The sequence below is a fragment of the Lepidochelys kempii genome, chromosome 1, assembly GCF_965140285.1.
Source record: "Lepidochelys kempii isolate rLepKem1 chromosome 1, rLepKem1.hap1, whole genome shotgun sequence".
In the NCBI taxonomy this organism is placed as follows: domain Eukaryota; kingdom Metazoa; phylum Chordata; order Testudines; family Cheloniidae; genus Lepidochelys; species Lepidochelys kempii.
The window spans coordinates 145,800,991-146,089,348 of NC_136380.1; the positions used below are offsets into that span (position 1 = coordinate 145,800,991).

At 40.6% G+C, this 288,358-nt stretch overlaps 2 protein-coding genes across 4 annotated transcripts; both read left to right on the forward strand.

Moving 5' to 3' along the window:
• Nucleotides 1-31,648: 31,648 nt before the first annotated feature.
• Nucleotides 31,649-215,741, forward strand: LOC144930130 (uncharacterized). Of its 3 annotated transcripts, XM_078851201.1 has the most exons (6): nucleotides 66,339-66,469; nucleotides 80,768-80,832; nucleotides 83,694-83,773; nucleotides 197,371-197,424; nucleotides 202,969-203,000; nucleotides 215,564-215,741. In XM_078851201.1, exons 1-6 carry the CDS (start codon nucleotides 66,425-66,427, stop codon nucleotides 215,609-215,611), a joined length of 324 nt encoding a protein of 107 aa, XP_078707327.1. In that variant the 5' UTR covers nucleotides 66,339-66,424; the 3' UTR covers nucleotides 215,612-215,741. The 3 variants fall into 3 exon arrangements, with proteins under 3 accessions (XP_078707330.1, XP_078707327.1, XP_078707336.1); XM_078851204.1 differs by lacking the exons at nucleotides 66,339-66,469; nucleotides 80,768-80,832 and adding an exon at nucleotides 31,649-31,827; XM_078851210.1 differs by lacking the exon at nucleotides 202,969-203,000.
• LOC140905233 (uncharacterized) lies at nucleotides 158,496-161,153 on the forward strand. Its single transcript, XM_073328140.1, has 3 exons — nucleotides 158,496-158,540; nucleotides 159,060-159,835; nucleotides 160,527-161,153. The coding sequence occupies exons 2-3, from the start codon at nucleotides 159,448-159,450 to the stop codon at nucleotides 160,901-160,903; spliced, it is 765 nt and encodes a 254-aa protein (XP_073184241.1). The 5' UTR covers nucleotides 158,496-158,540; nucleotides 159,060-159,447; the 3' UTR covers nucleotides 160,904-161,153.
• Nucleotides 215,742-288,358: the final 72,617 nt, after the last annotated feature.

The following is a 288,358-nucleotide window of genomic DNA, read 5'->3' on the forward strand; positions in this document are numbered from 1 at the left end:
AAAAATGTCAAGTGAACTCTTCTATGAAAGCTTGTAATGTTCGGACCTGATGGTGATTAAGAGATACATATATAGATAATGGTTATGTACAAAGAATAGTATGCTAATGACCAATAGTACTACAATTTCAGATCCACCTCATACTAGGGACAGGCTCCTCGCAAGCCAGTCATTTACGCAAAACTAACAACGTAGCCATGCTTTGTCCAGTAAGAAAAAGACAGTGGTGGACTATTAGAGTTAGTGGGGAAAACACTGAGACAACTTGAAACTGAAATGAGAACCTCAATCTTGCAAAACTAAGAGGAAGGAATTTTCCCTTCCGTAATTCATCAGAGTCTGAGAAAATGTGTGTGCGGGGGGGGGGGGGAGGGGTATCCCTGCAACCAGTTAAGAGAAGGGGTTTGAAGGGAAGAACATCCAGAATCTGTGGGCCGACATCTGGGTGGGGTGCTGTCTGTGAAATGCTGGATCTTTTCTATTAGAGAGAGAAGGTGGGTGAGGTCATATCTTTTATTGGACCAACTTCTTTTGGTAAGACAGAGTAGCTTTTGAGATACACAGAACTCTTCTATGACAGAGGGAACACTATGAAACTCTTCACAGAGAAAAGGTAACATATATTAGAAAAGAGAATTTGGCTAATATAGATATGTGAAGCCTGAAGTTTCATTTTTATATTTATCTGTGTAACTTGTATTGTTTGCTTTTCTTCACTGTTTCATCTTTGAATCTATGATTTTTCTATAAAATAAACTTTTGTTTATTTTTACCCCAAACAGGTCTCTGTTGAAATTGTGTGGAGTGTGTCTCAAAGTGGACTAATAACTGGGGGCAATAACTGTCATTCTTTCAGGGATGGTGAACCAGATGGGAAAATCTGAGTGTCTGGTAGTTAAGAACTCAGAGTACACAGATGTGGTGAGACTTGGGACTGGAAGGGCTGCTGAGGTCACCCTGCAATGAATAACTAGAGTGGTGGAAGCCTGGTGAGACCTTTATGCTTGTAATGTGGCAACATGTGTCGGGGCTGTACGTCACAGCATTGTAGCATTAATGCACCAAGGTTGCAGGGCAGGCAGAGAAAGAACCCCTTACTGATCTGAGTGAACCCCAAAATGTCACATGTATTAAAAAAAACCAAACTACACTTCAACTACCTCTCACTTCAAAGAGCCCAGTTTGAATTCATGCGTTAAGCCTGGAAAAATATTCATGAATTCTTATCTTTCTTGCGCCCTACATAGTTCAGTTCTGTATGTCTTCCATGGCTTGCCCCCTATTTAGGACTGGTTTACACGAGAAAATTAGGCTTAACTACACCCCTTGGGGTGTGGATTTTTCACATACTCTGAGTGATGTAGTTATGCTGACCCGTGTAGACAGTGCTTCTTCAAAACCAAGAATTCTTCCATCAACCTAGCTGCTACCTCTTGGGGAGGTGGATTACCTACACCGAGGGGAGAACCTCTTCCCTTGGCCTAGGTACTGTCTACACTGAACTGCTACAGCAGCGCAGCAGTGCCACTGTAGTGTTTTAAGAGTAGACAAGACTTTAGTCACTTATACCTGTGCAAAGTGAGTGTAAGTTTGTTGTAAAATACAATCACCAGCATGAATGCAGAACTCTGATAGCAATTTGCACCCACTTTCCACAGGTATAATGGGAGTCATGAAGACAGGATGTTCCTCACTGATAGACAGGGAAAGCTAGATTTACAAAGGGACATAGGCCTTGCAGTGCTCAGTGTTGCAGCATCTAACTTTTAGTTGCCTCATCACCCAGTGGATTCCACAATCCTTGAGTTTTGCATCTGTGAGCATAGGGTGAGAGAAGTCCCTAAGAATAGGGTCTACAAAGCCACTATGCTGAGTGGTGGGCTGTGTAAGCCAGTAAATAGCAAATGCCCATGAAAGGGATGGGTCCACTGAGCTGTACTCTCAGGTAGCTAGGCGCCTAAATCTGGGCTGGAAGGAGGGGCCTATCTCCACTTGGGATTCACAGCCAGGTACCTTCTCCTGGAGATAGGCGCCCAAGATATTTCTTACAAAAAGGGTGGTGCAGCAAAGGAGACAGCCCCCCTTATATTCTTTAGCACAGTAGTGCGGGCACACACTGCAGTCATGAGAGACCCCAGTTCAGCTTCCCCCTCTGCATGATGTGGGGAAGGGACTTGAACATGGATCTCCCACCTCTTCAGAAAGTGCCCTAACCACTGGGGTCTGAGGTGTCCTGATGTAAGTATCATTCAATCTCTCTTGTTGAACCTGTTCTACTGTGTAAAATACTTAAAAAAATAAATATACAATTGAACTGAGAGAGAGTGACTCTACAGTCCAGGGGTGGGGGCACTCATCTGAGATGTTGTAAACCTATGTTCAAATCCCTTCTCTACCTCAGGCACGGGGGAAATGAACCAGGCTCTCTCACATCCTCACTGAATGACCTAACCACTGGGTTAAAGGTAATAAGGGAGATTGCCACTGCTACTGCCTCCTTCTTCTCAATCATTTTGTGTAGCATTAGACATATCTCTGAAAACGCCTACCAGTCTGGGCTTTACAGGCAAGATAGAGGGGGCAGTGCCTCGTTTGTGAACCCCACTGCGGCTCAGGCATGAGACAGGTGCTGAGTGAGGTCAGGCTTGAGGAATCAATCTGCATGCTCAGCTACTGAAATGTAAATAATTTGGGGATTTTAACAGTGGAAATGTAGCCATTGAGGGATGTAGACACCACCAGCATTAGTCAGCAGCTGAGTACAGATTTTGTGAATGACCCTGGCACCTACATTTTGGACTTAGGTGCCTCACTGCCAATTTAGGCATTTAACGCCCTCTCTGAATCTGGCCTTTATAGCACTGACAGCTTAATTGAAACAGCAAATTATTTCTGTTCTTCTGCTATGAACTTCAAGAAAAAATGGGGATGTCATGTTAAAGGCAGTTACCTATAGCCCATGTTGAACAGGTATATGATAGGTCCAAGATTTGAGTACTTTATATGTTGTGTGTATGTGCTATATGCTATCCGCATTTATATGAAAGACTATTCACTCATCATTATGGCACATGATTTCTATTCTTCTTAATCCTCATTATTCCTATTAATTGCTTTACTTAGATTGTACATTCTTTGGGCACGAACCAACTTTTTGTTCCATTTCTGTACAGTACTTAGCACAACAGGGTCCTGATCTATAAATGTGGTTCCAAGACCCTACCGCAGTACTAATAAGAATAATAATCCGTGAGGTATTGTTTGAGACCACATTAATGTATTGTAGTCTGAAAATCGATATGGAAAATAATATGCTAGTTCAGAAACAGAATTACCACAGTGAAGCTATGCATGGTAACCTTTTGCAATACAAAGACCTTCAGTGAAGCACAGATACATTGCTCATGTAGTATGATACTCTGCAATCAGCGACACTGATTTATGAGCTGTATGCATAGCTGGTTCTTTGCCTTCTTCATTTATATGCCATTGCTGCCAAAGACAATTCAGAAATCATTGATGGAACAGTATAAATGTATGTCTTCATTAAACAAGATTCTGATAATTAATAGTACACTATTTGTGACCTGGAGCCTTTTGCTATTACTTAGTCGTGATTTGCTTAGAAATATAAGCAAGACTTAGTTAAAGATTCTAGGCAGACAGAGATTACAAAATTAAATGCATCACTCTTCCAGTGAGTACATTAACATTGCCCACCATGAAGCCCAGAGTTATTTTTTGAAGTCTATAGCTTGCCAACTGTAATAATCTGGAAATGGGTTTTGCCTGACCCTCCAGGCAGGTGTGCATTGGAGGAGGACAGGAAGCCTTCCTTCCCATTTTTGGAGGCATTAGGTGCTGCCCCTGTGCTCAGAAGATCTCAAGTACTGCTCTGTCTGTTCTTATAGGTGCCTCAAAAGGGGCGGAGAGGGTCAGGAGGGATCATGGCCTTTCTGCACCATTCCTAGAACTTATATACAGGGAGAACTGTAGTCGTGGGCACTAGCGCTGTGAATATTTTATGATTTTTTTTTTTGGCTTGGAAGCAAACCAAAAAAATCAGGGAAAATATTCAGTTCTTAAATACTCACAATTTGTAAACAAATTAGAAAAGTCCACTTCAGGATGGAGGGCTGTTGGTGTGACCCATTAGCCCAGTGATTGGGCAACTTGGCTGCAATGTGAGAGACTGAGGTTTGAATCCCCACTCTGGAGCATGGACTTGATCTCAGGTCTCCTAAACTCCTCTGTCAGTGCCCTGACTGCGAAGCTATAAGCTATGTTGAGGTGGATTGCTCTCAATTTCTCTTGTAGAGACTTTCCCTTGTGTATAATACTTCAATATTCATTACACTAGCCCACTAGAAAATGACTCTATAGCCTGGTGATTAAGGCATTTACATGGGAAGTAGGAGATGTGGATTCATATCATCTCTCTCAATAAGGTAGAAAATTTACCTAAAAAACTTTGCCTTGCTCTAATGGGCACCTTCTCCTTGCAGAGCCTTCTTGGGGAAGTTTGTCTCTGTAGCACCCCTTGCTCTGGGTGGGTTGATCTGATCTAGCAGGCAGGATCTAATCTTGGACCATAGAGTACAAAGTTCAAACCTTTTCTGCCACCCCATTTCCATTCTGGTTTTCTTAGTAAAAGGACAGCATGTTATAAAAGCTTAGGAAGTGTCTGTCTCTGAAAGAAATACTCTACATAATGAATGAATATTAAACCCAACCAGCCCCAATGGCCAGAAAACCAAGACATTCCAACCAAGATTGGACCAAAGAAGAGAAATAGTCTAAAAAAGGAAGAGTTTGTGAAAAATGTGAGCCAAAATGGTGAAAAATATAGAGAACCAACTAGAAAAGGCCTTTCAGTCATTGACAGAGGGGCTCAGAAGAACAGCTTTGGCAGTGTGGATAAGATGCCAGCTCCCAGTTCAAGCAGTTCAATAGGCAAGGTTTTTGAACTAACAAGGCCCACCTGTGGAATACCTAAGACAGATAAAAAGGAGGAGAAGAGAATTTGGGATGACATATTCAGTGAGATCCTGCAAACCAGTGCTGCATCCGACAGTGAGCAAAGGGCCTGGAAGGTGAACCTTGCAGACGGCCTAGAGAAGGAAAGAACAAACAGGAGAAAGTCTCACCAGCCAAAGGAGATGGTGCTGCACCAGGACATAATGTGGTTTCTCTGGGGCTCTTGTTTCTATGAGCTGTGATGTAGCGAGACATGTTGCTATTTGTACATGTTCCCCAAAGTTTGTGCACAGAGCTGCCCCCTGGCCGGAAATAACAGGCCTCAATAACTAGAGAGTTCAGAGTTGGCTTCAAGGAAATAGCCCCTCCAGCAATTTTTTGCAGTGTAGATTTCTATATGAAGAGAATAATACAGACTTATCATTAAGCTCTTGGGCACCTGTTTCAGGAGAGTTTACCTGAATGGATAACTGGGTGGGGAAATAAGACACTCTCTTTAACTTACAAGCATTTTCTTAGTCTCATCTGGATTGAGGTTTAGACAACCATACTTCATCTAAAGAAAAATGTCTGCTAACCAGTCAGTCATGTAGAAAGAGTTCTGCTATGGACAGACATCAAAGATGGCACAGAGTAGAATATCTCAATTTACAAATGATAATTCAGTCTATATCCCCTTTTATTACATTTTGATGGACTCGTGCATTTTGGAACCTTGCAGTGATCCTCAGAAAAGAGACTTATGTGATGATGAGCAAGTTCCCCTCCCTTACAGGAATGAACATGTGCACAGGGAAAAAGCAGTTTGAGATGCTCGGTAATATTTGTTAAATTCAGAAGAGAACCATGTGGCATAATTTATTCACAAAGTAAATAGAACAGACAATACAATGAGCTTGTATTAATTGCTTACGTCTTAAAATTAATGCAAGGCTATTATACAAGCTTTAGTGTTGCTGATGGAAACCCTTTATGTACTAAAGCAAGTGAAACTTAAAGATAATTATCCCTATGAGAGATTTGGGCTGTGAACCTTGCTCAAGTTTTAGATCATGCTGTAAATAGCAAGCAAGTTGTTAGAGAAATGGGGGTGAGAGGAGAGGGGGAAGAAACTACGAGTTGGGGAACAAAGATAACCTTGCATTTTTAAATAGATATGCCAGCCTTTTAAACCAGTGAGGGATCTTAAAAGACCTAGTGAATAGAAGAAAAAACATAGAAAAGCCAAACATAGGATAACAATGTGAATGTAAATAAGGTAACTGGGTATTACTGTAGTCTGGGCCGCTAAAGTGAGACCTAAAATACAAGATTTTTGGTCTACAATTTTCCATGTCTTATATAGAGGCATAGACATAACAGAAGGGAAAATGATGCAGTAGTATAGGTCACTGTTAGAATAATGGAGAGTTGGAATATAATTCAGGATGTCAGCTAAAGCACACACAAGTAGAATTACCATGAAACTATGGATTGATTGTATGTTTCATATCGTAATTTAAAAGAATAACTATGTAGCTGCTGTGCTTGGACAGCTGTATCACTTTAAAAATACTTTTTTTTTCCAGTTTAAGTGACACACGGTTGTTACACTAAGGCTAAAAATGATTGACAATTTCCAAGAAAAAAAAATGGTTATAAAAATGTTAAGACTAATTTCACTCAATTTAGAAAGTATGTCAATCGAGCATGGGAGGCGGATGAATCCCCGCACCACTTTGGAGATGCTAGTCTGCCGGCCCCGCCCCTGCCACCCAAGGCCCCGCCCCCAGCATGCTGGAGCCCCAACCCCCCCAGAAGGAAAATTCCTGAGGGCCCCCCCCAAACAGAGGAGCCCTGGCCCACCCACAGCAGCCACATTGGGCCGAGCCCCCATCGCCGGCCCCCCTGACCCACTGTTCCCCCCGCCCCCCCCAACTCCAGACCGAGCTGCCCCCCTCCAAGTGCTGGCCTGGCCCCAGTTTGGGGCCTAGCTGCCAGACCCCCTGCCCCTGATGCCCTGCCTGCCAGAGTCGAGTCAGGCCAAGCCACCTGCAGCCTCCCTGGGTGCCAGCTCCTCCAGGCCTTGAAGTCCCCACTCCCCTGCCAAGCTGCTGGCCCCAGCAGAGCCTGGCCAAGCCTCCTCAGTCCGCCTGCCACTGGCTTTCCACATCACTCCTCACTCCCTTGTCCCGAGGGTGGGGATGGAGGTGGTGTTGAAGAGGTGGTGGGGGGCTCGGGGAAGGGGGGGGGCACCGTGGTCCAGTTGTCCAGCGGCAAAGCCTTCCCGGGCCTATTATACCCACCACCCATGCAATCAAGCATGCTGCAGGCATATAATAGTTATCATAAATGCAAAGTAATGCATTCATAAGAAAAAATATTAGGTCATTTGTACAGGAATATCATAATCTTTAAGAATGTAAACAGCAGAATGTGTTTCAAATAAAGGTCTCCGTAATTTGTTAAACCTTATTCTTGTTCTATCATGTGTGTGGATTCCTTTCTACTTCTCGTTTACAGATATTAAGAGTTCATAAATCTAGAACAAAGGATAGGCAACAAAAATGGATTCACATATAGAAGCATAAAAGCTAAAAGCACATAAAAGAATGTAAAATATCACCACAAAAAAGAGAAACTGAAATATAAGGATATTGTAAATGTAGGGGCTGTTGTACTTGCTATGATTATTACAAAAAGCACTAGAAAATAATGATGATGATAAAGTTTCCTTATTTTTTATTATTCTGTACAAAACATCTTGTTTTGTAAGTACTAAATCTCATGACTAAAAATGTAACAATACATATAAAACATAACATTTTAAAATATGGAGTTTTGAGCTACACAGTGCTGTGAAAGCATATGAAATTCACATCTTTTCACCAGAAAGTGAAGGGACAGGTTCTCAGCTGGTAGAAATGGATGTAGCTCCACTGAAATCAATACACTGATTTACACTAGCTGAGAACTGATCTTTTAAAGTCAGTGTTTCTTTAACTGAGTACATACTGTAGAATCACTAGATCATGTTTAGTAATTTATTTGAGTATGAGTCAAAATGGGCCCTGAAAAATGGAGTTCTTAATGAGCGAGACTAATTGACCTTTAACTATACACCAGTCAAGACCCCAGTGTCAGATTGGGGGGGAGGAGGGAAGGAAAAGAACATATTTTATTGCTTACTTGGAAATATGTGCAACAGTATACATATATATTAAAAATGCTACAACGTATCACAGTATTACAGTAGCTCTGCCTCTGAAATAGTAAATAAACTAATCCTAAAATACTGAAAATCTCCAAAACAACCCTCAATAAATTAATCTTAATTTATTTTACAAAAGGTTATTTTATGGGGCAGATTAGGGCTTTGGGAGCCAGGGACATTGACAGAAGAAAGCTAAAAGGCTATATCCAAAAAAAGATTTAGGTACCTAACTGCCGTTTTATGTGCCTAAACCCAAAATTTAGATCCTCAAAACCCCTGTTCAGCTACTGTTTAATGCTGTAAGTGCTTAAATTCCTTAGCCATCTACATTTCTTCTGATAAATCCCCCTAGGTGCCTACATTTCTGGCAGTGGGCATGTGCCTCAGTCCTGATGCCTGGCATCTAGCTCATGCCCAAGCCCTGGCAGGATACTTAAACTAGGTGTTCCCCTGCTAATCTTGGTTGCAGTGCCTGATCTGGTAGGCATTCTCAGAACATGAAGAACTAGTTAGGGCTCCAAACAAACACAGAACTGGGAGGAGGTACCAATGTATTAGGAATTCTACTTAATAACTCAGAAGGATTAGATTTTTATTGGTAAACATCAATTTCACCGTACACACAAACCAACGAAAAAATATTTCCACTCAAAATTTACAGATAGGAAAAGTAAGAAAAATGCTGCTTGAGAACTTTTGAGTTTGATTTAAGGATATTTACTTTTGAAATTTTGACATGCAATGTTGACCATTTGTGTTTTCATGGGAACAAAATGTTAACGTTTTTGATCTGAATGTCTACTGTCATTCTATAATATTGTCTGATATCCCCATTGTCTTATCCCCACCCCTGCCAATTTCCCATAAGTATGACAATTTAAATCAATAAAAATAACTAAAATTAAAAATAAACATCAACATTATCCATGAAAATTATACATAATTTTAAAAAATTCTGCAAACCTACCAACAGCCCAATGATTACAGCACTCACCCAGGATGTGGGAGACCTAGGTTCAGAGCTGCATATAACCTTATATTGAGTAGGGACTTGATCCCAGGTTTCACATCTCCTCGTTGAGTCACCTAATCACTGGAATATTGAATATTCTGGGGTGGATCAACCTCTCTTGTTTAAGCTGATTCACTTTGTATGATATAATCGTTGGAGCAGGGCCTGGAATCTAGGTGTCCAGATTGGTGCACTGGGTTACAGAGTCATTCTCACTCTCTCTGGCCCAATTGTTATTTTGTTTTGTTTTAAGAAAGGGCTCCCCTGTGTTAGGTACTGAACTCCGAGAAAGGGTTCAGGTTTGTGCATCCCAAGCAGAGAGCTGTGCCTCCTATTAGGTGCCCAACTCCCTTTGCAGGAGCAAGGTTTAGTCCACATCCCTTTTCTCGAAATTTTCTATTGGCTATCTTAGTCAGCTCCCTGCTCAGCATGCAGGTTTTTATTAATCCCATTCTTAGATACCTAACTCTCCCCGTGTACTGTACAGGGAGTCTGGGCACCGAACTTGGCTATTCCATTTGGAAGCAAGATGCCAAAAACTAGGTATTGCAACGCTAGTTTTAAGAACATGTCTACACTACAGATACTACAGAAACTGCAGTGCTGCAGCTATGCCATTGTAGCACTCTAGTGCAGACATTTCTTGTGTTGAAGAAAGGGCTTTTTCACCAGTCTAGGTAATCTTCCCCCATCCCCCAACCAATGGTAGCTATGTCAACAAAAGAATTCCTCCATTGACCTAGCCACATCTACACCTGGGGTTAGGTTGGATTAACTATGGCGCTCAGGGGGTGCAATTTTCACACCCCTGAGTGATGATGTTAGGTCAATCTAAATTTTAAGTGTACACCAAACCTAAGTTTTCTTTGTGGATCTAGTCCAAATTATTTTCAAAAGATATAGAAGCCTTTTTACAGTCTTTAAAATAAGTTTTGATTCACATAGTTATGCAATCAAACGTAGTAATTAACTGAGCATGTAACATCTGTGGATATAGAAATCTTAGTTCTGCATCCCCCTTAATATGTTTTCCAGGGTTCTTTAGGGATAATTCTCTGAGCTATACTCCAATAGTGTATTGGAGATAAATGGGAATAATGAGCCAGATCACTGTAGCATCTGAGTCATGGAGGAACGAGTGTGACTTAGACGTCTTTGCCGTTTCCAATGATCTAAGGAGCAGTCAGGGAGACAGTTTTTGCCTCCAGGTACCTTAGAGAAATCTCAGGGTTGCTCTAAACCAATGGTTCCCAAACTTGTTCAGCCACTTGTGCAGGAAAAGCCCCTGGTGGGCTGGGCCGGTTTGTTTACCTGCTACATCCGCAGGTTTGGCCGATCGCGGCTCCCAGTGGCCACGGTTCGCTGCTCCAGGCTAATGGGAGCTGCTGGAAGTGGCGGCCAGTACGTTTCTCGGCCCGTACCACTTTGTCACATTAGATAAATTGATAAAATCACACTTTCTCCTCCTATCTCTCTCTCCACACACATCTAATCCTTCTGCTTTCTCTAGATAGCCCCACTTCACTCAGATCCTAAGTCAGAAGATGAAAGATGAGAAGGGTCCCACAACCTTGTAACAAACCAATCAGCTGTCTCCTCTGTGGACTTATTCTGATCAACATATCTTTGAGATTTTGTAGTTATGTCTTACTATCTTTATTCCCAAATTGCTGCGTAATCTATAATACTGTTTTAAGGCATGGAAGACAACTATCTCCCTTCATAAGTTTCTAGCTTTATCATTTTGAATTCTTCCTTTAAGATGTTAAAAAATATATATTATTATTTAATTCTTAGTTTCTATTTTCTGCACATTCAGCTCAAAATTCATGTGGCAAGGATATAAGAAATATTTAAAACAGAAGAAGATCATGAACTTTTAGACATGAGTCTTAGTGGTCACACCTGGTATCAGTTATTAGGACAGGTAAGCATGTAATTTTGAAAAATTAATGTGTCTTTAATTTTCTCAGATAAATGGAAATACATAGTTTTAAAATAAAAGAATCTATTTGAGATCACATACACTTACAGACCAATGCAAAACAAGGGGGCATAGAAACAAACTGGAGTGAAATAGAAGTGAGTCTTCCTTAGGTCTTTTATTTTGAATCTTTCTGGGCATTTCTTTCACAGATTCTCTTCATCATATTGTATATCAAAATCAGCAACTTGTTGAATTAAAGCTTGTAATATTAATAGCTGTCTTAATGCTCAGCGCTGTTTTCAACATTGCAGGAAACTACAGGGGACTTCATGGCTCATTTGCGTTCCCTTTGATGGAAACATAATGAGAATTTTCCAATGGAAAGAATAAAGAAAAATATATAATGAAATCCAATCATTTTATCTCTCTCACTTTTATTTTAAATTAGGGAAATGCGTGTCTGAATTTGCAACAATAGTCCCCAAGATACAGTAAATTAATAATGTTAATTTTGTATTAATACTTTTTAAGGAGAAAAAATGTTTGGAACAGAGTTTAATAGCTAAATACATAAAATAGGCATGTATTCAATGGACCCAATATAATAGCATGAGCTACAATGTACAATATATAAAAGAATTTAATGGGACACTTTTCATTAACGAGTTAGGAAATTAAATTCCCCTTCTCTACAAATGTTGAAACACCTGCCCCATTTCTATTTCAGGTCACTATCATCTTCTTATAATGTAGGAACCATTACATCAGGCTTTCAGTGCATGCAGAATGTTCCCTAGCACAATGAGAAATATAACCAGCTGATCCAAACCTAGCAATCGATTTACGTATCCTGTCCCACCTTTCTCCTCAACATGTCAGAGCTTTCAGTCATGTTTTTTGGAGTCCTCATACGCTCTGCTGGACAAATAACTTTGGCCCTGATCATCTCCTCCAATGGAAGAAACAGTGCCCGGAAGGTGCATGGAAAAGAAAATACAGCCCCTTTGGATGGAGGGCAGAAGAGAGATGTGAATCTACTCCAGCTGTACTACCAACCTATTACCTCCTCTAGTCCCTTATCTAGTGTGGAACTCAGAGTGGGAAGAGAGGCCACTGCAGGATGAAGAAGGGGCTAAGTTCCCCTTTGATGCAGTGAGAAGGAGATTAATTAATGGATATAGGGGGCACAGACTGTTGCCCAAACTTTAGATTGTGTATTAATTGTATTGATTACTTAAGAATCCCCAGATATCACTTTGAGGGTTGCCAGGTTCTTGTCCCAAAATCAGGCCCAGTATTATTCAAATTATTATGTAGTTGACAATCCCAATGTGCACAGTTGCAACACTCATACTATAGGAATTCTTTTATATTTACAAATATAGTTTATTAATACTGTCACAAACACCCCAACTCAGTAAGGTAGATAGAGATACTACAGAATGTACATCTGCACATCCATAGACTCACATTATCCCTTGTAGAACAACCTGAAATGTTAGCCAGTGTCGTCGTCTTCATCATCATCACCTTCCCCATCATCACCAGTGGCCATTATTCTGGCACCTCCCAAGGACTACATATCTCTCTCTCTTAGCACCCCTAGGCTGGGATGCTGCTTTTATAATAGGTTATGCTGATGCCGCTATGTTTGATGCATATTCAGTAGGGATTTTTCCCCTTTTTCGTTTTTGTATTTCCTCACCTTACTAATATTGGAGTGTCTTTTTTCTATAGGTTAGTATATCAGTGATCTCAACTTATTATCACATACGTCCATTCATTACCATGACACTTTTGTGGTTAGGTATCACATTTGTTATTTCTGTCCTAACCGGTTCTTTCCAAGTTGTGGTGTACCCGTTAAGTTAAAAAGGGTATGAACTTAGGAAAGCCCCTATGCCAACCTGCTTTAACACATCCTCTATGTTAAAGGTCACAGCCATATATGGACCTTATGCTTTAGCTCATCACCATCCATCTAGGTGAAAGGTCCCAAATATATGTATTCTAACTTTGCTTTAGCTCAACGTACAGGAGGTGACCTGCAGGTCCCTTGCATTACAGTCAATATATACTCTAATATAACCTATAAACCAATCAAATCCATAAGAAAATGAGAAATTTATAAGAAAAGATATATAGGCAAGCAAGCAGGCTAGCCTTAGATGTATCTCATATGTATGTCAGTTCATTGCCAGAACACTTCTGTGGTTGAATTATAAACCTGTGGTCAGACCTTCTCTTTAAACTCTATTTTCAGCTCCCCAAATATTTGGGGTTATCCGTTGGGCTGTTTATCTGTGCAAAGTTCCTAGTCCTCCAGCCTTATGCTAACTTGCTGAAGCTAATGTCTTACAGGATACAGGTCTGTATGTTTCTTGCATTATTGCTGAATATAATGCAAAGCAGTAAATATAATAGAGGCAAGCTAGGCCACAGGCTACAGTAGCAGTGAATATAACAAAAGCAAACTAGCCCATCATCATTTTTACTGGCCTCCCACTTGATTTTTGTTGAGTGAGGTATAGACAGGAGATATTGGACATTCAAATCTCATAGAATTCTATACTATCTACCTTTACAGATGATCTGGTGGTAGTTGTGCTGTCATCTATTGTATTTCTGGAACTGAAAAAGAAAGTAATCATAATGTATGTTTATTGATATAGCAAGAACAAAGCATTAGAGAAAAAGAGGATTTTAAAACACCAGGCAGTCTACATACCTGTCTGTCCTGCCTAAAGCCCAACCATCCTTTGACAGCAGCCTTCAGGGGGTTATCTTCTTCAAACACTCCTGGCAGGTTTTTGTGCCTCAGTTTGGTTCCCCCTCCTCCCAAAATGACTCTCCTGAGGGAAAGTACCTCTCTATACCCTGCCACAGTTTTGTTCTTCTGTGTTTGCGGATCTGACTATTCTCATTAAACTAGTCATGTAGCCTCAGTAGGAGACTGAGCCAAAGTTCTCAGAACCAATCCTTAATTACATTGAAGTGGTTATCTGAGGCGTTTCCTCCTTTCTGCCAGTATTCTAGACCATTCCCTACTGAGAAAACCATTTAGTCATACACAAAACATCTCAATAACCAGGCCAACAAGTAGTATCAATAATTTATTATATGGTAGCTCCGAATCTGTCACAAATACATGTGTAGATTCACTCCACAATGCAGACTGAGTCAAATGCTCTCTTCTGTTGTGCAATACAGAGAAAAGGAAAGATGTGCAAAAATAAAAGGAGGAGGGGCCCAAAAACATCAGAAGGAGGGAAGAGCAGAAGTTATCTCTCGTCCCCAAACCTTGCAGAAGTCTTTGCATGTGTGCAATATGAAATTGGGGCTCCTTGGTTTTAGGAAAGTCATGTCAAGCTGGCTGAAAGGAATGACCCTTTGGAACCATTTATTTTTATATAGTATGCTCCAAAAGTAGAAATCTGAGTAGAAACATAGAAAAGTTAATGCTGCTCCTAGAAGCAACATTAGCTCCCCTGCCAATGCACATTCACAGTGAGAGCACAGATCTTGAATGAGGAAGCAGCAGTGGGCTCCTCTGCATGGCTGCATACTCTCCACCTCCCCCGGTGGGATAATCTGGCCAGTTCTTGAATGCCTTTTCCCTTCCTGTGGCTTTTCTACAGCAGGAGAGTATTTGGCCCTAAGAAGTACGACAGCCAAGTACAGCAGAGTACAGCAGCTTGAAGCAATTTCCCATGAAATCTAATGGCATTATAGTAGAAGTGCCAAGAGCTGTTATGCACAGGCTTTCTAGTCAAGGAAAGTACCCATCTGCCGAAACCATGCAACAAAGCAGAGAGAGAGAGAGAGAGGAATAGCCATGAAAGGATTCAGGGCTTCAGGACAAGAAAAACAAGTGATCAACTGTAGTGCTTAAAAATGAAACTGGAGTCATGAACTGAATTGTTTGGATTTTCATGGTTACAGTGTATGAAAGCAGTGAGCAACAGAGCCTTGGGCAGACAGATCCCTCTCTGTCTTCTTGAGGATAATGCTGGCTCCCTATGGAGAAAATCAGAGTTCCAAAGTGTGCAAGTGCAGAATCCTTATAACTTATAGGTATTTAATTGCACAGTTCTGTAGTGGATTCTCCTACAAGGTGGTAAACTGGAAAAAAGGAGTGAAAGAAAAATGTATCCAAAGACAGACGTCGTATCTCCAGAGCAGTGCTGAGTAGAAGTAGCCATTTAAAAACAAATATCTCTTAAAAAAAAATCTGTGTACGTCTGTTCTAGATGTTGTCCATGTATTGTATTTGCAGTGCTTGCATGCAATCTAGGAGTTCAGTGGGTAAACCTGAGTGTTACTAACGCATCTCAGTTGAATATCTCCTATTTCTGGCTGTGCTTTTCTTACTATATTCAAACCCAAACTATTATATGGTTGATATGTGATGTGAAAGTGTCACATAAACCCAGGTACAGGGCTGCAGAAGTTAGAGAGATGAGAATTTAGAATAAAATGAAGAAAGAAAATAAAAGAAAACAGCTTTTATTTTTTAAAGTCCTTTTATAGATGAAAATATCTAGATAATGTGTCTGAGGCCTAATGCTTAATCCCTAAAAGTGGGAGATTGAAATCCAGGGGACTGCTCATGTGCTTAAAGCACAGGCATGACTATTGGCTGCATGTGAGAATAAGGCTATGTCAACACTGCACTGCTGTTTGGACTATGGGGATGTGAATTGCAGAGTGCACCAAAATGTTATACTCTAACTGTAATGGGGGACACTGCTTGTACGAACTATAAGGTATCTGGTTCATGGTAATATAATCCTGTCTGAAGTGCACTATGTTAACACAAATGAGATAGCTTTTAGTTCAAGCCAACAATGTCTTCATAGAGCAGCTGGAGTACAACATTTTGGTGCACTTCACAATTGACACACCTGCAATGCAATGCAGTGTAGACAAACCCTAAATTCTGCTCATTGCTCAGCTGAATTTGTAGAAAAGTTTGCATAATATATTTTCTACCTGCATGATTTTCCTGACCATTTCCTTTCTTTGTTTGTTTCAGTTTTATAAAGTGCATTACCATTACTAGCAGTAAGAGCTTTTAAAGCTGATAAAGGGCTGGTCTACAGTGGGAATTTATGTCAGCATAGCTAGATCTCTGGGGTGTGTGAAAAATTCACACCCCTGAGAGACATCGTTATGCCAACCTAACCCCTAGTGTAGATAGTGCTAGGTTGATGGAAGAAGTCTTCTGTCGACCCTGCTACCGTCTCTTTGGGAGGTGGATTACCTGTGCACATGGGAGAGCAGTTCTTGTTAGCATAGGTAGTGTCTACGCTGGAGAAGAGACATAGCTGTTTAAGTGTAGACAGACCCATAGAATCACAGAAGCTTTTCAAGGTTTGCCACTCCACAATATGGTTCTTGCTAGAGTCTAGATTTAATTATTCAATCTTCCTTTTGGATTTCCAAAATCCTTGGAGAATCCATTTGATTTCTTCTTGCTGTATTGGTGGCACATGTTCTAAGGTACTAGAATCAGAAAAAAACTCCTGCCTTCGGGTAATTGAATGGTTGGGGTAATAATGAGCACAGATATAGCTATGAGCTGCTGCATTGTACTTGAGGGAGTCCTAGATTAATTATTTCATATCTTTACTTTACTTCTGAGATACACTGAATGGAAATTAGCATGCCCAATTTGTGTCCCACCCCTTCCCTGTCTATTATCGTTTAAGTCTAAACAGTCCAGTTGGCCCTTCTCCTAGGGTCTTTATAACTCTGTTGATCTCTATTTCAACGATACACACAAAATTAAATACTTTGATTCCTCCAAAACAAACCAGGATGCAAGCAGAGATTACTGGAAATCATAATAAACTCTTACCTTAGTTGGCAATTAGGGGTGGGTAGAGTTGTGGGTGTTTTTCAGATGAATTGGAGGCATTGGTTTCTGAGATACGGAGAGTTCTGATGTTGCTTTTCTGGATCCCTTGCCATTCTAGATTGCCCATAACTTCAAACTCCAACCCCCCTCCCTTTGAACCTGTGATGGTAGTTAATATTTGTGAAATAAAGCAGTCTTTTGATAGAGCAAACCGACAGGCAGTCTTTGGCTGTCAGAAGACTAGGAGAGCATTTTCACCACATTGTGTGTTTTGTAATGTCTCTTTTGGATGAAAGCATGCATAAGGATGAACGAAATTGGCTGATGCCATGTCTTCTTTTCACTGGCAGCATCTTACTGTTCATAAATCCCATAGACGTGGGCCTAAGTATATAAAGTATATGTATGTATGTCTTTCCACAATATTAGAATGCCTTTGGCATTTTAGCAGCTCTAAGTACCATTCCGTTTATAACACACTTCAGCTCTCTTGTTCTTTATTGAACTTGGATTAAGAGACTGAAATTATTTCCTCCATTTAAGAAGCCAGATGGGGTTACAAAGTTCTGGCCAATACTAATTTGCTGTATTTTCTTTCTTTACTGTTATGGATTGATGTGTATTTGCCATTCTTTCATAAGGGCTCATATGGTGGCATCAAAGGTTTCCAACAAATATTTGTTTAAAGACCTTTTAAAATCCTTTTATTGTGGAATGCTGCTACTATATATTGCTGGATGGTACAGTAGTTGACCAGCAGGGACCCATTAGTGAGATTTTTCTTGATTTTTCACTTAGAGCAAATTGATGTTGACAGTTGTTAACTTAATGACAGCTAGGTTCTTAGACTCACCGTTCTGCTTTCTTCACCTTTTGGTTTTCAATGTTTGGAGGCTTTTGAGAATTGCTGAAAGGATTAACTTCATGCTTAACAATTTCATCTCTATCATTGCAAAAAGACAGCATACATATTTGTTTTGATGTTTCGTTAGAAGCATCTGAGAGGAAATGTTTGGCGAATAGTTTTCATCTAAATGCTCCAAGTGGGTGCATTGCCTTGTCAAGTCCATTGAGAAATATATTGTGAGTCCATTTGCTCATCAAATTGAAAGCTTCCATCTGGACAGAAGGATTTCATACCATTTTTGGATGTTGCAGTTCACAGTTGTAGCCTCATGGAAGGAGGACAGAAACATTTGGTGAGATGAGTTTGGATGTATGTCCCTTGTAAGTGAACGGGAAGAAGCCATCCAACAGAGCAAGAAGCACTGACTATTTATCATATACTGCTGTGAAGAGTGAGAGAAACAGGATACTGGCAGTTGATGGGTGGCCATGGGGACTGTATTTTGCTCAGCTAATTTCCTTAGAAAAGGAAAGTTAGGCAATAATTTGTTTTGTAAGGGCAGTAGCACTGATCGAGAGTTTCTTTAGCATGGGTCAGACTATTGCATAATTTAGAATGAGTGATCCAGAGCTGGTTTAAAAAAAAGTCAATTGAATGCTTTTCTGTTGAAAACCATAGTTTCACTGAAACAAACATTTTGTGGGGATATACAGATGTCCATAAAATTTTAGGTGGAAAAAAAGTCTAAACAATTCATTTTGGCTTTCTCTTTCCAGTTTGGGAATGTAAAAATTTTAGATAAGGTGAAACTGTTTAATTTTTGACTTTTAAATTTAATTTCAAGTGCATTTTTTAATTTATATTTTAATGCTATATTTATATATTATATTAAGTGTTATGCTTAATATTTTGATAATAGCAAAACTATGATTTGATGTTCCCAAAATAAAATGTCTTGGAACTTCCATTCCACAAGAAGTTTCAACTTTTCATTGAAATTTGGAATGAAAACAAATTTCAAAATTTAAGACTTTTCTGCAGGGCAGAAATTCTGTTTTCATGCATGCCCTGCTATTCTTTTTGTAGGCAGGAAGGGTAACAAGCCACAGGTGGTAGCACTCATTTCCTTCAGTGCTTCCATTACTTCTACTAGTGTGGATGATCCAAGTTCTTGGAGGGCGGAGGGTTGTATTTCTAGTAATGTGCTTTGTTCTTGGAGTTACATGAGGCCATCCCGGTTCTGGGTGAGCTTCTGTATGAAATAAGATAATTTGTTGCACCAATGATGCTGGATTCTGTGGATGAGTGAAGGTACTCTGGGTTTATAAAACAATTTAGATTCCATAAATGTTCTGCAGGCTGTAACTTTCACTACCTCTGTTGTAGAAAAGAATAAGATTGTCACCGGAGTAACACATTTTGGTAGAAGTTTCTTGTGTCATAGTCTATCTCTTGACTTCAATTTCTCAAATAACAGTATTAATCATAATGATTTATCACATGTGGCTCTTTTCTTATGAAAAGTCATGAAATAGTTTTAAAAAACACTAAAATTCTTAATATGTTTTGGAAGGTGGAAAATCAAAGAGCAATTTGTCTACAAAACAAAAAATAAGTTAAACAGCTCTTTGAGTTGCCAGGAGGAAAATATATTTTCACATTAGAGTAGTCTTCTTCATGAAATTATATTTTGCTTTATCTGAGCCAATTAAAATAATCTAATATAACTCTGATCTAAGGCAGGCAGGGGAAAAAAGTGAAACCTGCATCTCAGCAATATCTTGTAAAGGGAGAATTTCAATTGGTTCTAATTTAATTGGATGAACCCTTGTACCAAATAACTATTTGAATAAAATGCACCATTATTAATCTATATCACGTGTCTACATTGTTCTGTATATGTTCAGTTTACAGTCCCATCCTTCAAACACTTAATGCCAAGAGTAGTGTTTATTACTCTGACTCAGTGAAAATGCTCATGGGAGGTAGTATGCATTATACTGGCCAGTCCTGGTTACACTTGGTCATAAACCAGTTGGCTAAACCAGCTCCTGCTCTCACCATATTTAGGTCAGAGTGTGAACATAGGCCTGCAGCCAAATGGCAACTTGTTCATAAAAAGTATCCACTGAACCTGCTGGTAATGTTGAGAATGCTGGTCTGTTATTCTATCCATTGGACAACGACACTAGAATACTGCTAAAATAAAAAAGCCTGCTGTAACGGCAAACAATCCTGAAAAGTGTATTTTGCCAATGCTAGAGTAAGGTTACTTTCTGCTACAGTTATATTTAGTTCTTTTATTATTCAGTGAACAGGATCATCCTTAAACTTTTTTTCTGATGCACATTAATACTATAAATTGGGAAAGAGAAATCCATCTGAATGGATTCAAATGAATGAGCAAATAAAATGCAGCCTTTGATTTCTTTGTATGGATGGAGCTCAAGCAATATTGCCATCTAGAAAACAAAATATTAAAAATAATAACTTTCATATGCCTCAATTGTAAAGGTAAAAGAAAAAGCTAACCCCTGGTGTTAGTCTGTTATATTAGAGGAGTGGTAACCATCACAACTCTGCTAATTTTTCTTTGTATTTATTAAGCAAATATGAGCATTTCTACAAATATTCATAAAATGTGCTCATACAATGCTAAGATTAATGGGGATTTAAAATAAATTTGTGTCCATATTTTATGCATTCTGATTCTTCACAGTTTTCAGAACTTTTAAATTTTATTCGTCATATTGATATTTTACCAGAATTTGATATTTTGCCAGGATTGTTTTGATTTGCTTTGAGATTGTTTTGATGGTTTGTTTGGTTAATTCTTTGATTTTTTTTAATCCCTTATGTCCCTATGTTTTCTCGAAATGTTAATAGTTTCCATTTAAAACCAGCTCTAAAAGCTTATTGATTTATTGTATTTGGTTGTGTGAGTTGTCTTGCTAGTCCTGTAGAGAATTTTGGAACAGAAGCTTCCTGATGAGCTATCATCCAGATCAATTTAGCCCGAAGCTCTTGGCATCATCTCCATTTCTTCACAGCAGCAGTACATGGTATAGGGCTAGAAACTTAACATTTCCAAAATGCAGGAGTTTGAAAGTCTTCAGACTGTAAAGAAAATTAACTAGAAGAGTGTGTATAGTGAAATCCCATCTACAAGTCATGCATTTACCTTCTCACTGACTGATTTTTCACCATTGTTCCACTGAAGACCAAATCCTGCTCATTTTATTGTTTCATATTCTCTGTGTATATATAAAGTCTGCTGCAGTTTCCACAGTATGCATCCGATGAAGTGAGCTGTAGCTCACGAAAGCTTATGCTCAAATAAATTGGTTAGTCTCTAAGGTGCCACAAGTACTCCTTTTCTTTTTACACATGTGATCACTCCCACTGGAGTCGTTAGGAATTTTCATGAGTAAGGCAAGCAGGATTTGACTCTAGAGGCTGGCATTTGCTGAATTTGATGCTTCAGTGCCTGGCATTCAACATTTTCAATTTATATTCTCATTCAAGGAACCACTGAGGTACTTCTTATCCCAGAACAGCATTTGAAAATGTGGCTTCTATCCCCAGTCATTCTAAAATAACTTGAGTTACAGGTCTGGAATTTAGAAAGTTCCTTTTACAGAAGTCACAAGTGGCCATCATAAAATGGTGGGCCTTTCTAAGCTTAAACAGTGGATATATCATTTTGACCCCAGGCTGCAATTCCCTGTGAAGGACACGCTTCTGGATCTCTTTTTCTGGCTGCCCTCTGCTCACTGTTTTTGATTTCTCTTTTGAGTGTCTGAATCTTTCTCTCTCCCATTTTTATAGGCCATTTTCTCCACGCTCCCCATTTTCTCTTTAAACATGCCTCTGTCTCTTCCTAATGATCTCTCCCCACCACCTTCACCATGATTCCGTTTTATAGTTATGCATGCATAGCAGATTAAGAAGCAACTCTGGGCTAGGGAGGCCCTGCCCTTCTGCCTGAGGTGAGCATGTTCAGGTTGGAGTTGGGGTTTAAAAAGCAGCCAAACAGTTCAGTCAGGGTCTGGTAGGCCAGGGAGAAGGATGTGCTCTGAGGGCTCCAGGCATGGATGTGAGCTGAGCCCGCACCAAGCCAAGGAACTAGGGGAGCTGCAGCCCGCAGTAATTGGGACCAGAGCTGGAAGCCTGGAAGGCAGCAGTCCCCAGAGACATACGGTGTTGGGCTGGGATGCAGATTGTGGTAGAAAGTGACTCAGGGAGGCTGACAGAAGATGCCACCAAATGAGCAGTTGAACCAGCCTACCAGGGCTCTGGGTTGGAACACGGTAGAATGTGAGGGATCAGGTTCCTCAAACCTGCCCCATAATGGAACCCATTAGGCAGAGGTGCCACCCCAAAGTGGAACCCATTGGGGGTGACTGCTGCCTTGGATGCTAACCACTAGGCAGGAGACCCTGCTTCCCGATGACAACGCAAAATATTCAAGATGCTTAAGACAAATGACCTGATATCTATTTAATTTAGGGACAATCAATAAATATAAGCTATTTTGTAGGGCAGGTGCTGAAGGTTAAGATGAAAATGTATTTTCTAAAAAACAGAAGTGGTTCCAATAATTTCTTTTAGATCTAATCAGGCAAACATGCAGCAGATCAAAAATTTACCTCTTCCAGAGATTTTGTTTTAGTCACAAAAGAATCAAAATGAAACACAATCTAGCCCACGACTGTTCCCTGGAATTGGTTGTGTCAAGGTTCCTTCCCCACTCTGAACTCTAGGGTACAGATGTGGGGACCTACATGAAAGACCCCCTAAGCTTATTCTTACCAGCTTAAGTTAAAAACTTCCTCAAGGTACAAACTTTGCCTTGTCCTTAAACTGTATGCTGTCACCACCAAGCATTTTAAACAAAGAACAGGGAAAGAGACCACTTGGAGAAGTCTTCCCCAAAATAATCCCCCAAGCCCTACACCCCCTTTCCTGGGGAAAGCTTGATAAGAATCCTCACCAATTTGTACAGGTGAACACAGACCCAAACCCTTGGATCTTAAGAACACTGAAAAATCAATCAGGTTCTTAAAAGACTAATTTTAATTAAAGAAAAGGTAAAAGAATCACCTCTGTAAAATCAGGATGGTAAATACCTTACAGGGTAATCAGATTCAAAACATAGAGAATCCCTCTAGACAAAACCTTAAGTTACAAAAAGACACAAAAACAGGAATATACATTCCATCCAGCACAGCTTATTTTACCAGCCATTAAACAAAAGGAAATCTAACGCATTTCTAGCTAGATTACTTACTAACTCAACAGGAGTTGTAAGGCTGCATTCCTGATCTGTTCCCGGCAAAAACACCACACAGACAGACAAACCCTTTGTTCCCCCTGCTCCAGATTTGAAAGTATCTTGTTCCCTCATTGGTCATTTTGGGTCAGGTGACAGCAAGGTTATCTTAGCTTCTTAACTCTTTACAGGTGAAAGGTTTTTGCCTCTGGCCAGGAGGGATTTTATAGGACTGTATACAGAAAGGTGGGTACCCTTCCGTTTAAATTTATGGCAGGTTGTTTTTAGGATTTCTCTGGGAATAGTGTTCAACCCTCTCCTAGGTCTTTTTTTCTCTTAGATATTCCACCTGCAAGTCTAGGTAAATCTAGGTAACAAGTCACTTGCAACAGCAAGTCAGCAAATCATGCTTGACATCAATTAATATTTCCCAGCAGGATCAACACCTGCTAACAGGGTGGGATTTTCTGGCAAAGATTGCTAGCTTGTTTTCACTTTTATGCAATTATTTGTGGCAGGACAGATTATTACATGGCACAAGCCATCTCTAAATTGTAGTTCCTGAAATGTTTCCTTAAGCATGTATTTGGAACACCATAATTGCAAAATAACTTATTTTGAACACAGGAGAGCAAGTTAACTATTTACCCACAAGACATGTTCTACATTGTATTCCCCAGCCTTTGCATAAACTCATGCCAGCATGTAGCAAGCAGGGACAGTTCAACTCATTAATACTGCATAGGAGAAATACTTGAACTTCAGCATTTGGGGGCAGGGCCATCTATTTTGTTCAGTGTTTATGTAGCACCTAGCACAAAAGAGTCTTGGCCAGTGACAAGGCTCCCATGTACTACTGCAATATGGATCAACGTTCACATCACATTCCCTATCAGTACCCAGGCCAGGCTGGGGAAGCTAATGGTCCAACCAGCAGACCAAATTCGGTGATGGCAAATTGCACATATGCTAAGAAGGCTGCAATACAAATAACACCCCAGAAATACTATGTACTATTTGTATTACTATGGTGCCTAGGAGCTCTAGTCACCCAACCAGTGCAACTTTTGCCTTTGCTGAATGTCCATGACTGATCCCCTGTCACTTACCATTTGCCAAGAAATAGAACACCCACAGCTGGCCTATGTCAGCTGACTCAGCTTTGTGGGGTTGAATACCTGCAGGCTAGCCTAGATGTTTGGGCTCAAACTGGAGCCTGAGCTCTGGAACTCAGCGAGGCAGAGGGTCCCACAACTCAGGCTACAGCCCGAATGTCTAGACAGCAATTTTAAAGCCCCATAGCCTGAGCCCCATGAGACACAGTCAGCTGAGATGGGTCAGCCACGGGTGTTTAATTGCCGTATAGACATACCCTAAGAAATCATAGAGGGACAGTAACGAGCAAAAGTCTGTTTCCTCTGCAAAATGGCTAAGGAAGATTGACTTGGCAGTGTGAGGAAATGTATGTTTTATAGGTAAATAGATTACTTCAGTAGCTAGGATTATCTAACTTGTATCTTCCAGGAGCACTTCCTTCACTTAATTTAAAATTAAATAAATAAATTATTCTTCGAATGCCCTGTCCCCCCACAAAACTTTAGTCTGAGGTATCCCACTGTTAGGCCTCCATTCTGTAAACATACACAATTGAAAGCAATGTGACTAGTCACAGTAGTAAGATTAAGCACATGAAGAAATGTTTGCAGGAGTAGGGCCTGAGAGAATGCATGAAAAGTCACAGCTGTTAACAGCATATAAAATCTTTGAACACAATATGACAGAGAGAAAGATCAGAGTGAAGTGAGTTTATGTACTATTGATCCATTTCAGTTTCCAGTACACAAAGAGTATCTTTGCTGCTCTCTTTCATGTTGTTACTGAAAGACCTGTAGTTATAGATGGTATCCCTTGAAACCTTTGGGAAATAGTGGCACTTGCTTCAATGCTCACATCATGCAATTTTCTCTATTACAAATTATTGCATACTTACATATCAGCCCTTCCACCTATCTTCTTGGCTATTAATGATTATTCCATGTTCTCAACGGTCATGTCCCCTTACTGACTGTAATTACTGTATTACCAATCAAACTGTACGTGTATTTCAGATTAATAGCTTAGAAAAAATGGCACATATTTATCTTCACTGTGCTCTTGAAAAAGTATTATTTCATCTCCTAAGAATGTCCTTAAGCTATTTTACCAGAATATTTATAGTCAGGTATTTGTTATTAACCAAGGCTCAGATATGCTGAGTGGCCCTTCTCTTTTATGTGGTACATTCAGTTCTGTATTTTCCTTTTTTTTCCCCCTAGGTTCCATGATTTACTAACCCCACATACTTTTGATGACTGTTTTTCTGATTAATTATTTTAATCCATAAGATACAAAAAAGGAAGAATTCATGTGTGATTGAGCAAAGTAACGTGGTTACTGGAGGACATGGAAGGTTTTTAAAATCTTGCCCTAAGGGAATTAGGAGCACAACTCCCATTGACTCTGAGTCAACCTTGTGTTCCTAAATCTCTTAGAAAAGTGAAAATCTCATCAACTCTTCTGAGAACTGCTTTAAAAAATGGCCCTGATTCTTTATACAATATATATATTTCAATATTTCTTAACAGAGAACTTCTTGAGCCATTTACTCATATTGGCAAGTGTCTATAGGTGTGTAATATAGACCTTATCTATAATGTAATTACTATCACTTAGGTAGACAGAGGTCTAAGTCCCATACTCACAAAAGGACATGGGTTCCTAACTCCCCGTTTTAGGCTCCACTGTGATCCCTAACCCACCCCTCCCCCCCACACACACACTTGGCTACTGCCTGACCCTGTAGGCACCTCAATGCACTCAGCACCTAAACTCTTAGGGTAAAACTTCGCTAGGCACCTATGTTTCTGCCTTTGAGTATGCACATTGCTGCTGCACTCTAGGCATCAGGATCTCTATCTCCTGCCTAAATCCCACTGTGATGCACAAAAGGGGTGGAGAAGTAATTGGACAAGCACCTATCTCACTTGTGGGGCCCAATCCAGTAGGCTGCCTTTCAGCATGCCTGCTGGATCAGGTCCCATTCAAAATTGAGCTGCTGGAGAAGGTGGTAGAAGTAGTGCCCACCTTATAACCTTTAGCCCAGTAGTAAGAGCATTCATCCAGGATGTGGGCAACCCAGGTTCAGTTCTCCCTTCTCTCTGAGGGAGAGAAAGATTTTGAAAGCAGTCTCCACCTTTCAGGAGTGGGCTCTAACCAGTGAGCTATGGGATACTCTGATGTGGGGTTCTCTCAATCTCCCCTGTTGAAGCAGTTCTATTGTGTATGAATAATTAAATAGTCATTGAACCAGAGAGAAAATGACTCTGCAGTCTGTTGTTTGGGACACCCAGGATGCAGTTCCCTTTTCCAATGGCTATTAATTTATCCACAGTGGATAAGTTTCCACAGAAAAGATTGAGAAATCCCTACATCATATCCCACTCTCCTGAGAAGTAGGAGACCTCACATCCTTTTTTTCTCCTTAAGGGAGAGAGGGGAACTGAACCTGGAAATTCCACATATTGAGTGTTCTAACCACTGGGCTGAAAGTTATAAGGTGGAGCACTACCACTGGCTATTTTGTTCCAAGTGAAGCAGATGCTTAAGATACTGTCACAAGAAATGACTTAGGTGCTTAAGCCTCTGGACTGCAGGAGAGGGGTTTCCAGTTGTTGATTGCAAGCAGAAATAGGTGCCTCCCTGCAGCCTTGACTTAGGTGCCTAACTCTGTGAGGGGGGAGGTGCTTAGAGTGTACCCTTCACATCAGCATCTCCCATTGCTAGATTAAGTTAGTCCCCACCTAGTGTGCTGGCTTTTATGGATCCCAATTTTAGACACCTACCACCACCCCCTATACTCATTGTATAGTGAGCCTAATCATCCAAGTCAGGCTTTGTGAATTGCATTTTTGTTCCAGTGATTTTCTAGCTTCCTGAAAGTTAGGTGTTCCAATGCTGAGTGTTGCAATGCTGAAGTCCCTTGGTGGATCTAGGCCTAAATGGTTTCATTTGCAATTGCAAAAAATTGAATATCCTTGGTTTTTAAAACAGCAAACTGAAACAAAACATAAAAACTCCATCAAGTGGAACCATTTTGACTGCCCTGGAGTACGAGGAGGGTAGGAACGTTTAGGTCTACCACACAAACCTGCATCCCCGGGGTGGAGCATGCCAAATATAAGCTTTTCAAAGGCATATGATTTGGCCAAACTTAGATATTGTTTCACAGGGAAAGGAAAAGACACATTCCTGGCACAGAGGCAACTCTTCTGTGAAACGTCAAATTCCTGTGCTAAAGAATGGAGGTGCTTGAGCTTTTTGCCTAAACATTTATAAGAATTATTTGTAATATGGACAAAACAACATATTTTCCCCTAGTTGCATACTCAGAAATGGCTGAAGCATTTTTGCTCAAACTTAAAAAAAACTAAATAAATGAAAACCAGGTTGAGGCACATACCCAGCATGGAAAATTGTCCTTAATGGTTAAAGTTTGGTAAAGTTCTCAACAACTGAAAACAGGATCTTACACTGAGAAGTGTCAGACAACCTTAAATATAGAGGGCATCATCAACTCCACCTATAAAGACCAATAGTTATCTGTGTTATTAAAGAGGAAAAAAGTAAATAGATCATAAAGAATAAAAAGAAAGAGAAGAGGAGTACAGAACTTTTTTTTACAAAAAAACCCCAAAAAAACCAACAACAACAACAACAACAAAAACTCTTCTGTGTCACAAAAAATAAAGTGTAGAAGTTTGAAAGGATTTTAAAACATCAAGTCAAATCCTGTGGGATGTTTAAGGAAATATTACACCATACCTTACATTTCATACCTTCCCTCACAATGAAGATTCCACTGACACATAACTTTTAGTAAAAAAGCCATACATTTGCTATTATAGTTTAACAAGATTAGGCACTGAGAAGTGATGTGGCTTTTTAAATGGATACTAGGAGTTATCCCTGGATTTTGCTACCCCTTTTTAGTTTAGCTTCTGATGCATGAGCACTCAAGTTAATTAAGAGGATGTGTCATTTACATCTTTAGTGTTCATCAAGATGGGGAACAACTGTATGTTCATATAATCCTATAATGGAAGTATACTATGTAAAATGGTCACTTTATTTTTGAGCAGATATTTAAAGAGATTAACTAAAAACAACTGCATACTGCATTGAATTAGCCAGTGATCATTAACCTCCAATATCAGTCCCACCGTCCAGTTTCAGACAGAATAACTCCATGGCATGCAAATCTTAGGATGTATTTAAAATGAGTCTGATTAATTAACTAAGGTTAACTGAAGTTCACAATCTAGCTACACAATCTGTTTTCATTAATGTTTAAGAAGAAACATAAAGACACCCTTTTAGCAAGAAAAGAGGTCTAAAATGTTAAAGAATGCATAAAAATATACTTCTGGGACTACATTCAGGGATCTGAAGTCTGTATCACTGCTGGTCTAATGAGGAATAAGCAATGTGGTCATAAGAAAAAGAATGTGTTCATGTGACATCAATTACTGTTTAGGTAGCCTGGTGATTTAATTTCAGTGTTCATCCATTTCTTATTGAGTGATAGATGTTGATTTTACTATCAGATTTCCATAATATTATACAACTAGGATATAACTATTATATTTTCCCTTGCAAGTAGAAGCTGATGAATTTGCTTACAATATTTATATGCTATATATTTGTTTCTCAGATGTGTTATTTGGATTCCTGGTATTTCATCAATGAAAATTCATCATTAATGTTTGGACATGGCAAGGTGCTATCAGGAAGCATTTGGCTATGAAGATATTTTATCACCACAAATAGTTCATGCTAGTAATAACTTCCATTTGTATATTACATTTTCATAAAAAAAAACTGTTTATCTAATCTTCCACAGGAATAGCTATCTAAGGGACAGAACATAGCACAAGGTTCAGGACAGAAAGCAAAGGACACCATATGCAGTTAAAACTTAGGGGCAATCTAAGTAGACGGAAAAATATTATTCAAGTTTGAATTTGGACAGAAATTCATGAGTAATACTTTTTTGCATAAACATAACAACAGCCATACCAATGGTGCATCTATCTCAGTATTCTTTCCTCCACTAGTGACCAGTACCAGATAGACTTTTTAAAAGAGGATTTGAAAAATAAGTAGTATCTCATATGTATAGTGGTTCATTAAAGAGCCGCACTGTGTAGCTTCACTCCTTCACAGGTTTTAAAATATTATTTCTATGAAAAGTAAGACTGAATTTTGTAAATTTTTAGTCAAAATTGCCATAAAATGTGCAAGAATTTATTGGAAATATGAAGCAACTATTAGCAGTACTAGTGCAAATAATAAATACTAAATGAATTTAGGCCCTGATCCAAAGCCCTCACTAGAAAGACCAATGCACTGTGGATCAGGCCTTTAATGTTTATGAAATGTGCTGGACTGACAGCCCCAGAGAATGATTCCTTCTCTACTGTATCTCCACAGAAGGGACAGTTCAAATTTCCCCACACTGTCCCACCACAAGTGCTAAACCCTGCTTACCTCAAAGGTTAACGAGGTGGTTAAACTTCTATATCCATTTCATTATTATATCTCCATTAAACTGTCAAAAAGTACCAGTTATTTCCATCCTGTTGACCTTCTTACACACAGGAATGAGACATAGGACAATGTGTGGTTAAACTAAGACCACAATTTTATTAACTCAATAAACCAAATATAATTAAAATAGCTAAATCACCCTCCCAGATACTCCTCAGAAGTAATCTAGTACTAGACCTTCATTATGTAGGAGGCCTCAATTAATCACATGCTGGTGAGTCTGTATTGTACAGACAGTGAGTAACATAACAATAAGGAAATAGCCACAGCAGACTAATTCCCCTGCCTGCCCCTTCCTCATATTAGTGTTATAGAAAAAAATGAAAGGGACCTTCCTTCAACATCTTCTACTGTAGAGTCTCAAGCCTGTGCCCTTCAACTCTCAGCAAGATATCAAAGAGTGTTCAGCGGAAGCCATGGACACTGGGGGGAGTGTGACGCTCTGGTGTTAGTGGCCGTCAAAGCAGAGGAATGAAGAAATACCTCCTAATAGGGATTCTCAACATCCCCAGTTGCCAGTCAGAGGCTTGTGGAGATGGATCCCCAAGGACAACTTGCCTATGGCCCTGCTCCGGTACAAGGACCCTGGCCTCTCTTTGCCTCCCACGCGCCTCACACACCAGAGCTGCACCCACAGAAATAAGTGGAGTGAGTGGCCAGGAGGAAAAGCAACATCTCCTCCTAGCCAACTCAACCCCCACTACCCAGGCAAGTAGAGCTGTCATTTCACATTCAGAAAGCTCCCAAACAGCCTTCAGTATTTAATATGTCTTTCTCAGTGGGGCCAGATATGAGCCAGTCACCTGGAAAAGAAAGGTTAGGCATGCAGTAACCATCTCCCTAATTAATATTTCAGTGCCATGTTATGTTCCTCTTAAGAAACTATTTATAAATAAATCCTTATCTAAAATGGAAGATAATAAACTGAAAGGTTTTCACTTGGAATTTACATGATCTGGGTATTAAAATGTTATAATAATCTTGCTCCTTTCATCTTTATGTTTGTGCTAAAAGACAAAAATACTGCTTATCAATGAAATTAGAAATAGCATTGTAACAAAAGATAGGGGAGAAGCTTGCTGTTTACTGAGTCTTACTTATGACTGTCAACAAGTCCTGATTGGGAATGTCATTTGCTTATTATTCAATCAACTATGGTGCACTATGAAAGTCTCCCAGACATGAGAAATGTCATTATAGGGGGAAAAAAGTATGTGTGTTTATCTAAAGATTCATTTTTAAAGTGTAGATTTTATGCCAGCTTTCAAAATGGAAATGAATAGTTGGATTCAGAGATTAGGACTCTCATGGCCTAGAAAAAAAAGATTTTTAATCTTCAACTGGTAGTTTTGTTTAAAGCTGTTTAAGACATGAAGGTTTTAGTTTTTCTTAACCTTTCAAAAATTGTTTTGCCTCTGCCTGTGCCAGAGTTTTTCACTTTTTTTATGCCTCATGGTACACAACAGCACTGAAATAAGTGCAACAATTGACACCACTGATTAAGTACTATTTAGCTCACTCAAGACCATGTATAAACTGTTATCTTTTATATTGAAATACTATCTTATACAATTAAATACCGTTTTAGAGCAAAGAAAGAGGCAAAATGTTTCTTGTGAGATAAGATGAACAATAATCTGGTGGCATTTGGGAAAATGCTGAGTAAGTAGAGACTAGGTAAAAATAAGAAATTCAATGCAAAAATGATTGGTATAATTACACATTTCTTTGAAAGAGTTTTCTGTTTCAATTTAGAAATGGCACAAAACATTATTACTGACAAGAATAAAGGGGCATGACTGTTCCCGGTACTGGGTACTGCCAGTCAAGCGACCAAACAATTACAGCCGCGGGTAGTTATAATAGCCCATTTATACACACAGTCAACAGGAAAGGAACACACAGGAGAAAAAAAGCCATGGGGAGATTATCCTATGAGCAAAGACAGTGAACTTTTTTTGGGGGGGGGCGGAGGGGTTATTTGTAGAAACCACCCTTTCATGCTGCACTTTGGAAATAAAAAGGTAGAGTTTTTACATTCATGAAAATGGGATCTCCACCAACCTTGATTGAAAATGCTGAGGAGGATTTTGGGTAAGATAAAACTCCCTCTCCCCTTCCCCCGTCCCCACCCCCCCCACTCCAGAAATTAACCTGTTATTTAAGTTTAATGACTTTCACCACGGTTGGAAGGGCCATCCTACACTACTAGCATTTTGTTTGGACAGAACTATCAAAAACGACTCAGAATTGGAATCCAGACTTCAATAGGTTACAGCTTTTCAGTAGGTTGACTTGTCAGGTATATTGAACCTGGGAACAATTTCTTTGAAATTTCACTCAGAATCTGTTTTGTGCTTTAAAGATTTTAAGGCCAATATGATTTAATATAGGATGTAACACTATAAAAAATCATTTACAAACTTTCTAAAACAAAATGAAGTTACAAAGGATATCTGTTAACTATTAAGTGCTGGTTGTTTTTGAAAGATTTTCGAGTATAGTTTATAACAACTCATATTTATTAAATATAATATAGACATTCAAACAAGGCCAGTTTTCCTTCTGCATCCCAATTTATCCCAATTTATCTTAGAAGATCAATTACCATTCAAGTCTATCCAAATCACAGAGGACAGTAGAACTAACTTTAGGATTAGAGCCAAAATATCATTCATTTCACCTGGACACTTTTTTACATAAGGAGAAATTCACCTAGAACATCTGTGGTGCATTAGCTTTCTGCCGGCACTCTGTGCATCAATGATTTTCACCCCTAGAGTATGTGGCAGACTGAGTAATTTATACAGAAATGTGTTTGTAACAGTGTTGCTTGTACCACTTCACAGCGAGCTGCCAGATGCATTGTTGCTGAAGAAGCCATCATGCCTTCTAGAGCTCAAAGGGAATGTAGGGGGTGGTGCCTCATGTTTCCCCTGAATGTCAGCCTCTGAGGGTGCTGAGACAACTGGTGCCTCCCCATACTGTGGAGGAGGGACACAATCTAAAGGAGAGGTCGTGTGTCTCCACCCGGCCAACCCACGCCCCACCCCGCATCCAGCCCAGGCCACTGCAGTCTCCCGCTGCATGTTACCTGCAGGGGGGGGGGAGCTCTGTCCTCCTGCTGTGCCTGCCCCCCTGCACGTTTTGCCATTCTCCCTGGTGGGAGGGAGCCCAGGCAGGGAGTGGGAGGGAGCCGCTTCTAACATCGGCCCCTCCTGGTCACTGCTCTGCAGCCCAGCAGCTGCCTGAGAAAGCCTGGCTTGTGAGGTGGCTTCTGCTTCCTGCCCGGGCTCAGCTGCTGGGGACTCCAGCTGAGCAAGCCGGAAATGTGCCGGGAGGGGCTCCAGCTTGCTCGCCCTCTAGCACCCAAGCCAGGGAAGGGAGCAGAAGCCACCTCCCTAGCCATGGTCTCTCAGGCAGCCACCAGCCTGCCATGCTGCAGAGCAGCATCCCAGTGGCTGGACGGGGCTGGTGTCACCGCTTCCACTCCATGGCATCTGGGAAAGTCCCCTCTGACACGTCGCCCTGTCCCACCCCACCTCTCCCTACTCCTGTCCCTCCCCGTCTCTTCCCACCCTGTTCCACCCCCTCCTCCCAGCACCTCCTGCATGCCACTAAACAGCTGATGGTGGCGGGCAGGAGGAGGGCCCCACTGGTGGGAGCTGTACACTCACTATTTTTTTTCTATGTGGCCTCCAGCCCTGGAGCAGCCACTGAGTCGGCGCCTATGATATTGAGTATGTGGCCCAGACAAATGCTTCTGCACAAGGTCCAGGTACTGTCTGTCCCTACACATTTATCTTTGGATTTAAAACAGAGCATTGAAACATTTGTTTCACCATTTTTGTGCTACTTTGAGTGTTAATGGCTTTGGGGCTGAATTTTTAAAACATAGAAGCTGAAGTCTACACGTGAAAGATTCATAGGCAATTACTCACTTGCTCAGTTAATCAATCTGCCTTGACAAATGTGGGCACATATCTTTAAAAAAAAATGTGGCTCCTGGTGAATAATTTTCCTTGTTTATCTCCTCGCACCAGAGAACACTGGCCCCTTCAGTAAAGAGAGAAGGAGAAACGTTTTGAGGTGGGATTTTCAAGGGTGCCTAAGTGGCATAGAAACACAAATCCCATTAACTTTTTGTGAGTCTTTGGCCTTAAATCGTTTAGGCACTTTTGAAAATCCCACTCTTAAGCTTTTACAATAGGAGGAGTAAAATGTACTATGCTTATGTGATTTGCACTGTATATCAGAGGGCAAGACTAAACTCTATAAATGCCAAAAATATATTCCTTTCACCTACAGAGAATTACATATTTATCAATAGGCAAATATTTCTGGTCCCCCCCCACCTATCCACCCTACTTTGGCGAATATCACATGAGCTGTATTGTGCATACAGTGTCTCAAACTGGGCATCTGTCCCTATTATTCTAGTATTTGAGTGCCTCACAATCTTTAATGTGATTAATTTCATAACACCCTTGTCATGTAGGGAATGCTAATGGAGAGTTGAGGCACAGAGAGCCTAAGGGCCATGTTTTCAAAGGTATTGAGGTACCTATAGATACAATTGAGTGCTTTATGAGATTTTCAAAAGCACTTTAGCTAACAAGGGGAGTTAGACACCTCACCTGAATAGGCACCCTTGAAAATGCTACTAGGCACATATGTACATCTAAATGTCTTTGGAAATCTGGTCCTGAGTGAATTCCTTAAGGTCCTACAGGGAATCTGTGGCAGAACAGTCACTTGAACCCAAGTCTCCAAGTTCTAGGATAGTGTCCTAACCACGGGACCTTCTTTTGACACTACATGTAATTATGAGAAGTGCCAGGGGCCAGAGCTACACTGTAAGAAGAGCCACAGTTAAAAAATACCAGAACACTTCCACAGGCCATCCCCATACAGAAATGTCACTCTGGGAAATGGTGCAAAAGGTTTCAGAGAGAATTCAGGGCCTAAAACAATGAAAGAAAAGAGAAAAATACATCCTAGAATAAAGAAGGAAAAAAAAGGACAAAAATCCCAAACAACCATCAACAATTTTTCTTTTGTTACAATATATGATTAAAAAAGTAAGGATGAACAAAGCATTATTTTTAGCAAGCCAGCCGGTTCCTTTTTTGGTAAATATATTTCTAAACCTACTTCCCACTGAATCTGTCTGTTTTTCTACATGTGTATAACTAAAGGATGTGGAATGTGTAGATGAAAAAAAACCCTAGGGCAACAAACATTTTCAGGAATTAGCAATTGTGAGATGCCGAGAGCCTTGTAAATGGCTTGCACAGCAGTAGACCTCAGTAGCCAGCTGGCATCACCAGCGCACCTTCAGCGCGGAATTTCATTTAACATGATCCTTTTGGCAGCTTACTCGTTACCCTTTTAAATGCACAGAATGGTTTGGAAAATAAACCATGTGACTAAGAGGAATACAAATCTCATTTAAAACCTTTCAGGCACAAAACAAAAGGCCCAGAAGGTGAAGTAGAAGGCAGCTTTCCATGCTTCACTGCCTCACACCTGGCTATAAGAGTAATCAAACAGACGAGCAGACTCCAAAAAAAAATAAAAAATGATACAACAGGGACTTCCAAATGTCTGCTAAGTCTGTAGAGATCAAGGACAAATGTCTTGTTCTGGAATGAAAGGACTGGATCCTGAAAATGTAAATGTTCAAATGCCTAATTTTCACAGGACACCGGCTGTTTCTTTCTAAGTGTTCCATTTTTTTTGCTGTATTTAATGAATGAAAATATTCAACACTTATTTCAGGCAACTATTGTGGGGTATTAGTTCTTTAAACAGAATATCTGATAAACTGTTGCTTTGCCTAGTTAGCGAACCTCATATTTCACTGATGCACAACCTTTCCAGCACAGGCATTTTGGAAACTTGCCAGAATCCTGAGCAATAGGCTCAATTGAGTTGTACAAAACTGTGTTTTTTTTCTTGCCCTCTTCTGTGCTTCTAATACATTCCTACTTTCATGACATTTTCTTTCACTCTTCCTTTATTCTCTCTTCCCCCTTTCATAAGTCTCTTTTTCCTGGTTCACTTTTCCCATCTCTGTTAACTAGATTTTTAATGATTTCATTCAAATTTAGTTAATGAGGAGTTACAAAGTGGTGGAATGATTTTAAAGGAGAAAAGAGTTGTAATGAACAAAGTTTCTTCTTCCAGGGAACATGGTTTCTACAGGAAAATATAATGTAATAATCAGAGAGCAAATATGACCCCCCCACACACACATACACACAACTTAAGGTTCACCCAAGTTCCCCAAAATGGAGTTTACCAATCCCAAAGGTAGCCAGCCACTCTCATATCCATGCCTGACTGTCTGGGCAAGGTGAGGGTGAAACTAAGGTTTAACCCCTTGATCATCAGGAACTAGGTAGTGACACACAGTTACAAGTCCTTATTGAACACCATGTTATACAATTCTAAAATCAGAATGGAAATCTAGGCACATAGTCAGAGGTAACATAAAAAAATGATGTAGTTTATTATTAATTATATTCTCTGTGGATTATTTGTGTTGCGGTAGCACCTACAAGCCCCAGTCAGGGCTCTGTCGTGCTAGGGGCTGTATACATACATAACAAAAAGGCAGTCTCTTCCCCCAAGAATGTAGGGACAGATTTTAAAATATATTTAGGTGCCTAAAGCCTAGTGGGATTTTCAGATTACCTTTGCAAATCTGACCTTTACAGTCTAAGCATAAAATTAGAGACAATAGACGGATACAATAACTAATTAAGGGAACATAAGGCAGCAGAGAGACAATTATAATTAGTGTGATAAGCAGTAACCACAGCAAGATGCACATTGGTAAATCAGTGTGAGCATATGTCAAGGTTCCTCCCCCACTCTGAACTCTAGGGTACAGATGTGGGGACCTGAATGAAAACCTCCTAAGCTTATCTTTACCAGCTTAGGTCAAAACTTCCCCAAGGTACAAAAAATTCCACCCTTTGTCCTTGGATTGGCTGCTACCACCACCAAACTAATACTGGTTACTGGGGAAGAGCTGTTTGGACGCATCTTTCCCCCCAAAATACTTCCCAAAACCTTGCACCCCACTTCCTGGACAAGGTTTGGTAAAAAGCCTCACCAATTTGCCTAGGTGACTACAGACCCAGACCCTTGGATCTTAACAATGAAAAATCCTCCCAACACTTGCACCCCCCCTTTCCTGGGAAATGTTGGATAAAAAGCCTCACCAATTTGCATAGGTGACCACGGACCCAAACCCTTGGATCTGAGAACAATGAAAAAGCATTCAGTTTTCTTACAAGAAGACGTTTAATAAAAATAGAAGTAAATAGAAATAAAGAAATCCCCCCTGTAAAATCAGGATGGTAGATACCTTACAGGGTAATTAGATTCAAAAACATAGAGAACCCCTCTAGGCAAAACCTTAAGTTACAAAAAAGATACACAGACAGAAATAGTTATTCTATTCAGCACAATTCTTTTCTCAGCCATGTAAAGAAATCATAATCTAACACATACCTAGCTAGATTACTTACTAAAAGTTCTAAGACTCCATTCCTGGTCTATCCCCGGCCAAGACAGAATATAGACCGACACACAGACCCTTTGTTTCTCTCCCTCCTCCCAGCTTTTGAAAGTATCTTGTCTCCTCATTGGTGATTTTGGTCAGGTGCCAGCAAGGTTACCCTTAGCTTCTTAACCCTTTACAGGTGAGAGGAGCTTTCCCCTGGCCAGGAGGCATTTCAAAGGGGTTTACCCTTCCCTTTATATTTATGATAGCATAAATTTGCATAATTTGCATACTGAGAGGTGGAACAAAGCACCTTTTTCCCCACACTCACACTTTGTTACACTTTCTTGCATGCCTTTGAATAATTACCAGGTTGCAGATTTGAGCGGACACAATGGGCCTGATTCTTAGGTCTGGCCAAAGTGTACTCAGTGCACGACCTGTACGTAAAAGGTAAGTAGAGAATTTTGCCATTTGAGATTTCCCCATGCCAGGAGAATCCTGAGCTTCAATAGCCCCCTAGCACCACTGGAACAGTGTAAATAGGGGCCAAGGTTCTGGTCCAATGTTGCAATTACTGTCTCAGTACATAATTCTATTCAACCCACATTTCCAAAACTGTTACTGCTCTTTACAATGGCAGCAGGTGGAAAAAACAAAGATATGGGTTTTACAAAACCACTCAATAGGCCAAATGCACCATGCAATTGCATGTTGTGGACCACAAGATTTTGTTTTGTTTTGTTTTGGTATAAAATACATGAAATGATTATAACTTGTTAAAAAAAAAACAGATTATTCAGATTTGTAGTGTCAATATTGCTAGGCAAGTTAAAGTAAGGAAGGGAGGAGGTTTCTGATTGACAATGACAGTAAAAGCTGTCAATGTCTTCCTATGCAAATGTAATGTTGTATATTTGTGAGAGGCTATTCTTCTTAACATAAGCTAGAAATAAATATAGTTTCCTGTCACTGTATTGTGAGGACAGAACAGCTTCTAGAGATCAATGGAAGGGCTGTACATATTTCTGTTATGTGCAGTTCTACTTGCACCTGATAGTTTCACATTCTAAATATCAAATAACAAGATAGGATAAAATTGTTATTTCTAAAATGTCTCCTTGCACTTATTGTTATTCTTTGCACTTTTTACATTGAAGTTCTTTCTGTATAGGGAATGCTACATGATGCTATTGTGAATAGAGTACATAGTTCTCCCCCTTCTCTCCAGGTGCTTGGCTGCTGTATATAAGCCAATCAAGTTGCGCTGTGATGGTCTGTGATTACAGCACAGACCTTAAAGTAAGTTATAGATTTGATTGCACAAAAGGGGCCATATTGCCTAACATGAAATTTGATCCTAATAATTTTGGAAACTTATCACTAGACTATTACGTAGCTAACACAGTTACCCAGCCATACACTGAATGCCAAAACCCAGCTATCCCATGAACATCCAAAGCCTTTTTATTTTCCGGTGGGGAATCCTTTCAAATTTGTCTCTGCAAAAGATCAGAAAAATGGTATTTAAGTGAGAGCAATTCCTTCATCTGATCTACAATAATGCATTCATTTTAGAAATATCTCCATTTTGTTTCTGAGTTCTCAGAAAAGCCTCTACAAGCTTTATCTTCTTTGAACTTATCCAGCTATTGAACAACTGATTAAATATGCCACTCTCTTTAAACTTTTCTCGACATGGAAGGATGGATTAAAATTTTGGATTAATAAACAGAAGACTAATTTGCTTTATGTAGTATTGCTGAATATTTAACTATTTAAACTGTTTAAACTATTGACTGCTAGGAGTGTAAGACTAGGAAAAGCCATCAAGTATTTTTCTCTATTTAATTTATTTATAATCCTTCATTGAAAACCCTTCCCTCTTCCAGAACTGGTACACTGAAGAATTGTATGGTTAAAGGATGTTTCAGACTTGAATATAATGTTAATATTGATAGATATAATTCAGATTGGTCATTGGAACTTTATGGAGTCTTATAGAAATGCCATTTTGGATGCATTCTTTATTTCTGTTTATGAGTTGCATTGGTTATTTAAAAAGAATCCTTGTAGTGATGTTATAACGCTCCTGATGGAAATTCACTGCACTTGACTATCCACTAGTATAGAATGTAATACTCATTAAAGTCAACATTTTTATATTATTTCAACTACTTCACCAGAGCCCCAGAGAAGCAGTGTTGTGATGTGGGTAATATGTAGTACAGTTTAATGCTGTATAATTTAAGTTGCCATTGGTTTAAAGATAAACTTAAAAAAAACATTGTATGATTAATAGAGTTGAAAGGAAAGTACACAGCTCAAATAACACTGGAATTAAAGATGCTGATAGTACAATATGTAAAAAGGCCTGCGTGTAGATTTGGGTGAACAATTTACAATGAATAATGTATTCAGTGCACTTAGACCTTTTGCTATTCGTGAATTATCCATGAACAGGTCATGATCTTTATGAATTTTTTTGTTATTCATCTTTGTTCATTTTTTTGTACAAATATTTTACAGCCAAGAATTGCTCACAAACTGTTTGGTGTAAGTATTGGTTATAAACTATTCATACAATGGAAAAATTCATCTCTATGCAGGGGGGACTATGCAAGGCAGTTGCATCACTTAGATCCTGCTTAACGACTATTATCAGTGCTTAAGTTGTATTAAAGTTGTGAATAGCTCTTGTGCTGGCCTTCTGCTTGGGGTCAATGTCAGACTATATGATTGGTCACCTAAAATTGCATCACATGGTTTCTGTTCACTGATTGGACAAGCTGACCTTGATTTCCTCAGGAAATCCTGGGTATAAATGGGAGAGTATAAGGGAGAGTATAAGGGAACATTTTGAGGAGATGCATAACAAAAGATAAGATTCCCCAGGCATTCCTAGGACACTTTATATCTTTTCCTGGTTGTCTTTTGCATAAGGAAAGAAAGTTTTTGTATTTATAGCTACATACAAAGGCCCAGATTTAAAAAAAAAAAAAAAAAGCTCGTCAGAAAGTTATAAGCCTAACAGATACTGCATTCTATTTTCTCTTGTCCCATTCACAGCAAGTAAGTGCATGGGTGTATATACTAATTGACCTAGTTGCAAATGTTGTGGGAAGATTACTTGACTGAATTATTTAATTGTCTCTGTGGCAGGATTTGATCAGGGGACTTCAGGAGCTACTGCTGGTCTCCCACCTTATGTATGGCAGTAGAGCAAACACCAATATATATATATCAAGCATATGGATTGAATATATTGGTTTCCATTTTATGTTTATTTATCACTAATCAATCAGCCTGCTATTAATCATGTGTAGCAGACCAGTGCTTTTTGTCTCTGTCAACTGCCTGAGTGTTAGAGCTCTGGCCAGAGTTTTGGGGGACACTTTCTATAATAACTGTCCTACCTCAAACAGTTATATTCACCCAATCTATTTTTTTAATATACAGTACTAATTTTATTTTATCCCTGAAGTAATTATATACAGCACTGATTTGTTGTCACACACACACATGCTCACTTGGCCCTACTTGTAAAAAGGTGTAGTCAGATTACTGAAACAACTTGTGTTTTAGGAGACTGTGGAATAACTCTGTGTTCCTGCTATGTCGGTAACATGAAGCGATGTCCTATTACTATATGCATATGTAATAAGGGCCGGGCCGGTTCTCATTGAAGTCAATGGCAGTCTGATCCCAGAGTGGATCAGGTTTTAAACTGGGTAATCAACAGAAAAGAAAGTAAAAAAGGGGTCTATGCCTTCCAAAAACAACCCTTTGGAAAAAGGAAGGATACAGACCCAGTATAAGCACTGCTAAACTAATTTTGTTTTCCCCATATGATATTTCTATCAGTGACAGACCACAGTGAACAATCCACAGAATTATCGGTCTAGTTTGCACAATTTGACCATGAAAAGCAGAATGTCAGGGACCAAGGAGGGCCTTTCTGGATAGGGAGGATGTGGTGAATGGCCTTGGGCAAGCATCGATGAGGATGTTAAGGGTTTGTTCCTGGAGAAGAGGATGGTTCATCTATGGATGAACCATGTCATTGTTTTTCTTCTTCTGAGAGAAGAGGAAAAAGCCATAGATGTTGCTACTAAAGTGTCAGTTATCCCTCAGGATCAGGAGGAGTACCAGGGTCATCCTATGGACTGGCATAAGGCAAGAAGTACTTTTATAGTAAAGGAGAAGGAGCTCACCGGACTATGACAACATCTTACTTCAAAGATGTTAGAAAAGGAATTACATACAATCAAGGTGACAGACGAAGAAGTTGTTACACCTAATGTTAGTGGAATAAGAAAAGCTTCAAGGATTAGTAAGGCTGCTGGGATGAATACAGTGCTCTATACTGCAGTCTCTACTGTCTTTGTGGAATAATAATCTATAGGACTTGGTAAAGAGCAGTAAGAGTGAAAATCATAGGAGTGAAATTATTTTTCCACTCTCTCCAGTTATCAAAATATGTAACTAGCTTAGCAGGTGATTCTGCATAGATTTGAACCCAACTGGGTGGGTAGAAAATATTGTTTTAATAGTTTACCTTTAGTGTAATCTTGGATTTTATGGCAATGTGTTCAAGTAGCTGTCTTTATGTAGGAAACCAGTGGATTTTGACTTTTTTAGTTTTTAGAAGTTTTCCACTGTGAGTGCTCTCCAATATCAAAAGGATAAAGCAGTACTGAAATACATTCAGTCTCAGGTTGCAACTTTCAGAAGTGCCAAAAGCTGGCCCAGCTCTGTTCCCACTGATTTTTTCTGGGAACAAAGTTAAACATGCAAACCTTGAGCCCTTTGAAAATTCCATCATAAAACTACTTTCAACTCATCTGGTTTTATTTTGCCCTCATTTATATCCCTGTAATCAAATAGATTTTCACTGGTGAAAGTGAATACAGAATTTCACTGAGCTTGAGCTGATTGAAAATGATTACTTCATTCTGCTTCTCTCCCTACACAATATCTTGTCCACCTACTCACTTGTCTATTTAAAGAGACACAGTGATCTTACAATTTGCATTTCTCTCCAAAAAAGTTTAACCTACTATTGTTATAAGTAAAACCTAAGATTACTATAACTGAAAATGAGATTAGGGTATATATACTCTTTCTCTCTCTCTCTCTCTCTCTCTCTCTCTCTCTCTCTCTCTCTCTCTCTCTCTCTATATAGAGAGAGAGAGAGAGAGAGAGTATATATACTTTTTGTTCAGGTTGTCTGCCTAGTACATTTGACAGCACTTTGTGAATAGTCAATTTCACTTTATCCTGTACAGCCTGTTTCAAACCTGTTGTTTATATGTATTTTTGCACAGCAACAGAGAAATAGAATATTTTTAAAATAAGAAAGTGATTATGGATCCACAGAAAGTGACAAGCAGACTTAGGGCAAGCATAATATCTAGAATTATTTCTAACTTATTTTGATTTAGACTAAATTTTAAGAAGTTAGTGTTTCTATACACAATGCAGGACCTCGTTTATGCTCTAAAAGCCTAATCCTGTATTTTAATGATCAGAGATGAATTCTATGGAGCTGGAACAGCCAGAAATGAGAGTGGCAGAGTTCAGGGACCAGAACAAGGCTGAAGCCAGGATCTGTGAACAGATCCAGGTCAAATACAGGAATGGGGGACAAGGCCAGAAGTCAGATGGCGAGGTATGTAACAGCAACAAGCCAAAATCCATCATATTGCACAAACATCATTGTGTCTCTTTCTGGCTTAAATAGCGTACCTAGCCCAATCAGGCACTATACAGCTCACCCATTCAGGTCCTTGTGAGCAGTACTTTGAGTGGAGTCTAAGGCCTTTGGGATCCCTATTCTCTAGTCACAAGTAGAGTTGTCAAGTGGTGTTGCAGCAGCAGCTGGTGGGCCTGGGCTCAGGAGCTGTGGATCTTCATAATACCTGAATCCCCCCCATAAATATATGCATTAATATTAGAGGAAAATACAATTTGGAATTTCCATCCTTCAGGATATTACATTCATTTTTACGCAAAATTAGATAAGTTAACATTTTTCATGCAACAAACATTCAAAAAAATATTCAATTTGGAAATGCTGAAAATTTCGTATTGACATTTTTGATCAAAATGAAACACTTGGACATTCGTGAAATTGAAATGTTTAATTTTGTTTGTTGAATTGACCTGAAAGGCTCCCTTTCAAGTAAGACCAACATTAAACTGTATTTATCTTGCCTTATGGGAGTTGTTCTTTGGGCCTCCATTGTCTCCTATGGGGCCGGCTCTCTGGAGGACAATATTTCCTACAGTGCAATCTGCTCAGCTGACTGATCATTGTAATCGATGCAGCTCAGTCAGCTGCGTCTGCTGCCCTGCATTGTGGAGATGCAGTCCTCTAGGGAATTCAGCCCACAGGAGACAATGGGGCCATAAAGCAATGTGTTCGGGAAGTATAGTTCAGGGTTGTTGTTTAATTGATTCAGAACAAAACATTTTAGGTCAATTCATTACAATGAAATGTTCTGATTTGTGTTGAACTGACCTAAAACAAAATATTTTAATTTGATTTTCCCCCAAGGTAAAATTAAAATATTTTGGCAAATTTAAATTTTTCCATAGAAAGTTTTGATTCTGTGGAAACTCCATTTTTCTGTTAGAAAAACATTCCATGGGAAATCCACAACCATTTCTAGTTAGTGTGCCGGCTTATGAAAGGGCTTTGGAAGTGGGGGTTGGGGGGAGTTCATGCAAACAATTACACCACATCAGTCAGAAAATGGAAGTGTGATGAGATGTTTCCTTCCCCCTCTTTTTTGTTGAATTTTCACTTTGATAAAAAAATTAAGCCCACTTCTTCCAGCTTCTGGGATGTAGGCCGTCTGGCCTAGTTGTCAGAGCAAAGACATCAGGTCTACTGAGCAGAGCAGGCCCCCAGGTTGGGGAAAGAAGCCAATGGTCAGGACCAGAGTCAGCTGCCAATTTCCAGAGCTAGGGGGTCAAGCCTGAGTCAGAACCAGGATTCAAAGCTGAGGTCAGATACCAAATGCCAATGTCAAGCCATAGTCAGGGTCAGACGTTCAAGGCCAGAGCCGGGACTGGTAATTGCTGATTGGAGATGATGTGTAAGCGCATGAACTGTAGGAGAAACAAGGATCAAGCACAGAGCAGGAGCACAGTGGGAACAGGAGCAAAGGCGGGGGGGGGGGGGAGAGGCAGGAATGGAACAGGAAAAGAGTTGGGTGCAAGAACAAGCAGGATCCAATGTAGCCACAACAGGAAATCACCTTGCTGCTCACACAAACTTCCTGTGCCTCCTTCTGGCTTAAATAGTGTGGTTGGACCAATCAGTGGAGCTGAGTGATCCTCCAAACAGGACTCACATGGGTGGTGCCTTGGCAGAGGCTATAGTCCTACTAGCTCCTTGGCCCAGCAGGTTTCAGTAGGTTCTGGGTACAGGATAGGATGCAGTAGCTGGCTGCAGGGAGCTGGCTGGGGACTCCTAGGCCTGCGATCAAGACCTGGGACATTACACCATTACCAGGTGTTGCTCTGAAACCACCCTTCTGGGGTGTTACCCCAAAATTCAGACCTAAGGCAACCCACAATGGCCTTCCTATCCTAACACCCCATTTATCAGTTTGGTCATTTCAGGACATAACAGGAGGTGGCCCACCCGAGAGGAATTGCCCAGGTTTTACCAGGGAGTTTGTTTCTGACCATCAGAGGACTCCCTAGAACAGACTAGTTCTGTTAACCCTTGGGAGGACACAGATACAGCCTTCCGCTCAAAGATTAACACTCAGGCAGTAATTTCTTCAAAACAAAATAAGTTTTATTTAACACAAAATATTCCTTAATACAATACCAAAAAAAACAACAACCCATAAACCTTTTAACATAACAGGGATATATTAGAATACAAACAAAATCTAGTAGTGCATATGATATTATACAATTAAACAGTTTTAAGTGGTTACATGCCACATGCAGTCACATGCAGAATGCTGACAGCAAGGCTTTTTAAAACCTTAAAACATAATTGTGATGGGATGAATTCACCCCGCACTGGATGAGGAAGGGTTAATTCTTCACTGTGGGCAGAGGAAAACATGCCCGCATGTCCCTACCAGGTATACTCCAGGTGTAGCAACAATATAAGAGGGAGCAGCCTGGCTCAGTCTGGGCTAACCACTGGAGAGGAAGAATGCTCCTTCCTGGCTCCTGCCCAGGAACCACTGGAGCCCTGGAAGCCAGAAGTGCCGAGACCCAAACAGATGCCCAGCTACCTCTGGACACCCCAGGGAGGTCATAGCTTCAGGGAGTTGCAGCAGACAAAGAACCCGGAGACCCTGAAGAGTCACAGATCACTGACTGGAGTGACAAAGTCGGAAGTAGCCCAAGGGGGACAAATCATTGTCCCACAGCTGGTCAGTGTATTGCAGATGGATCCCCGCAGAACAGGTGGTGAAAACACTTGCCACTGCAAGGGCCCTGGGCTGGGACCCAGTGGAGCAGGGAGGGCCTGGATCCCCCTATCTGGCTACTACGCTCACCAATGGGTGGCAGCCCACATCTCCCCTGCCAAGTGGCCGCTTGACCATCCAGTCCTGACTGGAGGGCAACTTTAGTGACTCTGGCCGCTATGCCATACAGCCTTGCCCAGAGGGCTACTCTATTGACTCTGGCCACCAGGCCATAGAGTCCCTCCTGGAAGGTGACGCTATTGGCTCCAGCTGCTAGGCCATACAGCCATGCCTGGAGGGGTATCTCCATTGACTCTGGCCACTAGATCTGGCTGCCAGCAAACCCAGAGTATCATTAATGACTCTGGCTACTAGACCTTAATGCCCTGTAGACCCAGGGTATCTCTATTGAGTTTGGCCATCGGGCCTTACTGCCTTGCAAACCCCAGGGTACCCCTATGGACTCTGGCTGCTAGGCCTTACTGCCCAGTAGAGAAGGGCTACCCCCCAGATGTGAGTTCCATGACCCTACTGCCCTGTGGCACAAGGCGATTCCATAGACACTGGCAATTGGGCCTTAAAACCCTGTGGATCAGGGCCTCTCTATGGACTCTTGCCCTTAGGTCTCATGGCCTGGAGACAGAGGGCATCTTGAGGATGGGGTGAACTCACCCCACACTGGATGGGGTCTCCCCACCCGGTCACAATAATAAACAATGAATGCACAATACACAGACATCCAGCTTTATTAACTTAGTCAAACACATACATGCTTCAGTTGGAAAATCATCATCCTTACTTTCTCTGATGTCTTCACTTCCTCTGTTATGGTCCTTCTGCTCTGTCCTGATGTTGCCTCTCCACCCTCACTACTCTGCCTTCTTCTGATTTTTTTGATTTTTCAGCTCTTTTAGATGATTTTCCTCAGTCTTGATTTTCTTTCTTCTGCCACTTCTTTCACACACACAGGCACCATCTACCCATGCTGATGGACGGACTAAAGCCTGTCAGCTCTCCATCTTATATGTAGATCTTGACCTATTCTGGTTGGCTGTTTCACATCATATGATTTGCATCCACCAATCAATTTCAAGTCCTCTAGAATGTGAACCTATTTGAAGACCTGTGCCTGTAGAGATGGACCTGTCTGAAGACTGGTGTTCTACCTGACTGACCGCTCCCTTCAGGTGTTGAAGTGATCTTTGTTTCATCCTAGTTTGCCTGCTTGCCATTGGCTAGATCATCCTAAAGCCACCAGTTTGGTTTTCACAACTCTGATTCCTCGCATCCGCCATTTTGTTTTCCCTCACTATGACCACTTAAAACTATCTTTAGTAACTATTTAAAGCCAAACAAATTACATATTTATATACAATTTAGCATTGTGTTTCACTGTCACCACTGCAATTTCACTAATTTACATAAACCCAAATCTTGATCTTTCCCTGCTTCAGCTAGTGGTGATAGACCAGCTCCATAGCTGATAGGTGATAGATCAGCACCGTAGATGCTGGACAGTGCCCAGTGCTGAACAGTGTTTTCAGCACACAGAGAGCAGCTGAAAAATCCTCTGTATCAGGGGTGGTGGTAAGTTTGTGACACATTCAGAGAGTTCTCTTGTATTCTATTCTATCTGGTTCCATTCCAGTAAGACTCTTATGCTACACTCACTTCAAGGGGAGGATGACCTCTTAGCACCTTCCAGAAATGCATCAAACTGTATAATTGGCATATGTCATGTGTCTTTCTCTACTTTTCCAATTCTCACAATACGAGGAAATTTGTAGCAGGCTTCTGGAACCAGGCACTCTCCATGTATCTCACTAGCACAATCCAATCTGGCAGGAAAACTCAGAGGATGCCTATACCACACAAAGGATAGCTGAGAATGAGCAGGTGAGGAATTTTGTGTGTGTGAGAGAGATTAGGGCACTCATCTAGAATGGAGGGAAACTGAGATTGAAATTCCTTCTCAGCCTAATTTTAACAGGGAATTGAACCTAGGACCCCATCTCAGTGCCATAATCATGGGATTATTGGGTATTCTGGGGTAGGGTGGCCTTAGTCTCTCCTATTGGAGCTGTTTCATTTTGTATAAATAATTAACTAATCATTAGGATAGGGACTTGAACCAGATTCAAAAGACCTTTAAGTACCTAACTCCCACTGGGAATGAGGCACCTAAATACCTTTGAGGATCTGGGCCATCATGCATCTTTGCCTCAATTCTGCATTAATAAAATGCAGATAATAGTACTACACAGGGGTGTTGTGAGCATAAATGCACTAAGGACTGGGTGGTGCTCTCATACTATAGTAATGGTAGAAATATTTCTAGAAGCCCATGCAAAGATATCACAGTGATGACTTTGGGTGGGATTTTCAATATTGTTCAGCAATGGCTTATATGTGCTCCTTCTGAAATCAATGTAAATTGATTGCAGCTGGGGCAGAGTTAGATGAGCACTGATTTTTACTTTTTTTAATCCCACCTTTGATGTAGTAAGTGAAACTTTTCCATCCACTCCTTAGAACTGACCATCTGCTACAGCGATAATCAGTTATCCCCTATGATGCATTCACATCAAATCTTTTTAGTCATTCTCCCCTTTATGCCTGATTCATTATGTTTGTGGCACCATAGTTCATCACTATGGAAATAACTGTAATACTCCAAATAGCGACGTCTGACATCACTAAATGAATCAGCCAGGAGGAATCATCGGTTTGTATATAGAAAAATATTTTTTACAAAAAATATTTTGGGATATGGTGGCAGAAAGAATGGGGGAAATATGTAGAAATATCAGTGTAGTAGAGATTATAGATTTTTTACAAAAATCTAAATTTTAAACATTTGCTGCAGTGCAGCGGTGGTTCTTTAAAATCACCAACAATGAATCTGTCAACTGACACTCAGTAGCAGCATATTTAAATAGCTTAAGAGTTACAGTACCATATGCTCCAGTGAGTACAAAGATACAAATTACTCTATAGATATAATTCTCTGTGTTCAAGTGAGCAGACACAATGACTGCACTGCTGATGTTGTTGTCTTTAATGATGTAACTTTTGGCACAATAGTATTATAGGAACATTATACATACCTTTTTGTCACAAGTTACATGGTTTCTTTGCATTACCATAAGCAATGCATGGGTCAACTCTCCTTCATTTCTACCTTTCTTACGTGACATCTCTATTTTTATTCTTTCAGCAGCTTTTCTCAAAAATCAGTGGTGTCTCTTTTCTTTCCATACTCTTTACTTTTTTTATGTCTGCATACTTTTCTACAGACATTGAGCACATATCCTTAATCTTCATCTAATTAACCTCAGTTTTCTCTCTAAATTGCCATGTTGCCTCATAGGCTTTTACCAATCAGACATGTACCAAAATACTCAGTACCTCAACTATCCTGTCCTGTATTTATTACTTTTTTTGTGCAGAATAAGCCTTTTATCTGACTGTACATGTGGGGAGAAAGGGCAATGACAAGACTGACAACCAATTCAGCTTTTGAAGAGTTGTCTAGCATTAGCACCAAGGGGTGAAATATCACTTGGTGTTTAGTAGGTTTATCCAGATTCTCAGGGAGGGGAGCACACCCTAATCAAGATGGCCAGGAGAAATGGTTATTTATTTATTTTTTAGTTCCGGAAAAAAATCGCTTTGTTTTGTGTGTTGCTGGTTTTCAATTAGTTCTAATTGCCAATTATAAACTGATACTAGAACACCTGCTCCAAAACTGCTCATTGGCTGGTCTTTCTAGTCAATGGGCTTGATTCTCCACCACACTGCAAGGAGCAGGAAGGAGATATATTAGCAAGATAACTGCTCATAGGGCCTAATTTTTTCCCTGCCGTGCCCTTTGTGTAGTCTTGGGAATTGTTGGGAAGTGGATATAAAGCAGTAGTGTAAGTAAAGCATTCTAATTTTGCATTAACTTTCCACAGATGTAAAGACCCACACAGAGCAGTAGGAATAAGACCCACTATGTCTGTATGGCACCTAAAAGTGTATATAGAGGAAAGTCTGAAGCAATGTAAAGTCCATGTTAAATAGCTTTATAGTGTCAGGGAGTAGAAACTACTGAAAAGTGACTGAAAGGAGGAAGGGGTATGTTTGCAAAAATGGATACAGTCTGAGAAATGTCTGCATATACTGAAGTCAGGAAAACTGTACAAGTGTAAGCTGTTGGTATAAATTAATGCTACCCAGAGGAAGCCATATTTGCAGCAGAAAGGTGACAATAAATATACAATAGTTCAATAGCTGTGTAGGGGTAGTCACCAAACTTAGAAAAAGGCTCAGTGCCCCCAGCTATTTTGTGACTTTGTTTGTGTGACTTGTTGTTGCCAGTAGGTTTTTGGACTTGGGAGATAATGCTTATGTAGTAATAAAGGTAACCATTGTGATAACCAGAGATTTCAGGAAGCTGGAAATCACATCAGGCAGATTAGACACATGTATGCTGATCACAAATGTTCAAGCATTTTCCATGATGTTCATTTTGGAATCTCACTGGAAACCAAAAAACAAAGAGGGGTAGAAATCATGCTCTAATTCCAGTGAGTACACAGTATTCCTAACGGGTTTAGGACTAGGACCACAATGGGCATTGGATTGGGCATTTAATTCCTTTCTGCCATTAATGCCAATATAGTTACCAACAGATGTATTGCCTTGTATTCTGTATGATAAGGATCAACCATATTTTTTTTCTGCAAGATAACACAAACTGAAATATGTATATGCATCTGGAGGAGAAACCCACTGAAAAGCATATTTCCTTCACATATTTAGATTAACCTGGGTGCTGATTTAAGTGTTCTCCATCACTTTATCATCTGTGAAAGCATGTAGAAATTAATGGACTCTGAGGTACACATCACTTTAAAAAATCAATCCTGTATCTGGTCAGAGTTTAATACATAGTAAGAACTAAATAAACAGCATCATTGGTCTAATCTATGCATTTTTCTGAGTTATACAGTTTTCTATTTCTGCACAGAAGAGGTATCACATTGCACTTTCCTAGGCCATATAACTATTTTTCTACTAATTCATGATCGCCTTCACTGATTAATGCACCTGCCTCTTTGCTTTGCAATTTAAGCTATTAGAAATCACTGCATGTAGCAACAGTGAGTGGGGAACAGTCATTTGAATCTAATGAAGTACACCTTTTCCTGGAAACAGGATTAATGATTGTTTCTAGTTAAGGTTGCAGTACAGAAAGGAAGTAAACCTCTACCGTTGGAAAGTCATGCAAGGCCTGAGGCAATGCTTCCTCAGATTTGTAAGGTTCAACAGAGCCTCAGCCAATATTATTGCAGGTGTTGCAAGGTCTGACAGGAGCCAAGGTAGAAGTCCTGCGGACCAAGAGAACTCTAGAGAGAGTTGGAGCATGGGATTTCATTATGCTGCGAGCATATATCTGAAAATAGAGCCCTTTCCTGGTTGGACCAAAATGATTAAATCTGTAGATGTCGAAAGGTGTTGACTGAGCTGCAGGAATTCAGTCTGTTTTTCATATTTACAAACAATACAGCTACAACAATGATTCCTGAAATACCATAGTGTGCAAAGTAGATTATTTCATCTTGCAGGTTTTTCTGAATTTTTAATGGTGAAAGCCTACTCTAGATCTATTCATTTCTAAATGGTTTCCCAGGGGATATAAGCGAGGCTGAAATAAAGCCCCGGGCTTGCAGATGAACTTTTTAATCATATGACTCTGAAATAAACAACAATTGAAGAATAAACACCTGTCTTAAGAAAGAATTCTTCCAGTCACCACTGAGCAGCTTAAGGCTTTTCAAATGTCAGCAGGAGAGTGGCAAAATCAGAAGTCTTAAAAAAAATCCAGGATGCCATTCATAGAATCATATAATATCAGGGTTGGAAGGGACCTCAGGAGGTCATCTAGTCCAACCCCCTGCTCAGAGCAGGACCAATTCCCAATTTTTGCCCCAGATCCCTAAATGGCCCCCTTGAGGATTGAACTAACAACCCTGGGTTTAAGCAGGCCAATGCTCAAAGCACTGAGCTATCCCTCCTCCTCAGATATCATTTGTGTTTGCCTTATAATGGCTCATTTGATGGTGAGTTATCAGACTAGTCTATTATTCCTGATGTCTTCAAAATGTCCACTTTTACTATAAATATTTGTGCTAACTGCACTGGATTTTCTGTCTGATTATCATAATTCTTGGTAGGATTTTAAAATTCTTTCATTCACTATGTATTTTGAACACTTGTTAAGCATGGTGATTTATCACAAAGGAATTTTATATTAAAGCTGTATCTAATGTAATTGCAAAAGCAATAGATTTTTCAACTGACTTTACTGTCTTTCTAGCCCTCTGACTGTCCTCTTGGTAATAGATGGTAAATGTATAGTGATAGATGCTCCCTTGCAAGAGCTGAAGCTAGTGCTCCTGCGGTGTTTGTAAGTACCACTCTATAGCTATACTTGCCATCTAGGATTGTTAGCACAAGAAATGGGAGTGAATTTCTGCAGTGTCTGAGGAATGATTGGTGGTATGCAGGGTGAGTTTATGGAGGCAAAAAGGAGAATAGATCAGTGCCTGGAATGGTAAAACAGGTGTGTGTAAGGATACATGAGGATAATGAGGGAGAATGCAGAAACTAGATCCATGAAGGGATTCATGTAGATGCCTAACTGACATTTCAGGTGCCAAAATTTAGATACTAAAGCCCCCTGTTTAGCTGCTGCCTAACCCAGAAGGTGCCTAAATTACTACTGCTGGTCATGTACAAGCTCACTTAAAACTTGATGCCTGGACCCTAGTTCACACCTGTGCTCCAGCAGGATTCACAAACCAGGTGCTCCCCTGCCTGTGTTGCCTACAGGGCTGATCTGTGCAGCTGCTTTAGAGCATGCCTACTGGAATAGTCCTCATGAAAAATGGCCAGGTGGTGTAGCCTATAGGACTAACTTGCTTACTCGCGCGCATATATATATCTATATCTATATATCTTTTCTTATAGTTTTAGTATTTGATGTATAGGTTTATAGATTTATATTAAAAATAAGTTTGGCTGTAATGCAAGAGACCTACAGGCCATATCCTGTATGTTAAGCTAAGGCAAAGTTAGCATTTCTATATTAAGACCTTTTTACCCAGAAAAGTAAAGTTGACCTATATCTTGTCACCTAAATAGATAAGTACCCACACCTATGTCTATGACCTTTTATCTAGAACAATAGACAATGGAGAATGACATAGGGTTTTGTTTTTTTCAATGTTGTACCCACAGACTTAACAAGTACACCACACAAGACTCATGTGTGTACATACCTGTCATCAATACACATACATATTAGCCTATGGGTAAGCATACCCTAACATTTTGTGGGTGAGGAATGAAATTTGGGCATAGGAGGAAGGATTTCCGTCACTTTGCCCTATAAAAGAGGTGACCTACCTCGATAGAGTACTCCAGACTCCATTTCTATTCTTATTTATTCTATTTCGACTCTATCTATTCTATCTCTCTATGATGGCTGCTACTATTAGTAGGCTATACTTGTTCGTCTTAAACTTTAAGTTTCAAGGGAACTAGGTTAAGCTTGGTTTCCCTAAGTTATATTCTTAGTATTGTTTATTAGGTTTTGATTTTAAGTTTAAGTAGCATTAGCTTTTTCTAAGCACTCCAACCCTCACTCAAGAATTGAGAAACCTGAACCACAAGGCTGGTCCTGTGTCTCTTACCACCAGGTTATCAAGGAAGGGTGTGAGTATATAACCAAAGCTTTGTTGCATATAATACTATATTATCATATGGATCTTTTGAATAGCAGTAATGCAATTGTAACTTTGTAACTCTAATTATTTTACCATTTACTTACTATTTCATTGATTTTAATAAAAAGTCTTTATGACTATATCTGTCTCAGTGTAAGCTTCCTGTCACACCCCCCCGCCCTCCGAGGGTCCTTTTTGTAAATTCTGTGGAGCCTGATTCGGGACAAGAACTTTTATCTTCTGATCAAACAGATTGGCGAGCCTAAACCCACACTAATTAATGTTAATGCTTAATTATTATTAATATAATTGATTAAAATAATTAAAATTAAATTAATAAATTAAATCAATAGTACTAACACACCCTAGATCAGGCTACAGTGGTTCCCCCACAGCCCAGTGGTTAGAGCACTCATTTAGGATATAGATACTAATTGGAGCAGGGACTTGAACCTGATAGTCTCAGGGTGTGCTAACAACCTGGCTATCACACAAATAGGGGGATGACCACCAATTTAGCCCAGGAGGGGTGGTGGAGGAAGGAAGGAAAATGCCACACAGCACTTTAACAATTTACAACTTTAAAATTTATTGAATGCCAGCCTTCTTTTTTTGGGGGGCAATCCTCTGTGGCGGAGTGGCTGGTTGGCTGGTGGCCCCCCCACCGCGTTGGGTGTGGAGTCTATGGAACTTGGGGAGGAGGGCAGTTGGTTACACAGGGGCTATAGTGGCAGTCTGTGCTCCAGCTGCCTTTGCTGCAGCTCAACCATACACTGGAGCATACTGGTTTGGTCCTCCAGCAGCCTCAGCATTGAATCCTGCCTCCTCTCATCACGCTGCTGCCACATTTGAGCTTCAGCCCTGTCTTCAGCCCGCCACTTACTCTCTTCAGTCCACCACCTCTCCTCCCGGTCATTTTGTGCTTTCCTGCACTCTGACATTATTTGCCTCCACGCATTCGTCTGTGCTCTGTCAGTGTGGGAGGACAGCATGAGCTCGGAGAACATTTCATCTCGAGTGCGTTTTTTTTTCTTTCTAAGCTTCACTAGCCTCTGGGAAGGAGAAGATCCTGTGATCATTGAAACACATGCAGCTGGTGGAGAAAAAAAAAGGGACAGCAGTATTTTAAAAGTCACATTTTATAAAACAGTGGCTACACTCTTTCAGGGTAAACCTTGCTGTTAACATACATAGCACATGTGCTTTCGTTACAAGGTGGCATTTTGCCTCCCTCCACCGCATGGCTACACCCTCAACCTTCCCCCCTCCCTGTGGCTAACAGCAGGGAACATTTCTGTTTAGCCACAGGCAAACAGCCCAGCAGGAATGGGCTCCTCTGAGTGTCCCCTGAAGAAAAGCACTCTATTTCAACCAGGTGACCATGAATTATATCTCACTCTCCTGAGGATAACACAGAGAGATAACGGATGTTGTTTGAACGCCAGCAAACATACACAGCAATGCTTTGTTGTACAATGATTCCCGAGTACGTGTTACTGGCCTGGAGTGGTAAAGTGTCCTACCATGAAGGATGCAATAAGGCTGCCCTCCCCAGAAACCTTTTGTAAAGGCTTTGGGAGTACATCCAGGAGAGCCGTGAATGCCAGGGCAAAGTAATCCTTTCACATGCTTGCTTTTAAACCATGTATAGTATTTTAAAAGGTACACTCACCGGAGGTCCCTTCTCCGCCTGCTGGGTCCAGGAGGCAGCCTTGGGTGGGTTTGGGGGGTACTGGCTCCAGGTGCAGGGTGAGAAACAGTTCCTGGCTGTCGGGAAAACCGGTTTCTCTGCTTGCTTGCTTTGAGTTATCTACAACCTCATCATCATCATCATCATCATCATCTTCTTCGTCCCCAAAACCTGCTTTCGTGTTGCCTCCATCTCCATTGAAGGAGTCAAACAACACGGCTGGGGTAGTGGTGCCTGAAGCCCCTAAAATGGCATGCAGCTCATCATAGAAGCGGCATGTTTGGGGCTCTGACCCGGAGCGGCCGTTCACCTCTCTGGTTTTCTGGTAGGCTTGCCTCAGCTCCTTCAGTTTCACGCGGCACTGTTTCAGGTCCCTGTTATGGCCTCTGTCTTTCATGCCCTGGGATATTTTGACAAAGGTTTTGGCATTTCGAAAACTGGAACGGAGTTCTGATAGCACGGATTCCTCTCCCCATACAGCCATCAGATCCCGTACCTCCCGTTCGGTCCATGCTGGAGCTCTTTTGCGATTCTGGGACTCCATCATGGTCACCTCTGCTGATGAGCTCTGCATGGTCACCTGCAGCTTGCCATGCTGGCCAAACAGGAAATGAGATTCAAAAGTTCGCGGTTCTTTTCCTGTCTACCTGGCCAGTGCATCTGAGTTGAGAGTGCTGTCCAGAGCGGTCACAATGGAGCACTCTGGGATAGCTCCCGGAGGCCAATACCGTCGAATTGTGTCTACAGTACCCCAAATTCGAGCCGGCAAGGCCAATTTAAGAGCTAATCCACTTGTCAGGGGTGGAGTAAGGAAATCGATTTTAAGAGCCCTTTAAGTCAAAATAAAGGGCTTTATCGTGTGGACGGGTGCAGGTTTACATCGATTTAATGCTGCTAAATTCGACCTAAAGTCCTAGTGTAGACCAGGGCTTATAAAGGTGTCTCCTCTCTCCTCATTTGTGCATATGGAGAAAAGGGCTGATCTGCTTAAGTACCTAGCTCCAGGAGAGGGTTCATAGCTGCAAATCTCAAGTGGAGTGAGACTTGGCCACACCCCTCTTCTCTTTGTCAGTTTAGGCAGCTCTCTATTCAGCATGCTGGCTTTTGACAATCTCATTCTTTGGCACCTAACTCTCCTCATGCACTGTACAGCGAGCCTGTGCACCTAACTTGGGGCTGTGAATTCCATTAGATGCTAAGATGCTTCAAGTTAGGCATTGCAAAACTGACTCTTAGTCCCCTTTGCAGGTCTAGTCCTGAGTATGCAGCAGAAGAAAAGCAGGCTTGGAGAACATCTTCTCAGGAACAGATATCTGTACCAAACACATAAAGTACTCTAACCAGCAGCAAATTTCATATGACTAAGAAAACAAGTTCCCCTATGCTGGATCTACATGTAGATCCCTAAATCCTGAAAGTAGAGTGAAATCAACCCCCAGGTAGGGTCTTAGCACAGTGCCTTTTTCAGCTGCTCTTTCGGCCCTGGTGTGAAGTCTCAAAAGACTAACAACAACCTTTTCCCTTTGTTCAGCATGAATTGCTTTGCTGACATTGGCCTGTAGCTTAAAAAGAGCATTAGTCACTCACAACTGCTTAGAATGTTAAGAAGGGAGAGGTCATTAATGAACAACAATTGCTGCACCAGCTGAGTAGTCACTCTTTTCCTAAGTGTGTCATCATCCCCTCCTGCTATGCTCCTTGCAATTTTAAAGTAAGGTCAGTAGTTTGGATCCTTCCTCTGGGATTAATTGGTGGCCTTTCCTGAGTAACCATTGCAGGACATTAGTACTGTGATTGTCATTGTTCTCAGAATGTTTACTTTTAGTAACTGCATACTAATAACAGGGGTTTGGAATTTCCTTTAAATTGCAGCAATCTGAACCTATCCGTGAGTCTCCATGCTTTCTTGTAGTGTTTGCAGTTACATTTCAGACTGCCATAGTTATATGGAAAAACTGTTAATATGGCAACCAGAGATTGATTGATTTCAACCAGTGGTTGTGATATTGAACACTTTTTGTTATTTAGCCAAATGTGAACTATATGTAATATTCTATGCTGCTAGGTAAATGTGTTTGTTCTGCTGCAGAATCACTGATGCGCTTCACTGTTTATGCTTCTTCTCTGTGGTATTTAACTCACCTTTCCTTTCCATTACAAGGCCCACCCACTCACTCTGCCAAAAGAGTTCAGAGAACAAATAAATTTAAACACTACCTTTGGTTTCTTGCACAGCCATTTTAATCATCATCATGTTCCCCAGCTCTTTTATTAACTGCTGGAACTGTGATTTTTAGTTACTCCTGTCCCTCATCACTTGAGAATGTTTGTTTGGTCTTTCAATGGCAAGAGCTATTGTTTAAGAGCTGTTATTGCTAGCAGCCTAAAACAATATTGGAAGTTGTAGGACACATGCAGTACATTATTTTGTAGAGTTGAACATTTTTGAGCCATCAAAATGATGCACAGTTACCCAAGAACATGAGAAAAGAATCCATATACATCCCTTAATTTTAGCACATTACCTTTTTGTTTGTGATTTATTTGTTTTTAAGTGACTGAGGTAAATATTTTGGACATTTGTCATAAATATAAAGGGAAGGGTAACCACCTTTCTGTATACAGTGCTATAAAATCCAGCCTGGCCAGAGGAAAAACCCTTTCACCTGTAAAGGGTTAAGAAGCTAAGATAACCTCGCTGGCACCTGACCCAAAAGGGCCAATGAGGGGATAAGATTCTTTCAAATTTGGAGGGGGGACAAAGGATTTTGTCTGTCTATGTGGTGCTTTTGCCGGGAACAGATCAGGAATGCAGACTTACAACTCCTGTTAAATTAGTAAATAATCTAGCTAGAAATGCATTGATTTCCTTTTGTTTAATGGCTGGTAAAATAAGCTGTGCTGGAGGAAATGTATATTCCTGTTTTTGTGTCTTTTTGTAACTTAAGGTTCTGCCTAGAGGGATTTTCTATGTTTTGAATCTGATTACCCTGTAAGGTATTTACCATCCTGATTTTACAGAGGTGATTCTTTTACTTTTTCTTTGATTAAAATTCTTCTTTGAAGAACCTGATTGATTTTTCATTGTTCTTAAGATCGAAGGGTTTGGGTCTGTGTTCACCTATGCAAATTAGTGAGGATTCTTATCAAGCCTTCCCCAGGAGACGGGGTGTAGGGCTTGGGGAGATATTTTGGGGGAAGACATCTCCAAGTGGGCTCTTTCCCTGTTCTTTGTTTAACACGCTTGGTGGTGGCAGCATAGGGTTCAAGGCCAAGGCAAACTTTGTACCTTGAGGAAGTTTTTAACCTAAGCTGGTAAGAATAAGCTTAGGGAATCTTTCATGCAGGTCTCCACATCTGTACCCTAGAGTTCAGAGTGGGGAAAGAACCTTGACAGCATCTTTATAAGCAAACCAGAATTAAGATAATCCTTCTAAGTCAAGAGTATGTTGAAATCATCACTGTAACATACTCTCCACTTAGCTTATTCAAGCAGCAGCCCACGTTCTACTCAATGAAACTGTCTTGGGAAATTTTTCACAGCGGGAGAAAGGTGAGATGAGGACTGGAATGTTTAAGGTGGTGATAATTAGCCATCAGGAGCATCTGGCAATTATTCTTAACTTTTAAGAGTTTCAAAAGTTGTGCTGCTAGGTTCTCTAAAGCTAAATGAACAAGTGAGCTCTGAAGATATGCTGAAAGTTGAAGCAAAAATGCAGATTCCCTTTTCAGTAACTCATTAAAAAGATACTGAAGTTTGTTTTAAGAATATTTCCCTAGATACATATGAGAAAAAAATAGACTTAGATGCAAATGAGATTTGCTGAAGTTATTCTCACTAACCGAGCTAGAGACAGGCCTAAGTACTGGGATATCAACATGCAGAGACAGATACTCATACATTAATGAACATTTTACTGAATACTGTCTTTATGTATATGCTTTCAACTGATTGTGCCACAATATGAAACAAATAATTAGAATCACTGTCATTATCATGATTTCTTTTGTTTGCTTTATTAATTGTTTTGTAAGAAAATGTCATAATTTAATCTTAATTAAAACAAACAATTTATCACCTTTAGTTCAAAACTTTCATTTCTATACCATGGAATGCAGACTTAAGTGGACAAATTAAACTATGAGTAAATGGGTGAAACTCCATTGACCTTGAGGGAGTTTCACCCACTTGCTACAAGCTAGTATTTAGTCCTAAGCATTAACATATTGGGGAATATGATTGTTAAAGTATTTTTGTGTTACTGAATTGATATGAGCCAGATCCTCAGCTGGTGCAAATGAGAATAGCTCCACTGAAGTTAGAGGAGATATACCAATTTACAACAGCTGAGCATGTGGCCTATTATTTTCAAAGAAAGTAATATTTTAATACTTGTCGAAGGCTTGCATCCATATGCAGGATTCTAGTAAGTGTGTGGTCCTCCTGTGACTCTCATGGCAGAACTTCAGGAAGGATGGCACTTGCCACATGCTATCATCACAAAAACCCTCACTGGACAAGCCTTGTTTCCTGAGGCACTGCTTATTACACCAAGTGTTAGAGCAATATTGAGGGAGAAGGCCACAGCTTAAGTAATGTGCTGGCCTGGAGCCCAGTATTAGAGCTGGTGGGAAACAGTTTTCCCACGTAGGAAGTATTTGAGATTTTGGGAAAAAAAATCCTTTGAGTTAAGATGAAAAATCAGTCTAGAAAATCTTCAATAGCTGACAAATCAAAAAGAATTTGGGCTTTTATCAGTCTAAACCTTTTTTTTTATTTCAACTTTTAAAACTTTTTGAAATGATAATTAATCCACATTTTTGGGGGTAAAATGTCATTTTGAACCAGGAAAGTGGAGTTTGTTTTTGTTTAAAAAGTGTCAAAATGGGACATTGACGATTTCATAACTTTTTTTTCAAGTTGAGAAATGAACTGAAACTGACCCTTTCCCATAAAATGTTTTTGTTCTGACGAATCAACATTTTTCAATGGGAAAAATTCCCAAATGGCTCTAACCAGTGTGACAAGCAGATACTCTGGGACTGAGACCACGGAACAGGTCAACCAAAGTAGCAATGGTGTGTGTGTGCGGGGGGGGAGATCACTCAGGATTTCCCTTTCACCACCGCTTCTGTTTGCGCCTGGTCCTACAGTGAAAGAAGAAAACACTGAGGTGCTTGCACTTGGTGATCAGCACCCATCAGAATTGGGGGCCTTAATAAGAGACTCTGAATTGTTGCTGTTTGTGATTTTTTTTCCCTAATATTTCTTTACTTTTATACAATTAATCATCGTGCAGCTGTTTCAATCAACTTTTACATCTTCGCTTTTACCCATATGGATGCTTTCACTTGCTGGATTGAGACAGACTTTGTTTCTTTGAACACTTTCTCTTTTCCCTGTCATTTCTCTCCATTGCTTTCATTGTTAACCTGTGTCATACATGCTGCCAGAAATTGTTTTGCTGAGATCACACAATCTAACTTACCCCTCTTTTATTCTACTTTTGTAGTCATTATTGCTCAGCTGGCCTACTGTATTTAAAATAACTATTATCAATTGTGCTACTTTACAATTAAGACAAATTACCCCTTCTACGTCACTCATATGCATAATGGAAGCATCCTTGTACCAAATCAACACATTTCTTGCTGTTTTATTGCCTTCTGTTTGTGTGCCCTCATTTCTACTGCTATAATTGAAAACTCTCATTGCTATTTCGCTCTTTGACAAATGCTTTTGGCTTCTGTTATAATCCTCCCATCCTCTTCCTCTTGACAAAACTGGTTGAAGCCAAAATTGTACTTTTCATTAGAGCTGGTTGGCAATTTTTTGACAACAATGTATTTTGTCAGAAAATGTTGATTTGGAGAAACCAAATAACTCACAGGCTTGTACCAGGGTTAACAAAACTTTCATCAGGAAAGGTTTCTCAGGTTGAGGATGGGTCTCTTTCAATTCCTATTGTTGGAGCCACTCCTCTTTGTATAAATAATTTAAATATTGGGCCAGAGAACAAGAGAGACTGACTCTATCGACCAGCGGTTAGGATACTTAGCCAGTATGTGGGAGACTCAGGATCAAGTTTCTGCTCCCATGATTAGGACTATGAATTGGGGGAAAGCCCCCCAGCATAGCCTTAGGGGGCACACCTGGGATGAGACATGCATTTCTTCTCCAGCTCTATTTATTATAGATTAATATTGAGTCTATAATCCCAAATCTAAATGTGTGACAGTAAGGGCTAATGGGTTGTCTAACAATAAATATCTTCCATTTTTAAATATTTTGTGATGTGAATTTTGCAAAAAAATCACACACACAGCTAAACAAGCACTATTTAAAGCAAATGAACAAGTGAAACGCTACAGCACCGCAGTTGCAGCAGCCCAGCTGTGCCACTGTAGTGTTTTAAGGGGAGACAAATCCCAGAGCCCTGACACCAGCAGCCAGCTTTTTGCAGCACACAGTAGCTTCACTCTGGCTTCCACGAGACTGATTACTTCTTGCAGGGTGACATCAACCGTCCTTCCAGTCCTGAGTCTCTCCAAAACTGTCTCCCTGGAGTGTCCCTCAGACCAGGCCCTCACAGAAGCTATCAAGTTCTCTGCCTCCAAACTCACAGAATACACACATCAGCCTGACATTTTGGCTGAGGATTTTACCCTTTAGCACACAGAGCTGAGATGATTTTGTAATAAAATAAGTTTATTAACACAAACAGAGACTAAAATGGTAATAAGGAAGAAGAGAAGAGGCTAGGATGACAGAAGAATTCTTCCACTGACCTAAGTTACCGCTGCTCAGAAAGGTGGATTAATTAGAGTGCTGGAAAAATCCTTTCTGCTGGTGTAGGAAGTGTCTACAGTATGGCACTACAGTGACTCAGCTTCAGTGCTGTGCTGTATTGTTGTAGCACCTAAAATGCAGACATGGCTTACGTGTGAGCTTCTGGAAGTTTTAAAGCACATTCTGGTGCTGTTGCACATCCTGTTTGGTGCAGTGATTAGTTCTACAAACCTGCCATAAAGCACGTATCTATTTTGGAAACGTGTGCCACCTTTCTCACAGAACAGTAAAACTGTCTCTGAGAAGACACTTGCTGTAAAGGCTTCAAGAGAGAGAAAGATTTAAAAGCAGCATTTTCAACACATTTGAAAGCAAGGAACAGTCTGTCTCTTTTTCCACAAAAAAGCAAAGCAATATTCTAGTAATTAAATTTCCTTATTAAATATTGTTTCTGTACTACTAATAAATAAATTCTGCAACACAAACCTTTACAGAAAGAAGCTCATGAAACCCAGTTATTGTGCTTAGAATGTGGCAAGGGAGTCCCCACTGGAACCTGCCAAATGCCCTTTACCTTTCATGTGGTTGAACTGTCCCACTCAGGGACAGGACCCTCCAAAGCACAGCTCATGAAAGCTTATGCTCAAATTTCCTTCACAGCATCAGTCCTCCCTGATGGACCCTGGAAGGAGGCTGTGCTGTGGGGAGAAGAGGTGAAGAATGGAAAGCTAGGGGCAAGAGTGAATAGAGCATATCACAGCATATCACCCTCCCTTCTGGTCCCACAGATTTCCAGATTAAAAACCTGTATGGGAAGCAGCAAAGAACTGGTATTGCTTTGGATAAAATAATCTTTACCTCAGCTTATTTTAATGAGAAGAGGCAGGAGAACAGGCCTTCTTAGCTGACATGTTTGTTCAGGATATTCAATGAATTGCTGTCCTAACTCTGCTCATGGAGTTACACTGTTGAAGAATTCTGGCTCTTTAAGTTTCCTCTAGTCTCTCATACACCTATATAATTAAAAAAATACAACACTAGAACACTGATATACTGGAAAAATGTCTCTTGTACTCCCACATAGTGCAATGCCCCAAAATCCCTACTTTGAAAGTGGAATTAGACTGTTTCATCAATTATAAACCAATGCCTCCATGACTATGACACAGGATATAACCAAATTATACTCTAAAATTTATTTTACATAGAGCTATTTAATGCATAATCTCACACCCCAGGAGCTGACTGCTTTTCAAAGGTACTTTGTGTGAAGCTGGAGACTTAGGCCAAATCTTAGACTACGTATCAACTGAAAGTCTGTCAGGCTTAATGCTGGTGGAATGTTATGAAAATTAAGTTGTTAAAATTTGCAGTAAAATATGTAGTGTTTGGACTTTCCTAAATGCTGGTAACCAGATGACTGCAATACTCATATGCTAAACATTTTATTTCTCATGTTAAGACTAAGATCTGTACATGTGTGTTACATAACTCTCTCACGTGATTGGGACAGAACTCCTGATCATTGTTGAGATTCGTCCATAAAAATGGCTACACTTTTAGGGAGAGAATGGTCATTTCATACCCACTAAAAAGCAATATGTCCAGAGAAAATGCTTCAATTCTCAATACAGTCGATAGAAACCAGTTTACAGGACAAGGGAGAAGGGGAAACTCCCACCCAGAGATGAGTAATGCAGGATGATTTCACTGACTAGTCTGTACTTCCCTGGGTTGTCCTTATTTCCCTTTTTATAGATTGGTGCTATATTTGCCCTTTTCCAGTATTTTGGAATCTCTCCCATCTTCCATGACTTTTCAAAGAGTCAGTTCCTTGGTATTCTAGGATGGATTTCATCAGGCCCTGGTGACTTGAAGACATCTAATTCGTCTAAGTAATTTTTAATTTGTTCTTTCCCTATTTTAGCCTCTGATCCTACCTCATTTTCACTGGCAGTCACTATGTTAGACATCCATTCACTACCAAAACAAAGAAGTCATGAAGCACCTCTGCAATTTCCACATTTTTTTGTAATTGTTTTCCCCCCATCGTTAATTAACGGGCCTGCCCTATCTTTGGTTGTCTTCTTGCTTCTAATGTATTTGTAGAATATTTTCTTGTTACCCTTTATGTCTCTAGCTAGTTTGATCTCATTTTGTGCCTTGGCCTTTCTAATTTTGTCCCTACTTACTTGTGTTATTTGTTTATATTCATTCTTTGTAATTTTGATCGAGTTTCCACTTTTTGTAGGATTATTTTTTTGAGTTTTAGATCATTGAAGATCTCCTAGTTAAGCCAGCGTGGTCTCTTCCCAAACTTCCTATCTTTCCTACGCAGTGGGATAGTTTGTTCTTGTGCCCTCAATAATGTCTCTTTGAAAAACTGCCATCTGTCTTCAACTGCTTTTCCCCTTAGACTTGCTTCCCATGGGATCTTACCTACCAACTCTGTTTGCTAAAGTCTGCCTTCTTGAACTCCATTGTCTTTATTTTGCTGTTGTCCCTCCTACCATTCCTTAGAATCATGAACTCTTACCATTTAATGACTAACAAATTTATTTGAGCATAAGCTTTCGTGAGCTACAGCTCACTTCATTGGATGCATTCAGTAGAAAATACAGTGGGGATTTATATACACAGAGAACATGAAACAATGGGTGTTACCATACACACTGTAAGGAGAGTGATCACTTAAGATGCGCTATTACCAGCAGGAGAGCGGGGGAAGGGGAGAGAAAACCTTTTGTAGTGATAATCAAGGTGGGCCATTTCCACAGTTGACAAGAACGACTGAGGAACAGTGTGGGGTGGGGGGGGGAATAAACATGGGGAAATAGTTTTACTTTGTGTAATGACCCATCCACTACCAGTCTCTATTCAAGCCTAAGTTAATTATATCCAGTTTGCAAATTAATTCCAATTCAGCAGTCTCTCGTTGGAGTCTGTTTTTGAAGTTTTTTTGTTGAAGAATTGCCACTTTTAGGTCTGTGATCGAGTGACCAGGGAGATTGAAGTGTTCTCCAATTGGTTTTTGAATGTTATAATTCTTGACGTCTGATTTGTGTCCATTTATTCTTTTACGTAGAGACTGTCCAGTTTTACCACTTCACTGCTGAAGTGAAGAAACAGATTGACAGAGCCGAACAGTACCCAGAAGTCACCTACTACAGGACAGTCCTAACAAAGAGAATAACAGAACACCCCTAGCCATCACCTTCAGCCCCCAACTAAAATCTCTCCAACGCATCATCAAGGAACTACAATCTATCCTGAAGGATGACCCATCACTCTCACACATCTTGGGAGACGGGCCAGTCATTGCTTACAGACAGCTCCCCAGCCTGAAGCAAATACTCACCAGCAACCACACACCACACTACATAACCACTAACCCAGGAACCTATCCTTGCAACAAAGCCCGTTGCCAACTGTGTCCACATATCTATACAGGGGATACCATCATAGGGCCTAATCACATCAACCACACTATCAGAGGCTCATTCACCTGCACATCTACCAATGTGATATATACCATCATGTGCCAGCAATGCCCCTCTGCCATGTACATTGGTCAAACTGGAAAGTCTCTACGTAAAAGAATAAATGGACACAAATCAGATGTCCCTCCTCCTGCCCTCCCTCCCCACCTCCCCGCTCTCCTGCTGGTAATAGCTCATCTTAAGTGATCACTCTCCTTACAGCGTGTATGGTAACACCCATTGTTTCATGTTCTCTGTGTATACAAATCTCCCCACTGTATTTTGCACTGAATGCATCCAATGAAGTGAACTGTAGCTCACGAAAGCTTATGCTCAAATAAATTTGTTCGTCTCTAAGGTGCCACAAGTCCTCCTTTTCTTTTTGCAAATACAGACTAACATGGCTGCTACTCTGAAATCTACCATTTAATGATCACTTTCACCCAAGTTGCCTTCCACTTTCAAATTCTCAACCAGTTCCTCCCTATTTGTCAAAATCAAATATAGAACAGGTTCTCCCCAGTAGCTTTCTCCACCTTCTGAAATAATAAATTGTCTCCAATACATTCCAAGAACTTGTTGGATAATCTGTGTCCTGCTATGTTGTTTTCCCAACAGATGTCTGATCATCTTTTGCACCTGTGAGCTCTGCGGTCAGAACAGTCATATGGCAATTTTCTTTTTGATAAAAGCTATGTAGTGGAAGGAAACAGGGGTGTTTTTAACCACACTGGATCCTAGGAGGCAAGAACTTTGTCTGCCAGGTAAATGACTTGTGACTGCCACAGGTGGGATAAGTCTCAGAAGCTGAACCTATAAGACTATGTTATTTTGTACAGAAGTTTTATAAGATAATAGCCTAGAGGTTGTCTTTGGGCATGTCTACACTTACCTCCGGAGCGATCAATCCAGCGGGGGTCAATTTATCGCGTCTAGTGAAGAGCGCTCTACCGTTGACTCCAGTACTCCACCAGAGTGAAAAGTATAGGCGGATTCAATGAGGGAGCATCAGCAGTCAACCTACCACAGTGAAGACACCGTGGTAAGTAGATCTAAGTAAGTCGACTTCAGCTACGTTATTTTGGCTTCCCATAGGACTAATATTCATCAAGAAAATGAGGACATGAGCCTGCAGTGTTTACTTAAATAAATCTCCCATTGCTCTCAATGGATCTTGAGAGTGGACTTCAGATCAGACAGAGGCAGTACATCCAAGTCAGTGAAAGACAGCAGTGCATCCTTTCCTTGGGGAAAAAAAATGGAAAACGCCAGCTGTTTGTTCAGATTCAAATTACATTTCAGACAGTTGCTTATTTTAAGAGCTAACTATAGATTCAACAGCTTAAATAAAAATGATGAAAATGTAAACATAATGTTTAATAGACAAATAGTTACTCATTATTGCAATGCCTTGCTTAATCTTTTGTATTGTATAGTTTCTTGCATATAAATTTATGACAAGAACAAAATGCAGTACCTGAAATTTGCATGAATTTTGTACTGTTTCCTAGGGGAATACTTAAGATGAGATCAGCATTGCCTATTATGGAAACTGAGCAATGTGCTACCACGGGTCTAATGTTGTTAGTAACTCAGTTTGTGATGGTGTCAGATTTACAGCATAACATCCAGCCAATATTAACAGTAGCACAACTTCTTTCAAAGCTTATGAGGCAACTGTCATAGATGTCAAGTATGGCGTATTTTGCTGAAAGCGGGGGAAATAATTTTCTCTTACCTATCATCCTAAAATTACTTCCAGCAAGATGCATGGATTATTTCATTCTTCATATAGGCTTTCATTTTTCTTGGCCATGTTTGTGTCTGTGAGCAAAATACCAAAGTCAGATGGCATATAATATATATCTGGCAACAAACTTTGCACATTTGCCTAGTTTAGATGGCAGTAATAATACTTAGCATTTATATAACTTCTCATCCACAGATCTCAAATTACTTTACACAGGTGAATGAGCATTATTATTCCCATTTTACAGATGGGGAACATGAGACACAAAGGGTGTAAGGTCCATAATTTACCACAAGTCACACAGCTCATCAAATGCTGAACCAGGAATAAAATCCAGTTTTCCTGACTCTGTTCTTTGCTATATCCTCTGGACCTTTCCAAAGGCATAACATTGAATTATTTATATATTTCTGTCAGTTAGTTATTTCTGGAGATCTGGCAAATTAGTGAAACAGAACCAAATATTTTCAAAAGTTCCCACAAACTGAAAATTCTGAGATACTTCAGTTTCATTGAAACTTTCATTGAAGAATTATATTACAGATTTCCAACTTTCATTATTTTGTAATTTCAAATTTTTGTTTTGGAATATCAATTTTTCATTTCAAATTTTATTTTTTTAGGTTTCTCCATTTTTATATTTTTACATTATTTCAACACCTTTCATCAGTAATTATAATACATAATGTGCACTAAATGTCAAACTGTTTTATTACAACACAAACCAGAGATACTTTGATCTAAACAGAAGATAAAATGTGTAATAAGGTAAATAAAATTACCACTATTTCACTGTCATATTATGACATGTCAGTAGTAGTAGTTCACGTAAGTACTGAAATAATGTAAAAATAATATATAAATGAAAGAAACAACAAAGTGAATTTATTTTTGGAGCTGGGTTGGTCCCAGGATATGAGAGAGACAAGAAAGGTGAGGTAATATCTTTTATTACAGATATTTCCTCACCTACCTTCTCTCTCTCAAAATGGAAAAGTTGAAATTCTGAAATAAAAAATAAAATATTGTAATATGAGAATAGTTTTCCATGGGCTTTTTTTCAAAATCACACTTTTTGAAATCTTTTGATTTTGAGGGGAGGAAAAGACATGCTCTGTTGAAAAAAGTTTTAACAAAAAAATTTGGACCAGCTCTACCCACGTCCCTCAAAGTAGCTATTAATGCTATGTACAGTAATCCTCTGTCTCTTAGTAGTTTTACTAATGAATGCAATGTCTGATGTAACTAAGAGTGAAAGTTTGGGAGGCACCAAGAGAAGGAAGGGAGAGTGTGTTAGAGGGAAGCACAATGTCAAGATATGCAACAGTGCAGAAACCAATCACAAATTAGGGCTTGTTTGTATGTCATCTTCCACCAGTGTTTTCCCCAGGAAATTAGAGGGGGCTACACAACTAGTTGACCACTGCAGAAGGATGGGGGAGTTCAGGAGGGTTGTACACTTGCAACTTCCTCTGAAAGATGGGAGCAACACTTAATTTTGATTGTGGCCAGCGCTGGGAAGCCTGACTCACATGAGTGTGTTGATGAAAAAGGACTGAGGACTTTAAGAGCTCGGTGGGTTACCTCAGGAAACTCATGTTCCACTGATAACCCATTATCTACAACTGGCTTTTGTGAAAATGAGTGCTGCACTTCCTTGTCACTTGACAAGTCCCAGGTTTTGACCAGTTAGTTCTTCATCTGGCAAAACTAGCTGGTGCCTTGACTCCAAATCACTGTTATGAAGTGCCTGAAACAGCGCGAAGTTGACCATGCTAGTTAAGGAGGGACATGTTTATTGGCTGCCAGTGCTCAGACACATGCTGGGCTGCATCCACTGGCATACATACATCTGGGGGTGAGTGCATGGGAATGCAGACCTGAGGTATTGATTCTGTGTGTGTGTGATTTCACCCCCTGACAATGCTCTGCCACACAGAAGAAAAGGTACTCTCCTTCCAAAAGGTCACATATCATAGAGCACCTGCGTCATAGAGAGCTGAAGGGTACAGGAGACCCCAGCTTATTTTTGCTTTATGAGGGAGACTCTAGGAGGGCATACATGCATGTGAATACCTTCGCTGTGCCTCACATTTTCACTTCCCCAGCGCCATCCAGTGTATCCTCAGACTGACATACGTATGGTCTGCAACATGTATCTCATGCTGGGGGACGAGGAAGGGATTTGGGTAATGCAGTTTCAGATAATAGGGTTTCAGATAAATGGGATTGTATTGTTATTGGTTGTTTTAAAACATGTTTTGGGTCAATCGTGGCCAGTCCCTTATACTGAGGATAAATGTAAAGAAGCCTGAAACAACAGAAGTAGCACCCAAAAGACAGACATGTGGAAAACCTGAATCCCATGGCCCCGTGGGGGGGTGGGGTCAAATATAGGGGCTAGAGTTTTGATTGATGGATCTCTTTTGTGTGAAACCAAGGAAGAGCACAAGCTGAAGCAGTGAGAGAATACCAAGCAGACAGTAACAGAAGGCTAGTAATGTGGCCCTGAGAGAAAGCTAAGAGAAAAAGCTTTTTGGATACTGAGTGAAGGCTGGAAAGGCAGATTTGGAACAATGAACAAAGGAAGTATCTCCTGCTGTTTGATTTCTGGTGTGTTTAAGGAAATAGGACTTTTAGGCATTCTTTATAAAGAACTAAATTGCATCAAAGAAATACTGATATCACTTTCTCCTCCTAACTGGCTCATCCTCCAAGATCCTGAAATTTTGGCTAGCCGCTTGGGTCAAAAAAGGTAGCTGCATGAAATGTGTTGTGTATCTAAATGCATGTGTATTAACCATAGGAACATATTCACTGTAAGATGCTGCATGCTGGCGAACATAATCAAAACTCTTCACTCCATGACAATGGGCTCTGAGCTTTGGGGGCCTTCTAAAGAAAAAGACAGGATAGATGAATAAGGTAACGGCAATGTCACTTGTTAAAACAAATAACATGAATGAGAAGGGATATAAAAACAACAATGACAATACTGTATTGTCAGTGGGCTAAATTCTCAGCTGACATAACATAATTGAAATCAGTGAAGCTGGGCCAATTTGCATCCTGTATTGACTTAAATGAAACTACCAATTCACACCAGCTGCTAACCTGACCCAATGTGACTTTAGTAGGACTTTGTTTTTAGTCATCTGTGGTCAAAGGCACCATTCCAGTTTTGGCCATCACATTTCAAGAAAATATATTGCAGGAATTGAAAACGCAGAGGGAAGGGGAATGGGAACCAACATGGCTTGCGATATAAGAGAACTCACAAAAAGGATTTGTAAAGTCCAGAATGGTTTAGTTTGTGTAGGTGATGTGTCAGAGGGATTGGTGCTTGCATTTAGGAGTTATAAACATATTTTACCAGTAAAAGTAGGATTTTAGCATCGGTAAAATAACACTTGTTTAATAGCACATAACTTAATTCACAGGAAAAAAAAATTCTGAAGTGAGAAATCCATGTTTGCTAGCAAAAATCTCAAAATACCCACTGGACCCACAGTGGTTTAAATATTTTCCACTTGCATTTTCTTATTACTCTAGTGTTAAGTGCTATTTGGTATATGAACTCACAGATTTACTATGCTTACTAGTCACTAAACAAAAAGTCAAAAGCATGCATGAAGGTCAGAATATACAGTAATAGAACATGAACTTTTTTGCATGTTTATTTTTGTTAAAAATTGTAATGAGCATCTAAAAGCTTCCCATCATCTGCCAAGATCCTTAGGTTTTTCAATTTAACACATTAGGATTTGCACGTGCCCATGCAGTATTTCAGCAGCTTTAGTACATAAAAGCGTCAAAACTAATTCTTCTTGCTATTGCACTAGGAATCCAATCTATCTCCTGACTCTGCGAGGACTTTTAATATAGCTGTCAGCAGGGGAAGTCACTAGGTATGTGTTCACAGAAACTGCTCCTGTTATTGGTTCTTAGATTTCCCCTGGAGAATTATTCATCGCAAAATTCAGTTTCTAAAGCAGGAAGAAGTCTTTTCTGTTGCTTTCCCAACAAACTCTAGTCTATTGATCAATAGGAATCTGAGAATTTAGAATAAATTAACAGCAATAAAAATGTCTTTAATTTCGGGGAGGAGGAGAAGGCAGTGTAGAGAGATGCTTTAAAAACTCTGCATCATTAGTTTGATAACATTTTTCACATTCTATCTTAAGGCTTTAATGGATTTTTATTTACATAATTTGTTTCATAGCGGTAGTGTAAAAGTGTGCGTTAAACCAGATTCTGAGAATGGACAATTTCCTTATAGGGTCTTGAACCTCATTTTCAGCTAGAAGCAGACATGATTTTGTGCCTACTGACATTTACAACTATAAAATTATATGCAAATCCTTTTTACACACACACACACACACACCCCTAACTAGGCAGCTAGATATGTACAGCAATCCTATGTTTATATGGAAAGGTGGGGCTGTGCACCTATTAAGGCATCAGAATGTCCACGTACTTTCTGGTTGAAAATTAGGCTCACAGAGAATCAAGGGAATCTTAATTACACAGCTTTGTTGCTTTTGGGTATACCCTGGTCTCTTAATTGTTTTCTATCTTTGTTATAGGCCATTTGAATCTCATTTTTGTGCTCCACAAAATAAAGACAGATACATATAAGTATGATTTTGGTTATGATGATGATTATATATTGGAGAATGAGTGACTGAATGGTGGTATGTCTTCTCTTTCTTAGACTAAGCATTATGTTTGAATACTAGGGGTTACATTTTGACTTACTGAGATATTCATCACCTCAGGCTTCTTGTAACCAGAGCATCTTGGTCTTCGAGGCCAGCAAAATGTTTATTTACTGTGTGAATGACTACAGCCTTTGAGGAGAGGTTATTTATTTTGCCTAAGGCAGCAAATATCCTAGAGCTGAATTAGTGTTATTCTTCCCTTTGAAATAGCTAAACAGCTAAATGTCAGAAGGAAAGTGTATTCAGTGGTGTTTTATCTGTGTTGGTCCCAGGATATTAGAGAGACAAGATGGGTAAGGTAATCTTTCATTAGACCATCTTCTGTTGGTCAGAGAGAGAAGCTTTAGAGCTTATACACAGCTCTTCTTCAGGTCTGGCACAGATATTATGATGATGAGCTCCATAGAAACGCTAATAAATGTAAGACCTAGATTTTAATTTTAGGAATGGGCTATGAAAGGATTGGTGAATAAGCTGTACCACCATGAGTAGTACTAGCTGCTAATGTATCTTTCAGATACCTTTGAGTCAAAATTCCTTCCTCCCTTTTTCTCTGGGGTAGAAAGAGAGGGGGATACTAATTTACTGCTGGTATATGTCAGTAACAACTTATAATGAGCTGGTTGGAAAACTGTGGCTGAAACAGGTTTTTTTCTCCTTTTACCAACGGCCATCTCAATTCAACTCCCCCCCCCACCCCGATTGTAACAATTTCAATGAAAATTCTCAGGAAAACTAAGTTTCCCAACACTGAAATGTTTTAGACTTTTTTTTTTCAGAATTGGGGGGAGGTTCATTTAATTTAGAAATGAAATTTGCTTTGATGTTTATTGGTTCACTTTTATATTGTTTAGGTTATTTCATGACATCTCAGCAGTAGTAATGCATTGCAACACACCACAGCATAACAACCTTCCATGCCTTTATATTTATGACAAGACTATATGACTATTATGTTGTAAATTGACAAAACATAACATATTATGCACTCCCACTACTGAGATGTTATGAAATAATATAAAAATGTTTAATAAATTTCTAAATGAAAATTTCCAAACAAAACTTTTTTTGTAATTTCCATGTTTCCAGGAAAGATTGAAAATATTTTTCATTCTGATTTTTAACTAAGGCTACGTTCACACTATAGACTTTATGGCATCATAGCTGTAAGGTCTCCTGTGTAACAGCTCTATGCCTGCAGGAGGGAGCTCTCCTGCCAAAATAATTAAATCACCCCCAACAAGGGGTGGGAGAGCATCTCCTGCTGAAATAGCACTGTCCACACTGGCACTTTTGTTGGTCAAACTTATGTTGGTCGGGGGGGAGTGATTTTTCACACCCCTGACTGACAAAAGTGCTAGCATAGACAGCGCCTAAAATGAACATGAGTTTTCCAATGACATGGAAATTCTGGGTTTAGACCCGCTCTGCCTACAACACTTGATGCAATAATTATGCAGTGTGGCCAGCAAGCTGGGGATGAAGCCATGGATCCTTCTGTTCCTTGTCTACACCCCACCTACCTTCTCTAAAAGCCAATATTTGTATTCACCAGGTTTAGGCAGCATGAATACAGGAGTTATTCTCCCCATACCGTTCTGCCCAACTCCTTATTCACCTGTGTGAGGCATAATTCAAGTCATAGTTCATATCCCTATGTAAGTAAATTCAGAGGTACATGTGGTTAGAGGCTGGGGCAGAATGCAGCCCCTATGCTCCAGACTGCAAGGAAAGGTGTGAGAAGGGAGCAGAGACAGGTGGAGAGTGGGTGAATTGACTAACAGCTAGCCAGCATGGAGGAGAGAAGTAAATTGCATTCTGTGAAAGTAACTTGGTTCCACCCTGTCATAAATATAAAGGGAAGGGTAACTACCTTTTTGTATACGGTGCTATAAAATCCCTCCTGGCCAGAAGAAAAACCCTTTCACCTGTAAAGGGTTAAGAAGCTAAGGTAACCTAGCTGGTACCTGACCCAAAATGACCAATGAGAGTACAAGATACTTTCAAAGCTGGAGGTTGGGGGGACAAAGAGTTAGTCTGTTTGTGTGATGCTTTTCACCTATGCAAATTGGTGAGGATTCTTATCAAGCCTTCTCTCCGAAAGGGGTAGTAGGGCTTGGGGGGATATTTTGGGGGAAGACGTCTCCAAGTGGTCTCTTTACTTGTTCTTTGTTTAAAATGCTTGGTGGTGGCAGCATACGGTTCAAGGACAAGGCAAAGTTTGTACCTTGGGGAAGTTTTTAACCTAAACTGGTAAGAAAAAGCTTAGGGGGTCTTTCATGTAGGTCCCCACACCTGTACCCTAGAGTTCAGAGTGGGGAATGAAACTTGACACACCCCTTCCCAAATCAGGAGGGGTGCAGGAGAGGAATTGTGCCTGAGATACATACCTCTGAATCAAAACACCTGCTGGTGCTATTCCTGTGACAAGGCAGTTTACAGCCCTTGTTCATTATTGTGCTTAAAGATTTCTCTGGGACTGATTCTGATATCCTTCCTCACTTGGAACAGTACTTTATTCTATGAAATATCCCATTAACTTTTTGGGGGATTACTTGTGGTGGAAAGTGCTAATTAACATGGTATGGATATTAGAACCTGTCCCCCTCTGACTAATTTTTCCCAGCTATAAAGTGGAGAGGCACACTTTACTTAACACACGAGGATTTAAGATGTCCACAGCCAGCAGGTGGTGTTTCTTCACTTTAGCCTGGGAACCTGAGCATCACATGGTCTAGAAAACTAGGTGTACTTTATTAAAACAATTGTTGCTGTGGAAAAGTATTATGTATCAAATACTGACTATCTTTATAGGTATGGGCTTGGAGCCCAGGTTGCAGTAGCTTCTGTAGCCCCCACACAGAGAAGTGTTGGAGTCACAGAAAAATCATACAGCTGAATCTTAGTCCTTGTTGTTATCCCCTATCATGCTGTCATAACCATCTATAGGATTGGCCAGACTGGTACAGAGTTCCCCGTGGCAGGAATAATAGGTCTGTCCAGCCCTCAGGAATTGGATCTCTGGGTTTAATAGTTCTTCTTGTAACTAATTCTCCAAGGTCTATGTCAAGGTTTTCTTCTCTTCTTGTTTTTTGATCACATCAGACAAAACTCTACCTGAATAATTGGCTTATGTTATCATGACTTAGGATAGAACTTTGCTGAAGCTGTACCTGGTTCCATTCCTCTCCAGTGAAACAGTGCCAAGCTAACACTTGGCTGGCTGGGCCAATAGGCAGCCGTTTTGAGCAGCTGCTATTAATGCAATTGCAGAAATTGGCAGAGTCCCACATTAAAGTGGTTTCCCATTTTAAAACAACGTCAGAGGAAAGCAACTACTAATCCTTAAAAGGAGAGAGAATGTTTAGGAGGTTGGGTGGGGGGGGGTTAATATTTAATTTTGTTTTTGTTTTTTCCAGATGAAGTAATTTAATGTAAGTAGGTAGAAAAAAAGTTGATTTACAAATCATTACCTTGGAAAGAGAGAGGTAAAAATCTTTGCACGAAAATATCAACACTAGAGACGAGAACAAATCAAACCCCCAAATCTGAACAGCTGAAAGATTTGGTCAAGTTTGGAACCCTAACTCTGATCTGTCTTCACATCAAAAAGTGTGTGTGTGTTTGTTTTTCTTACAAAGGTGGCTAACTTGAGTTAGCTATCTCAGTGTAAAATCATAGTGAAGAGGAGGTCCAGATAGCTTTCAACTTGACATAGCTACTCGAGGTGAACCCTCCACCTTGGATCCAAATTTGGGGCATAATTGTCCCATGGTTCTCAGGGTGCAGGTGCAACAGAAAGTATTGCTTGTCCCTTAAGCCACTGCATGAGCTATCTGGAGCTTGGGTTCAGGTATCCAGGAATAGCAGCTGGGTAGTAGGCAGGGAACAGGTAGAGGCTTTGCTCCTTCTGCATTCTTCCTCCATGTGCATTTTAGTTGGTTCAGGATGGGATAAAAGTTCAACTCACAGCCTTTTTATACCATGTATAGATCATGTTTAATAATGTGGTAAGATACTGTACCTAGAAGTCTAATAATTTTGGAAAAACCTATGATTATAAGATAGATGTAGATTCAGAGCTTTGTTTCAAGCCCCCACACTTATATCCTCATTTTTCCAAATTCTTCCTATGAATAAGCATATACAATCAGTGTATGTTCTGCCCAGTTATCATAGGATTACAAGGCACTGAAAGACTAGATGACCCTAACCTCCTGCCATGATGCAGAATTTGTTGTGTCTAAACCATCCAAGACAGGTGGCTATCCAGCTTCCTTTTGAAAACCTCCAGTGAAGGAGTTTCCACAACCTTCCTAAGCAGTCTGTTCCATTGTCCTACTGTTCTGATAGCTAGGAAGTTTTTCCTGAGATTGAATCTAAATCTGCTCTGTTGTAGTTTAAACCCATTGCCTCTTGTCCTGCCCTCTCTGGCAAGAGAGAACAAACTTTTCTTCGCTGATATGTGCTTCATATTCTTCAGATCAGTTTTGTTTCAGAATACCTTCAAGCTCAAACAGTATGCAATTTAATTTAATTCAGTTTTGATTTAAAGCTGTGGTTTATTTCAATCTTTATTGTTTTTACTGTACATCACTTTCATTGCTAATTACCGGGATACACATTTGCACATCTAATAGAAATAATAACATGAATGGAATGAAAATTCCTTGTACATAGTAAGTCCTCTGAGAACATACTCTCTTATGAGGAACTTGATTTTTATCTGTTCACCCAAAAATTACACTGCCATCAGAGGGATTATGCAAGTTCTGAGATTCCTCCAAAGGCATTTCTAAATTAATCAAGGAGGGAATTCCTTGAAAATTTTTGAAACATATTGAGAGGAAGTATTTTGAGGATTTCTGAATTCTTATTAGCAGGCCCAAAGGCCAAACCCAAAAGCATTTTTAGCCTGTACAGAGAACAGATACTGGGAGTGAATGGTCCATTTTGGGCACCTGTGAGCCTTTTAATATTATGAGAAACAACAAGAAAAAACAATATAATATAAAGAGACTCCTTGGTATTTGTGTACAAATAGAACGCTGTAACTATGGGTCAAACACTGTGCTTTGTTTATAGTCCCTTATGAGCATAAAAAGTGAATCAGAGCGTAATTCTACCAGCCTTACTCATCTTGGTCTTGATTGCAAGTTGCCAGTCTGCCTTCATTAAGAAGTAGTGCATAGCTGTGATGCCCCAGGAGCAAAGCAATGGAGTCAATTCAAGGCTTCTTCTCAGTTGCTCTGTGGAGGAAAGAAGATACATAAACTCATTTTCCAGACATAGCTTGATTTCCCTCTTCATGTCAGCTCAGCTACACTGGCCAGCACTTTGAGGAATGCAGACTCTCTTGCATGATAGGAGGGATAGCAGCAACAGGCTTCTCTTCTTCTGGCCTTGTGACTCACAATATGAATAGCCCATATGCGGAGAGAGAGGGGATGTCTTTACACCCCTAACTTCCCTGTGCCAGTGAATAAGCTGGCTCACGGCTGAGTGTTTACTATAAGAGAGACTCATTTATTTCAATAATACTTTGTTCCTGGAATAGTACTACTCAAGGTGAGTAAGGGTAGAATAATCTGACCCTGAGTCTCTGGGTATGTAGTGGAGTGGCTGATCTTGAGTGCTGTTAGCCTAGTATGGGGGACAGGAACACACAAATTGCCCTACCTTGTAGGAATGAAATGCAGAGCTGCACAGGAGTGGTATGGCCCTCTTGTAAATAATATCATCATTCGCGCCACTCAAAGGAGCTCCACAGCCTGGAGCCAGGTAGTGTTAGTTGCTTCTATGTAACAATAATAAGTAATATCATTACTAGCTTTGGGTAAATTTTTATGTGTGAAACCTTTTTACACCGAAAAAAATGCAGATTGGGGTCAACCAAAACAATTTGCTAATTTGGGTCAATTGTGGCAAATTGTTTCAGTTGAAAAAAATAAAGATTTTTAGTTTTGGAAACACATTTCATTTTGGAATTTTCCTCTATTTGATTTTTAAAACAAAATTTAAAAATGTAAAAATACAAACAACCCTCCGCCCCCGAAAATGAAATGATTTGTTTGACCCCAAACAAACCTTTTTTAAAAAAAATTGTTTCCAGATTGGCCAAGGAACCCAAAAATTGGTTATCACACTGCTCTAGTAATTACATGGTAATTAACTTTTATCTAGTTACATGAATTTTACACACTAATGAAGGTGTTTTTACATATGTGTGATTTAATTTACAAGTATCTCAATGTAAAGATTTCCAAAGTTAGCAGTGCTAAAGTTACTATATAAATCTATCAAAACCTGTTTTTTTTTAAATCTAATCTAATGCTATATATTTAAATAACCATTCGAAAATCCTTATCCTATTCTATTTGTAGTATTTCTTCTGTTGGATGCCTGGCTCCTGGTATACTCAGTAACTAGTTAGTAAACCTGATTGCTAGGCCATTGATTTAAATCCATTATTTCTCCATTCATTTTTGTGATGAATGCTCTGAGAGGTAGCAATTAAAGCAATATATTTTGATTTAACAATGTCATATCATTATGTACCCACCTGTATTTATTGCAACTGCCAACTAAATGAAAGTTCAGTCTTAAAAATTCCATGCTGAGAAATACAATCCACTATTTAAAGATTCATTGAACAGAAACAAAATTTAGATTGATTTCATTTCTCTCCCCACCCCCAGCTTTTAAAGGTCATATGTAGTTTATAGCCCGTAAGCCTAATTGCACTAAATATTTGGGAGAATGGAAGATACTCTCTTCAGCTTCATCATTTTTTTCCCTCCATTAAATTTAATACCACACACAATTTTGTTCCTTTTTTTTTTCATTGATGTGACTATATATATATATATATATATATATATATCTATGCTTGCCTGAATAAATGGCCTGGATTCTGATTAAGTGTTCCTTTGTCTTGATAATGTTCCCTGGGATATTTTATTGCCCTGGATTTCTTTAGCTTTCATTTGCATTCACACTGCATAAAACAGTATAGTAAACTGCAATCCTACAACCTCTAACTCAAATTGTGTATTTCAAAGCTGTCCACTGTTATATGTGCATACCTTTTAAAGAAATCCCCACCAATATATGACTCCAGACCTACAAACAACTTACATGCATAACTTTGCTCACATGAGTGGCCGTATTGAATTCATTGGGACTACTGACAGGCCTAAATGTATGCATGTGCATAAGTGTTTTCAGGATCAGGGCCAAAAGGTTTTATCACCTTCAAAGTCAGCCATATGGATAAAAGTGCATACATCTGTGAAGTTTTAATCCAAAAAGTCTCATCTGTCAAAATAAGTGATCAGTAAATCACTAAACTTGAGATTAATAATGTCACCTTTGAAAATTTATCATCTTTTTTACAATAGTGCCTCGGGGCCAACCAAGAGTGGGGATCCCATTGTGTAAACAGGTACACTGTACAAACACAGAATAGCAAAGGATCTGTACCTGGAAGAGTTTACAATCTAATTAGACTAGACAGAGACAGGGACACGACATAAAAGCCAAATGAACAATGTGATGGCAGCAAATGTTATGTTAAGTACCATCCCCAATAATAAATAAACAATGGAAGTAAGAATGAAAAGAAAAGGGAATGAGAGGGAAAGACCAGTGAAGAGGGTAAGATGGGCAGGTGTGAAGTGAAGGCTTTGGCTGTTTGCTCCAACCCTCTACCTCACAAACAGCACAGGACAAAGAAAGTCCAGTCAAATGTGTAGAAAGTTCTCTGAATGTCCAGAGGTCTCTGCTTTCGCTGCTTCTCCTCTGACTATTTGTAGTCTCTGGCTAGTTCCCCTCTGCAGGCTTACCCAGGGTTGAATAATGGGGGAAGCATCGCCTGGTCCAAATGCCCCCAGAGTGGAAAAGTCTCCCCTGCACATTTCTGGGTCCAGGGGACTGCTTGAGGGAGAGATGGCCCTGGCTGGGATCATTTTACCCCCTTCTCCTATGCAGCATTCCCTGCTTTGGCTGCTTCTGTACCTCCCAGCAGCAATCTCTAGCTGGCTCCTCTTTGGAACCCTCCATTTGTGGGTGCCCAACTGGAGACTCCTTAAGGGATGTGATTTCAGAGGGTAGCTTTTCGGCACTTTCAGAAAAAGAGGTGTTTCAAGTTGGATGCCAATAAACTGAGGCACTCAGAACCACTAGTCACTCTTGAAAATTGAGGTAATTATTTTGGAAGAAATTCCCTAAGCCCTCCTTTTCATGAAAGAAACTTTCCCCTTACCAACCAGACTTACAGGGTTTATCCTTCTCTCACTGAAATAACCAATGGAAATTTTGTCATTCGCTTCAATGGGAAGAGGATAAAGCCTATAATATATGCTTTTTAATAATGAATTTCAGATCAGTGGAAATGCTAATGTAATGAGGAACTTAAAAGACAAATCAGGGTAGCTAAGTCCCTATTGCCCTTAAAGACCAATGCAATTCATTATGCTGCACTTCAGGTTACAAGTTAGCATTTACTTCACCTTGAGGGTTTAAAAGCAACCATTTTATAACTGTATTTCGTTATGCGCAGCTGTGACCTAGTTCTAATGGGCCTCACAGCACTGCTTCCCAAGCTGGCATGAATGACCAAGCCACGGTTTTTCTGTTTGGAAGCTTTTTTGCACTGGCAATCACCTAGTATTTTGCCTTTTTAAATTATTCGTAAGAATAGCTAACCAACAAGCAATTAACTTATTGTCTAGAAAAACAAACAAACAGTGATTGATAAGGAGCCCTGTTAAGATTGTTGCAACAATATGCTCTAGAGTGGATAGGAGTTGGGGAAATCTACTTAGTGACATTTTCATGGCTTTTTTGTTTGTTTTTGTTTTTAAAGGTTGCAGATTCTTCAGACTCAAGCAAGAGAAACTGTAATTGCTACCAGCGTGAAGAAAAAAAAATGTATGGATTTTGGCCCTGATCCTGCAAACTGCATGTGCTTGGCTCAACAAATGAGTAGTCTCTCTGAAGCCAGTGGGACTATTCACGTGCACAACGCTAAGAACTTGTGCAAGTGTGTGCATGCTTTATGTCTGAGATCCCAATCCTGAACTCCCTTTCAGGCAAAGCTCCCATTTAGATTTAGGGGAAAAACGTGTCTCAGTATCCATTGAAAATGATTTTCAATAAGAGTTGGGGTCATTCTACAGAATTTAATAGAAAATTATGTCCCTTCTTTCCTTTCCCTGATCCCTACCTCCACCCCCAGGTATTTCTCACAACATAAGCAAAAATACATCCACAATAAGCTGTCATGGGATAAGAGGGAAGGTTCGCTCATGGATTGGTAACTGGTTAAAAGATAGGAAACAAAGGGTTGGAATAAATGGTCAGTTTTCAGAATGGAGAGAGGTAAATAGTGGTGTCCCCCAGGGGTCTATACTGGGACCAATCATATTCAACATATTCATAAATGATCTGGAAAAAGGGGTAAACAGTGAGGTGGCAAAATTTGCAGATGATACAAAGCTACTGAAGATAGTTAAGTTCCAGGCAGACTGCGAAGAGCTACAAAAGGCTCCCACAAGACTGAGTGACTGGGCAACAAAATGGCAGATGAAATAATGTTGATAAATGCAAAGTAATGCACACTAGAAAACATCCCAACTATACCTATAAAATGATGGGGTCTGAATTAGCTGTTACTACTCAAGAAAGAAATCTTGGAGTCATTGTGGATAGTTCTCTGAAAACATCCACTCAATGTGCTGTGGCAGTCAAAAAAGCAAACAGAATGTTGTGAATCATTAAGAAAGGGATAGATAATAAGACAAAAAATATCATATTGCCGCTATATAAATCCATGGTACGCCCACATCTTGAATATTGCATGCAGATGTGGTCGCTCCATCTCAAAAAAGATATATTGGAATTGGAAAAGGTTCAGAAAAGCACAACAACAATGATTAGAGGTTTGGAATGGCTTCCATCTGAGGAGAGATTAATAAGGCTGGGATTTTGCAGCTTGGAAAAGAGATGACTAAGGCAGGATATGATTGAGGTCTATAAAATCATGGCTGGTGTGGAGAAAGTAAATAAGGAAGTGTTATTTACTCCTTCTCATAACACAAGAACTAGGGGGCACCAAATGAAATTAATAGGCAGCAGGTTTAAAATGAACAAAAGGAAGTATTTCTTCACACAATGCACAGTCAACCTGTGGAACTCCTTGCCAGAGGCTGTTGTGAAGGCCAAGGCTATAACAGGGTTCAAAAAAGAACTAGATAAGTTCATGGAGGATAGGTCCATCAATGGCTATTAGCCAGGATGGGCAGGGATGGTGTCCCTAGCCTCTGTTTACCATCAGCTGGGAATGAGAGACAGGGGATGGAACACTTGATGATTACGTCTTCTGTTCATTCCCTCTGGGACACCTGGCACTGGTCACTGTCAGAAGACAGGATACTGGGCTAGATGGGCCTTTGGTCTGACCCAGTATGGCCCTTCTTGTGTTCTAATACATATAAAAAGCTGGGACAATTTTTCACCAGATTAATTGGCTTCTATAGTGTACTCTCCATCCTTTTATCTCTTTCTGTCTTTAGACTGTAAATACTTGAGTGCAGGGATTGTCTCTTTTCTATGTTTGGAAAATACCTAGCACAATGGGGCTCCAATCTTCATTGGGGCCCCTGAATGCTAACATAATATAAATATTTATTACTACTAATAATTTTTATCATAAATTGGGGGTGTTTTTAAAGCTAAAGAAAAGGAATCAATGTTATCTGTTAAATTGCATACATTTTACAGTAATGTCTGTGCAACCTTATTGGTTTAATACCTATAACATTTAATAGGTCTTTTCCATTTGGGTGAGTATGGGTCTCTTCTGATACTGAAATTCAAAATAGTAAGTAAGCAATATGCTCTGAACTCTTCAGATTATGCTGCCGAGTGTTTTACTGCTTAATCCATACTCTTGCTCTCTGAGCCCCCGTCTACACTACGGGGTTAGATCAAATTTAGCTGCGTTCGGTTGATTTTAAAATGGATGCATCCACACAACTAACCCCATTCTGTCTACTTAAAGGGCTCTTAAAATCAACTTCTATACTCCTCCCCAGCGAGGGGAGTAGCTCTAAAAATCAACCTTGCTGGGTCGAATTTGGGGTAGTGCAAATGCAAATCAACAGTATTGGCCTCCGGGAGCTATCCCAGAGTGCTCCAGTGTGACTGCTCTGGACAGCACTTAGAACTCCGATGCACTAGCCAGGTACTCAGGAAAAGCCCTGGGAACTTTTGAATTTCATTTCCTGTTTAGTCAGCATGGAGAGCTCAGCAGCACAGGTGACCATGCAGTAACCCCAGAATCGCAAACGAGCTCCAGCATAGACCGAAAGGGAGACACTGGATCTGATTGCTGAATGGGGAGAAGCATCTGTGCAGGCCGATCTCTGATCAAAAAGAAGAAATGCAAATATATTTGCCAAAATCTCACAGGGCATGATGGAGAGCGGCTACAACAGGGACACACAGCAGTGCCACATGAAAGTTAAGGAGTTAAGCAAGCCTATCAAAGTTAAGGAAGCCTATCAAGAGAAAAAGGAGGCAAATGGGTGCTCTGGGTCAGACCCCCATACATGCCGTGTCTATGATCAGCTGCATGGCATTCTAGGTGGGGACCCTACCACTACCCCACCACTGTCCATGGACACCTGCAAGGGGGGAGTCTCAGGCAACTGGGAGGAGGATTTTGTGGATGAGGAGAAGGAGGAAGAGAATGCACAGCAGGCAAGCGCTAAATCCGTTCTCCCCGGCAGGCAGGACCTTTTCATCACCCTGGACCCAATACCCTCTGAAGGCAGGATCCCTGACCCTGAAGCCAGAGAAAGCAGCTCTGGTGAGTGCGCATTTGTAACTACACTACAGAGTTTAAAAGCAATAGTATTTAATGTTTGATTTGCCCTGAAGAATTGGGATGCATTCGCGGCCAGTACAGCAACTGGAAAAGTTTGTTCACATGTCTGGGGATGGAGCGGGAATCCTCCAGGGATATCTCCATGAAGCTCTCCTGGAGGTACTCTGCAAGCCTTTTCGGAAGGTTTCTGGGGAGGGCTGCCTTATTTCGTCCTCCACGATAGTACATTTTACCACGGCAAGTCAGTAGCAAGTATTCTTGAATTATTGCAGCATAAAACATGGCAGTGAATTGCCCTGGGTTTTGGTCTCATTCAAGCAACATTTGGTCCATATCTTTCTGTTTTAGCCTCAGGAGAGTGATATCATTCATGGTCACCTGGTTGAAATAGGGGAATTTTTGTAAGAGAACAGTAGAAGGACCCCGTTCATGCTGGGCTGTTTGTGCTTGGCTAAAAGGGATCATCCCAGAGAATAGCCACGCAGTGGGGAGGTATGTGCTGCACATCCACCCGAAAACCACAGCCCCTCCTTTTAAATGTGAAACCCAAACCATTGATTCCTATGGGAAAGGATGGCACTGCAGTTTGAAACTATTCCCACATGTTATGCATAAGAAGCCAACCCCGTGTACCCTATTCCTTACCATGGCTGCCTGGAAACCGAATTCTTTTGCCCAGCTGTGTGAGATGTGTCACCATATCGGCAGGCGCTCAATATAAAAGGCAAAATGTGACCTTGTACCTAAACCACATGTGCTGGCTGCTGTGAATTGCTTGATTCACTGTGAAAGAGTCTCCCTTTTGTTCTCAGAAATGTATCCTCTTAAATTTTACTCTCCCTTTTTATCTCCCCCCCCCTCCCCCAGTGCAAATGTTTCTACACTACCCCTATCATCTCCGTCCCTGAGGTTATCACAGATTAGAAGGCAAAAAAAACCACACTCGCAATGACATGTTTTCCGAGCTCATGCAGTCCTCCCGCACTGATAGGGCACAGAATATGCATGAAGGTATTCAGTGTTAGAGGCCTGTCAAGGTTCCTCCCCCACTCTGAACGCTAGGGTACAGATGTGGGGACCTGCATGAAAACCTCCTAAGCTTATCTTTAGCAGCTTAGGTCAAAACTTCCCCAAGGAACAAAATATTCCACCTTTTGTCCTTGGATTGGCCGTTACCACCAACAAACAAATACTGGTTACTGGGGAAGAGCTATTTGGAAACGTCTTTCCCCCCAAAATACTTCCCAAAACCTTGCACCCCACTTCCTGGACAAGGTTTGGTACAAAGCCTCACCAATTTACCTAGGTGACCACAGACCCAAACCCTTGGATCTGAGAACAATGAAAAAGCATTCAGTTTTCTAACAAGAAGACTTTTAATAGAAATAGGAGTAAATAGAAGTAAAGAAATCCCCTCTGTAAAATCAGGATTGTAGATACCTTACAGGGTAATTAGATTCAAAACATAGAGAATCCCTCTAGGCAAAACCTTAAGTTACAAAAAAGATACACAGACAGAAATAGTTATTCTATTCAGCACAATTCTTTTCTCAGCCATTTAAAGAAATCATAATCTAACACATACCTAGCTAGATTACTTACTAAAAGTTCTAAGACTCCATTCCTGGTCTATCCCCGACAAAAGCAGCATATAGACAGAGACCCTTTGATTCTCTCCCTCCTCCCAGCTTTTGAAAGTATCTTGTCTCCTCATTGGTCATTTTGGTCAGGTGCCAGCGAGGTTACCTTTAGCTTCTTAACCCTTTACAGGTGAGAGGATTTTTCCTCTGGCCAGGAGGGATTTTAAAGGGGTTTACCCTTCCCTTTATATTTATGACAAGGCCAGGAAAGCATTAAGTGAGTGTGAAGAGCAGAGGCTAATGGGGGAGCAAACAGACATGATGAAGCATCTGGTGGAGATGCAGGAAAGCCAACAGGAGAAGAGACCCTCGCTGCATCCATTGTATAACTGCCTGACCTCCCTAAGTTCCATATCCTTCTCACCCAGATACCCAAGAATGCCGGGGGGGGGGGGGGAGGCTCTGGGCACCCAGCCACTGCATTCCAGAGGATGGCCCAAGCAACAGAAGGCTGTCATTCAAACAGTTCGATTTATAGTGTGGCTACAAACAGCAATGTGGCCTTGTCCTTCTCTCCTCCCCGACCCCACCCAGGCTACCTTGTCAGTTCTCACTTTTTTCTTTTTAAATTAATAAAGAAAGAATGCATGGTTTCAAAACAATAGTTATTTTATTTCAAAGGGGGGAGAGAGGGTGGTTTGGTTACAGGGAATTCAAATCAACCCAGGGGAGCGGGTTTGCATCAAGGAGAAACACAAACACAATAATCACACCGTAGCCTGGCCAGTCATGAAACTGGTTTTCAAAGCCTCCCTGATGCACAGCATGCCTAGCTGTCCTCTTCTAATTGCCCTGGTGTCTGGCTGCTCAAAATCAGACACCAGGCGATTTGCCTCAACCTTCTACCCAGCCATAAATGTCTTCCCCTTACTCTCACAGATATTATGGAACACACAGCAAGCAACAATAACAATGGGAATGTTGGTTGTGCTGAGGTCTGACCTAGTCAGCAAACTGCTCCAGCAAGCTTTTAAACGTCCAAAGGCACATTCTACCACCATTGCGTACTTGCTCAGCCTATAGTTGAACTGCTCCCTACTACTGTCCAGGCTGCTTGTGTAAGGCTTCATGAGCCATGGGAGAAAGGGGTGGGCTGGGTCCCCAAGGTTAACTATTGGCATTTCAACATCCCCAACAGTAATTTTGTTGTCTGGGAAGTAAGTCCCTTCTTGCAGCTGCTCGAACAGCCCGGAGTTCCTAAATGTGCAAAGATCATGCACTTTTCCTGGCCATCCCATACTGATGTCGGTTAAATGTCCCTTGTGATCCACCAGTGCTGGCAGCACCATTGAGAAGTAATCCTTGTGGTTTATGCACTGGTTCGCAAGGCGGTCAGGTGCCAAGATGGGGATATGCATTCTGTCTATTGCCCCACCACAGTTAGGGAATCCCATTGCAGCAAAGCCATCCACTATGACCTGCACATTTCCCAGAGTCCCTACCTTTGATAGCAAAATGTCAGTGATTGCATTGGCTACTTGGATCACAGCAGCCCCCACATAGAATATCAGGGTTGGAAGGGACCCCAGAAGGTCATCTAGTCCAACCCCCTGCTCGAAGCAGGACCAATTCCCAGTTAAATCATCCCAGCCAGGGCTTTGTCAAGCCTAACCTTAAAAACCTCTAAGGAAGGAGATTCTACCACCTCCCTAGGTAACGCATTCCAGTGTTTCACCACCCTCTTAGTGAAAAAGTTTTTCCTAATATCCAATCTAAACCTCCCCCACTGCATCTTGAGACCATTACTCCTCGTTCTGTCATCTGCTACCATTGAGAACAGTCTAGAGCCATCCTCTTTGGAACCCCCTTTCAGGTAGTTGAAAGCAGCTATCAAATCCCCCCTCATTCTTCTCTTCTGCAGGCTAAACAATCCCAGCTCCCTCAGCCTCTCCTCATAACTCATGTGTTCCAGTCCCCTAATCATTTTTGTTGCCCTTTGCTGGACTCTCTCCAATTTATCCACATCCTTCTTGAAGTGTGGGGCCCAAAACTGGACACAGTACTCCAGATGAGGCCTCACCAATGTCGAATAGAGGGGAACGATCACGTCCCTCGATCTGCTCGCTATGCCCCTACTTATACATCCCAAAATGCCATTGGCCTTCTTGGCAACAAGGGCACACTGCTGACTCATATCCAGCTTCTCGTCCACTGTCACCCCTAGGTCCTTTTCCGCAGAACTGCTGCCTAGCCATTCAGTCCCTAGTCTGTAGCTGTGCATTGGGTTCTTCCATCCTAAGTGCAGGACCCTGCACTTGTCCTTATTGAACCTCATCAGATTTCTTTTGGCCCAATCCTCCAATTTGTCTAGGTCCTTCTGTATCCTATCCCTCCCCTCCAGTGTATCTACCACTCCTCCCAGTTTAGTAGACTTGCCAACTCCAAATTGATTCCCGACTGACTGGTAGCAGTCAGGTAGCAGTCGCAGGCATTGCAAGCTTCCACAGGGCTATCACCTCTCACTTCTCAACTGTCAGGGCAGTTCTCATCTTGGTATTCTTGCGCTTCAGAGTGGGGGAAAGCAACTCAGAGTTCCAGGAAAGTGGCCTTATGCATGCAAAAGTTTTGCAGCCACTGTGAATCATACCTGCAACACTATGCAGTCCCACCCATCTGTGCTTGTTTGCCTGGCCCAGAATTGGCGTTCCACTGTATGAACCAGCCCCACTGCCACCATGATGTCCCAATTGCCACAGCCCATGCTTTCAGGAAAGTCTGTGTCCAAGTTCTCATCAAAATCCTCCTTGTGCTGGCGTCTCTTAGCCCAGTTCTGCATATACTCCAGGATAATGCGCGAGGTGTTTACAATGCTCACAACAGCAGCGGTGACGGTGATCTGAGTGGGCTCCATGCTTGCCGTGGTATGGCATCTGCAGGAGAGCAGAGTTGCAGCAGAAATGCTGGATGACAACAGTTAGCAGACCTACTGCAAGTCTGATGACAGCAGCACGCAGGACACAGCAGCGGTGACAGTGAGCTGAGCTGAGCAGGCTCAATGATTACCATGGTACGGCGTCCACATGGAAAAAAGGCACGAAACGATTGTCTGCTATTGCTTTCATGGAGGGAGAGGCAACTGATGACATGTACCCAAAACCACCCGCAACAATGTTTTTGCCCCATCAGGCATTGGGAGCTTAACCCAGAATTCCAATGGGTGGAGGAGACTGCGGGAACTGTGGGATAGCTACCCACAGTGAACAGCTCCATAAGTCAATGCTAGCCACGGTAGTAAGGATGCACTCCGCTGGCTTAATGCACTTAGTGTGGACATACACAATTGACTGTATAAAATCGATTTCTAAAAATCAACTTCTATAAAATTGACGTAATTTCATAGTGTAGACATACCCTCAGTCTGACACTCTTAGAAATTATTTTTTAAAAGTCAGACTTAAAAATTCTGTTTTCAGTATTTTTGTGCTCACTGCATGTTCCTTGTTTCTCTCCAGCATTGCCTAAGTCTCCTCTCTCACACTCAGACTGTGCACAAAAATATTATCATACATTAATCTAATTCAGAATGCTACCTTGCAATTCAGCAGTTCCCCTGTCCTTTTAGTAGGCAGGATTTCTCACTGACTCAGTGAAACAACGGTATTGGTGGTCTTCAGCAAGGTTCATTCAGATTCATGACAGAGAGCAAACATAGCAAAATGTGCACTGTAGCATGTCTGAGTAGAGGCTAATATAATCACAGCAACTTGCTAGTATCCTAAAGTATGATGCAACTTACAAGCTTGGAATTAACCAAACTTGACATAGTGACTCACTGAATAATGAGTTTTAGAATGAATCATTCAGTGGCTTTAAGTGAGTTAGTACCCTTGTTGCTTTAGTTTTCTACACCTATAAAATGGGGAGAATATTACTTAACCTGTTACGGGGGAATCTGAAAAGTATGTATAACGTTTAGAACATGAAAGGCACTGTACTTGGCACAGCTCAGCCATGTCTCTGTTACTGCTAAAGTGCTATTGTGGCTATGCTGCTATTTATAATAGCACTAATTTGCTGAGAGCTGGTGTGAATATGTGTACATGAGCAGGGGAAATCACATGCCTAGCTTGTAGTGAATAATAGACTAAGAATGGGATCCACAAAAGATATCATGTTCGGAGGGAGCTGCCTAAGCTAGCCAACAGCAGGTGTTGGGGAAAGGGGTGTCTGATCAGTCCTGCCTCTCAAGGGAGTTAGGTGCTTATCACTGTTTCAGATTCACAGCCCGGAAGCTTCTCCTGGAATCAGCCACCTAAGCTGTCTCTTGGAAGACTAGCATCAGTGCATACCTAAATCCTCAAAATGGCTGGGAGAGATAGCAAGCGGCAGCTGGTATAATCTAACACAATGGTTAGGCACTCACCTGGGATTTCGGAGACCCTGGATCAGTTCCCCCCTGCTGCCTGGTAGGAAACAGGGATCTGAATATGGGTTTTCCACCTCTCAGCTGAGTGCCCTAACCATTGGACTATAGAGTCATTCTGTCTTTCTCGAGCCCAATGCATATTTATTTATATACAATGGAAGACAGAGACCCACATCAGATTGCCCTATAGTTTGGTCAGGGCACATCCTGCGTGAGTTCCCTGACCACAAGCAAGGTTATAACATACCATAATACAGCCACAGCTGGACAGCTCTCATTCCACACTGAGGACAGGGAAATGCACCCGAACCTCTGTTTCTCAGGGGGAAAACAGAGCACAGACTTATGCCACTGCCATGTAGTTAGAAACTGATCTCCTGCAGCTTGTGATGTAGGTGGCTGTGATGCCCAGTGTCAATGCAGGAATATTTTGTTTTGTATCTCCCGTTGTGGGCCCCTGATGTGGCACAAATATATAACTAAGGGCAGAATTTAAAGATGATGGAATCATAACAATGCAGCCCAGGGTAAATATAGCTCACAATGTGGTTCTTAAATTCATCTAGACTGTTCACATTCACACTCTACTCCAATAGCAGGCTGTTCAACATTTAGGTGATTATAGAGAAACCCTATAGGCAAGAAAAATGTAAAGAGGCTTCCATTTGCCTTTAAAAGATGCCTGCAGATAAATAGCCATATAGCCAATATAAGGAAGGAAGACTACAAAAGGAATGGGAAATAAAATTAATGCATAAGTACAGTGTAAGGTGTCATATGGGCAGTAGTTGAAGTGGCAAGAGGTGATAAGATATGACACTAACTTCAGGCAGAAACAATTTCATCAAATGTTCAGGTTTCTTAATTCATCTTGGTTAATGGTTGTTTACACATTGTCTCTTTCTCACACTATTAGAATGTCATGGAGTGTGCAAAACATGCAGACTCATTCCAGATCAGGATATACAATAGAGAAGAACTGGACTATAAATCAGACTGTGTACTATAAAACCTAGGGTTAAAACACAATAGTGCCATAGTTTTGAGAAAATGAAACATTATTTCATAACAAGACTTATAACAATATTATATTATCTATTACATGAGTGCAAAGTTACTTACATCATTTCTAATAGACATACAGTTTATGTAGTGGCATTACTAATCATGTCCACTAACTCACACAAATGAGTAATGTGATTTAGGGAAACCATCAAACAATTTATAAATCAGTAACAGCCCATAATTCAGATATGCAATTTGTAAGTCAGTTAACTGACTCCTAAACATACATGATTTATAAACCTATCCTATGATTTATGGAGAATAACAGTGCTCTATTATGAGCATCAGAAATGTGATTATGTACTCTATGTAAGACCAGACCTTTGTCATTTCTAAATGGGTTCATGCACGCAGTGAGCAACAATAGCAGCATTAATATGCACCCACATTCTGGCAAGCAGCAGCCAGCAGCAGCTCCATGCACACTCCATCTCCTGTATAGATTATTTCTCCTACTGAAGGAAAAGGGATAATCTGACCATGGGAAAGTGTAGATGAGAGCATTTGCCAAGTCGAAGGCATACATGTGTAAATAATATGTCCCATTTCTAGTGACTTCTAAGTGCTGTTTCATATCATCCCTCAAAGGCTCCTGAGCAGATAGCCTGTAGCATAGCTTCCCTGTAGGTTTTGTGGGGGAGAATGGATCACAGATTAGACTAGATTAGAGTGGATAGAATCCATTCCATATTCCCCTGCTGTTGCAGTTTACGTAGTAAGAGCTTTAGTGCAGTACATTACTTGGACTTTCCCTGAAGGGAGGACATCACAGCCCTATTTTGAGCACCCAACAGGCTCGAACATCTTCACCCCAATCCTTTTATCTTTGTGGCCACACTCAAAAACAGATCTAGCATGTACTTGTGCACTGGGTAGTTTCCAAGGTTGGACCTAATATGCAGAGAATATTATTTTCGGTACAAACACAGTAAAAGCAATTAAACTTTGCAGAAAGCTAAAAATAATTGCTCAGAAATGTAATGCCAGGCATCTGGCCCAGCATTTTTATAAGCGTCCAGAAGTGTAATACAAACAATGGAAACTCTTAAAAGCACAAAAATTCCTTTTTTAAAAGAAAGAATTATTTACTAAATGGAGTCGATGCCGACTAATTCACAGTAACTAGTGTGTATTGACAGTTTCTCTCTCTTCTTGAGAGTACAGCTGCTGGGTCAGTTTAAAAGGCACTCATTTACCAGATGGAAAGCTGGAGAAGCTAAACCTTTCTGGTATGGTATGAATAGGAAAACTGCTACAGGTTTCTGGGTATCTGATGGCTAATGTCTGTATTTAAATATGCTAAAAAGAAATGGAAGTAAGAATATTAACAATATTAAAACATAAGCACGAGTTTCAATGTTTTCATAGGTTAGGCTGCTTGTGTTATTTTCAGGAGTGCAGCTTTGATCAAAAGTTTATTTAAATGCTGATTTTTTAAAATGTAAAATACTTCTTTAGGAGTCTCCTAGTTGAGTTAGGGTCAGATTTTGATCTCATTTCCACCAGTTTAACTGCAGAATGACTGAGGTGAGGATCTGACCTTCTAATTGTCATAGTGTAAATCATATTTTGCTGGTGCTAAAAACCACTTCATCTTTGCCTTCCTAACGGACATGAAGGGGTGTGTGTATACATATATGATCACCTTCTCTTTTGAAATTATTGCTGTCAAAATAGCTACTATTCATGTGCCAAATCCTGAGGCCCTACAAAGGGTATATTGTACCATTAATGTTTAATTAGAAATCCCCAATTGAAATCAATAGTTCCGTCTAAAATATTTGTCTCCATTTTTATTCAGTTTCTACTCTGGCAGAATCCTATTTAGTGGGAAGTTTGCCCAGATAAGAATAGAACAAAAACTGTCAGGACCTCAGGACTTGGTACCATATGGTTTAGCCTCTTTAAATCTGAGCAAGAAGCAATATACATGAATACAAACTTTACTCTTAAAAAGCAATCTCCTTTTTCTAGATAAAGAACAACAACATAAAATGTATTCAAAACTGGAAGAAAACACTATCAGAACTGTGGTGAGGGGGAGGTACTAAACTCAATTCCTACTCTTTGATAAATCAATCCAAAGCCATTATTTACATAGACACTTTTATCCCTTTATGAATATTGGGTTTGATCCAAACCCCATTACAATCATTGGGAGTCTTTTCATTGACTTTAAAGGGCTTTGGATCAAGCTCTTAAGGCTGAATACTGCTTGTCTATTTTAGGTGCTTATCTGGCCTTGTAGTGAGGTGATGACTCACCGGTGAGGAGCCTCCTGTTCATTGTCCTGGGAATTAGCTCTTCCAGCCTGGAGCACCCTCTGCAGGCCAGTGTCTCACCTACCGCTGGCCCTCTGTCCCTCCTGGACCCCAATGCCCTTTACCCTGGGGTTCTGCCCCAGCAGTACTCCCACACTCTGGGTCTCACCTCCCAGGGGAACACCCAATCCTTTAAATCCACCTTGCCTCAGTGGCCACTGCCAGTTACCATCTAGCCCCCGCTCACTGGGGCAGACTGCAGTCTGTAAACCACTCATCATCGGCAAGGGGGGTTGGACCAGCTGCCTCTGCCTCTTCCCAGGCTGCACCTCTGTAGCCCCAGTACCTTTCCTGGCCTTTAGCAAGGCCTGCAGCCTGGGGCTTTTCCAGGCGGGAGCTCTCCAGCTCCTCTGGCCTTCCCCCAGCCCTGCTCCACTCTAAGTACCCACTCAGCTCCCAGGCAGCCAGGTCCTTCTCTCTCTACAGCTAGAGAGAGACTGTTTTTGAGCTCCTAGCTCACAGCCCTTTCATAGGGCCAGCTGTGACCTGATTGGGGCATGGCCCCAGCTGTGGCTGCCTTTCCAATCAGCCTAGCCTTTTCTCTCAGCCCCAGCCCTCTCAAAGGGCTGGCTTTAACCCTTTCCGAGCCAGAGCAGGCTGACCGCCCCACTACAAGCCTCCTTTACCATGGTAGAATCATAGAATATCAGAGTTGGAAGGGACCTCTGGAGGTCATCTAGTCCAACCCCCTGCCCAGAGCAGGACCAATCCCCAATTAAATCATCCCAGCCACAGCTTTGTCAAGTCTTTGTCAAGCCTAAAAACTTCTAAGGAAGGGGATTCCACCACCTCCCTAGGTAACGCATTCCAGTGTTTCACCACCCTCCTAGTGAGAAAGTTTTTCCTAATATCCAACCTAAATCTCCCCCACTGCAACTTGAGACCATTACTCCTTGTCCTGTCATCTGCTATCACTGAGAATAGTCTAGATCCATCCTCTTTGGATCCACCTTTTAGGGAGTTGAAGGCAGCTATCAAATCCCCCCTCATTCTTCTCTTCCGTAGACTAAACAATCCCAGTTCCCTCAGCCTCTCCTCATAAGTCATGCGTTCCAGACCCCTAATCATTTTTGTTGCCCTTCACTGGACTCTCTCCAATTTTTCCACATCCTTCTTTTAGTGTGGGGCCCAAAACTGGACATACTCCAGGTGAGGCCTCACCAATGTCGAATAGAGGGGAACAATCATGTCCCTCCATCTGCTGGCAATGCCCCTACTTATACTGCCCAAAATGCCATTGGCCTTCTTGGCAACAAGGGCACACTGTTGACTCATATCCAGCTTCTCGTCCACTGTCACCCCTAGGTCCTTCTCTGCAGAACTGCTGTCTAGCCATTCGGTCCCTAGTCTATAGTGGTGCATTGGATTCTTCCATCCTAAGTGCAGGACTCTGCACTTGTCCTTGTTGAAACTCATCAGATTTTTTTTGGCCCAATCCTCCAATTTGTCTAGGTCCCTCTGTATCCTATCCCTACCCTCCAGAGTATCTACCACTCCTCCCAGTTTAGTGTCATCAGCAAACTTGCTGAGGGTGCAATCCACACCATCCTCCAGATCATTAATTAAGATATTGAACAAATATCTTGGGCCACTCCGCTAGATACTGGCTGCCAACTAGACATGGAGCCATTCACCCCTGCGAGTAGGGAAGTAGTATTATTTCCAGTTTACAGTTGGGTAATTGAAGCACAGGGAGACTGTGGGCTTGTCTATCGGGGTATTGATGAGCAGTGATCAATGTATCGGTGGTTGATTTAGCAGATCCAGTGGAGACCAGCTAAATTGATCACAGATTGCTCTCCCATTGACTCCTGTACTCCACCAGATCAAGAAGAGTAGGGGGAGTCAACAGGAGAATGTCTCCCATAAACATTGTGTAGTGTGGACCCCATGGTAAGTAGATCTAAGCTACTTCGATTTGAGTTAAGCTATTCACATAACTCAAATTGTGTTGCTTAGACCAAATTTCCCCTGTAGGGTAGACAAGGTCTAAGATAATGTCTACACTGCAATCAGAGGTGTGACTGCAGCCTGTTTAGACATACCCAAGATAGCTATGATGCGGCTAGCTCAATAACTATAGTAGTGTAGCCGTGGCACCGTGGGTTATACAACCCCAGCTGCAACCCTGGGTGTGTATTTGAGTGGTTAGCCAATGCGGCTGCATATTAACAGCTACTGTTATTCAAGCTAGCTAGGTCAAAGCTAGTTTGGCTATGACTACACATGCTGCAGTCACACTTTTGATTTCAGTGTAGCTATACCCTAAGTGTCTTGCCTAAAGTCATATAGGAAATCTGTGGCAGAGTGGAGAACCCAGGTCTCTTGCAACCCAGGCTAGCACCCCAAACACTAGATCATCCTTCCTTTTTTTGTGAGCCTGTAAAGCACTGAACATTCAGGCTTCAATCCAGTAACACATGCAAATGAGAACTTTCGTTTCAATGCAGAAACAGTACACAATGATAATTTAAAGCCAATTTTTAGCAAGAAAAGCGAGTGCGAGGCTGAGAGCTTGTCTGCCCGGTTTTAGGACGATTAGAATAGAGTAGTGGGAGGACTAGTAATAGTACATCTAAAGTCTAAACCTTTAATATTAAACATTAGCATAATTCTGTTAGATAACTTGTGGTATTATTAGTATTTTCAATTGTAGTGCCACACACATTTATAGCTGAAACCAAAGAAAGCTTAATCTCCTCTGGGTTTGGTTTTGCTAAATGAAATTTAACTCTCTTGTGTTCCTAAAGAGTCTCCCCACATTAAAAATCAGGGGATTTTTTTTTAATGTAATGCATGTCTTATACAGTAGTCTTTCTAATTATTAATACAAGCTTACTTCTGGGATCAATAAGTCTGGATTTGTTTGGATTGGATTCAGGCATATTTTAAACAGAATTTCAGAAAATGCAAAGCATGACCTTCCTTATGTTACCCTCAAAAATATAGAACTGTTTTATTGGCTATTTTTAAGCTGTTGATCCTCTTTCACAATCCCTTAAGAAACATATGGCAAAATTAACCTGTACAAGCTTTTTACTTCACCTCGTCAGAATAATGGAATGGAGCATTAGGCATTCAGCCAGCAGTTGCCACCCAAGGCCTACACCTGGGGTGCAGTCTCAACTTCAGTAATTGGCAAGGAAGCATAGTATGACTGCTGATATATTCTTATCAGAAGGTTCAGAAATTGCTAAAGAAAATGGGGCATGGGGGGAAGGATTTCAGTTTGGAGATTGTGCAAATTCTTTTCAAAAGAGGAAATGAGGGAGGAGGAGACTCAGTTTAAATCAGCAAACAACCACAGCATTAGAGTCATAGCCAGCTTTTGGGTGCATATTCATGTCTTGAACCACTTCTACAAAATATGAGTGTCTGGGAAGTGTTCTATTTACCTATAGGTCAGCTGGGTCAAGACAGGAGAGAATTGTAAATAAAGGGTGTCAAGGTTCCTTCCCCACTCTGAACTCTAGGGTACAGATGTAGGGTCCTGCATGAAAGGACCTTCTTCTTACCAGCTTAGGTTAAAAACTTCCTCAAGGTACAAACTTTGCCTTGTCCTTGAACCCTATGCTGCCACCACCAAGTGTGTTAAACAAAGAACAGGGAAAGAGCCCACCTGGAGACGTCTTCCCCCCAAAATATCCCCCCCAAGCCCTACACCCCCTTTCCTGGGGAAAGCTTGATAAAAATCTGCACCAATTTGCATAGGTGAACACAGACCCAAACCTTGGATCTTAAGAACACTGAAAAAGCAATCAGGTTCTTAAAACAAGAATTTTAATTAAAGAAAAAGTAAAAGAATCACCTCTGTAAAATCAGGATGGTAAATACCTTACAGGGTAATCAGATTCAAAACATAGAGAATCCCTCTAGGCAAAACCTTAAGTTACAAAAAGACACAAAAACAGGAATATACATTCCATTCAGCACAGCCTATTTTACCATCCATTAAACAAAGGGAAATCTAATACATTTTCTAGCTAGATTACTTACTAATTTAAGGAGTTATGAAGAGCATTCCTGATCTGTTCCCGGCAAAAGCATCACCCAGACAGACAGACCCTTTGTTTCCCCCCTGCCTCTAGCTTTGAAAATATCTTGTCTCCTCATTGGTCATTTTGGTCAGGTGCCAGCGAGGTTATCTTAGCTTCTTAACCCTTTACAGGTGAAAGGGTTTTGCCTCTGGCCAGGAGGGATTTTATAGTTCTGTATACAGAAAGATGGTTACCCTTCCTTTTATATTTATGACAAAGGGCAACATGCAGCAGAGAGAGAGAAAGAGGTCCTTGACAATCAGATGATATTTTCATTGAAATGTTGTTTTCATTTGACTTGGTTGAAATTTCATTATAGTCCACTGCAGGAGCGTTAGATAATTGGACACTGTGGCAAAAATATTCCAAGTTGATTGTTTGAAGTTAGACAACTAAATCCATATTTAGGCATCTAAAATAAGTAGTTCTGTTTTCAGTGGCCCAGAGCACTCTTTCTGATTTAACAGGAGCTGTGGGTAAAAAGCACCTTTGAATATCAGGCTACTACTTTATCTGCTTAGGTATGGACCTATATGTCTAACTTTAGATATCCACATTGCTCTTAGAAGATATTGGGCCAAATTCTTCTCTCTGTTATGCTCATGTAAATCTAGAGGAACTCCAGTGAGGTCCATAGATTTACACTGATGTAACTGAGATCAGAATGTGATCTACTATATAAAAATTACAGAGAAATATTATCCTGTATCTTAAGATAGATACAACCACAGAAATTTATCATAGATAGTATCTGTAATATTGGGGGGAAAGCATCCCATTTTCAGTTTTTTTATGCAGGTAAAAAGTCTGCAAGTCAAAGTTCACATTTTTTTTCAAACTAAACAACTCTTGGCTCCAGCTTGAACTCAGTTAATTTGTTTAGAATGGTGGGAGATTTTTTCTTCTGTGATAAGACACAAAGTTGAAAATGTCACTTCCCCCTAGCCCCCTTTTTGTATATGAGAGTCAAATTTTGCTTAGATTACAATATGCATAGCAGGAAACTGACATACAAGTTCAAATAAGTTTATTAGACAAGGTATGATGCACTAAGGATCAAACGATTAAATCAAGTATTAAAAGACTCCACATGCTTGGAAGAAAGTTACTTTAACATTTTGTGCTTGGTTGTACTGTAAAGAAACAAAACAAAACACTTTGAGAATCTTCCAGCAGCTTGTTTATTTTATGAAATCTGCTAGTGGTAAATCATTAATTTCACAGAACTTCCCGGAAATTGCCTAGCAGATTTGAGTAGTATTCTGTATACTACTTTGCCATATTATTGTTCCCTTTTTTTGTTTGACTCTGGAAAGTATGGTAAATTAAACTGCGGAATTACATCACAGGAACACAACACAATAGGAATTGCCAACTAAATCAGACCAGGGTGAAACAATGGTTCATTGAAATCAGTGGGAGTTTTGTCACTGACTTCAGTAAGGCCAGGATTTTAATCCAGAGGTCCATCTAGTCTCTGACAGTGATCAGTACCAGATGCTTCAAAGAAAGGTGCCAGCAACCGTGCAGTAGATACTTCTGGAATAACCTACCCTCATGAAAATTTCTTCCTAGACCTTTTGTTAGGTTAGCATATGCTCTGAATCATAAACGTTTAGATCTAGCCCTGGTTGGAAATTCTCTGACAGAAGGTTTTTCCCTTGGGGAATGCCAATTCATCAAAATCAAAATATTGTGTGGAGATGGTTTGAATTTGACAAAGGGCTGATGGAAATCAGGCAGAGTTCCATAAGTTTCCATTGGGAACCTGTCTGATTGCCTTCCCGCTTACCCACCCGGCTCCTTGGCAAACTGTCTGGTGGGCTGATGGGGAGCCAAGCACTTGGAAGCACTGGATCCCATGCTCTGAGGATCCCAGATCTTTCAGGTTCCCATCTCCCTACCAGGATCTGCGGGTCCAGGGCTGCAGCCAGGCAGTCATTCTGGGGCTCCAGACCTCAGAGTTTTCCCTTCAAGGAGAAATACAAAACTTTCAGATTTTGTTCCAAACTGGAATGCAACCAAATTTCAAAATCCTGAAATCCTCTACAAATTGGAATTACCCTTCTCTGCATAGTTATATTTACAATCTCTTCCAAAACTCTGGAGGTGTGTGTATGTGTGGGTTTTTTTTTAAGCCTTACTGTTGTAAATCAGCACAATCCTGTTATCTATATAACTGTCCAGGCCTTTTTCATATTTGTGACATGGGAATGCTGAAGTATGCGGCCAAATGTAGAAATGACATAAACTGTGGTGATATTGACATGTCAGTAAATCAACATCAGGTGGCGTAAACAGTGTAATTTATACTCCAAGTGGGGAGAAGGGCAGAGTTTAATCAGGACAAGCAATCAATAAGGGTATGTTAGACAAAGCTGCAGAAGCGGGCATTTCTGGCTACTGAAACCATTAGGTATTCAGGATCAGAGAAGAGTCCAGAAGGAACCTGAGACTCCACACCACTGACTAAAAGAGGGCAAATGCTTTTGTGTTGTATTGGCTGGTTCTTCAGATATTTCTGTCTCTATCCAATGTTGCCTCTATCTTGCATGGATTCAGTTTCTGCTCTTCATTCGGGCATTAATCTTGCTTTGACACTGTGAAAATCAAGCAAGGATGCTTTCTACATTTCATGAGGGAAAAATGGAGCTGGGTATCATGTCTATACTCCTGGTCCTGGAGTCCATGTAGTTGCAGTCTCCCATAGGTTTAATATGTTTGTTGAATAATCGAGCGGGGTGTGACTACTTATGACAAACAACTTATTCAATGATTTTCACTTATATATATTCACAAGTTGTATATGAACAGATCCTGAGTTTGAAACTTGATCCACTATTTGAATCTATCTGATGAATGTAAAAAAGTGTGAGCCTATGGATATCTTGCAATTTATGTTCTCCAATTCAGCTCTTGTTGAAAATGCAGAATTGAATTTTTCCATTGACTTCAATGGGAGTTGGAATTGGGCCCTGTGTATATTTACTAGGTACTGTTTCTTGCTTTCATTGTGTAATCAGTCAGTTTAGCCACATGGTAGCATTTCAGTTCTGACATTGGAGGGGTATAACTGTAATAAATATTGTCAGTTGGACTCCTAACATAAATAAGAACTAGTCACATGAATAAGGGCTATTGGTTTCTTAGTTTCAATTTTTATTGAAATCCCTAGTTTCTAATTTTTGGTCTACTTAATTTTAAGTTTCTATTTGCATATATATGTGAGAGACCTTAGACTGGTAATAAATTAGGAAGCTGCTGGATCCAGTCCACGCCTAACACAAATGGATCCAATTAATTATGACAAAAATTAATGGGAAGAGAGCAGTTGGTTCCATGACATTACATCTCAAAAGTGTGTAAGCAGCAGCAGCTTGACAGCAGGGTCATGTTCTTACTCAGCATAGCCATGAAAACAAGAGTGAAGTAGACCCAGAGCATACACCAAGTTGACCTGTACCTTGGTCTGTTGCCCAGCAGTCTGCTGATAACTGTGGAGAGTAGAACAGTCCCAGCAAGTTTTGATCATCCTGACTTAGATCAAGTGATATAAACTATGAAGCAATAGTGAAAAACTACAGGAAACCAAATCTAAAGCACTAAACATTGGGACAACTGCTGGGAGTGAGTGAGCTGTGCTCCAGTCAACTTCAGCAGTATAAAGGGTGTAGGAAACAATGGGGCTATTAAGATGAAATAGAGTGGGAACTCTACTGCTTGCAGCTAGAGAGAGCATTTGGAAAGAACAAATTAACCAACATGTAGTCCCTGAGATCAACTGCCAAATAAATAGAGACTGTAAGAGACATTAAATTCTAACTGTTTTCTTCCTGGGAACAGAGAAGAACAAATTAGCAAAAGCAAGCAGAACTTCAGAGCCACCGCTTACCAGCTTACTAGGACAATACACTTAAGAGCATGTTGTAGGCAACAAACCTGCAAGATTAGAAGATGGATAATATGACCCTAATAGGTCTTTTGCAATTTCACATTCAGAGATTGTTTCTCCCAACCTACTTTCTCCATCACTATTCAAGAAGCAATAATAGAGTTGTCACCTTTATTTAGCAGCTATTTTTCCTCTGTGGCTATTCTCATCAAGAACTTTCCCAACTGGTGATGTAGTTTAGCCCATGATGTACTTCTGAAGTGAATGGTTAAATAGCCTGTGGTTCTACTTCCTAGGTAAAGGAGTGAGAAGCAGGAAAACAGGGTAAATTTTGTTGTGTTTTCACAATGTGCACTGATTCTCTGAGTAAAATATTGTAGCATGAGGGAGGCTCCTCACATAATAAAAGCCAATGTGGAAACTGGGATTTAGTTTGAGTTCTGTACATTTGGCAATAAATCCAAGGGGAAAAAGACAGACATGGACTCTCTCTCTCTCTCTCTCTCTCTCTCTCTCTCTCTCTCTCTCTCTCTCTCACACACACACACACACACACACACACACACACACACACACACGAGAATGAAATTATTTCCCCACTTTCTTCTGCCTACATCAGGGACTCCAACTGCATCATGGGGACACTGCCATTAATATTTCAAATATATTTAATAGCTACTTCAGGAGAAAAAATATTTACCAGAAAATGTTTTTACTGCATTGCCTAGGGGAAGAAAGAGACAGAATTTATGGCACAGTCACCGCAGCTGTAGCTTCAGCATTCACACAGAATATATAATTTTACTGAAAACATGACACCAGCAATCTCAACCAACTGTCAGTGCCGTTACATAATGTTACAAATTCAGAGGTAAAGCACAGGGCCCACTGGCAGGTCTATGACTTCTTTCGAAGAACATAGGCATCTGGTACTGTGCAGGATGAAAGGTAAAATGGCTGAAAAAACCTTCTAACATACTTGGGAGCAACTGTTAGAATTATTGTTGAGCCTGCAGATGATGGTTTGCTTATGCAATCAGGGATTAAAAGGTAATGAGTCAGGATAATTTATTATATAAGTATATGAGGAAGGTGGACACTATTTCACATAAACCAAAACTCCTGATGCACATTTGAACCCAGTGTCATCGCCTGAAAGACATGAGAAAAGATATTTTTGGATTTTACGGGTGCCTATAACTACCACCTTGTCAACAATTGGTATGCCACTGTGCTGCTGAATTATTATTCCAAATAGCCAGAAAGAATCTATACTCTCCAACAACTGAAGCAGCAGTTGATTTTCGTACAACTTTGTTTGACCAAACATAATTGATTATTTAAAGTAAATGGGCAATGGGTGAGATTTGTACTATCAAAATTTGCAAACACTTAAAAAAGCAGGTTATTGAACAATATCCTATTTGCTGTATAATCTAAGATCAAAAAGTCTGGTACTGCACTCACTCTTACATCACAGTAACCCCTTTGGAGGAGATGTTCCTGAACTACCATAATGAGCGTCTAGTGAACTTGCCCTATACTGTAACAGTAATTGTGGCAGAGGTTCAGTACTCTGTTTCCCAGATTACCTAGGGTCCAGGGCAGAGAGAGAACTGGCTAGAACTGGCTAGAACCACTACCAGAACTAATCATAAATAGGAATTCAGAGACAAAGGGTTTGATTTTTACTCTGGGTTTTGGCTGAGTTTGGACTTTGGAGTGGAGCAGAAAGAGAAGCTATTCAACAGGCAGGACCCTTCTACCCTCCACATTCCTACCCAATGAAAGACTTGAGCCCTTTGGGGATTTCTGGGACATTGAAAAGTATCATCTCAGAAGAGATCAAAACCCTGGAAGCTGAGGAGAGTTACAGTCAGGCTACCAAGGGACAGCCTAACTGCACATTGGAATCCAGATTAGAGAACCACAAGGATGGTTTTACCATCCCTGCTGTGGATACTTGATAAGAAGATCCTAGTTTATGTATTTTTCTATTTTGTTTTAAGTGGACCACCAACTTCAGCACTGCACTACCCATCAAAGACTGAGACTAAACTCGCTATTTGCCTAGGCAGGTGATGAGAAGAAGCACAGAATGGTTGGTACTGGCTGTAAATGTTGGGAGGGGGAGAATTTATTTAGCGTTGTTTTTATCTTTTATTACTCTAATCCACTTTTCAGCCATCTCTCATACTGAATTCCACATATCTCAGAAAGCCCTAGTTATTGTTTTAGTATTTTGTGAATCATGATAACTAGTCTATTTTCATGTGCTCTCACTGATACTCCTCTGTATGAGATTGGGTGTTGAGTATTTTTCCAAGGGACAAGACCGCTGTGTTCTCTGCACTAGGAGAGGTTCCCTTGGGTGGAGGCATCAGGAGCCCTTATAAATGAAACCAGAATCCTGAGGACCAAAGGGAGAAGGCTGCAGTCACTCCTCAGGGCTGGGGTTACATCAGTAAGAGTAGGTATTCATACAGCACCTCCATCTGCTTAACTGTGAAAGGAAACCGGACAGTATGTATTTAACTCCTACACACACTTTTCTATGATTGAACACCTTAATCATCTATTTCTTGTTCAATGAAATAAAAGCCATTCAAAGTAAATACTCATGATAGTGGGAGGAGAGACAAAACAGGGTCTTTTCTATGGCCTATATAGATGAAAAATGAAATGCATAATCATATCAGTATCGAGTTAATGCAATGCTAAAGATATATCTATTTTTATGAATATTCAATGGAGACAAAAAGTACCCATATACATAACTCATATGAAAGCCTAGTGAGATTTTTCTTTTATATTTAACTGCAGTAAAAGAAGGTTAGTGAAAGTCAAACATCCAGTTCAAATTACATTCAAAGCCAGCCCTTATGGGTCAATGGGATGTCCTGATGTTCCAATTAGTGGTTTGAACAACATAGTTTGCAGTCCATTAATTACCATTTCAAGAAGTCAATAGTGTGAATTAGTAGTTTACATGAAGTAGAACTAGAGTTCACTGTAATGACTAGACTCATGATACTACTGCTTAACACTAGTGTCATGGATGGGCCAAAGACCCTCCTTAAAGTATATATAGTACTTGTGTTGAGTGCTACAATGTGGCCTGATCTCTGTATAGTGACCAGTCTGTTGTATGTGGATCCAATCACTGGATTCCATGGGTTTCCACACCCACTAAGTAGACTCTAGTCACTATTTCTAACTCTAGGACCTTTGGATACACTCCTGGGATCAAATTTCTTATCCAAGTCCTTCCTTGAGGTATGGAGTACCATGCTCAGCCATCCTGGATCTTCAAACCTGAGCCACCCCAGTCATTAATACACACATCCCCAGAGCTGTGTTTAGATTGTGGGCTCTCTGGGTTCTAGTTTAAGCCCTTCGAGGACAATGTGGCAGGTAAGCAGGGAACACAGGCTTAGCAAAGGAATTTCTTGACCGCAATGACTTAACTCCTGAGTCCTTTAAGAGTAAAAGATCTTGAAAATAACAAAAGTCCTGTGATGTACCTTTACCATGTCTGTTTTCATGCCCCTCTGTGTCCAAGGTGCATTCGTGTTTCAGGTTGAGCAGAGTCCTTCCTGAAAGTCCTCCTTACATATTGTGATCGATGATTGAGTCCCCTGCAAAGAACATAATGTTGTTTTGAAGTATTTCATAGAGTCCAAGGCCAGAAGACACCATTGTGATCCTCCTAGTTTTATCTCTTGTAAAAGACAGAGCATAGAACTTCCCTAAAATTATTCCTAGAACATGTAACCCTCCAACATGAGTACCTTTCCTGGGCAAGGCTGCTTCTGGAATTCAGTACAATAGAAAGGAAATAATATTGCTTAACACAATATAAAATGGAGTCCATAATTTGATACAGACATATCCCATTCTGACAGAGAGAGACCTTTGGCAGCATGTGACCTCCAGAAGAAGAAAGGGGAGTGTCCATGTACCAGCAATGCAGATACAGGTAAGCATGTTCTCTCCACAGGTACTAATGCAGAGAGTGGATTAGATGATACATCTGAGGGAAGGGAAAAGAAGGAGACTCTGCCGATTGGAAGGCACGAGATGCACGGTGCTAGGGATGAGGGTTCCACAACCACCGCTCCCAAGAGAAGGAGGCAGGTGGTGATGGTCAGGAACTCTCTCCTCAGGATGACTGAGTCATCTATCTGCCGCCCCAACCGGGAAAACCGAGAAGTCTGCTGCTTGCCAGGAGCTAGGATTCACGATGTGACGGAGAGACTGCCGAGACTCATCTACCCCTTGGATCGCTACCCCTTCCTGCTTCTCCACATGGGCACCAATGATACTGCCAAGAATAACCTTGAGCGGATCACTGCAGACTACATGGCTCTGGGAAGAAGGATAAAGGAGTTTGAGGCTCAAGTGGTGTTCTCGTCCATCCTCCCCGTGGAAGGAAAAGGCCCGGGTAGAGACTGTTGAATCGTGGAAGTCAACAAATGACTACGCAGGTGATGTCGGAGAGAAGGCTTTGGATTCTTTGACCATGGGATGGTGTTCCTAGGAGGAGGAGTGCTAGGCAGAGACGGACTCCATCCAACAAAGAGAGAGAAGAGCATCTTTACAAGCAGGCTGGCTAACCTAGTGAGGAGGGCTTTAAACTAGGTTCATTGCGGGAAGGAGACCAAAGACCTGAGGTAAGTGGGGAAGTGGGATACTGGGAGGAAGCACAAGCAGGAGAGCGCAAGAGGGGAGGTCTCCTGCCTCATACTGAGAAAGAGGGACGATCAGTGAGTTATCTCAAGTGCCTATACACAAATGCAAGAAGCCTGGGAAACAAGCAGGGAGAACTGGAAGTCCTGGCACAGTCAAGGAATTATGATGTGATTGGAATAACAGAGACTTGGTGGGATAACTCACATGACTGGAGTACTGTCATGGATGGATATAAACTGTTCAGGAAGGACAGGCAGGGCAGAAAAGGTGGGGGAGTTGCATTGTATGTAAGAGAGCAGTATGACTGCTCAGAGCTCCGGTATGAAACTGCAGAAAAACCTGAGAGTCTCTGGAGTAAGTTTAGAAGTGTGAGCAACAAGGGTGATGTCATGGTGGGAGTCTGCTATAGACCGCAAGACCAGGGGGATGAGGTGGACGAGGCTTTCTTCTGGCAACTAACAGAATTTACTAGATCGCAGGCCCTGGTTCTCATGGGAGACTTCAATCACCCTGATATCTGCTGGGAGAGCAATACAGCAGTGCACAGACAATCCAGGAAGTTTTTGGAAAGGGTAGGGGACAATTTCCTGGTGCAAGTGCTGGAGGAACCAACTAGGGGCAGAGCTCTTCTTGACCTGCTGCTCACAAACCAGGAAGAATTAGTAGGGGAAGCCAAAGTGGATGGGAACCCGGGAGGCAGTGACCATGAGATGGTTGAATTCAGGATCCTGACACAAAGAAGAAAGGAGAGCAGCAGAATATGGACCCTGGACTTAAGAAAAGCAGACTTTGACTCCCTCAGGGAACTGATGGTCAGGATGCCCTGGGAGAATAACATGAGAGGGAAAGAAGTCTAGGAGACCTGGATGTATTTTAAAGAATCCATATTGAGGTTGCAGGAACAAACGATCCTGATGTGTAGAAAGAATAGTAAATATGTCAGGTGACCAGCTTAGATTAACAGTGAAATCCTTGCTGATCTTAAACACAAAAAAGAAACTTACAAGAAGTGGAAGATTGGACAAATGACCAGGGAGGAGTATAAAAAGATTGCTTAGGCATGCAGGAGTGAAATCAGGAAGGCCAAATCACACTTGGAGTTGCAGCTAGCAAGAGCTGTTAAGAGTAACAAGAAGGGTTTCTTCAGGTATGTTAGCAACAAAGAAGAAAGTCAAGGAAAGTGCGGGCCCCTTACTGAATGAGGGAGGCAACCTAGTGACAGTGGATGTGGAAAAAGCTAATGTACTCAATGCTTTTTTTGCCCCTGTCTTCACGAACAAGGCCAGCTACCAGACTACTGCACTGGTCAGCAGAGCACGGGGAGGAGGTGACCAGCCCTCTGTGGAGAAAGAAGTGGTTTGGGACTATTTAGAAAAGCTGGACGAACACAAGTCCATGGGGCCGGATGTGCTGCACCCGAGAGTGCTAAAGGAGTTGGCGGATGTGATTGCAGAGCCATTGGCCATTAGCTTTGAAAACTCATGGCAATTGGGGGAGGTCCCTGACGACTGGAAAAAGGCTAATGTAGTGCCCATCTTTAAAAAAGGGAAGAAGGAGGATCTGGGGAACTACAGGCCAGTCAGCCTCACCTCAGTCCCTGGAAAAATCATGGAGCAGGTCCTCAAGGAATCAATTATGAAGCACTTAGAGGAGAGGAAAGAGATCAGGAACAGTCAGCATGGATTCACCAAGGGCAAGTCATGCCTGACTAACCTAATTGCCTTCTATGACAAGATAACTGGCTCTATGGATGAGGGGAAAGCAGTGGACGTGTTATTCCTTGACTTTAGCAAAGCTTTTGACACGGTCTCCCACAATATTCTTGCCAGCAAGTTAAAGTATTATCGGCTGGATGAATGGACTATAAGGTGGATAGAAAGCTGGCTAGATTGTCGGGCTCAATGGGTAGTGATCAATGGCTCCATGTCTAGCTGGCAGCTGATATTAATCGGAGTTCCCCAAGGGTCAGTCCTGGGGCTGGTTTTGTTCAATACCTTCATTAATGATCTGGAGGATGGTGTGGATTGCATCCTCAGCAAGTTTGCAGATGACACTAAACTGGGAGGACAGGTAGATACGCTGGAGGGTAGGGATAGGATACAGAGGGCCCTAGACAAATTAGAGGATTGGGCCAAAAGAAATCTGGTGAGGTTCAGCAAGGACAAGTGCAGAGTCCTGCACTTAGGACGGAAGAATCCCATGCACTGCTACAGACTAGGGATCGAATGGCTAGGCAGAAGTTCTGCAGAAAAGGACCTAGGGGTTACAGTGGACGAAAAGCTGGATATGAGTCAACAGTGTGCCCTTGTTGCCAAGAAGGCCAATGGCATTTTGGGCAGTATAAGTAGGGGTATTGCCAGCAGATCGAGGGACGTGGTTGTTCCCCTCTATTTGACATTGGGGAGGCCTCATCTGTAGAACTGTGTCCAGTTTTGGGCCCCACACTAAAAGAAGGATTTGAAAAAATTGGAAAGCGTCCAGCTGAGGGCAACAAAAATTATTAGGGGGCTGAAGCACATGATTTACGAGGAGAAGCTGAGAACTGGGATTATTTAATCTGCAGAAGAGAAGAATGAGGAGGGATTTGGGAGCTGCATTCAACTACCTGAAAGGGGGTTCCAAAGAGGATGGATCTAGACCGTTCTCAGTGGTACCAGATGACAGAACGAGGAGTAATGGTCTGAAGTTGCAATGGGGGAGGTTTAGATTGGATATTAGGAAAAAACTTTTTCACCTGGAGGGTGGTGAAGCACTGTAATGTGTTACCTAGGGAGTTGGTGGAATCTCCTTCCTTTGAGGTTTTTAAGATCAGGCTTGACAGCCCTGTCTGGGTGATTTAGTTGGGGATTGGTCCTGCTTTGAGCAGGGGGTTGGACTAGAAGACCTCCTGAGGTCCCTTCCAACCCTGATATTCTAATATTGTATGATTCTATGACCTTGGTAGATTCTACATATGTGAATTATGTGTTCTTTATTATGTTACTCTCCTACTCACCAATGATTACAAGAATAAACTTTATCACAGGATACTTTATATTTTATTTTAGTTGTTATAACACCTCATCAGCATGATATCTAAGCGTCTTCTAGTAGCGAATTAAGCAACATGGCTAACATCTGTCATATGTGATTTGTTCTTTCTGGCATCAAGCTCCCTTCCCACCCTACCCCCCACTCTGCCCCCAGTAAAATTGTGTGTATTCTTTTGTTTGTGATTTTAAATACAAAATAGTAAATGACTTACAGCTTTAATATGTATTCAATTACTATTGTCTAACCAAGATTACAACATTCTTCACACATCTCTTAATTTCTTTTTGTATTTAATTGTGTGATTTCTCTTATTTTGGGCATTATATCTTGGTTTTAATTTTTCATGGTGGCTCCATGTCTGTACCTGGATAGGTTGCCTGATTCAATCTCAAGGACTTCTTAGATCAGTTTACTTAAAATATAAGGTTATGTCTATTTACAGCTGTTGTGCCAAAGTGTAGACACTTCCTACGCTACTAGGATGATTTTTCCATCAATGTAGTTAATCTACCTCTCTGAGTTGAAACATCAGTTCTCTATTAGAAATTAAATCGGTCATATGAGATGGTGATCTTTTGTCATGTTCTATATTTTAGTGAGGAGCCTTTGGTGATTCACTATGTAATCTGTTGCTGGTAAGTCAACACAAATGTTGCCATTACTATACCCTTTTCAAAGCAATGTTGATGTATTGAATGATGTTTAGGACTTGATTAGTGCATGACTTGCCTGGGCAGAATCCAGGTTATTCTGGGATTAGGTGCTTTTCAAACTGTATTGATAGGCGGTTTAAAGTGAGATACTCATCCAGTTTGTAGAAGTGACATAGTAGTGATATAGTCCTGAAGTTCTTCAGGTCTGTTGCATCCTTCCCTGGCTTTAGGAATGACACAACATGTGCTCATCACCAGCTCTTGGATATTTGTATGTGACTGAGCATGCATTAAACATCTTGATTAATTAGTATTTTGTTGCTGGTCTGAAGCGTTTGATTTGTTCACTGCAAATGTCATCTAGAGACTAGTGTTTTTTCCCATCCTTGAGGGAATTAATTCCAGAGGTTAATTTGGTCATTTGTGTACTAAAATTATAAGAATCCAGGTCTTCTTGCTGCTTAATCCATGTCTTGGGTTGTTTGTTCCTGGCATTTTCTTGGAATTGGTGTGAGACCTGGTCTGCAGTAACATTGTAGTTTTGCTTTGTCTTCCTTTTGACATTACTAAATTCCTGGATGATTAGCCATACTTTCTTGCTGTTATAAGTCATGTTCATGCTCTCCGTGAGATTCTGCTATGATTTCTATTTTTTCTCTATTTAGTGCAGAGACCAGTTCTTCGCCAGCTGTGATGGTATCCTCAAGAAATGGGTCTGCTTGTATTTTGCATACTGATCTGATAACTTGGATGTTAGTCCTGTTCATTGAGACAGTGTGCACTGCACTGACAAACTGGTTGTAATTTTCTGCTGTACTTTGATTTTTCGTACAGCAGCATTAAGGTCATTGGTGAAGCTCTTCCATTTCACTTTCTTAAAATTAAAGCAGTGCCAGAATAGTACTGAGTTTGGTGTTGTCAGGGTTCCCTCCCCACTCTGAACTCTAGGGTACAGATGTGGGGACCCGAATGAAAGACCCCCTAAGCTTATTTCTACCAGCTTAGGTTAAAAATTCCCCAAGGCACAAATTCTCCCTTGTACCTTGGATTAGGTGACACTGCCACCACCAAGTGATTTAGACAAACTCAGGGAAAGGACCACTTGGAGTTCCTAACCCCCACTAATATCCCCACAAACCCCTGCACCCCCTTTCCTGGGGAGGCTTGAGAATAAACAAGATGAGCACAGACCAACCCAGAAAAGAATTTTCTGTAGTATCTGGCTGGTGAATCTTACCCATATGCTCAGGGTTTAGCTGATCACCATATTTGGGCTCGGGAAGGAATTTTCCTCCAGGGCAGATTGGAAGAGGCCCTGGAGGTTTTTCGCCTTCCTCTGTAGCATGTGACATGGGTCACTTGCTGGAGGATTCTCTGCTCCTTGAAGTCTCTAAACCACAATTTGAGGACTTCAATAGCTCAGACATAGGTGAGAGGTTTTTTGCAGGAGTGGTGGGTGAAATTCTGTGGCCTGCGTTGTGCAGGAGGTCAGACTAGATGATCATAATGGTCCCTTCTGACCTAAATATCTATGAATCTATGAAAAAAAAACCTTGGGTTTTTTTAGGACACAAAAAAAACCCCAATCAGATTCTAAAAGAAACAGAACTTTATTAAAAAGAAAAAAGGTAAAAGAAGCACCTCTGAGAAATTAGAATGGAAGTTAATCTTACAGGGCAACCAGATTCAAAAACACAGAGGATTTCCCTCTGGGCCAAACTTTAATGTTACAAAAAGAAAAAAAACAGGAATACACCTTCCTCTCAGCACAGAGAAAATCACAAGCCAAAACAAAAATAAGCTAACGCATTCCCTTGCTAGTACTTACTAATTCTAATGGAGTTGGATTGCTTGCTTCCTTGATCTAGTGCCTGGCAAGCATACAGAACAGGCAGACCAAAATCTACACACACACACACACACACCCGATTTGAAAGTATCTTGTCCCCTTATTGGTCCTTGTGTCAGGTGCCAGCCAGTTTACAGTAAAAGGATTTTGTGCCTCTGGCCAGGAGAGATTGGATAGTGCTGTATATAGGAAGGTTGTTACCCTTCCCTTTATGTTTATGGCAGATGTTAAGGCTTCATTGATCTGGATTGTGGTGAGCTGGTGCTGTGAATGTGGAAACAGACCCAAACTAATTTTGTTACATGAACCAGGTATGTTGTTGCCAACAAATGCCAGATCAGGGCTGTAGCTCTGTTTCCATCACCTGCTGTTGAAAGAGCATGGAGTTGTGTATCTGTCCATGAGTCAACTAGTTCACAATTTTCATCAGTTATGCTATAACCCTATTTGATGCTGTGGCTGGTAAAGTCACCAATGATCACCTGTGCTTTTTCATGTCTGAGGTTATGTGGGATAGCAAACTTGAATTATTTGCATGTCATTTTGTAGACATATGTGATGGAAATTCCAGCAGTCTCTACAGTCTGGACTTCAATGTCATTATTATCGATCATAGATGTTCTGTGTTGATGACAAGATCAGGTTTGATTAAAATGGTGCTGCTGTATTGCTCGTGTGGTCTTCTGATAGCCAAGTTCATCATGAATATCTGGAGGCTATTCTTGTTAATCCCTCTGTGTGTCTCCTGGAGGCATAACACTTGGCAGTTGTAATCAGCACACATTTTAGCTATAATGTCTTGTTTGGTAACCAAGAGCCCTTCAACATTTGCTGATAATATTGTCAGTGCCAGCCCTAATGAAGACAGTTTTGAATTACACTGATGACTGTGTCAACCTTCAAGTACAGTCCATCGGTTATGCTAATGACAGCATCAGTCTTCAGTCATAGACGTAGTCTTTGGTTATATTGTAGTGGTTGGTTTTCAGCAGGATTCATAGAATCTGACAGTTGAACACTCTGCTATGGCCCCCTGAAAAATACTGTGAAGGAGATTTATCGTATGTTGATTTGTATAATCTTAGTTTCAAACACTGGAGAAAACATTAATGAGGAAGGAGTTTGTAAAGAAGTCTCAGTTCTAACATTACAAAGAGATATTAAGACAAAATAACTTACTATGTGCAGAAATATCATGAGAAAAAATGGGGTTCAGTGCTTATTTCCATAGAGTGTTTTGAAAATTTTGCCCTTTAGGTGTGTTTCGTTGTATGAAGGGATAATACCAAACCAAGGTCTAAGTGAAGAGAAGTGGTCAAAACTAGAAAGATTTTCAACCTTTTAAAATCAGTACAAAATGTCCACCTTTACATATATGTCATATAATCTTGTGGAATTTTGATTAGGCAGGAAAGATTCTCATTAACACTAACACCGCTTTATGTTGCTCGGACAATACTTTAAAAATAGTAAATGTAACTTCATTAAATTTAATGTAAATTCAATGTATGCTCAGAGTAGAGTAAAAGGATCTAGGTATAAATGATAATCAGGGCCTAAAACTTGAAAAGCTCAGTTTGCATTAGCCATTTAAATTTTGAATGCTTGTCCAAATTTTAACTTCCCTTGCAGCCACATGTCGACACCCCTAAATTCCCACGCAACCTATTCAACATAGCAGGTTCTAAGACTTTCCTTCTTTTGCCCCCAGACTTTCCCAATAGTTCTACCTCATGGCAGTTCTTTTTTTGCTGGGGAGTTTACAGTAACGTGTTTTATTAAAAGATATGCTCTAGTTCAATCAGGAATTATTTCAGGGAAGTTCTACAGCCTGTGTTATGCAGGAGGTCAGACTGGATATCACAATGGTCCCTTCTGGCCTTAGTATCAATAGAATCCTCTGGAATCCCATTTCTTCTTCAGGGGAGTAGCCAGACAGTATATGCCCCCTCTTGTATTGTTACGTCATTTTTCAATAAGTTTGTTTCCCTCAGATATCTTTTCTGGGGGTCACTAGCTGTACAAAGTCTTTAATGAACAACCAAAGACTGGGTTTGTCAATGGGCCTGCTCCTTCTTCTGGCTTTGAGGAGTGTTTTTTTAGTGGTGGTTTTTTGTTTGTTTTGTTTGTTTTTGTGGATACAATCTTCTACAAATCCACCGTGCTGCCATTTTGGAATCTTACAAGAGGTTCAGATATTAATTGGTTCTAAAAGTGGCAAAAGTTATGTGTTGTCCCACCCCACAAAAAATCTAATTTGTTCTTCCCTAAATTTGATGGTCTTCAGGAAAATGTTCTATTGTACAACTTGCATAAAAACACAAATTTTATTTTCCAGTTTTTGGTAGCACAGTGTGAGCACAGGGCCCGGAATTAAACTTCTAGTCTTGAGCATTCAATAGTGTGGCAGAGCAGAGGGAGGCAAGGATCATTGGAGGAGTGGCTCCACAAAACAGCGATATGGGCAGTTTGTCTACTCATAATTATTGAATTAAGACCTAGCCTCTTAATTCATTGGCAAAGTTGCAATAAAACAGAAAGAGGTGGTGAACGATACTAAAGTGATGAAAGAACAATTATACACAAAATGAACACAAGAATTTCTATGCCAAATCACAGCGAGTGCTCTATTTAGCCAGGTATCCTGTTTCAGACAATGGCCTGGAACTGCAGCAGAGAGACATTTTTAATGTTCTTATAAATCTAAATACATAAATATGAAAGGCCATAGTGCATGGTTATGGAACAACTGCCCACAGAGGAAATATCTTCCTAAACCGCAGGTAGTTAGTAGTTGGCTTATGCCCTAAAGAATTAGGTTTAATATACCTTATAAATATTTTATCTCATCTAATGTAACTGCGATGTTATCATTATCTATATAAATGTCTAATCCTTTTCTGAATCTTAATAGGTCCTTGGTCTAGTCTCTTTAATTGCCCTTTGTTGGACCCTAATCTTTCTGCTATATTCTTTAGAAGTTTACACAGGTCCAATTTTGGATAGTTGTGTGTCATCATTGTATATGTTTATTAATGAGATTTAAGTGATGATTAGTTTTGCATTTGGTGACAGAATTTAACAATATATTGTATGCTCAGAATTTCATACCATGTTACAGTCCCAAGAAGTTCAGTGCTGGATTAGTTTTGTGATACGGGAAAAAAACAAATTTGTTGTGCCACATTTTGGTCAGTTATACTCTATTTCAGGTACTCAGACAAAAAAAATTCTAAGAAAACGGGTCACTTTTCAGAAAACAAAAGTTGTACCTAGTGCTCACTTACATATAGACACAACATTAAGCTTCCTAGAAATGGAGGAGCTCAGTGACGCAGCAGATGAGTATAGTTAGTAAGTTGTTACTCAGCTCATCTTGCCTTTTTGTTTGTGTGTCAAATTATATGTTTTACATAACCATCTACTGTTTGACCAGCTGTCAGGATTAGTAATGGAAATCTGTGTCACTGGTTCAGCCAGAGCTCGGATCAGTAGTGATGGATGGGAATATCCTCTCAAGACCAGTATAAAATAATCTTGTGGTCTCAATTCCCTTTCTAGAGAACAACTATTCACATCACATAACCGCACTATTGACATTAATTGGAAGCCTGAACAGAGAGGTTAAGGATTTCATATGATGTGGAGCCAGGACTACTCTCTGCATATGAAGATTTCAGAGTGAAGTGAGCTGTGTAGCTCACGAAAGCTCATGCTCAAATAAATTTGTTAGTCTCTAAGGTGCCACGAAAGTCCTCCTTTTCTTTTTGCATATGAAGGACATTTCCTTTTAGGTTAGTGCTGAAGCATAGTTGTTGGGTAGTGCAGAAAGCATTCACAAATACTGTCCAGGCATTGCAATGTTTTTAGAGTCTGATCCAGCTCCCTCTGATCTCAATTGGACTCTTTCTATTGACTTTAACAGAGTTAGATCAATCCCTTGAGCTACAAAACTCATTTTGCCTTTCTGAAGCACTGATCCACTGAAAAATCGTTTATAAAATCTTTGCCTAACAAATTCTGTTGTGTGATAAAGTTCTATGCGAACTGAAATAATTGAACATTTTTTTCACATAATAGATATATATAATGAGAATCCCACTCTACAATATCTCTATTAGACCAGTAATTACAAGATTTCTAACAATTTAAATGTCTGAGGAAAAACTCTTTTGTAAGAGGTAATATGGGGAAGCGCTGCTGGAAGTCCTTTTATTTGCCATACTGCTGAACTTCAGACTACAGGATCATTTTGCTCTCATTATTAACTTTTGCAAAAGATGTACAGCTTTCTATTGACTTGTTTCTTAGTCAGTGGTGAAAAGGCAGACATATGATTTCATCAGCAGAGCAGGAGATGAAAAGATTTAAAGAAAATCCAATGTATTTTAAACAAAGGAGTAAGTTGAACTCAACAGTGAGATTGGAAGTTGAAACACATTAGTGTGTGGGGGGTAAACAATGTGCAAAAGGTTTTAATAAATGTAAACTATTTTACAAGTTAAAGTGCATCTAGTGTATGTTTTAAATGAACAAAACAAAAATGTGTCAGCCTTAAAGCAGAATGAAGTTGTTGCTTCACAATGAACCCCACACTAAACTACAGCGGTGTCAGCAGTAGAAAAGCTGCATTGCAAATTTAACAGAGGTGTAAAAATTGAGTTTACATTTTTAAGTGGCTTATCTAGATTTTTCATTATTAACAAATGATTGGAAACAAATTGCTTGATGTGCTTTTAGTATATATAACGTTTTTGTAGCGTTTTTTTAAAATGAAAAATCAATTCCAATAGTGCTAAGTAGCTGATTTCCCTTGGTATATGTAGGTGTGCTACTCATTAGTCTGCCAAAGTAAAATGTAATTGAAGTTTAGCTAAACTCATTCAGAAAAAATGTGAGTATGTTCAGACATGAGTATACATGAATATCCACAACCAGCATGAGTGAGCATTTTCTACATTTGCACCAAACCCCTCCTGTGAAATTTGGAGGTGGATCTAAAAAAGTCTACAGGGTGTCTAAGCTATTGTAATTTACTTTTTATCCCTAGCTTCCTCAATATGTTTGACCCATTTAGACTTCCTTAGATCTACTTAGAGTCACATTTACTGATCAAAAGTACTGTTTACACCCAAATCTACCTGTGAATTTGGCTTCTAGCACCAAGTTTGAAATTTACTTCCCCAATGTAATATCAAAACTCATCCATTGAAATGAATGGAGAGGATGAATGAATGAGGGAAGAGGAGGGAATACATCTCTGTTTGCTCATGCAAATACTTTGCATTTTTCTCCCTTACTTTACATTGATATTTATTTATTTTTATAATTTGATCAGCAATTTCTTAAAAGCAATTGAAAGCCAGGATATTTGCATGGTATAATTTCTGAAATAGACTCATTTCAGGTAGTGGAAAAACCCAGAGGTTCCATGATACTGAAAAGGAAATATATGTGTTTAAGTTGCTTTGAGCTAAAGCCCCTATGTAACTAAAAATGAGAAATTCGGAGACCTGCTTTTAAACTTTTACTTAGGATTTATGTTTCTGTGGTTGGTACATTAATACAGTAAGGCCCAACTATCAAACATATATGCCTAAACTGAGCCTGTAAAAGATGAGTTATTTGACTCTCAAACAAGAATTAGCGTGAAGAAGTCTCCACTTGAACAAAAAATTGCCATTTTTCATGTGTAAATAAGTTTTTTGACCAATTTCCTTTTTTTCCATGTGTATTTATATTTCATCACTGCAACTTAAGGCTGTCTGAAAATTGATCCCTAATATTCAGTGTTTCAAACTTACACTTTTTCCTGCGAGGGCTGGTGGTACTATAGTACTCCATAATTTGTAAGAATCACAAATATTCTATCCCAAAATAGAATATTTTAAATAGATTTGTGTATATTTCATTGTTTCTGCATTTAAATAGAAAATCCATATAAAAGATATAATGGGTCTGTAGCGGGGTGGTCACCCCGCTCAGGGCCTGAAGGGGTTAAAGAAGCGTTGGAGAGGGCTGTGGCTGGGAACAGCTAGGCTGATTGGGGGAAGCAGCCACAGCTGGGGCCATGCCTCAATCAGGCTACAGCTGGCCCTTATAAGAGGGCTGTGGGCCAGAAGCTGGAGGAGTCTCACTCTAGCCCTAGAGTGGGAAGGGCTAACTGTCTGGTAGCAAGGTACCTAGCTCAGTGCTGGGGAAGGGCAAAGGGAGCTGGGGAGTTCCCGCCTGGTAAACCCCCAGGCTGCAGGTCTTGGTAGAGGCTCAGAAAGGTACGGGGGCTGCAGAGGTGCACACCAGGCAGAGGCAGCTGCTCCTACCCCCTTGCCAGTGATGAGTGGCCATTACAGACTGCAGTCTACCCCAGTAAGCGGGAGTTAGATGATGACTGACAGTAGCCACTGAGGCAAAGTGGGTTTAGGGGATTGGGGGCTCCCCAGGGAAGGGAGACTGTGAGTGTGGGGGTACTGCTGGGGCAGAACCCTGAGGTAAAGGGCACTGGGGTCTGGGAGGGACACAGATGCCAGTGGCAGGCGAGATACTGGCCTGCAGATGGCACTCCAAAGGCAGAAAAGAACTAATTCCCAAGACGACAGAAGGAGGTGCCATGCCGGTGAGTCATCGCTTCGCTACAGGGTCCTTTTCTTATTATGGCAAGATTCTGTCCCCCTTACTCATAAGGAGCCTTATCCATAGCCCACTTAAACTTTAGATCAGGGCCTGTGATTAAGTAATACCTTGCTTCTCCAGTAGTCACATTGAAAGTAATGTAGAAGGGTGTGTGTGATAGAGAGAGATCTGACTCCAGAAATGAGAAGTAAAGTTCAGGTAGTAAAAACAGGTTTTTTAGCAGATGTACAGTGACAAATCTTTCTATCACATTGCAAAAGTTTAAAAAGAAAATGGAACAAAGACATCTTAATTTTAAGACTACATTATTAATATTTATAATTATTTATATTACCATAATACTTAAGGAAACCCTGACATGGACTAGCACAATTATGTCCTAGGCACTAAACCAAACAAAAAAATAGTCCCTCTCTCAAAGAGTTTGCAAGGGTAAGACAAAGTGTAAGATAAAGGCAATAGATGGATATAGAGAGACAGGGGAGTACAAGGAAACTATGAGACCGTATTGCTTAGCATGATAGGCAATGCTCTCAGCTTACCCATTGTTGAGTACTTTTGTAGGCCTCATAGCAAAATAAACTCTTAAGGAAGATAATCAGTGAGAAGAGTGAGGGCAGCATGGGAGACAGCATGAAGATGCTTCATTTAAAAATTTAACGAGTGGGTGGTATAGGCTGACATCATAGTCTGTTTGGAGGTGGGAATCAGCTTTTGGATACAGAAAGAGATGATCAGTCAGATGGGGTTAGGTTGTGAAGGATCTTGAAAGTGAAGTCAAGTGATATGATAAAGAAGAGGGTGCTATTGAAGGGGGGCAAAGATGGGGTGACATGGTCAAAGTGATGAGCAAAGAAAATGATATTTCTAGCAGCTTTCTGAATGGATATCAATGAGCAAGACTGCATTTTGCCTAGTTTACTGTGGGGGAAACTGGGTATGTTTACACAGCAAACAAAGACCTGTGGCAGCGAGTCTCAGAGCCTGGATCAACTGACTTAAGCTGGTGCTGTGGGGCTAAAAATAGCAGTCTCTGAAACCCAGCAAGGGGGAAAGCTCTCAGAGCGTGGACTCCAGCCCAAATATGAATGTCTACGCTGCAAATTTGAGCCTCACAGGTGAGCCCCGCAAGCCCGAGTCAGTTGACCTGGTCTCTGAGACTTGCTGCTGCAGGTTTCTTGTTGTACTGTGTAGATGTCTTGTCAGGCACTATGGCATTCTGTGAAATGCTGAATATCTTGCAATAAGTCAAAAGCAGAATTGGGAATAACAAAATCCAGAGCCCGGATGACCAGATTCTTGCTCTAGCTCTTGGAACACACTGTCTTGTGCTTATCCAGAGAAGTACTTAAGCATGTGAGTAGCCCCATAGACTACATGTGTGTAAGTGTTCTGCAGATCTGATGCTGGTTACTCCTCCCTCATGACGCTCATACACACACCTTGCCTTTCAGTCATTCAACGGGACTGCAGGAATAGCTTGCAATTGTGGCTCACTGCTGCCAGAGGCTGCAGTGGCATCTGCTGTACAAGCTGCCAAGAGGCTGCTCTCTCTGTTGGATATAAGCAGGGAATGAGCAACCACAAGGATCAGGAAAGAAAAGGAGGCAGCAGCAGGGACAGAAGGTAATGAGGTTCTAATACTGGCAATAGTATAATCTCCCCCAGCAACCTGTCATCTCCAGGCATTCCTATCAATCCAGCATCACTTCTCACAGGTCCCAGATTCTGTCCAGCCACCTCAACCATCTGCTTCTTATTCCACCACCACATGCCTCCCCTCAGATATCATGACCAGTGGAACCGAACCCATGTTCCCTGGAGGGACTGTTATGGAGGGGACACCAGTGGAACAGGAATCATGTGGTGTTACACTGGAAGTAACTCAGCCAAAGGGACATAGCAGTGCACATGGTTTAATAAAGTTCCACTTGTTCAACTTAACCTACATTCAGCTTCACACTTTGTGAATGAAATATGGTGGCATCATCTAAGCTGTGAGATCTCTGCAAGCTGACAATGTGTGTTGTGGAATTCAGTCTGAAACGCTTCAGAGCGCTGGATTTTGTAGACACAAATGTAGCCTAGCAATCAACACAATGGAAAGAGGAGTTTGAGCTTTGCACAGACATGGCCATTCAAGAGGATGACAGAAGCAGGAAAATACAATTATTTTATCTTATTGAGGAACAAGGCAGAGAAGCCTACATCACTCTGAAGCTCACCACTGCCTCAAGCCTCACAGCAATCCTAGGATCTCTGGGGACCTACTGAATGACAAGCAGAATGAAGCTATGGAACAACACAGGTTCCTCACTAGAGACCAGTCCAAAGGGGAGGGGATAAAACCCCTATGTTACAGCCTTATATTCCCTGACTGTTACATGCAATATTGGGGACTTGACAGACTCCCTGATTCAGGACAGGATAGTCTGTGGCATTTGGGATTGCCACCTAAAGGAAAAGGTGGATTAAGGTTTCCTGGGGTCCTGGGCCGGAGCAAGTGCAGGGACCCTCCCCACCCCTGACACTGGAGAAGCTCTGTCCCTCTGCTGCAGCCTGGTCCAGCCTTGAGGCCACAGGAGATAACAAGAGCTCCTCCAATCCCAGGTCCACAGTGGGGGGGGTCCCAGTGCTGGGGCTCCGCCCACCACTTCTGCAAGGGAACCAGACTCGGGGGGCTGGGGCTTCTCCTGCCGTGCCTGGTGTTTCTTCCAGAGAGTGGGTTCAGGCACGGGGGGGCTTCCCCTGCCACTTTTAGCTTCTGTTATGGACAGGGTCAGGGGCATAGGGGGTTAACTGTGCCACGCCCCAGCTTTTGCTGGGGAACAGAGTCAAGATGTGGGGGCTTCCCCCTGGCTTTCCCTCCACGCATGCCCAGCGATTGGGGCTCCAGGGCTCCCCTGTTGCATGGACCCCATAGGCCAAGTGGCTAAACCTCCACTGCCTACAGGAGTGGCTCCAGGAAAGCAATCTCACATTTGGCAGATGTTTAGATGTGAGGCATGAAAGGATAAAAACCCAAGGGCACACAACATCCCCAGAAGTACACACAGCGAAACAACAGCAAAGAAGAGGAGGTGGCCAGGATTCCACACCCATAGTGAGATGCATTTTACTAAGGAAGACAACATGAGGGGATAAAGGAGAAGGGCCCCACACTAGAACAGAATTGCGAAGAATGTGGCAAGTTGAACCATTTTAGCAGTGCGTGCAAGAGCAGAGCAAGGTCTTTGACCAATTCAATCGGACTTGTATAAGAAGGGCATGACACATCAGACAGCATTGATAACATAATGACTTTAACAGGTTCAGAAAAGCAACAAGAGACAATACATCAGTGCATGCAACAGTGATAATAGGGAACTGCCCTGTGAAATTTCAACTGGATAGTGGGTCCTCCTGCAATATGATTCCTCAGATGAATTGGACTTGAAAATACCCATTACAAAAAAGAAGACACAACTAATCATGTAATAACTAACTCAAAAATAACAGATGGTACCAACTGAAGTTTGTGGTGGAGGATGGTAAACAGTACAGACCGCTCTTGAGAAATACAGCCATGTCTATGATTAGGATGCAGTGTTAGAATTTTATAGATGCAGTACAAGAAGCCTTTGGATTCTTTGACCATGGGATGGTGTTCCTAGGAGGAGGAGTGCTAGGCAGAGATGGACTCCATCCAACAAAGAGAGAGAAGAGCATCTTTACAAGCAGGCTGGCTAGCCTAGTGAGGAGGGCTTTAAACTAGGTTCACCAGGGGAAGGAGACCAAAGCCCTGAGGTAAGTGGGGAAGTGGGTTACCGGGAGGAAGCACAAGAAGGAGAGCGCAAGAGGGGAGGTCTCCTGCCTCATACTGAGAAAGAGGGACGACCAGCGAGTTATCTCAAATGCCTATACACAAATGCAAGAAGCCTGGGAAACAAGCAGGGAGAACTGGAAGTCCTGGCACAGTCAAGGAATTATGATGTGATTGGAATAACAGAGACTTGGTGGGATAACTCACATGACTGGAGTACTGTCATGGATGGATATAAACTGTTCAGGAAGGACAGGCAGGGCAGAAAAGGTGGGGGAGTTGCATTGTATGTAAGAGAGCAGTATGACTGCTCAGAGCTCCGGTATGAAACTGCAGAAAAACCTGAGAGTCTCTGGAGTAAGTTTAGAAGTGTGAGCAACAAGGGTGATGTCGTGGTGGGAGTCTGCTATAGACTGCAAGACCAGGGTTTTGAGATGGACGAGGCTTTCTTCTGAATTTACTAGATCGCAGGCTCTGGTTCTCATGGGAGACTTCAATCACCCTGATATCTGCTGGGAGAGCAATACAGCAGTGCACAGACAATCCAGGAAGTTTTTGGAAAGTGTAGAGGACAATTTCCTGGTGCAAGTGCTGGAGGAACCGACTAGGGGCAGAGCTCTTCTTGACCTGCTGCTCACAAACCAGGAAGAATTAGTAGGGGAAGCCAAAATGGATGGGAACCTGGGAGGCAGTGACCATGAGACAGTTGAATTCAGGATCCTGACACAAGGAAGAAAGGAGAGCAGCAGAATCCAGGTAACTACAGGCCTGTTAGTTTGACATCTGTAGCATGCAAGGTCTTGCGAAAAAATTTTGAAGGAGAAAGTAGTTGAGGACATTGAAGTCAATGGTAAATGGGACAAAATACAACATGGTTTTACAAAAGGTAGATCATGCCAAAACAACCTGTTCTCCTTCTTTGAGAAATTAACAGATTTTGTAGACAAAGGAAACGCAGTGGATCTAATTTATCTAGATTTCAGTAAGGCATTTGATACCGAGACACATGGGGAATTATTAGTTAAATTGGAAAAGATGGGGATCAATATGAAAATTGAAAGGTGCATAAGGAATTGGTTAAAGGAGGGACTACAGCGTGTCCTACTGAAAGGTGAACTGTCAGGCTGGAGGGAGGTTACCAGTGGAGTTCCTCAGGGATCAGTTTTGGGACCAATCTTATTTAATCTTTTTATTACTGACCTCAGCCCAAAAAGTGGGAGTGTGCTAATAAAGTTTGCGGATGATACAAAGCTGGGAGGTATTGCCAATTTAGAGAAGGACCGGGAAATCATACAGGAAGATTAGGATGACCTTGTGAACTGGAGTAATAGTAATAGGATGAAATTTTAATAGTGAGAAGTGTAAGGTTATGCATTTAGGGATTAATAACAAGAATTTTAGTTATAAGCTGGGGACGCATGAATTAGAAGTAACAGAGGAGAAGGACCTTGGAGTATTGGTTGATCATAGAATGACTATGAGCCGCCAACTTGATATGGCCGTGAAAAAAGCTAATGCAGTCTTGGGATGCATCAGGCGAGGTATTTCCAGTAGAGATAAGGTTTTAATACCATTATACAAGGCACTGGTGAGACCTCACCTGGAATACTATGTGCAGTTCTGGTCTCCCATGTTTAAGAAGGATGAATTCAAACTGGAACAAGTACAGAGAAGGGCTACTAGGATGATCCGAGGAATGGAAAACTTGTCTTATGAAAGGAGACTCAAGGAGCTTGGCTTGTTTAGCCTAACTAAAAGAAGGTTAAGGGGAGATATGATTGCTCTCTATAAATATATCAGAGGGATAAATACTGGAGAGGGAGAGAGATTATTTAAGCTCAGTACCAATGTGGACACAAGAACAAATGGATATAAACTAGTGATTGGGAAGTTTAGAGTTCAAATTAGACCAAGGTTTCTAACCATCAGAGGAGTGAACTTTTGGAATAGCCTTTTAAGGGAAGCAGTGGGGGCAAAAGACCTATCTGGCTTTAAGATTAAATTTGATAAGTTTATGGAGGAGATGGTATGATGGGATAACATGATTTTGGTAATTAATTGATCTTTAAATATTCATGGTAAATAAGCCCGATGGGGTGGGATCTGAGTTACTACAGAAAATTCTTTCCTGGGTATCCGGCTGGTGAATCTTGCCCATATGCTCAGGGTTTAGCTGATCGCCATATTTGGGGTCAGGAAGGAATTTTCCTCCAGGGCACATTGGAAGAGGCCCTGGAGGATTTTCGCCTTCCTCTGTAGCATGGGGCATGGGTCACTTGCTGGAGGATTCTCTGCTCCTTGAAGTCTTTAAACCACGATTTGAGGACTTCAATAGCTAGACATAGGTGAGAGGTTTTTCGCAGGAGTGGGTGGGTGAGATTCTGTGGCCTGCGTTGTGCAGGAGGTCGGATTAGATGATCATAATGATCCCATCTGACTTTGATATCTATGAATCTATGAATACGGCCCCTGGACTTAAGAAAAGCAGACTTTGACTCCCTCAGGGAACTGATGGCCAGGATGCCCTGGGAGAATAACATGAGAGGGAAAGGAGTCTAGGAGACCTGGCTGTATTTTAAAGAATCCATATTGAGGTTGCAGGAACAAACCATCCTGATGTGTGGAAAGAATAGTAAATATGTCAGGTGACCAGCTTGGCTTAACAGTGAAATCCTTGCTGATCTTAAACACAAAAAAGAAGCTTACAAGAAGTGGAAGATTGGACAAATGACCAGGGAGGAGTATAAAAAGATTGCTCAGGCATGCAGGAGTGAAATCAGGAAGGCTAAATTACACTTGGAGTTGCAGCTAACAAGAGATGTTAAGAGTAACAAAAAGGGTTTCTTCAGGTATGTTAGCAACAAGAAGAAAGTCAAGGAAAGTGTGGGCCCCTTACTGAATGAGGGAGGCAACTAGTGACAGTGGATGTGGAAAAAGCTAATGTACTCAGTGCTTTTTTTGCCTCTGTCTTCATGAACAAGGTCAGCTTCCAGGCTGCTGCACTGGTCAGCAGACCATGGGGAGGAGGTGACCAGTCCTCTATAGAGAAAAAAGTGGTTCAGAACTATTTAGGAAAGCTGGACGAGCACAAGTCCATGGGGCTGGATGCACTGCATCCAAGGTTGCTAAAGGAGCTGGCGGATGTGATTGCAGAGCCATTGGCCATTTGCTTTGAAAACTCATGCTGATTGGGGGAAGTCCCGGACTCCTGGAAAAAGGCTAATGTAGTGCCCATCTTTTAAAAAGGGAAGGAGGAGGATCTGGGGAACTACAGGCCAGTCAGCCTCACCTCAGTCCCTGGAAAAATCATGGAGCAGGTCCTCAAGGAATCAATTATGAAGCACTTAGAGAGGAGAGGAAAGTGATCAGGAACAGTCAGCATGGATTCACCAAGGGCAAGTCCTGCCTGACTAACCTATTTGCCTTCTTTGATGAGATAACTGGCTCTGTGGATGAGGGGAAAGCAGTGGACGTGTTATTCCTTGACTTTAGCAAAGCTTTTGACACGGTCTCCCACAGTATTCTTGCCAGAAAGTTAAAGAAGTGTGGTCGTGATCAATGGTTCCATGTCTAGCTGGCAGCCGCTATCAATCGGAGTACCCCTAGGGTCAGTCCTGGGACCAGTTTTGTTCAATATCTTCATTAACGATCTGGAGGATGGCGTGGATTGCACCCTCAGCAAGTTTGCAGATGACACTAAACTGGGAGGAGTGGTAGATATGCTGGAGGGTAGGGATAGGATACAGAGGGCCCTAGACAAATTTAGAGGATTGGGCCAAAAGAAATCTGATGAGGTTCAGCAAGGACAAGTGCAGAGTCCTGCAATTAGGACAGAAGAATCCCATGCACTGCTACAGACTAGGGACCGAATGGCTAGGCAGAAGTTATGCAGAAAAGGGCCGAGGGGTTACAGTGGACAAGAAGCTGGATATGAGTCAACAGTGTGCCCTTGTTGCCAAGAAGGCTAATAGCATTTTGGGCTATATAAGTAGGGGCATTGCCAGCAGATCGAGGGACGTGATCATTCCTCTCCATTTGCTGTTGGTGAGGCCTCACCTGGAGTACTGTATCCAGGTTTTGGCCCCACACTACAAGAAGGATGTGGAAAAACTGGAGAGAGTCCAACAGAGGGCAACAAAAATGGTTAGGGGGCTGGAGCACATGATTTACAAGGAGAGGCTGAGAACTGGGATTGTTTAGTCTGCAGAAGAGAAGAATGAGGGGGGATTTGATAGCTGCTTTCAACTACCTGAAAGGGCATTCCAAAGATGATGTATCTAGACTGTTCTCAGTGGTACCAGATGACAGAACGAGGAGTAATGGTCTCATGTTGCAGTGGGGTAGGTTTAGGTTGGATATTAGGAAAAACTTTTTCTCTAGGAGGGTGGTGAAGCACTGTAATGGGTTACCTAGGGAGGTGGTGGAATCTCCTTCTTTAGAAGTTTTCAAGGTCAGGCTTGACAAAGCCCTGGCTGGGATGGCTTCATTGGGGATTGGTCCTGCTTTGAGCTGGGGGTTGGACTAGATGACCTCCTGAGGTCCCTTCCAACCCTGATATTCTATGCTATTCTAAGGTCTTCCTGGGGTGAAAATAATTGCAGATGATTTCTTCATTGTAGGTGAAGGAAGCTCTGATATAGAAGGTGAACAGTAACATGGCAGAAAATTACAAGGTTGTCAATAGCCATGCAGGGAAAAGAACACAACTCAACCCAGAAAAAATTTAACAAATAGTGATGTGACATACACTGGACATCTGCTCACAGCAGAGGGACTGGAGATCAATCCCAATATGATCAAGGCAGTCAGAGATATGTCAGCTCCAGTGGATGGGAAATAAGTATAATAGTTGACAGGATGGATACATTTTTGACCATGTTTTCTCCACACCTGGCTGCAGTAGAAGAATGCATACGTCAGCGCAGAAGGCAGAATGTTGAGTTGATCTGAGAAAGCCACAGATTATCTAGCCCTGAATCTGGGAGTCTGTCAAGTCTCCAATAATTTTTTTAAAAGTTTAGATTGTAAACATTTTACACACACTGACTTAAATAAAACTACTTGTGAGTAACTGCTCACCAGTTTGAGTAATGGGATCACAAACTACACCTTCTCCCAACACTCACCCCACCTTGATATAACTCTTGAGCATGCTGAAAAATGGACTTTTGCCATCCTGACAAAGGTATTAATAGCTAAAATGCTGGTTCTTGAAATCTTTATATTGCAAACATGTACATTTTGATTAAACTTTACTCCCTGTTCAAAATATTGATAACATAAATGCATTTCTTGTAGTTTGGATGGGGGAGGTGTGCATGTGCAAATGTTCGTATGCCAAAAAATAATATAGGTTTTTATATGCTGTCTTATTTGGGAGGAAATGGAGGGTTCAAATTGAGGATCATCTTTAAAATATTTTAAGATACTGGTAGCTTTCTGGAAAAATAAGAAAGTAGATGAAAAATGGGTGTTCTGAGAACTTTGGTAGTTTTCTATAAAATCAGCAAACACTCAACCCGTTGATAGTAGTGAATATTTCAAAAGAACATTAATAGACAAGAAGCTATTTTACATTAGTATGACCTTTTCTCTCCCAGCCCTTGCCATCTAAAAATTATTCACCTATATGTATCTCTACAGAGGCTTAATTGCAATGTAATCACAAAGTTATCTAACACTTAACCATCTTTTTTTCCAAGAGTGAATGTACATTAAATAGTATCTCTAAAAGAGCAGTGTAGAGTTTTATGTTTATTGTCTCTTAGTGACACTAAATAAAATGTTCTCATATTACAAGTGAAAGGATGCCAGCTTTGCCTACTTAGCCTGGGATCTGAAAGGCAAGGTTGCATCTTTCTGGTTTGAGTGCCACTAATAGTCAATTCAGCAATTAGAATATAGGGACCAAAACACATGGACTGGGAACAAATTGATGCAAAAGTTTGGAGCACCAAGAGGGCACCTTTTTCACCTGGTCTCCAGGACTAGAGGGGGAGAGAGACATTAAACCAAGTGAGTGTATGGGGATCTGGAAATATGGGTTAGTCCTAATCTCATGAATCGTGGTGGATGTGCAGATTAACACCCTCCATGCTGGCACTGCACCTCCTTGCTTTATGGTATCACAGAAAGCCAGTGGCAGCATGGCTGCTGGTCCATCTGCTTCATGCCACAGTCTGCTGGCATATGTGATCCAGAAAAGAACCCAGATCTTTCTCTCATAGCTGCATCAGTTCTGCAGATCTAAGAGGAGTAAAACTTTTTTTTTGACAATGAATTACAGAGAGGTGATTCATGACACACACAGAAGCAGTACAGATGAGTAAGAGTGCCAATTTTATTTAGTCCCTTATCTGATCTTAACTATACTTTCAAATCTCAGGCACGTGAAATCACATAAAGGTGTTTCGCTCTCACCTACAAGGGTCAAGCATTTTAATACCAACATGTTTTTAGAATTAATTCACTGTAGCACCTGTTCATTTTGCCACCCCCTCTCTCCTGCGTTCCAGTTCCCAAAATAAATATGATGATGCAAGCAGCACAAATAACTGGTTACCATAGGAACAACCATCTCAATCTCAAAGCAGTATTTGCTAATCTCTCTCTCTCTAGCTAGACAGATATATAATGTGTGTGTATTTATATTTAAAAATACAGTACTTTGCATTTACATGACACTACTTTTTCATTTCATTTGCAAATCATTCTGGAAAGATGCTCTCACTTATCACAAAATTGATTGATTGAAGTTCATTTATATTGCTATAAATAGACTCTAATTCTCAGTGCATTTACACTGACCACAAGACATCAGTGGCCTTCAGCAGTTATGCATTGATTAGTACAAAAAGAGGGAGCACCATTTTTAAGAGGGTAAGAAAAGGAAGTGAAGTTCTTTGGTGTCATATTGATTGGAAGGGGCCTCTTAAGTCATCAAATCTAGTCCCCTGTTAGCACTCATACTATATAATCACATTCAGAATTTATCAAGCTTCATTGTAAAACTAGGTAGGTTGTTTGTCTCCACTAGTCCTGTTGGGAACCTCACCCCTCTGAGGGTTAGAAACCTTCTTCTAGTTTCCATCTTAACTTTATTCATGGAAAGTTTTTACCCATTTGTTTTTGTGCCAACATTGTACTTTAGCTTAAATAGCTCTTCTCCCTCCCTGATATTTATAGAGCAATCATATACACTTTCAGCCTTCATTTTCCTAGGTTAAACAAGCCAAGTTATTTTATTCTCCTATTGTAAAATAAACTTTCCATTCTGCTGATCATTCTAGCAAACCTTGTTTGCACCTCTTTTAATTTGAATTCATCCTCCTGAACCTGGGTGACCAAAATTGTGCACAGTATTCCAGATGAGGTTTTACCATGCCTTGTACAGCAGCATTAATAATCCCCTATCTCTACTGGAACTCTCTCCTCATACATCCTAGGCACATTTTTTTATGGCCGTGTTACATTGGTGAGTCATCATGAACCTGTGATTTACTGACTAATTCACTCATTTCTTTCTAGTCCTCTGTCATTTCCAACAGATAAGCTCTCAGTTTATAGCAAAAATGCTTGTTATTAGTCCCTTGCACTTTGTACTATTACATTTAATCCCATTTCTGTGGTTCTAGTCCCCACGGAACATCCAGTTCTTCCAGTATAATATTCATATCCTCCTCTCAACTTTGTCGCAACTAAGTTTCTTTAGCATAATTCTACTTAAATATGGGTCTCTGATGAACTCCACTACAGTTAGAAGGAAGGCCAAGTTACCATGGACTATATATTAGCCAGATAGTTGTTCTTTCAGCACAACCCATCGTTACCTCCCTTTACCCAGTTCCTTATCCAACCTTTCAATTCTTGTACTAATCACAATCTTCTGCAATTTAAGTAATATTTCCCATGTGGTACCATGTCAAATACTTTACTGAAGTCCAGATAAGGTTTCTAAGAAATTGGTTAGCTTATCAAAAATATAAAATCAGGTTAATGTAGTACGATCTACCTTTGCATTTCATCCTATTTCTATTTATCCAGATGTCTTTAGAACAAATTCTGAAGGAAAAAATAATGAAAGCCTTGCATGCTATCGAGGCAGACTAATGGGTCTGTTTCAGAGTGGTAGCTGTGTTAGTCTGTATCAGCAAAAAGAATGAGGAGTACTTGTGGCACCTTAGAGACTAACACATTTATCTGAGCATAAGCTTTCATGGGCTAAATCCCACTTCATGCAGTGGAAAATACAGTAGGAAGATAGATATATACAAAAAGCAAACATGAAAAAATGGGTAGTGCCATACCCACTATAACAAGAATAATCAGTTAAAGTGAGCTATTATCAGCAGGAGGAAAAGAAACCTTTTGTAGTGATAATCAGGATCCTAATAAGTGATGGTCATATAAACACCACCCTATACTGGAAACCTACTGACCACTATACTTACTTACATGCCTCCAGCTTTCATCCAGACCACACCACACGATCCATTGTCTACTGCCAAGCTCTAAGATACAACTGCATTTGTTCCAACCCCTCAGACAGAGACAAACACCTACAAGATCTTTATCATGTGTTCTTACAACTACAGTACCCACCTACTTAAGTGAAGAAACAGATTGACAGAGTGAGAAGAGTACCCAGAAGTCATCTACTACAGGACAGACCAAACAAAGAAAGTAACAGCCACTAGCCATCACCTTCAGCCCCCAACTAAAACCTCTCCAACGCATCATCAAGGATCTACAACCTATCCTGAAGGATGATCCTTCACTCTCACAGATCTTGGGAGACAGGGCCAGTCCTTGCTTACAGACAGCCCCGCAACCTGAAGCAAATACTCACCATCAACCACATACCACACAACAGAACCAATAACCCAGGAACCTATCCTTGCAACAAAGCCCGTTGCCAACTGTGTCCACATATCTATTTAGGGGACACCGTCATAGGGCCTAATCACATCAGCCACACTATCAGAGGCTCGTTCACCTGCACGTCTACCAATTTGATATATGCCATCGTGCCAGCAATGCCCCTCTGCCATGTACATTGGTCAAACTGGACAGTCTCTACGTAAAATAATAAATGGACACAAATTAGACATCAAGAATTATAACATTCAAAAACCAGTCGGAGAACACTTCAATCTCCCTGGTCACTCGATTACAGACCTAAAAGTGGCAATTCTTCAACAAAAAGAACTTCAAAAACAGACTCCAATGAAAAATTGCTGAATTGGAATTAATTTGCAAACAGGACACAATGAAATTAGGCTTGAATAAAGACTGGGAGTGGATGGGTCATTACACAAAGTAAAAACTATTTCCCCATCCTAATTTTTCTCCTCCTGTTACTCACACCTTCTTGTCAACTGTTGGAAATAGGCCATCCTGATTATCATTACTAAAGGTTTTTTTTTTTCTCCTGATGATAATAGCTCACCTTAACTGATCACTCTTGTTATAGTGGGTATGGCAACACCCATTTTTTCATGTTTTCTCTGTGTGTGTGTGTGTGTGTGTGTGTATATATATATATAATCTACCTACTGTATTTTCCACTGCATGCATCTGATGAAGTGGGTTTTAGCCCATGAAAGCTTATGCTCAAATAAATTTGTTAGTCTCTAAGGTGCCACAAGTACTCCTTTCTTTTTAATGGGTCTGTGATTGTTTGGATCAGGGATCAGTAACCTTTAGCATGCGGCCCGCCAGGGTAAGCCCCCTGGCAGGCCGGGCTGATTTGTTTACCTGCCGCGTCTGCAGGTTTGGCCGATCACAACTCCCACTGGCCGCAGTTCACCTCTTCCAGCCAATGGGGGTTGTGGGAAGCGGCACGGGCCAAGGAATGTTAGTGCTAGATGGCTGACAGGGTAGAGTGTGTTAGACAGAGGATCTGCACTTCTAGAGTGTGACTCTAGGTTCAAGAATAGGAACAGTGGCAAGACTTTGTTTAGACTCTGGAAGTTGTGACTTCCCAGGATCCAGCTGTTGGCTCTCCCTAAAGCAATCAGTTTGGCTGCCAGTAGGGGGAGCCTGATCAGATCTATGACAGGCAGTGGGAAGCGCCTTGGTTTCTTCTTGTTCACCTGTCAGAGTAACTGGCCAGGTGCAAGGGGAGAGTGAACTGATGCTGAAAAGGGATGAAATGTCTTAGACCCTTCCCAGACCAAGGGGAGGTAGGGTAGGAGTTGTGATTCTCAGAGTTTGCTTCTGGCTATTGTCTCCCCCTTACTAAGGCCTGAGTATAAAGCTACAATTGAACCGTATGTGACTGTTTTGAATGGTGTGTCTAATAAAATCTAGTCGAAGATCAACAGTTTTAGCCCAGCTTTAAGTAAATCTCTATTTCTGTGGGAGCAAATAAATGTAGGTGCAGTTTTTCACCTTTAATTGCTTCTGTCCACAACTAAGGTCATTTTGATTTTTAAGTCCCTCATCCCACTTGCCTAACGGGTTTTATATATATATGTCTACATTTCTGAGGCAAATAATTACAGGTTCAAATCCACACCTACAGAACTAGAAGCCAGTGTCTGATAACATGTCCTTCAATAGCATACTTATTCTGGCCTTAGTAGCTTATGGGTCAGATCTTCAAATCATTGGAATTACAGCATTTTAAATTAGCTAAGGCTGATTCCATATTTCAAGTGATTCCACATGAAAGTTTGGCATGGCAAATTTTTATTGAGACTTTCCTGACCAAATGTAAACAGCAAAAATAGATTTCAAATCCCAGTAGGCTTTTAGTATTTCTATCATGTGACCTATTTAATTTAGTCGCCAACCATTTTTGCTTCATTATTTTTCCTCCTCTTGATTTATAGATTTTAATTATGGTAATCATTTGACACTAATTACAAGGTAGCTTTTCAGGACCCAATGTAATTTATTGGATTTGTAAATGTAACTGCAATGAAGTTAGAGGGCAAGTACACTTAGTGACATAAATGCTATAAAGTAGTGTGATTAATTTCGCTTACTCTGTGCTTGGTTAATCCATATGTCTGGGTACCTAAAAATATTAAGTGGTAAACAATCATACAACATGCATTTTATTATCTGGTGCGTATGAATGAAATCTTTCAATTCAAAAGAGTATGGAACTTCATTTAACCAGTTCTAACCGTACGTTCTTCTGAAAATTAAAGCAATAAAATAAGTGCTTCCATCCCCTCACTACAGTATAATGCACTGTTTCCCTAGTGGAAGCCATCACTGCTTCTCATAAAGTGAAGATAATATGTAGAGTGCTGCATGGCTTTGCTGATGGAAAAATTCAGCTCCATTGGTGATAGCATCAGTGAGAGCTTCAGCGTATAGAATGCTCCTGGGGACTAGAGGCATTTTAACTGCCATGATGTCTAACCCTGCTCAGACAATGTCTAGATGATGTGTTTTAAAATGCATCAGTGAAGGCCCAGTAGTTAAAATGACAGTGCCTTGTTTACTGTAGCCATCCCGTTATTGCTACCACTAGTAGTACTGGATCTGGAATATCTATGACAAGAAAACAGAGGGAAAAATTCTTCTGGAGACAAAGGCAAAGTAAGCCGTTCAAACTGGATCCAATCCATCTTTATCTGAACAGCGAGAGGTTCATTGCAGTTGTCATAAGTTCTGTTGCCAAGGATATGTTATTTATATGCTATTTATAAAGCTGGTTGGGAATTTTTTGACTACATTTTTTCATGCCAGTTTGTCAAAACTGAAACATGGTGATGGAAAGGATTAGTTTCAGTAAATTGCTCATTTTAAAAAATGAAAAAAAAGTTTAGAAATTATCAAAATGTCCCATTTTGGACGTTTTTGCAGTGAAATGAAAAATTCTGTTCAGTTTGAAATGACTTTACATTTAAAATTTAAGTTCAATTTACAGTTTAAAAAATTAGCAAAGGTCAAAATCAAAATGAAACACTTAGATTGACATACAGTGATTTTTTTTTCTGGACCTTTAGTTCAACATTTCAGATTTTTGATCCAATTTTGCATGGGAAAAAAATATTCAAAATTTCAAATTATCATGGCATGGAAAAACCATTTCTAGCCCAGCTCTACAGTGTAATAATCTGTAGATTATATTGAAAGTAAAAGTAAAACATTATGAATACTGTTGAATTTAGAACTCCCAAATCCACAAATTACAGCTACAGTAGTTTTGGATAATAAGTTGTTGGGAAGACAATTTGACCTTAGATGTAGAACACTTTGGTCTGATCAAATTCCTATTGAAATCGAAGGGAGTCCTTTCATGGATTGCAACATAATTTGGATTGGGTCTTTAGTTCCTATAGTTTAAGTATAAGTATCTCTTTAGTGTTTAGTATATTATCAAAGCCCAAAAGTCTAGATTTTCTCTTTTTAAAAAGAAATATAGATGAATAAATGAGAGATTATCTGTCTGGCTCTTACATGAGTAGAAATGTAAATGATATATTGGGTGATACAGTCCAGCTCCATGTCAGTACAAGATTGTTTCCCAGATGACATGTTTGACTGTTTTGTCCAATTTAAACATCTCCAGAAATGGGGTTACTGTGACTTGCATCGAGAGAAGATTATTCAATAGCCTAATATATCACAGTGTCAAGAATAGTGAGATTGGTTTGTTTATTTCCCTCCCTCTGACTTTTAGCCTATCTAATCCTTTTCTTAATTTAATTTAATCACTCTGTTATAACCACATATCGAACATCAGGCATTATATATTACATAATTCCTGTCCATCCTTTGCATTTATGCTCTTCAGATATTTGTAGATTGTTTTCATATCCCACTGCTTAGTCATCACTGGCAGGTTATATATGTACTTTGCTGTTTTTAGGTATTTCCTCATAAATGAATCCCAACTGCCCTCTGGTCATTTGATGCACAGATAAAAGCAACAAATGAAGCTGAGCACCCAAAAATGAGGCACCTGTGATTAGTGAACATGTCTGAAAATGTGGCTGTGTATGATTGATATTGTATGCAGCAACTAAAGGAGAAAAAATGTCTCTTGCACAAGGTTCCTGCTCTTCACTTAATAGGTGATAAGTTCTCTCCCATTGAAAGATAATACACATTATTTAGAAAGTTAACTTTAAACTATGTAGATTTAATCTAATCCAAGTGTTCTTAATAATTACAAAATATTTTCTTTGAAACTTCCTCTGTTAAAGGTGTAGCTTGTAGGTATTGGTGCATAGGTATAGTCATAGGTGTAAGTTAAGGCAGTAATACAATGAGCCTACAGGCCTCAATGCTTGTAAGACAATAGCTTAACCAAACTAATCAAGACATAGCGCTTCAAAAGCCTTAGCATAAGTAGCTAACTAAGAGTAACCGTAGATCATACAATATCACAAGATAGAATGCTGTAATGACTAACCTGCTGACAGGTAACTGCAAGATGCTAGTTTATACCAACTTGGGATATTTTAAGTTAGGGAGATCAGCAAATGTCTGACCTCGAGAATGCCATGGTAACTAATAGACATATATGGTGATGAACTTGAGGTAAAAGCATTAATATTCTATGGGAGAAGGGCACCCAAACATTTGTAGTATGAGGAACTACAAATAAAGAAAAGGTACTGACCTCTACTGAACATGCATTAGCCATAGTGGTGTCAGTGCAACACACTCTGAAAGCTGTATCCTATCTACCATGCCTTTGAAGATGCCAGGATGACTACCACTTGTGATGATGATGGGGTGGGGGGGGAAGATGAGAACTAACACTTAGGGTTGTTCTGCAAGGGATGGCATGAGTATACAGATGCTCAGCTCATTCTGTATTATCTCGACCTGACTTGCAGGGTTGGAGTGTTTGTAACTTTGGCAACTGTGTTAATAAACTATTATAAATACAGAAGGTTTTTCCTAAGTGTGAATGTTGCAACCATTCATGTCAGGGGTCCCAATTAAATAGGAATTCTAATAATACTGGGTCAGATCTTGGGCTGAGCACTGATCAAATCTCAAAGTATTAATTGGAAATTTTAAAGTAGTGTCTTTTTAGGCATGAAAGTGTTAAATAGCACAAAAAGGCAGAGAAAAATAGAAGCAGACCGTGTTCACATAGCAACTAAGAGGAATTTTAATAGATACAGTTATAAAGTAGGTAGTTTCCCGTTATTTTAAACTCTAAGTGATAAAGAATGAAAAGCCAAGAATTTTTGTAAGAAGAAACAGAATGAAACAAGTTATAGAGGGAATAACAAATGAAAGAAGAGTAGATTAGGCAGCTATTCCAGAACAGTGAAATAAATCACGTCTTTTTCATTCTGTGTATTTAGTCTCAATATGTCCATATGTCTCACCTCTGGTGTGTCTACTGATACATTCGTGGATTTATTAATGGCCTTTTAGTTATAAGGAGACATTCATGTCAGCACTGTGAGTGAGATGCATCTGAAGAAGTGGGTTTTTTTACACATGAAAGCTTATGCCCAAATAAATCTATTTGTCTTTAAGGTCCACTAGACTCCTCTTTTTTTTTTTTTTTCCAAAAAACCTGAGATTCTCAGTTAACAATCTGGTTCCAACACTGTTGATCACTCTTTGCTGGTGAAAGTTACTGATTGCTAACTGGAATTATCATTGCTTTGTCAGACAAGCAAAACTGCCCACACATAGGAAAAATGTAATAGTCCTCCCAATCCTCAAAAAGCAACACTCTGTACAGGAGACTGTTTGGACAATCAACCTCTCTCCAATCTCCTATTCCTAGGGAAAAATCAGTGAGAAAATAGTGACATCCAAGTTATTTGTAACAAGAGTTGGCCAAAATTCAGAATGTCCATGCTGTTGGAAATTCCAAGTGTGACCCTATGGCCCATAGCCTTCATAGAGATATGCTTTTGATATGCATATGGCATAACAAAGATATGTCTTATGAAAGATGGGTCATGTGAGGTATCATTGGAAAGTTATCATTTACTGAATGTGATTATCCTGTTTGTATGCAGGTACCACTTCTGTATCTGAAGTTAGGAATAGTGACTGTGTAACAAGTGTTTACGCATGGGGAACGCCCATAAGAACGGCCATATTGGGTCAGACCAAAAGTCCATCACGCCCAGTATCCTGTCCTCTGATAATGGCCAATGGCAGGTGCCCCAAAGGGAATGAACAGACAGGTTATCATCAAGTGATCCATGCCCTGTCACCCAATCCCAGCTTCTGACAAACAGAGGCTAGGGGCACCATTCCTGCCCATCCTGGCTAATTGATGGACCTATCTTCCATGAATCTATCTAGCTTCCTTTGGAATCCCTATTGCCCACCAGACAGTATCAATTAGCTTGGATGGACCATTAGGAAGCACCATAGGACTTTGCAGATGCTAATCTCCCTCTTTCTGAGAAGTTTCCTGGAATGCTGCTTTGACACTGCAGGATCAGGTGATCATGTCAGCTGGTAGTGGACACTACCTTGGAACTTCTAGTGTTTTTCCATTGAGAGGGGGTGGGGGTCAAACTGAGAAACAAAGGGTACCCACCATATGTAAATCCTATTTAAGGCTGAGGAGTGAGTTAATCTGGCTTCTTCTCCACTGCCTCCCCATCCAAGAAGGAAGACTGCTGAAAACACTCAGAGACAAAAGAATTAAGCGGGGGGGCCTGAGCCCTGGCAAGAAAGGTCTAGCCTGTGAAAGGACTACCTGGAGATTTAAGTTGCAACCAGTGCAGTTTACCTTCAAGAAACTCTGCAACCTGCACAAAACAACATTTAGGGAGAAAATTTGCTCCTATTAACCAGTTAATTTAGGGTATTAAGCTTAGGTTGTGTGTTTTATTTTATATGCTCGGTAATCTGTTTTCTATCCCTTATAATCACTTAAAATTTACCTTTTGTAGTTAATAAACATGTTTTTTGTGCATTCTATAACCAATTTGTGTAATTCATAATGGGGGGGGCAAAAAAGCTGTGCATATTTTCCTCCACATTGAGGGAGGGAGCAAATTTCATGAGCTTACACTGTATAGATCTCTGTACAGAACAAGACAATATAATTTTGGGTTTGCACACCAAAGGAGCTGTGCACTTAAGTGCTGAGCAATTCCCTAGCTGAAAGCCTTCCCATGCAGCACTGATTTCAGTATCAGTGTCATTCTGCAGCTAGATGTGTCCCTACCTGTGTGTGTGTGCAGCAGGACAGGGTGAGGGAGCTCAGAGTGGTGGAACAGGCAAGCTCAGTGGAACCCAAGTACGTTAGGTGGCATCCAGGAAGGGGGGTCCAACCCATCACACCAAGATTTAAAAGTCTGATTTTATCTAAAATCAGGACAAAAATTCAAAATCTCATAAATTTTGTGAAACAAAATATTCCAAAAATATTTTTCAATCTTATCAAATGTTTTGTTTTGACTATATGATTTATTTTATATGAATATAACAGAAGTCAAAACAATAAAGTAGAAACAAAATGTTTTGATCTTGTTGAAATGAAACATTTTGATAATTTCTTGTGAAAATTTCGATGAAATCAATATGTTCCCATGAAATATTTCAATTTCATAAATCTGTTTGGACGGTTACCATACTGGAAAAAAATTGATCAACTCTGTAACTCTGGCCAGACTCCCTGATGCACTGAAATAAAGCACAAGATAGGGGCAGAATATGGGGACCACCCCAATGATGCTAAAAGTTAATTGATAAAGGCCACATCTCAGAGCTCATAATTCTTTGACTTCCCTGCAGCTTAGTTATTAGTTAAGCTTCAGATTTCACTGGTAATACACAAGATTAACTGCTTGTCTATGTGAATAGAGGGTTCAGAATCTGACCCTATGTTTCTATGATAAAAACATAATAAAGAAAAAGAGAAACGATCAAAGAGGAACAAAAGCCAAATAAATGTCCCCACTTAATATGTAGTCTATTCCCCATAAGATCATACAATTATCTATACTTAAAGAATTTAATTGTGTAAGACAATGTAATGTATAAGCATAATATTTCAATAAATCATGTTAACTGATTGTTAATATTCAAACCTTTGAATAAAAAAGCAAAATTATCTGCTTACTACTAGTAACTAATTATTGGTATTCATCTCATTATCTCAGTAGGGTTATTTAATATGTAAGTTTTAAATCATCCGAAACTTGTCAAAGAGTGAACACTGAGTAAAGAACTAGATAAGTGCTCTATTTAAAGAACAAGATGTAATTATAGATGCAGTGGAGACAAAAGAAGAATATATCCCAATATTTTTTATGATAGCTAAGGATGGCTAAGAATTGAGTTTCATCTAACCTCCAGAATGTCCTGGGTTTTAGGTGGGTTTAACTTAGCCCCCCTAATATTCTTTGTACCTTTTTATTATTTTTAATATTCATATTTTATACAACAGCATAACTGTTTTGAATGACTCTGTCGGACTTCCAAATGAAGGGGTAAGGAGAGAAAGTGGCAAATTGCAAAATCTTTAGAGTTATAAGGTTTAAGGCCAGAAGGGACCAATGACTTCCTGTATAACATAGGCAACCAACACCACCCAGCACCTCACACTAAGCCCAACAATAGATAGTAGACCAAAGTCTTACAGCCCACAATTTTATTAATGCTTTAGTATTGGAAATCCTGCATTCAGCATTCTAAATAGATAAGTACAGAAAACTCTATGAAACTATTTTTACGATCCAGGACAAATTGGGTCATTAATACTAGGTGATATCTTGTTTAACTCTACATGTATGCTATGCTGCAGGATCCCATAAGAATGTTACAATTGGACATTTAAAAAAGTTTCATGGAAATGTCATGATCTGTGTACATTCATTGTGTGAATTGTTTTAAAATATGTGCCACTAACGGACAAGTTAGGGAACTATAAAGGAAAGTGTGAGGAACTCTTCTGTTTTTTAGCTTTTGACTGGTGAGGTACTATAATACCTTGTAGAATGCCTATAAAAGAAATGTTATATAGCAACATTTTATTGTTTGTTCTAAAAAATAGTTCAACACAGCGAGCTAAATGATAAGGGGAGATGGGGGGATTCTGAACATTTTTTTTAAGGCAGAGACACTCCTATCCATCAGGAAGGATAGTGTTGTAGGTAAGATAATGTACAGGACAAACCATAGTTCGGCAACTACTTAACTGATTACCTGTACCATCTTTCTTAGGGTTATATTAATGTTGATTGCTTAACTAAAGAAAATGACTCAATAATTGAATGTATAGAGTTTTATTAAATATTCTTAACAACAACAACTAAAAGTGTAGAATATAAGAGGGCAACAATAGTATTGGACTATGATTTGGCTAACATAAACCAGAACATTGGTCAATATAGCCATTCAGATTTTCAGAATTAAATCACAAAACCACAATAGAAAATACCATTTATATTCAGTAACTATCTGGGAACATGACTTTGTATAGATTTTTTATTACATTTCTCACAATAGGGCTTCACTTGTGCTAACTGGCTATCAACTGTGGTGTTGCTAACCAAAACTAGATTACAGGACAATTTGGTCAATTAGTTACATGCCAATTCACCAAGATTTTTTCCCCAATGGACTGATAGTAGTCATAATCAACCCTTGTTACCTTTTTTCCTAATGAATGATATTAGCCTCAAGATCTGACTGGCACTCCTAACAATCTAACATAAACTTCTGCATTTATGACAGATGTTAGAGAGCTTATTCCTTCACTCTCCCACTTCCCTGGTCCTTCTCGCATGAACAGAGAGCAACAATACCCGAAGTCCAAAGGTGCAAACAATTTGATGTTTATTGGGGTGAACTTCCAGCAAGCTTAAATACAAGTTCCTTTTTCCTTATTTTCGAATCCCAACTTACTTCCTGTTTGCCCCTAATTTATATAGTAATATTCTTAGCTATACCTTAACCAATCATTCTACTGAAATTTAACTAACCAATCCTAACATATTGTAACATGATTAGCTAACCAATTATATCCCACCACAATAATTAGATTATACCCAGCAAAATTAATTATACAGCAGACAGAAACAATCACAGAACCAGACAGAGACTATGCCAATAAACAATAGCAAAGTGGGAACTATAATGACAAAACAATACAGAAGTGAGGATTTCACAACTACATCTATAAAGACATAAGAGTTTCCCAGCTGTGTCTATTGATAAGTGAGTTCTTACCAGACAGAAAACTATCAACCTCAATTTCCTTTTACATCTTCTAGGCACTTCCTTTTCTCTGGAGGTGATAGGCACTATCAGGACAGGACTGTATTCCTAACAGCCCAATAGCACCTTCTTTCAATGTGACCAGTTTGGAATGTGAGGTTGTGACCGGTCGCTTCCCAGCTTATGGCTGCCTCTGTCGCTTAGCCAAAGGCCTTAGCCTAAGAACAGGGCCTCAGACTGTCACAGTAAGAGAAGGACCTTACACTGGCAGACAGTGATTTTGATTCTTTCTTTTATACCTCTAACTAGCCAAGTGATAAGAATACACCTAAATTCTTAAAGTACAGGCCTTTACAGACAGGCCTGAATATCTATATCCAAACACTCCACCCCCCCTTTTTTTTTTCTTTTGGGATCCTCCTGCCCAGGTATCCCTGGAAAAGCATAGGACATATGGCGACACATTTCTTGATAGGGCCAGGCATCAAGGTGGAAGGTGTCGATGCTCCATCTGTCCCACTGCCCCTAGTGTAGTACCATGCCCTGCACCTTCTCTCGTACGGGCATACTACACCTATTCCAATTAGTGTTCCCGACTTCCCATTATAGTGGGCCCGAGAAGGTTGGGTCCGGGTTGTCTAATGCACTTGTGGGGGGGCTCACTACATTACTTATAGGTTATAATTAGTGGCTGTTCTCTAGGGGGTTGTGCCCCCCTAGATCGTTTCCATATGCAATGTAACACACATATAGTTAACAATACACCAGCTGCTATGATAATCCACAGCAACACCGAGAGTCCTGACCACTGCAGTATGGTCCAACATCCTGGCCACCACCAAAAACACTGCTTCTCCTCCTTTGATAAGGTTAAATTTTTGTCAGCACCATCCTGTAGTGTGTATTGTAAGTGTGTCCAACTGTTGGCACTTGCAACAAGTTGCTTTTGTAATCTTTGTGTACTTTTGTCCATATTGTGTGTCCATTGAATATCCACAGTGAAATTTGGTATTGTCCAAACCAATTCAACTACTTGGTACAGTATGGGGTAGTAGGTGCTGGTTCGATTGTTTACAACGATTAAGTCCACTGATCCATTGGTGCACCATAGTCCAGGTGGCAGTGTATAGAAGTTCATAATTTTGTCATACACTGGAAGGATTTTGCCTCCTAGTTATATTGCAGGATTGCATACATTCCCAACAGAATACACCGTACCCCATATACATTACCCCTAAATGCCCCCCCTTTGCAATAGGCCATTGATCCTGCTCCTCCATAGTCTTAGGAGAGGGGCACATCCATATTCCTCCTCTGGATATACAACTGTTTAATGTGATGACAGTCCAATTTACCCCATTCCACCCCCCCCACCTATTCCCTAGTGGCTCCCAACGTGCTCCCCCTTCCCTACTTACTCCCATAGGGTTCAAGGGAACCACCTTATTTGCATTTTCTTCCCATGGTATCATAGTAACAATTACACAAGAACTGTCCCCACAGGTCGGAGATGTTATTTTCCAGGTAGATGGGTATGTTTTTGCAATTGTGGATAGATATGGGCTAGCCTCCCGATTTAATACTGAAGGCCATTGTTCTGACCAAGCATCTCTCATAATATCCATTAACATTATTAACTGAGCATTTTGAATGCCTACGCACACTTCTCCCCAAGTTAGTCTTCTGAAGCCATCCTCTACCCATGTCACCAGGTCCCCTGCCCAATGAGTTAACTGCAAGTTTACCTCTACTGCTGTCCTCCACCCTGTGGCAACTGCTGATAGTTGCTGTGCCATTAATTCATTAATTTGTTGTTGAAATTTCACATTTTGGCTTACTAATTGTTTGGTTACCCACTCGTCCCCCAGATTCCATGTACCCAGCATAGTGCTCCCAGCTGCCTTAGCCTAAGAACAGGGCCTCAGACTGTCACAATAAGAGAAGGACCTTACACTGGCAGACAGTGATTTTGATTCTTTCTTTTATACCTCTAACTAGCCAAGTGATAAGAATACACCTAAATTCTTAAAGTACAGGCCTTTACAGACAGGCCTGAATATCTATATCCTAACACTAGGTTTCAGAGTAGCAGTCTGTATTCGCAAAAAGAAAAGGAGTACCTGTGGCGCCTTAGAGACTAACAAATTTATTTGCGCATAAGCTTTCGTGAGCTACAGCTCACTTCATCGGATGCTGTAGCTCACGAAAGCTTATGCTCAAATAAAATTGTTAGTCTCTAAGGTGCCACAAGTACTCCTTTTCTATTTATGACAGTGTGTACAGACTCAGTGCAGTTCAAAAAGCATGTACGCTTTGTATTAAGTTGTCTGTATACACCTAAAGCTTGAAAGGCAGTATGAAACCACTAACTATGGTAGGCACATGTACAGTGTTTTATAATCTTAGTGAACTACAGTAATTTATTCAGTTTTAAACCTACCTTACAGCAATCTAGATTGGAACCTGTTACAAAACAAAGACACACATTGTAAATCTGTGACTATCTTTAAAAAAAAAACATACAGAAGCACGTAAACTTCCTTACTAATTAGGTATTCTGTTTCAGGAAGTGGTCAACTGACATATTTGGGTCATCACTCAAGAGAAAATGTGTGTGTTATTTATCACCAGATCTTTGTTCAGTTGTCAGCTTTCAGCTCAGTTATTGTTCAGAGCAGGAGTTGACATGGTGTACACAGCTATAGTCTTTTCCCCTGTTCACTACTCAGTCACCTGGATTTCTGGAAAATAGAAAGAGACAGTTAAAAGTGCTTGTCTGAGATAGGTACTTGATGTCACCAAGAGGATTCCCAGGTGGTCAGCTCAGGATCTAAGTCTTCTTCCTTCCAGGTGTCTTCAGCTTTCAGGAAGCAATGTGCTGAAGAGGACAGGGTGTTTTATCCTATTTCTACTGGATTGTCCAACTTTTTTTTCCTTTTCTTGGAGGTGCTGGCTTGGATGAATCAGAAGATGACCCCTGCTTCTTCCGAAGATTCAAAATGACCGGCCAGAAAGAGAGGTGACCTCTTTCACCATCCAATCAGGGAATGAGACATCAGCTTTTGAGTTCTTGCAACAAGGACTGGAATTTTCCAGTCTCTTTATGCAACATATCTTGTCACACCAACTTGTGTAAAGTTAGGCCATAGCTGCTTTTGCAACTATCTTGGGACATACATTAAACACTGGCTGGTTTGCTCCAGTTAGCAACTTACCTTCTGAAATCACTTTCCACGGGCCCCCTCTATGGTGTAATTTTGCAGATATACTTGCTGAAATTACAGATTCTTCATTAACACTCTGCTAGTTGCTGAAATGTGCAGGTTAAAGTCCATATAGTTCATACAAAGTCACTCCACATTCTTTTATGCTCTTTAAACTTGTTTTTAACAGTCCATTATATAATGCAAAGTCTTGCATTGGAGTATTGTGTCCAGAAAGGATGTGGACAAATTGGAGAGAATCCAGCGGAGGGCAACGAAAATGATCAAGGGGCTGGGGCACATCACTTATGAGGACTGAGGGAACTGGGCTTGTTTAGTCTGCAGAAGAGAAGAGTGAGGAGGGATTTGATAACAGCCTTCAACTACCTGAAGTGGGGTTCCAAAGGGGTGGAGCTAGGCTGTTCTCAGTGGTGGCAGATGACAGAACAAGGAGCAATGGTCTCAAATTGCAGTGGGGGAAGTCTAGGTTGGATATTAGGAAACACTATTTCACTAGGAGGGTCGTGAAGCACTGGAATGGGTTACCTAGGGAAGTGGTGAAATCTCCATCCTTAGAGGTTTTTAAGTCCCGGCTTGACAAAGCCCTGGCTGGGATGATTTAGTTGTGATTGGTCCTGCTTTGAGCAGGGGGTTGGACTAAATGACCTCCTGAGGTCTCTTCCAACCTTAATGTTCTATGATTTCAAGAACTATTCTCTAGTGGGCCAGAACAGCTGTATGAATCTTCCATTTCTGTTCTCTTTGTTTCAGTAACAACAGTGGGACAGTGGTATGTGTGGCTGAGATGAGTCTGTGGATTATTAACCAAACAATTATTACATTTCTGATTGTTCCTCTTTATGGTCAAGTGTCCTTATAAACACACTGTTTGGGTTTGGTTTCTTTTATTTCCTGCCTCGTTCTGCACAGGTGTATTTCACTAACTTGATAGCATACGAGTGCTTGATTGCAAATGTTAGCCTTACTTCTTCACTTTATCACTGAAACTAAAAGAAATCAATGTGAATACAACTCTTTCTTTACTAACTGGATTGCCCAAGAAGTAAACCCTGTCATTAAAGTTTTTCAATATTTTTCCCAAAGCTATACCTCTTATGGTTTTACTTCCCTTTTATACACATTTGAATGATAATATTAGATTCCATCAAGTTCCCAATATTGTTCCTACATCTGGCACATCAAATAATATTAATGTTTGATAATAATTTAGTATGGTTTTTAATTCATTAACATATCCACAGACCCGTAAAAAAGGGGAAGGCTCTTTAGGAGCACCAGCAGTATGCTCATGCAGGAGGCTGCAGCAAGTCTGAGTTGCATCTGACAATTGAAGATATCTAGCCATTAGACCATGGGTTTATTCTCTATACCTCCATTCCCCCTCTTCTAAAAGGCACTGATGCCTGGGCAATTGATAAATTATAATAACTTATAATTTTGGAGTGTTAGATACTACAGTGCACTGAAAACTTCACCCTTCAAAATCTGAATAAATTCATGCTAGCTGTAGGAAAGCAATGGCATGAGTTATCTATGTCATCTGCAACAGACTTCACTGGCACATTTCCTTCATGAAGGGCAGCCTGACATTCCACTTATACATTTCCCTGTGTTTTTGCTCTGTAACTTGCTAATGCCCTAATTCCTTGTGCTGTGTTTGTAATTTATTAAGCTCAAAAAGTAAGATTGGTAAGAAGTCTGGGGTCATCAAGGAACTTGACAATGGACCTTGAGTGGGAATAAAATCCAGCTCCTTCTCGTCCACCCGTACATGATCTTTCCATTTATTAAAGGAGCATCTTTGTTTGTTGTTAGAGGTATAAAGCCTCTGACAGATTTGATTCCATCCATCAGTGTACAACTGGCTTTGTTAGTGATACAAAGCTTCTGATGGATTTGACTCCATCCATCAGTGCAGTAGTACATACAAAAAAAAAAAATGTCAGCCTGAAGGCCATACATATTATTTCAAGGTGCCCAAAAGACATGACTCTGGCAGATTCTCTGTCCATGTCCATTCCATTTGTACCACCCAGCAAACACAAAGGAATTAGAAACCACTCGCAAGTTTTGCAGTGAATTCTCCTAGTATTGTGGAAAACCACAAAGGGTACAGAATAACTGTATTTTATCTCATACACATACCTCCCTGCATCCTGGGCTGTGAAGGGGCATGTTGAGGACAGGGGAAGGAAATGGCAGGTGTACACCATTCTCTGGCTGTCAAAGCTGGTACAATGTCTCTTGGAGACCACAGCCCTCTGGCACAAGTTAAAGCAGCACCTAGGCTGCTGTAATACATACTGGGGCAGAGAATCAGGGAGATGTAACAGGTTGTTGGTTCTCAGCTTCCTTTCTTTTCCACTCTATCTTGGTGTCTCAGGATAACTCCATGGGCTAAGCATGCTCTCTGGGGTCAGAAAGAGTCTGTATAGCTCATATCCTGCTGTCCATGAAGCTTCCATTGACTGCTAGGGAAGCAGGCCATGGGGCAGCCAGCACTGTCCTTCCCTTGCAGTATAATAGGCAACCTGTGGGGGAGTTGCTTAGTAGCTGCAGCAGAGAAGGGAGACCAGCTGCTCAGAACATTCCAAACTCATATGAGAGCAGTTCCTGGACTACAAAGGGAGCAGTGGGAGACAATTGGGGAGGGTGGTGCCACTGTCTGCATCCCCTCTAATAAGAATGCAGATTCAGACACTTCTGAATGTGGCTCAGGGAATATATTTTTAATTCATAAACCTATATGGATTCTCTCCTTGAGGGCCAGGGTTTAGAAACTCAGGGACTATAAATGAGGACCAAGGGATGGATATCCCTTGTATGCAAAACAGCCGCTTCATTGTAGTATCACAAACAAAAGTTTTTGAATGTGAATTTTTTCCCCGCACAGTATTTCTGCTCCTTCTCTAACATCCAGTTTGCTGCTAATTCTATTCCTGGTGCATAGAAGCAAACCAAATGTAATGAAAGGTGCCAGTTTTATGCACTGAAAACGTTATTTTCCCCTCACAAAATAGGTACGGGAGGGCATTGATGGTGCAAGTTTCCCCAAATTGATATATTTCTCTATGTCAACTTTAACCTTTGGTCACTGACAAAATTACCATAAGTGTTTCAATCAATATCTACTGTATTTTTCCCCCCTGGGTAATAGTCCACTTCCAGTTATAAAGGTGACTAACATCTGACTCAGTTTTATATTAGTCACTGAACCATCCATAGGCAGCGATGATATTCTTGGTCTGGAAAAAACTCAAACCAGTGAACTAGAGATAATCTGCTTTGTTTTCTGCTGAGTCCTCTGAGCCATTCAGTCCCCAGTTTCCTCATGTATGAGCTAATGAATAACTTTCATGGGATGTTTTCCTCTTTATTTTCAATAACCAGTGTTCAAGATAGGATGCCAAGCATTAAGTCTCATAAACTGGGAGAAACTGAAAAAATACTGTGTAATAGCTTTCTCTGAAAAATCTGTAATATTTTTGTGATTTCAGAATGTAGGACAGTGAGAGGAAGGGTTAGTGGCTTGAAAAATAGATTTTTATTCATTTAAAACTCCTGACACCAGTTTTCTATAGGTAAAAACAACATTTTCCTAGATGTTTGTTGTTTTGATTTTACATCTTGGAAAGGATATAGAACCCCGGCGTCTGAACACCATCTGGGAACAAAGCGGTCAAATAACTCAATGTTATGAAACAGTTTGTATTTTTTCCATGTGTTCACTGATTCAATTAAAGTCGATCTTTCTATTATCTGAATAGTTTTCAAGATGATGGTAATGTGTGTTCATCATGATAACAACTCCATTGCTCCAACCTGTGGATTAATAATAACAGGTAATTGAAGTGCTCATTATTTGTATCACTGATAGTAGTGGCAAACATCAATTTATATTTTTCAGTTTGTTTACAGTTGTAACTAGCCTAAGTTGCTTGCGCAAACTCTGATCCCACAATGCACATAAGTAACTTATTTCAGATTTTTGCAGCATCAGAATGTCAATTCATGTTGATTGTTGAGATTTTGTAAATATTAAAAATACATTCAAAACACTTCAAAGTCTGTGTCTACTAGAAATATGGCCATTTTTGGTTTATTTTTCTACCATAAATTTGTCTTGACTTCATCACTCTAATTTCTATCTAGAACAGACAGAAACCAATGTACAGTGAAAATTATTCTACTTTTATTAATATATCCCAGTTCTACTACTTATAAAAAAAGCTAAAGAGACTCAACTATTTAAAAACTGGGGTTGGGATCCTGATTCCACTGAAATCAATTAGGAATGGGAATTGCTCATTTATGAGTATAAATTCAATCTAGTGTCCATAACTTAAGCCTGGTGGGATGATTCACACAATTGGAATGTTAAAATCGATTATTATAACCTATTTAGGAAGGATCAAGTGGAAAAAAGGAGAGGGGTAGTGGCAAGATAGTCAAAAATGGCATTACCTGTTTCCATGTCACTGACAACCTGGAAGAAAATGATCATAAATGCTTATGGATCAATGTCCTAGCAGATAAAGCACAAGATGGGGTACTAACCGGTGTCGGCTACAGACTACCAAATAACACTGGGGAACAGGATGACTGTTTCCTGATGCACCTTTCTACAATGTGTAGGGAAAAAATGCTGTGTGATCATGGGGGACTTCAATTTGAGTAGCACATGGTAGAGGTCTCATGCTGCCAGTATTAAAACATCCTTGGAGTTTCTAAACTTAACAGATGACAATTGCAAAACCTAAAGTGTTGCTGTGATGGGTTGGATCACAGAAACCCCTTGGAGCTGCCAGCTGATGTGCCAAGACTACTTCTGCCCCTGCTTTCCCTGCTAGCTTGGGACTCCAGCACCCTGTTTTGCTGAGCCAGACATGCCAGTCTGCTCCAACAGAGACCCAGGGTCTGAACCACGTGCCCCAAAGCTGCAGACTGAACTGAAAGCAACTTAACACATGTTCCTGTCTTTAACACTCAGATGCTCAGCTCCCAATGAGGTTCAAACCCCAAATAATACATACTCTGGGTTAATTGATAAGTAAAAAGTGATTTTATTAAATACAGAAAGTAGGATTTAAGTGGTTCCAGGTAATAGCAGACAGAACAAACTGAAATACCAAGCAAAATAAAATAAAACACACAAGTCTAAGTCTAGTACAGTAATAAAGCTGAATATAGATAAAATCTCACCTTCAGAGATGTTTCAATAAGTTTCTTTCACAGACTGGATGCCTTCCTAGTCTGGGCACAATCCTTTCCCCTGGTACAGCCTTTGTTCCAGCTCAGGTGGTAACTAGGGGATTTCTTATTATGACCACGCCCTTTGTTCAGTTCCACCCACTTATATATCTTTTGCATAAGGCAGGAATCCTTTGTCCCTCTGGGTTCCCACCTGTCCTTCTCAATGGAAAAGCACCAGGTTAAAGATGGATTCCAGTTCAGGTGACATGATCACATGTCACTATAAGACTTCATTACCCACTTGCCAGCCCACAGGTATATAGGAAGACTTACAAGTAAAACAGAACCATCTACAGGTAATTGTCTTGGTTAGTGGGAGCCATTAAGATTCCAAACCACTATTAATGGCTCACACTTTGCATAACTACAATAGACCCTCAGAGTTATATTTCATATTTCTATTTTCAGATACAAGAGTGATGCATTCATACAAATAGGATGACCACACTCAGTAGATTATAAGCTTTGTAATGATACCTTACAAGAGACCTTTTGCATGAAGCACATTCCAGGTACATTATATTCACACTCATTAGCATATTTTTATAAAATCATATAGACTCAAGTCACAGTTTCAGCCAACATGAGGGAGTTTAATATTAGACCTTGGTCTAACAAATAAACAGAAATTAATCACAGAAGTAAAAAATAGTGGTAGCTTAGGTACAATTGATTGTGACTTGATCACATTTATAATGTGCAAGTGGAATAAAGTCCACACCAGTAATATCTATCTATCTATCTATCTACAGAGCTAATTTTACAAAGCCAAAAACAATTAAGAGCCAAATCAGCTGGGAGGAAAACATAATCAGAAAAATGTGAGTGATAACTGTGGCTTATTTAAGAATAACTGAGTAGATGTTAAAAAAGCCAAAATCCCACAGTTGAGGATGAGGGCTGTTCTGGTTAAAAAACCAACCCAGTGTAGAGGGGAAATAAAGGGAGCTGTACATAATAAAATCGTAATATAATTAATACATAAGGAACCCAAGGGACACAAGGAGAAAGCTAGGGCAAGAAGAATTAAGGACAATAAGAATGACCTTTTTAAATATATCAGGAACAAAGAGAAACTTCACAATGGTCTAGGTCCATTTCTAGTTGCAAATGATAGAATTATCAATAATAATGCAGAAAAGGCAGTAGTGTGTTACAAATAATTCTGTTCTGTATTTGGGGAATAAACAGATTCTATAGTTTCATCATAAGTCAATGCTAACACTCTTTCCATTACACAGTAGCTACTAAAAGTAGATTTTTTGTTAATTACCAGGTCCAGATAACTTTCATCTAGGAGTTTAAAGAGAGCTGTCTGAGGAGCTTGCTAGACAGTTAATGTTGATTTTCAATAATGTAGCACAAGGGAAGTTCACAATGACTGGAAGAAAGCTAATGTTGTGCCAATTTTTTAAAAAGGATGAACAAGATGACCTGGGTAATCAGAGACTTGTCAGCCTGATTGTCAGACATTGCTCCTGGGTAAGATAATGGAGTGACTGATAGACACTTGATTAATAAAGATCTAAAGGACAGTAATGTAATTAATACAAATATTTTTTTTTAGAAAATAGATCCTGTCAAACTAACTTGATATCTTTATGAGCTTACAAGTTTGGTTGATAAAGGTAATGGTGTTGATATAATATACTTAGACTTCTGTAAGGTGTTTGACTTAGTATCACATGACATTGTGATTAAAAAACTAGAATGATATAAAATGAACATGGCACACATTAAATAAATTAAACACTGGCTAACTGATAGGTCTATACCTGTAACTGTAAATGTGGAATCATTAAAGTGGTTTGATTCCAGTGTGGCCCCACAAGGACTGGTTCTTGGCCCTACACTATTTAACATTTTATCAATAATCTAGAAGAAACCATACAATCTAAAACTGATAAAGTTTGCAGGTGACACAAAAATTGTGGGGAGTGGTAAATAACTAAGAGAAATGGTCACTGATACAGCGTGGTCTGGATCGTTTGGTAAACTGGCCACAAGCAAACAGTATACATTTTAATATGGCTAAATGTAAATATATACACTTAGGAACAAAGAATCATAGAACTGGAAGGGACCTCGAGAGGTCATCTAGTGCAGTACCCTGTACTCACGGCAGGATTAAGTATTATTTAGATCATCCCTCACAGGTGTTTGTCTAACCTACTCTTAAAAATCTCAAATGATGGACATTCCATAATCTCCCTAGGCAATTTATTCCTGTGCTTAGTCACTCTGACAGTTAGGAAGTTTCCTAATGCCCAGCCTAAACCTCCCTTGCTGTAATTTAAGCCCATTGCTTCTTGTCCTAATCCTCAGAAGCTAAGAAGAACAATTCTTCTCTCTCTTCCTTGTAACAACATTTTATGTACTTGAAAACTGTCAGCATGTCCCCTCTCAGTCTTCTCTCTTTCAGACTAAACAAACCAATTTTTTTCAATCTTCCCTCATAGGTCATGTTTTCTAAACCTTTAATAATTTTTGTTGCTCTTCTCTGGACTTTCTCCAATTTGTCCACATCTTTCCTGAAATGTGGCGCCTAGAACTGGTCACAATACTCCAGTTGAGGCCTAATCAGTGCGGAGTAGAGTGGAAGAATTACTTCTCGTGTCTTGCTTTACAACACTCAGGTATATATATTCCAGAATGATGTTTGCTTTTTTGCAATGGTGTTGCAATGAGATGTTGACTCATATTTAGGTTTTGGTCCACTATGACCCCCAGATCCCTTTCTGCAGTACTCCTTCCTAGGCAGTCATTTCCCATTTTGTATGTGTGCAACTGATTGTTCCTTCCTCCTTGGAGTAGTTTGCATTTGTCCTTATTGAATTTTATAATATTTACTTCAGACCATGTCTCCAGCTTGTACAGATCATTTTGAATTATAATCCTATCCCCCAAAGCACTTGCAACCCTCCCAGCTTGGTATCATCTGCAAACTTGATAAGTGTACTCTCTATCCCATTATCTAAATCATTGATGAATATATTGAACAGAATCAGATCCAGAACTGATCCCTGCGGGACCCCAAGCATTATACCCTTCCAGCATGACCATGAACCGCTGATAACCACTCTCTGGGAATGATTTTCCAACCAGTTATGCACCTACCTTAGGAGCTCCATCTAGGTTGCATTTCCCGAGTTTATGAGAAGGTCATGTGAGACAGTATCAAAAGCTTTACTAAAGTCAAGATAGAATGTAGGCCATATTTACACTTTGGTGAACTCTATCCTGGGAAGTAGTGACTGAAAAAAGATTTGGGGTTCATGGCAGATAATTAGTTGAACATGAGCTTCCAGTGTGATACTGTGGCCAAAAGAGCTAATGCAATACTGGTATGCATAACAAGGGGATTCTCAAGTAGGAGTATTATTTTACCTCTGTATTGGCACTGGTATTACCCCGCAATTTGGACCTATGGCACTCCAATATTGGCTTACCTGTAACCATAAATTGATCCTCCATTTACTCTGCCCAAATGGGGAGAAAGGTGGTGGCCCACCCTGGAGAAATTGCCAGGGTATTACCAGGGGTTTATCTCCAACCGCAGAGGGCTCCCCAGAGCAAGCTAATCCTTCTAACCCTTGGAAGGACACAGGTACAGCCCTCCACTCAAAGGACTGACATTCAAGCAGTAATTTCTTTGAAAACAAATTATTATTTATTTAAAGGAAATAAGCAGTGACAATACATTTAATAAAGCAAGAAAGCATTGCAGTATATCATATGTAGTAAGGCACAATTACATTACACTTAGAGATCATACATTAAAGCAATTTAGTAAAACGAACACAGATCATATGGCTGTCACAATGTTAACTTGATATTATAAAGCAGTACTACGCTTGTTACAATGCAATAAAGCAAGCTTTTGTACATACATAGAAAAGATCATTACAATAAAAGAAAAACAGCCTACTTAACACTATCATCCCGTGAGCAAGGGCCAAACAGCCACAGGAGGCGTGCGGTGGGTCTCAGACAAACACAGGTGTCCAGCTTCATTGACAGGAAAACCCATTCAGTCCTTAAAATTAGACAGAAATTGAAACTTACACTCCTGCAATCCCTCTAGTCCATCTTTTTGGTCCTTCTGTTCGGTCTAAAAAGAGGCTGGTCCTGATATTGTTGGGCTCACCGCTGTTGCTGCCTCAGGTGCTGCTGCTGGGGCTGCTGTGGTAGCTACCTTGGTCCATTGTCTCAGAGGCTTCCGTTGTCACTGTGTCCAAAAGCTGCTGCCTGTGGAAGCTTCTTGCAGCTACTTCAGAAGCTTCTGGTGCCCTTTCTTCAGACAGCTGCTTGCAGAATCTTCCGCTTTTCTTCCGCTTTATCTTCTGCAGCTCAGATATCAAACACATCCACACACACTTAAGCCTGCCGGTTGTCAGCCTTATATACTGATTGCTCTTTCAAGTCCAGCTCATTAGCATAGGTCTTCCCCACTCAGTTAGACTGGCTCAGCCAATCAGCTTCCAGTTATTAGCATAGACTCTCATCCTGTCTAGATCCTCCCCTTCCTGAATAAATCTTCCCCTTGAGGTCATCATTACCATAGATCCTCCCTCTGATCCCCCCTTGAGGTCTTGGGAGACATGCTGAGTCATTCCCAATTGAACTCTATCTAACTCTTTGTCCTTCATAGAGAATCCTTGTGACTGCCATTTTGGATTTCTGACTCTAAACTATCATTAAGTCCTTTTTATCTAAAGTCTTAATCCTAAAACTAACCACTGTTTTATGCAAGCCAAAGCATTATGATACTGTCACCACCATTATTATGCCAATTGGGAGAGGTGCAATTTTACGATGTTTAAACCCCTTTTCCAGTTTTTCTCTGCAATCTCCATCCAAGGCGCTGCAAGGTTTTTCAGAGCAGCTAAAAGCAAAATTTCATGTTACACTAGTATGACTGCTGCTTGAATACTGAGTCCTGGTCTGGTACCCACAGTTCAAGAAACATGTTGACAAATTGGAGATGGTTCAGAGAAGAGCCATGCGAATGATTAAAAGATTAGAAAACATGCCTTATTGTGACAGACTCAAGGAGATTCATCTATTTAGTTTATCAAAGAGAAGATTAAAGGTATTATAGTCTATAAGTACCTACATGGGTAACCAATATTTAATAGTGGGCTCTACAATCTAGCAGAGAAAGGCAAAGCACAAGCCAATTGCTGGAAGTTGAAGCCAGACAAATTCAAATTTGGAATAAGGTGTAAATTTTTAACAATGAGGATAATTAACCATTGGAACAATTAACCAAGAGTCATGGTGGATTCTCCATCAATGACATTTAAATTAAGATTTTTGCGCAAAAGATATGCTCTAGGAATTATTGTGGGGAGGTTCTATGGCCTGCATTATGCAGAAGGTCAGACTAGATGATCACAATGGTCCCTTCTGGCCTTAGAATCTACAAATGGCAAAACTCCTGTTGACTTCAGTGGGGCCATGATTTCACCCTAACTGTGATTAGTTTTTTAGAGCTCAGAACTCTCTCTGTTTCTCTTTGGAACAGAAGAGAGATGTACTTTCACTCACTCATAACTCATTCACAAACTCTTTTGTTACTCATTTAACACCAGCTACATTCTTCTAACACTCCTCAATAATGAAATCCATCTGGGAGTTGATTTTCAGATGTTGTTCTTCTTCTGGTGCCCTTCCACCACAATCATAGGTTTTTCCAGTGTTGGGCACATGATATGGCCTCATCTGTAGTAGTGGGGAAATCTTACACAGTATACAGTTCCTCCAGGAGCCAGCAGACCAGGATTTCTGTTTCACCACAGTCATATGTGTCTGGGTCATTGAAAAAGTCACACTTCTGCATATTGACTTTTCCCATGCCAAGTCTTGTGTAGAGGCAATTTAAATATCTCCAAGTATACCAATCCTTCTCCATGCCTGCAGGAAGGCATTCAGACATCTACGTGCATTTTGACATCCTTGTTGAGTAGTTTAAGCTGTGTGCATCGCATTTCCAGTCATGTATACGTGAGTAATTTTTAAAAGGTTCATCTGCAGTTGACTAACAGCTTGGTGTGGATGTATGGTATCTTTGACCTGTTATAACCATTCCATTTTGCTTATGACTGGTCTCCTTGGATGGTCTCCTAGTATCTGGTGGAGCAATTCCAGCAAACATGTGAAGGTTGTTCATGTTTGTTGGTTTTAGACATTTTGTTATGTAGCAGCAGCAGTCAGTCAGCACAAGGTCCAGCTTCTTTGAGCAAAACGATCTTTCCCACACCAGACATGCATATTTGGCTGTTGAATAGCAAAGTTCAAGTGTGGCAGCTCTTAGTGTTGCTAGGTTAGTTACCTATTTTGAATTTGCAAGCTTCCTCAGTGTTGTGTTCTGGACGCTTACTTTGCCTTTTGTCTTCTCCATGTGTGCCTTGAAGTACAGAGTGAAGTCTAGTGTCACCCCAACTTAGATAGTATTCCAGCAGTGGGCAAGTGATACCCCATTCCCAATGACATTGAGTTGTCTATTGACCTAACAATTCCAAAGATGGAAGAGATTCACTTGAGTTTTGGCTGTGTTTGGTGCACAATTATTTCTGCCGGTACAATATAACCATTACAATATTCAGAGCTTCTGAGCATCTGGTGCTCCTGTTGACTTCAGATGGAGTTGTTGGTGCTCAGTTCCTATGCAAATCAGGACCACGGTGGCTTGAGTTCCTACTAATACATAAAAACTGATACTATTTCAAGATGCATTTTGGCAAGACTCTGATCCTGCACCATTACTGTCAATGGGACTTTTGTTAATAACTTGAATGGGAGCAGGACCCAGGAGCCAAATTATCAAATGTATGTAGGCACTTAAAGATGCAGATGGGCACCTTGTGGGATTTTCAATAGTGCTTAGGTACCTAATTCCCATTGATATCAATATAAAAATGTCCATCAATGGGAGTTAGGTGCCTAGGCTATTTTGAAAATTTCACTAGGTGTCCCATCTACATCTTTGAAAATATGGCCCCAACTGCCAAGTGATTAGGTAGCCTACTGTAGCATACTGATTACAACAGATATGTTTTGATTGTTATGAGTTCCTTCTCTTTTTTGCCTCTGTGGAAAATATTTGCATGTGAGAATGAGAAGGCAGATTCTGTGCATCATGCATGGATATGCCAGCCTGTTTGTATTGGAAATATTTCTGTTTTGTAGCATAAAAGTTGTTTTGAATACAATACCGTTCTTATTGGACTTGAGTGGAAGGATGGTCTTGTGGGGCTGGGGCTTGGGAGACCTAGGTTCAATTGCTTATTATATCATAAACTCTGTGTGTGTGTGTGTGATCTTCGTCAAGTCTCTGAATCTCTCTGTGCCTCATTTCCTCATCTGTAAAATAGAGATGATAATACTGTTCATCTATTTCTTTGGGGGAGGGATTGTCTATCTTTATGGGTTTCAGCAGTGCCTAGTACAATGGGGCCTGGATCTCAGCTAGGGGCTTTGGGCACCACTGTACTACAAATAAAAATGGACAGCCTGATATAGGAATATATGGATGATTGTGGTAAAAATAAAGTCTATGGTTGCAGTGGGACTTACATGCTAACTCTCTGATGCTTTGAGCTAATAGTGCAAGTTTTTATTGGAGGAAGACTTACAACTTGTTCTATCAGTTCAGACTGAAATCTATTGTTGGTTTAGTTTGCCTTTCAAGAAGGCATCTAATTATTGTGATAAGCTGCAAACTTCACAAGACTCCTAATCACATCTGTTTAATTTGCATATACAGCCTGGACCTTTAGCATGTTACCTTGAAACATTCCTTTTGAGGCATGTTAATCAATGCTAAATGAATGATAATTATGGTAATTAAATCTTCTCAAAGGAAAGGTGACTGTCCTGGTACTTAGCTCTAGCAGATCACACAAGTACTTGTACAAACAGCAAAAAAAAAAAAAAAAAAAAAAAGTAAACTTTCTAACATCTTCTTCATTAATTTAGTATTAATATGGTGCCTTCCATTGAAATTTGCATTTTAAATGAAAGGAGCAGATTTGCTTGACAGCATCTAATGTTAGAGCTAAATAAAAGGCTTGACTGCATCTGCACTGTCAATGTTGATCTGTCCCTTTTACATGGCTCTTATTCAATGTATGCAACTCTCAGCTTATAAAACATTAAACAGCTACATTGTGATGTTTCTTGTGTGGTGTCCTTCAGTTTAATCTTCAAGTAGTTTCATTTGAATCAGGCATTAAAGAGATGACCTTGTACCAGTGATGTTTTGCCTGTGACCCTTTTATCACTGTGACCACACTCCGAATAGTCCTAACCGCAACCCCTTCTTCATGTCAATTTACTATCATAAATTTACACTTGTGTAAAGACTCCATTTAACTTTTCTCTGGGCAGAACTAGCCCTGCTGTTGCTAGTCTCTTATGCTCCAGTATTGAAAGAGACACTAATAAATCCACACTTCGACATTCACTATAACTGAGATCAATTTAGTAAGCACCAACATGGAAACAAATAGGCCCTTTATAGTTATTAATAAAGGAGGATAATTGCCAGCATTAGTCACGGCATTTAATTTTGCCAAAGTAATAGTTGGACAGTTTGCTCTCCTCAAGGTGATGATTTTCTATGAGGCATTTAAGCTCCATGGCTCATGTTTTATAAATAGGCAGCTCTTGCTTTGCAAAGGGGAAAAAATATTGAAAATGCTTTTGTTTTACACCAACACACACACGGACACACACGTGAGACAGAGGCCCTGTCTACACTGGCAAGTTTCTGTGCAGTAACGCAGCTTTCTGTTCTGTAACTCCTGAAGTATACACACTGCCAAGCCACTTAGGGTGCAGAAACTGTGCAGCTGTAGCGCTTTAAAAAAACCACCTCAATGAGAGACATAGAGCTTTCTGCGTGACCTCCAGGAGGTGTGTCATAGATATAAAGGGAAGGGTAAACACCTTTAAAATCCCTCCTGGCCAGAGGAAAAACCCTTTCACCTGTAAAGGGTTAAGAAGCTAGGATAACCTCGCTGGCACCTGACCAAAATGACCAATGAGGAGACAAGATACTTTCAAAGCTGCGGGGGTGGGGGGAGGGGGGGACAAAGGTTCTCGCTCTCTCTCTGTATGATGCTTTTGCCGGGAACAGAACAGGAATGGAGTCTTAGACCTTAGTAAGTAATCTAGCTAGGTATGTGTTAGATTCTGTTTTGTTTAAATGGCTGATAAAATAAGCTGTGTTGACTGGAATGTAGATTCCTGTTTTTGTGTCTTTTTGTAACTTAAAGTTTTGACTAGAGGGATTCTCTATGTTTTGAATCTGATGACCCTGTAAGGTATTTACCATCCTAATTTTACAGAGGTGATTCTTTTTTTTTCTTCAATTAAAATTCTTCTTTGAAGAACCTGATTGCTTTTTCATTGTTCTTAAAAGATCCAAGGGTTTGGGTCTGTGTTCAACTATGCAAATTGGTGAGGATTTTTATCAAGCCTTCCCCAGGAAAGGGGGTGTAGGTTTTGGGAGGATTTTGGGGGGAAAGACGTTTCCAAGCGGCCTCTTTCCCAGTTATATATCTGTTAGACGCTTGGTGGTGGCAGCAATAAAGTCCAAGGGCAAAAGGTAAAATAGTTTGTACCTTGGGGAAGTTTTAACCTAAGCTGGTAAAAATAAGCTTAGAGGGTTTTTCATGCAGGTCCTCACATCTGTACCCTAGAGTTCAGAGTGGGGAAGGAACCTTGACAAGGTGTCTCACAGTGGCTGTTCTCACCTCTCTGGTCATCGGTTTGAACTCTACTGCCCTGCCCTCCGGTGATCAACTATCATCCCCACCCTGTAAATTCCTTTGGAATTTTGAAAGTCCCCTTCCTGTTTGCTGGGTGATGCATGCAGTGGTCTCAGCGCATCTTTCCAGGTGGTCATGCATGCTCAACGCACGAGGCGATCCCCAGCTTGGAGCAATGCTGAGCTGCTGGACCTCATCATCATTCAGGGAGAGGATGCTGTCCAGTTCCAGCTGCGCTCAAGCAGTAGGAATTATAATACCTACGGACAGATTTCACTATGCATGACAGAAAGCAACCATGACCGGGACACACTGCAGTGCAGGGGTCAAAGTGAAGGAGTTGTGGAATGCCTACCACAAGGCGCGGGAGGCAAACTGCAGCTCCGCTGCTGCGCCCATGAGCTGCCAGTTCTACAAAGAGCTGGATGCGATACTCAGCAGTGACCCCACCTCCACTGCAAAGACTACTGTGGATACTTTGGTGGCTTGCATGCCAGTCGAGAGTGGACCAAGCCAGGAGGAGGAAATCTTGGACGAGGATGTGGAGGGGATGGGGGAACAAGAGGCAGGGAATGACTCGGAGGTCAGAGATGTATGCAGCCAGGAGCTCTTTTCTACCCCAGAGGAGGCTAGCCAGTCACAGCTGTCGGAGCTCGGCGAAGCGGAAATAGGAGAGAAGGCCCCTGGTAAGTAAATCTGATTTTGGGAATCGCTGAAGAAAGTTGTTGCGGGCAGGAGGGTTGCAGAAAGCAGGTTTGTCTCCCACCACATGCCTAGTCTGAGCGGCGCAACAGTCTGTTGATTGACTCCCTCATTTCACTGGAATCTCTTTCAGAGATCTCCAGGAAACTCTTGTGGAGATACTGGGCAATCTGCTGCTGCAGGTTCTTCAGCCAAGCTACTTTGTTTCTTGCCCCATTAATGGTAGCTTTCCTGAGCCACTGTGCCATCACAGGTTGGGGGGGAGGATGACCATTGCTGCACACAGGCGAGCTGCATAGGAACCAGGGTGGAAGCTGCAGTCTTGGAGAAGACCCTCCCTTGATTCCCTGCTCACCCTCAGCAGCGAGATATCTTCCATAATGATCACATCCTGTGGAAAGTGTGGGGACAGCAATGATTATCAGGCCTCCCCTACAGTGATGGCTCTCCCCAAGAGCCACATGCCCATTGTATAGCAAGGTCCAGAAAGAGTGATTTCCCCTGCCCCTGCAGCTACTCATCATTTTGGGGGCTCTTGTGGCTCATGTGTGCTTGCCTGGGGTCAGCCAGTTAGTGACAGGTTTGTGAATACTGGCTGTTTTAAATAATTGAATCAGTGTTCTCTCTGTTGCAAACAATACTGATTCTGTAAAATGTTGTGTTTACACTTCACAGAGATTACCTTGCGAGCCCAGCTTCCCTCTTTGTTATCGGCAGCTGAATGGCTGCACAAAATTGGAAAGTGGCCAAGAAGAACTAAGGAGGACTTTCTGCATGATGTTATGATGCACTCCACCGCCGAGAAACAGGAATTGAAGGAGTGGCAGGACAGTGAGAAGAAGGACCAAAAAGAGAACACAGCATACCAGAATGAAGCCATGGAGTGGCTCTTAAAGGTTATGGAGCGCCAAGCAGACACGCTCCAGGTGATACTAGCTCTTCAAACTGAGCAGCTTACACGCCCACCCTCCCTTGCAGCCGCTGTCGCAAAAATCTTTCGATTGCGCCCCACAGACACTGCCAACACACTCTTATCAACCTCCTCACTCTAGTCTCTACCCGCAGCATTCCACTCCTCCCTCCATCACTGTGGACTCCCACTACCCACTATATTCAACACCCATCCCTCTTCAGTTTGGCCCTGCTAAAGTACACTACCCGCTGCATTGTAGTCCAAGGAGAAGGTTGGATACGATCCCTGGACATACACAAATCTTTAGCTGTCCCGAGACTCCTCCTCTTGGGACCTTCCCTTCCCCCATCCCCCTCACTTCTGATGGTTTGGGGTTTTTTTGACTCTCCTCTGGTTGTTGTCTTTTAATAAAAAAATTGTGTTGATTTGAAAGCAATCTTTATTCTATTAATTGAAAGCAAAAAGAACCCTGCAAAGCAATATACAATTATGTTAAATCCACATATTGCATCATGTGCACCAACCAACTTTTAGCATTACAAGCACTGCACTCCTGAGCATATGGATAAATATTAGTGGCTTTCAGCTTCAGATTGCTGCCTCAAAGCATCCTCACCCTTATGGTCCTGCACTGTGCCCCTATAATAGCCCTCATCTCTGGCTGTTCAAACTCAGCCTCCAGGCACTGATCCTCAGTGGTTCAGGCTTGAGTGAAGCTTTCACCCTTCCCTTCACAAATGGTATAGAGTGTACAGCATGCGGCTATAAACATAGGAATATTGTCATATGCCAGGTCCAGCTTCCCACAGAGGCAGCACAGCAGGCTTTTAAATGGCCAAAGCACACTCAGTACTCATTCTGCACTTGCTCAGCCTGTTATTGAACTGCTCCTTGCTGCTGTGAAGTTGCCCCGTGTATGGCTTCATAAGCCACGGCATTAAGGGATAGGCGGGGTCTCCGAGAATCACAATGGGCATTTCGACTTCCCCTACTGTGATCTTCTGGTCCGGAAAGAAAGTCCCTGCTTGCAGCTTCCTGAACATGTCAGTGTTCCAAAAGTTGCATGCATCATGCACCTTTCCGGACTAGCCTGTGTTAATGTCTGTGAAACGCCCACGGTGATCCACAAGCACCTGGAGAACCACTGAGAAATACCCCTTGTGATTAATGTACTCAGTGACTAGGTGGTCTGGTTCCAGAATTGGAATATGTGTGCTGTCAAGGTTCCTCCCCCACTCTGAACTCTAGGGTACAGATGTGGGGACCTGCATGAAAACCTCCTAAGCTTACTTTTATCAGCTTAGGTTAAAACTTCCCCAAGGTACAAATTAATTTTATCCTTTGTCCTTGGAATATCCACTGTCACCACCAAACTCTAACTGGGTTTACTGGGAAACATAGTTTGGACACGTCTTTCCCCCCAAAATCCTCCCATCCCTTGCACCCCACTTCCTGGGAAAGGTTTGGTAAAAATCCTCACAAATTTGCATAGGTGACCACAGACCCAAACCCTTGGATCTGAGAACAATGAAAGAGCATTCAGTTTTCTTACAAGAAGACTTTGAATAGAAATAGAAGTAAAGGAATCACTCTGTAAAATCAGGATGGTAGATACCTTACAGGGTAATTAGATTCAAAACATAGAGAATCCCTCTAGGCAAAACCTTAAGTTACAAAAAAGACACACAGACAGAAATAGTCATTCTATTCAGCACAGTTCTTTTCTCAGCCATTTAAAGAAATCATAATCTAACGCATACCTAGCTAGATTACTTACTAAAAGTTCTAAGACTCCATTCCTGTTCTATCCCCGGCAAAAGCAGCATAGAGACAGACTCAGACCCTTTGTTTCTCTCCCTCCTCCCAGCTTTTGAAAGTATCTTGTCTCCTTATTGGTCATTTTGGTCAGATGCCAGCAAGGTTACCTTTAGCTTCTTAACCCTTTACAGGTGAGAGGATTTTTCCTCTGGCCAGGAGGGATTTTAAAGGGGTTTACCCTTCCCTTTATATTTATGACATGTGCCATCTGTCACCCCTCTGCAGTTAGGGAAGCCCATTTCTGCAAAGCCATCCACAATGTCACACACGTTGCCCAGAGTCACGGTCTTTCAGAGCAGGATGCGATTAATGGCCCTGCACACTTCTATCAACACGAGTCCAACTGTCGACTTTCCCACTTCGAACTGGTTAGCGATTGATTGGTAGCAGTCTGGAGTAGCCAGCTTCCACAGTGCAATCACCACCCACTTCTCCAACTGGTCAGCTCTCATTCTTGTGTCCTTGTGCCGCAGGGCTGGGGCGAGCTCATCACGCAGTCCCATGAATATGGCTTTCCTCATCTGAAAGTTCTTCAGCCACTGTTTGTCTACCCAGACGTGCATGACAATGTGATCCCACCACTCAGTGCTTGTTTCCCGAGCCAAAAGCGGCAACCTACTGTGGTCAGCACCTCACTGAATGCCACAAGCAATCTCGTGTCATAGCTCATGTTGTGTCTTCTTGCCTTTGTAGTTTAAGGAATAACTCCACTGCTGCTCATGACCTGTTGATCAGAGGGAGCAGCATATTGGTCATCAGTTCAGGATCCATTCCTGCAGCCCGAAGAGGCAGGGTGCGCAATACACAAACCATTGAAAGATGGCACCAAATGTGGATGAAGCACAGGGAAAATCATGAGTGGAATGGAGAAAGTGAATAAGGAAAAGTTATTTATTTGTTCTCATAATATAAGAACTAGGGGCCACCAGCAGGTTTAACACAAATAAAAGGAAGTTCTTCTTCACTCAGCGCACAGTCAGTCTGTGGAACTCCTTGCCTGAGGAGGTTGTGAAGGCTAGGACTATAAAAGAGAACTGGATAAATTCATGGAGGTTAAGTTCATTAATGGCTATTAGCCAGGATGGGTAAGGAATGGTGTCCCTAGTCTCTGTTTGTCAGAGGGTGGAGATGGATGGCAGGAGAGAGGTCACTTGACTATTACCTGTTCTGGAGCACCTGGCATTGGCCACTGTCAGTAGACAGGATACTGGGCTGAATGGACCTTTGGTTTGACCCAGTATGGCCATTCTTAAGTTCTTATGTTCCTATTGCTGGGATGCGAAGCAATGCATCAAAGGGCACTGGGGCAGGACCCTGGATGCCCCACGACCCACTCTGCCTTCCCACAACTCTTAGCGACAGAAGAGAAAGAGGTGCTCTGTGGGATAGCTGCTCAGAGTATACCGCTCCGAATACCACTGCTATTGCGCAGGCAGATGACAGTGTGAACACACAATGGTTTCCCTTCAGCTCTCTCTGAATGGAACCTTAACTCCTGGCGCTGTAACTCTGCTAGTGTAGACATGCCCAGAGGGACAGAGCACACATTGTAATAAAACAATGTCTAACAATTTGAAACATACACCACTAGACTAAACTATGCCTCTGAAGAAATATGCTCTCCCCCACAAAGAAGTATTTGTTATTTTCCTTCTGAAGTAGTTGGCTGCTCTGCTTGGAACATACTGATAATTGCCAGAGATTATAAAAATCAAAACATAGGAATCTAACAATGTAAATGAAAAGCAGCTTGATAACTCAGTAGCCCATATTGTACATCAGGAAGATGTAAAGACAGCCACCTTAATTATTTAATGTACACATTCATTAAAGAAAAAGAGTCACCCTAAATTTCATATTTTAAAATACATCCTTACCTCTTTTACTGATAACTGTATACCTTGTTATAACACTTTAGTAAGTGACGTAGGAAGAAGTAGGGAAAGGACAGCAGTGGATATGCAGTTCCTATCCCGGCCCTTTGCTGGCATGCCACTGTACCAAGAAGCTGTGGCTCCATGCTGAACAGGAACTGTTCCTCCCCAAACACAATAGAACATTGTAACCAGATTTACACTAGCCCATCAGTGTAAAGAGATGTACATATTGAAAAATAATCATATAGTCCATACCTAAATCCCTTATTGTCTACTACAGTGAATCTCAACCTTTTCCACACCAGGATTCATTTCCCATGAAGTCATGACCTTCCTTCCATTGAGCAATATGGAGAGGGAGGAATAAGATCATGACTCCTTAACACTTGTTTGGCCATTATAAGCTACTTCTCCTCCCCCTCCCACCCTCGATTGAGAATCCATGCTTTAATAATGACTATCCACCAAATATAACACAAAGATTTTCATTATCAGTTGACTATGCAAATCAGAGCTCCACAGTCAGAGTGCAGAGAAATGCATAATGTGAGGAAAAACTGGATCGTTGTACATTAAATACCTGTACAGCATTGCTGTATTCTCTGACTGTCTGAGAGAATTCCATTTCAGTATCAAAAAAGGTACACCAAAGGGGGGGATAGCAGTAATTAGGCCATTATTTTAGGTGTTACTGAAATAAATTTACCTGTGGTGAACAATTAAATTCTGTTTTTTTTAGAACAAGCTATTTATAATTACTCTGTTGACTTGAACCTGCCTTCAATCTCTTATGTAAAGAAAGCATGTACTTAGCTTAAGGTTTTCCTACCATAACATTTATCAGTAGGACCTAATTACCACTTCATATTTACTTTTGTTTTCCAAAAAAAAAAAAAGACCTCTGGCTTTCAGATCCATTTAATTCAAGCCGCATTGGAAGCGAACAGAATTCCCCTTGTAATCTGAGATTTTCAGGTAAATAAAGGACAGAAAGGCCAGATCTGAGCATGAGCCAGTGATGATTCAGCAGTTATTGCTTCCACATACACTACTTTCAGTTCACTAGACATTTGGCAGCTCTCAGTATTAAAAGAAAATGTTTTGACATTGCAGATTTTCCTCCTGGCAAAAGAACACGATGGCAACACTCTTGAAAAGAAAGTTCATGTAAATTGATTAGAATGGCCATCATGACCGAAGTCTGAGAGATGGTGTAGGCAGGTGTAAAATACCTTGCTTTCTTGGGATCAGAGATTCCTATCCTGTGTGGTTGATTCAGTATCTTTAAGAGATACATTGGTTCCATTTATTTTACTGTGCAAGGATATTTTTGGATGGGATCATTAAAACTGGAGTCTTGTCTGTTCTGTATGGACCTACAAAAATCCCACTTCACTTTTCGTAAGTGTAGGGCTTTGTGTCAGTGTTTTCTATAGAATTTTACATAAGCCCATAATAGCAGAGTGGAGGATCTAATCCACTTAGTTTTGATTCAATTTAACTTGGGGGTTGAAAATGGGACACAAAATGATGGAGGGAAAACAGAACAAAAACTACTTTGGGGAACACCCACCCACCCACCCACAGTGGTCCAACATCTGCTCAGTCATGTCCCTATAAAAGTCATCACCATCATGTTCCTATTACGCCTCTGGTGTTTAGGACAGTGATGAAGCTCCTCCACTCCTGTCTGTTTCTGGCAAGACTTTCATTGGTTCCCCAGCTGTGTCCCAGATTTTTTCAGCTCAGTTTCCACAGCTCTTCACCATGTTGTTTTCAGGCAGCCTCGTTTTCGCTTGCCTTAAGGTGTCCATCTTATTGCTACTCTGGTGATGAAATCAGTTTCCATCCGAAGCACATGACAGATCCATCTCCAACGCCTCCTGGCAATGATGGAGCTCAGATCCTCTTGGCTCCAATGTGTCAACAGATCTTGGTTTGAGATTGTTCTGGGCCAAAAGATACGGAGGATTTTTCTGTGGCAGGTTGTATGTAATGAAAACAGTTTGGACATGTCATACTTTCTCATTCCCCAGCATTCTGCACTATAAAGTAGTGTTGAAAGTAGGCAGCTCTGATAAATCTTGAGTTTGGTTTTGGTGTTGTATTTTGATGATTTACAGACAGTATTTAAGCTCCTGAAAGTGTTCCTGGCTTTATTGATTTTGTTCTGGATGTCCTGGCTTTTTCCACCATCCCGGCTGATGGTGCTGCCCAAGTACGTGAATGTTTCTACATTGGTGAGAACATAATCCTCTATCTGTACTGGTGATGCTGAGGTAATATTAGTAGTTATAAAAGTAATTACTACATATTTATACTAATTTAAATATGAGTTGATGTTAGGGGGCTTATTCCTTCACCCACTTACTTCCCTGGGCCTTCTCGCATGAACAGAGAGCAACAATACCCGAAGTCCAAAGGTGCAAACAATTCGATGTTTATTGGGGTGAACTTCCAGCAAGCATGATTCCAGTTTCCTTCCTCAGTATCCTCCTTCCCAGCTCTGACACCACAGAGCCTTACACCTGTGTCCCTGTTCCCATTCCTGCCCTTAGCCAAACATGATTCCAATTTTCGCACCCCCATTCCCTGTTCCCATCTCCCCCACCCACACACCCATCCCCTCCCACCCACACCCACTCACTTCCTCATTGACTACAGATTAAATAGTAAAACTTGAGTTCTGCTTAGCTATACCTTAACCAATCATTTTCCTGAAATTTAACTAACCAATCCTAACATATTGTAACATGATTATGTAACCAATTATATCCCACCACCTTAATTAGTTTACACCCAGCAAAATTAATTATACAGCAGACAGGAACAATCACAGAACCAGACAGAGATTATACAGACAAACAATAGCAAAGTGGGAACTATAATGACAAGACAATACAGAAGTGAGGATTTCACATCCCAGCTATTGATAAGTGAGTTCTTGCCAGACAGGATGCTATCAAACTAAGTTTCCTTTTACATTTTCTAGGCACTTCCCATTCTCTGGAGGTGATATGAATACAATCCTGTCCTGATAGTGCGTAACAGCCCAATAGCACCTTATTTCAATGTGACTAGTTTGGAATGTGAGGATGTGACTGTTCGCTTCCTAGCTTATGGCTGCCTCTGCTGCTTAGCCAAAGGCCTTAGCCTAAGAACAGGGCCTCAAACTGTCACAGTAAGAGAAGGCCCTTACACCAGCAGACAGTGATTTTGATTCTTTCTTTTATACCTCTAGAACTAGCCAAGTGATAAGAATACACCTAAATTCTTAAAGTACAGGTTTTTGCAGACAGGCCTGAATATCTATATCGTAACAGTTGATTTTGGCCCTCTATGTATATAGAGAGAGCTGGTCGGGAATTTTTCAGTTACATTTTCTTTTCCCATTGGTAAATTCCTTTTTGCCAAAACTGAAACTTTTTGCAGAAAAGGGTCATGTAGTGGGGCAGCTTCCCCACTCCAAGGTAAAAGGGATTAAGAGCAGCTAAGGGAAGTTGGAGAGGTAGTTGGCCCCGGGTGTGGCTGGCTTAATCAGGCCACAACTGGCCTGGATAAAAGAGCTGTGGGGGCAGGAGACACGAAGAGTCTCATTCTAGCCCTGGAGTAGGAAGGGGTAGCTGCCTGGAAGCAAGGTACCTGAAGCAGAGCAGTGCTGGGGAAAAAGGAAAGAGGAGCTGGGAAGCTCCAGCCTGGCAACTCCCCAGGCTGAGGCCTTGGTTAAGGCCTAAAGGGGGATGGGGCTGCAGAGGTATAGCCCAGCGTTAGGCAGAGACAGCTGGTCCAACCTCCTTGTCAATGATGAGTGGCCATTACAGACTACAGTCTGCCCCAGTAAAAGGGTGCTAGATGATGACTAGCAGTAGCCACTGAGGCAAGGTGGAGATAGAGGGTTGGGGGTTCCCTGGGTGGGGAGACCCAAAGTATGGGGGAAATGCTAGGGCAGAACCCTGAGGTAAAGGGACACCAAGGTCCAGGAGGGACACAGGGCCTGAGGCAGGCGAGACACTGGCCGGCAGAGGGCACTCCAAAGCTGGAGTTGAGCTAATTCCCTGGACAATCAGCAGGAGGTGCCGCGCTGGTGAGTCCGTGGTCTGCTACAGGTCAATTTTGATGAAACTTTAGTTGGGAATATTTCCCAGCTCCAGGATGGAATTTCAGGTTAGAGAGAGACCCCAGGAGCCAATAGCATAGTGGTTGTCTCCCCAGGGATGTGAGAGAGCCAGGATCAAGTCCCTGCTCTGTATGATTCAGAGCAGACTTGAACCTAAGTTTCTCATCTCCCAGGTGAATTCCCTAACCACCATTATAAAGTTAGTCTGTCTAGCCTAAGGCATATTTAATGCCTCACACAAAGTGGAACAGCTTCATTGGGAGAGATTGAGAGACCAGTCCCAGAATAGCCAATGAATGTGGTGGCTAGGGATGTGGGAGAGACTGTTTCAAGTTCGTGCTCCAAATGAGGCAGAGTATGGACTTGAATCTGGCTCTCCCACATCCCAAGTAAGTTCATTAAATGGTTGGTTATTCTATTCTATTTCACTCTTGTTTTAGCACAAAAGGTGTCAAAAGGCCTCCGTGTCATTCTGATGCAGACTAGGAAAACATTAAAAATCTCAAAGTTTCACCAGATGGGAACACCCTTAGTTGCCCAGATACATTATATATAGGATACATGCACCCATTTATACATGCACCCTTCTATCTCTATTATGTAGCAGAGGCTTCCATTCATAGAAAAGCAAATGGTTGTTTAGTAACAACCATGGGTCAAATTACAAGAAAATTGGGTAACACATTCTTAATATTTGTCTAACTCAGTGTTTTTGGACATTTGCAAGACCTGAAAACTCCATGAATTTCAACCACCGTGAAATATATATTGATTCTAAAATGGACCGAATTATGATCCTTTGAAGCTCCTGTCATAAATATAAAGGAAAGGGTAACCACCTTTCTGTATACAGTGCTATAAAATCCCTCCTGGCCAGAAGCAAAATCCTTTCACCTGTAAAGGGTTAAGAAGCTAAGGTAACCCCACTGGCACCTGACCCAAAATGGCCAATGAGGAGACAAGATACTTTCAAATCTGGAGTGGGGGGAACAAAGGGTTTGGGCTGTCTGTGTGATGCTTTTGCTGGGAACAGATCAGGAAAGCAAGCTTTACAACTCCTGTAAAGTTAGTAAGCAATCTAGCTAGAAAATGTGTTAGATTTTCTTTTGTTTAATGGCTTGTAAAATAAGCTGTGCTGGAGGGAATGTGTATTCCGGATTTTGTGTCTTTTTGTAACTTAAGGTTTTGCCTGGAGGGATTCTCTATGTTTTGAATCTGATTACCCTGTAAGGTATCTACCATCCTGATTTTACGGAGGTGATTCTTTTACCTTTTCTTTAATTAAAATTCTTCTTTGAAGAACCTGATTGATTTTTCATTGTTTTTAAGATCCAAGGGTTTGGGTCTGTGTTCACCTGTACCAATTGATGAGGGTTATTATCAAGCCTTCCCCAGGAAAGGGGGTGTAGGGCTTGGGGGGATATTTTGGGGGAAGACATCTCCAAGTGGTCTCTTTCCCTGTTCTTTGTTTAAAACACTTGGTGGTAGCAGCATACTGTTCAAGGACAAGGCAAAATTTGTACCTTGGGGAAGTTTTTAACCTAAACTGGTAAAAATAAGCTTAGGGGGTCTTTCATGTAGGTCCCCACATCTGTACCCGAGAGATCAGAGTGGGGAAGGAACCTTGACAGCTCCTGTCAAGGTTCCTCCCCCACTCTGAACTCAAGGGTACAGATGTGGGGACCTGAATGAAAACCTCCTAAGCTTACTTTTACCAGTTTAGGTTAAAACTTCCCCAAGGTACAATTAATTTTATCCTTTGTCCTTGGAATAACCACTGTCACCACCAAACTCTAACTGGGTTTACTGGGAAACGTAGTTTGGACATGTCTTTCCCCACAAAATCCTCCCATACCTTGCACCCCACTTCCTGGGAAAGGTTTGGTAAAAATCCTCACCAATTTGCATAGGTGACCACAGACACAAACCCTTGGATCTGAGAACAATGAAAAAGCATTCAGTTTTCTTACAAGAAGACTTTTAATAGAAATAGAAGTAAATAGAAGTAAAGGAATCACTCCTGTAAAATCAGGACGGTAGATACCTTACAGGGTAATTAGATTCAAAACATAGAGAATCCCTCTAGGCAAAACCTTAAGTTACAAAAAAGACACACAGACAGAGATAGTCATTCTATTCAGCACAATTCTTTTCTCAGCCATTTAAAGAAATCATAATCTAACACATACCTAGCTAGATTACTTACTAAAAGTTCTTAGACTCCATTCCTGTTCTATCCCCGGCAAAAGCAGCATAGAGACAGACACACAGACCCTTTGTTTCTCTCCCTCCTCCCAGCTTTTGAAAGTATCTTGTCTCCTCATTGGTCATTTTGGTCAGGTGCCAGCGAGGTTACCTTTAGTTTCTTAACCCTTTACAGGTGAGAGGGTTTTTCCTCTGGCCAGGAGGGATTTTAAAGGGGTTTACCCTTCCCTTTATATTTATGACACCCCCCCCAAATCTCAGCTTGGGTGAAACACTGGCTGGGATTTCATCCTGGAGCTCTAGGAAAAACAGAGTTAATAAGACACATGCATCTCTAAATATACTACCAAGTACATAAAGACTAAATATTTTCCACATCTCAAGGACGATTTTAACCAGTTGATTCTGGGAAACTTTCACGGGAGAGTGCATCAGCCACTTTGTTAGAAGCTCCTGAGATGTGTTGGATGTCGAAATCAAAATCTTGGAGAGCTAAACTCCACCGAAGAAGTTTTTTGTTATTTTCTTTGACTGTGTGAAGCCACTTCAGTGCAGCATGGTCGGTTTGCAGGTGGAAACGCCGTCCCCAAAGATATGGGCGTAGCTTTTCCAGAGCGTAGACAGTGGCGTAACATTCTTTTTCAGTGACTGACCAGTTGCTTTCCCTCTCAGACAGTTTTTTGCTGAGAAACACTACAGGGTGGAATTCTTGATCAGGCCCTTTCAGCATTAAAACTGCTCCTACACCACGCTCGGACGCATCTGTGGTTACTAGGAACGGTTTGTCAAAGTCTGGGGCCCTTAGTACAGGGTCAGACATGAGTGTCGCTTTAAGCTTGTTAAAGGCCTTCTGACACTTTCCGGTCCACTGAACAGCATTTGGCTGTTTCTTTTTGGTTAGGTCTGTCAGTGGGGCAGCGATTTGGCTGTATTGCGGTACAAATAGTTTGTAATAACCGGCCAAGCCTAAGAAGGATTGAACCTGTTTCTTTGACTTTGGGACAGGCCACTTTTGGATAGCATCCACTTTGGCCTGTAGGGGGCTGATAGTTCCTTGACCCACCTGGTGTCCAAGGTAAGTCATTCTGTTTAGGCCTATTTGACACTTCTTAACCTTAACAGTTAGTCCTGCCTCCCTTATGCGCTCAAGGACTTTTTGTAGATGTTTCAGGTGGTCTGCCCAGGAATCCGAAAATATGGCCACATCGTCAAGGTAGGCGACTGCATATTCTCCTAATCCCGCTAGGAGACCATCTACAAGTGTTTGGAAGGTGGCGGGTGCATTTTGCAGCCCGAAAGGGAGTACATTAAATTCATGCAGCCCGAGATGTGTGGTGAAGGCTGACCTTTCTTTGGCAGATTCATCTAGCGGTACCTGCCAGTACCCCTTGGTTAACTCCAAGGTAGAGATGAACTGGGCCCGTCCCAGTTTCTCTAATAGTTCACCTGTGCGTGACATTGAATAGTTGTCTAGGCGAGTTACAGCATTTAGCTTACGGTAGTCCACGCAAAAACGTATTTCCCCATCTGGTTTGGGAACTAAAACCACTGGAGATGCCCATGCACTTCCAGAGGGGTGGATTACACCCATCTGTAACATATCCTGGATCTCCCGTTCTATAGCAGTTTTAGCTTGAGACACCCGGTAAGGTTGGACTTTAATTGGGTGAGCATTACCTGTGTCAATGGAGTGGTGTGCCCGTTCAGTCAGTCCTGGGGTGGCTGAGAACGTTGGCGCGTAGCTAGTGCACAGCTCCTGGATCTGTTGTCGCTGCATACGCCCAAGGGTCATGGAGAGGTTCACTTCTTCCACACCACCAGCACTTTTCCCTTCATAGTAGATACCTTCAGGCCACTCAGTGTCGTCTCCTCCCTGGGCTGTAAACTGACAAACCTGTAATTCTCTGGAATAAAAGGGCTTTAGAGAATTAATATGGTACACCTTAGGCTTTCGGTTGGAGGTGGGAAATGCTATGAGATAATTAAGAGCTCCCAGGCGATCCTGGACCGTGAATGGCCCTTCCCACGATTCTTCCATTTTATGGGCCTGGAGCGCCTTTAAGACCATGACCTGGTCCATACTTTGAAGGAACGCTCTCTGGCATGTTTATCAGACCAGGCTTTTTGCTCTTTTTGAACATCCTGTAAGTTTTCTCTAGCAAGGGCTAAAGAGGTTCGGAGGGTGTTTTGTAGGTTGGTTACAAAGTCCAGAATGTTAGTTCCTGGAGAAGGTGTAAATCCCTCCCATTGCTGCTTCACCAACTGTAATGGTCCCTTAACCTCATGGCCATATACAAGTTCAAATGGGGAAAACCCTAAACTGGGATGTGGTACAGCTCTGTAAGCAAAGAGCAACTGTTGCAACACTAGGTCCCAATCATTGGAGTGCTCATTTACGAATTTACGTATCATGGCCCCCAAAGTTCCATTAAACTTCTCCACCATGCCATTTGTTTGATGGTGGTAAGGAGTGGCAACTAAGTGATTCACCCCATGAGCTTCCCAAAGGTTTTCCGTAGTTCCTGCCAGGAAATTAGTCCCTGCATCTGTGAGGATGTCGGAGGGCCAACCTACCCTGGCAAAAATGTCTGCTAGTGCCTGGCACACACTTTTAGCCCTGTTGTTGCTTAGAGCTACTGCTTCCAGCCATCGTGTGGCAAAATCCATTGAAGTCAGTATGTACTGCTTTCCTCTGGGTGTCTTTTTCAGAAAAGGACCCAGAATATCCACAGCTACTCGCTGAAATGGAACGTCAATGATGGGGAGTGGCTGGAGAGGGGCTTTGACCTGGTCTTGGGGTTTTCCCACTCTTTGGCATACCTCACAAGACTGGACATAGGTAGAAACATCCTTGCCCATTCCCTCCCAGTGGAATGACCTCCCCAAATGGTCTTTGGTCTGGTTCACCCGCGCATGGCCACTAGGGTGTTCATGGGCTAAGCTCAAGAGCTTGGCCCAGTATTTACTTGAAACTACCAACTGTCTCTGAAGATGCCAGTCTTCCTGGTGTCCACCAGAGTTTCCTTGTGTAAAAGTCCTCTTTCTACAACAAACCTGGATCGATTAGAAGAGCTGAGATGCAGTGGGTTGCTCCGTGCCTCCGTCCAAGCTCTCTGGAGGCTTTCATCTACTTTCTGTTTGGTCTGGAACTGTTCCCTTGATGTTGGAGATATCAGTCCCTCATTGGATTGTGGACCTATGCTTGGTCCCTCTGGAAGCGATGTAGGGGATGGGGCTGTTTCCGCTGACTGTGAACTGCTTTCTGCTGGGACACTATGTTGGGGTTCAGGCTCCGGCTGAGCATCTTGTGTAGGGTTATGGGCTGCTGCCGGTTCAGGTTCGGTAGGGCCCTCTGGTGTTGAGGTTGCAAGTACTGGATTCAGTGCTGGCAAATGGTCTGGTGCTGGTTGTTCTGCTGGTTCCGGTTCTGGTACTGGTTCCATCTGGGTCTCTGGGACTGGATCCACTACTGCTGTTGCAGACATTGGCCTGGGGTCCAGGTCCATCACCTCTGACCGGGTCCTGATAGAAGTTTCTGGAGCAGAGCTAGGCCTCACGGCTTGTTTAGCCTGGCTACGGGTGACCATTCCCACCCTCTTGGCCCGCTTCACATGATTGGCCAAGTCTTCCCCCAACAGCATGGGGATGGGATAATCATCATAGACTGCAAAAGTCCACGTTCCTAACCAGCCCTGGTACTGGATAGGCAACTTGGCTGTGGGCAAATTGAAAGAGTTGGACTTGAAGGGTCACTTGGATCTCTGGGTCAATTAAATTGGGGTCCACTAAGGAAGCATGGATAGCTGACACTTGTGCTCCGGTGTCCTTCCATGCGGTGACCTTCTTCCCACCCACACTCACAGTTTCCCTCCACTCCAAGGGTATCTGGGAGGTATCTGGGCCTGCAGACCTCTGGTGTGATTCCGGTGCAATGAACTGTAATCTGTTGGGGTTCTTGGGGCAGTTGGCCTTTACATGCCCCAGCTCGTTACATTTAAAACATTGTCCAGCTGACGGGTCACTGGGGTGACGTGGGTTGCTGGAGAACAGGGTGGCGGGACGATAAGGGGTCTGGAGTGTTCTTTGGGAGGTAGGTGCGGCCTTGGGCAGCCCCTGGAAATAGGGTGTGGTCTGGGGTTGTCCCTTCTCGTCTCCGCTCCAACTGCGACCAGTTTTCTTCTTCTCTGCCACCTCCACCCATCTGGCTCCAATCTCTCCTGCCTCGATTTGGGCTTCCCATCTAGGATGTATCTTTCTATTTCCTTAGGAACCCCCTCTAAGAATTGTTCCATTTGCATTAGGAAGGGCAAATTTACTGGAGATTCAACACTTGCTCCTGATATCCAGGCATCCCAATGTTTCACAATGTGGTAGGCATGTCGGGTAAATGACACGTCTGGTTTCCACCTTAGGGCTCTGAACCTCCGACGAGACTGCCTCGGGTGTTATCCCCATTCTGACTGTCGCCTTGGATTTAAACAGTTCATACGTGTTCGTGTGTTCTTTAGGCATTTCAGCTGCCACCTCAGCTAAGAGTCCACTGAGCTGCGGCCTCAGCTCTACCATGTATTGGTCAGTAGAGATGTTGTACCCTTTTGAAGTTTTTTAAGAAGGCCTCAGTATCATCGCCTGCCTTGTAGGTGGGGAACTTTCTGGGATGGGGAGTGGTACCTGGAGAAGGATTGCTAGGGTTTGTTGGTATATTCTGCTGAGCCTTTACCTTCTCTATCTCCAGTGCATGCTTCCTCTCTTTTTCCTTCTCCTCCTTCTCCAGCCGCATGAGTTCTATCTGTCTTTCATGTTCCCTTTGTTTTTCCTTAGCCTGAAATCTGGTTAATTCCAGCTTTTGTCAAGCCGTGGATTTTGTCATCCTAACCTCTCTGTTTTTAACTAACTTTACACCCGAGCTTTAGAAATAAACAAACAAAACTTGGCTGTAAAATTTTGCTGTGCTGGAATAGAATACCTATTCTCTTATAGTGATTGTCAGCCTACAGAAAAAGACAATTCCCTTTGTCTCTGCTCTGGCCCCAAATCAAAGCAAAAAACCTCCAACTACTTGGAAACCTGCTTACCAGCAGCCCAAAGAAAAAAAATTCCTTTTCAAACTTGTGCTCCTTGTAAAAAAAATCAAAATCCTAAAAAAAACCAAACCCTGCCACTTTTGTCTCCAGACAAATGGGTAGAACACACCCCCCCCCCCATTTACTTTTAGGGGAAAAAAACCTTCTGGTTTGGAAGACTGTGAATTTCCCTGCAGGAGTTAAGTACCCTGCCTCCAGGCAAAGAAAACCTGCAATTCACAAAGATAATCCCCTTTTGTCTCTCCTCTGGCCCCAAAGCAGAGAAAAAACAAGCTGCTTTCAGTTTCAGCTGCTTTCTGGACCTCCTTTCCAGAAGCCCCAAAGGAAAAAAAAATTCCTTTTTAAAATCTGTATTTCTAGTTCAAAAAATCTCAAATTGATCTCAAAATGATTTCAGGTTAATCCCACCACTCTGCCACCATGTCAAGGTTCCTCCCCTACTCTGAACTCTAGGGTACAGATGTGAGGCACCTGCATGAAAACCTCCTAAGCTTACTTTTACCAGCTTAGGTTAAAACTTCCCCAAGGTACAAATTAATTTTATCCTTTGTCCTTGGAATAACTACTGCCACCACCAAACTCTAACTGGGCTTACTGGGAAACGTAGTTTGGACACGTCTTTCCCCCCAAAATCTTCCTAACCCTTGCACCCCACTTCCTGGGAAAGGTTTGGTAAAAATCCTCACAAATTTGCATAGGTGACCACAGACCCAAACGCTTCGATCTGAGAACAATGAAAGAGCATTCAGTTTTCTTACAGGAAGACTTCTAATAGAAATAGAAGTAAATAGAAGTAAAGGAATCACCCCTGTAAAATCAGGATGGTAGATACCTTACAGAGTAATTAGATTTCAAAACATAGAGAATCCCTCTAGGCAAAACCTTAAGTTACAAAAAAAACACACAGACAGAGATAGTCATTCTATTCAGCACAATTCTTTTCTCAGTCATTTAAAGAAATCATAATCTAACGCATACCTAGCTAGATTACTTACTAAAAGTTCTAAGACTCCATTCCTGTTCTATCCCCGGCAAAAGCAGCATAGAGACAGACACAGACCCTTTGTTTCTCTCCCTCCTCCCAGCTTTTGAAAGTATCTTGTCTCCTCATTGGTCATTTTGGTCAGGCGCCAGTGAGGTTACCTTTAGCTTCTTAACCTTTTACGGGTGAGAGGATTTTTCCTCTGGCCAGGAGGGATTTTAAAGGGGTTTACCCTTCCCTTTATATTTATGACAGCTCCTTTATGCTATATGTTATGCGAAAGTGCCTGTTAAGCTTTTGCCAGGGTTGGGATATTGACATCAATACAGGAACAGCATAGACTGCATGCTGTGATAAAACCATCACCACTGCCGACTTTGTATCTTTTGTGCAGTGGCAAATGCGTAGTATTTGTGGTAGCAATGGAGGTGTGTTTTGCTTGACTTGTGTTAGGCTAAAAGTAATTGAATGTGAATTGAACTTTACACATGTCTTTTGTATATTATTAGGGATACATGGACAGTAACCATGGTTATTAGAGTGCACTGAGCCAAACTGTACAAAGACTGCTCTTGCAGTATTCTATAATGCAGTATCAGGCAGCGACATGTCAAACGTACTCACTGAACAGATGTGTGCATTGCTTATTTTCATCAGATTACTTGATTTCATCTGTGATAGGGTGAGCAGGTCTCCCAGAAACCTTGGGTGGGGCCCTACGATAATACCCCTGTACAGTCCCTAGGAGAATGCCTTGCTTTGTGGGGCTATGATAGTTGGTTTTGATTTAAATTTCAGCAGGAGTTTTCTTAAGGAGTCACTCCTAGGTGGGAAGTGATCGAGTCCAGCTGAACTTACTTAGACACAGAACATTTCAAAAAGAGGCCAAGCTACTTTTAGTGAGGAAAAGTGGGTTTCTGCCTTAAACCAAATCAGGGAGTTCTGAAAACAGAAGAGCTATCTTGTTTATATTGTGTTGTATACACTCCTCCCCACCCCCCATCATATTTAGGAATACAAGCCACAGCCTGGCAATGTAGCAAGCAACTGATATGTTCAGGAATTTTTTGGGGTTGTTAAAGGGGCCTATAAATGAATAAACCTGAAATACTGAAGAGATTGTTGCTTAACCTGGGTCTCCGGAGAAGTTTCTCTCCCACTGCAGAGATCCTGGACCTGCCACAGGCTCTTCTTATCAATTACATCATGTTCTCCTATCTAAAGAAGAGGAATAATTAGCAAAGGGAAGTCTGCAAACAATTTTAAAATACATACAAAATAAGCCAAGTTAATATCAAACGATGTTAGCACGCCTGTTTCTTGATGCTGACTCCTAAGTCCTGCTACATACTTACTAGGTTTTGATGTCTGAAGGAAGACTGGGTCTCCTCACACAGTGAGTGGTTGGATGCCATTAAAAATTGATTTTCACTGCACTGCAGTCCTTCCCTGTTGCTGTTTATTCCCTATACTTAGAATGGGAAATACTGCAAATACCATGGTGAATGCAACTGCTGCAGGTTTTAATGTTTCCCTTTGTAAAAGACTCTTGAACCACTGACCCCTGTTGCTTGACTCCTGCCTTGATGTAAATTGTCAGACAGTAGATAGGGAATATGAGGCGCTTTTACTCTGTTTGAGGAAAGAGAAACATTGTTGCATTATCCATTGCTCTCTGTACTTGGTTAGTGAACCCAGCCTGGCCTGAATACCCATTTTTCTCTTTCTTCTAGATCTCTTTCCCCTTTTTTAACTCCCTACACAATTCATGGAACATATTCTTTACACTGGATATCCAAACATCAACTCTCTCCTCATTTAAATCCCTCCAGAAAACTCATTTCTTCCCTTACACCCACAATAACTGAGTCAAAAAATATATATACTCATTTTGATTTTTTCTGTAGAAAAAAACCCCATCATCCACATAAGGACCTGGATAACACTGAATTTAAAATATTCAATATGCTTGCTAAATCAGATTCCCTTGAGCACTCCCAGACATGCAATTTCCCTTCCTTATACTTTATCCTCCTTTTTTTTCTTTTTAGAAAAAAAAGGTAATCGAACCACCCTGGGATGCACATGCCAAAACTTAACAACTATGTGCTACTCTCACTGTACATCTCAGTCTTCTTCCCCACTATTTCCTACTCTTCATCAACAATCCTCATTGTGTCTCATCTAAACTGGCTGAAATCCTTCAATGAGCTCCGTGCATGTAGACCCCTGCATTTTTGCAGAGCCCCAGTTACTTTAGTAGGGCTCCACATGGACAGAGGGTCAGCTCGTTGAGGGATTGAGGCCTTTGATTATAAACTCTTTGAGGTAGGGGCCATGTCTTTCTTTGTCTTCTTGTATGTTCCTAACACAATTTCAAGTGCTAGAAAATAATAACCCAAAAGTATAACTGATGCTTAACTTGAGGACTATGGATAGCTTTACTATTGTGTCAAGAATAGTGCAGCTGTAATTCAAACAGCAACAACTGACAAGATTCATTATCATTAGTAAAATCTTTCCAATAAAATAAACATATATTAAAGATAAATCTGTGTTTAATTTTTTTAAACTGATGATAGAGTGGGCAATATACAGTACTACTTAATAGAAAACCACATTTGAATGTTCTCTGTCTTGTACATTTCTTTTATCTAACACAGTGGTTCCCAAACTTGTTCCGCTGCTTGTGCAGGGAAAGCCCCTGGGGGGCCGGGCATGTTTGTTTACCTGCTGCATCCACAGGTTCAGCCGATCGCAGCTCCCAGTGGCCGCGGTTCGCTGCTCCAGGCCAATGGGAGCTGCTGGAAGCGGCGGCCCATACGTCCCTTGGCCCGTGCCGCTTCCAGCAGCTCCCATTGGCCTGGAGCAGCGAACCGCGGCCACTGGAAGCCGTGATCAGCTGAACCTGTGGACGCGGCAGGTAAACAAACCGGCCCGGCCCACCAAGGGCTTTCCCTGCACAAGTGGCGGAACAAGGTTGGGAACCACTGATCTAACAGATTACACAATGTAAAGACTCATTCAATCATGCTAAATCATGTATTTTTAAGTTGGTCTTCAGATAGGGAAACACTGAATTTATTGAGATAAATTAGAAAAGGCCTGTGCTGAAATCTAGCACATGCCATTGAGAGCTATATATCAAGAGGATTAGAGCAAAAAGCAGGCGAGAGAGTTATGAAACAAATAATATAAAATAGTTTTAAATATGTAAAAGCTGGTCCTAAGGAAATGAAAGGTAGGTGATGTAACTTATTTAACACATCTCTTTCCAAAACAGTTACTAGGTACAGATTTTTAACCTTTTTTCCCCTTATTTAGTGTCTGTACACCTAATTAGCTTCCATGTACTACTGCTACAAAAAAAAACACATTATAGGCCAAATCCACACTTGATGTAAATTGGTAAAGCAGTGTTGATTTCAATGGAGTTATGCTGATGGTAGTACAAAAAAGTTAGCCATTTAAGTGACCCCTCCCCTCCCGAAAATTCCCAACCTGAATGCAAAAGCACGTTGTGCATAAATACAGCATTATCATGGAAAACAGTTAGTCAGCAGCAGGAAGACAGAAAAGATGCAGGATGCCTTTAGAACAGCTAGAAGAAGCAAGTTACTCTGTTTGGACTAATGGAAGACTCCTCAGCTTTGGACAATACTGGAAATATTTCAGTAGCAGAAATCAGTGCACAACTGTTAATTTTTTTTTAAAGTCTAACAATGGTAAATAAGAGACTAACCCCCCAAAAGCTAACAGTACATGTAACAAAACAGAAGAAAAGAAACGTGTTCAATATTTTAGCATTTCAGAGATTCATAAATTTTAAAACCATATGTGATGGGGTGTTCACCACACTAGCCCAGACTGGGTTAATGAGGCGGAGAAGAGGCCAATGAACCTGATAGGCCACATGAGAGGGGAGTTAGGTTAGCTAAGAAACCCCTACTTGATGATGAAGCCCACCTGAGAAGGAACAAGTGGGACTAGTTTAAAGGCAGGAAGTTGGGAGCAGAAAGGAGCTATAGCAAGGAAGTCTGCAGTTGCTCTCTGGGCATTAGAAAGGGAAAGGAGGACACCGCATGGGATGAGTAGAAACCCAGGGGATCCAGGCCCTGAATGAAGGGTTTACCCAGAATGGTGGTGGAACAAAAGCCTGAGAGAGGCAGAGTAGGAAGAGAAGCAGGGAAATGGCAGCAAGATGGGACATTGCAGACCTTGTCTGCTGATTAGAGAGTCCCTGAGCTGCAACTCAAGGTAGAGAGTGGACCCGTGTTCCCCTACCAGCCACAGGGGAAGTGGCACTGAGGGAGAAGTGGATTTGAAGACTGCCTGGGATGGTTTATCCTGTGGGACTTTGATCCCCCTTGAAGGGGGGAAACACATAGTGATCTGGCTGGAGGACCAAGCCACGAAGAGAAAGCACCTCCAGTTACGAGAAAGGCAGGGCACGGAGCATGTGAACAAGTGACAGATGGGGGCACCGGACATGGAAGGAGCTAATCTCCAGAGCAGCCTTGAAGAGGCTCCCCAGAGTGAGCCCTGTGACATCATGAAAGACTACTATGATCATCTAGCTTGATCTCCTGCATAACACAGGTCATTTCAATTTCATTCAGAAACTTCTGCAATGCAGGGAACTATTTTTTCCCTGGTACATAAGTGAACAGTACTGAGCTCAACAACTTGTGGTGGAACAAGAACATGTATTTTAGAAGGACATCCAGTCGATGTAAATTCTGCATATAATGATGATTTTGTCACCTCTCTTTATATTTTTTTCTAGTTATAAACAACACCCATTCTTTAAAAAAGTTATATTTATCTTCTACTATCATTAACTGTGTCCTATGTCTTCACTTGCTAGATAAAAGGCATTTTTAGTGTCCGATATCTTTTCCCTATGTGGATACTTAAAAACCACGATCAAGTCATATTTTACCTATTCTTAAAGAAGCTGAATGGATTTCTGGTCTTCAAGTATCTGATTTTAAGTCTTGTTTCCTTGTTCCTGAATAATATCATAGCTATTATCTGAACCAATTGTTCAATAAACCTTTAAAGTCTCACCAATATTCTAGAACAGAGGGAAAATCCCCTCTCTATTCCTGTTCAATCTATCTATCTATCTATCTATCTATCTATCTATCTATCTATCTATCTATCTATCTATCTATCTATCTATCTATCAAAGGCTCATGTTACTCCTTGCCCCACACTGGGAATTCATGCGGATTTGGTGGTCTACAATGCCCCCTAAGTCCTTTTCAGTGTCAATACTTTCCAAGATACAGTCCCATAGACTAAGTATAGTCCCTGTTCTTTGCTCCTAAATGTAAGATCTTGCATGTGTCTGTATTAAAACATATATTAAATTTACCCAATATACTAAATTCATTCAATGTTTTAATTAATCCAGATTGCTCTGTATCACTGATTTGTCCTCCATCATTGTTGCTTCTTATCTTCCTTGAAGCTTCCAGATGAAGATAGCACATCTCCAACTGAAACAAGCCAACAAGGACAAATCAAGAGCTCACCTATGTCAGAAAAAGGGCTGTTCTATCAATTTCACTTAAAATTGTTCTATCAATTTCACTCAGTGACTGATTAGATCACATTAAGAAATCATTCTCCACTTTGTGGAGAACAAAAAAGACAACAAAAGAAAGACTTTAAACTAAATGAATCACAGTATAATTACAATTAGAAAACACAGTGTTTTAGATTTCAGCATAGAGCGGTATCTGTGCTTTCATTCAATAGTTTAATAGTTCGCATATGAAATCAAATTACTAGTATTATCTTTTAGGGGTATTTCCATATTATCTAATTTTTACATGTGTTTTGCTAGCACTGCCATATGGATGATTGGGGAAGGGAGAAACTAAAGTAATAAGACAATGCTTGCATAGTGGGAAATAATCAAAAATTACCACAAACACTTCTGTGCCTAGTCAAGATCACATGCCTTTCAAGTCACTACTGTTTTTCTCAAGGGATAGTATGCTATGGTCTGTGAGATGCTTGGAAGCCTTTACAAGTAATGCTGTGTATAACACTATTTGAAAGAAATGTGAAAGAAAAGGTCACAGAGTAATATCAAATAATGGCTAGGCTACCAGTACAAATAAAGGGAAAGAAAATATTTATCTCTGATTATATGAATTTCAAGGGCAATATTGCCTCCTCCATGAATAAATCAATTAGAGGGAGCTAAGTCTCTCACTGCCTTTCAGGTGAGAATAATTTGGGTGTCCCCAACTCAAGAGATATCAGGGAATCAAATACCCACATAAATGGAGGCAAAATCCAGCTTTGCTGTGCCCCTACTCTCGACCTCTCCCAGCTGATATCGTGGCATTACCAGGAGCCACTTACCCTTCTATTGGAAATGTCCTATAAAAATTAGTAAAAAAAGATCCATCTTCTGGAAGTATTTGAACAATCCTATCAAATTTAATAGAGAATTATATCACTGTTGTTGATCTATAATTCTATAAATCATTAAAAATAGACCTATGAAAAGGACATCATTATTCAATCTGATAGGTTCTTTTGAGCAACCATATTTATTTCAACGCTGTTAAAGCCTGCAGCCTTTTCATAAGGGATTCACTGAGTCCTTCTATGGCTATTCAGAGGCAGCTGTAAAAAGCACTCCAAAAGAGGTGGAGCTTGGTCAAGTGATCACCTGCAACATGTAAACAGAAGGACCTAAGCTTAGGTCTCTAGATCCAACCAGAAGACTCAGAAAATAATGTTTACATACATATAAAGTGCTTCTTTTGTCAGTTATTCAGCAGCCTACATGGAATAGACAGTACTAGTTTCAGTTTTAGAAGGAGTTGTGTTTTACTGGGGCTTTGGTGATTAGTCGATATCAAAAACCTACAATAGATCTTCTTAAACTCACAGCACCTAATCACATTAACAGCCTGATTGACTTCTTTGTTACTGCTCTTGTGAGTAAGATGTGCAAGACTAGGCCCTGATTATTTCAATTGTAAATGACATTTTGGACCTGAGTACGCTGATCCTGCTCCCATGCAAGCCAAATTGGCTTCAAATGGAAAATAATATCAGACCCCTAAATATTATGGTGCTTTACAAACGCAAAAGACTGAGGGAAAGTGGTTTAACAATATAAATCTACATTTAATGTTAATGTTTTATGTGGAACTGTGGGGATTATTGAAGCATACTGTTCTGGTGACATTTCTCCACATGAAAATTTTTGCTATGACTATTGGCAAACTGGCCTCCTAAAGAGTTAACTTTTAAAGGCATCTCCTGCGAATGCAATTGCACAAAGCAAAAACTTGAGCAAACCACTTATCTAGAAGAAAAGTCACAGGAAATTTAAAAATCAGTTGATTTAACCAAATGAGGCCACCTTAATCTATATTTAATTGAAAAAGTGCAAGACCTCAAGAATTTCTTTCTGCTTCATTTCCTTCTCTTTTTTTTCCCTCCCTGCATGGGTCAGGGGATAAAGCCAACATACTTCACAGATCCCAGCCTTCTGCATGCATATTGTAGAATAGCTAAAAGGGAGATCTCAAGGGCAAGCTGTTTGCCAAACAACACCCTTTGCTAAACCAACAGCATTTAATCTTCTCTGAATTTGTGATGCTAATCTGACCCCAAATTCCCCTCCCAAGCTCATTCAAACAGAACTGTATGTTCACAATAGATACCTAGTAAAGTCACACCACTTCAAGTGCTATGAGAGAATATGTAGGCAGGTAAGGAGGAGTGCAAAATGATTAATTTCAAGAGTAGGACAATTAATATTCACAGTAGAAAACACTGTTCCATTCTTTTTGAGGCAAATACAGTTAGAGTCCCTGGCATTTACCCCTTCATTTTAATTTAATGACAGTGTAGTTGGTTTAAACCTTTCTTAGAGACATATGTTAGGAGAAAATGTTGCCGTTGGTCCAGAGTTTAAATTTGGTCTATCACACAATGTCTAGGAAAGCATTCACTGCTAATTAGTCCTGTAAAACAATAGCTAGAATGTTCATGGGTGGCTGCACACAAAAGAGCAAATGACACCCACTTTCCATCCAAGGCGAAAACAAGCTAAACAACATGCACAGTATAACTAGTAGACTATCAGAACATAGTGTCTGTCGTATAAACTGTAAAAACTAAGGGTATATCTATACTACATGCCGGATCAGCGAGCAGGGATCGATCCAGCGCGGGTCGATTTATCGCGTCTAATCTAGACGCGATAAATCTATCCCCGAGTGCTCTCCCGTCGACTCCTGTACTCCACCACCATCAGAGGTTCAGGCAGAGTGGATGGGGAATCGGCAGCAGTCGACTCACTGTACTGAAGACATCGCGTTGAGTAGGTGAGTAGGTCTAAGTACGTCGACTTCAGCTATGTTATTCATGGAGCTGAAGTTGCGTATCTTAGATCGATCCCCCACCTCCCCAAGTGTAGATCAGGCCTAAAGCCCAAATGGAAGTATATTTTTCTAAGATACATAGTCTTCAAGTGAAGCACATTGCATACCTATCCTAAACCCATGATAATGATAAATTATACAACAGTGTTCTTAAAAAGTTTCCTTTTACCATTTGGAAAGGTATGCACCATAGTCCTATATTTATACTTCAGAAAATCAATCATATTTTATAAAAAGAAAAGGAGTACTTGTGGCACCTTAGAGATTAACAAATTTATCTGAGCATAAGCTTTTGTGAGCTACAGCTCACTTCATCGGATGCTACTGAATGCATCCAATGAAGTGAGCTGTAGCTCAGGAAACGCTTATGCTCAAATAAATTTGTTAGTCTCTAAGGTGCCACAAGTACTCCTTTTCTTTTTGTGAATACACACTAACACGGCTGCTACTCTGAAACCAATCATACTTTATATATTTTACTGAACAGTAAAGTGTTACAGATATATTTTATAACAATTGAGGAGATTTAACATGTTTACAAATCATTACCACACTGACATCTGAAATAGGATATTAATCATTATGAAAAATGAACTGATTGCTTTTTCGTTTAGAGAAACATTGTGCCATGTTATAATCTTTTGGAGGTATTTTCTTCTGGTTTGACAGGATATTACCGTGTTATATAGCGAAACTTCTTGCACCATCTGGGACTCAGTATTTCTTGTATTTTTATTAAACTGGAAAAGAATTCTGTCTCTGCCCATATTTACCAAACCAGACATATCTAGCAAACTTATCAATAGAATTTTTTGTGATGCAGTGTTTCCTTTTTTTAGGTAAATGTACTTAAAGGTCTAATCCAATGCCCATTGAAATCAATGGAAGGACTCCCATCAGGGAAAGATCAGGATTCATGAGAACTCACTGTACATAGATTCCAAACATACTATACCAGTCTCTCTGAGAACTACATACATATGCAGACTTTAAGAACTGAAAACACTTAATGATGTTATTTACAAAGTTTTTAAATTATTATTTTTTTTTAATTTTGGAAAGTGTGCAGTGGACTCACATGGAGTCATACGAAGTATTATATTGGAAATGACTACAGATCCTGTGCATGTAATTGTAAGTTATGTGTTTAATTATTTTGATGAGGCTAAAGCACTATACTTTCAAACTTTCCTAACCCATATTTTCTTGAACAGAAAATACATGAAATATTTATGAATCATTTTGATCCTCCCAAACATTCTTTTTTTCCTGATTTCTTTTAAATAGGATAAGTCTTGGATTTAGAATAATAATTATTTGAAAATTTCCCATTACATAGAATATTGATGGTAGAGAAGCCATTCAATATATTTTACATGCAGCACCAGGGCTAAGGGTTAGAGAATGTATCAAATGCACCTTACCTAGGGGTGTGGTGGGTTCTGCATCATTTGAACTATTTAAATTAAGACTGAATGTCTTTCTAAAAGATGTGCTATAGCTCAAATGGAAGTTATGTGCTGGATGGGTGAATCACTGGAGGAATCACCTGTGTCATAGTGGTTGCTTCTGTCCCTAAAATATATGAACTTGTTTGGCAAGATATAGCCAACATTCAAATAAGTCACAAGGCTTTTGCTTCATTGACACTGATGCCACGTGCTATAAAGTAATTCAACTTCTACCACTTTGGAATGTGGCCACTTGTGAAGACTAAACATATTGAAGAGTCCAGTACAGGTATTGCATGATATTTTGCATGTTTGCAATGTGTAATGTTTGTAGTAAATATTACCAAAAGATACTCCAGTTTGGAAAGAAATCAGATTATTTGTTGGCTCTCTGTACTTTTAGCAGAGGGGGAAAAAATGTGTTTTAGCTAATGTCAGTCCCAGATGTTCAGTATCCTTTTGAGGAAGGGAGGTTCAGGGCTATATTAACAGTCCTGTCCTGTTCTATTTGTGTTACCTGAGTGGTAAAAAGAGAACAGACACTTTCCATAAATCTCTTGCTGAGGATAGCACTAACTTGGCGAGTGTCCAGTAGGCACCAAGCTAATAGAGTCAGCTCCTGTGCCTCTCTTTCTACCACTACTACAAAATAAGTAGGGAAGAAAAGTAGCTAGAGTCCAATAGGCTCTGGTTGTCTCCAGCTGCCAGATGGTTCTTTAAGGATTGTTGCCAGCTGTTGCAAATTAGGGCAGCCCTCCAGGCTGCTCTAATCTGCTCTGTGGGTAGAATTGAGGTAGAGACTAAGGGAACAATAATTGAAAATCCACCTTGTCAATTTCAGCCAGCAGAATCTGAACACAACCTAAAATCCACAGTGTTTGAAAGTAAGAATGAGGCAGTTTAGATAAACAACATCGGCTTAAACCCCTCCCCAGAACTCTTGGTTGAAGACTATATACTCATAATTGGCCCAATTGGGCTATGCTTACTCACACTGCGTAATACCTGCTTATTCACACTGAGTAGTACCAAGTAAAGTAAGGGTGAGAGTATTATAGTATGGATCTGCAAATTCCCCCCACACCTACGTATACACCCATGTGTGATAGGGAATAAGACAGGAAAAACTTGAACTGTCCTAATCACAGAGAGCTGCCAAAAATGAGAGTTAAATGCAAGGATTCCAGATGGTGCATTCTGCCTTTAATGTGAAATATTTTTGAAACAAACTTTTTGAAAGTATTTCAGATTACTCAGAAAGCCATTAATTTCAAACTACAAATATTGTACTCTCAATCTTAGGGTAATATAAATATACTGGACCAAACTATATTTGTGGTTTGAAACTTAATGATGTTCTCAATAATTTGAAACAATTCACAAGTATTTCTTTATTACCAGAGAAACATAAAAGTCAGTGGTGTAAACGACTTATTAGATCATCCAGTGAAACTCCATATAAACTCATTATTGTTTCACACACTACCTTTCCATCTCTAAAGGTGATAGGTTGGCAGCACTTCCTTAGACTGTTCTATAGCATAACACTGTAGAACATAACATCTCATTGTCAGAATATCTGTCTTGAAACAGAGCTATTTTTTCTTCTTCATTTCACCCCATTACTCTTCATTATGTGACTGTAACAGTAATCACTGGAGTTGGTGAACACTGATCAGCTACCCTCATGACAGTGCTTCTTTTGGAACCTTCACCAGTGTTCTATGACAGGTGCCAAGAAATAAAAAGTAATCTCGTATCAGCACTCCAGAGAGTCACCGTTAAATTAAAACCACTCTCTAGGCCCTAATTCCAGAAAGAATTTAAGCATGAAGTCAATGTGATTTAAGCATGAATTTAAAGTTAAACAAGAGGGAGCGCTGTCCGGAATAGAATTGCTTTCCTAAACTGGTGCCTAATTCAGTAATTCCACTCCCTCACTAGTGCTAACATCTTACAATACAGCTGGTCTTTTTCACAATTCTATGGTCATTGCCAAACCAAGCTATGTTTATTTAAATGCTATTTTCCCCTCATTTAAAATACCTCCAGCACACTTTACTGCTCTTCTCTGAACTCACTTCTGTTTGTCAGTCTCATTCTAGTTATGTGGAGCCCCACACTGAAAGTAATGTTCCAGTTCCAGAACCATATACAGAAAGAGACCTGCGGAGAACTGGGAAATATGTATTATTTTGTATGAATATTATGCATGCCTCGGTGTGTTTGTTCACAATGGGTTACTTGCTATGGAGTTAAGTCAAAAGGGCTTATCAGAGGTAACAGGCAAGAAAGGTAAAACCGTGCTCTATGCAAAGAGCACCCTGGCAAACATTCAAACACAACAGCAAGTTTTCGTAACCATGAAACAGTGCCTCATCAGATCCAAACTTGATCACATAGCTGTTTTGTCCAGGCCGAGGACCTGGGGATTAAAAGATACTGATCTGTTAAAACATCCACCCTCCAGAAAGGGAGGAGTGGGGGTGAAGTTGTCAGCTACTGCAGACACACATTGATGGAGAATCAGGGGTCTGCAGAAAGCAAAATGAAGGACCCCAAAAGTCATGTCATCTTAGGGGCTGGAACTTCCTACGTGCCGGAACACTGCCTCTCCTCAGCTCTGCCTCCCCCCCCTGTGGGGGGCTGGCATGTCTGTTCCGCCCCCCACATATTCCTCCACACTGCAGCCCACTTTTTTGACAAAAGTGGTCATTTGTCCCACTTGCTTTTGCCATCTGATCAAGTCAGCAAGAGCAACTGGGACAAATGCCCCCTTTTGGGAAAAAAAAAATCGGGATGGCCCGGAAAAGGCTTAAAAAAGGGACTGTTCCAGCCAAAACAGGACGTATGGTCACCCTAGGCTTGAGGGGAATGCCAAGCATAGGTAAGACAGTATGCAGATAGGTCTCTGCTTTAAATCTTTTTTCTCTGATTGCTGTGCACCATTTGTCAAAATAAATCACACTTTGTTTTCAAGAAGCGACATCTGTGTCATTGCAAACTATTGCTGTCCACAGGCTCCCGAATGGAAACTCTTGCAGCTGCTAATCCCATTGTCCCTATTAGATATCATGGTTGGCAACCAAGAGACACAGTCAGAGAGTGGTTGTATTGAGAGATCCCACTTTAAAAAAGTGGAGCCACAGGCCTGCCACTTGAAAGGGGTGCAATTAGCGGACTGGAACAAGATCTTAGAAGGGGCAGTTTACCCAGGAACTATGATAGACTATTAGTCCCTGCTCCATTAGGGAATATCTTTGGATGTGCAGGTCAGTGATGAATAGTGACTTGCCATCAGAGATAAACTCGCTACAGCAAATAAAATACTCTGTGTTCAATAACTTATTACCTGGGTCTGTAAGTGATGTTATATAACAATTAGTCTTCATCAAGGGCTGTCTCCACCAGCATGGTGATTAACAATTCTCTTCCAAAAGGCATCAAAAGCAATAAAGAGGCTAATGATATATGTAATTGCATTCCATCAGATCACATGGCTTGGCAGAAGTCAGTGTTATGTTTTGTTTATACACAAAGAGGAAATCATGTATTTTTTTAGCCTGACATGCCTCATATGAAGGAAAACAAGAAACAACATAAGATTTCCATGAGAGGAAGAACTAGTGATTTCCTCATTCTGCATCTTAACTGAAATCTCAACTCAAAGGAAGGAAAGGACTAAATGATCTCTTTGGGCACCTTCCAATGTTACTATGTTCGATGCTAGCTTAAGTACATAGCTATATTTTATGTATGTCATATATTCTTTAGCCAGTCCATTCCAAATGAATATTTGGCTGAATGGTCCAGTTAAATGGACTCTTGGCACCAAGCAGGTATGATATAGTGAATGCAAGTGGATTTTCATCTCTTCTCTTTTCTCTAATAAGAACACTACAGCAGCGAAAGCAGTATGTCAATAGCAGAAATCTTGATAACTCAAAACATGCTGTTAGCACTGCCAGAGAGACTCATGGAAGTGTTCTTCTTCACAGGAAAATTGTAAGAGACTCTCTGAAAGATGTACATTTGCCCCTTGACAGGTGTACGAAACGCATGCTGGCCTATGGCCTGCACCATCTCCAAGGGAAGCGGTCAATCTGACCTTGCAGACAGTAGAAAATGGAACATAATTACAGTACATAATTGTGCCAAACTTTGCAGTTTATATGAGGCTAATTAGAAAGTGACTGATCTGAGTCAGGTTCTGCCTTTGATTTATCGTGTTGAAACAAGTCTGGTATAGACAGCTTTCGCTTGACTGCAGTGCTGTCACTACTAGATAATGTTAGTCCCTTCTGGTCCTGTACTTATTGTGAAATAATGTGTCATTACAATCTGCTGATAATGTGGAGAGACCCAGTCATCAAGAACACATCAAACCCAGATGTGTGGCCAAATCAGTCCCTGGTCTAACTCAATTGATTCAGATAGACTCAATTGATTCAGGGATGAATTTGCCCCTGAAATATAGAGTTGTTGGGTGTTTAGTGGGTTTACTAAAATGAGATCACCCTGATTTGAATACCCAAACACTGTCTCCACCCTATTACATTTTTTTAAAAGAAATGACAGAGGCAGTAGTGTTGAAATATTTGCTCCATCCTTCTGCCTATGGATATTTCACCAAAAATACTTGCCTATACTTTATATGATGGGAATTTCCATATCACTCCAGAAAGTACTACCTCTAGTATTACTCCCATGTGCTATGGATTACCTTTGAGTCCCATCACTCTGGGGGCTACTCCATCCAAGGGGTATATCTAGGTTGGTATATTTCAAGATGGCTCTGCACATCGACTTGAATAGGGAATGTACTGGATTCTTCTTATTCTTCATTTACTTCTAACTAGTTGTGACATCATCTTAAGCACTGTCCTTTCCTCTCATCCAGTTTTGGATATGCACCTGTGTGATTGGAGTTCCAGGGGGAACCACACTGAGGTTACTCAATTAGGGCAAACTGCAAAGAATAGGGCCAACAGTCCCCAAAGTTGGTGGATATTCCAAAGCTGGTGGATTTACCAAGCCAGCACAGAACAGCTTCTACAATACCTTACTGGTCGCACAGAAGTGAAAACACAGTTCCCTTATAGCAACCCAGCCTTGGGCTTTGACCCAGGCAGCCAAGTCAAATATGATAAGGATTACTGAAAATCTTATTAATCATATAAGAAAGTTCTACCAATTCCAAAGGATCGGACACATTACCTCCAAAGTTAATGAATATTTCAGATCTTACCCAAATATATGCTTACAGCCAGTTATTAACTAAACTAAAATTTATTACAAAATTAAAGAGAGAGAGAGAGAGAGAGATTGTGTATTGGTTAAAAGATCAGTGTACATACAGATATGGGTGCAGTTCTGAGATCAGTTTTATAGTAGAGATGGTGATCTTTGTAGTTGCAAAGAGTTCTTTCAGAATTAGTCCATAGGTTATAGTCCAATGTTCATATTCAGGGTGATCCAGATGGGACTGGAGATCTCAATCTTAAAATTCAAGCTTTCCCTGCATAAAGAATCAAGTTGATCTGAGATGAAAGGCTCAGGTCCCAAGAGACTTTTATATAGTTTTCTGGCAGCCTCTTGACCATACAAGTCTTGGGTGAACAATAGACTTCTGTTTCCCAAACATCATTGGTAATTAACTACATGTATTAACATGATGTAATTTATCAATTAAGCAGTTCATATACAGTTTACCAAAAACTTTAGAGAAATATAGACAATGACACTATTTCACCCAAGATTCATCTAAACGTTAATGTTCCCTTTTGATCTCTGAATCAATAGCTATAGTAACAGACAGGAACTGTCTGTTTACATGGCTAACATCTAACAAGATATAAGTAAACCCATACAATTTGTGTCACCTCTAATTCTCTAACAATAAAGGTTTGCATTTCAAAGTTCTAGCCTACCTAACATGGAATGGCCCTAATTACCATCTACATACTTTTCTAAAGTCTCCAAACTTAAACTTGTCTCTGGGTCATTTCGCCTGTGAGCTGCTTAAACCTTTCTGGCTATGTGTCACAATCTGTTAGTAAATATTAACCCTTTTAGTCCTCTTTTCCTTTTTTATATATAAAATTCATTCACATATTAACTATTCTTCCTAAATCTTTACAGTATTAATAAAGAGTGTGTTTGAATTCTAAGGCCAGAGTGTTTATTTTTAACCTGAGTGACCTGTGTTCAGGCTGTACTTTATTATGGCTGGGAAAGACCTCTCAAACTACAGAAACATGGTATAAACAAGTCTAGGTGGAAAAGGTTGCCTAAGGTTTAGTTATGCTTTTTAACTGATAAGAGGTACTTGTTGTTGCAGATTTTGTCTGTAATAGATAAAATATGGATCTCTGGAAAGATGTTTATGTTAACTTGATAACAACTGCTGGTTGTCACAGCTGTCAGTAATAATGACTGGATTAGAATTCCCTTTAGTAATAACTAAAGATACCATAAAGAACACTGCATATGTAGCTAGGCAAAACAAAAATGTTAAAACATAACATATGGTGACATTAGTCATGGGAAAGTCTTTTTCCCTCCAAAAAGGGTTTGTTTTTTTTTGTCTCATACCTTATAAAAAAGACAGTGCTTTTGGAAATTAGGTAGAGAGTTCAAAACTGCCAACATTCCACTAGTTAGAGAGGACAGAGACACAGAGGCCAGCTCTTTACCTTACACCAAAGGTGGTAATTCATCTATTATTTTCTGTATAGTGCTGTACTAATCTCTGATAATCTTTGATTAAACAATTCCATTTGAGCCTGTTATTTGACAATCTCTAATCATTGTTGAATTTAAACATGCAACACACTTTATGGTCATCGAATAGAGCTTTCATTGGAATCATCCCTTTCCCAAAGGACTGCCATATTCACTGTTTTCAGAGATACAGAGCTAAAAAGAAATTATCTTAAAAAAGTAAATTGAGCCAGTAATATTTTCTATATTTAGTCTGCTCTCAATTAAACAATCATTTCAAAGTAACTAATGAATGAAGAATTGTTGTAGATCCTTTCTCCTGTAGCTCTAAAAGTGATAAGTCTTTGTAACTCCAAAAGACATTGTTTAAATGGTTTACATTAAACATGCACTTCTATGTAGTCATTCATTGTATAAGAAATGTACAGTAGTTAAGTAGTTCTCAGTTATCTAATTCCAGCAATTCAACGTTCTTACCTCTCCATAATTAACTGTGATAATTTCTTCTTCATTATACAACTTTACATTCACGTGATGAGACCCTGAAATGTGCATTTAAAAAAAAAAGTACACTTTAGATAGGATAATCACCACTGTGACAACGTTGTCAACAGTTTTTCCATCTCAGAAAAGAGACAATGACTCAGATATGTGTAACATACAGGAGTCAATTAAAGCAATTTATATCTTGATCAATCTAATGGATTTTTTTAATACGTAGAAACTTTTCTTTTGATAAATTACAAATACCGCAGCACAAAGGAATGCTAATTGTTGAAGGATAGTGCAGTTGCACTGAGGAACATTGAGTAGATGGCACAAGAGACTCAGAGGAACAAATCTCTACTGACAGCTACAGCTGTGAGGGGGAAAAAAATGTGTACTTAAAATGCAACTAGTGACATTTACTTACTGCTAATTCAATGAAAGAGCCAGAAATTCTGCTGTTTATTCAGTGATTTCCAAATTATTGAAACCCAGGTTTGCAGGTCACAGAAGATCTGATTCAAAGTTCAGATGCTTGCTGCATCCTTTGAAACTACATACAATTCTTGCCCTTTGTGATCACTGATCAGAAATGCTCACTTTCATAGCCTCAGGAACTTGCTTGGGGTAAAGAACGGAGGGATGTTGTGCCAAACCTCAAGGAAAATTGGGCACCAATACAAACATTTGTAAATACTAATCAAAAATCAAGTTATCCAGTGAGTAGAGGGCTGTGGGAATATGGAAGAAAAATATGAATGGGAGAAGCAAAGCCTGGGAGAGACAAAAGGTTCCAACATATATGAAAGATAGGCATGGTTAAGTACATAAGTTCAAAACCATAAATTTCTAAATTGTAGTCCCACTGGCAGTGCCTTTGACTCCTGCTATTACTTTAGGCAATGAAGAGCTTAGGGGTAGTGGTAGGGTGTCTATGGGCGACGAGAATATGGAGGCAGAAATTACCATATCCAAGGTGGAAGTCAAACTCAAACAGCTTAATGGGACTAAATTTGGGGGCCCAGATACTCTCCATCCAAAAATATTAAAGGAACTCACACATGAAATTGCAAGCTCAATGGCAAGGATTTTTAATGAATCTGTAAACTTGGGGGTCGTACCCTATGAATGGAGAATTGCTACTACATTGCCTATTTTAAAGAAAGGAGAAAAAAGTGATCCAGGAAACTACAGACCTGTTAGTTTGACCTCAATTGTATGAAAAGTCTTAGAACAAATTGTGAAAGAGAAAGTAGTTAAGGACATAGAGGTGAATAGAAATTGGGATAAAATACAACATGGATTTACAAATGGTAGATCATGCAAAACCAACCTGGATCTCCTTCTTTGAGAAGATAACTGATATTTTAGACAAAAGAAATGCAGTAGATCTAATCTACCTGGATTTCAGTAATGCAATTGATACAGTTCCACATGGGAAATTATTAGTTAAATTGGAGAAGATGGGGATTAATTTGATAACTGAAAGGTTCATAAGGAACTGGTTAAAGGGGTGGCTACAGTGGGTCATACTGAAAGGTGAACTATCAGGCTTGAGTGGGGTTATTAGTGGAGTTCCTCAGGGATTGGTCTGGAGACCAATCTTGTTTAACATTTTTATTACTGACCTTGAGAGTGAGAGTGTGTTAATAAAATTTGTGGTTGACACAAAGTTGGGAGGTATAGCCAATACAGAGGAGGGCCGGAATGCCATACAAGAAGATCTGGCTGACCTTGTAAACTGGAGTAATAGAAATGGGATGAAATTTAATAATCCAAAGTGCAAGGTCGTGCATTTAGGGACTGACGACAAGAATTTTTGCTATAAGATGGGGATTTATCAGTTGCAAGTGACAAAGGAGGAAAAAGACCTGAGTATGTTGGTTGATCACAGGACGACTATGAGCCATCAATGTGATGGGGCTATAAAAAAGGTTAACACAGTCCTGGGATGCATCAGTTTAGGTATTTCCACTAGAGACAGGGAAGTGTTAGTACCATTATACAAAGTACAGGAGAGACTTCATTTGGAATACTGTGTGCAGTTCTGGTCTCGCATGTTTAAGAAAGATTAATTCAAAGAGGTATAAATACCAGGGAGGGAGAGCAGTTATTTAAGTTAAGCATCACTGTGGACAAAACAAAAATGGCTATAAACTGGCCATCAACAAGTTGAGGTATTGAAATTAGAGGAAGGTTTCTGACCATCAGAGGAATGAAGTTCTGCAACAGCCTTCCAAGAGGAGCAATAGGGGCAAAAAACCTAACTGGCTTCAATACTGGGCTTGATAAGTGTATGGAGGGGATGGTATAATTAGACCATCTACAGTGGCATGTGGCCTATCAAAGACTGCCAGTAGCAAAAATCTCCAACTGCTGGAGATGGCACACTTAATGGGGATGGCTCTGTGTTACTACAGATAATTATTCCCCAGGTATCTGCCTGTTGGGTCTTGTCCACATGCTCAGGGTCTAACTGCTCACCATATTTGGGGTTGGAAAGGAATTTTTCCTCAGGTCAGATTGGCTGATTACCCTGGGCTTTGTTGTTGTTGTTTTGTTTGTCTTCCTCTGCACAGCATGGGGCATGGGTCACTTGCAGGTTTAATTACTGTAAATGATGAATTCTTTATAACATTAAAGTCTTTAAACCATGATTTGAGCACACCAGTAACTCAGCCTGAGGTTAGAGGTCTATTATTACAGGAGTTGGTGAGTGAGGTGCTGTGGCCTGAAATGTGCTGGAGGTCAGACTAGATCATCATGATGGTCCCTTCTGACCTTTAAATCTATTAGTCTATAAAATTTCATAGTGTAGACATACCCTAAGTCATGAAATTTCTATGCCTTAGTTTTTAGATGTATAAAAATGTGTTTAGACCTTACTAAATGCTTGTGAGTTTCTGCATGTATTAATCTTGTTTATAATATCTGTATTCCACATTATAAGTAACTATAAAAAGTTTTTGCTCTAAAATTGTAAACCCCACAGTCAGGAGAAAAGCATCACCGAGTTTGAAATACTAATTACCACAAGACATGCCATCTCCTCTCCAACAAAAGAAGGCCTATCAATCCCTTTGTGGAATATCAGTGGACAAAAGAGTTGGATTGCTCACACCCATGACAAAGAGACATGCAAGTGGATTAGTCCCATCTGCTTGAACTCTGTGGGAAGAGAATAAAAATCCCTGACGAGAAGAAACTGTATCTGTATGCTGCTTGAACTCTGCCGGGTGAAGATTTCTAAGCATAAGCAAGGGATCCCTAGCTGTTTGTCCTAGGTTAACCATAAAGGACTTATTGAGCTTGCCTATTACAGCAGCTTCTTTTACCTTTTGGAACCCACCATATTTGTGCTTAGGTTTACCTTTGCTAAACATGTAAATAACTCTTATTTCTTTTTCCTAGTTAATAAATCTTTAATTATTTTATTATAGGATTGGCTACAAGCATTCTCTTTGGTGAGAGATCTCTGGTGCACTTAACCTGGGGTAAGTGACTGGTCCTTTGGGACTGGGAGTAACCTGAATATCATTGTGATTTTTGGTGTAAGGGACCATCTATAACAAAGGCAAGTTTGCCTAGGTGGCAAGATAGATCAGAGTACCCAAGGAGACTGTCTGTGACTCCATGCCAAGGCTGCTACAGTGCTTGAGGTGTTCACACTTGATACTTGCTTGGTGAAATTTAAGTATAGAACTCACAACCAGTTTGGGGTTTGTGCCATGCTTTGTAAAGAAACTCTTTCTGTACCCATAATGCCATGGAATGATCAACAGTTTCTTGGGTTTTGTACACATTACACAGCCCATCTTTGTCATTTTTAAAAGTTTATCTTATATAAGGCACAGTGATAATAATGACTCCTTCAATTTTTCTATCATGACTATGGAGTATAGTATTATCTTTGATTTTTGAGCATAGAATCTTTGTCCTTTTGTTTCCTTTGTCCATAATTTTCACCATTCCTTCGTGAGCTCTTTCATGACCAAACTTTTAAATTTTTGTCTACCTAAGGATATAATAAGATCCACCACCTCATTTTTTGGTGCATGTTTTGCTGCTTTGTCAGCCTTTTTATTTCCGGATATTCCAGTATGCCCTGGAATCCATGCTATTGTTACACAGATACCTGCTTGCATTATTTCCGTAGTCAGGAAGATAATTTCACTTATGTCATTTTCTGCTTGTTCTGATTGTCTTTGTGCCTGACAAGGCATCAGATAAAATTGCAGCGGCAGCCAGTCACATATCTCCTACCCAGGTTAGTGCCAACGTTATTCCCATTAATTCAGCTGTCAGAAGGGTCACATAATTCAATAACCTTTTAGATTTCTGGATTCCAAGACTAGGCTGTTTCCACCCTACCTGTGCTGTCATCTTTTGATCCATTTACACAGAATTGGCAAAGCTGGCTCCATTTTTCATAAACAAATACAGAAATTTCTTTGCTCATAGTGTATGTATTTTTCCTTCCCTCATTTTGTATACAGTTCCAAATCCACAAATGGGGGGATAGCTGTCCAGCTTTCATTTGATTCCTCTATGAATATTTTTTTACTTCTCTCAATTTTTCTTTTTTACATTTTTCCTTTTTTGACCCCAGTATTATGAGGAAGTCTGTGGAAATCCATATCACTTTGTCTACTAAGCTCCCATTTATCCTCAAATCAGCTGTGTACTTCTGTTTTAATGATTCCCTTTTACCTTTGCCCAAAAAGTTAGATCTAGTAGTTTTATCCTTAGATTTATATTTATAGATATATATTCATAGGTTTCTCCAGTGGCTACTTGCAGCACACATGCCACAAGCCAGTCACAGAGCTTGGGCATGGAGTAGTTCAAAGTTCCTCAGAATTGTTTTTGAGGCTGAACCAAAAGCTTGGCATCCATAGTCAAAAACTGGTCTTTCCAATACTCTATACATCATCATCAGAACCCTCTTTTCTCTACTCCATTTTTTCCAGCTACACTTTTAAGTAATTTCATCCTACTTTTATACTTCTGTATGAAGTTATCTGTGATCTTTCTAAGTTAATTTATTGTTAAACACTACTTCTAGGAACAAACTTTTGAACTATCAATTTTTTCACTGTACAGAAATAAGTTCCATTCTTCACTGAATTCCTGCTTGGTTAAAAGCTTTCTCTTTGTTTTTGCAAGTGAGAATGTAAATCCCCAATCATTTCCCTACTTGGAAATTCTCTGGAATACCTCATTTGTTTTTTTCTCCCTGGCTACTTTAAGTCTTTTATGCTTAGTTCATATAGCATAGTACTCTGCAAAAAGGGAGATACCTCTTCCTGTCTGCACACTTTTTGGAAGGTCATTTATCATAATGGAAAACCAAAATAGGGTGATAATATCCCCTTGTGGGGTTCCATTTGTAAGTTTGTAGCTTTTTGATAAAGTTGTTCCCACTTTGACATGTATAGTTCTATCTCTTAAAGTCCCTTATCCATCAAAACATTCTCCTCTTCATTCTAACTGTGGCTAGTTTATATAGGTCTTCCCTCCATAACATCATATGATTTTTCAATGTCCAGAAAGACTTATCATAAAGTTCTTAGTCCTTATGCTTTTTTCTACCTCTGTTTCTAGTCTCAGTATTTGGTCAACAGTGCATTTTCCTTTGCTAAAACCACTTTGTATCTCAGTTATAGTATCATTTTTTCTCCCAATATTCAGTTAGTCTTACATTTATAATTTTTTCATGATTTTCGCCACTGATGATATGAGGGCACTAGGCCTGTAAGCGTCAGGCCTTGTATATGTTTTGCTTGGTTTCCTAACTGGTATCACCGATACTTGTTTCTATTCTATTGGCAGCAGTTCTTTTCCTGCATATCATTATATAACCACAATAGCATCTTTAGACTCCCTTCTGAGAAGTGTTGAAACATTTAATTACTTATACTATCTTTACCTGTATTTTTCCGGCAATAAGCTCCTGCATACTAACATCTTTTTTGTTTAACAGATCATCATGTTCTCTCTATCCATTTAATAGTTCTGTTATCCTGAGCAAACCTCCATTTTTCTTCACGAAACTCATTGTTTTGATTCATATCACCACAGACCCTTTGGAATTCTTTTGCTAAAATGCCTGTACTTCCTATATTGAAATCCTTAATTTCATTGTTTACAGTAAGACCAGATATACATTTACTCTGAATTCCATTCATTCTTTGAATTTGCTTATACATTTCTGAAAGCTTTGATTCTTTTTTATTCAATTTCCCACAAAATTGTCCAACTTTATTTTTGATATTCCTTTGTGCCACCATCTTACATCTCTTATAATTAATTACATCTTTACTATTTGTTGTGTGTTTGTGCTTGCTTATATTGCTAATTTGCAATCTCCATTCCACCAGGGTACCAGATTTCTAAATTGGGGCAATTTTGATATTTTATGGACAGCCAGGTCAGCTGCTGCCATGATTCCTTTTATTACATTGTTGTAGAATTCTTCAAGGTTATCGCTTGTTCTGTTCCTGTATAAAATATTCATCACAGGCCCCAATCAGGTTTTGGAAAAATCCAGCTAGGAACTTTTTGTGTGTCTTGATGTTTCCTCAGCATTGGTACTCAATAAATGTATGTACGTGATCACTTCTGTTCCATCTTCATTATGAATTTCCCAGCTGCATTTTAAACCTATACTATTTGTGGGAATTCCCAGATCCAAACTGGAAAATGATCCATCCACTGAATTAAATCTAGTAGCTGCTCCTCTATACAATATTACCAGTTTATGCATATTGATAAATTATTCTAAGTATTTATAATTTAGATCTGTTTTCTTACTTCCCCATAGCTCATTATGGCTATTAAAGTCTCCACAAATTATGATTTTTTTCTATTTTTTCTAATTCTAAAATAACTAATTTATACATGGACTGTAAATATTATAAATTCAGACCTAAGTGTTTTGTTGTTGTTGTTGTTCTCAATGGGAATCTCAATAGCACTGTGTTCAAAACTTAGCTTCTGTATACACATTTCAAAGTAGTAAATTCCTCTTTTATAAATATACAGGTACTCCTCCTCCCCTCCTCTGGTACCCTCTTTATCCTTCCATAGTGTATAATTTCCCAGTATATTGAACACAAGGCTACTTATTAGCCAGATTTCTTGCACACACATTATATAAAGCTTTTTCCCTGTTTCAAGGATGACTTTTTAAAATTCCTGTCCATGCATTACTAATCTATGCACATTCCAGCTAAGGTTTATTAAGACCGTGTCTCTTAAGATGTACTATTGCCTTCATTGAAAATCACATGAATATGGCTGGTCAAGAGGTTCATTAATTTTAGATTTTTTTTCTACTGCTTTTGCTATGATTTTGATTTTCAATTTTCCCCCATCTACAAGATGCAGTTAATTGCTTCTTTAACAAATGCTATCAACTTATTTTACCTATAGGCACTATATTATCTCCTCTTCCTCTCATATATTCTTGCCTGACCAGAGATGTGTTCTGCTGTCCATGTACATCTTTTCTTTTACTTGTGTCATTTTTCTTTTTCCTGTTTTATGCAGTAGATACCTTTTGGTACCATCCACAGATCATCCTTTTTTGAATAATCTTATTTTTTTTTCTGCAGCAGTTCTGCTACTGTGCACCCTTCATATGCTGCAGGGCACTTTCCCCTCCAGTTAGGTTCTATTCCTCTTATCATTTGAGTGATTTTCTCCACATTTACTGCACCTCATTGTTCCCTTATACATGGCTAGTCACATATCCAAATATTTAACAGTTATATCACCTTATAAATGGTTTAATTCAGTCAGGTTGATACCGCATTTGGAGCCTATCCAGAAGTGTCCTACCTGTAAGTGTTATGCATAGTGCCAACGTGGCCAGTTTTCTTCCTTTCTCCTACTAAGTAGCCACTTAAGAAACAATACTTTATCTTCACCTATGCTCTTTTTGATGTCATCCTCAGACAGTCAAAGAAGCATGACATACATAAGGCATCTTGCTTCGATCAGGAATTTGGGCAGTTGACAAGTAACTTTCATTCCCCCTAAGGTTACAGTTTTAAGACGTTTTTCAACTTCTTCCTCTATGAATATGTTCTATCTATATATGTCCACCCAGCATGTTTCAGCTCTTTGTATATCATCAACACTTATCATTAGCCATTCCACCATTTTCAGGGATTAACATCTTGTATTTTCACACCTTTTGTCACTGATTTCACAACTATAAAATGTTGGCTTTTATCCTGTTTTTTTTTTAATTATTTCTATGCATTCCTTCTTCAAATCCTGATATGTCTAATCATTTCCCCCCTTTTTCCTGATCTGAACCCATTCCTCATCCTCTGCTTCTATTCCTCCATAGTCCAAGGTAACTTTCTTTTCCTCCCCATTCCCACCATCCCAACCTCCAGTATCAGTGTGCAGTTGGGGGCTGGGGCCAGTCACCACCCTCCACCTAGCCTGGTCCTACAGCCCAGCCTCACCATCTTCTACCATGTTTAAGCCCTATTACAGCCTGAGCCCACTAGTCTGTCAGAGATACATCTTCAAGGCAGGCTCTTGAGATAATTTTCCATTTCTCTCATTACCCAGTTAATTATAGTCTACTGTTGTTTTGATCTCTACTGGTGTGCCATATTTACTGTGCAACACATTAACAAGCACTTAAGCTTTCCTGTGTTTTGAAGTGGGTTCCATGTACAAGCAGGTGTTATTTCATTAAGATTGTCAAGGTACCCATTACCTTCCTCATTAAACATCCCCTATGCTGCAGTTACACAAAGTTATAATTTCCTTCTTACTAAGAGCGGACATGTATTAACATATGGCTCCTTTAAACATACAGCTCTATTAATTCAGGCTAGCATAGAGTATTATGAATACATTTCTTTTAAATAACCAAACAAAAAAGAAAGCTCAGCATACATTTCCATTAATGTTTTTTTTTTAATTTTGTGTATTACAACTGATAATAGCCTACTGTCTCTATGGCAGACCTTCTTTAAGCTTCTCCCACCTTCCTTCCTTGTTCTCTTCTATAGAGCTAAAGAAGAAGTGCAGTACATATCCTCACGTGAGTCATTTTCCTCACCATGCCTAAAGATTCCTAAACTTTTGTTAATGATCCCTATGCTGTTGATAAAATATCATTAATACTGCATGTGAAGAAAGATGACCATATCTCCCCCTTGGAAGATTATTTGTACAAAACCTAGTTCAATTGCACAGTATTTGCATCCTACAGAATACAAGGTGCTATAAAAACCATCCATATAAGCCCATAAAGTAAAATCTAACATTGGACAGGTTGGTTATAGTGTCCTTCCCACAGCCTGGTTGAAGACACACTGAATTTTGTGTGCCTAAGGAATATGGGGTAACTGCTAACATTTGGCACATCTCTAGTCAGTCACATTACCAATGCTGCCAAACACAAAAGCTTAAAATTGAGAGCGGTCAGTCATTTATTTCTCCCTGTGTGGTGTGCCCAGCCATAGATACAGTGAGCAAGAGAGAGAGAAAGAGAGAGAGAAATTACTGAATATATATACATTTCCCTCTGGATCTTCTGAAAATTTCCTCTTAATATTGCATCCTGCGTCAAAGGACAATTAGAGCCCCAGCTACTTTTGAATGTTAATGGGAGATGGGCATCTAATTCCTTCAGGCTCTTTTGGTAGTCCCAGCGTGCATCTCTACAGGGTATCAAAAGGCAGAGAGTGCCACTACTTGTTTTGCCATCACCTAGTTTCTCAAGTGCATCTCTTCAAAGGAAATTCAGATGCACTTCTTTTCCACCAGCAAAAATAAGATTAGACAGTAAATTTCTTGACCTTTCATTAACTTATTAAGTAGCTGTGCTGCCAAATTTCACAACCCATTCAGAGCCGAATGGTACTTAAACACCCTCAGGTGTTTCACTGAAAATCTAATCATAACAGAATCATAGGTGAGTTATCCTTTCAGCGCACTCATTTGAGAGCTGAAAGAATATCCATTATCAGAGAGCACTGTGCAATATGACATACCTCGTAACATAGTCTGCAAAACAATTATTCCATTGATTATTGTAAATTATTTATTGAAAACTTGTCTTCAGTGTTGCTGATAATGTATTGGCTGTCCTTCTCATATTGCTGGATGGAAGGAATATTTAAAAGCGCCATGCCATCCAACTCTGCCAGAGCTTCAGCCTGCAGTGACAAAGGACAGTAACAGCAACTGAATATGGTGTCATGCTGATTGGCATCTACAGGGCTAATGCAAACAAGTGAACTTTATTAAACTTGACATATCTAATAAGAAGAACACTTGGCTGGGATTGTTGGCCTTACAGTTATTGAAATGTTTAATACAGTAAGTGTTCCATTGGATGTTCTTATTTTATCTCTGTCACTTTCAAATGCAAATTGTTAGAATGGTGAAAACCTACAAGAAAGTGCTGTAGATTGCCACAGAGGCAACCCTTCCCACTTCTGAACCCCAAAGCTTGAAATTGTGGGAGCAGGCTCCTTTTGGCACACTGAGAGGAGTTTTGGACTTTATAACAAATGTAACTCTTAGAAAGTATACTAACTGGGGTAAAACTTCAGGATATTTTTCAAGGGAATTTCTTACAAGGCTCCTTCAATTTTTAATGGGATATCTGCCTAGTTCTACACAAATTCAAGTGAAAATTTATACTACTGTGTTTGATCATATGCTCTGTGCAAGTATTTTGAGAATGTTGTAGGTCTTGGGATAGGGGGAGGAGAGCAAATACTTTTATTTCTCTTTGACCAAACAGCAAAATTTAGATTTTAGAAGAGATATTAGGTCCAAAAAATGATGATGGTAGTAGTGGGCAGATTGTGTGACTGTTTTTTCATTTGGATTTGAAAATTCCTTGTTCTCTCATACCCTGCTATCCTGTAAACACTTATAAATGTGGCTATCTTTATCTTACAGGAGTAGATTCACTGAAGTCAATGGGTAGGATTTTTTATTCAATTGAAGTCAATGATAAGTCAATTGAAGTCACTGACTTCCATGGAAGGAAAACTGGACTGGGTGCTTTGAAAGTCCCATCCAATGTAACTGCACTTAAAGCTGAACATGGGCAATGTACTTTAAGCTGAATACGGGCATATGTTTTCACAGGACTGGTGCTTCTGACAGTATATATGTTCTATACCTTTATACTGAATGCAGTAGACAGCAATTTCATCCCACTGTAAAGCTGCAGTGATACCAAAAAGTCTCATATTTTTTTTTAAACTTATGCTCCTTCAAAATTAATAATAATATTTTGGGATAGAGTTTGGTGCTTATGTACTGCCTGGAAAGTGAGGATGAGCATTTCTGACAACATCTTTCTGTAGGCTCAATAAAAGTTCCTTATAAGTCATCATAATACTGCCTTTCTGGTCTGAGAGAATGTAATTTCATTTCTCCATTCCATATGCTACCAATACAGCCTTGTCATTACAAATTATTCTATTTTATTTTTTTCTAATCCAAACTACTGAAGCCAATAAAAAGACTCCCATTAACTTTCACAGTTTTTACATCAGCCTCCAAGGTGTCATCGCTCAAGAAAAAATAACATGCAATCCAGGCATATTCCTATATGCTGATAAATTTTCACAAACATCTGAACTTCATACAGACCTCTTTGTTTTCTTTGGATTTTAGGGGCAAAACAATTTTAAAAGTTAAGGTTAAAATAATGATAAACTAAACCAATCTTTGCACATGCAGTTTGAGTAACCCTGTAAAAATAGCATGTTTAAAAAAATCTATTTCTAAGTAAAATCAAACAAATGTTCCTGCTAATCTCTGCTAACAGAAATGATGCACTGTTTTAATTTATGCTATACATATTCAGTATCTTTCTTTTATATAATCAACATTTTTAATTTGACAATGGTGAAGTAAGTGAACTAAGGCTACTAACTATTATGTAAAAACATGCATGTTTTATCATTGTTTTCAAACCTCCCCATTCCCCCACCCACAACTTGTCTATTGCATCTTGTCACAAATCTAGGTCCCAATTCTGATTTCAGTGGTACTATCACTCCTACACTTAAAATAGAGCTCATTTGTAAGTTTTGGCAGAATGGAGGCCCTACATTATCAGCTCTCTGGAGCAAGGTCTTTTCGCACAGTGCATACCACAATATGATTCTATACCTTGCTTTGGATACCCAGTCACTACTGTAATACCTATTACTGTTACAACTCAAAAATCACAAAATGTTGGCTATCTAATATCCCAGTTGTAGCTGTATAAGGAATATGAATATTCTTCCTTTTACCTCAAAGTTCCCCTCCTTACTTCAGACGATTAAACTATGGGATTGTTGCTGAACATCCTTCAAGGCCATTATAATGATGATAACATTTTGCTTAGAGTGGCTTGCATAGAACAGCATCTCTGCCCCTCTACCTATCATACCCACATTATCATTCTGAAAGCAGCTGCTGAGATTGATGACACATCTATAATTCTCCAGAAGAAAGATAATGAAAAAATAAAAACTTCAAAGGCTATCTTACACAAATGTTTTTGAATTTTTGTGATACATTCATGAAGGTAAGCTACAGAAACTTTTTTTTAAACCACCATCATAAAATAGGTCTCATAAACTTTCCTTTATTTTTAATTTGGTGGGGTGTTTGGTATTGTTATTGGATTTTTTTGTCAGTATATTTTGTAGTTCAGGGGCTCAGTGTGAAGCTGCTGTGATAGAACTTGTGGAAACTCATTAATTTTTTGTAAAGGGATTTTTGTTTGAATGAAGTACTCTTATCAAATAAACCTTTTATAAATAAAAGTGCAGTTGTTTCTCAGCAATACAAATGACTGTTAAAAGATCCAATGGATTGCTCATTTTCTGTCTGTACTTATTTCATGTTTGGGATAGTATTAGTCTCTTCAAGTTATTCAGAATTGAGTTGCCGTCTTACTTTGAAATGACTGATTCCACCACCTCTGGTTCTGTATCTTCTGCAAATGTAATCTTCCTGCAGGTAACTTCACTGACATATGGAACATGATAGAGACTAATCATGAGCCTTCTATTACTTCTCTTTATCCTGAAGTGTTTCCACTCATCCTGGTACTATACATACTGATCTTGTAGATGAGTCTTTTGCGTAGGAATATCTTGAGAACTTTCTTGACATTCAGATAAATTTATGTTCACAGCTTTCCTCCTCATTGATCCTTTATTTCCTCATTTTCATTTATGTATTTATCTATTTGTATTTGGTAGACTTCCTTTTGTGACTCGACATTAACTATTTTAATCAAATTGCTATTTCTCCCATATATCTAATCCTTGTTACTGGAATTACTCAGTTATTCACATTTTTCAGAGACTTCTCTATTTCTCTTTTCTTAAATACATTTTATAGGAATTCTGCTGAATTCAGTATTTTTAGCACAGCTGTTTTGAACTCTGGCTTGTGATTAGAAAGATCATAATACTGAAATGCTAGACCCCATTCTATTTAGTCTTTCAGCGGGAGTCGCATGTATAACCTTTAGGTCATGTATAATCTTCAGGTCATGACAAATGCTGTGGTAATAGATAATACCCTTAATGCCAGACTGAGTACACTTAATTTGGACAGTCAGCTCCTGGTTTGTTATTGTTGTACTGAGTTATCTAAACACTTCCAAACTTCTCTATAGAGCACTCAAAACATGGTGTTATAAGTAATCTCCTGCTTGTAATGGCAAAAGATGGGATTCGTTATTCTAGTAAGGACCATAATAGTATATTAATTGTTGAGAGCATACAAGATAATTAATTGCAAATAACTCATATGCTGATAGCTCCATAGCTGAGTGGTCTCTGCCAGGAAGGGAGAAGTGGGCCTTGAAGTTAGTCTCAGCTGTATAAAGCATTATTACTCATACTAAATCCCAAAGCAAATGGAAAATTTATTGCCAGTGGTTTAGTGCAAACTCAGGTTACGTGGCCTTGAGAGCCTGGCCCTATAAAATATTTGGTCACTTCTTCTTTGTTCCCAATTACAACTCCCTTACAGCCAGATTATTTCTGGCTTGCCCACTGTTGCAGGGGACACAGTTGATGGGAGAGTATAAAGAGCCTCCCTTTGTGACTGGTACAGGGAAGAAGCAAAATTGCTTTGAGAAGTGAAGAGACTGCTCCCTCCCCTCTTTTGGTGATATATTGCACCTCAGAGGGGCCTGAGGAGAAAAGGGTGGAGGTAGGACCATGGTTTGTCTTCCCCACCAAGTTATGCCGCCCCTACCCCACAATGACGAATCAGCCACTGGAGCTGGCTGGCTTTGCAAAAGGGGAATAATTTTTGCATCACGCAAAGTGTTGGGCACATATCCTCTGCATGCTTGGGAGTTTCCCCAGGAACAGTATTGCTCCACAGGACCCCTTATTATGAAACATGCTTAAATGGCACAATTTAGACCTTGATCCTTTGTGCCTCTCCACCACAGAAATCCAGCACGACGTTGTAACAGCTGTAGCTCAGCTGCTTCCGTGGGCTAGTTGTATATCCTACTGTGCACCATCTAGAGGCAGAACGTTATAAATGTATTGAGGGACATAATAGAGGAAATAATTTGGTGGCAATGTGGCAGAGGGAGCTCTTTTTTTAAGGCCTTATTGAAGCTTAGGCTTCTACAGTAGCAGGCCTGGGCTTATATACATTTGCATTAAAAATAGGGCTTATTGCTTCAGCACATAGCATACATGTGAACAATTATTCATAAAGCCATGCCAGAGAACAACTCTACAATGGATGTAAATAGTTTATAAGCCATTCTTTTTAACATTTTACCAGTTTAGTTTTTCACTGAAATATCACAAAAATGGAATGGATTCTTTGGGAATAATTGTTGTTGTTTTTTTGGTAGCTTTATTTTCTATGCCTTTATAAACATTCATAACAAAAATTGAACAGCAGCAGCAGCTTTGAAGTGCTTGCTTTGTCAAGTAAGTACAACTGACCTGCATGATTAGATAAGCAAGAATATAAAGCAGAAAATACAGCCGGGAAAATAGTGAGCAGAACTGCATGAAAATATTTTTATACAAATTTAAACAATATATTTTGCTTTTTTACTGATGTTGAAGAAAAGCAAAATCTCTTCTCACACTAGTTTTTACCCATTCACTTTCACCTATTGTCACTAATGCTGGTCAAATTATTATTATTGTAACTACGTTTTCTAATAAATATGCCCACTTTTCCATGAATTGTTTACAAATAGACATTGATTTCTATGAATGTATTGATTATTTGAAATTCTTTAATTCATCTGTTTAAACAAATTTCAACCAATTTATTTTGACTTGTTGTTTTCAGCTATTTTTTTGACATGAAACATTATTTGGGATGTCTGATTGGTCAGTTAAATCAAATGCTTTCTTTACGAGCAGGGGAATAATGAATAATTAATAGAGAACAACACACTACCCATTCAAACAAATGATCATTTTTAAATTGATGAAACTCTTCTGTTTCATAAATATTTTCATGCACAAATAGGCCTTCATATGAAAACTAAATATATTAAAATCTGAATAAAGGTGGATGAATTCTTTCTCAATATTGAATGACTATAAAACAGTACCCTATTAATATCTTGTCCCCCAACCTCTAAAAAATATCCTACATCTCTGGGAGTAGTTGTCTCCTGCACAATGCCAAAATACACATGCAAATTCTCCTTGTGTGTCTAACCAGAGAAGGACAAGGAAGGAAGAGAAAACTTACAAGTAACCTGTTCCTGTTAGATTTTCAGCCTGGTATCTAGATCAAAGAACATTAGATCTATTAATTAGAGCAAGAAAATCTTTGTTTCCATCAAAAAAGTGTCAATTATCCAAACAAAGGCATATCCCCAAGCTCATTCAGGGTTACTCCTTACTATTTTAAATCTGGAAACTCCGTATGAGAGCTCAGAATAAAACTGAGATTTTTTTAAACACTTATTTGAATACAGTAGCTTAATGGTGATGCACACTGAAATATTTAATCACCCAACTGCCTACTAGTTTCTCCGAACACCAACCTAAACACATCTCTAGGGATTATTATTTTTAGGCTTAGTGTCTTTAGTGATGACATAATTCAAAATGTTAGTTTATGAAGGTAAGTTTGAAGATCAAAAGTATCCAATTCTCTAAGGAAACTATTGTACTATAGCTGACCTTAACTGACAATTTTTGGTTTGCAAGAAATTTTGATATTTCAAGATGAGGTTTCATTCCAGATAGGAACACAACCAGGTTTTTTTTTAAAATATTATGAACTGGAAATCACGATTAAAAAAATGTTTTGGAAACACTGACACATGGTATTTCCAAAATGATATATACTCCCCAGACTTGGCAGCTACTTACTAAAATTGACATTTTTATCAGTTTCACACCTGCTGACTGAACTGACAAGAATGTCAATTTGAGTCAGCAACTGCTTCTGAGGCTGTGGGACAATGCCACCACATCTTCTGCCCCAAGCCAGGGACCCCAGAACTTCCAGATTCCTGACACAGCTGGTTGGGCTGCCTCAGATTTGGTGTACCCTGGATGTCCTGGAAGCCCTCCCAAGGCTTTCAAACTCCCAGCTCTATGACAGGAAGCTTGAAAATCCTGGAAGCTGTAGCATGGTGGGGCTGTCCCAGAGCTCCAGACAGTGGAAACTCCGGCATTCCTGGTGCCAGAGCTAGTGGGGCTGCCCCAGAGCTGCAGATTCTGGAAAGGTGGAAGCACCCAGTGAGTTGGCAGGGAACCAGGAGGGTTTTCAATGGAACCCTGCCTGGCAGAGCCTGCCCCCCAGAATCTTGGCTGTGATTCATCAAAAGTTTGTTGAACTCAAACTGTTTTCTGGAGACATTTTGGGTTCAATAAACTGCCATTTTCCAGAAAAGCTCAGTTTCATCAGAATTTCCACAAGTTCTACATTATATACATGTTCATTTGTGGCTTTTGTGCAGGCACTGTTTCCTTATTCCCTTTATTTAAATTTTATTTAGCACTGTTAAGTTTCCTTCCTCACTCTGAACTCTGTGGTACAGATGTGGGGACCTGCATGAATGACCCCCTAAGCTTATTCTTACCAGCTTTCCCAAAGGTACAAACTTTGCCTTGTCCTTGAACCCTATGCTGCCACCACCAAGCATTTTAAACAAAGAACAGGAAAAGAGCCCACTTGGACACGTCTTCGCCCCAAAATATCCCCCTAAGCCCTACACCCCCTTTCCTGGGCAAGGCTTGATAAAAATCCTCACCAATTTGTACAGGTGAACACAGATCCAAACCCTTGGATCTTAAGAACAATGAAAAATCAATCAGGTTCTTCAAAGAAGAATTTTAATTAAAGAAAAGATAAAAGAATCACCTCTGTAAAATCAGGATGGTAAATACCTTACAGGGTAATCAGATTCAAAAACATAGAGAATCCCTCTAGGCAAAACCTTAAGTTACAAAAAGACACAAAAACAGGAATATACATTCTATTCAGCACAACTTATTTTACAAGCCATTAAACAAAAGGAAATCTAATGCATTTCTAGCTAGATTACTTCCTAACTTAAGGAGTAATAAAGCTGCATTCCTGATCTGTTCCCAGCAAAAGCATCACACAGACAGACAGACCCTTTGTTTCCCCCCTTCCCTATTTGAAAATATCTTGTCTCCTCATTGGTCATTTTGGTCAGGTGCCAGCGAGGTTATCTTAGCTTCTTAACCCTTTACAGGTGAAAGGGTTTTGCCTCTGGTCAGGAGGGATTTTATAGCACTGTATACAGAAAGGTGGTTGCCCTTCCCTTTATTTTTATGACAAGCACTCTATTAATAATGAGGTTAAGTATTAAATTTCACTTAAATTTTTTTTAACGTTTTATGATTTTTTTTCAAGTCTTCAAGTGTACAGACTCTGTACACAGATTCCAAACATATTTTATTTGTTTTAATTTCTAACTGAAGCAGGGAGTTGACTCTTGGTGCAAGTATTTAGGCCTCAGTCCAGCAAAGCACTTCAGCATGTGCCTGACTTAAGAACATGAAGCGCCCCATGTTAATAGAGACTTGCCTAGAGTTACACATGTGCTGAAGCGCTATGCTGAATCAGGGCTTAATTCTTTAAAGAACAGAGGACATCAGATGTCACCTCTAATTTTTTGTGAGAAATAAATACAGATTGTCTTACTCACAAAGAGCTAAGAATTTATTATTTCCCCTTTTTAGCATGATAGATATATAATTCAGAAGCAAGTGAGTTTATGAATGGTTTGTCACAAGCAAAGGAATATTATCATTCTCATGGATAAGATATTCCAACTGTGCTTTGGTGACTCATTCAAGTTTATTTTATAATAAACTTTTTAATGTAATCCTTTCTTTTAATTTTCTATTAGAAGAGGATGGTAGGAGGCAGGAGATACTAGATGAGGATTCAGAACGACTTTTGTATTCCAGTACTATAAGTTACCACTTTTGTTTTCAATGTAACAATAATTTTTTTCTGTGCTGTAACCTGCATATTTAAAATAATAAAATAATAATAATGTCCAGTGTTATTTTGACTCAGATATCCCTGCCATCTAATGCTTTGTGAACACTGTTGAAGTAGTGGATTGTTTTACCAGTACACTTTCATCCAAAATGCTGGTAGCGAGCCAGATATTTTATCAAACTATACTTCTCAGTCATATACAATTAATCGAGTGCATATTCTTCCTTCACTTACACCCAGGCAACCAAGTGAAATATATGTACTACAGGTTGTGACTATTTGGGAATATGTCTGTATAATACAACTGATCATCTGTGCCCACATGTATGTGGATGCACCATTGCTGACCCTGTAGCAGAGATACACCAGACCAGATACACCAGAGCTACACCAGATGCAGTAGAAGTGCTTAAGACTTAATGACCCTACTCCCAAACAGCTGGGAACAAAGAGTGAGTTGAAACCCAGAAAACCAGGTTAGCTGATTCTTCTGGAGGGAACAGGAAAGGTGAGAACGGAGGCAACTTACCATGAGGAGAACAAAAGAGACCAGGTGACCAGGAAGAGTTAAAATAAAGAAGCACACAGGACCGGGGCCAGACAGGAACTGTGGGGCAAGACAGAGCAAGGTCACAGAAGCCAAGTAAGGAGTTCCAGAAGGAAGAGGTCATCCAACATGCCTCATGAGGTTGGGAGGCAGGGCTTCCCAGATTCCTGAGCCCAGATGGCCCTAAGCACTCTGACAACCCAAAGGGTTGGATTACAGCCTAAAGAATGCCCCGCAGTGGTGAGGAAACTGAGGCAGGGACATGTGTTTAGTGCTTATTATTTTGTGTGATATGCATTCGCCTGTGCTTAACATGATTAGGTATAAAAGAGCACTGAGGTGTTAACACACATACACTTTGCACAGTTTGACTGCTTCAAACTACTGTGTCCCCCTGAGAAAGCTTAACTATAAACCAGAAGCTTCACACCTTTAGGGTGGAGATCTGAGAAGGGGGTACATTTAAGTAACTGGAGTATCTCAAGGGTCAGTGCTAGTCCTGGGGCTGAGGGCAGCTGGGCAGAGGACCCCATTTCAAAGAAGGGCTAGCAGCCTGAGACTCATTGTTCAGGAAATGTGCCAGAGAAGCCAAGGGAGGAACCAGTGCTGCATCCTGCTGAGTCGTCAGAAGTTTAACAGCCACCAGGAGATCCAGAGCACAGAAGCTTGGGTCCCCTCACAACAGTCCTAGTGGGTGGCCATCAGGGAACGCTCATTAGGATCTGAGATCCAGATATCACTCACAAAGGATATTTGTGGGGGGATGGAATATAACTGAACTCCATTAACTAAATTACCAACATATTTCAAATAACTACTTTCCAGTCATCAATAGCAATTGTCAATACTAAGAGATTCCATAGTTTGTTTCACTTCAGATAAGTAACAAGTAGCTTGGATGTCATCCAAAGTTTATTTGACTTTATTGAAAACTTTTCAGTGTGGGGAAGAGAGTGGAGCATGATGTTCTATTCTGGTGGCTGAGGCACTGACTTGGGAGGTGGGAGACTCAGAGTTCTGTCTCCCTGTTTCAGTGACTCCTTCTAACTATTTAGCCATAGCCCTGGTCTACAGTAGGAGTTGAGGTCAAATTTAGCAGTGTTAAATTGATTTAACCCTGCACCCATCCACATGACAAAGCCCTTTTCTTCGACTTAAAGGGCTCTTAAAATTGATTTCCTTACTCCACCCCGACAAGGGGATTAGTGCTGAAATTGGCCTTGCCGGGTCAAATTTGGGGTACTGTGGACGCAATTAGATGGTATTGGCCTCCGGGAGCTATTCCAGAGTGCTCCATTGTGACCGCTCTGGACAGCACTCTCAACTCAGATGCACTAGACAGGAAAAGGCCCGTGAACTTTTGAATTTCAATTTCCTGTTTGGCCAGTGTGGCAAGCTGCAGGTGAGAGCAGAGCTCATCAGCAGAGGTGACCATGCAGAGCTCATTAACAGAGGTGACCATGATGGAGTCCCAGAATCGCAAAAGAGCTCCAGCATGGACCGATCGGGAGGTACAGGATCTGATCACTGTATGGGGAGAGGAATCCGTGCTATAAGAACTCCGTTCCAGTTTTTGAAATGCCAAAACATTTCTCAAAATCTCCCAGGGCATGAAGGTCAGAGGTCATAACAGGGACCCGAAGCAGTGCTGCTTGAAACTTAAGGAGCTTAGGCAAGCCTACCAGAAAACCAGGGGGGCGAACGGCCGCTCCAGGTCAGAGCCCAAAACATGCTGCTTCTATGATGAGCTGCATGCCATTTTATGGGGTTCAGCCACCACTACCCCATCTGTGTTGTTTGACTCCTTCAATGGAAGGAGATGGAAGCAACATGGAAGCAGGTTTTGGGGATGAGGAAGATGATGATGATGAAGTTGTAGATAGCTCACAGCAAGCGAGTAGAGAAACCGGTTTTCCCTACAGCCAGGAACTCTTTCTCACCCTGGACCTGGAGCCAGTACCCCCCGAACCCACCCAAGGCTGCCTCCCGGACCCATCAGGCGGAGAAGGGACCTCTGGTGATAGTACCTTTTAAAATAGTATACATGGTTTAAAAGCAAGCATGTTTAATGATTAATTTGCCCTGGCATTCGTGGCTATCCTAGATGTACTCCCAAAGCCTTTGCAAAAGGTTTCTGGGGAGGGCAGCCTTATTCCGTCCACCATGGTAGGACACTTTACCACTCCAGGCCAGTAGCACGTACTCGGGAATCATTGTAGAACAAAGCATTACAGTGTATGTTTGCAGGCATTCAAACAACATCCATTCTTTATCTCTCTGTGTTATCCTCAGGAGAGTGATATTATTCATTGTCACCTGGTTGAAATAGGTGGCTTTTCTTAAGGGGCACTCAGAGGTGCCCATTCCTGCTGGGCTGTTTGCCTGTGGCTGAACAGAAATGTTCCCCGCTGTTAGCCACGGGGAGGGGTGAGGGGCTAGCCACGTGGTGGGGGAAGGCAAAATGTGACCTTGGAACGAAAGCACATGTGCTATATATGTAATGTTAACAGCAAGGTTTACCATGAAAGAGTGTACCCATTGTTCTATAAAATGTCTCTTTAAATACCACTGTCCCTTTTTTTTTTCTCCACCAGCTGCATGTGTTTAAAGGATCCCAGGATCTTCTCCTTCCCAGAGGCTAGTGAAGATTAGAAGGTGAAAAAAATGCACTCACGATGAAATGTTCTCTGAGCTCATGCTGTCCTCCCACACTGACAGAACACAGACAAATGAGTGGAGGCAGACAATGTCAGAGTGCAGGAAAGCACAAAATGACCGGGAGGAGAGGTGGTGGGCTGAGGAGAGTAAGTGCTGGGCTGAAGAGAGGGCTGAAGCTAAAAGGTGATGGCAGCGTGATGAGAGGAGGCAGGATTCAATGCTGAAGCTGCTGGAGGATCAAACTAATATGCTCCAGTATATGGTTGAAACTCAGGAAAGGCAGCTGGAGCACAGACCGCTGCTACAGCCCCTGTTTAACCAACCACCCTCCTCCCCAGGTTCCATAGCCTCCTCACCCAGACGCCCAAGAACACGGTGGGGGGGCCTCCGGCCACTCAGCCACTCCACCCCAGAGGATTGCCCAAGCAACAGAAAGCTGGCATTCAATAAGTTTTAAACTTTTAAACTTTTAAAGTGCTGTGTGGCCTTGTCCTTCCCTCCTCCACTACAGCCCCCCCCCCGGCTACCTTGGCAGTTATCCCTCTATTTGCGTGATGAATTAATAAAGAATGCATGAATGTGAAGCAACAATGACTTTATTGCCTCTGCAAGCAGTGATCGAAGGGAGGAGGGGAGGGTGGTTAGCTTACAGGGAAGTAGAGTGAACTAAGCGGGAGGGGTTCATCAAGGAGAAACAAACAGAACTTTCACACCATAGCCTGGCCAGTCATTAAACTGATTTTCAAAACTTCTCTGAGGCACACCACGCCCTCCTGTGCTCTTCTAACCCCCCTGGTGTCTGGCTGCGCGTAACCAGCAGCCAGGCGATTTGCCTCAACCTCCCACCCCGCCATAAACATCTCTCCCTTACTCTCACAGATATTGTGGAGCGCACAGCAAGCAGTAATAACAGTGGGAATATTGGTTTCGCTGAGGTCTAAGTGAGTCAGTAAACTGCACCAGCGCACTTTTAAACATCCAAATGCACATTCTACTACCCTTCTGCACTTGCTCAGCCTATAGTTGAACAGCTCCTGACTACAGTCCAGGCTGCCTGTGTATGGCTTCATGAGCCATGGCATTAAGAGTTAGGCTGGGTTCCCAAGGATAAATATAGGCATTTCAACATCCCCAATTGTTATTTTCTGGTCTGGGAATAAAGTCCCTTCCTGCAGCTTTTGAAACAGACCAGAGTTCCTGAAGATGCGAGCATCATGTACCTTTCCCGGCCATCCCACGTTGATGTTGGTGAAATGTTCCTTGTGATCCACCAGTGCTGCACTATTGAAAAGTACCCCTTTGCGGTTTATGTACTCGGCGGCTTGGTGCTCCTGTGCCAAGATAGGGATATGGGTTCCGTTTATGGCTCCACCACAGTTAGGGAATCCCATTGCAGCAAAGCCATCCACTATGTCCTGCACATTTCCCAGGGTCACTACCCTTGATATCAGTAGATCTTTGATTGTGTTGGCTACTTGCATCACAGCAGCCCCCACAGTAGATTTTCCCACTCCAAATTGATTCCTGACTGATTGGTAGCTGTCTGGCATTACAAGCTTCCACAGGGCTATTGCCACTCACTTCTCAGCTGTGAGGCCTGCTCTTATCTTGGTATTCATGCGCTTCAGGCAGGGGAAAGCAAGTCACAAAGTTCCATGAAAGTGCCCTTATGCATGCGAAACTTTTGCAGCCACTGGGAATCGTCCCAGACCTGCAACACTATGCGGTCCCACCAGTCTGTGCTTGTTTCCCGGGCCCAGAATCGGCGTTCCACAGCATGAACCTGCCCCATTAGCACCATGATGACTGCATTGCCAGGGCCCATGCTTTCAGAGAAGTCTGTGTCCCTATCCTCATCACTCTCGTCACCGCACTGACGTCACCTACTCGCCCGGTTTCGCTTTGCCAGGTTCTGGTGCTGCATATACTGCTGGATAATGTGTGTGGTGTTTAATGTACTTCTAATTGCCAAAGTGATCTGAGCGGGCTCCATGCTTGCTGTGGTATGGCGTCTGCACAGAAAAACGGCGTGGAACGATTGTCTGCCATTGCTCTGACGGAGGGAGAGGTGACTGACGACATGGCTTACAGGGTTGGCTTACAGGGAATTAAAATCAACAAACGGGGTGGCTTTACATCAAGGAGAAACAAAAACAACTGTCACACAGAATGGCCCCCTCAAGGATTGAACTAAAACCCTGGGTTTAGCAGGCCAATGCTCAACCCACTAAGATATCCTTCCCTCTGGTATTTCAGGCAGGACTGAATCTCCATTAAAGTTTTCAAGGTGCCCCTGACAGACCTTACCAAAATGATTGTTGGCCGTTGATTTCACGGAGGGAGGGAGGGGGAGCAAATGAATACAAAACAAATCTGTTCTATTTCTTGTTTTGATCCACTCCATCTATCTTTTACATCTTTGGCTGGCAGCAGATGGTGCAGTAGGACTGCAAGCCATCCACATCTCCTGGCTGCTCGGCAGAAGATGGTGCAATAGGACTGCAAGCCATCCACATCTCCTGCCTGCTCACCATAAGATGGTACAATAGGACTGCTTGCAGGACTAAAGAGATTGACCTGGTCGAGTCACTCCTAATTCAGTCCCTGGGCCCATGTCTGCCCAGGCGCTCCTGACCAACCTTACCGAGGCAGCCAGGAGCACCTCGGACAGGATGAGGATGGTTTTCAGGCCTATTTCACTGTCTGCTGCCACAAGACAATGGGTTGTTGCTGCTGTGTAGCAATGCAGTACTGCGTCTGCCAGCACCCAGGAGACATACGGTGACAGTGAGCTGAGTGGGCTCCATGCTTGCTGTGGTATGGCATCTGCACAGGTAATTCAGGAAAAAAGACACGAAACGATTGTCTGCCGTTGCTTTCACAGAGAGAGGGAGGGAGGGCCTGATGACATGTACCCAGAACCACCCGTGACAATGTTTTTTGCCCCATCACACATTGGGATCTCAACCCAGAATTCCAATGGGCAGCGGAGACTGCGGGAACTGTGGGATAGCTACCCACAGTGCAACACTCCGGAAGTCGATGCTAGCATCGGTACTGTGGAGCACTCCGCCAAGTTAATGCACTTAATGCACTTAGAGCATTTTGTGTGGGGACACACACAATCGACTATATAAAAACGATTTCTAAAAAAAGACTTCTATAAATTTGACCTAATTTCATAGTGTAGACATACCCATAGAAAGTGGAATGGTTTCAGCAGGAAAGACTGAGGAGCTCCACATCAGAATATACCGTGATCCACTGGTTAGAGCACTCACTTGAAAGTTGGGAGACCCCTGTCCTAATCCCTGCTTCTTCTTCCTCAACAAGTGGGAATTGAACCTGGGTCCCCCATCTCCCAAGTGTGCTCTAACCCTTGGACTAGAAGTTATAAGGTGGGCAGCACCATCATTACCATTTCCTCCTACTCTGGCTGGAATAAGGCAGACACCTAAATTCTCATAAGAAATGCTTTAGGCACCCAACCTGCCTGACTCCGGGAAAGGGGTTCCCAGCCCGTGGACTGCTAACAGAGCTAGGTGCCTCCCTGCAGTCAGGATTTGGGCTCCTAGCTGTGTGAGAGGGGAAGGCTTAGCACACAACTTTCTTGTCAGTATCTCCCACTGGCCAGGCTACGAGGCTCCCCACCTAATAAAATGGATTTTGTAGGTACCATTTTAGACACCTCTCTCTCCCCATCCATTGCATAGGGAACCTAAGCACTTAATGCAGGGTTTGTGGATTGTGATATTGCTCCTGTGATTTTCTTGGTGCCTAAAGGTTAGGCACTGAAACACTCAGTGTCACAACATCTTAATCCCTTTGTGGATCTGGGCCTTAGAGAGTAAAATCCGGGCTTCACTGAACTCAGTGGCAAAACGCTCAATGGCTTCAACGGGGATTTCACCCCACAGCATTTATTTTTTTGAGAATAAATTATATAGACTGAAAGTACATGTTTTTTCTCTTCCTTTTTTTTAAATAAAAGAGCCCCCTTTGCAGTTTTCGTTGTGCATACATTTTCCTGTAGAAAATAAATAGAGCTCAGTACAATAAGGTTGTTGCAGAGCCATATTTCATGGCCGTTTTACTATGACCTGCCTCAAGACAAATTAACTTTAAACTAGGTATATTATATCTTAAAGACAGACAAATGAATTAGGCCATGTACTGATACATATGATGGGTTCAATCCACCAAGAACCACAGCCAGAATTCTTTCACTTTGTAAGAAAAGTGAATTTCATGGCTGGCAATGGCAGTATAGGACTTTTCTTGCCAGTCTTTTATTTATTTTAATACAGTGGGTGGGTGGCTTCCATTATGGCTCTGCATATTTATTTAGTGCATTTTTTTTCAGTACATGTGTGTCACATTTTGACTGCAATCCAACAGCTATCTCCAAGGCAACTGGTCAGTAGTCTGGATTTATGTGTGTTATTGGATTGAAGAACAAAGGCATACAAATTTATCTTTCATGGTATTCTTCGTGTTTTGTATAGCACAGGCTTCCCTTCCCAAAGAAGGAAAAAAAACCATGTTTTTTTTCAACTGACTTGCCATGGTAAACAACATGGGTATTCTTTATGAAAAAGTAATATTTGAATACATTTTGTAATTTCACATAATATTTTCAGAATACCATCAGGCTCACACAGCCTCAAACTTCCACTGGGCACTACCTATAAACAATGCATATTTTAAACTTCTATATTTATTATGCAGCTATCAAGGCACCTTACAAATAATTGTCTCACTCAGGTGAATTAAGTTAATAACATTGAACTGATTTAAGACATGAATAAACTGACAACCAAATCTCCTAATAATCCAGGGCTCTCTCACCGTCCTCCAGTGTTGCGATATAGAACAGCTTCAAAGTGACAACAGACAACTCTCAAATTGGCACCACCCTCAGCTTGCACGTGGCAGATGCCACTTGCCTTGTGACCACTGACATTTGAGTAGTTCAGATTGTGCCTGATGAAATCATAGGGTGCATAGTTTTGGCATAGTTTTGGCAATCCAGAATTTGGGACAGACTCTGATCAGCTTTCAGCTTCATAGGTGGAACCAGCACAAATATATCCCTAGGCACTTCAATTCCTGCCTAATTTAGTGTGTCTCTGTATATCTAATAAATTGCATTATAAAAGTGTGTCTGCACAAATCAAGACTGTCATGGGATTTTTTTTTTAAGTGAATGTTGGGTTATTTTTATATGCTTTCTACTTTGAGTTTTTACAGTTCCCATTTTCGAGCTTTTCTCTGCAACCCTAAGGGCTGGAAACTGACTTTTTTTAAAAAAAGAAAGATATAATTATGCAAGAATCTAAACACCAGGATCTGGGTCTTTAAGAAAAAAAACAAATGCCATCAGACACAATAAAGTGATGAGACTTGGTCACACTGCCAAAATGTTCACTGTACTTCCAGTGGTTCACTTTGTCTCCACACAGCCTAACAGTAGCAAAAGGGATATCAAGTTTTGTTTTAGTCTGTGGATAGCCAAAGACTAGATCAGATACTGGCAATAGAACTATGCAAAAAACTAGTTCATTCAGACTGCAACTTATTCATAAAAAAGCCTCTTATATTCCTGTTATTAACATTCTTTTCACTCCCTTTTATGACAAGTAAAGCTCAGGTCAAACACTGATGTCTCATTACCAGGAGAGTTCCACTCTAGTTGAATGATTGCCTCTCTTCTTCTATGTTTGATGCAAACTTGTGTGCCCCAAATGGTTCCAAATTGCCTGGGCTTATCTGCATTCCATTTTATTTTTCATTTAATGGTGACATTAAACTTCAAGCAACTATCACCTGAAAGCTGACAGCTGCATTTACACAGTTTTTTCAAGCATCAAAGAGGTGACACATGTATCTTTCATTGTTTCACCTTAAACATTACAACAGATTATAAAATCATTTTAAATGTAAACTTTCATTTCACTGTATTTGCAAGTAGGATACAGTGATAGATATAATGAAACAAGATTTGGAAATAAAACTGCAGATACTTGTAAATATAGCAAGGGTAGACAAGGGGTGGTCAAAATATTTATCAAAGCATTTTTGGAAGAACACACACCTAATAACTCATAGGATCAACCTGGTAGATCCAGAAGCAATTATTCTCAGAGAAGAGCATTTCAGTCACCTATGCTGGCATAGGGGTTCAGTTTAGAACCCTCTCTAATGTAGAGAAAGCTATGCCTGTGACAGCATATATCCTGTGGTCACATGCTCTACGCTATTGTAATAATCTTTGAACAAAGTATGCTTTGTAAGGCATCATTTTAAAACTCATAATTTGCTGATCAATAATATCATGGCAAAATGCACATAGCAGCTTTATATGAGAAGTTATAAACATGAACTGAAATCACTACTAAAAGTACATTTTCCAGATAAGCGTGGGGTGTGGCCAAATCAGGTCCTCAGAGACAAGGGTAAACGGACTTCTCAACCAGGTGTAAGCAAGGCCGATGGACCATTACATGTAAGGGTCCATTCTTTGGCAGGAAATGGGGCAGGGGCAAAACATTTTCCACCTTAGCAAAGAAACAGCATAGGGTTTGGTTCCACACAGACTGCCTGTTGTTTTATTCCCACGTGGAAATATTTTTCAAGAGGGGGGACTGAAACTATAAAAAGCTGGGGCAAGTAACCCAAGAAACCCCTCTCTTTCTCTGTGCTGAAAAGACAAAGGAAGCAGCTGTTGGACTCTGGGGAAGGAGTCCTGACCTAAACAGTTTTGTCAGGAAGACTTGCTGAAGGTATGGGGTGTGAAAACTTTGCTTTTAATCTAGTATAGCTTGTTAAACAAGGCACTATTTCTGATTTTCATGCCTCATTACTTGTGCTCACTTAGAATCTCTTTGCAGTTAATACATTTGTTGTATTGTTTTGTCTAATATAGTGGGCTCACACTGAAGTGTCTGGGTAACTCCATTTGGGGTAACAAATTATGTGCATAATATTCCCTTAAGGAATAACAAACAATGTATTTGTCCTGTCCAGGAGAGGGCTGGGAAGTACAGAACATACATTTCTGAAAGAAAATGTGGTACTGGCAGTATGATGGGGTCACCATGTGGTAATCTTGAAGGCTGGTAAGAGCCAAGTGTGACTGGATGGTTGCAGGGCACACAGACGGGAGTGACTTACATGTTGGAGGCTGTTTGTGAGCAGTCCAGGTTGGAGACTACAGCAACAAGGGATTGTAAATGGCACCCTATGTTACAGGGCAGGGGTGACACAGCTACTCATTGGGCTGGATTGTACCATGGTATGTCACCGTGCTCCAGTAGTATTCATCTGTGCACAGGTACTGTTTTTATTCCCACACTACACAAGAGGAAGGCAGTTTGAATTTGCAGTTGGGATTCCAGAACAGACATACCAGTAGTTTATCCTTCATGCCTTTTTCCCGGAGAGTGCTACCCATTGTTCTTACATGAGAAGAAAAACAAGATGCAAGGGATGTGGTTTACTTAGGCTGCAACTTTATTAATTCATCTGGGAACTATTCATCAAAAATTCATACAGTGTAGATTATGATTCCTTCCTTCATGATTTTCACCTGGTGGAGGGTTGCTATCAGTCCCCCACAGCTGGACGCAGCCCACTGCTGGGACTCTATTGCTGTCTCTCTATACAAGGGTTAAGGGGCTGGGAAAAGGAGGTTAAGAAAGGGATAGATAATAGGACAGAAAATATCATGTTACCTCTATAAATTCATGGTACGCCCACATCTTGAATACTGTGTGCAGATGTGGTCACCCCATCTCAAAAAAGATGTATTGGAATTGGAAAAGGTTCAGAAAAGGGCAACAAAAATTATTAGGGGTATGGAATGGCTTCCGTATGAGGAGAGATTAATAAGACTGGGACTTTTCAGCTTGGAAAAGAGATGGTTAAGTGGAGATAAGATTGAGATCTATAAAATCATGACTGGTGTAGAGAAAGTAGATAAGGAAGTGTTGTTTACTACTTCTCATAACACAAGAACTAGGGATCACCAAATGAAATTAATAGGCAGAAGGTTTAAAACAAATAAAAGGAAGTATTTCTTCACACAACACAGTCAACCTGTGGAACTCCTTGCCAGGGGATGTTGTGAAGGCCAAGACCATAACAGGGTTCAAAAAAGAATTAGATACATTCATGGAGGATAGGTCCATCAATGGCTATTAGCCAGGATGGGCAGGAATGGTATCCCTTCACCTCTGTTTGCCAGAAGCTGGGAATGAGCGACAGGGGATGGATCACTTGATGATTATCTATTCTGTTAATTCCCTCTGGGGCACCAGGCACTGGCCACTGTTGGAAGACAGGATACTGGGCTAGATGAACCTTTAGTCTGATCCAGTAAGGCCATTCTTATGTTCTTATGTCACCTTATGGTGCCAGACTTCATGAGCCACAAAGCTTCTTTAGGGGATGCCTTCCCTGTAAATCCACTTCCAATTGATCAGGGTACTGGAGCCCCACATGGAATGAGTACCTGCACGGGACACCTGCCACCTGCTAAATTGCAACCACTTGAACCTTACTTCCTGACCTACCCCACCAGGTCCCTGAGATGGAGAAGGCAAATCTCCCCTCTTCCCCCAGCCAGGCTGGTAGTGAGGGGGAAATTCCTTCACAGTCCCCTAAAAGGCAGCCAGTACACTGACCTGAGCAGATCAAAAACCCACTCCTATGCTAATCCCAGTGGAAGGGGTGGGTGGGACCAGCTAATTTAGGTGATAGAGGGTATTCAGCATGGAGGAGCAGAGTTTATATACCTTCCCCCACGTGAATAGAAATCAATGGCTTATCTGAGCCCCATCAGCCTATCCACCCACTGAGGTGATGCCTCCCTCACTCCTAGAAAACCTTCTCCCAAACCTTGAAGGACCCGCTGCCCCTTTGCTCCCCCCCCCCAATTCCACCAGACAAATTCCATTCTCCCCACTCAGGAGGTTGCATGCATTGCATTTTGGGGCTGCCCTGGCATGGAGATAACTTGCTTTCCTACACTCCTAGCAGCCTGAATATTCTGTTGCTGGGGGTCCCAACTCTGATGAAATTAAAAAGGCCACAAGACCTGAGAGTGGATCAAAACTATTGTCACTACAGTTTAGCTTGTTTTCCAACACTATGCAGATTTTGCAGCAAATGGGTGGTAAATGTGACAAAGTTCCTGCTCTACGTTGGTGGGTCTTGCGCTTATTGGCAGATTTGCTCGCCTTGGAGCTTCACGGCAGCCCTCAACTTGGCCGTTTTTCTGAATTCCCAGTCAAGGTCAACTCCTCCTGTGTCTGACCAGGAGTTGGGAGGATTTTGGGGGAACTCAGGCCTGCCCTGTACTCCGGGTTCCAGCCCAGGGCCCTGTGGAATGCAGCTATCTAGAGAGCCTCCTGGAACAGCTGTGCGACAGCTACAACTCCCTGGGCTACTTCCCCATGGGGGCCTCCTCCCTACACCTTCTTTATCCTCACCATAGGACCTTCCTCCTGGTGTCTGATAATTCTTGTACACCTCAGTCCTCCAACAGTATGCGTTCTCACTCTCAGCTCCTAGTGCCTCTTGCTCCCAGCTCATCACATGCACACACAAACTGAAGTGAGCTCCTTTTTAAAACCCAGGTGCCCTGATTAGCCTGCCTTAATTGATTCTAGTAGCTTCTTAATTGGCTTCAGATGTTCTAATCAGCCTGTCTTAATTGTCTCCAAAAGGTTTCTTCTTGTTCTGGAATCTTCCCTGTTACCTTACCCAGGGAAAAGGGACCTACTTAGCCTGGGGCTAATATATCTGCCTTCTATTACTCTCCCGTAGCCATCTGGCCTGACCCTGTCACATAAGATAATTGAGTTTTGGTAACTTATAGTTTCTAGAAACTATTTAAATATTTAAGTACAGATCCTCAGCTGGTATAAATTTGCATAGCTTCATTGAAATCAATGAACATCTGCTGATTTGCATCAATTGAGACTCTAATCCATAATGTTTGTTTAGTATATTTTATACTAATAGTATACTTATTATATTAGCTGAATTGACAAATATATATATTTGTCAATTCAGCTAATATGATAAGATTAATTCCAAACATTAGAAAGAAATTTATTACAGATCTGGGATGTAAGGCTATATCTATCATGCATCATGCACTAACATGCTACATGGTAAGTCCCCCATCTTGGCGCTGCTTGTGCATACTAGAAAAGGTCCTCCTTTAAACAGAACAAAGTTACCACAAAATAGGTACCTTTTAGTTCACACCACCAGTGCCCCCAGAGGGGAATTACAGCACAACATGTTAGTGTATGATGCAATTCACTGCTTCCCCCTGTGACCACCACCACCCCATTCCAAACTGCAGGGCCATTCAGACAAACCCTAAACTTCCTGCCTGTGATAACTAAATCAACATTATCCTTTGGACCACAATAATATTTTATTGATGCTTTGTTTTTCCATGCATAGATTATTCTTGCAGTAGATCATATTCATGGCCTTTCTAAATACGTATTGATTGTGAGAATTTACTGAATATTGCTCCATCAGTGAACTAATCAGAATACACTAGTTTAATGTACATTTAATTTCCTCAAAGTAAAAGTCATACATAGGACAGAATATTTCATCTAAATATCCAAAGAAAATAAACTGGGGAGGGGGTAGAAAGATGAGTTTAGTTATTCACCAAGTTCATCATTATTATAGGTGGGGTTGGTAACACCACTTTTTGTTAAGGTTGTCTGACATGTTCCATAATAAGACCTTGGGAAATGTAAGTAATATAAGACAAGTGCTACTTATTTAGGCTGGAATTTTTCAGGCCAGATATCTTTCTGAGGCTGAATAGTTTTGGAAAATTTTAACCAAAACCGTTTAGTCATTTCTGAGAATGAGGCTGGAGAAAAATATATTGTTTTGCCCATATGCAATTTTCTGATGACCTTTTTTAGAGAAAATCTAATACCTCTATACCTTGGAGCAACAGTTTGAAATTCTGGAAAGGGGGATGTCTTTTTGGCAGTACTGTGCATTTTGCCATCACCATGAAAATCTATTCAAAATTTGGCCAAAGTGTTTGAAAAGTCTCACTTTGCTGTTTAGACTCTTATTATATCTACCGCTTGTCAAGAGACTTTTGCTAGAGCTCTGAGCCCAGGGCTTAGCAGGACTTTCCCTGCAATTGCAAGCTCTAGATTTCCTTGCATTAGTTATATGATCACGTATTATTTTTTCCTGTGGACTTCTGATTCATTCAGTGTACTCGATGGACAGCGCTCACTTAATGAGCAACTATACAATATTTTGCTTTCTCTTTGGTGTTCCTTGTATGACTCTAGGCCTATTTACTGAACACTGTTCAAATCATGCTCTGAAGACAGAATTAATAATTTCCTCATGGAGTTTTCTATGGCTGTCACCATTGTAGTAGTGGAGTGCTTCCCAAATGTTAATTAATCAATCTTTACAATACCCATATAAATTGAGGGACTATTATCATCATCTTTATTTTATAAATGGAGAGTTGAGGTACAGAGAGATTAATGTCAAAATTATCCACTAATTTTGGGTGCCCAATTTGAGATGTCTAGGACTTGATTTTTCAGAGTACTTAGCACAATATACCACTTTATATGTTCATAACACAATCCCCATTGACTTTAGTTGCTCAGCATTTCTGGAAATCAGAACCCAGGGTCTCTGGTCAGTCACCCAGAATGAGGAACATAATTAATTACTGACCACTTCTATAAAGTTTGGTTTAAATGATGTGCCATGCATCACATAGGAACTCTGTGGCCCAGGCAGAGATAGAATACAACTCCAAGGCAGTGTTCAACTCCCTCAAGGATTCAACCAGTCTTCCTCTTCCTGCCATCTCCTTCTCATAACCTACACACCTTCAAAACTTCTGCAAAAATGGGACAGGGGACCTACAAACAGCCTCCTTCACTACACAGCCCTGATTCATCCCCAGAGCATGGTCAAGACTGTGCACTGAATGAGGCAGGGGTCCTGTGGAAAAAATAATGTAATCATGTAATTAAAGACCATGTTGTAATGCTTATGCACAAAAGGGCTGATTAATGTCATACATGCAATCTTAATATTGGCATTTCTGAAATATTGGCACTTCCTAACTTTTGAGTGTTTGACTTTGCTACCATAATATTTTAAACATAGTTTGGGTGTGTTTTTCCTTTTCTGGGTGAAATCCAGACCCCACTGGAGACCTTGGGAAAAATCCCATTGAGTTAAATGGGATCAGCATATTCCTTTACTATGCAATAAAGGGATGCATTTTATCATATCACCTAATCATATAACCATATAATAATCTGGTGTAAATAGAGAAAGAAAATTTCACTTATTGACATTCATGTTTCTAATATGTGACTGTCACATACTCCATATGAAATATATAGCATATATGGTATTCCAGATGTGATTCATTTCATTAGTCCTTTAATTTAATACAACACTGTGAATTTCATGATGCCAGTATCAATTTCTGAAACTATTAAAAAGCTTCAAGTGTGCACAAATATATTAAAGCTGATATGCCTATTAGATTCATCAGCTTGTTTTCCTGAGGAAGATCCTCAGCTGGTATAAATCACCATAGCGCCATTGAAGTCATGGAGTTACACACTTTTAAACAGCTGAGGAATTGATACCTGTATGGCTACAGAAATCACACAAACAATAGTCTATTGTCATATGAATTCAGTAGAAAAAAAGGATTAGTCATTTAATGAAACCAAATATGGCGATCAGCTGAACCCTGAGCATGTGGGCAAGATTCGCCAGCCAGATACGCAGGAAAGAATCCTCTGTAGTAACTCAGATCCTACCCCATCTAACATTCCATCACAGGCCATTGGGCCTATTTACCATGAATAGTTAAAGATCAATTAATTGCCCAAATCATGTTATCCCATCATACCATCTCCTCCATAAATGTATCAAGTTTAATCTTGAAGTCAGATAGGTCTTTTGCCCCCACTGCTTCCCTTGGAAGGCTGTTCCAGAACTTTACTCCTCTGATGGTTTGAAACCTTCATCTAATTTCAAGTCTAAACTTCCTGATGGCCAGTTTATATCCCTTTGTTCTTGTGTCCACATTGGTACTGAGCTTAAATAATTCCTTTCCCTCTCTGGTATTTATCCCTCTGATATATTTATAGAGAGCAATCATATCTTCCCTCAGCCTTCTTTTGGTTGGGCTAAACAAGCCAAGCTCCTTGAGTCTCCTTTCATAAGACAGGTGATTGTCAGTTCATCTGTAGTTGAAAAATGGGAACTGTTTTACAAAAATATAAGAGAAATGTCCCTTTTTTTTCAAAAACATTCAAAATTGACCTACCAGCTCTAGACGGTATACCCCTTGGATTACCATCATTCATATTCTCTACAGTATTTTGGCCTTTCTACTTTTCAGGTCTGGCCAATGAAAAGAGAGGAAAAAACATCTAAAACATATGGGAGGAAGAATAATATAAGATCAGGTGACACAAAGATAGTACCATTTTCTCGGGAATAACTAGACAGATGGAACATTGCACTCTTCCTGCTCAGGCTTGGAATAAGCCATATGCCCTGCTGCTTTGGTAAGTAGCATACCTGAGTCACCCTCTCAAAGTACTTACTGTAGGCATCAAAAGTACTGCATGATATCACCACTTTTAGTTCTTTCCATAGGGAAATTGATGGTGTTCAGGTTCTTCAAAGGCTTTCTGCAAGTCTTCCCACCCACTGTCACAATCCTTTTTGTGTATCTCCCCTTGCAGTTTACTTGTCAGAGCTGTTCTTCCCATAGCCATTCCTCCTCTTTCCACTGCTCTGCTCTAAGTTTCCATTATTATTGTCATTTTCCATCCTTTTTTTAAGTCTGTCTCTTTTCTGTCACAGGCTACTGAAGCTGGAACTACTGATGCCCTCATCTGGTTAGATGGATTGCTGATCATTTCTATTACTGTCTTAAGAGCAGCTTTGAGCAGTAATTGGTGCACATCCAGAAAGTCCCTAGCTACTTTGGACTTCATGATCATCTGTATTGCACCAAGCTCTTCAGCTCTGACACCCATTATCTGCCTTCTTATTTACCAGAAGTTTCTACTGGAAGATACACACTGGTTTATTCTGAACGAGCATGTTTCTTTTTTGAGGTGAATAGGAGTCTTGACTCAATTTTTTCAGTACTACCCTTACTGCTAGTGCTGAACTGTATGAGTCACAGGAAATTATCTTTTAATGATACCTGAGTGACTGAGGCAGTGGGAAGGCTGTAAAAGAAGTCACTCAGGAAGGCAGACTGTTACGAGTCAATGTGAGGGTCAGCTTGGACCTGTTTTGAAGTGTTCATTCCCAATTTACTGTGTAACCCCTTTGCCTTGATCTTTATTTCAGGCCTGTGCTGAAGCATTTCATGGGTTTCCTTACATTTGTCTTCCTGCTCTGAGTACTCTCCCTATGTAGAAGGCAAACTAGGTAGGCAAGTAAGGACATTCAAGAGGTTAAATTCCTTTATAATTACCCTTGTCTCACACCATGACCATTTGTATAATTAAAAAAAAAACCCTCTCTCATAGCAACATTATAAAGTCATGTCCTCCCGCCTCCAATTTCTTAGGTAAGAGTGCCGTATTAGGTTTATATAAAGAATACATCTGATATCAGCTCCTTTAATTCACATGTATATGTACTAGCATGGAAGCAGAACATTAATCTAATAGGTTACCTATGAGAAGAGGACTAAAAAATGAGCTATAGTAGTGTAATTTCTGACACAATATTCCAGTGATTGAAATTATTTTAAAGTATAGTTGCTCCTCAGCAATGCTGTGTGATTAATGGCAGGCTTGCCTGGGTGTTTGAAAATCCTTGAGAATGGATATTGGAAATTAAAGGCCCTATTCATCTGTGATTTCACTCATTTTGTTGGGTCACATAGGCTCTGCAGACTTCTGATTGTCAGAAGGATTGATAGAATCCTAATTAAGGACATGAAGAAAAATCCCTCCCCTCCATCCTTTGCTACTGTCTTGGTCTGAACCCCACTGAAGTGTTGCAGAATATGAAAGTGCACTGTGGAAACACATTCACCTGGCCAAGGTGTTTAGGTCTAAGTTGGCTCCAAGAGAATAACAAGTGTGAAGGTAGAGGGCTGAGTGATCGTGCAGTGACTGATAATAAGCACTATACATTGGATTATTTAAAGTTTCATATTACTTATTCATGGCTGACTCAGTGTGCTATGACAATCCCCGTGTAGTCAGATTTCCTGTTCGCTGAATAAGATGCTTCCATACTTGCATTGCCATTGATTCAATACAGTGGAAAACTTCTAGTTACTTTAGGCATCATCTAGCCTAGACAGGTCAGACATCTGGATCACTGCTATTTAGTGTTGAAAAGAACTACAGTTTAGAATTATCTCCCTTTTGATGGAAATATACTTGCTCTGTGTTTAGATTTAGAGTCCCCTTCCTTAATGGACTTTCACATAACTGCTAAGGCTCTGAGGATGCCTCCACTTACCTTTAACTCTATTCTCCAAACACCTCAGTGTTCCTAGTAACCCTCTTTCTAAAGCTTAATGGCAATTGCTTTTCAGCCTGCCATCCCTGTTGTAAATTGTAAAGATGGGTTAGTATCTGTAGCAACCTAAGTGAGAGGTGGACTAATTTCATACATAACAAACAGCTTTGATGAATTCCCAAGATGAGTTTTTGGCTTTGTTGAAACTTGTCATGTTCCATGAAAAATGACAGAATTACTGTATTCAACTTTCATTCCATGTAAATTCTCAGTGGGATGCAGTCATGGAGCTTGGATAAAAAGCTTTTGCATCCCAGATGTTTTTCTGCTGGATACTTTGGCTTAGTAAACAGAGCAAATCCATAGCTTTATGTGAACTTCTGTAGTGCCAAAAATTCATGTGTAATTTTCGATAAGCAGAGATCTACAACACATTCTCACTTACTACTTTTCTTAAAACCTCTATTATTGATAACTAATTTTATAAGGTTTAGGGATGAAGGAGGTATATACAAAAGAGAGTTTGCTTTTAACTTTGGATTTGTGAAAGCTTTTAAATTATTTTCCTATAAGCCCTCAATATTTCCTGCCTGATGCAGTAAGAGTAGCAATTAAACCTTGTTATACTGTAGCTGTAAACATTAACCACTTAAATGATTTTAAAAGGGAATCACTTCACTTGGTATTAAGTATAATGGAACAATTACAGCTGGGATTCCAAAATAAGACTAAGATGACACTTTTAATGTTTTTGTGACACAGCATGCAGTTTTAAATTAAATCTAAGAAGCATTTATTTAACTCCATTAACCCCTAATAAGATATATGCTTTTGCTTGCATTAATTCTTTTCTCGGTTGTCGTCAAATGCTTAGTGTTGATCTTCAAAGTGCTGGGGTAAACCCTGGCTTAACATTTAATATGATGCTAAACCATTTTAATTAGCATGAGCACAAGAGTGTGGTGACCTCAACAACAAAGTCAGTAAGTGCAGACTCTGCAAAACCAAATTACAGCTTGAGCTGACTTCATAGGGAAATGATATAAAAAGGGAGAAAATGTAATATTGTAATTCCAAATGAGGTGACTGTGCTATAGTATTTTATTATTGTTTGCTTCCTGCACACCTTTGTTTCCGCTTGCCTCCTAATTTCACCTTCACTTTCAGGCACATATTGTTGTCTGGAAAAGAATAATCTTATCTGAATCAAAAGTCTTTAATATTTCTATTCATGATCCTACAGGAGGAAAAACAAGTACCAACCAGCCCCGAAACATAAAAGATAGAAAAGCAGGAAGATACATGGTAGATTTCTGGCATCAAAGGACATCAGAGTTCAATATTTTGTATGTGCAGATGTAACCTGCACACCTTCTGGGTGTGGTGTTCTGTCCCATTTAGTGGCACTGAGATCACTCACTTAGAGAGAGAGAGATAAAATGAATCTGCTCTACAGCCTTAGCCAAGAGGCAGTTGGTTTTTAGCTCATGCAGTAGAGGCTGATGCACTATACTCCAGAGGTCCCAGGTTTGATCCCGTCTGCTGACAACCTGAGTCTGATGGCATTACACAGACACAAAGTATTCAAAAGGGAAAGTGTCCATGTCTGTCACCACTGTTTTTGAAGACTTCATTTTTAAGGGCACAAGAATGTCATGTTATCCTTGGTAGTGAATTTTACTGAGAGAGTTTTTCTTTTACAAAATAATCCATGTGCACAATCTCCTAAAACTAAAAACAAAACAAAACCAAAACAACAAACTATGATGCTATATTTCATATTGTGGAAGCACATGATATTATTTACCAATAATTTGTCTTGCCTTTAGACATAGTCACACATTACTAACCAGAATACTGTAACAGAAGTAGATATATTGCTCAAAGATTTAAAACAATTTTATAATTCTGCAGTCTGTTTATTGTACCCATTCTGTTCCAAATTCAAATGGATATATTTATACACAATTAATTTTGAGACAAAATGTACAATTAAGCAAAGAAAAAGCTATTACAGGTATTGTGCAGTATAATTAAAAAATAAAAATGTAAGTATTTAAAATGTCAAGATTACCAAAGCAGCAGGGATAGCTACCAGTAAGCAATAATCTCTCACAAAGAAAATAGTGTTCCAAGGTAAAATCTAGAAGAAAAACATATCCCATCCTTTTGTGAGAGCATGCTCTGATAATGCATACAATTAAGGGCCAGAAATAATTCAAGAACCAACACTGAATTAAACAAACTACCATTTATATGGTTTTATATTACCAGAGGTGACTGAAAATATGTAGTTGTTTAGATAAGTCAATATTCAATGTGAAGAAAAAAAAATAAGAAAATGTCATTTTATACAGTGCCTTATCCAGGGCTGGATAATCAAAGGCTCTAGATACACAACACAGGTCCCTCCATGACTCTGTGCCCATTTGTGCCACCATTCCATAGACTATCAGGGTTGGAAGGGACCTCAGGAGGTCACCTAGTCCAACCCCCAAGGTCATCTAGTCCAATTTCTCACTCTTGCCTCCACGAACAGCAGTTGGGGTGTATCTGCTTCTGTGGGATAGGCCCTCTGCACAGTCCTTTTTCTGCCATGCTCAGTCCTCTCTTGGGGTGCAGTTGGCACCCTGAGCTGAGTTTTGTGGTTAATACCCCCACGGAAATGAATGGGGTAGTTAATGGCTTAAAGCTATTGTCTCAGGTGGTATGCAGGCTTAGAGAGACCCCATTATTTTGTTATACAGAGTTATGGAGAAATAATGTGAACTATGAATGGTAATAACTTACTTGTTTTTGTCAATGAAAACTGAAGTTCTGATGTAACCACATGACTCCAAGGGCTGAGGACCCAGTCCCACACATATAATGCCTATCCCTTAATTCAGCCCTGGCCAAACCCAAAGCCCATTTAAATTCATAGACAGGCTTTGGTTCTGGTCCGTATAGAGGCAATATATGTGAACCAGAGTGTGACCCTTTCATCCCATCTATGGCTTGCTGTAACCTTTAAATTCTGAACATTTAAAATGTATATCCTCTTCCTCCATAAGCATAATAATTAAAAACCCTAACAAATCTGTTGCAACCCTAGTCTTCACAAATCCGTTCACCCTAGTCTGGGGGCAGAGCTCAAATCCTTCTCCAAAGGTTCAGGCCTTTAATACTCAAATGTGTGTCACATGATCAGGCCTGATACTCCATCCATGGGAAGGCAGTTGTATGCATCTACTCCACCTAATCTGTAGATTTTACAGCATGCCCATAGCCAAGTTACCTGAGTATCTTACAAGTGTTAAATAAAATATTATATTTTCTCTCCCTTCCTTCATATTGGTTAAGAATAGGTTGAAATTCCTGCTGTGAATCACAAACTAAATTAATTATCCTGCCTCTACACTAGGAAAAAGGTATAATTTAAATTGGACATAGAGTATGTCTACACTGTTCACTCCTTATGGCAGTGTATAGACTGCAAGCCCCCCTAACATGGGTCTATATAGCAGTATAAACGGTGAAGCACTGCTTAGACAAGTAGAGTAAAGACTGAGACTTTGAGGCCAGGAGGGACTATCATCATCTAGTCTGACCTCTGCATCTGGCATTGGCCACTGTTGGAAGACAGCACGCTGGGCTAGATGGACTATTGGTCTGACCCACTATGGCCATTCTTTTGTTCACCTGAACATTGCAGGCCACGTAACCTCACCCACCCCCTCCTGTAGTAGGCCTATAACCTCTGACTTAGTTACTGAAGCCCTCAAATCATGATTTAAAGACTTCAAATTACAGAGAATTCACTATTTACTCTAGTTCAAACCAGCACATGACCCATGAAAAAGAAGAAGGTGAACCACCCCCTTCCCCCCCCTACTTTTGCCAATTCAACCTTGGGGAAAATTCCTTCCCAACACCAAATATGGCAATCAGTTAGACATTGAGCATGTGGATGAGTCCCACCAGCCAGACACACCTGAGAAAGAATTCTCTGTAGTAACTCAGAGCCCTCCTCCTTTAGTGCCCTGTCTCCAGGATCAGAGATATTTATTAATAGCAGTTGTGGATGGACCATATGCCATTGTAGGCAATCTTGTCATGCCATCATCTCCATAAATTTATCAAGCTCAGTCTTAAAACAAGTTAGGTTTTTTGCCCTTGCTGTTCCCCTTGGAAGGCTGTTCCAGAGCGTTACTCCTCGGCTGGTTAAAAACCTTTGTCTAATTTCAAGCTTAAACTCGATGGTCAATTTATATCTATTTATTTTTGTGCTAACACTGGCCCTTAACTTAAATAACTCCTCTCCCTCCTTTACGTTTATCCTTCTGATTTATTTTTATAGAGCAACCCTATCTCCCCTCAGCCTTCATTTGGTTAGGCTAAACAAGCCAAGCTCCTTAGGTCTCCTCTCGTAAGTTATGTTCTCCTTTATTCCGATCATCCTAGTAGCCCTTCTCTGCACCTGTTCCAGTGTGATTTATCTTTCTTAACAATGAGATCAGAATTGCACACAATATTCCAGATTAAGTCTCACCAGTGTCTTGTACAATGGTAATACCACATACCTCTCTCTACTGGAAATACCTCACCTGATGCATCCTAGGATTGAATTAGCCAGAAAGTTAGGGTCTGTGCCCTACAGAGATCTCTACAAGCCCAAGCAGTACCTCCAACTCCATCTACACTGGTATTTTTAGCAGTGTAATGTCCTGCTGCCTCTCTACTACCAGAGCCTTTCCTAGCCACAGGAAAAGGCTCCAACAGGAAAAGCCTCAAGAAGGGGAAAACAGTAGAGAAAGTGTCTGGCAGCTCCTACACTGCAATGTGTAGTTACACACACAGCTGTGGACACAGCTTTCTTTTCACTGTGGCATGTAGATACACGTTCAGTGTCCTGTACACTACTTACTGCTGCCAGTGTAGATGAGGACACGGTAGCTAAGCCTAAACTAAATTTAACTTTTTGTTCCTTGTCTTCACAAAGCCCAAGAGGCTATAGCTTATAAATAAGGCCACGATTCTCTCACGGAGGTCATGGAACTCATGGATTCTGTGACTTCCAGAGTGGCTGGTGCGGCTGACTACAGGGCACCCCAGGGCCAGTCGCAGCAGCTGCTACTGGAATGACCCAGGGCCAGCTGCTCAGACGGTCCCCGGGGCCAGCCACACTGGCCACTGCTTGGGAGGCCCCAGGCAGCTGGCTCCGGGGACTGCCTGAGCAGCTGCAGGCATGGCTGGCTCTGGAGAGCACCCAAGCAGCAGCAGTGGTCCCAGGGCAGCTAGAGCAGCAGCCCCAGGTGCCCGGAGGCCATCCAAAGACCTGTCCCTGGGGAGCAGTGGCCGGGGGCAGTCAACCCCCAGCACTGGAGCAGAGTCCCCCTGGAGCAGTGGGGCCCCAGAAGTAGAGATTTGGTCAAGGTTATTTTTGGTCATGGGCCATGCACTTTAATTTATTGCCCATGACTTGTACCAAAAATACCCCTGGCTGACTGTTAGCCTTACTCATAGCTCAGCTGGGTGTGTAACTGATTTCCGTGTAAAGGCAGTTACAGATAACTGGGGGGGAAAGTTGCTTTAGGCTGAATCGAGCCTGAATATTTCTGGAGTTTTCAGTGAATCAGCAAAGTCCGTTGAGGAGTGGAGCTGTGACCCTGTGGCTGCCGCGTTCCATGCGAGTCCACTTACCCCTGCATTACAAGTTATACAGACGGGCGGCAGCTACAGCAGCAGCACCTCTTCCTCCTCCCGTCATTTTGTGAATGGCTGAAGCTGCGTGTGCCCAAAGTTGCAGCTCGTTTGGGGTTATTTTTGTTGAATAAACTATTAATTAAAAAATGTAACCAGCACTACTCTGGATCTGAATTATGTTTTGATAATTTATGCATCAGTGAAGCTACATATGTTTTATCTAATTCTCAAGATGCTCTGTATACTGTATCTTATGAAACAATTAGAAGTGTTAAACCTAACTCTGTCAAGATTTGTTTGGTATATACAGTTTTACTTTCCATTAGAGGCTGAAGAAAAGGAACTGAAAATTGAGCTGTGAATAATCATAATGACAATAACAGCAGCCATTCTTATATTGCTTCTCACCAGGCTTATGAGGTACATTAAGAGCAGCTGTGCCCCAAAAATACTTACAATCCACGAGTGTGAAGAGAATATATAGTTTCTATATTCATTAAGCATAATTCTCTTCTCCAACAGTTCACACACAGACAAAACAAGAGCAGAGGCAGAAATTAAGGATATTGTGCACATCAGCTGGTGAAGCAGCCGGTCCTGAAAGTCCGCACTGATAAGAAATGGACGGTGTGTTACCTTGCATAGCTCCAACATGCCAAAAAAAGTTATGATTGTGCTTTGGTGCCTTACTGATGTATACTGGTAAGGTATTAGTATACAATAAATCTAGGCATGGCCCAATATCTAAACAAATAATTTGCCTCAGTCTTCAACAAGACTAAAGAGGATCTTAGGGATAATGGTAGCATGATGAATGGGAATGAGGATATGGAGGTAGATATTACCATATCTGAGGTAGAAGCGAAACTCAAACAGCTTAATGGGACTAAATCAGGGGGCCCAGATAATCTTCATCCAAGAATATTCAAGGAATTGGCACATGAAATTGCAAGCCCATTAGCAAGAATTTTTAATGCATCTGTAAACTCAGGGGTTATACCATATGATTGGAGAATTGCTATCATAGTTCCTATTTTTAAGAAAGGGAAAAAAGGCGATCCGGGTAACTATAGGCCTGTTAGTTTGACATCTGTAGTATGCAAGGTCTTGGAAAAAAATTTGAAGGAGAAGGTAGTTAAGGACATTGAAGTCAATGGTAAATGGGACAAAATACAACATGGTTTTACAAAAGGTAGATTGTGCCAAACCAACCTGATCTCCTTCTTTGAGAAAGGAACAGATCTTTTAGACAAAGGAAACACAGTGGATCTAATTTACCTAGATTTCAGTAAGGCGTTTGATACCGAGACACATGGGGAATTATTAGTTAAATTGGGTAAGATGTGGATCAATAGGAAAATTGAAAGATGGATAAGGAATTGGTTAAAGGGGAGACTACAACAGGTCCTACTGAAAGGTGAACTGTCAGGCTGTAGGGAGGTTACCAGTGGAGTTCCTCAAAGATCGGTTTTGGGACCAATCTTATTTAATCTTTTTATTACTGACCTCGGCACAAAAAGTGGCAGTGTGCTAATAAAGTTTGCGGATGATACAAAGCTGGGAGGTATTGCCAATTTAGAGAAGGACAGGGATATCCTACAGGAGGATCTGGATGCCCTTGTAAACTGGAGTAATAGTAATAGGATGAAATTTAATAGTGAGAAGCGTAAGATCATGCATTTAGGGATTAATAAGAAGAATTTTAGTTATAAGCTAGGCACGCATCAATTAGAAGTAACAGAGGAGGAGAAGGACCTTGGAGTATTGGTTGATCATAGGATGACTATGAGCTGCCAATGTGATATGGCCGTGAAAAAAGCTAATGAGGTCTTGGGATGCATTAGGAGAGGTATTTCTAGTAGGGATAAGGAAGTTTTAGTACCGTTATACAAGGCACTGGTGAGACCTCACCTGAAATACTGTGCGCAGTTCTGGTCTCCCATGTTTAAGAAGGATGAATTCAAACTGGAACAGGTACAGAGAAGGGCTACTAGGATGATCCGAGGAATGGAAAACTTGTCTTATGAAAGGAGACTCAAGGAGCTTGGCTTGTTTAGCCTAACTAAAAGAAGGTTAAGGGGAGATATGATTGCTCTCTATAAATATATCAGAGGGATAAATACCGGAGAGGGATAGGAATTATTTAAGCTCAGTACCAATGTGGACACAAGAACAAATGGATATAAACTGGCCACCAGGAAGTTTATACTTGAAATTAGACGAAGGTTTCTAACCGTCAGAGGAGTGAAGTTTTGGAATAGCCTTCCAACGGAAGCAGTGGGGGCAAAAGATCTATCTGGCTTTAAGATTAAACTCGATAAGTTTATGGAGGAGATGGTATGATGGGATAACATGATTTTGGTTGTTAAATATTCATGGTAAACAGGCCCAATGGCCTGTGATGGGATATTAGATGGGGTGGGATCTGAGTTACCCAGGAAAGAATTTTCTCTAGTATCTGGCTGGTGAATCTTGCCCATATGCTCAGGGTTTAGCTGATTGCCATATTTGGGGTCGGGAAGGAATTTTCCTCCAGGGCAGATTGGAAGAGGCCCTGGAGGTTTTTTGCCTTCCTCTGTAGCATGGGGCATGGGTCACTTGCTGGAGGATTCTCTGTTCCTTGAAGTCTTTAAACCACGACTTGAGGACTTCAATAGCTCAGACATAGATGAGAGGTTTTTCGCAGGAGTGGTGGGTGAAATTCTGTGGCCTGCGTTGTGCAGGAGGTCAGACTAGATGATCATAATGGTCCCTTCTGACCTAAATATCTACCTATGATTCCAGCAGGAAACATAAAAATCAATGGAAGAGGAAGAACAGGAGTGGATATGTACCTATAAAAGGTGATCAATAGAATATACCTGACTGACAGCTATTGCAGGACATGGCTGCATTTCTACCCTATTTTCCATTTTCTTTTTACTGTCTTATCATTTGATTCTGATTGCTATTGACACCCCCAAACCCCCTCAACTTGTGCTGAAGTCAATAGGGTTTGAGGGGGCTCAACATCTCACAGAATTGAGGCTCAAAACAGTATTACATCAACATGCACTAAGGAACTTTTAGTGCACACTGACTGGGTCCATACAGCCAGTTAGAGTGTGAAATGATGGTGCATTTTAGAGTTTACCCCCAGAAACTGGTACACACTAATATGCCTTGTAGACAAGCCCTCAGTCAGCTCCGCTATACTGTATATATGTATTCACCGTGGAGGCTAGAACACAAAATCCAAACTCAGAATTTCGGCAGAAAAGTGAGGATGAAATTTTTATTATTTTATAATTCCCTAGCACTTCCCAGACAAGGCCCTTTAAAACATTAGGATGAAATATACTCCTGAGAAAGGGCTGCTGAGCAGAAGGGCCAATGAACTACTTAAATCTCCTTTCTACCCTCCCTTGAGGGTTGAAGTGGTACATGGGCCTTGTGCAAGCCCTGTGCCCAGAGGTCAATTTCACCAATTAATTAACCCCAAACACCCTGTTAAGGCAGGTCACCATTTTATATATGTCATTTTATTGCTATTACTTGTATGATGGTAGTGCCTAGATGGCCCAACTCAAATGAAAGTGCCAGTGTGCTTTGCCCTTTATAAAGACACAATCAGGAGAAAGTCCCTGCCCTGAAGAACTTGTAGGAAAATTAGAAACAGTAGGAGGCAAATGGAAATATATTTGTGGGGGGAAACAAATTAAGACCCTCCAAACACATGTTGTGAGTTACCTTTAAGGCCCTGATCCTGCACCTCATGGTACCTATTCAGCCCATGTGCCTTCAGTCAGAAACCTGGGACTGTGCTTGTTATCTGAGTTCCATTTCTGCACAGCTCTTTAGAATGACGGACCAGATGGATTAAACAAGCAATCTGAATGAGAGAAGGGGATTACATGGGAACGTGAATGAATAATAAATTTAAATTAGAGGAATACTTTGTTTTTATCTTGCAGACCCCCTTTCAGTAGATGAAAACGTTAAAGTTTGGTTTCTGCAATATATAGATGGGGAAAAATTGAAATCCCAGCTCTCTACAGAACATCAGAACGAAACAAAAAATATTCACAAGGGCTGAATACTAATTGTGCCACTCAGTTCACAGCTGAAATTGTGTTGTCAGAAATTTAAACACAATTTTAATAAAGACAAAAAGCAATTTAAAAAGTTTTTTTTAAAAAGAAATCCAGTTGAGCTTGTGAATTGTTTGCTTCATTATGAAGAAAGTATCAGAAAAACAAAAATAAAACAACCACCCCCCCACCCGAGATTGTATTTATACCTCTTGTGGAAGAAAGATAGGATTATGTAATTAAATGACACTTCATTGGCATGACGAGCAATGCAAGTATTGCTAAAGCATGAGAGACACAGGAGGTATCTGTCGGGACAGGTATGACCCACTCATTGATACAGCTACATGGTGTATGGGGGAATTGAGCCATTGTGTCCATTTGTCATTACTTTCCATTCCCTTCTGGATTGATAGATACACTAAAATACATCAGCTTAGCCACGTACAATGCAAAGGCATGAGAAGTGCCTCACAATAGATGATTCTTAATTACTTTGGTGTCTGTTACAAGGAGTGCTCTCATTCCTACAATAGTTAAGACTGGAAAAAAAGGGAAAAAATCCATTATAATCCCTTGCTTTTCCATAGCTCACAAATTTGTGGAACAACTACCTTTAGGGCTGAATTTATGGCTGTTTGTTCTTTGTCCTAATAGGATGTGCGCATATTGTGCACGTTTTTTAAATTAACTCCCTTCAAGTTTTTTTTAGATATGGGACTGTTTAAAATAAAAATAATGCTCCTACTGTGGGTTGCCAGATTATAGCAGTGTATTGGGAGGGTGAGGATATTGCTGATTGCTGGGGTGGGGGAGATAGAAGAGGAAGGAGAATAGCAGAAAGGGCCCCAGATTGCTCTATTCGCCAGTTACACTCATAGTTCCGCTCTTAAAAGCCTCTCATCCACCAGCTTCTCTTCTCTACCTGGCTCCTTCAGTACTACTGGGGAAAAGAAAGGGGGCGGGGAGAGAGAATCTATTCCATTCTATATAGGCTTTGATACGGTGTTCCTCACTGTAGTATCTGAGCATTTTCAAGTAGTGCATTAAGCAATGTGACTATGCATCTGTCACATGTTGCTTGTTGTCTCATCCTTTCCCCAGAAGCATGTGCAGTGGGGTATCTTGTTTTGATAGAATGTGTTTTTATTTAAATGTACACACACACACACCCCTACCTGTTGCTAAATGTTTATATTAGAGAAGACCAGGTCAAAGAAATGAGCTTTACACTTGGAGCACAAGTGTCGAGGTTTGTGATTGTCCTAAGTTCCTGGGATACAAGTTCATAGATCTGATACGTTAAAGGCTGTGAGGAGTGCTCAGGAATACCAATCATAGCCATCCCATCCTCCTCCGAGAATCTGTAATCATGTCTTCCTTACTAGCTGCCATTTAACTTTTTTTTTTATTTTTAAGATCACACGCAAAAGCCTTTGGAGTTCAAGTTGCCAGCGTTCAGCAATTCCTTGTACTCTTCATACCGTTGAGGGGGAAAAGTGGATTTGTAAAAGTGGCCTGTGAAAGTTTCAAGAGAAGTGAAAAGAAGTCAACTGACAGAATGTAAAGGTTAATTGGAGACCATGGTTCTTTTTCCACACTCTGCATTAATTAGAATAAATATGATTCTTTTTTTATCATCCTTTGTGAGAATGTACAAATCTCTATTGGCAAAGAATCTTTAGTGCTCACTTCATTTGCAAACTTAGAACAGCACATATCAAAATATCACACAGTTTAAATTATAAATTGGATAGTCTAGTCAGATGTAACCAATTTACAAATACAGGCTGATCAGCTTCTGACTCTAATAGGTTGATTTAGAGTAATATAGATGGTTGATCACCCTAAACTATTATTTTCTCAAGAGGTCTCCACTGAAGGAAATTACTAGTTATTTCAATATAGAGAAGTTTGCATTCTGTTTTTATTGAAGTTAGCCTGAGAACTCCGGAGATGCTTGATGAAACCAGAAGCTTAGCCAGATATATATATTTTTAACCTTATACAGTCAAACATCAACATTTTTATAATTAATTCACTGTTGGTAAAATTCACCCATGGTAAAAATCACTACTGAGCAGAGGTCCATCACATGATATATGGGCAATTAAAGTCCAGTTTAAGCCTTATTTTATAGTGGCTGTTCTAGCAGAGCATTAGCACCATATATAAAGTTTGTGTAGGAATTTAAAAAAAGGCCTTCATGGAGTAGTCTTTAGCTATGCAGTGGTGGTGGGGGGGGAAATAACCTAGAAGTCTTTATTCCAAGAAACTTTGAGTTACAAACCAACAATTCAAAAACATAAAATATAAAAATACCCCCCCACACATATATTTTCTGAAAAATGTTGCCCCCAAATTCTCCTCTAGCATAATAATAAAGACAAAACTCTTGTCTGTCTTTTGTTTGTGGGCAGGTGGAAAAAGGCACAGGTAACCTTCTCCTACCCTAATACCTAGCACAAGACACAGTCTTAATGTTCCCGGGAGAACTTGGCTAGACTCTGGCTAATACATCTGTTGACACTTCATGGCCCCATAGAGGCACAGTGTGATGGCTCGGGGCAGACACTAAGGACCCCACATTGCGCCTTTTCAAAGCTATGTTGAAGAGTGCTACATCATGTGTTGCATTATGGGCCACTGAGATAGCCTGCCACACAGACAGTATGTGAAATCCTGGCCCCATAAATGTCGTCAGTGGGATTTTTGTCTTTGACTTCAATGAGGCCAGAATGTCACTGAGAATGTTTCATAATCCCCAGACTTGGCCGTTAATGTTTCACACCCATATCTCTAGCAGATCCCACATTCATAAAGGTACAACTTTGACTTAAGTATGAAAAGCATCAGACTCTAAAGGATAGATTTGTGGAATGGAAATTGCCTTATGACCTTAATTATGGAGTAATCATCATCACTGTTTAACAACAAAAGGATTTTGAAAATTTATTTTATTCTTTTTAAATGTTTGTTCATTACATTGGTTAAAATGGAGTAATTACTAAGGCTTAGTGTAAATTTTTCAGTCATATCTCATAATTTCCAAGAAATTGTATTGATCAGAATTCAGTAAATCCACCATCTTGCACAGAAATTAGTTCTATGATTTGAAGAAATAGTGTGTTTAGAGAAATACAGTAAATAAAATATGTATGTCAGAACATTTTAAACTTATTTTATAATTACATCCTCAGTGGAATTTCAAACACTGATACCTGTGTAGAAGAAGCATTATGAAAAAGTCATTGCTAGAATGCTTGATACCAGATATCATTTTGCATTACTTAATATGCTGATGACCCACAGCATCTCTTCGTGTTTGGAGGAGGCTGGAGGAATGCTAACTATTTTAAATGGTTATTTATATTAGTCTCAAACCAGTTTTCCTGGGATTGATAGATATTTATTGTGATTTCCTGTGATGCAAATTCAAGATAATATATTACAGAAATGGCCTGTTTATAAGAACCCTGTGTTTCACTAAGAAAGGAAATAGACTTTCCTCCAAAAGTGAGGACTTAGGGATTTTTTTTCACATCTTCATTAATATTTCATACTGTGATTTGTTTATGTATCAGTCACAGTTCACTCACCTCTGGAGCACCCCCTGCTGGCTGCATCTGGGGATTAACTCTGTGAGTTCACTGTCCCTTCCTGCAGCTGCACTCCGTCTCTCTTAGTCTCTCACTTTGACTCTCTCGGGAATCTTTTACTCCCACTTCATGGCTTTGCTCGCCAGCCCGCTCACTTTGATTTTCTCCTTCCAGGCAAGTCACATGCATCTAAGTCTCTCCAGACCCATGGCCAGAGGTAGTCTTTTCTTTCACTGCACCCCTTAACGGTGCCACTTATCCAGTGGCTGAAAGGGGAACTCAGGCCCACCTTCTATAGGGAGTTCTAGCCCAGGAACCTTACAACAAGCAGTCGAAGTCTGCAAAGTTCTATAGCTTACTGCTATATGCCTGGGCTATTTTCTACCTTAGCTTCTCACCCTGGTAGTGACCACAGCCCCTAGCCCTTCCATCTGCAGGCCCCTTCTAGTGTCTCCTACTGGGCTTTATACAGGCCCTTCCTGTTCCTGTCCAGCTGAGCTTCCTCTTTAATTAATCCTCATTACACCCTGGCTCCACCTCCAGGTGCACTCTATGCGGTTAATTGGCCCATCTAGCATCTTAACCCCTTCAGGCCTTGTGGGGGGGACACCCCATCGCATACTGATATTAGAATACTTGTTTAACTCTGGAAGTGTCTCAGTCTTTACATTTCTGGTTGGACAACACTTTCTTTCCCCCTGGCAGAAATAACACAATACCCACCTCCTTTTTATAAAACAAATAAATAAATAAATAAATAAAGTTTACTAAGACTACAACAGCAGGATTCAGGTAATAATAGAGCAGCTTGTTTTCTACAAGATGCCCTTAAGCACAATAAAGAAATGTGAGTGCTTTCACATTTGGCCAATAACTGAGAGGAATCGGAAATGCCACGCAAGCCCTTTGTAGTCTCTGTAGGCCGATGCCTCAGAATTGACTGCCACGAACTTTACTTCAGTGTTGTCAGCTCTCAGGAGTCTCCTGATAGTTGTTCTTTTTTCTGAAAGCCCCAGCTCCTTGTGCTCCAGCTCATCTCATTATGTGAAAATCTCAGCTTTCATTTTTAAAAAAAAAAAGTCGTGTCCTTCATGGTTATGGTAACGCGTTTGAAAAAGTGACCTTAATGGCTTCAAAAGCAGAAGGAGGCAAATGAAAAGAACCATTATTTTTAAAATCTCACAATTTTTAAGATAAGCACATGATTTTTTGTATCTATAATTCCTTTCAAGAAGTGGCTTATTTCCACAGTTATCTCTTTTTCTCCCCTTACCCTTCCATCCTGAAGGAATATTAAATAAGGCATTTTAAAATAAGTTGTAGTCTCTTATTGAAGCATATTTATAACTCTCCATATTTCCATAGGAGAGTTACCTATGCATGTGAGGAGTATGGTGTTGCACTGATTATACACACGGTGAAATCTTGGCCCTAAGCCAATGGCAAAGCTCCCGTGGACTTTGAGGATACCAGAATTCCACCCTTATTTTTCCCATTAGGGTCTACAGGAATTTTGCCTCTGGGGTTGGCTACACTTGCGAGTTACAGCGCAATAAAGGAGCCCCGGGCACACTAGCTCACTACCTGTCCACATTGGCAAGGCACGTAGAGCGTTCTGACTCTGCGGCTACAGAGCTGCTGGTACTCCACCTCAGTGAGTGGAATAACTTTTGCTGCGCCCCCACTGGAGCGCCGCTGCGCCAGGATGAATTAGGTGTTGTTTTACTGCGCTCTGATCAGCCTCTGGAAACATCCCATAATCCCCTTAAATTAAGTGGCCACTCCTGTCATTGTTTGGAATCAGCTGTAGGAATGTGGAAATGCCCTTTGAAAGCTCTGTTTTTGACAGTCAGCTGCTTATCTGCTCTGAGACAAAGCAAACATTAGTGTGGAATGCTGTGTGTGAGAGAGAGGCGGGAGGGCGAGGGGGTCTTCTGCTGTCTGAACTTACAAGACAGCATGCTGACATGATCTCAGCCCCCCAAAAACCCACTCTCTCTCTCCCCACATTCTCACAACACACTCCCTGTCACATTCCATGCCACCCCACCATTTGAAAAGCATATTGCAGCCACTTGCATGCTGGGATAGCTGCCCATAATGAACCTCTCCCAATGTCGCTGCAAGTGCTGCAAATGTGGCCACACCAGTGCGTTTGAAGCTGTCAGTGTGGACAGACTGCAGCACTTTCCCTACTGCGCTCTGCGAAGGCTGCTTTAACTCAAAGCGCTCTACATCTGCAAGTGTAGCCATGCCCTAAGTAAGACAAAAAAGCACAGGCTCTAACACTTATTTACCAGTTATACTTCAGTAGAGTCTGGAGGCCTCAGCCAAGGTGGGACTCCATTGCTCAAGGGGCTGCACAAGCATATAGTAAATGAAAATCCCTATCCATAAGAGACTAATGAATCTCACCGTTATAAAACACAGTGAGGGTAAGTGGTTGCCTGATGTTTTTTATAAGTGGGTTCTAACAAATGGCCATATCTTACTCTCAGTCCCCAGCGGAACACCATTTTCTGGGTGTTGTCAATTCCCTATGCTTCTGGAAATTTAGATATTATTTCTTTTCTCATACCACCTGGATAGGGGAAGCTCCCCCCCTCTTGACTGATGGCTTTCCCTCCTACCTATTTGCTCCAGATGAACACGTCTTGCTAACACCTCCATGTAGGGTTCTACCTGAGTTCTAAAAGGTCTACATGCTTCAAATTAGTAGTCAGCTCCCCGTGCCTCTTCTCAGGAACACAGGCTATAGACATTTTAGCACCTGTTTCTAAATGGCAAGGAGCTCTACCTGGTTAGTCGCCAGGGCATTCCTTGATCAGGGCTCACACAAATGTTCAGGGTGGAATAATGAATGTGGGCTGGGACCTGAGGACCCAATCAAATATTCACAAGGAATGCAGAATACAGTATAAAAAAAACCAGAGAGACAGCCCCTAGCTGAAGGGCTGTTGCGAACTGATACACTTGAAATCTCACGAAAGGAACTGTTTGAATAACAAACTGTTTATTTCTGAATTAGCTGAGTTGCCCTACTAGCTTAAGTGTGGTTTAGTACCATCTGTGCTGCCCCACCAAAGTACGTGTGATACCAGCGTTGCTAAAGTTGTGTTTAACTAGCATTTAAGCAACGTTTCTGAACCTTTTTCCAATACGCCAAGCTAGTTGGCTGGGTGCATATTACCTTTCTGATAGAGAATCTCTTGCATGTGTGTTTAATTTCACTGGCCAATACATAGTGCGTAGTTTTTGAACTCCCATGCTCCTGTGCTTATGAGGATCAAGAACACTACAACCAAACACTCTCTGTTATGAAAACCACAACAACATTGTATTTTGGCAGATTAATGGAAAAGCAAATCTAGCTTTCTTTTGCACATCAATTTTTGTCAGAAGTGAAATTCCTCAGCAGCAGAACCAATCATTTCTGCCAAAGATCGTTTCAAACAAAAGCAATAGTACTATTACACAGCTGTATGTCCAACCCCTTAATAATAAAAAACAACACTTTGCCTTTTAAATTGGCTTCTATCTGAGCACCTCCATCTGCTTTACATCTATTAATACATTAATTCTCACAATACTCTTGCGAGGAATATTATCCCTATTTAATAGCCCAGGCACTGAGTACAGAGAGGTTAAATGATTTCCCCCAGGTCACAAAGGATATCTGTGGCAAAAAGGATACTCACCAAGGATCTCCCACTCCCATGCTTTAACCATTAAATGATCCTTCCTTCCTCATACTTCTACAGCCAATCAAAACGGGACAAAAATACTTGTAGTGAAATAATTCTTCCTTGCAGCTCATTAACTGGCCTTTCTAATTTTGGTCTTATCTTATCTCTTCCTCACCTGTATCATTTTGAGAAAGTCATGATTATGCCTCGTCCTGCTGTCTATTGAAAAAATAACATATTACTCTTCCTTCAGAATCATCTGCCCACTCTTTTTTTTTTAAATAATACATTACATTATCTCGTTAAAATACCAATTGCTCTACTTGTTTGACAGTGTTATTTAGTTATGTTACTGCATCCTACCATTGTCATTATATAATATAGTGCATTTCTGATCTGAATCTAAATTGAAACAGAAAGGTATTTTTTAACAAAATCTTAGTTTCCAATGTATTCTATACCATTTTTCACTTATACTTAAAATTTCTTAAGAATTCTTCAAGTTAGTATGGGATTTTTTTCTTATTATCATAGCAGTAAAAGATTAAGAAGATCCTTTAAATAATCTTTTTCATCCCCCAGGCGAGGCAGGAGATTTTCACTGAAATAGATTTTGTGATTACTCTGCTTAGTTTTACATGACTCAAGTAGTAGGGCTTTCACTACTTCCATTGTGGAGACTCTTCAGTAACATACCTGCTTCATCGTTTCTCCTGATATTCAGCCTACATTTTACTTTACTCAGATGTATTTCATTACACCAGCTTCCACCTACAGAGTCACCACATACAATGCTTAATCTCCCTTTGGTGTTCACATCCTTTAAAAATGTGAAAAGCGTTATTATGTCCTCCTTTTACTGCATCCTTGTGACTAAGGGTGAGATGCTGTTCCCTGGGGGATAGTGTGGGCTAGTGGATAGGGCACTAATCTGAAAATCAGAAGACTTGTGTTCCATTCCCAATGCTGCCACAGAACTGATGCATGACCTTGGGCATGTCATTTCACCTCTCTCTGCCATTGTCTTCCATCCCACCCTTTTTCTGTCTTGAGTGTTTAGACTGTAGGTCCGTTGGGGCAAGGACTATCTCTCACTATGTGTTTGTACAGTGTCCTGCACAATGTGGTACTGATCTCATTTGGGACCTCCACGTGCTGTTGTAATTCAAATAATAAATACATAATAAAATTCAGAATTAAATCTACTCTTTCCATTCACTCAGTGAATGATGGCTTGGGTGCCAGTTGTCTAATACTGTTCTACTGAGTCAATAGGAGTTTTGCCATTGACTTTAATAGAGAACGACTGGGCCTTAAGTTACCACCCACTAACGTTAATCACAGTAAAAAAAAAAGTGTCATAAAGAAGTGAGGAGTTTCTATGACTTGATTTTCCCATTTATATGGTAACTAGGTCTAGTCCTATTCTGTCAATACATAATTAAAAAAGAAACAGCTCTATACAAATATCAAAATCAAATAACTTGCTATCCAAAAGAGAACATATGCATAATACAACATATGCTATGGAACTTCACGTTTTAAAACAAATGGTTGATAAACTAGTTCATTACAAAAATTCTTTCTTTTCTCCCTTTTTTTGCTTAAAGAACTTTCCTTCCCTTGCTACCTTGCCTTTTTGACTGTTGTGTTTAAAGACTTTAAAACTGCTGGCATGGTATATCTCATTAGCATTTGGAAACTTTGCTGCAGGATTAATATGACTGCACTAGTTTGATATTTCAGACTGAATTTGCATCTTTAAAGAAGGGTGACCTCATACAGGTTTATAAGCCTGATCTTTTTATTTTGTTTATTTATTTATTTTTACCTCTGAAGAACTTAATCCTTTGCTGAAGCTTTAAAAAGCTCTTTAAACAGTGAATAAGCAGTTCTTGAAACACACTTCTTATAATTGAAAATGAGGTGAAGCAAGTATTAAGGAGGCCTAGTAACAGTGGCCAATTAGCAACTGACAAACCAACTTGCATTCCTTTGGGCCAGTCAGTATCAATTAGAACTAGTCAGAAAATTTAAAATTTCAGCTTCAAATGGAAAGACAAGCACTTGTGTGTTTGTAGGATCAGGGCCTTAGTTAAGGAGCTAAACTCTTAAGAATTGTCTAAGTAACACAGTTTAAAAATCCGTTTCTTTTGCAGTTTCTGCTAGAGAGTGATGGATTTTGGTTGCTCTAATAACTCATCAGGTCATTCCTAATCAGACTCCTCTAGAGACCAGATCCAGTGGTCAGCATCCCTGTAACATTGGACTTCATACAGGAGGGCATGCTGCAAACCAGTGCTGGTGAAGAGATACACTAAAGAAAACAAAAATTAGAAGATAAAAATTGCCAGCACTCTGCCAGACATTGCAGTGTGTACATGATACTCAGAGACATTTGCAGTGGCCTAAGAGAATACAGATTCAAATGAAAACAAGCACTGAAATGAGGATATAGTGTATCATCATTATGAAACTTTTCTCTTTCCCCTCTCTCTCTCTGTTTGTTTGTGATTCAACAGATGTGTTTCCTAGGGGGAAACAAGAACACTACTGCTTTAATTACCATTTTGAAACACAGATGGGACCTACAGTGATTCGCAGGAGCCCAAGCAGGTGAATGAATCAGATGTATTGCATCTGCAGTCTCCACTGAAGTGAACCCAAACAGCATCCTATCAGTAAACTTTGACTGGATATGTTTAATGGAGGCGATGGTTCAAATCTTAATAAAACAGGAGTTGTTCACTTCTCTTTAATCCCCTCTGGGAAGCCCAGTTAATTAAAGCTGTTTATTACAACTTGATCAAAACCTCTAAATTCTATGTGTCCTACATCTAGCTACTACAATATTCTCTGTCATTGAGCCTCATGAGGCCTGGAAGACTTTGACTTGGTAATGCAGCCATCAAAGAAACAGGCTAACTAACTCTTTAGTTAAGCTGTTTGTTCCAAGGTGCAGTGCAAAATGTGCCCTAGGCTTCCCAAGGCTGCAGTCCCCTCCTCCCCCCCCCCCCCCCCCCGGTCCCCTTAACTTTAATCTAAAACCTTCTTGCCATACTTAATTTAACATTTGAATCAAATTAATTATTTTGTAACTAGATTGGTACGTAGGATATAAATGCCTTATTTAGCATGCAACATTAATTGATGCAGTGGAGTCTTCTTTTTGAGCAACTGCTATTATTCTTTACGTGTTCTCGATGAAATAATATAATTTATACACACACATGGACAAACATGGTAGTCTCTTCCCATTGTTTTTGGAGGTGGAGGGAGTAGGAGAATACATTGATAAATATAGTCAATGGGAATAGAGATTTTTATGGAAAAATAGTGGAAAACTCATGGGTTGTTTTAATAGCTGCATTTGAGTTTTAGTGTGATTTTCCCCACCTTACATTACAATAAGGACAGCTTTATTGTCCCTTGTTTAACCATGAACAAATGTGTACAAAAGAAACTACTGATGAGTCCTCCCCTAACTGTGCTTGTTATCTATGAGCTGCAAAAAAACAAACAAACCCATAATTGTTGTCAGATAAAGCTGAACTATGTGAGAAAATGAAATCCATCTGTCCAGATTTTCATTGGCCTGGCTGACAACTCACACTGGGAACTATATAATTCAGGATCTGATGCTTACGGAGAAAAGTAAAAAGAAAAGGAGGACTTGTGGCACCTTAGAGACTAACAAATTTATTTGCGCATAAGCTTTTGTGAGCTACAACTCACTTCATTGGAGAAAAGTAAGTTACTCAAAATGAAACGGTTTCAGAGTAACAGCCGTGTTAGTCTGTATTTGCAAAAGGAAAAGGAGTACTTGTGGCACCTTAGAGACTAACCAATTTATTTGAGCATAAGCTTTCGTGAGCTACAGCTCACTTCATTGGATGCATGAAGTGAGCTGTAGCTCACGAAAGCTTATGCTCAAATAAATTGGTTAGTCTCTAAGGTGCCACAAGTACTCCTTTTCTTTTTTCAAAATGAAACAAAGTTTCTGAGTACTTTCTTTCTAGACTGTGAGGAAAATCCAGTAAGGAACTGTAAACCGGTATATATAGTACCCACAAATGATGTTCTAGAGAGGGACAACAAATTTCCCTCTATGATCAACCGTTCCCTCTCCCCCAAAACATCCCTCCACGACTTACCTTCTTAGGGTTAAGAAGGTGCAGCCACTTTATAAATGAGAACCTTTAACTAGTTACAGATAGCTGAAAAAAATGTGCAAGCTATTCCTTCAACTTAAGCTTCTCTTGGCTTCTCCCTGTCTCATTCAGGATATTGTATCAGACAGTTTTGAAATGTCAATTGCTGCCATTTTACATTAAAGTTAAAGTTTGCAAATGAAATCTTAATGCCTTTGTTGTTGACAACCACTGAAAAAGCTGGGTGATTTAAGCCACCTTAAATATCTTCCATAGTAGTTTCCTTTTACAAAGGTAAATGGATTTAATTTCCTCATCTTCAGAGCAGACCAAACCTGCACTGGTTACACAACAAGACATATACACATCTTTATGGCAGTATTACTTTATTTATTTATTTTACAGGCATTTCTCCCCAGACACAAGCTCCATGAACAAATAACCTGCCAGCTGACAACATAGAATAATTGTATTTGTATATCATGCTTTTAAAAATGTAAAGCAACCTCAAAGTTTCCAACAAACAAACAGAACACTAATTCCATAAATAGCTTAGTTTTGCCCTGTCAGATAGCCATCTTCATCTCAGTAGCTTTTCTCACGGTCCAAGAGCTCTTCTTTGTGAAGAAAAATACACATATATATATATATATATATAGCCCCAGCCCCTCAGTGAAATGTTATCCTACTATAAGTGCACACTAAAAAAAAAAAAAACATAAAAACAGTCCTGATTCAAACTCCTTATTCTTTTCTTTGCTGATGTGTAAGCTTTCAGCCTCTTAAATAGAAACAGGTTATAATCAGCGATAAACTCCTGCTATTGTTTCTTTCTTGCTGCATTGTCTTGAAACTCGCATTGCAAAAAAATACATCATCACACTTAGCACTTATATAGAACTATACATTTTCTAAGGACGGTACAAACATTCACTAACTCACTACACCCAAGTGCTTCTCATGAGAATCCCTCACCCCATCATTTCATTTGTACTAATATTTCCTCTCTGGTTCTTTGATGCAACCCTGACAATATCCTCCTTTTTCCCGCTTTAACCACACACCCATGAGGCTCTGCTTTGCAGTCATCATCCTGCCAGTGGAGCAATACTAGCTGAAGGGGGGAAGGGGTTCCTTTCGAATCTGTTAGCACCATTCCATGATTAGCGAGATGGTGTACTGAGGGGGATGAGAGGCATTTCCTTCCTCCCTGGAGATAAATTCCACAGTCTACCAAACCTCTACCAGTGCAGGGACCAGAAAACAAGATCATGGAAGCTCAAAAGGCTAGCAATAAGTCCCCTGTGAGGATCTTTCACTTTAAGAATCACTTTTAAAACCATGTAATTTTTCCCATAAGCAGCCGACATTGCTTGATATATTTTTGCAATGTGATCAGCTAAAGCAGAGCCTGGACCCTTGTAATTTTTGCAACAAGCTTCTCTGTGTTTAAGGTTCGCTCCTTTCTTCCCTCTCTCAAACCACAGTTAGTTAAATACACAGCAACCGACTATTTAGTGCAATCACATAATCCCTGGGAGAACATCAATGTCTTGTTCTATTCCTGAAGGGCATCCGACAGATAAACTGATTTACTAATACCTCCCTAGACCAAAGATCAGTTCAGTTTAAGAGCTGTTTATGTTGCTGCACACTTCTCTATCTCTTTCAGTCTCTTCCCCTCATCATTGCTTATATGCTACAGTGAGACAGCTAAATATGAATCTTTATAAATCACTTCAGCAGAGGATAAAAGCATGAAACATCAGGGAGTTGCACATTAAATTATGGTGAACACAATGAAATATGTTGCAGTGCATAATTCCACCATTATGAAAATGCACTATGTGTTAAGTCAATCACCTAGTGTTTTCAAAATTGCTATCTCAATATGTTGGCTTCTTGGAATGATTAAGAATGTTTTCATTCAAATGTCTCTGGAAAAGCTCACTGTGGATGATTTGCAAGTGCATACAGTGCTTGGTTAAGGGAGTTTGTCCTGCACTCAGAAGGTGCACATTTGGCTTTTTATTTCAAGATGATGAATCAGTTATTCATAGTTAGTAAAGTATGATATATTTAAAAGAGCGGAAGATGGGAATTCAAAGTTGAAGAAACATTGATGACTGCTGGTATGGATAGCAGATCAGGATAGATTATTCTGATCTTCTAGCTTTTCCCAGCAATCAAAGTCAAACATTGCATTCAGTGTTTCTGAGAGTGAATAGTGTAATCAAATTTAGGAGCACAGAACTCATTCATAAGTGCACCAATTAGTGGGATACCACAGATGAACTAGTCGAAGTGGACTATTTGTGACGTCAGTAGCAAAGTCCATGCAAGATTTCTGATTCACTGAAAAAAACAACAGATTTATGCTAAAAATCCAGATTCATTTTCTTTTTGGTTCTCCTACATCAGATGCTGTAAACTATCTAGTATAGTAATCTAATCTATTTGTGCAGAGCACTAGCTACTGTGTTACTAGTAAAAGGGTCAGTGCTTTAGCCAGTATAAATGAGTGATTTCCACAGAATCACATCAATTTACACCAGAGGGGACCTGCCCCACACTATTTAAAAGTACTGTGAAGATATAATTAGAAGTGGACTAGATTCTTGCTATCCTAGTTTTCAACCACATGAATTTGGAAATTTTTCTTGTAGTTGTGATGCCTTATTTTCTTTATTCTTCTTCCCCCTTCATTTAATTTGTCTCCGGCTTCAGTTATTTTGATAAGTTTTATGTAAAAGGTAAATTTTGTTTTCTAGACTCTGAAAACAGTGAGTATAGAGCACATTCTGATCTCTCCTGATCCACAACGCAGCAACCAGCACTGAGAATGAACTGTCTCCAGCTCCAGACAGTTCCCTTTTAGGCATAAACAGTTTCTTCATATCATTATTTATTATTTTTATTATAGTAGTGTGAAGTGACCACAATTATGGACCAGGACACCTTTGTGGTAGTCACTGTATAAACATAATGATGAGAAAGTCCTTGCCCTGAGGAGCTTACAATCTAAGTATAAGATAAGAGGAAATGGATGGTGACAACAAAGAGAGCACAAGGAAACAGTGACACAACACTGGTCAGCATGATAAGCCATGGTCTCAGCATACCAGCTGCCTATTCTTTCTCCAGTTTTTATGCGCATGAAGTCAAAGGAGAGCTCTAAGGATGGATTTGAAGGAGACACTCTTCCCACGTATGAGGAACACACAGGAGGAAGCACAAAGATACTTGTTTGAAAATGTAATAGGCAATGAAGGCTGACAACAGTGACCGCCTGGAGGTGGGAGTGGCATCTTGATAGCATAGGCATAATTGCATTTGTTAAAGCTGGAGAGGAGATTGTTGTAGTTGATACATGAGCCAGTGAGAACCTTGAGGAGAGATTTAGCTGTGTAGGTGGTAAGGAAAGACCCATCTTAGAGGTGCTATACAGTAAGATTTAGACACTTTTGGTGAGTGGGAGATTTCATCCAAGACTGTGGGTCAAATGAGAAGGGGAGAGAAAGGAACCAGGTGGCTTCCAGGCTGGATGGGTTATCAATGTGGAAGCTGAAGTCACCAAGGATGAGTGTGGGAGAGTTTGTTTGTTCCCAATTATTGTAGCTGTCTTAAAAAGTGAAGAAAAGAGAGAATATATCTGATAGCCTGTTTTAGTCTATTGAGGGCCTTCATGATTAGCCAGGGGACCTCGATTTGGGCCCATCAGTGGACAAGGAGCCAGTGGAGGGAACAGCACTCTGGTGTGTTCTTGCTGACTGATGTATAGACAAGCTGCCATAAGTTACCTACATTGGAGTCTCTAATGTCTTTGTTAGCAAAAAGTAAAGGGAATTACGCTAGCTGAGTTTTGATATGACAAATGTATGGAATCTGGGACTGGCACTGCCAGGTTCTGAGACAGCAGCGAGGGTCTAACAACATCCTAAACTTTGCCCAGTTTTCAGTCAGAGGGCAGAGGCCTTCAAGAGGTGGGCATGGTCCCATTGTTGGCTAGCTCCTCAGTGAGGTTCCCTCTGCCTACCAACATTACTGCTGTCATGCCTGGATTAAGCTTCAACCATCAATTTTTCATTCAGACATTTCTCTCCTGTGGACATTATCTCTCTCTCTTTGTGCATGTGACAGTGATTTCTAATCTAGGTCAGGAGAAGGGTGAACACTGATTCCTATGTGACTTTGCATGTGGAGCTCTTGAGCAGTAACTGTCCCTCATCACTTACTGGGATATGGTTGAAAGTAACAATCAAAGTCAATCTCATACTCTATACCCTACACATCTCCCAGGGTCCTCAAGAATTTCCCTGGTGTGGTTCTTAAATCTAAATTGCCCATTATAGTTTCACCAGGTGACTGGTAGGGGATGGATAACTATGAAATGGAAATACATTACGTGAGACGCTGTGATTGGTTTAGTGCCTGGAGTTCCCTGTGTATGTTAGAAGCTTTATAGGTTGGTAACAGAATGGCAGTCTCCACCCTTGGGAAATATATTGCAATATTCTGTTTTTACAGTCCAAGCCATGAAAGATTATTACGGTAAGTTTATTACCGTGGTTTGGTTGTTATTATAGAGCTCCAGCATTGTATTCTGAAAGTGGACTTGAATTAAAAAAAAAAGAAGCATTTGCAGATCAGGTCATCTAGTATCTCCTGCTCAAGACCTTTATCTATGGGAAGCTAGGGAAGCTCATGATATGAGACTAGATAGAGCAGGGACTGAGAAAAGATTTTGTGCGGGTTTTTTTTAGACTTTTTGAGTTCTCTTTTGGGCAAGCTCTATTACTACCTTAATGAAAATTGAATTAAAGAACTTTGGAGATGAGAAGGAGACTGGAACATTTTGTGAGTTCTTAAAAGGGTACCGGTGAAGAGGAAATAGAGGTGGGTAGTGGCCACAGTACCACATGTATAATAAACAAGGTTAGCAAATAAGGATTTAAAACAAATGGAGAGAATGTTCACAATGAGAAATGTAATCAATATATGAAGAGTGGGATTAACAGTGTCTCTCAATGGGAATTGGGCACCTACATCACTTAAAGTCCTTTGAAAATCAGAATCAACAAGTAGCTTGAAAGGGATCAAGAGAAAGAATGATGGAGAAAGCAAATGTAAGAAGACCAGGTGGCACTGAGATAATTTAGTTGAGGAAAAAAGTTTATTCAGGAAATTAAAAATATTATATAAAACACTGGTTTTGTTTCAGAACATTTTAGTTTGTGTGGCTTTGTCCTCAGTATAATGTTAGTCAGAGGCAGAATTCCACACTTTCTTTATTTTAGTCTTTGTAACTCAAGTTACCAAAGTGACTTCAAGACATAACATTAGTAAGTATGATTTAAGCAAAAGAAGAAGACATTCAAAGAAAATGTTATAATAAATACACACGTGTTCAGTCTGGTACCAGCCCACTGGAACAAACTTTCTGCTCACTCAGCCCCTTTTCTCCTTGCCTTACCACTATACAGTTGTTGCTGTCTAATAGCATGAACTTCACCTGGGTCCTGATACCCTCAGATGCTGCCAGTACCCCTTTGGGGAGCTTCCTCTTCTGAGGAAGATAGGCATGCATATAAAAATTGAACTTTTTGATTGTGATGCGTGGTGGGGGGGTAGTCAGGGAAGAAAACACTTTTAATTCTGACCAAGTTTTCACCCAGATTTTGTGTGGCAAAAAGTTCTGTTCAAAGTTGAGTTACTGAGATCTAAAATAGACAGGGGAAATTATGAGTATCTGTAAAGAGGAACTGTCCCTCTCCAGGCATGGTGATTTTTGTAATTATTTTTTTATTGACTTCTTTGTAAAGAAACAGAAAATGAAAAGTAAAAAAAAAAAAGTTAATGATTTTCACCTTGTATATGTTTCCACATGCTGCACACTTCCCGGGATTGCCAACAGTATTAGAGAATGATGCAATTATAAAATTTGTCAAAGTTGTGAGACCAGAGAGTACAAAACCAGAGAGTACTACATAGACATAACATACTAGAATGGGGATAACAGTAATAAAACAGGAGAAACTGAAAATTGTATCCTATGTTATTTACCTGCTAATCTGGGTTTAACTCCAGCACAAAGACTTTGGTTCTTTAGGACGGCAATGATCACCAAGCACCTAATTTTACAAAGAATGAAAGAGTAGGCCTATGCCAAAAATAAAGCTTTGTGAGTCAGAAGCCAAAGAAAGGACAGTTTATTGTCACAGAGAATGTCAATATGAATCTGAAGAAATTTGGGCACCATTTCTAGATACATTTGGAAAGAAAAGGTTGAGATGGAGCCAAGTAAGGCAGACCCTCATTCCACTTAACCTCTCTGCTTTTTTCCTTCCCCTCTGTCCCTGTCACCTCCTGTCATAAATATAAAGGGAAGGGTAAACACCTTTAAAATCCCTCCTGGCCAGAGGAAAAACCCTTTCACCTGTAAAAGGTTAAGAAGCTAGGATATCCTCGCTGGCACCTGACCAAAATGACCAATGAGGAGACAAGATACTTTCAAAGCTGGAGGGTGGGAAAACAAAGGGTCTCTCTTTCTGTGTGATGCTTTTTCCGGGACCAGAGCAGAAATGCAGGTCAGAACTCCTGAAAAAAGGGCTAATAAGCAATCTAGTTAGATGTGCATTAGATTCTGTTTTGTTTAAATAGCTGATAAAATAAGTTGTGCTGAATGGAATGTATATTCCTGTTTTTGTGCCTTTTTGTAACTTAAGGTTTTGCCTAGAGGGATTCTCTATGTTTTGAATTTGATTACCCTGTAAGGTATTTACCATCCTGATTTTACAGCGGTGATTCTTTTACTTTTTCTTTAATTAAAGTTCTTCTTTGAAGAACCTGATTGCTTTTTCATTGTTCTTAAGATCCAAAGGTTTGGGTCTGTGTTCATCTATGCAAATTAGTGAGGCTTTTTATCAAGCCTTCCCCAGGAAAGGGGGTGTATTGCTTGGGGGGATACTTTTTTGGGGGAACGTTTCCAAGTGGGCACTTCCCCTGTTATTCTTTGTGTAACACTTTGGTGGTGGCAGCTTTTAACCTAAGCTGGTAAGAATAAGCTTAGGGGGTCTTTCATGCAGGTCCCCACATCTATACCCTAGAGTTCAGGGTGGGGAAGGAACCTTGCCATGGTGGCAGAGCAGTGGGATTTATTTGAAATCAATTTGAGATATTTTGCGGGGATCATTTTGAACCAGAAGCACATTAAGATTTTAAACGGACATTTCCCCCCCCCTCCCCCTTTGGGCTTCTTGAAAGCAGGTTTTAAGCTGAAAGCAGTTAGAGTTTTTTTGTATCTGCCTGGGGGCCAGAGCAGAGCCAAAAGGGATTTGTCTTTTGTGAGCTGGAGTTTTCTCTACCTAAACTCAGGGTAGTTAACCTCCTGCAGGGAAATTCACAAGTTCTTCCCAGACCTGAAGAGGTGGTTCTTTTTTTAACTAAGAGCAACTAGAGAGTTTTTCTGACAATTTGCCTGGAGACAAAGGTGTTAAGTTTTGTTTTTTTAAGGATTTTTCTGTAGGCTGACAATCGCTATCAGAGAACACAGGTATCCGGTTACAGTACAACCTATTTTTTTTTTTTGACAAGCCAAGTTTTTTTGTTCATTTGTTTGTTTTATTTCTAACTCTCGGGTGTAAAGTTAGTTAAGAACAGAGAGGCAACCGTGACAGAGCCCAAGGAAACAGCCAAAGAGGCTGCCCACAGGAGAGCTATGGAGGCAAAGGAAAAAGAACTGGAGGAGAAGGAAAAAGAGAGGAAGCATGCACTGGAGATGGAGAAGGCAAAGGCTCAGCAGAATAGCAATCCTTCTCCAGGTACCGCTTCACAATCCAAGCAGTTCTCCACCTACAAGGCAGGCGATGATACCGAGGCCGCCTTAGAAAACTTCGAAAGGGCCTGCCTTGGGTACAGCATCCCTACAGACCAATACATGGTAGAGCTGAGGCCGCAGCTCAGTGGACCCTTAGCTGAGGTGGTGGCTGAAATGCCTATGGAACACATGAACCAGTATGAACTGTTTAAACCCCAAGTGAGAGTCAGAATGGGGCTAACACCCGAGCATTCCCGTCGGCGGTTCAGAGCCCTAAGGTGGAAACCAGACGTGTCATTTATCCGACATGCCTACCACATTGTGAAACATTGGGATGCCTGGATATCAGGAGCAAGTGTTAAATCTCTAGAAGAGTTGCCCTTCCTAATGCAAATGGAGCAGTACTTAGAGGGTGTTATATCCTAGATGGGAAGCCCACAACTGTAATCGAGGCGGGAGAGATTGGAGCCAAATGAGCGGAGGTGGCAGAAAAGAAAAAAACTAGTAGCAGTTGAGGTGAATATCAGAAGGGGCAAACTGGAACAAAACGGGTGGAGGGAGGAGAGAGGAACAATCCTGGTCGCAGCTTGAGCGGGATACCAGAAGGGAACCCTCAGACCACACCCTACTACCGGGGCAGCCCAAGTCCCCAACTACACACCAAGGAACACTCCAGACACCTTATTGTCCCGCCACACCGCTCTCCAGCAACCCACCTCGCCCCAGTGACCCGTCAGCTGGACGATGTTTTAAATGTAATGATCTGGGGCATGTAAAGGCCAACTGCCCCAAGAACCCCAACAGATTATAGTTCATTGCACCGGAATCACACCTGAGGTCCTCAGGCCCAGATACCTCCCAGATACCCTTGGAGCGGAGGGAAACTGTGAGTGTGGGCAGGAAGAAGGTCACCGTGTGGAGGGACACCGGAGCACGAGTGTCGGCTATCCATGCTTCCTTAGTGGACCCCAATTTAATTGACCCAGACATCCAAGTGACAATTCAACCCTTCAAGTCCAACTCTTTCAATTTGCCTACAGCCAAGTTGCCTGTCCAGTACAAGGGCTGGTCAGGAACGTGGACTTTTGCAGTCTATGTTGATTATCCCATCCCCATGCTGTTGGGGGAAGATTTGGCCAATCATGTGAAGCTAGCCAAGAGGGTGGGAATGGTCACCCGCAGCCAGGCTAAGCAAGTCGTCATGCCTAGCTCTGTTCCGGAAACTTCTACCAGGACCCAGTCAGAGGTAATGGAACTGGACCCCATGCCAACGTCTGCAACAGCAGTAGTGGATCCAGTCCCAGAACTGGAACCAGCGGCACAACCAGCATCTGAACCATTGCCAGCACTGAATCCAGTACTTGCAACCCCAACACCAGAGGGCCCCACCGAACCTGCACCAGCAGCAACAGATAACCCTACATAAAAGGCTCAGCCGGAGCCTGAACCCCAACATAGTGCACCAGTGGAGAGCGCTTCACAGTCAACAGAAACAGCCCCATCCCCTACATCGCTTCCAAAGGGACCAAGCTGAGGTCCACAATCCAATGAGGAACTGCTGTCTCCAGCATCAAGGGAACAGTTCCAGACTGAACAGGAAGCAGATGAAAGCCTCCAGAGAGCTTGGACGGTGGCACGGAACAACCCACCGCCTCTCGGCTCTTCTAATCGATCCAGGTTTGTTGTAGAAAGAGGACTTTTATACAAGGAAACTCTTTCTGGTGGACACCAGGAAGACTGGCATCCTCAGAGACAGTTGGTAGTTCCAACTAAGTACCAGGTCAAGCTCTTGAGCTTAGCCCACAATCATCCTAGTGGCCATGCTGGGGTGAACCAGACCAAAGACCATTTGGGGAGGTCATTCCACTGGGAGGGAATGGACAAGGATGTTTCTACCTGTGTCCAGTCTTGTGAGGTATGCCAAAGAGTGGGAAAACCCCAAGACCAGGTCAAAGCCCCTCTTCAGCCACTCCCATCATTGAAGTTCCATTTCAGTGAGTAGCTGTGGATATTCTGGATCCTTTTCCAAAAAAGACACCCAGAGGAAAGCAGTACATACTGACTTTCATGGATTGTGCCACCCGATGGCTGGAAGCAGTAGCTCTAAGCAACAACAGGGCTAAAAATGTGTGCCAGGCACTAACAGACATTTTTGCCAGGGTAGGTTGGCTCTCCGACATCCTCACAGATGCAGGAACTAATTTCCTGGCAGGAACTATGGAAAGCCTTTGGGAAGCTCATGGGGTGAATCACTTGGTTGCCACCCCTTACCATCATCAAACAAATGGCCTTGTGGAGAAATTTAAGGGGACTTTGGGGGCCATGATACATAAATTTGTAAATGAGCACTCCAGTGATTGGGACCTAGTGTTGCAGCAGTTGCTCTTTGCCTACAGAGCTGTACCACATCCCAGTTTAGGGTTTTCACCATTGGAACTTGTATATGGCTGCAAGGTTAAGGGGCCATTACAGTTGGTGAAGCAGCAATGGGCGGGATTTACACCTTCTCCAGGAACTAACATTCTGGACTTTGTAACCAACCTACAAAACACCCCCCAAACCTCTTTAGCCCTTGCTAAAGAAAACTTACAGGATGCTCAAAAAGAGCAAAAAGCCTGGTATGATAAACATGCCAGAGAGCGTTCTTTCAAAGTAGGGGACCAGGTCATGGTCTTAAAGGCGCTCCAGGCCCATAAAATGGAAGCATCGTGGGAAGGGCCATTCATGGTCCAGGAGCGCCTGGGAGCTGTTAATTATCTCATAGCATTCCCCACCTCCAACCGAAAGCCTATGGTGTACCATATTAATTGACTAAAGCCCTTTTATTCCAGAGAATTAAAGGTTTGTCAGTTTACAGCCCAGGGAGGAGATGATGCTGGGTGGCCTGAAGGTGTCTACTGCGAAGGAAAAAGTGCTGGCGGCGTGGAAGAGGTGAACCTCTCCATGTTCCTTGGGCGTATGCAGCGAAAGCAGATCCAGGAGCTGTGCACTAGCTACGCGCCAACATTCTCAGCCACCCCAGGACTGACTGAACGGGCATACCACTCCATTGACACAGGTAATGCTCACCCAATTAGGGTCCAACCTTACCGGGTGTCTCCTCAAGCTAAAACTGCTATGGAACGAGAGATCCAGGATATGCTACAGATGGGTGTAATCCGCCCCTCTGAAAGTGCATGGGCATCTCCAGTCGTTCTAGTTCCCAAACCAGATGGGGAAATACGTTTTTGTGTGAACTACCATAAGCTAAATGCTATAATTCGCCCAGACAACTATCCAATGCCACGCACAGATGAACTATTAGAGAAACTGGGATGGGCCCAGTTCATCTCTAACTTGGACTTAACCAAGGGGTACTGGCAGGTACTGCAAGATGAATCTGACAAGGAAAGGTCAGCCTTCACCACACATGTTGGGCTGTATGAATTTAATGTGCTCTCTTTTGGGCTGCGGAATGCACCCGCCACCTTCCAAAGACTTGTCGATGGTCTCCTAGCAGGATTGGAAGAATATGCAGTCTCCTACCTTGACGATGTGGCCATATTTTCAGATTTCTGGGCAGAACATCTACAGGAAGTCTTTTAGCGCATAAGGGAGGCAGGACTAACTGTTAAGGCTAAGAAGTGTCAAACAGGCCCAAACAGAGTGACTTACCTTGGACACCAGGTGGGTCAAGGAACTTTTATCAACCCCCTACAGTCCAAAGTGGATGCTATCCAAAAGTGGCCTGTCCCAAAGTCAAAGAAACAGGTCCAGTCCTTCTTAGGCTTGGCCTGATATTACAGGTGATTTGTACCGCAATACAGCCAAATCGCTGCCCCACTGACAGACCTAACCAAAAAGAAACAGCCCAATGCCGTTCAGTGGACTGAAGAGTGTCAGAAGGCCTTTAACCAGCTTAAAGTGACACTCATGTCTGACCCTGTGCTAAGGGCCCCAGACTTTGACAAACCGTTCCTAGTACCACAGATGCACCCGAGCATGGTGTGGGAGCAGTTTTAATGCAGGAAGGACCGGATCAAGAATTCCACCCTGTAGTGTTTCTCAGCAAGAAGCTGTCTGAGCGGGAAAGCAACTGGTCAGTCAGTAAAAAAGAATGTTACGCCATTGTCTATGCTCTGGAAAAGCTACGCCCATACGTCTGGGCACAGCGTTTCCACCTGCAAACCAACCATGCTGCTCTACAGTGGCTTTATACCACCACGGGAAATAACAAAAAAACTTATTCAGTGGAGTTTAGCTCTCCAAGATTTTGATTTCGACATCCAACACATCTCAGGAACTTCTAACAAAGTGGCTGATGCACTCTCCCGTGAAATTTTCCCAGAATCAACTGGTTAAAATTGTCCATGAGATATGGAAAATATTGTTAGTCTTTATACAGTTGGTAGTATATTTAGAGATGCATGTGTCTTATTAACTCTGTTTTCTCCTTGAGCTCCAGGAAGAAATCACAGCCAGCGTTTCACTGTATCTGTGATTTGGGGGGCGTGTCATAAATATAGAGGGAAGGGTAAACACCTTTTAATCCCTCCTGGCCAGAGGAAAAACTCTTTCACCTGTAAAGGGTTAAGAAGCTAAGATAACCTCACTGGCACCTGACCAAAATGACCAATGAGGAGACAAGATACTTTCAAAGCTGGAGGGCAGGGAAACAAAGGTCTCTCTGTCTTTGTGATGCTTTTGCTGGGACCAGAGCAGGAATGCAGGTCAGAACTCCTACCAATTGTGCCGCCCCATGCAGTTGCTGCCAAATTGCCACCACGCCCCGAAGAGCGGCGGAGCTGCCGTTGAATTGCTGCTGCGGGACACGGACTGCCGTCCCATTCTCAATGCTGCCCTAAGCACCTGCTTGAAAAGCTGGTGCCTGGAGCCAGCCCTGCATACCAGCTTCCTGAAGCACAGTGAAACCACAAGAATTGCAAAACTGTTTTCTATTAAGTCTCAAACTATTGGGTTTTTGTTTTGTTTTCCAGTCTTTATTAGCAGAGGGATGCCTCTACCTCAGCATTATTGCACATGTTCTTAACTCTAGCAGCTGGCTGGTTGTGTGTATCTAGAATCTTTGAGATTGAAAATGCCCTGTTACTTAGATTTTATAAGGAAATGTTGGTTTATTTCTTATGATTTAATTAATATGATAATTTTAATGTAGTGATTTGATATTAACAGCCTTTCTTTTAATTTGATTTGCTAATATGTGTTTTATGATTTTGCTTTATTATTTAGTTTAGTTAATAAAATGTATAAAATTGGAAAGCTGTGTGCTTTGGGTCTGAAATGGAACACTGTCAGTTTTGACTAATGTCTTGATCATACTTTTTATATAGATATAAGTAATGTGGGTTCCAGAGCCTTTGAGGGCCTGGTGTGCTGAAAATGAGCCAATCAACCGAAAGACTCACTTGTTCTTCTAATAAGTCTGTATTTCTCCCATTTCAACTCACATCTCCCTTCTGGCTGCTTCTCTTGTTTCCAGTGGGGCTTTTTCCAGCTCCCCTTTCCCATATTTCCTACTGTCCCACTGTCCCTACTGTCTATCCCCTTTCCTCTTGTCACACCAAACCTGTCTTTGTCTCTCTCCATATCTAAACCTTCTTCACCCACCTTCACCCTGTCCTTTCATCCCCTTGCCTCTAACCCTCCCCCCATCAACACAGTTTTAATAATAAGCCCAGCCCCTCACAGGTTCAGGGAAAGATGATAATGGGGGGTGGTACAAACAAGTGGGACAGCAGCGGTCCCTGAATGTTCCTTAGCCCATCCTGCTGCAAAAGTTCTCTCTGTCTCAACTGCAGCTAACTCCACAAATGTGTTTGAAGCTTGTGGAGGCTTACAGAAAATGTGTATTCAATGAGTTTTCAGAAGCATACAGAGTGGCATGAAAAGCCTCTCTCAACACCTAGCACAAAATGGACTAAGAAGTGCTTAAAGAATAAGATTTTTTACTTGCACAGTCCTGACTGCTCTGACATTTGACACCTGTCTAGCTGCAACTCCAAGTTAGAAAGTTATGCGCTCCAGCATTTTACTGGACATGCTGGGTCCAGTCCAGATGGTATTCCAACCTAGACCTTAGATCTAGTCTATCTCCTTCTAATTATAGCAGTTATATACTGTAGTTTCCCTAAACCTATCAATAGTCTTTCTTTGATGTCAGGGCTCAGGTTTTCCCTACACAAAAATTCGAATGCATCCTGTATTATAACAGAAGAATGTCAGAACTGCTGTCATACTCTGTCCCAGAGGCTTAAAGAGGCAGACCTCTATTGGTTAGCTTGAGCATTATCTGCCTTCCCTACACTGTGAAGTGAAAATAAAATAAAATGGAAAAAAAAATGGTACTCTACAGCACCTTAATCCACCCTGGTAGTTTAACAAAATGAAAATCAAAAGCATCTTCTCCTTTTCTCCCCACCTTGATCGACTGCTGCATCATAGCTGTGCTATAGATTGTTTTCTCTTCCAAATAATAGCCCCTTTGAAAATCCTGCTACTTGCAAAATTTTAAACATTTCATATTATGGCACATGTTTTCTGTGGAGAGAAATCAATGTATTTTTAAGGAACTGTGCTTTGAAGACTGAGAATGTTTTTGCAGAGCAGTTGAAGAAGAGAAATTGCAGCACTAGCAACAGCTTATGAGAATCACAACAGGCAGTAATATTAGGTTGGTTAGAACTCTCTCTTGTTGCTAGGTAAAGCATGACCATCTCTGTGATTTCCAAGGAACACTGACTTTAGCTTATGTTATTCTAGGTTGTATTTTCCTTTAGTTAATTATGTTTTAAGAGAAGAAAATGGCTAAAAAGAAGTCAAAATCTAAATTGCTGTAGTAAGTCATTTACATAGCATTTAGTTTTATAGCCAACAGGATGGAATTTTAGTTTTTTAGCCAACAGGAAAGGATGCAAGTATAAAACCATTAATATATCAGCTAGTTGGAAACTTTACTTAGACATCACAGGTTCATTTAAAATGTGTATGACACAGTTGGATATGTTTGCAGTTTAAAAAAAATCCTTATTCCATCAGCCATGTATTCATTATAGTAGATATACTGACAGCAAACCATTTTAAAACAGCAGCATAAAAATATTAAAACATTATTCAATGTTGAGAAATAATATACAACCTGTCAATATCGTATGCAGCTTTTGTTCTTGCAAGCCTCTTTATGTCTGGAAAACTAACCAAACAAATCCAACATATTTTCCATTTATGAACTGTTACCAGCCCCATACAATCCAAACAGAATTAAATCTGCATGTGAAATACAGAGAGCACATCTGGGAAGTAATCACATATTTACAATAGGTTTGTTTTTTTCTTATTACATTTAGCGAGGGTGAAAAGAGCTTTTCTGACATAAATGCATGGGTCTGTAGGTGGCATAGCTGCACAATTCACATTGCATTGCCGCATGCTACATATCCTGGCACACAGTGACTTCTATCTACAGAAAATGGGTGCCAGAAAATGAAACATTTAAAAATGCAGTAGACCAGGTTTTCTGAATTACCTCAATAAACCGTAGCCCAGCTAGCAGAGGACTGGTCTTACGGTTTCTAAGTAGCGTGGCAGAGGCATCATTCCGAGCATGATCACTGCCTGGTCATCTGGGGTTAATCCTGCTAATTTTACTTGTGCAAGTAGCCCCAGTGAAGGCAGCAACAATGCTATTAGCTGCATGAAAAGAGCAGGTGTTTTCTTACCCTCTCACTATCTCCAAAGCTACTTCCATTCCTAAAACACCACACAGGTTGTTCACATACTTCACATGAAAAGAAGAATCAAGAAGGGATAACAAATGCTCTTTTATTCTAATCTGTATGTTTGGGGATTGTTGGGTTTTTTTGCAGGGGAGTATTATTGATTCAGTGTTATCTGATAATATTTAGATTTGGAAACAGAATACTATAATAAGGTTAAACTATGAAGGGCACGAGAGTGAGGGAAGAATCTCAAGGACAGGACGAGCTGACAGGAGAACTACTTTTTACAGATGTGTTTATTTTTCATAATTATTGGACGAAATACTTTGTGCAAACTCATTTTAGCCTATATATTGCGCATCAACTGAGCGTTGTGAGTATTTACTACCTGTGATTCATACACATTCCAGCTATATAAGCTATACGATATTTGACCTGTTTCCTGATGGACCATCTCAAACTTTATAAACAGAAAGATTTCTTTATTTTCTGCTGAGAAGTTTATTTGTAATGTTCAAAAAACCTGTGTGTGAATAAAAAAAGAATGTCTCAAAATGGATGCTTGAACACTTCCTACATAGATTTTATGCTATTATTCACTAACTTGAGCTTTCCATTAATATTGTTGTTTACCCAAATTTTTGCTATGAAGAGTATAAGGGATAACAAGTATCAGTGAGATACAGCATGAGGTTTTTATTTGTAAAATGATTCATAAATACTCTTTCTACTATATTCAACCAGTTCTACTTGCAACATCTGCATTGTTCAACCAGCCTATTTCTTACACTGCCAATCTGCCACTTGAACACCACTAGCCAAGGTTTTTTCAAAAGTGGGTGTTTAAAGTCAGGCATTTGAGCCCCTAAATAAATGGCCAGAATTTAAAAACTGCTGAGGATCCAGCCGATCCTACTGGAATCAAATTTTCACTGTTCTCTCTCTCTCTCTCTCTCTCTCTCTCTCTCTCTCTCTCTCTCTCTCTCTCTCTCTCTCTCTCTCTCTCTCTCAGTGTAATCAGTTTCTCTGATGAAGTAAGGAAAATACAGGGTGTACACTACATGTGCCATACCTTCCCTTCCTTATCATGATGCAGGTATGAAATTACTTGAATTTCTGTGGAATGAAATGAGATTTTGGGGGTGAAGAATGCAGAGGGAAATAGCAACTATGTACTATGTTCCCCACCAGCAACTCTCCTCATAATGTCAGGCATCCCCAGCTATGCCCACAGCCTGCAACCCTCATTCTGTGGAATCATAGGCACTGGGAAACTCTCTCAGCTTAGCATTTTCCCCTGAGAATGAGGTAGAAATTGGAGCCAGACAAATCCATACGTTGTTGCTACGTGTAACCACACTAAATGTTTATATGCACTCTGAACCCCATCAGAGTGGTTTACATGTATGAATCTGGTGTGTGGGTGGCAGCCTGCCTGCTGTGCTAGCCATTCTGCAAGCTCTGTTGTGACAGGGAACAAAGAGCATCACAGAGAAAATAAAGTAATGGTGTAGAGCTTGGGAACCACGGGATCTTCTGTGTCATTTCCTGTGCACAGGAAATGAACGCTTGAAAGGACAATTTTGACTTGCTTCGGCTCTCATATGGGCCCTCTGAATATTGCTAACAGGAATTCCTAATACACTGCACAACTTTGGAGGTGGTAAGTTTTTTTTCTTTCCAGATATGTTTCTTTCTTGTGTAGATAAGAGAACATATAGTCCTTAAGAACATAAGAACAGCTTTAGTGGATTAGACCAGTGGTTCATCTAGCCCAGTATCCCGTCTATCACAATGGCTATTGCCAGATGCTTCAGAGGGAGTGAACAGAACAGAGTGATTTCTAGTGATCCATTCCCTGTCGTTCAGCCTGCAATTCAGGCATTTGGAGGTTTAGGGACACAAAGATCATGGGGTTGTGTCCCTCACCATCTTGGTTTAACATTTGTGTGCCTGCCTTATCTGACCTTCAAATACCTTCAAGTGTCTTAAATAATTGGTACTAGTGCAAAATTTCAACTCATCATTTTAGACGTACTTTAGGTTCTCAGCTTGTTCCTGCTGTTCAGTACCTGGTCAGAGCTCTGTAAAAATGACTCTTTGGATTCAAGTATTTCAACAGCAGTGGTTATGAAAATGTGCAAAGGTTCATGCAGAAAAAGGTCCCTCTACACTCATTTGTTCACCCAACTGGCTTTGATATTCTGTACACATACAGTATTTGTTCTGGGCTACTCTTGATATTAATACATATATCAGGTATATGATAAAACTATCCTTCACTTCATAATGGATTTTTTGGGCAGCTTTTGAGGAATTATTTTGAGCTACTAGCAGGAAAGATATTTTTAACAAGCAGTGATTCTGGAACATATTCATCTTTATTTACAAATGGTTAATGTAAACTAGAGTTATATTTACTCAGAAAAAGAAACAACCTGCATGTAAACTAAAAAGTTTAATTATATTGTGGACCAGACCCTGTTGAATTAAGAAGAAAACTGAATACAAACAAAAAGCATACCAGTAAGGATGATTTCCAAACCATTATGAATACTCATGAAGATAACATGAACATACCAGGTATGATCATGCTGGAAAAACAAAAACAAACTTTTCTGCTATGAAACTCTCACAGGTTGGTAAATAAAGACATTTGAATGAGGCCCTATATTTGAATATGTGACAAACAGTAAGAAAATAATATATCCAGAAATGAAAAAATTACTCATCAAATGATATAAACTTTCAACAATCTGTAGCAGTTTGTATCTATCACAACAGCTGAAAGTAGAGCTAGCCAGAAAGCCAGCATAAGACCCACATGCTACTGTTAGAAAAGAATTCAGAGCAAGTCAGCTGTGTCTTGTGTCTGCCAAGCTGAGCTCTCTAACGGTGACCATCATATTGCTGGAACAGAAAGAATACCATGGAGATTAGTCAGCGCTAGAATTTTCAGCTTACATATAGTTGTGTGTATAGATGCTCCAAAGCAATTGATACTGTTTTCATTTTTTGAAGAGTGACAGTGTGGTAGAGGAATCTTAGCTGTGCACTTATTAATGTATGTGTACACATTATGCTGTATTGCAATTACCAGTGGAATAGGAAAAATGTTCAGAGTCTTATCGGCTATGTAGGAGCTCAAGGTTTGAAAGTAACTTTGATGTGCTTCATGTTCTGTGCAGAATGCTAACTGCAAACCTCTTCAGCTTCCTTTCTGTTCCAAGCATATTTTTACTGTGAAATCTGAATAAAAACTCAAGAAAAATGCAAAATACACATTATCCAACCTGCTTTCATTGATAAGACACAAGTTATAATTTCCTCTGGCTCATTAATTTCAAACAATTTGCTATGACAGGAGCAGCAGCAACTCATATACTTAGGGGTGCATAGGGGTATCCATTCTAACCCCCGGATTTCGGAAGCTCACAATTTTCTGTAACTTTCATAATCTGTGTTAAAATATTCTAGATTTCCTTTATGCTTAAAGGAAAATTTTCTTGGAAAGTTCATGCAAATCTGTTCGCCCACTTTTGAGACTGAGTGTTCTCCTAATTGCTTATTTTAAAAATTGAGATTTTGTTTTAAGAATGTTGTAGCAGAAAGAGCTAGGGGATGAGTTTAAATTTTTCATGGGAACAGGTCACAATGTGGATCAGTGCTTGTGATTCAACATACTCATAAATGATCTGGGAAAAGAGGTAAACGGTGTCAAAATTTGTAGATGATACAAAACTACTCAAGATAGTTATCTCCCAGGCAGAATGCGAAGAGCTACAAAAGGATTTCACAAAACTGGATGACTGGCAACAAAATGGCAAATGAAACTCGATGTTGAAAAATGCAAAGTAATGCACATTGGAAAACATAATCCCAACTGTTCATATAAAATGATGGGGTCAAAATTAGCTGTTACCCCTCAAGAAAGATCTTGGAGTCATTGTGGATAGTTCTCTGAAAACATCCACCAATGTGCAGCAGCAGTCAACAAAGCAAACAGAATGTTGGGAATAATTAAGAAAGGGATAGCTAATAAGACAGAAAATATCATATTGCATCTATATAAATCCATGGTATGCCCACATCTTGAATACTGTTTGCAGATGTGGTTGCCCCATCTCAAAAAAAGATATTTGGAATTGGAAAAGGTTCAGAAAAAGGCAACAATAATGATTAGCGGTATGGAACAGCTTCCATATGAGGAGAGATTAGTAAGATTGGGACTTTTCACCTTGCCAAAAGATGACTAAGGTGATCATGTGTGGAGAAAGTAAAATCATGTGTGGAGAAAGTAAATAAGGAAGCGCTATTTGCTCCTTCTCATAACACAAGAACTAGGGGTTACCAAATGAAATTAATAGGCAGCAGCTTTAAAACAAACAAAAGGAAGTATTTCTTCACACAACACAGTCTGTGAAACTCTTTGCTAGAGGATGTTGTGAAGGCCAAGACTATAACAGGGTTAAAAAAGGAACTAGGTAAGTTCATGGAGGATTGGTCCATCAATGGCTATTAGCCAGGATGGGCAGGGATGGTGTCCTTAGCCTCTCTTTGCCAGAAGCTGGGAATGGGCAACAGCAGAGGGATCCCTTGGTGATTACGTGTTTTGTTCATTCTCTCTGGGGCACTTGGCATTGGCCACTGTTGGTAGAGAGGATACTGGGCGAGATGGACCATTGGTCTGACTCAGTATGGCCATTCTTATGTTCTTATGATGGGCTATACCAACCTTGAACTAGACAGGAAGGGGTTAAAGAACAACTATGGGCTCAGGTGTCCCCACCCAGCTGCACCTGTGAACTATGCCAGACTTGGAGGAGGAGCCTTAAAAGGGAGGCCAGCTCAAAGGAAGGGGGGACAGCACTTTCTCATTTTGACTTCTCAGAGAGGAGAACAGCTGAGAGAATGAAGCTACCCTGAGTTTCAGTATGGTGTGGAGGATAGTACAGATTGCTGTAGGATCCTCATAGAACTGAAAACCTGGGTGCTGACCTTTATTTCTGTTAGTTTACTTACCTTTCCTTTCCCATGCTGGGAACTGGGACTTAGGGCATGGCTCAGGACAGATCCTTGCTGAGAAAATGGGTCCCCTGAGAAGAAGGTTGGCTGATGTAGGGAGTAGTCCAGAAAAGAAGACGGATGTTTGATGAGACAGACCTTAACCACTTACTGCAGGATCCCTGGGCTGGAACCCAGGCATATTATAGTAGGGAGAGGTTGTGTTCCCCTACAACCTCACTAAAGAGTTTGAAGCTAGTTTGAAAACACCAGACATAAGGGCCAAAATGACTATTGGTCCTGGATCTGATGTGATGTGAGACTGTGGGACTATTTTTGAGTTAAACTGTGGTTTATTCTGAAAGGGGTGAGACTAAATGTAGCCTGGCCAGATGGCCAAGTAAATAAGACAAAGGGGACCAGCAGTAGACCTGATCAGCCAATCATTGAGGCTATTGACAGAAAAACTTCTACAATGCCACACCCATTTACAAAGGAGTGCACTAGTCAGTAAGTCAGGTTATCACAATGCTGTTGAGTGAAAAATGGGTTTGATTCATGTCAGTTGTTGTGTGCTTTTGAGAATGGCATTTGGTAACACCTTGTTTGTATATATATTTTTGAAGTTAGACTTCCCTCCAATAACTTTTATAATAAAAGCACTATCTAATTAATCCCCCCAATGCACATGGGATATAGATAATTATTGTAATGCCCATTTTACAAATGGGGAAACAGAGGCAGAGAATTTTAGTAATTTTCCCAAGACCATAGAGAGAAACACTGGCTTTGCTTTTTATTCAGCTTGTGCATGAACAAATGGTATGAGAGAAGCATGTTCTCAAGGCCCTACTGGGAGTGTTAAAAGATGCATATATGCTTTCTCTAGCAATTGTTTTTTTGTCTTAACTGCTTAAGTAGCAACAGCTTTGTTTGCTTATTGAGTAAACTATAGTGGTATTAACATAGCCCTCACAAAAGACAAAGAACAGCAGGTGTCATATCCTTTTCCAAGCCATAGGTAAGGACAGCACTCCTCATACTTCAGCTGGTCTTCCTCTTTCTGACAGAGTTTTTCTGGCATTGTATCCCAATAATGCACTCTGCAGAACTCTACAAGGTCTTGGGAGCTGCTGAGGCTGCTTTCTGTATATACTGCATGTGTTCTGCAGGGCAAAGCAATTTGTGCAATTTTGCCATATTTTACAGCTAACAGTGACTGTCACATGTGCAAGGTTCTGTGTACTCCAAAGCACTCTGCATGCTGATTCTTCAGCACAGCTCCTGGAGTCTACAACGCTCTGGTATGCCACATTGCAAATTTTGTGTCAGCTTCATTTAAATTTTAAAAATGGATTTTTTTTAAATGAACTCGATAGGAAAATGAATAATACATTGAGCATTATTATTATTTGTATTACCATAGCACATAGGAGTGCCAGTCATAGACAAGGATCCTGTTGTACTAAGCAGTCTGTAAACACAGAACAAAAAGATGGTCCCATCCTCAAAAAACATATAATCTAAGTACAATAGGTCATGTGTTTATGTATTTTTAAAGTAAATTCAACTGTTTTTCATTAGTCCTAGGGCTAGCGAAGAAAAGAGAAAAAACAAGTCTGTAGTGCAGTGGTTAGTGCATTCATTAGGGGGATGGGTGACCCAGATTCCAGTCCTGCTGGTGTAAGTTACTTATTTATACACACTGGAACAGCTTCAAAAGGAGAGACTGAGAGTAATAGCTCCATGGTTAGGGAGCACTAGGAGGACAAAGGATCCAAGGTCAAATCCTTTCTTCATGTCAGGGGAATGGAACCTCAGTCTCCCCAATTTTGGATGAGTGCTCCAACTACTAGGCTAAAATCGACTGGCTCTTCCTCTTTTGTGTAAGGCTAAGCATGCTGTGAGAACACCTCTTGCTCCACACCCTGCAGGTGAGATTGACAGGGAACTTCTAATCTGAGGATCTCTCTGGGGCTTGGAGGGCTATACTGAGGTAACTGTGCACATACTCACTGGCAGATTTTTAGGTACCTACGGGACTTTAACAGTGGAAATGTAGTTGTCTGCGTTCTTCAGGTATTTCCAAGTTATGCGGTCACTGAGCAGTGGTCTTGAGGAGGTTAGTGGTGCCTACAAATTGGTCTCAAGTGCCTGACATGACAATTAGTTGTCGGAGTCCCTTTGTGAGTCTAGTCCAATTTGGTTGGCTCCGATGACAGTGAATGTACTTACACTTCTTTAGACATTTTTGAAACATTAGTAACGATTGGTCTGCTTATTACAGAATATCATGGTATTGACTTGCTACTGCAAAAGCTCTATATCCAATACAACCATATGGAAATATTACACTGTGGAGGTTCAAACTAAAATTTTGAGAACACATATATAGAATCATAGAACTGGAAGAGACCTCGAGAGGTCATCTACTCCAGTCCCCTGCACTCAAGGCAGGACTAAGTACTATCTAGACCATCCCTGACAGGTGTTTGTCCGACTTGCTCTTAAAAATTCCCAATAATGGAGATTCTACAACCTCCCTAGGGAATTTATTCCAGTGCTTAGTCACTCTGACAATTAGGAAGTTTTTCCTAATGTCCAACCTAAACCACCCTTGCTGCAATTTAAGCCCATTGCTTCTTGTCCTATCCTTAGAGGTTCAGAAGAACAATTTTTCTCCCTTCTCCTTGTAACAACCTTTCATGTACTTGAAACCTGTTATCATGTCCCCTCTCAGTCTTCTCTTCTCCAGACTAAACAAACCAAATTTTTTCAATCTTCCCTCATAGGTCACGTTTTCTAGACCTTTAATAATTTTTGTTGCTCTTCTCTGGACTTTCTCCAATTTGACCATATTCTTCCTGAAATGTGGCACCCAGAACTGGACACAATACTCCAGTTGAGGCCTAATCAGCGTGGAGTAGAGTGAAATAATTATTTCTCATGTCGTGCTTACAATATTCCTGCTAATACATCCCAGAATGATGTTTGCTTTTTTTGCAACAGTGTTATACTGTTGGCTCATATTTAGCTTGTGATCCACTGTGACCCCCAGATCCCTTTCCACAGTACTCCTTCCTAGGCAGTCATTTCCCATTTTGTAGGTGTGCAACTGATTGTTCTTTCCTAAGTGGGCATATATTGTGTCCTAGATTCTGAAGTTACTGATTTGGGGTGAATGGTTTTCCATGCATGATTTTTAGAAAGTGCTGAATACTTACCATCTGAAAACCAGGACCCTTTCAAAGTCTCATTTTGGATGCCCCAAATAACTAGTCACTTTTAGAAGCCTTGGCCTGCACATTTGTTTTTTAAGCCTATTATTTAGGTATTAAAGCCTTCAGTTAGGAATATAGCCTTGACAAAGCAAATTGTTGTCTGCCTGAGTCTTGCTAGAACAGCCAGAAATCAATAACGCCAAGAGAGGTGTTAACTTCTAGCATTCATCTTAATGGTTTGGTAACTTTTAAGTTTAAGTACCAAGAACAATGGCCCTTTGTTTCCTCACAAACACACCTGGATCCTAGGTGGCCTGGTAGAACTTGAAGTTTGCTCTAAAATGATGGCAGAACTGCCAATTAGGCAGCTGTGAGAATGAATTAATAGCAGGAAAAATAACGGAATCCCAGGTAATTTGATGCTGCTCTCTTGATATTTTTTTTAACCTTATGTCCCCTATACCATGTGCTGATCCCTCCTGACCCTAATTTCTGTATTAAATATTCAATATTCAATTACACTCATATTTGAAGATAATTCTCTTCCTCCCCTCCAAATACTCATGCTCTAATTCCCTTACCTGTGGTCTGTTGAAAGAGAAAGATCAAAATTCAGTTTTATGTATTCACTACTTACCTCTATTCTGCCCCTGCTGTCGTTAGTCCTCTAGACTTGCATAAGTGCTGTGCAGAATGAGGTCTCTTGTTGTATGCAGTACTTCCTCTCACTAATTGTTAGGTAGCCTGCATGTAGACAGTAGCAGAATAGGGAGGCTAACACACACAAAATAGGCCCAGCTAACCTGTCACAAACATCTTTCCAAATCTATGTCCTGCATTGGTTTGTCTTGATGAACAAATTAAGTTGTATTACAACATGACCTTGAGGAGTCATGATAATTAACACAAAATTACATATAACTTAATAGTCGGTGTGTATGTAGGGACTGCTATAGATAGCTTGGTGTCATCTGAGTGTGGTTAACCATCACCAGATGACAAAGTTAAATATGATAGGTGGAATTTGCAAAGGAGTTTCAGAGTTAGGCACCAAGCTCCTATTCAAATTCAGTGTAGGGAAATATGCATAAAGGTGAGATATTATCAGTTATGTCACCTTTGATCCCAAGGTACTTTGCAAATGACACATAGAGCAACCACTGATCGGCGGTAAACTGTGGGATGGAAGGTAGCAGTTTGATGGTTGACTGGTGCGCAGCATGTTACACACTAAGGAAAGGAGAAAAAATTTCTTGAGGCCATCAGAGCTAACCCTCTTTTATGAAGAGTGGGAGAGGATCTTTATCCATACAGAGTAGATAAAACTGTTGTGTCAAGGCCTTCTCTGAAAGACACTCTTGCACAGTAAAGTGCATGAAGCTATTCAGTTTATCTATATCAAAAGGCTGAATGGGTGAAAGAACGTTACCAGGATTCTGTAACTACAGAAAAAACTAGTAATTTCAAACTAGTCATTTATGCCACTAAAGCAGACCCAGGAGCAAAAGCACAACCACAATTAACATTAGACTTAGCTAAACTGGATACCAAAGTGTCCATTTCTTTTGTTCCCATCATACAAATAAGCTATTTTGTAGAGTCCCTGATAACAGATATTAGATCTTCATTCAGTGTCTCTTTGTACACTCTTTCAGGGAATGCTTAGAAGCAATATTCTCCAATATCATTCGAGGATTCAAATCCTCATGTGGGCTAAGATGATCTAGGTATTTGTGGTCCTGACTCAGCATGTGTGGGAGGGTGGACTAGAAGACCTCTTGAGATCCTTCCCAGCTCTACATTTCTGTGATGCTACATGAACCTGAGAAGCATGAGCTAGGGTGGGGGGAACCTACAAAGTATGTCTCCACTTTTCCAAGTCCCTCTGTCCATCCAGAGTGTATCTTCAGGACTGCTGTAACCTTCCGTGCCAGTAATTGCTCCTCTAGGAATGAATAAAGCAAGTGACAGAGGAGAGTGCATAATTAGTAAGCTACTAATGAAATCTCATACACAAAATAATTATTTCAAATCCTGGAAATTGAATCAGGCATTTTATTCACTGTAAATTAGAACACCTGCTGATTGCAGGGATTCAGCAAGTTGGTAGACATGTCAAGTACTGAATTTCCTGCAAAAAGTTAGGTAAGCTACCTAATATATTATTCATAGTGCAGGTTTGATAGGATTTGGAATTCTCAGAATTGTTCTTTGCAAATCAGGACCATGAAGAGATCAGCTGGAGTAATAAATAGCTCAAAATTATGCTGACACATTCATCCTTCATACACCTCCTTGAAATAAGAGCAAATCAAATGTCAAATATCAAGTTAATCTAGGCCCATCTGGCTATATTTTGTAGAAAGATGCAGGAGTTGTGGCATATCTTTCAAATCAAAATTGAATGAATGACTGAATAGTAAACATAGGGTTGGTTTGACATAGTAGAGTGATCAGTGAAACTGAGTGATCATCGTAATTAGAACTGGGACTGGATTTGTAAAGCCTATTAGGCACCTAATTGGCCAGATGAGTGCCTAAAGGGAGAAGGGGCACATAAGTGATTTTCAAAGGAGTATCTTAGGCACGCACATGACCTCTCTGTGCACTCAGAGATAGGAAGATCTAATTTCTGGTTATTATGGGAATGATACAAGTGCCCAAGTGGGATATTCAAGCTGGATGTGAAGCCTGAAAAGAGAACTGGGTTTGATTATTGATGTGTCCAGAACATGTCTAAGTCTTCAGGAGGGTGGATCTGGTGGTAGGTCAGAACTGAAATGGATGTCTATGGACAATAGGCAAGGAAGGTTAGTTAAGGAAAGAGCAGACAAATGAGTGTTATGAAAAAGTGAAGTTGGATAGAGGATTGAAAAGGAGGGACATAACTGGAAAGAACATTATGTTTGAGGGGATGAGAAGGTGCTTTCTTTTCTCCCACCTTTTTACTGCATAACCCTGAGGCTGACTAAGATTCTACCCTTCCCAGCTGGGTGTTGTGACATGCAATTATTCTACCAGGGGACTGGGTAGGGACACAGGGTGATGCATATTCAGTGGTTGGGTATGAAGACGTTTGAGAAATGGGGGGTTGTGAGAACTGACCTGGGTGGACAGCTGAATGGGTTAGAGAGATGGTGCCACTACCGATGCTGGGGCAGATTTTCTGGGCTCACCATGCATGGGAGGTCTCTCAGGAATAGTGTTCTGATTTCAGTACTGGATGAGCAGCTGTCTCACTGATTCAGCTCAAGAAGTCTGCAATAAGGCAGCTTTTTGGTTTCCATTGCATACTGCTGTCTAATTTTGCCTAATTTCCTCCAGAACCTTGCTGTAACTGGAAAGCTGCATTTTCCCTGTCTGGGTTAAGGTCCTGAGTGGTAGAGAATGTGTAAGTAGTAATAGGAGGCATCATGCAATGTTATGGTCAATGGTGGCTTGGAGAGAATGTGAAAGGGAGCCTGAAGTCACTAAAGGCCTAGGACACTAGGTTATGAATAGATATTAACCACATTGCTTAATGCACTACTGGAAGACACTCATGATGTAAAAGTACCTACGTAGAATAGAATAGAATTGCACACAGTAATTTTGTATATTGTGGTGGCACTATCCTCTCCACTAGACAGTCTCGCTAATATGCTGCACATTTCATGCTTACGGACATCCACACTGCACATGCCTCACAGTGGTGCACAGAGTACATGTACAGCAAGCCCCCATAGCATAGGTCTAAATATCAGTATAGAAGGTGAGGCAGTGCTTAGGTGAATAAAGTAAAGACAGGCCTAAACCCTATAGGGCTCTCTACACACCCAAGCAGTGTTCCCCCCCCCGACCCCCCATCTACACTGCTATTTTCAGCAATGTAGTGTCCCACTTCCTCCCTGCTGCTGGAGACTTTTCTCACCAAAAAGGGGAAGGCAGCAGGGAAATGCTCTGGAAGCTCCCCACTGCAGAGCCATTCCCCACTATCTCTCGGCTACCAGAGCCTTTTACTGACAAGTGTAGCTACACACCGCAGTGTGGGCACAGCCTGCTTTTCACTGAGATGTGTAACTACACACACCCTACACCCTTCTGCCAGTGATGTGCAACATAGATATAGCTTTCTTGAGCGGCTCCTGAAACAACCTGCAGTATAGAACAAACAGGGTCTCTCAGTCAGTTACATATCAAACATAAGGCAGGTTAGTAGAAAGGCATATCCCAAACACACAGCACAGTATTTCTTCATCTGCCCCTGCAAATGTCTTCTAGAAGCAGCCATCTGTGTATTGTTCAGTTATACAGTCCTTGTATCTTGTATCAGTGCTAGGTCTGACTTTACCATTCCCATCAGGACAGCTTACTGACAATGGCATCATAAATAGCTGATCTTGCTGGCAGGCCTCATCAATGACGTTAATTTTGTGATGGTTCTGTCAATTGCTTCACTTCCTTTTTATGATCATGGTATGCCCTTTTGGACATTACTCACTGCTGGTTCTGCACTCATCTTATCTTCTTGGACACTTCTGCATGGGATAATCATGTACAACTTTTGCTCAATAACTTGTGCGTGCTTGGGGATGCAGTTCAGTTCTCTTCACTCTTTGCACCACAGGAGATGACTGCGAAGTGATGTCTGTCTGTCTATCTGTCTGGCCAGCTCTCTCTTTTCTTTTCTTTTCTTTTCTTTTCTTTTCTTTTCTTTTCTTTTAAATGAGCAAATATCCCCATGATTGCCCCCAAGAGACTAACACAATACACAGTATTCAAACTGCACAGGAAAAAATCAGTACAAGAACAGCACAATTCAATTAAGAAAACCTTTTTAAAAAGCAGTTACTTGTAGTATCTAAAGAGTTCACAGAGAATTTTAAAAAATTCTTCATCTCTATTAAATATAGTCATAACTAGTTTATACAGTCTGTTTCCTTTGTAATGCAGCATATATAGTGTTTCTGAATTCAGAACTGAGCAACCCTTCATAAACTAAACCCATTATTTTCTCCTCCTATACATTAAACAATGGCATTCGAAAATCCTGGAATCTGATTGGATAATAGCTATAGTAATATCCTTTATTTCTGTATTATCTATCCATCCATTTTTAGGACCTCCCCCCTTGTCAATCTAGGAGTCAGCAGTCATATTTTTTCCTTCCTTCCTCAGCTCCTCCCATCTAATTCTTTTCCCCCACTTATTTTTTTCAGCCTTCTCCCATTTTCTTTCCCCTCTGCCTATTTCCATTTATCCTGATCTTAATTTCTACTCCTTACCTCCTCCTTTGCTTTCCAGCTTCTTAGTCTATATTTCACTTCTCTTCTCCTCTGACCTTTTGCTTTCTTTGCCCTTAACTGCTTCATTTTTTATCACTACTTCCATCTCCTTAGTTTCCTTTGAACATGCAAAAGAACATTGTTGGGGGAGGGATTTTTTATTTATTTATTTATTTTAAACAACAACAACAACCATTTCATGGCCATCTGTGCATTGCTACATCATTAGTAGTGAAATTCCTTCCAGAGCATATGTCCTGAAGCATTATGGTAAATTTTCCTTATAACCTTTTGACCTACTTAGTATTCTGCAACTGCAGATAGTATTTTTCACATAAGCGTGCAAGCCCTTTTAATGTATTTGCTGCAAAGATATTGCTATAGAGTCGATATGTTGATTAAATGCTGTATTAAGAAGTGTGTCCTTGTATCCATTGTAAATGTGTGGTCATTCAATTTCAGTGAAAAGCTCTTCGCACTTTTAGAAGAAAGGCAACTTGATGAACTGGAGGTAGAGCTGCTATAGATTTATTATTATTATTATTATTATTATTCAGAATAAAAAAAGATGAAGACAAACTAAATTGTTTGCATTTAATTTTTTCAGGTTTTTGTCAAAGGCCTTCAAACCAATAAAATGTTTGGATTTTGGACAAAATACTTTTCCAGATTCTGTGTTTTCAATTTTTCAATGAAAGAAACTTCTATTTCAACAAAAAAGCTATTTATAGTTCAAATAAATTCTTCACGAAGGAGATTTGACCTACACTATTCATTATTTTTGATACTGCTATTAAATCTATTATGTTTCCTTTTGATAGTCTCTGTGATGGGGTGTTCACCCCATACTTGCCCAGAAAGGGTTAATGAAAACTAAGAAGGGGGTTAATTGACTCAACAGGCCACAGCTGAGTGGAATTAGGTGGCTAAGTAATCCCCTAACAGAGTGAAGGAGCCCAGCTGATAAGGAATAAACTGGGTTGGGGCTATAAAGGCAGGGAGAAGTGGGCATGTTTGGGCTGGTAAACCCAGAGGGAAGGACGGTAAGGAAAGGGCTCAGAGAAAAGCAACCAGGTCAGGCAGGAACAGGACTTGACTGCTAGTTAGGGGGTCCCTGAACTGGAACCCAGAGTAAAGGGTGGGCCCAGGTTCCCCTGCTAGCCCCTGGGGGAGTGGTGCCATGAGGCAATGAATGGGAAGACTGCCTAGGATTTCTGGAGAAACCCTTTTGGTACCCTGAAAGGGGAAAAGACATGCAGTGATTTGGCCAGAGTGCTGAGTCACAAAGAGGTAGGAGCATCCGCTCATGGAGCAAGAGAGGGGCTATAGACTGGCAGAGACAGAGTGATGGCATGCAGGAAGAGATATTGACTTGGTGAGTGGAGGGCCCCACCACAGTCTTTTACAAATGTATGTCCTAAACACCATGGTGATGTAATGTTGGTTCCATGGAAGCCATTGCAAAATAAAGTGTATTTCTAGAAATTTGATCCTTACGTGAAACTTCTCTTCAATGCCTCTATACAGTTCCCTTGCCTTTCTTTGGACCAGTTGCATGCATACACGATATCTTTTATGCAGTCTAGTGAGAAAAATATTTGAGATGCAAGAATAGGATGTATTAATTGCTAATAATATTTTCATTTTCACCTTCACCTTCTTTTAGCATGACAGATAACTTCTGCTGGGAAGTAGGTAAAAAGAAGAGACTTGTCTTTACTGACATGCACTTTACTGACAAGTCACTTCCTTTCTCTTGACCCTTAGCCAATTAATTCCAAACCCATTACTGTATATTGACAATTTTAAATGTGGGCATCACAGAATTTTTTATAGGGACCACACATACTTGATCACCAAGTCCATCTCTCTGCACATGTAGGATTGTTCTCTATTCTATATTGACTTTCTATTTAGTCCAGAGTAGATTCTAACTGTGGTTGTTTTTTCCCCTGCTTCCATTTTTTGATAATTCTACTGTATAATACATCCCAGGAAGTTTTTCCTGTTGTCCAGGTCATATTTTTCCCCCCTTTCTTAAATTTCATCCCACTACTCCTATTAATGCAAATCATTGTAATAATAAGTCATTTACCAACAGTTTACTACAAAATGGTATATAAACACTAGTTTCCCCCCTCCATCGTGCCCCCCCACACACACCCATAACTTACAACATGGAATAACTGTGGGAACCAAGTCATATCTGTTGGCAAATGCTGACTTTCTAATGGAAACTATTATAGCGCCTATTGCCATACTAAATAAATTCTCTCCATCCTTGATGTTTACATTCTTCAGATATCTGTGGATTGTTTTCATATCCCTCTCTTATTACTCAGCTAAGTAACAGGTATCTAACTCTATTTCCTATAGAGTTATAGTTTCTTAAGTGCTAGACTTTACATTTAAATTTTTGATTTAACTGAATAATGTGTAAAGGCTCATGTAATCTTAAAGCTTCCTGTGGGCTACAAGAAATTCAGGAGATAGGTCAATAGTGTTTCCAAAGCCCAAGTAATTAATATTCAATACATTGCTTCAAACTGTCTTCAGACAGTGAAAAAGGAATAATTTGTTCATTGCACAACAAAGTATATTTTTCCCACTCCCCACATCATATCTCTAATCAGTGACCTCCCAAACTCTGAGGACTAAATGGAGTCAAAGACCTAGACTTTTTGGAGGCTAGCAGAACACCAACTAAACAAATATTGGCATGGAGATGCTATCAGATCTTCAAATGCATAGCTTATTCTACATCCAAAGAACAGAGACTAATGATCTGAGAGGACATTTTGGCATTTAAGATTTGAAATTATAAATTATCACCTCTGACAATAAACAATGCATAGTGTACAACTAGCTATGGTAAAAGATACAACAGCCAAGAGAATATGTTTAAATGATGTATTTCTATTGTGGAATCTTCACTTTCCTCCAAAAAGTAAACAAAGTTGGAAATCTGTTTCTGAGATTTAATAAGTAATGAGCAATAGGTGTGCTTTATATACCAACTTATCCATTGGGGATTATACACAAGTGTAATGCAAATCTTCTGTGTCTCAACTGATCCTATTACACAGTGTTGTGATTCTACCACCTAAGTGCTTCTACTAGCACAAAGAACACTTCCTCATCCATAAAAATATGTAGATGCTTCCTTGAATCAAAAGTAGGCAAATTACTTATCACATTAACCTTCCCAGACTTCAGTCTTGTAATGGTTTAAGAAGAACTATAAGTGTTCAGATACCTAACTCATTGACCTGTTGGGATATATAAGCCTACCTATCTCATGAGTTGGCCTACAGGTCATGGAATTGTGTGTGGTATCCCAGATTTATCTATACATTATTTTTATACAGTTTCTAGCTATGCCTTTGAAAAAGGCAAGTGTGTTTGAGTGTAGAGAGGGGAAGTGGTAATGGGGAGGCATCTGAATCACTTGGGCTTGTTTTCCTTCTGAACATAGTGGTTAGACTATTCACTGAAGCCGGGTTGTATCATAGGAAAGTGAGGGCCCTGAGGTAGGAAGAAGGAAATTTGACCAAAGTAAGGAGAAGAGGGCCACCTTGGTGCCATGTTCATCTTTCTACAATACAGTAGTGATATGACACAATCAGTGGTCATTTTAGTCTGATATAAAATACAGATTTTTGTCCATACTGTGAAGCAGATTGAATACCATTGTTTTTGAATACTATATGACATACAATACACTAAACAGCAGATTTAGAATGTCAAAGACTAATCAAGTCTTCAGTGGACTATGTGACATGTTTAACATTCTTTAACATTTTAAGGGATTCCTTTGAGCTGGTCCTACTTGTTACACAAATAAAGTTAACCATATGGGAGGCTGGAGCATCTGGGGCTAGGGTTCATTCCATCTGTAGTTAACCAAATCTAACTGATTTGTAATTCTATGACCAACAAGAACATTATGATTGAAAATTCAAGCACTGAAACAATACGATATGCCAAAATTAAAGTTGCCTGTGCAACTTCCTTTGGCCCTCTTGTGTGTATCCATTATAATACAATCTTTAATTATATGATCACATACTAGTTTTTCCCCAAGACCCTTGCCTCAGTCAGTGCACATTCAGTGAGTGCTATCAATTCAAGGCAGCTATTATATATTTATCTTTTCCCTCCTCATTCCATATGTGGCCCCAGGGCTTACCACACACCAACCAAGCCTTGTGCTACATAGAGAATGAATTTTTCTGTGGGTTTTCTGTCTAGTGCATTACCATAATGTCTGAGTGCTTCACAAACATGAATGAATTTAACTTTACAACAGCCCTGTGAGTTAAGGGCAATATTATCCCTACATGAGGAACAAAGATAATTAAGACCATATTGAACCCCACATAGGTCGGGACCATTAGATCCACATCATAGACATAGACATTAGCAGTAGTAATAGGTTTCTATATTGGAGGGCAAAAAGATATGTTTCCAAAAGGTTTGCAGGTCATCAGAAGAATACTAAGACTTTGAAGTCTTAGGTTCAATTCCAGGTACTGAGAAGGAGTATACTTGTATGATAACAGAACCTCTTCTTCCTATCTCCAAAGCTTCCCCATGCTGTTCCTATCTCTTGCTGCTCCTGTCCTTCCCAGTCTTTCCCTGTTTCCCCTCTGTTCCTATTCCACTCCCCCTTGTCCCTCTCCCCTCCTAACCAGATTGTTTCTGCTGCTTCTCCTCTGAGCCACACCATTCTGTTTCCTCCTTCCCTTTCAGGCTTCCGAGGCACCAACAGGTGGAGCACTGAGAAGCACAGGAGAGAGTCTCCCTGAAGTTCTGGGGCCTAGTGCCCCAGTAGATAATGAAAGCATGAAGAAAAAATTACAGGGAAATAGGTGAGATACAGATAGAATCTTCAGAGAATTTAGTTGCAAAACTCTAACAAATCTCAAGTGAGCATGTTCAAATAGCAATTTTCAGAGGCAACGGACTCAGGCAAACTTAATTAGATTTTCACATGGACAAAAAAAGGCATGTCTCTAGTCCCAGCGTGACCCCTCTGCAAATGTAAAGCCACTATTCCTAAACAAGTTAGAACTAGAGCTTATCAGTTAAACAGTTGTAAGAGCTTAATTGACAAAAGAATACGTTGACAAAACAATACATTCAACCTCCCTTCCCCCCCTCCTTCTTTAAAATGGCAATACATTTTTGTTGATACTTTCTAAAAACTTCACCCTGAGGCAGTCATCCAACATGGCAAATTTAGTCCTAACAATTGGGCAAAATGATAGATGACACACAACAATGCCTTATCATGAAAGTGTTGGGCATCCTTAAATATAGGTGTCAATACCAGCTCTGTCATTAATGAACAGTGTAATATAAGATTTATATGGAATTGTGCATGAGTCATATAGACTCTTTATAACATTCTAGTCAGCCCTGAGTTCTACGTATTTTATGTAGTGGTAGTCTATAATGAGGGCAGTGAATAAAATTTAGTGCAATTCACAGCCAAGATCTTATATTAGAGAAAGACAGCAAAAGACTTTTTAAGTATAGGTAGAGTGTACTGTTAAACACATTTGTTGTAACAGTACTGCTGATTCTTATGGGGAAAAAACATTTATTGATAATGATGGCCATAGGCTCTGACTTTTATTATCTCTGTGGTATTTGTCAGTGTGCATGTTATTATCAACTGAGGATCTGAAAGTCTAGATGTCTCAGAAAGCTATTAGGTTTTAGATGTTCTGAGTTTAGAGGTTTATTTAATTCATTGTGGGCTGTCTGAAAAGGTTTATTTTTGCCTCTGAACTCTGGTTTTAAAGAATGCTCTTGAAGAATCTGAGCAACCATCCACTACCCTCCCTGCACTCACCTTAATTGCTCACAGCTAGAGACGTCGGCAAATTGCTCACTACTGGTTGACAGGCAGTCTTATTGTACTTGATTAAAAGCCTGGTGGAGATAGGATACATTGTTCCTTTTTTCTTATATTGCCCTTTCATTCCCCCTTCTTTTGTCTTTCTCATCTTCTCCCTTTCACTGTTAATATCTCTGAGTCAGAAGCACGTACACTTTATGATCCCTGGCTACTGTGCTAAGGAATCCCCAGATACCATTTACGACAACAGTGAGATGATCACAGAATATCAGCAAAGTGAAAGGAGGAGAAGAGAGAGTAGGACAGTGGCATCCAGCACACCCAACCTGGCCAATAACTTGCCTTGGGTGTGACAGTCACCCTATGCAGCTTTTTTAGCATTTATAGATTAAAACAATAGCAAGGAACAGCAATCTTGCCTGTAGACATTTTAACAAGTAACACATATTTTAAATGTCTATGGAGATAGTTGGAGGCAGAGGCAGATTCCTACCTGATGCCCATTTAAAAACAAGTGACATTTTTGTCAGGTAAAATTGTGACAAATCCTAATCTGCTGTAAATGGCCATATAATTCCATTTACTTCATGGAAATGGAGCTATGCTCACTTACACCAGCTGAAGATCTGGCCCAAAGTTCTTACTTGGACACGAAAAGAGCACCCCATCTTGTAAAATTCATAGATTGCAGAATCCCATTCGCAGATGCCTGCAAAGCTATTAACATACATTTACTCCTGAGTCACAACAGTGACTATGGTCATGTCCAGTAATAATATCACTGATTATTTTATAATGTGTTTAATACATTTGGTAAGAGTGTGATCAGTTTACTTTAGATTCTGTGAGGGGTGTTCACCCCACACCAGTCCTGAAAGGATTAAGGAAATTGAGAAAGGTGTGTGATGATCCACATATGAGGGATTAGGCTAGAGAAACAAATCCTGATTGGAAGATGAAGCTCAGTTGAACAGGTGTGGTGGGATATGTCAAGGTTCCTCCCCCACTCTGAACTCTAGGGTACAGATGTGGGGACCTGCATGAAAAACCTCCTAAGCTTATCTTTACCAGCTTAGGTCAAAACTTCCCCAAGGTACAAAAT

Bases quoted from the DNA above. Each gene is read 5' to 3' on its own strand.
- LOC144930130 (XM_078851201.1), top strand. From the start codon at position 66,425: ATGAGGGAGCATCAGCAGTCAACCTACCACAGTGAAGACACCGTG. The intron at 83,774-197,370 runs GTGAGTGCGCAT...ATTTTATTATAG, and splicing joins AGCCAGAGAAAGCAGCTCTG to GATTGGCTACAAGCATTCTC. The intron at 197,425-202,968 runs GTAAGTGACTGG...TCTCTTCTATAG, and splicing joins TCTGGTGCACTTAACCTGGG to AGCTAAAGAAGAAGTGCAGT.
- LOC140905233 (XM_073328140.1), top strand. From the start codon at position 159,448: ATGACCGGGACACACTGCAGTGCAGGGGTCAAAGTGAAGGAGTTGTGG. The intron at 159,836-160,526 runs GTAAGTAAATCT...TACACTTCACAG, and splicing joins AATAGGAGAGAAGGCCCCTG to AGATTACCTTGCGAGCCCAG.